Source organism: Alosa alosa, chromosome 7 (genome assembly GCF_017589495.1).
Source record: "Alosa alosa isolate M-15738 ecotype Scorff River chromosome 7, AALO_Geno_1.1, whole genome shotgun sequence".
NCBI lineage: Eukaryota > Metazoa > Chordata > Actinopteri > Clupeiformes > Clupeidae > Alosa > Alosa alosa.
Genome location: NC_063195.1, coordinates 26,464,944 through 26,721,387, shown reverse-complemented (window position 1 = coordinate 26,721,387; position 256,444 = coordinate 26,464,944). Strand labels below are relative to the sequence as shown.

General features: G+C 41.3%; 24 protein-coding genes, 11 long non-coding RNA genes and 1 pseudogene across 38 annotated transcripts; 20 read left to right on the top strand and 16 right to left on the bottom strand.

Annotated features, from left to right (window-relative positions):
* The first annotated feature begins 40,105 nt into the window (after nt 1–40,105).
* Nucleotides 40,106–40,417, top strand: LOC125297123 (histone H4). The gene has a single exon (XM_048247289.1). It carries the CDS (start codon nt 40,106–40,108, stop codon nt 40,415–40,417), a length of 312 nt encoding a protein of 103 aa, XP_048103246.1.
* Nucleotides 40,418–41,392: 975 nt separating this feature from the next.
* LOC125297118 (histone H2B-like) lies at nt 41,393–44,258 on the top strand. The gene is made up of 2 exons (XM_048247285.1): nt 41,393–41,561; nt 44,053–44,258. The coding sequence occupies exons 1-2, from the start codon at nt 41,393–41,395 to the stop codon at nt 44,256–44,258; spliced, it is 375 nt and encodes a 124-aa protein (XP_048103242.1).
* Nucleotides 44,259–44,804: 546 nt separating this feature from the next.
* LOC125297107 (histone H3) lies at nt 44,805–45,215 on the bottom strand. The gene has a single exon (XM_048247274.1). It carries the CDS (start codon nt 45,213–45,215, stop codon nt 44,805–44,807), a length of 411 nt encoding a protein of 136 aa, XP_048103231.1.
* Nucleotides 45,216–46,179: 964 nt separating this feature from the next.
* Nucleotides 46,180–46,559, bottom strand: LOC125297111 (histone H2A-like). The gene has a single exon (XM_048247279.1). It carries the CDS (start codon nt 46,557–46,559, stop codon nt 46,182–46,184), a length of 378 nt encoding a protein of 125 aa, XP_048103236.1. The 3' UTR covers nt 46,180–46,181.
* Nucleotides 46,560–46,806: 247 nt separating this feature from the next.
* LOC125297104 (histone H1-like) lies at nt 46,807–47,973 on the bottom strand. Its single transcript, XM_048247270.1, has one exon. It carries the CDS (start codon nt 47,947–47,949, stop codon nt 47,344–47,346), a length of 606 nt encoding a protein of 201 aa, XP_048103227.1. The 5' UTR covers nt 47,950–47,973; the 3' UTR covers nt 46,807–47,343.
* A 6,447-nt stretch (nt 47,974–54,420) lies between these two features.
* Nucleotides 54,421–58,002, top strand: LOC125297124 (histone H2A-like). The gene is made up of 3 exons (XM_048247291.1): nt 54,421–54,440; nt 56,511–56,875; nt 57,654–58,002. The coding sequence occupies exons 2-3, from the start codon at nt 56,512–56,514 to the stop codon at nt 57,983–57,985; spliced, it is 696 nt and encodes a 231-aa protein (XP_048103248.1). The 5' UTR covers nt 54,421–54,440; nt 56,511; the 3' UTR covers nt 57,986–58,002.
* LOC125297129 (histone H2B-like) lies at nt 55,224–55,607 on the top strand. The gene has a single exon (XM_048247296.1). The coding sequence runs from the start codon at nt 55,233–55,235 to the stop codon at nt 55,605–55,607; it is 375 nt and encodes a 124-aa protein (XP_048103253.1). The 5' UTR covers nt 55,224–55,232.
* Nucleotides 58,003–58,650: 648 nt separating the features above from the next.
* Nucleotides 58,651–59,025, bottom strand: LOC125297117 (histone H2B-like). Its single transcript, XM_048247284.1, has one exon. It carries the CDS (start codon nt 59,023–59,025, stop codon nt 58,651–58,653), a length of 375 nt encoding a protein of 124 aa, XP_048103241.1.
* Nucleotides 59,026–59,784: 759 nt separating this feature from the next.
* Nucleotides 59,785–60,269, bottom strand: LOC125297122 (histone H4). Its single transcript, XM_048247288.1, has one exon. The coding sequence runs from the start codon at nt 60,267–60,269 to the stop codon at nt 59,958–59,960; it is 312 nt and encodes a 103-aa protein (XP_048103245.1). The 3' UTR covers nt 59,785–59,957.
* Nucleotides 60,270–64,163: 3,894 nt separating this feature from the next.
* Nucleotides 64,164–64,772, top strand: LOC125297102 (histone H1-like). Its single transcript, XM_048247268.1, has one exon. It carries the CDS (start codon nt 64,164–64,166, stop codon nt 64,770–64,772), a length of 609 nt encoding a protein of 202 aa, XP_048103225.1.
* Nucleotides 64,773–65,856: 1,084 nt separating this feature from the next.
* Nucleotides 65,857–66,516, top strand: LOC125297112 (annotated as a pseudogene).
* Nucleotides 66,517–67,097: 581 nt separating this feature from the next.
* LOC125298328 (histone H3) lies at nt 67,098–67,508 on the top strand. Its single transcript, XM_048249030.1, has one exon. It carries the CDS (start codon nt 67,098–67,100, stop codon nt 67,506–67,508), a length of 411 nt encoding a protein of 136 aa, XP_048104987.1.
* A 513-nt stretch (nt 67,509–68,021) lies between these two features.
* On the bottom strand, nt 68,022–68,396 carry LOC125297115 (histone H2B-like). The gene has a single exon (XM_048247281.1). It carries the CDS (start codon nt 68,394–68,396, stop codon nt 68,022–68,024), a length of 375 nt encoding a protein of 124 aa, XP_048103238.1.
* A 12,044-nt stretch (nt 68,397–80,440) lies between these two features.
* On the top strand, nt 80,441–85,180 carry LOC125297154. Its single transcript, XR_007193963.1, has 3 exons — nt 80,441–80,559; nt 83,523–83,583; nt 84,844–85,180. It is a non-coding gene; the product is annotated as an uncharacterized LOC125297154 (long non-coding RNA).
* Nucleotides 85,181–88,975: 3,795 nt separating this feature from the next.
* Nucleotides 88,976–91,631, top strand: LOC125297159. Its single transcript, XR_007193967.1, has 3 exons — nt 88,976–88,985; nt 89,177–89,410; nt 91,533–91,631. It is a non-coding gene; the product is annotated as an uncharacterized LOC125297159 (long non-coding RNA).
* A 156-nt stretch (nt 91,632–91,787) lies between these two features.
* LOC125297151 lies at nt 91,788–92,675 on the top strand. Its single transcript, XR_007193960.1, has 3 exons — nt 91,788–91,871; nt 91,965–92,219; nt 92,434–92,675. It is a non-coding gene; the product is annotated as an uncharacterized LOC125297151 (long non-coding RNA).
* A 704-nt stretch (nt 92,676–93,379) lies between these two features.
* On the top strand, nt 93,380–95,546 carry LOC125297099 (B-cell receptor CD22-like). Of its 2 annotated transcripts, XR_007193939.1 has the most exons (6): nt 93,380–93,513; nt 93,633–93,887; nt 94,154–94,250; nt 94,351–94,408; nt 94,519–94,876; nt 95,314–95,546. XR_007193939.1 is itself a non-coding variant. In XM_048247264.1 (5 exons), the coding sequence occupies exons 1-5, from the start codon at nt 93,438–93,440 to the stop codon at nt 94,804–94,806; spliced, it is 774 nt and encodes a 257-aa protein (XP_048103221.1). In that variant the 5' UTR covers nt 93,380–93,437; the 3' UTR covers nt 94,807–94,959. The 2 variants fall into 2 exon arrangements, 1 of the variants encoding a protein (XP_048103221.1); XM_048247264.1 differs by lacking the exon at nt 95,314–95,546 and having other exon boundaries at nt 94,519–94,959.
* A 10,863-nt stretch (nt 95,547–106,409) lies between these two features.
* On the top strand, nt 106,410–121,399 carry LOC125297082 (B-cell receptor CD22-like). Of its 2 annotated transcripts, XM_048247238.1 has the most exons (13): nt 106,410–106,480; nt 107,234–107,294; nt 109,994–110,338; nt 114,540–114,776; nt 117,094–117,432; nt 117,557–117,811; nt 118,023–118,289; nt 118,402–118,668; nt 119,066–119,320; nt 119,909–120,005; nt 120,093–120,150; nt 120,251–120,579; nt 120,883–121,399. In XM_048247238.1, exons 1-13 carry the CDS (start codon nt 106,421–106,423, stop codon nt 120,932–120,934), a joined length of 2,622 nt encoding a protein of 873 aa, XP_048103195.1. In that variant the 5' UTR covers nt 106,410–106,420; the 3' UTR covers nt 120,935–121,399. The 2 variants fall into 2 exon arrangements, with proteins under 2 accessions (XP_048103195.1, XP_048103196.1); XM_048247239.1 differs by lacking the exon at nt 114,540–114,776.
* Nucleotides 121,400–123,441: 2,042 nt separating this feature from the next.
* LOC125297144 lies at nt 123,442–127,969 on the bottom strand. Its single transcript, XR_007193953.1, has 3 exons — nt 127,864–127,969; nt 126,375–126,427; nt 123,442–123,576 (listed from the first exon to the last, which is right to left on the bottom strand). It is a non-coding gene; the product is annotated as an uncharacterized LOC125297144 (long non-coding RNA).
* Nucleotides 127,970–140,756: 12,787 nt separating this feature from the next.
* LOC125297084 (sialoadhesin-like) lies at nt 140,757–149,801 on the top strand. The gene is made up of 13 exons (XM_048247242.1): nt 140,757–140,828; nt 141,116–141,184; nt 141,464–141,823; nt 141,906–142,133; nt 142,412–142,756; nt 142,866–143,096; nt 143,495–143,836; nt 144,131–144,388; nt 145,126–145,392; nt 146,258–146,336; nt 146,430–146,487; nt 148,099–148,289; nt 148,380–149,801. The coding sequence occupies exons 2-13, from the start codon at nt 141,127–141,129 to the stop codon at nt 148,435–148,437; spliced, it is 2,475 nt and encodes an 824-aa protein (XP_048103199.1). The 5' UTR covers nt 140,757–140,828; nt 141,116–141,126; the 3' UTR covers nt 148,438–149,801.
* Nucleotides 149,802–156,033: 6,232 nt separating this feature from the next.
* On the top strand, nt 156,034–156,474 carry LOC125297128 (histone H2B-like). Its single transcript, XM_048247295.1, has one exon. The coding sequence runs from the start codon at nt 156,049–156,051 to the stop codon at nt 156,421–156,423; it is 375 nt and encodes a 124-aa protein (XP_048103252.1). The 5' UTR covers nt 156,034–156,048; the 3' UTR covers nt 156,424–156,474.
* A 728-nt stretch (nt 156,475–157,202) lies between these two features.
* Nucleotides 157,203–157,681, bottom strand: LOC125297106 (histone H3). Its single transcript, XM_048247272.1, has one exon. The coding sequence runs from the start codon at nt 157,679–157,681 to the stop codon at nt 157,271–157,273; it is 411 nt and encodes a 136-aa protein (XP_048103229.1). The 3' UTR covers nt 157,203–157,270.
* Nucleotides 157,682–158,406: 725 nt separating this feature from the next.
* On the top strand, nt 158,407–166,461 carry LOC125297127 (histone H3). The gene is made up of 2 exons (XM_048247294.1): nt 158,407–158,413; nt 165,963–166,461. Exon 2 carries the CDS (start codon nt 165,965–165,967, stop codon nt 166,373–166,375), a length of 411 nt encoding a protein of 136 aa, XP_048103251.1. The 5' UTR covers nt 158,407–158,413; nt 165,963–165,964; the 3' UTR covers nt 166,376–166,461.
* LOC125297109 (histone H2A-like) lies at nt 158,740–159,424 on the bottom strand. Its single transcript, XM_048247276.1, has one exon. It carries the CDS (start codon nt 159,115–159,117, stop codon nt 158,740–158,742), a length of 378 nt encoding a protein of 125 aa, XP_048103233.1. The 5' UTR covers nt 159,118–159,424.
* Nucleotides 162,321–162,926, top strand: LOC125297103 (histone H1-like). The gene has a single exon (XM_048247269.1). It carries the CDS (start codon nt 162,321–162,323, stop codon nt 162,924–162,926), a length of 606 nt encoding a protein of 201 aa, XP_048103226.1.
* LOC125297130 (histone H2A-like) lies at nt 164,382–164,765 on the top strand. The gene has a single exon (XM_048247297.1). It carries the CDS (start codon nt 164,388–164,390, stop codon nt 164,763–164,765), a length of 378 nt encoding a protein of 125 aa, XP_048103254.1. The 5' UTR covers nt 164,382–164,387.
* A 616-nt stretch (nt 166,462–167,077) lies between the features above and the next one.
* Nucleotides 167,078–167,722, bottom strand: LOC125297114 (histone H2B 1/2-like). Its single transcript, XM_048247280.1, has one exon. It carries the CDS (start codon nt 167,531–167,533, stop codon nt 167,159–167,161), a length of 375 nt encoding a protein of 124 aa, XP_048103237.1. The 5' UTR covers nt 167,534–167,722; the 3' UTR covers nt 167,078–167,158.
* Nucleotides 167,723–168,597: 875 nt separating this feature from the next.
* Nucleotides 168,598–168,952, bottom strand: LOC125297119 (histone H4). Its single transcript, XM_048247286.1, has one exon. It carries the CDS (start codon nt 168,931–168,933, stop codon nt 168,622–168,624), a length of 312 nt encoding a protein of 103 aa, XP_048103243.1. The 5' UTR covers nt 168,934–168,952; the 3' UTR covers nt 168,598–168,621.
* A 17,279-nt stretch (nt 168,953–186,231) lies between these two features.
* Nucleotides 186,232–191,623, bottom strand: LOC125297136. The gene is made up of 5 exons (XR_007193943.1): nt 191,526–191,623; nt 187,154–187,222; nt 186,887–187,013; nt 186,707–186,772; nt 186,232–186,296 (listed from the first exon to the last, which is right to left on the bottom strand). It is a non-coding gene; the product is annotated as an uncharacterized LOC125297136 (long non-coding RNA).
* An 8,369-nt stretch (nt 191,624–199,992) lies between these two features.
* On the bottom strand, nt 199,993–200,673 carry LOC125297147. The gene is made up of 3 exons (XR_007193955.1): nt 200,632–200,673; nt 200,386–200,522; nt 199,993–200,087 (listed from the first exon to the last, which is right to left on the bottom strand). It is a non-coding gene; the product is annotated as an uncharacterized LOC125297147 (long non-coding RNA).
* Nucleotides 200,674–211,349: 10,676 nt separating this feature from the next.
* Nucleotides 211,350–213,769, bottom strand: LOC125297140. Of its 2 annotated transcripts, none has more exons than XR_007193948.1 (5): nt 213,311–213,769; nt 212,562–212,680; nt 212,313–212,419; nt 212,018–212,069; nt 211,350–211,909 (listed from the first exon to the last, which is right to left on the bottom strand). It is a non-coding gene; the product is annotated as an uncharacterized LOC125297140 (long non-coding RNA). The 2 variants fall into 2 exon arrangements; XR_007193947.1 differs by having other exon boundaries at nt 211,351–211,909; nt 212,313–212,451.
* Nucleotides 213,770–219,564: 5,795 nt separating this feature from the next.
* On the bottom strand, nt 219,565–222,125 carry LOC125297141. The gene is made up of 3 exons (XR_007193949.1): nt 221,986–222,125; nt 221,186–221,245; nt 219,565–219,882 (listed from the first exon to the last, which is right to left on the bottom strand). It is a non-coding gene; the product is annotated as an uncharacterized LOC125297141 (long non-coding RNA).
* A 3,106-nt stretch (nt 222,126–225,231) lies between these two features.
* Nucleotides 225,232–226,475, top strand: LOC125297139. Its single transcript, XR_007193946.1, has 4 exons — nt 225,232–225,347; nt 225,700–225,838; nt 226,148–226,198; nt 226,354–226,475. It is a non-coding gene; the product is annotated as an uncharacterized LOC125297139 (long non-coding RNA).
* An 8,389-nt stretch (nt 226,476–234,864) lies between these two features.
* On the bottom strand, nt 234,865–235,389 carry LOC125297146. Its single transcript, XR_007193954.1, has 2 exons — nt 235,290–235,389; nt 234,865–235,083 (listed from the first exon to the last, which is right to left on the bottom strand). It is a non-coding gene; the product is annotated as an uncharacterized LOC125297146 (long non-coding RNA).
* A 619-nt stretch (nt 235,390–236,008) lies between these two features.
* Nucleotides 236,009–237,589, top strand: LOC125297155. The gene is made up of 3 exons (XR_007193964.1): nt 236,009–236,068; nt 237,163–237,262; nt 237,500–237,589. It is a non-coding gene; the product is annotated as an uncharacterized LOC125297155 (long non-coding RNA).
* A 2,131-nt stretch (nt 237,590–239,720) lies between these two features.
* LOC125298327 (cytosolic phospholipase A2 gamma-like) lies at nt 239,721–247,835 on the top strand. The gene is made up of 7 exons (XM_048249029.1): nt 239,721–239,751; nt 239,893–239,988; nt 240,980–241,150; nt 244,177–244,260; nt 244,352–244,506; nt 246,713–246,878; nt 247,780–247,835. Exons 1-7 carry the CDS (start codon nt 239,730–239,732, stop codon nt 247,833–247,835), a joined length of 750 nt encoding a protein of 249 aa, XP_048104986.1. The 5' UTR covers nt 239,721–239,729.
* Nucleotides 247,836–256,444: the final 8,609 nt, after the last annotated feature.

Here is a 256,444-nt window from a genome sequence, read left to right as displayed (position 1 = left end):
CTGGTGAAATAGAGATCCACTCCAATGGGTGTAGCCAGCATACAACCTGCACAACAGCTGATGAAATGCGATTTCCCTGCGATAATGGACGCGTATTGAACTGGGTGGCCAATCTGACCATGAAACCAGCAGATGACAACAAAACCCACACACTCCTTAGCTCACGAATCGCTAACTGAGTCGCAACGATCAATCGCTCGACTCCCAACTCCTGCAGCACCACTCCCAACAATGGGTCCCATCTGCAGAAGACCACGGATATCCACGAGCTGCTAACCACAGGAGCACAGAATGAGAAGGAGCAAACGAGGGCACAAAACTAGAGACAAACAATCCCAACCTAGTCCTGCCGCTTCCCAGGCCATGTCTGACACCACACTTATAGAAAAAGCATCAGCCTCTTTGATAATTACTACACATCCGGCATCCGGTGTGGCACCGATGTGGTGGGTTGGCTTAAAGGCACAGGCACTCCATTTCAACCTATTACACATGCAATAGGCCAGCGCTATGACCATATCCGTATCCGGTCGGCAAAACGGCAAATACATCCTTCTTCGAAAGGAATGACTTAAGTGCATTGTGTTTGCTCAAAAAAAAAAAAAAAGTCCAACTCCTCCAAAGTTGGCCTTAACGCCGATTCAAACAACCACTCTTCGTTCGCCATAGCCACCTTCCTTGTTGTTCACCGTCGCAAGACTGTCGTTATCCTGTTAAGCCCGCCTTAAGACTCTCTAACAAAATAGAGCACTGTGATTGGATGACGTCCACGGCGTCAGCCAATAGAAATCCCTATGGTTTGATACTAGACGCTAGGGTGCGTCTAGATTTCTAGGCTAATGAACACATACAATGGCTCATTTGAAAGGTGAGACTTTAAGCTCCCAGTGGGTGCAAACCGTGTATTTCTACACGCCTCTGTTCCTGAGAAATCCCAAGCTAAACAGTGGCTAGTTTTCATCAAAATCGCTGTTTTTTTCTAGAAATGGAGATGTATGAAATATGAAGTGTTGCCTGTAAAGATTCCGGGAAGTGACTTAGCGAGACCTGGCGAGACTGCCACCTAGTGATAGACCCACGAAAATGGCCTGGTTTTGAGCTGACTTGCATGCGTCACTGATTCGACCCAAAGCGGCAACCGAGTTATGATAAAATGTCCAGATAAAATGTCCAGATTGTGCGTTTTCATGAGTTTTCGATCGTCATATATTTCATTTCCATTCATCACAGAGTTCCCAAAATCACATATAAGGTGTGTTAGAGTGTCTAGTTTCGTAATTAAAAAAAAAAGCTAAAAACGTAATATTACATTTTTGGCACTCAACGCATTTTGGCACTCAATGAGTTAACACAGCAGTAGCAGAGTGATCCTTCCTAAACCAGGGGCTGTGACGGGGCTAAGCTCCGTACAGAGAGAACCAACCAAAGGGGGTGTTTTAGCCAGGGGCTCTATCCAAGTATATGGGCGCCACTAGGGGTTGCCTAATGCACCCAACAAGGACGGCAAAAGAGGTAAGCTACGATACAGTACTCACTCACAAAATGGTAATAAGACACACAGCAACCTTTTGTGAAAAAACACAGCAAACATATACATGTACGTGGTGACTTAAAGGAAGTGATAACACAAGCTGCTAAGCTACGAAGAAACACTAGAAGAGTAGCCAACATGCAGGGTACATACAACTCGCTACTGACACACGCTAAGGGTTGGCTCCCTCTACTGGCGACTAGTGGCAATTGCAAGTAAACACCTAGGGGTAAGCAGGTCGTGGGTGGGGCCACTGATACTAATTCCCCCAACTGAGCCTACACTACAAGTGGCAATACTAAGCACTACACCCCAATTCTACACACCAAGCACAGCACACAAATTATGTAGATACCACACACGTGATATCAAGTAACATTAGTCAGTGGGTAACACAGTCAAACTAATATTGTACCAGCGGCAGCCCCTCACTACTTGACCACACCCTGCAATGAGTCACACACAATGCACTAATAAGGGGGAGTTGAACTAGGTGAAGGGAAAGCAATATATTATTGTCCAGTACCACTCGTGGCCCAACCCCAAGGATTGAAGCGCTGCCTTTGGAAACAGTCTGGAGTGATGCGTCCACCAATGCGCTGTCCCTTTAAATGCGTGGCCAGACACATCCGTCGGGGATTCCTCTAGTGGTGTCTCCGCCCCCTTGACTGCGAGACAGAAGTGTCAATTAAACTTCCACCTACACTCCCAAAACACAGCCCAGATCACTCATACAATGCTCAAGGTGATGGAGGTTTTACTTTCCTTAATGATGCAAAATCGGGTGCGTTGAGAAGTTTCAGGTTGGCCGTTCATCACGGGAGGAAGGTCGAACTCATTCCGGACTGGAAATGAATGGGGAAACGCGCTTAGCCGCCAGTAGACAGTCACACAAACACACACGCATACACAGGCAAAGGCAGGGCTACTTTCCTGTAACATGTGGAGTTGAGAACGTTGATATGAGGTCTTTCCAATTCCTTCTACTGACGGATGTTCAGGGGGTCGCGATCTCGCCGGCAGGCGTTCAATGACAGGTGATCGGTGCGTCCTTCTGGTAGTGAAGATCCACGGTGCTTTTTTATGCAGTGGCTGCACCAATCCTCGTCGTTCGTTGATCACTTAATTATTTTGGCCAGCTGTAAAGAATGGCTCACAACCAACCATGGTAATCACCCCAATTCAGTCCTGTCCCACCCCCCGCATAGTTCAATGTTACTCGCTCGCTCGATGCTGTCCATCGTGTCCGATGATGACGCTTGTTCCAGGGGGTTGGGGGGGGTGATTGGTCAATGTTGTTGCCATTGATGCCACCTCACGTGGGGCTATGGAGGCCGATTTTGGAGCCGCACACTCTTCCACAGATGGAGCAGGTATGTCCTGATGATTGGGAGGTGAGGTCTGCCTGCCGGTGTTGTTGGGCACGTCTTGCAGTTCTCCTTTGGATGAAGATGTCGTTGATTTGCTCAGCTGCTTTGTTGCACGTGGCTCTCCAGGCTGGTCTGTTGGATGCTATTGCCTCGATCTGGCCAGGGTTGACGTTGCAGCGCTTCAAGAGTTCTTTGGTAAAGTCCTTGTATCGTCTCTTCTGGCCACCAGCAGCCCGCTTGGAGCTGAACAACTGTCCATAAAGGACTTGGCGTGGGACGCGATAGCCAGGCATGCGAATGGTGTGGCCAACCTAGCGTAAATGCCTCTTGGCCAGAGCTGCTTCCATGCTGGTAGTGCCAGTCGCAGTCAGAATGTCAGTATGGGGGATGCGGTCCTCCCAGGACAGGTTGAGTATTTTTTGGAGGCATCTGATGTGAAACATCTCCAGGCTGTTTATGTGGCGTCTGTACGGCGTCCATGTTTCTGCCCCATAGAGTAGGGTGGTGACACAGACTGCATTGTAGACAGCTACTTTGGTACTGATTTTTAGGTTGTTGTTGCCGAATACTCTCTTCTAAAAGCCCAAAGGCTGATGAGGCTTTGTTGATCCGATGGTGGATTTCACTGTCAAGGGTGGAATCCGCAGAGAGTGTGGAGCCCAGGTATGTAAAATGGTCAACAAGACTGAGTGGACTTCCATTGATGTGGAAGCCAACATAGTTGGTACAGAGTTGCACCTTGACCTCTGTCTTCTTGGTGTTTACTAGACCAAAGGACTGATCCAACGCTGAAATGGTGTCCAGGGCATGCTGCATGGATTCTGGGCTGTGTGCCAAGACAGCACAGTCATCTGCATACTGGAGCTCATGGATGTGGCAGGTTGACGTTTTTGTCTGGGCTTGGAGCTGCCGGATGTTGAAGAGGTTGCCATCAAGGCGGTATTCCAGGTCTATACCATCTTTGTGCTGCAGGGTGCGGTGGAACAGTCTGTGATTGCTGTGAGGAGGAGTTTGAACAGAACTGGGGCCAGGACACAGCCTTGCTTCACCCCAACATTGACCTTAAAGGGATCAGACTGAAGCCCAATAACTCTGGCTTGCATGCCATCGTGCAATTGTTGCAGGATAGAGAGGAACTTGGGTGGTACACCAAGTTTGCCAAGTTGTGCCCAGAGCATGTCACGGTTAATGGTGTCAAAGGCTTTGCTGAGGTCGATGAAGGCGATGTAGAGGTCTCTGCGCTGCTCTCTGCTTTTCTCAAATAGCGTAGAGCAAAGATCATGTCAGTTGTGGACCTACACTTACGGAAGCCACACTGTGTTTCAGGGAGAGTAAGTTCTGAGATGTACTCGACCAGTCGGGAGAGCATAATCTTTGCAAGGACTTTGCCTGCTGTGGAGAGGAGCGAAATTCCTCGGCTGTTGCCACAGTCTGCTCTGTCCCCTTTCTGCTTATAGAGAACGATGATGTTGGCATCCTTCCAATCCTGGGATACGTTCTCAGACTGCCAGATTTTGGTGATCAAGAGGTGTAAGCGGCGTGTGAGGAGGTAGCCCCCATGTTTGAACACCTCCGCTGGGATACCATCGGGTCCTGGGATTTTGTTATTTTTCAGGCTCCTGATCGCCTTGGATGTTTCTCCGAAGCCAGGAGGGCTGTCCAAGTGTCGCATCTGTGGCATAACAGGCGCCTTGTCAAGGATGTTGGGGTCTGCAGGGTTGCTGAGGAGACCTTTAAAATGTTCGGCCAACGCTCAAGGATCTCTTGGCGGTCCTTCAGGAGGCTGTCTCCAGCAGCAGATCTAACAAGAGTGAGGGTTTGCTTCCTTGGTCCATAGAGAGCTTTGATGGCATCATAGAAGCCATGCGTGTCACTGCAGTCAGCAAGATGTTAAATTTCTTTTGCTTTCTCCAGCCACCAGGTGTCTTCCATGGCCCTTAGTGACAGCTGTGCTTTGGCTCTAGCCTTGGTGTAGTTGGCTTTTAGCATGGAAGATTGTGGGTTGGAGAGCAGGGCTTTGTGGGTCTGCTGTTTTTCTTGCAGAGTCAAATGGATATGAGAAGAGTTGTTGTCAAACCAGTCCTGATGTTTTCTGACCTTGGTGCCAAGGGCTGTTGAGGCGGCAGAGTGGATGGCGGCAGATAGAACTGGCCAGTCTTTGGCATCAGCTTTCTCTGGGACATGAGAGAGGTTGCATGTAAGGTGGCGACGGAAGTCATCAATGGTGTCTGGGTTGGAGAGAGCGGCGATGTTAGTCTTCTAGTCTTTGGGGCCGTCTTGGCAAGGTGGGATGACCAGGCGTAGTTTGGATCTGACCATGCGGTGGTCAGTCCAGCACTCTGCTCCCCGCATGGCTCTAGTGATCATCACATCCTGTCTGTTCTTTTGGCGAACAATGATGTTTTTTCATCTGGAAGGTGGTATTAGTGATAAGCAACTCATGCTCTGCACAGAGGGATAGTAGGCGGTGCCCATTGTTGTTCATTTTTCCTACTCTATGCTGACCAATGACCTTCTTCCAGATGAGATGCTCATTTCCCACTCGTGCATTAAAGTCACCCATAAGAAGTTTGTCGGCGGCTGGGACTTTCTGGATGACTTCATCAAGACAATGGTAGAAATCTTCTTTTGTGTTGTTATCTGCATCCAGGGTTGGTGCATAAGCACTGATGAGTGTGGCAAAGCGCTTCTTGGTAAGAGGAATGCGCCATGTCATCAGGTGCTCACTGATGCCCACAGGGGATTCCGGGATTTGCTGCAGCAGCTTGGTTTTCACAGCAAAACCCACACCGTGGATACGACGCATGCCTTCGGGAACCCCTTTCCAGAAGAAGGTGTAGCCTGCACCCACTTCCGTCATGGAATCCTCGCCGTGTAACCTGGTCTCACTGAGAGCTGCAATGCCCTCAGCCTCCTCGACGAGTAGATTGCTGGTCCACTGAGCAATCTAGCTGAATTAAGGCTAGATTATCCCCGGTGTTTCTGCCTGTTAGGCCTAATTTGTGGCACAACTGAATGGTGTTATGGAACCGCAGACTGAAAGAAAAAGAAACTAAATGTTTCTCTGATCAATACACTTCTTAATTCATAAAATATAGAGGCATAACATTAGGTGGTAGTGGTAGGTGCCTGAAAACTGACAGGTGTGTACGATGTTATTTTTTATGTGAAATGTCCGTTTATGAAAATAGCTGGCCACGTGTAAACGTAGACTTATAGCTTCTAGTCAGTACAACAGTTTTCAGCATAATTGCACAAGGGTTTTATAATCATCAATTAGCTTTTTAACAAGGGTTGCCAACTGTTCCGTAAAATACAGAATCATCCATATTTCAAAGGAAAAAGAATGTGTTCCATATTGAACTGATACGGAACGCATTTTATTCCGTAGCCTATTATTATTAACTCTATCAAGTTTGACTATGAACGAAGAACGTGTGATTCGTATGAGATAAAGAGAAACCTTGCCGCTGTCATATATCCCTCTCGGTTTGTCTGTCATTACTATATCCCAAAAGAGCCAGACCCACATCAAATTGTTGGGTCTGGGAACACACCATTGGCAGGCCTCAATCGGGATGGGATAAACGGTTGTCTTTCAAATTCCCTCTGCACGCAATAGAATAGCGCTTCAACCCATGAGTCCCATGCATTTTCCCACCAGCGGAGCTAGTTGGTAGATCAAACTTTTGCTGTAGAGGGTCGACTTCAATGGCGTTCTTTGTTCTTTTCTCAAAGAAAAGCTTAACTCCAAGTCTTTAAGAGTCGCGGTCAAAGCCGATTCGAAAGACCGCTGTTTGCCAGCAGCAGCAGCCATTTTCTTTGTTTTCAAGTAACAGGGAATTCACGTGGAACTGTAGCAACTCTGTCATTATGTTAAGCCCGCCCACCTACTCTATACACGATGTGATTGGCCTGACCAGAGTTTATTTTTTTCCTCTTGCAAGCCAATGGAGAGTTGCTAGACGACCCTGGCTGAGTATATTTTCCTCAACCATACTAAGCAGTTCTAATAACATATTTATGCGTTTCCTGTATGTGCTTTCCGAGTTGATCTCATGAACACACTTTTTTTTTCGGAGGTCGGGATTTTTAAAGTTGGGTCCTCCGAGTTTACGGCCGGTATGAAGGCAGTATCAGGTTAAAACCGTGATTTTCACCTGAGAGCATCTTTAAGACTCACTGCACAGTGACAGGCAATGTTTGGTAGAATACATGAAGTTTGTAAGTGGAAGAATACATTTGAATGATATGATTTGAATAGGTGCTGTTCTGTCTTTGACCTGAAATTGCCTTTTTGCTGTGTTATGTCCACTATCTACTCTATGTGAATACCTGTTTGTTGGTTTCAGGTGCATGTCCTCATTGTATAAAGACCCACAGTGGACACAGAATGCAGAGGAGGCTGCAAATAAAGCACTGTTGAGCATGTCTGAGGGGGAGGGTGTCACATTCCATGATGGCGTCTACTGGATGAAGCAGAGACACGAGGAAGGAGATTTTTCCCTCTCTGATGTGTGGGGAGTGCTTACTTGCAGAATAAAAGGTGTATCTGTGAGTATAAACATACTGCAACATTTTAAAATGAGCCTACATTCAGTCAAGACACTGAGAGCATCTGAGCATCAAGGCTTTTTTTTTGTTTTGTTATATTTTAATAAATAGGAATATGAAATTACAGAAATTAAAATTACTGAAAAGGTAAGCAGGTGTGCTTTACTTTTTCTGTAATATTAATTTCAATGCGATGAGTGTTTTGGGGAACAGTTGGGTCATTCCATGTCAAATCAACTGGTACCTTGCTATTTGATGTCAAAGTGACCCCTAAATGAACGGGGGACAATGGAATGCCAACTCCAAGTGATCCACGATTAGCCTAAGAGCCTCCCATAGGGGGTACGCTTTCCAAACGTTCGCCGACCCCTTTAAGGATAACTCGGGTTATTTTCCTCTGTTAGCTGGAGACCAGGTTTTTGATGGATGACAAAGTTGAAAATGGGGCCATTCCATACCCACTCTACAGTGCCATTGAAAAAGATTGCTTTCACAAGGAACAGCCACCAGGTATACTGTAAATATATACTATAAATACTATACAGCACAAATATGAAAATGACCGTAAGTCATTTCATCTGTAAGAACAATGAGATGATGGGTGCATTTTGTCAGCGCTCAAAATCATACAATCTGTAAATTGCAAATCAACATTATAAAACAAATCACACCTGGTTATTCACCTTCTAGGTTGCTGCTCCTGCCTTGACAGATTAATAAACTTCAAAACTCCTCGAACAGATTTTGTGTTTGAGTTCAGTCCTCATGAGGTTGGCTTCCTAGAGCCTGAAGCTTATGTGAAGACATCACTGCTGAAGCAGGACTTTGTGGGAGGGAAAGTGAAATCTGACCAGCGGAGGAAACCAATGGATATGGTTCAACTGCAAGGTTATCTTTTACTATAACACCCCAATGCAGGATAATAAACAATAAAAGTTTCTGATGTTCTAATCCAGCACTACAGGTTGTACCACACACTCCAGAAAGAGGAAGAACTCTTTCTGCCGAACTTTACTCTTATCATCGGCGGCATGCCTTAAGAGCACCAAGCATGGTGATCCGCTAACTATAAATATCTAAAGGCATTCCTGAACTAACCTTGATCTTTGCAGGAATTTTGTGGATGTGCTATGGGAGATTTTGACATAATCATAAAATATATGAAGAACGCTCTCTGGGACTGGATTCACTCAATTATACTTGGTACGTTACCAGACTTGGCTTTGTTCACCACATTGCCACACTGTTTGTATCTGCTTCCTCCCATCTCAGGGTAATATCTTCTTAGTAGGACCTTTTACGAATGAGGTCTTAGTAAGTCTTAGTATCTGCATGAATTTAATGAATTATCTTATGAATCTGCTCATTGGATCCCTTCTGTGAATATTTTCATACTCAAGACTTCCACCATTTGGGGAAATATACTCATTTTCCACCTCCCCTCCAGCCGTTTTCTGAGTCTGACAGTAACACTTTTAGCTCCAGCTCATTGAATCAGATTAGACTGTTAGCATCTCTGCTATAAGCTAACGGTCTAATCTGATTCAATGAGCTGGAGCTAAAAGTGTTACTGCCAGACTCAGAGAACGGCTGGATGAACTGAGGAAAGATTGTTTAACTCAAGGGGAGGTGGAAAATGAGTGTATTTCCCCAAATGGTGGAATATCCCTTTAATCTTTAGCACATTATATGAATTCCAGCATTCTTTGTGCAATGATACTGTATATGATTTACTTGGGAGGAAATGTACAGTGTTTGCCTTTTGATCCTTTCTTTTCTTGACAAGGAAATTCAATTTAAGATGTTAATCATGAACCCTTTCTTTTGTTTGACAAGAAACTTACATAGAACCTGTGTACGTTTCTTGTCAAACAAAATAAACACACTTTCTTTCTAAAATAATATCCACAAATTATGCAAGTATACTGAGTTTAGACTTTAGAATGAGATGTTGAGGTTTATACTAAAACATACAATCCATTCAAGAGCAAACCTGACAGGACATTTGATGAGAGATAATAAAACAAGGAAAATTGTGTGTGTGTGTGTGTGTGTGTTACCAAATAGTCATGGAATTATATTAATTATCTATTGCATTTTTACTTTACAGACCTAGAAAGTGGTGCATATTCAGGTAAAAATGTCTTGTATGTGTTGTAGACTATAGGATTTTACTTATTTCATGTCTGCTGAACAATACATGAGAATACATACCAGTATAATCCGTTGGTTAGCAGAAATCTGAATAATGCATCTATGTTTCTGAGGGTTTTTTTCTTACTTAAAGGAAATACTGACATTGTATTCATATTGGCTGACTTGATGAAGAAGTATGCTGACACAGAGCACAGCCTCTCTGAGTTGGAAAGACTTAAATGTCTCCTTGGAGGTAGAGTATTTTGTGTTACACACATCTACGCACCAACTATTTACACAACTTAAACAGTTGAAGAGTAGACATAAGTTTGAGTCTTGTTCACACACAATAGAGAATGGTAGTTCTTAAAACAAATGATTCCTTCTTGTTTACTAAATGCAAGTGAAGCACACTAAAAATCTGTAAACTAAAATGACAAAATTATCAGGTTTTGTATTCTTATTTATTCAGGTTTTGTAGTTATATAATGAGATGTGTTATTTTTATTAATTTTATTTTTTCTGCTATCTAGTGAGTTATGGAGAATTCAGCCTGTCACTTAAGGGTCTAGAGCAAGAGACCTGGAGAAACATGATTGACCAAGAGAGGAAGGAACTTGTGGAAACCATCTCTGATGAACTGATAGCTTCAATAGACAAATGGGGCCACGACCACTCTCAATTTGAAGGCACAGCTGGTGATGGTAAGAGCTTTCATTTAAATATTCTGTTAGCAGCTAATGCAACACAGTATGCCTACAGATTTCAGCATTAAAGAAATTCTATGAAGCAATCTGCTGCTTTTTGTGGTAGCCTAGCTTACTGGGCCATATGTCGGGGCGGAGCCAGGATTATTTTATAGGGGTGGCCATCTGGGTCCAGACTTTTTATTGGGGTGCCATTTATGAACCAAAACTACTATATGAAAACTACTTACATGTTTCAAAAATTAGGATAGCTGATTTTAATAACGCCAATAGATTGTGTAAAGCCAACACTAATGCACAAGTCCATTCACAGACAATCTGAACTCGCCCAATTTTTTAACCTGAGCTAACCATGAGTATTAGTAGTATTGAAGAGAAAATTATGCCTGCCCCACTTTCTTTGCATATTCATTTGTATATTAGCCTGTGTTTAAAGAAGAATAAGACGGCCCGTTTTTGACAGCTTAGTCTATTTGAAGCATTATAGGGCATCCTTTAGTTAAACTAGATGTACCGCAGAGCGGTACAAAATATGACCACCGCCCAGTCCAGCACATTTTTTCCACAAAAATAAATCACGCTGAAAGGCCTATATGATTCTAACTGTCTCACTAAATTGCATTATCCACACTCAATTCTCACTGGTATCTGCTAGACAACAAGTACCAAAACATGATTAGTTCATAGATTTTCATAGATTGTAAAATTCATTTTATACAACCCCACCTCCATCTTGCCTGTTCATAATTCTGAGAAATTCTTGATCGTTTGTGTTATGTTTATGTTATGTTATGTGTGTGTGTGTGTGTGTGTGTGTGTAAGTGCTTCTGTGTGTGCCTGCGTATGTGCCTGTGCATGCAAGCGTACATATGTCTACTGTGTGAGTATGTGTCATACGTATGATTACTGTGAATGTATGTGTGTGTGTGTGTGTATGTTTGTGCACATGTGTGCAGATGAAATGGGTTAACATGACCCCTGGAGGCAATCATACGGAAAAAAATGGTCATCCTAGGCCCTACAGTTCTCAAGATATTCACAGAGAACTGTGTCTGCCCTACCCTCCTTTCGAGGGGTCCAGTCCAGCGGGGGGGCTACAGATCAAAACGAAAAATGACGGTTCCATGCTATCCATGTGGGGGTACATGCCCACCCAGTTTTGTGTACCCCGGTCTTTCAGTGTCCCGGGAATCCTTGTTGATGCACGTCACTAAATGTACACATAAATTATTTTATTGTAAGGCCCCCCATGAACGAAAGCACACAAAACTTGGCATGCATTCGGAGGGTGTCATAATGATCCTACACTTTTAATTTCTTGCAGTCAGCCAGAGATATTGTGATGAAAACACCACATTTTTTGCTTTTTAATTTTTAACTAGGTGGCGCTATACATGAAATAAGTGGTAATGGGATGGGTTGACATGCCCCCTTAAGACCAACACACATAAAAAAGGTGGACCTCCTAGGCCCTACGGTTCTTGAGATATTTACAGAAAACTGTCTCCAGCCACCTACAGGCCAGTTGGTGTATAGTAACATAAATGAATTTATTGTGTGGCCGGGAAAAATGATGCCCCTATCTTCAGTTAAGATGTTCAGAACTGCACCAAATTTTATGTGTATGATTGACCTGGCATTCTCTGGGGGTATGCCAAGTTTCGTAGAATTTCATCCATGGGGGGGTCTAAAAAAATTAGGTTATGTGTACATTTAGTGACTGTACACTCATTGGCCTGTAGATGGCGGTGCACACATATACACATGCACACACACACACAGGCACCCACATACTATCGGTATTAGAATGGCCGATACATAATTACAAAATTCAGTAGGATTAAAAGAAAGCCAAAATAAATATTCATCATCATCATCATGGCTGCATTTTCAGTATTGGCGATAAGTAGTCGTTTGTCCACTAGATGGCGCATCATTGAAGTGAGACGTAATTTTGTTGGAAGTTAAAAGTGGGTTGGAAAAACAATGGACGCTTCCTACAAGGACTGTAATTTACTGCAGCGAACATCTAATAAGGATAGGACGATGTTCACATGAAGTGTAATTCCCATTTCTTCTTGAAGCCGAAATAAATCTGAGGATGTTTATCGGACATGCTTGGTTTTACTGCAATGCGTTAATCTTATAATATCAATAAGGACCTAGGTAATGTTACTGTTAGCGTTGGTTGAGTGATGGAGGCCAATTTGATTGATTGCATTTGTAGAAAACTATAAATGCGGTTATACCAAGCAAATTGATAGCAGCACTGTTTGTATCTTTCGACTGTCATTTATTGCACGTGCTACAAAATCATTCTGTGCAATGGAAGATTTACCAACGTTACATCGGTCTGATACAGTTTTGCCTATACATGCGTGAGACTGAGATGCCTGTTTATTTTGTTTTAAGTGCGTGCAGGGTGTGAGAGGGGAATCGATGTGCTTTGATTCCAGCTTGGTAGTTGTAGTCTGTGAAATTAAAAAGCATGTGTGTGTGAAGTATCCAAACATTCACAAAAAATCCATCAATCCAAAAATGACCTTTGTTTTTGATAGCTGTTGAAAACGGCATGGAGCTGACAGAGATGTTTTTGTTTATAAATACATAAAAAAATAAAAAATAAATAAATAACATTATGCTGATACCTTTTGCTTTTCCCAAATACAATGTAGCCTACAGGTGTAAGTGACCTTTCATCAATCCAGTTGCAATGGATGAACTGTGATGAACTGCCCTACTTGTGATTGTTTAGAGATTTTAAAAGGTTTTATAACAATGCTACATCTTCTTTGGCTATTCTACAATCTATTCACCTTTTCAGCACCAGTAGGCTACTTTCTGTGCAGCCGCACACACACACACTCAGGCATGCCAAACAAGCATACACAAAAGCTTCAAGAGTGGGGGATGGAGTAAAATTTGGAGACAAATTGAAGTGTGATTTATTTTCGCGGAACGGATGTACAGGACTGAGCGGCGGTCATATTTTGTACTGCTATGCGGTACATCTAGTTTTCATTGTGTCCGCTAGGTTATCTCTGTGGCCTGAAATACCTTGTATGTGAAAGAAAACTTGTTCCCGAAGCACTTTTGAATTTATTTCCTCAGCATATTAGGTCATCATATATTATTATGGCCATTATTAAAATAATAATAAAAGAGTTTTTGAACTTTAATGTCACTAATGCTGATTATTCAATGATTCATTTTGAATTTAAATATTTAAAATACTTTTACAGCAAAAATTATATATGTGATTAATTTAGATTAATTAAATCACAGAGTATGTAATTAATTAGATTATTTTTTTTAATCGATTGACAGCCCTACTTTTAACAGATGGCCACTTTGAATTGTCCCTACACGCACTGCTCTCCTCGAGATTGGATCAGAGCAGTAGTCTACTACACTACCAGACTGGGCCAATGGTTGTAGATCAGTGAGTGTAGTGCAGTGAGGTTCAGTCCGCTTTGCAAAGTGTTGGAAGGTGAAGGGCACACTGCTGCCTCCTAATTCTTAAAATTACACAAGCGCCAAAACAGTCAGTTTCCTATCGAAAATGGCAAGCAGAGTGGCCGGGCTTTGACCAGTGGTAGCAGTGGCCACCCATGGCAACATGGCCACCACGTAGCTCCGCCCCTGCCAAATGCACGTACATTTGTGAATGTAACGTTATCAGCGCCATGGGATTCTACAGTTTACGTGGTATTTATCGAATCTGCAATGCATCGGGTAATCAGCGCCTTTCTCCGCCCCCCTACAGCAATTTGCGAATGTTCACAACTGTAAGGCATACTTCAATCACAAGCGCAGTTGAATGAACAACATTAAAAGGAATCAAATGTTTAGCGATCATGAAATACTACAATACATCATAAGATGTCAACAAGCAGGGAGATAATGAAGACCAGTAGTTCTACTCAAACTACTTGTGTGCGTAGACTATGGAAGATTGTCAAATCTGGCCAGTAGGAAAGTTTAAATGGATGATGTGAAAGTGAAAGTAAGACATTCGAAAGTTGCTTTTAATATAGTACTATTGGAACATGAAAAAGGGAGCTTGTCATCTATGATTTTCAGAAGTTTCATGAAAATTGTGTTTTTGTATAGGCCTGAGAACTTCATCGTCTGACCCACTCGTATTTGTGTGTAGCGTGATATTAAATAAGCAATATCATTCGTTTTTGTGGGACACTATTAACTTATTGCATGGCGCTTTGCATGTCATGCAAATAAGAGCACAAACATCTTCACATGTAGATGGTGTCAGACTGTAATCCTTTAGAAGTCTTTGAAAAAAGTGTATGAAGGCTTTAGTGTCAAGTGGAATGGTTTGTTTTTAGTGTATGGTGTACAAAGAATGCATGTTTGCCCATGGCACCTTGCCAACAGGGTGCGAGTGTGACAGCGTATGGGTGCGAGTGTGACAGCGTATTTTGCCGGTCATGTGGCCAGAGCAAAGTCAGACACACATAGTGGGCTGAGTCAGGCCGAAGTTAATTAATAAAAGATAGATAGACCAGAATTTACACTGGTTGCATGTGATTGGTTTATTCAATTTCACTTCACTGGAGAGGTCTCGCCCATTTCAGAGCTTCCTGTAGCTGTCAAACTCGGGCCCTATATCGGAACGTCACATATTACCAACCGTCCTGTATGTCCAACCTCTTACAAATGTGTCACTTAATATTCATTTCTATACAAACCAAGACGACGGATTCCTAAAGAAACGCAAGCACCCACACCATACAGTAAATGTATCTAAATTAGCTATGTACCAAAAATTACATTTTACCGTGACTCGAAGAGTTGTAAACAGTGTTGTAAGGCTGCGTGTACAAATCCGCTTGGAGCTCCAGTGGAATTTTGAATTGCGACCATTGCCGTGAGAAAGGTTGGGAATAAGCACCCACCAGCCCAGGCAGTAAAAGCCCTGGTAAGATCCAAACTAGATTTTGTTCAAATCTACACACCTATGGCTACTGAAAAATGTAAGGTTCATTTATCAAATGTTATTTTGAAGTATTAAAAAACATCGTTGTTTTAGAAAATTCAAACGAAAAGGTTGGTAATTTGCATGTTTACGATATGTAACTTTATGATGATGAAATTGAAATTGAAGGGTACTGTTTTCAGATACTGACACAAATATATTTTTTTCAGTGTGGTGGGTCATGAGACATGTAATGCCATTGTTCATTGGCTGGAGGTTTGGAACTGTGGCTAATTTCCTCTACAAATTTCGAGGTGATATTGCTTTACTTAGAAGCATGACAAGTGCAGAAAAAATACCTTTGTCTTCATGATATGAATGTTCCATCTTCTGTGGTGAATGTTGCTACAGATGATGCCATACCTAAGGACATGATTCAAGAGAAACAGATGCATCTGATAGATGCTGGACTCTACCTAAACTCACCATATCCATCAGCCCTGAGAGCAGCCAGATGCATAGATCTCATCATATCCTTTGATTTCAGTGATGGAGACCCCTTTGAGGTGTAAGCACCCACCCAGTCATATCATTTCATTGAAACAATTTGAGCAAATTATTAAGCGCTGTTACAACTTACTATTGTACTATTACAACAAACTACTAATTTGTGTTGTTTTGTCCCATACTTAGACACTGAAGGTGGCCAGTCAGTATGCAGTCATTAACCACCTTCCTTTCCCCAAAGTGGATCCACATTTGGACTCTAAATGCCCAAAGTCCTGTTATGTTTTTGAAGAAGGAGGCAAACCAACAGTTATTCACATTCCCTCTTTAACATGGACAACTGTGAAAGTGAGTTATTGTGTTCTGTACAAAAGCCTACTTCACAGCTAAATTCGCAGCTAGCATTAAAATCAAGAGAATAATCCATATCCAAATGCACTGATACAAAGCCACCATGAGGTTGTTTCTGACAACAAAAGAATTACTACTTTAATTATTATATTACAGCACCACAATAAAATGATGCCTGCCACTCAGTTAGCTTAGTGAAATGTTGCAGTCTGGAGTTATATGTAATATATTTATAGTAAATAAATGTACATATAATATGCCATCAAAGGTTGAGGACACATGTCAATGTCGGTCTCCAGTAGACCATCTAGTGTTCTGTTTTTTTCAGGCCATTTACTGGATTATTAATCTCCTCCACCGTGATAGGCCTGTCACATAATTCTATTCCATTCCCATCAACAATTTTAACTGGTAGAGTACAGAAATGTGTCTGCTGAAGCCAGGGGGAACCTAGATTTATCTTAGTCTTAGTAAAAGTTACAGCTGAGTATTTCTCTGTCTTCTGTAAGAACCCCATCTATATTTAGTCTATAAATTATATTGTTGAAATGGTGTTTTACTAAGTTAAAGAAATGGTTAGAATTGTGAGTATAACTAATCTAAGTTGACCTGCAAGTGAGCTAGTTCCAAATTTTTCTCCACTAATAATGTGGAGATTTTTGTCATCACGTTTGCCTCTATATCTGTTTAACACTGCCATATTTCCTCAAAAAGTTACCCATTTCCTAATTGATCCCAAATAGTTTTTCTTCATTGGCTTTACCAATACCCCTTCCTTAAAGGAGAATTCCGGTGTGATATTGACCTAAAGTGTATTGAAACATGATACCGAGTGTGAACGTATGTCTCATAGCCCATCTCGGCCTGTCCCCTGCACTCCAAAACCTGGCGCTAGTTAGCCGATGCTACCAACAGCTTTTTCAATAGTGGTGCTTCGGCATCGGGCTAGCCATGCAAATAAATCACTGTTTTACACCCATTTACGAGGCTCAATGTATCTCCACACTTCATTGGTAGACTTCCGAGGGCCCTGACATTTAAAACGAGACATTGAAAAATAATTCAGTGGAAATGCATGGATTCCAGTTTCTTCCAGTAGCAGCAACTGGAATCCATGCATTTTCACTGAATTACTTTTGGAATCTGATCCCTTATCATACCTGTTCATTCTTACTCGTTGCTCGACTTATCGTGACTAAATTCAAGATGGCTGCAAACGCTAAACTTCGTGAAGATACTGTCTGTATAAATCGTCTTGTAAGTAAACTACCAGTGCCTTTTCAAAGTTCTCAATGTCTCGTTTTTAAATGTCAGGGCCCTCGGAAGTCTACCAATGAAGTGTGGAGATACATTGAGCCTCGTAAATGGGTGTAAAACAGTGATTTTATTTGCATGGCTAGCCCGATGTCAAAACACCACTATTGAAAAAAGCTGTTGGTAGCATCGGCTAACTAAGCCAGATTTTGGAGTGCAGGGGACAAGCCGAGATGGGCTATGAGACATACGTTCACACTCGGTATCATGTTTCAATACACTTTAGGTCAATATCACACCGGAATTCTCCTTTAAAGCTGCTAAGTTTAAAGCTTCCCTAAAGTCTGCTAAGTGTATGTGTGTGCGTGTGCATGTGTGTGGGTGTGTGTGTGTGTTTGGTGCGATTGTGTGTGTGTGTGTTTGTGCGATAGTGTGTGTGTGTGTGTATGTGTGTGTGTGTGCGCCATGAGAAACCCCTAAAACTTGACTCACCATGGCTTCACACTCTCTCTATCTCAATCTACAGATGAAGAAACACTTGAAATGGAAAAAAAGGAATACACAACCTTCCAGTGGCCCTACCGAGACAAAACAAAGATCGATCACCTGGCAGATCTGGCAGCGAAAAATGTGAGGATGAACTGAGGAATCATCCTGAGTGAGATAGAAAAGACAGTGCAGTGACACAGACCACAGAAATAACTCTATGGCCTTTGTTGAAGCAGTCAGCATAAACATGCATTTACATGAAAATGCATTTAGGATAGCAGAACATGAAATGTCTAATTAGGAGACAATAAACTATAATTTTCTTATAACTAGGCTTATGCATCTATTTTCATTCTAGTAAATGAGTTAAATATTGCTATACCAGCCCCACCTGACCTAAGAGGCCAACTATCTCGGCAGATGGGAATGGTCTCTTAACTTTAGGCCAGTGTCCTACCCTCAGATTCTACGAAGATTTAGTGAGATCTGTGATTTTCCAGTTGGTAAATTTGACATTTGGATAAATATATGGATAGTCTTACCCCGGCCAGATTCAGTTCTCTGATGCAGATTTGTGACAGTCACACCATGTTTGGATGAAAATTGTGAAGAAGTGAGTGATGAACTGTATGCTCTTCATGTCCTTATAAAAGTTAATATTCTGAACAAAACAATATTGTGTATGAGTTTTATTGTGTTAATAAAAAAAATATGTGTTACTCGTGTGGCGGAGGACAACAAGAAAAACATGTTACGTAACCCTTGAATAGAAGATAATAAAAATGTGGAAGCTCATTTTTACCGTTATCTCCCACTAGAGGGCCAGAGACCACTTAGGTAGCCTATATTTGTTTGTGTGTTATTAAACACGTAACTTTAAAGCCACTGTCCCAATGTAGGCCTACTGCAAATATTTGGAGGCAACTGCCAGAGGGTAACCATATTCGGTCCTACATGATCACGTTAAGATAATTAAATGCCGAATCAGATTCTGAAATTTGCTTTTACTTTAGTTAAAGGTTGTATCAGCGATTTCAGGCACAAACATAAATGATCACATTAATCTAATCTTTCCTAACGATCCGCTAGCTGCCTGCCCCCTTGTGTTTCCTCCCGTATCGGGCCTTCCACCTCCCTCCTCGGTCTTGCCTCCTCTGTGGGATATACTACAAATCTCGATTAGTGGGTTAGCGAGGTATGTTGCGCTCAAAGCCAGGGTATGCTGTGACACAAAAGTGGATCTGTTTTAGCGTCGCTATATCACCATGGTATCTTATGCTTGCAACTAAACCTGGAGGTTATGTGCTAAGTTATAGCTCAAATCGTGTAATCTACCGCCCACTGACCAATCAATTGTCTTGAAAAACGAAGTTCTCACGTGTAGGATTCTGTTATATATCTTACAGGTGGATCTCCGGCCTCTTCAAACATTTTGGATCTCGAATGCGCTTAATGTTGTGCGTGCAAATATGCCACTATGGACGTGCATACCATACAACATCTGATGACAATCGATTTATTTGATGTTATAGGCTAGACACTAAAAATGACCGCAGCGTAGATTACACTATCGCTCATAAATGCGGAAGTAATTGTTTTTTAATATAGGAGGTCTTGTGCGTCTCCACGTTTCACGATTGGCCAACGTCATCCCAACACAGAGAACGCGCACAGATCTAAGCAGAAAGCCTAGTTTGACAAATATATCACATAACTGCTATAGTATCACTTAACGTATACCCCTGAGTCAAGGCTTTGTGAAGCCTCAATATGTCTACATAGCCTCGATATGTCTAACGTGCTTCGTAGTATATCCCACTGGTTGCAATTAGATGAATGAGATTATCTCGTTGACGTCGGGCTTTGAACGATTTCCGGGGAACGAGCTGGAGGACCGAGGAGAGAGGCCGTATGCAAATAAATGTTTGAGAAAACCCCTTTCCCTCCATCATCCTATCGTTCCTTCCTCATTTCCTTCACAACATTAATTAGGAGGAGGGGCTAGGACCGAAGGAAGGAAAGAAGGGAGGGAAGGAGGATAGACAAAAAGTCAAATGAGAAGAGGCCGCTAGATTGTGTAATTTCATGGGTTAATTCTTTAAATTTTACCAAAGTCCTTTTAGGCAAGTCCCTCCACTCGGCGGCCATATTGCAACGCTTTTTTTTGTTTATCTGTATACTCAGGTCTTGTGACCAGTAATAGGGAATCTCTACATAGGCTTACTGAAAAAAAGTGTGTTTTGTGCTGATATTTGTAACATTTTTGTAAGTTTTATTTGTGTTTCTTGGCTGAAGTTTGAAGTATACCAGTGTGATAACCAGATTTTCTTCTTTTAATGTCGTCTATTTATTTGAGTATTTTCCTTTATTTCTCCAATGTATACATTAAAAAAATATATATATATTTCAAAGTTAAATGTATGTTGGTATACTGTGCTGTGTTGTACATAATTTGCATCAGATATATGTATGCTATTGAGGGGTCTTGGGCCTTTTTGTTTAAGGGCCTGAGTGCTGAGCAGGCAGAACCTGTATTGTGAGTGAATGTCCTTCTTGCTCCTTCCCCACAGAGCCGTATATAGAGAGAAGCTGTTTCCCAAAGTTAAGGAAGCATACAAAATACCCATAATCCTCTGTGATGACATGCATCAGAGCAACGCCTACTGAAACAGAAACAGAAGTGTGCAGTTAAAAGCGGGAGCGCTCAGGCGAAACTGCGGTGACTTGCATGTCCGCATGAGTCTGTTCCAAAGTAGAGTCCGAGAACGCTAGGGAGGCCTCTAGCCTCAACTTCGTACAATCCAACTCGCAAGGAAGCATTTTATCAAGGAAGCATGCTCGCCTTTAGGAAACAGCCAGAGTTTTATGGCACCATTTAGCCGACTTATGAAAACGAGTGCAGATACAGAAATCGAGAATGTAATACAGAAACTGAGTGAAACCTAATCTCGTGGTAAATAAAACTGTTATCACATGTGTAACAATTATGCTTGAGAGCACAAAAATGACGTTCACATTGGACAGCTCTTCGGCTCTGTTTAGACACATTTGTGGCATTCAGAATGTGTTAGTGTCATGCACAAGGGACTACAACTCCCCAGGACACAGGCCTCAGATCCACCCAAGACAAACAACAAAATCTAGTTTAGATTGTTGCATTTTATTTATACAAAAGGCACACAGGACTGGAGGTCAGCAGACTGATATAAAAGGGGCACCACTAGGGGCAGTCACACACCCTACTTACAGTCACTAGGCTAGGCAGGTTTAACACCCACCCCACACACACACACACACAGTGCATTCACCCACAGGAGACACTTCAGAGGATTCACAGCAATCTTCACACAATCAGTTCGAATCCAGCAATATTGTTTCAATACACAATAGTGAAACAATCCACACAAAGAGGGTGGAATGGGGAAGCATCCGCTGGTGTTGAAACACCCCCAGTAACCCACAAGTCCTCTACCAAAAAGTCCCTTTGAGTAGAGTTTGTCTGTAGGCCTACTGGTCGGCTGTCCCCACCGACCAGTATAAAAGAGAACAGTTCAAGTCCGGGGTAGCCCAATACAAAGACAAGACGAACCCACAATTAAGGCCACCAGCACTAGTTCACAGTCCAGCCTCCAGTGAGGAGAAAGGGCCGCGATATGCCGTTCAGGCCACGGAAAATGACCCCCTGTCGTTGTGTGCAGGCCTAGTGGTGCAGGCTCTGTCCCCACGGCTGAGGCAGAATAAACAAACAGTGGCTTAGTCAACGCCTCCACCGAGCAGTAGGCAAAGGTTACACTGGTGCTAAATATTGAGTTATTAAGAGGAACTTCCCTTTCTCTTGGAAGAAAGTGTGGTGAAAAGTTGTTTGGATCATTCGCTGTTGACCGCAGGATGTTGATTGGATCACCCGTCGCTGTCCACGCACCTCTCCCAGTGTGTAGGCTACCCCTCATCAGCTGTTGGCCTCCTCCGGCAATACTTCTCCTTCACTGCAACACAGCCCTAGTCAGAACACAAGCCGCTGTGCAAAGCGGTTCTTCAGAGAGGTACAAATGCACAATATTGAATCAATAACGTCCCTTTTGATAATATTCGCGTTGAGTGTCACTACGGCATCGATCCTTCGGCCGTCTGCCAGTGCACAGCCAGTGGAGTTGCCGACAGTCGGCAAACCGTCTCCCCCTCCATCATTTCAGACTGCCCATAGAGAGGGGGACCTATCCCTTTCTAGAGCTCATTTCAGACCCATCAAGAAATCACAGTATCATTGGCAATTAGACAGGTGTCCCACACGATAGCAGTTTAGTTCATCAAAACAAAATGGGACAACAGTCCCATCGCAAGTCACTCTACAGTCCATCATACACAGAACGGCAACAATCAGGCAGTAAACATTGTACAGGATACACAATATAACATCAGTACCCAGTATTAAAGCACAGCCCACAATTGTCCATAGCCACCCACGACATTAGCAGATGAGTCAATGTGATGTGGTTGTCTGTTTTCTACCCTGTCTTTTACTTGTCTGTCTCTGTCCTCCCTCAATTAGCTATTGGCGCCAGGATTTGCAAGGAGGAGATCTGCGGTGGGAGTGGTCAATGGTGGTTATGGGTTATAACAGTTGTGTCCACATGGATGAATGTGCACGAGTGAGTGAATGCATGTATGGGTATTCCAGTGTGATTGGGTTTAGTTTAATATTTGCTTTGCATTTATTATGTGGGGAAACAAAAAGGGTAAGGCTATTTGCACCCCTGGTGCAATTAGCGGTGTATGCTATTTGTACCCTGGTGCAAATAGAAGTGAATTGTATTCGTACCCCCCGTCATGGTACAAATATCAATGTATGCTATTCATACCCCGGTGCACACAACAAGGTGTTCTATTAATACCAGCAAATATCAGTGTACGCTATTTGCACCCCTGTGCATTTACTCTGGCAATGTAGTACGGAATCACAACAACTTCTTCTGCTAACAACACAAACGAGTTCTAGCAGGTATCCTGTAAACATGGCGGGTGCCTTGATATCGGGGGTGGGGTGATGAGTCCCGCTAACGTGGGAGGGAAGTGATGTCACGCCCGGCTATGCCATGCTGATGAGAGGGCCTTCCAGTCCGCGCTCTCCCTCTTTCTGCTGCTCCGGCCTGACGCTGACCGCTGGCTGCGGTCCTTGCTCCTTGCCCGTTCATCTTTTTGCTTCACACTTACACATGCTGATATGCACATTCACATGCTGATATGCACATTCACATGCTGATATGCACATTCACATGCTGATATGCATGACACTTTTGGTTGGTTCCCACTTACTGACTGCAAATCCTTCGTTAATAAACCAGCATCTTCTTTAAACATTCAGTGTGGTCTCCCCTATGTCAGCTCTACTTTGAGCCAAGTGGTCCTGACACACGTGCTCATGAACACACACAAACACACAGATACACACAGGCACACACACACACACACACACACACACACACACACACATACAGATACATGCACACACACACACACACACACACACACACACACACACACACACACACACACACACACACAGACACACACAGACACACACATACAGATACATGCAGGCACACACAGACACATAAACACATAAACACATAAACACACACACACACACACACACACACACACACACACAGACACATACACACACACATACACACACACACAAACACGCACACAGAGACACACACAGTAGGCATACGTACGCACGCACAGACTCACGGGCATACACACACAGGCACGTACACACAGATAAACACAAACACGTACACGCACGCATGCACAAACACACCCACGTGCACACATGCATGCACACCCCATTACCCCCCCACACACACTGACAAGCAAAAACACACACACAGAGAAGCACACATATACACAAAAACAAACGCACAGTCGCACACATGCACACACTTATTTACATACAGAAAAGTTGCAAGAGAAGGGGATGGAGTAGATGGAGACAAATTGACAAGTGTGATTTATTTTTGCAGAGAGCATGTGCAGGACTGAGCAGTGGTCATGTTTTGTACCGCTCTGCGGTACCTCTAGTTATAATAAATTATTAATTAAAAGAGTATTACAGTGTATAATGAATGTACACAAAGGGCAAAGTTTTATTCTCTGCAGAGACGGTTCGTCTGAACACAAGAAGTGTTTCATTTGCATTTGTTTCCTGAAAAAAAAAAACTGTTTTTCTGTTAGTTTTGCTGACTATTAATAACTGTTGTTTGCCGTCTGAAAAATATGGCAGTATAGGCAGTTACTGTTGACCACAACTTCATGGGTACATTTGGTTTACAAGAAGACTAAGCAAACCAAGAGGTCATTAGGCCAAGAGGGCATTAGGAAATGTTCCATAAACCCCAAGAACACTGCTACCACCCCAAAAATTGATATTTGATAAATTGATGGCAATTGATAATTGATAAATTGATGCTTAAAATATATCATATTCACTGATCATAGCATTAAAATACAGCCTATAAAAACCTACACTGGTATTCAACAATTTTAATCAAGTCTATTGGGAGTTTGATCTCTTCACATCTATAGACAACATCAATAGAGTAGCTCCTGAGCAACGATAGCCTAGTTGCTTTGAAAAATGTAAAGGTGACACCTGTTAAACTCACCTCAGCTTAACATTCACTAAGGGTAAATACATTAAAGCCGAAAAACCCATGACAGGAGGGGACATGAAACTAGCTGTCAGAGCTACATGACTACACAGACTATGTGACAGTATGCACAAAATGAAAGCAGTCATAGAACCACAGCCTTCCTGTGTGTGTGTGTGTGTGTGTGCGTGTGTGCGTGTGTGTGTGTGTGAAAGACACTGTATATCTCGTCACTATTCCTCTAACTCCTCTAACAGCTATGTGACTACATGCAGAGACTATGTGACCGCATGCACACATTTAAATTACAGTAGACATAGAACCACAGCCTTCCTATTTGTGTGGATATAGGCTGGACTAGTACACTGAAATCTTTTCACACAGCTTTACAGAGTTCAGTATATAATCCTCACCACATTAACATTAACATGAATAGTAGTTGACTTGCAAGGGCCATTCTCATCAGAGCAACTCAGTACACGCAAATCGACAAAACACAAGAAACTTGAGAAAATATCTTCCTCAATTTCACAACAAAAAAGTTCATAACGTGCCCTACTGTATAAGCCTGCAGGCAGACTCAAACCATTTTGCAATTTAGCAAGGGGTGAGTGTGACCTAAGACATCATAGCATTAAAATACAGCCTATAAAAACCTACACTGGTATTCAACAATTTTAATCAAGTCTATTGGGAGTTTGATCTCTTCACATCTATAGACAACATCAATAGAGTAGCTCCTGAGCAACGATAGCCTAGTTGCTTTGAATAATGTAAAGGTGACACCTGTTAAACTCACCTCAGCTTAACATTCACTAAGGGTAAATACATTAAAGCCGAAAAACCCATGACAGGAGGGGACATGAAACTAGCTGTCAGAGCTACATGACTACACAGACTATGTGACAGTATGCACAAAATGAAAGCAGTCATAGAACCACAGCCTTCCTGTGTGTGTGTGTGTGTGTGCGTGTGTGTGTGTGTGAAAGACACTGTATATCTCGTCACTATTCCTCTAACTCCTCTAACAGCTATGTGACTACATGCAGAGACTATGTGACCGCATGCACACATTTAAATTACAGTAGACATAGAACTACAGCCTTCCTATTTGTGTGGATATAGGCTGGACTAGTACACTGAAATCTTTTCACACAGCTTTACAGAGTTCAGTATATAATCCTCACCACATTAACATTAACATGAATAGTACTTGACTTGCAAGGGCCATTCTCATCAGAGCAACTCAGTACACGCAAATCGACAAAACACAAGAAACTTGAGAAAATATCTTCCTCAATTTCACAACAAAAAAGTTCATAACGTACCTACTGTATAAGCCTGCAGGCAGACTAAACCATTTTGCAATTTAGCAAGGGGTGAGTGTGACCTAAGACATCATAGCATTAAAATACAGCCTATAAAAACCTACACTGGTATTCAACAATTTTAATCAAGTCTATTGGGAGTTTGATCTCTTCACATCTATAGACAACATCAATAGAGTAGCTCCTGAGCAACGATAGCCTAGTTGCTTTGAAAAATGTAAAGGTGACACCTGTTAAACTCACCTCAGCTTAACATTCACTAAGGGTAAATACATTAAAGCCGAAAAACCCATGACAGGAGGGGACATGAAACTAGCTGTCAGAGCTACATGACTACACAGACTATGTGACAGTATGCACAAAATGAAAGCAGTCATAGAACCACAGCCTTCTTGTGTGTGTGTGTGTGTGTGCGTGTGTGCGTGTGTGTGTGTGTGAAAGACACTGTATATCTCGTCACTATTCCTCTAACTCCTCTAACAGCTATGTGACTACATGCAGAGACTATGTGACCGCATGCACACATTTAAATTACAGTAGACATAGAACCACAGCCTTCCTATTTGTGTGGATATAGGCTGGACTAGTACACTGAAATCTTTTCACACAGCTTTACAGAGTTCAGTATATAATCCTCACCACATTAACATTAACATGAATAGTAGTTGACTTGCAAGGGCCATTCTCATCAGAGCAACTCAGTACACGCAAATCGACAAAACACAAGAAACTTGAGAAAATATCTTCCTCAATTTCACAACAAAAAAGTTCATAACGTACCTACTGTATAAGCCTGCAGGCAGACTAAACCATTTTGCAATTTAGCAAGGGGTGAGTGTGACCTAAGACATCATAGCATTAAAATACAGCCTATAAAAACCTACACTGGTATTCAACAATTTTAATCAAGTCTATTGGGAGTTTGATCTCTTCACATCTATAGACAACATCAATAGAGTAGCTCCTGAGCAACGATAGCCTAGTTGCTTTGAATAATGTAAAGGTGACACCTGTTAAACTCACCTCAGCAACATTCACTAAGGGTAAATACATTAAAGCCAGAAAAACCCATGACAGGAGGGACATGAAACTAGCTGTCAGAGCTACATGACTACACAGACTATGTGACAGTATGCACAAAATGAAAGCAGTCATAGAACCACAGCCTTCCTGTGTGTGTGTGTGTGTGTGTGTGTGTGTGTGTGTGAAAGACACTGTATATCTCGTCACTATTCCTCTAACTCCTCTAACAGCTATGTGTGACTACATGCAGAGACTATGTGACCAAGATGCACACATTTAAATTACAGTAGACATAGAACCACAGCCTTCCTATTTGTGTGGATATAGGCTGGACTAGTACACTGAAATCTTTTCACACAGCTTTACAGAGTTCAGTATATAATCCTCACCACATTAACATTAACATGAATAGTACTTGACTTGCAAGGGCCATTCTCATCAGAGCAACTCAGTACACGCAAATCGACAAAACACAAGAAACTTGAGAAAATATCTTCCTCAATTTCACAACAAAAAAGTTCATAACCTACCTACTGTATAAGCCTGCAGGCAGACTAAACCATTTTGCAATTTAGCAAGGGGTGAGTGTGACCTAAGACAGTCTTCACTATTTTGTTATATACAAATTTCAGTCAATCAACCAAATTATTCAGAAAATACACTTTACAAATTAACTTTACACTTTGTCTTACATTCATTATGACATTTAATTTGGAAATGAAACAATTCAGGATAAAATAAAATATATTCCAGACTTTGCAAAGGCCCTCTTCCCCCTTGAGGCCCTAGTAATCAATTCCATGTTATGGTGTTGTGTTTAAAGCTCTACAATCACTGGCTACTCTTGTCTCAGCTACTCGTGTCTCCTTGGATCAAGATTCCAGAGTGCTAATTGGTCTTGTACTGAACAGTGTGAGTTTTTTTTTCCACCACAACCATTACAAAGTTTCAGCTATGTCTAATTTGCTGTATGTCTCTGCTAGAATAATTCACTGTTCTAAAATCACTGGAACCTACAGCCTCTTGGGGTGTATTGGTTAAGAATAGCCACTCTGCTCCTGAGCCCAGTAATGACAGATTTCAACACCTGTATTATACTCATATTGTCATATTCAGTTTTATTTGTGTTTCTTGCCTATTTGAAGTGTAACTGTGATAATGAGGTCTTTTTTATAGCATCTTGCTATTTGTGTACTTGACTGTTGGTTTATCTGTATTTGTCATTTTATTTCTTCAATATTGTTTTCTGTATTCTGTATGTTTCTCTGACCCCTTGCATGAGAGTTCTCAGTGGCCCTCTCCCATTGTAATCAAACCATCGCTCAGTTCGCTTCTTGATAGGTATCTGACCAATGTCAGTGTGTGGAAATTAATTTTGATTACAATTTGGAAAATGACAGGGGCCATATGTTTTGGTGGTTACTTTATCTTGTTTCTAATGTTCTCGGAAAGGATATTGTAATACTTTACGTGACACTGCAATGTCTCTTGTATACTTGCTTTGATTATGCGATCGGCAGCAGGTTCAGCATATTAGTAAAGGCCTAAAAGGATCAGATAGTGTGCTCTTTCTGTGGACTGGACACGTCCTAGTCTCTACTGCACTCTCCAATGTACCTTTATCTGGGTTTCTTTTCTCATCTCAAAATGTGATGTGTTTACTTAAACGCATTAACAATAATTTATCAAGTTTTCTATTTGCAATGAATTCCACATGTCATATTCACCAGAGTGTCTTATTGTTGCAGGGAAGGTGATAATGTACATGTTGGTGGTATTATTTCTCCTAAGTCTGCCAGGTAAAGTAAAAAACAACCCCACTCACTATGCAAGGGATGATGTATTGTCTGCCGGTCATTTTTGGAAAACAAGTCCCGACTGGGTGAAGAGTTTTTTCCCCCCGGTAACGTGTGCTCGTCATTATTACTGGAAAACAGGTCCCGACGGGGCGAAGATTTACTTTGTATTTTTTCGATAATGACTGGCGGACAGCACATTATGCTACTTATTACAAGGCTTATTACAAACTGTAAGGATTCTGAAGAGCTGTATAAGAAGACATTTTAAATCTTACACAGTCGTATAACAGAAACACAGCACATAGGAACTCAACATTGACAAAGAGCAACTTCATATCATGAAAGCAACATTTTCCTAATTTTAGAAAAATTTTCATTCAGTTTCATGCCATCCTTATCGCAGAGTAGTGTGTGGACCGATTGATGCTTTTTGTTGGTTTTGTTTCAGCTGTGCAGAGTGGGGGGAGTGTGACGTACTCCACCACTAGAGTCTGTGGTCTTAAAGGAGCGCCAGTGGTCCTGCCCTGCACATACGACTATTCCTGGATTGGTGGATATATTGGAGGAGAGTGGTATAAAGAGACGAGAGGGAGAGTCAGAGATCATAACCCTCCTGATTATGACTGCAGTCTGAAAATAGACAAACTGTCAGATGATCACTCTGGTGTTTATCGGTTTCAGTTTTACACAACCCTTCACTACAGCTGGATAACAGGCAGACCTGGTGTTGCACTTTCAATCACAGGTAATGTACTTCTGAGTAAATATGGCAGTTTGACTCATTAGTTTATTTTGTAATGGAATAAATCTTAATGACCTCCAACCTGTCCTCTCAGACCTGCAGGTGAAGGAGGAGGCTGTTGTAGGGAATCAGAATCAGACTAAAGTGACCTGCAGTACTTTCTGCAGTTTGGACTCTCAGTATGTCTGGTACAAGAATGGACAGACTCTACGAGACAAAACTACAGCCTTCATACTACTGGACTCAACCAAACATTCTGAAGCAGCCCATTACTCCTGTGCTGTGAGAGGTCATGAGGGTCACCCCTCCCCCACAGTGTGTGAGTGCAGATGAAATTCAAATTCTTGACATTAGCTAAGAATTAATGTCTTTATATCTAATTTTGCTCTGCATCACAGTAGTGTGTGAGTGTTAAATACGTCAAGCATATCATGTTCTGAAAAAGTCATATACAGATCAAAGACCACTTTTTGCTACTTCACTAGAGTTCACTTGATTAACAAATACTTTTGTCCAAAACAACGTACATTACATTGAATACATTGATGCTCAAATTCCAAACCTGGCTGCAGGTGCTCCAGCTGAACAGTGTTGGGGTGTGAACTACTCATCTAGCAGCATCTGTGTATTGAAGGGCTCCACTGTGGATGTTTCCTGCACTTACAAATATCCCAGAGATCAAAACATCAATGCAACATTCTGGTTTAACAATAAAACAACAAGCAATCACCCTATAGACCTAAATTTGGATAAAGACTATCAAAACCACATGGAGTATCGAGGGACTGAAAAGAATAGTTGCACTCTGAGACTGAAAGACATCAGCGAGAGTCACTCTGGAGAATACGCATTCAGGTTCTTAACAAAACAGGGAGAGGGTTACTCTCGGTCACCTGGAGTCAACATCACTGTTACAGGTAACTGCTTTTACTATTTGGGTACTGAAATGTGTCTACACTCAGAACTGTCTGTATAATACTGTACATCCTCCAGCTCTGCAGGTGTTCATACCTCCTGAAGCAGTGACAGAGGGAGAGAGAGTGACCCTCACCTGTGATACCACCTGTAGACTGAGCGAAGACCCCACCTTCATCTGGTACAAGAATGGGCAGCCTGTGACCTATAAACACACAACCAGAGACAACAAGCTGCATCTAAACCCAGTCAGCAGTGAGGATGCAGGCAGTTACTCCTGTGCTGTTAGAGGACACGAGAGTCTCTTTTCAAATGATGTCTTTCTCAATGTGAGATGTAAGTGAACATGTCTGCACTTCTATTTAACTTCTTTATAATGTTATTGTTCTAAAGAAAATTATCTAGCATAAACGACTGACTAAAGCACAAACTGATCTAACAGACCTTCTAAACATTATTGTTTCCCATGCCTTCTTTTGTTAAAACTGTAAACAATTCAAATATATTCATCAAAAGGGAACTATAACCTGGCTCCACTTATGTTTTAACAGACAGGCCAACACATGTCTCAGTTTCCATCAGTCCCTCTGATGGAATAAAGGAGGGCAGTTCAGTGACTCTGACCTGCAGCAGTGATGCCAACCCACCAGTGCACACCTACACCTGGTACATGAAGAGTGGAGCTGAATCTCTTGTTAGGGGCACAGGGGAGAGCATCAGCTTCAATCTGACCTCTGATACCAGTGGACTTTACTACTGTGAGGCACAGAATGAACTTGGCTCTCAGAACTCTACTGGAGTTGCTGTTCCTTCTAAAGGTTAGACACATTGAAGAGCCATTGTTGCTTGATTGACTTAAGTATCAGTCTTTTCTTAAATATGATGAATCATCTCAGGTTACATCTACACTGTTTTGTGTTTCGTTTTATAAATATGTTCCCCGTCCACTCAGCGTGTTTTCAATCCTAGAATCTTGTCTGCACGTGACACCAGGAGTGTGTGTGTGTGTGTGTGTGTGTGTGTGTGTGTGTGTGTGGGGGGGGGGGCTCCTGAAGCACAGATAACGTGACCATTTGCACAAATCACATGACCATTTGTGCAATTATCAGCAATATGCTATGTGTAATATAACTGCAGGTACTACCAAAGACAACAAGGCTACTAAGCTTGTATTTTCCTCTGCATAGTGCAGTCACAGCTGTCAGGTTAGTAGTGGAAGTCAAAGTGAGTCTTGGAGACTCAAGAAACATTAGAATGTCAAGGTCCAATCAGTAAGGGCACATTGGGTTTACATCGTCATTTTCAACTGTTTGCAGATTCACTGTCCCCATGAAAACGCAAAAGCCTGTGTTTTCAAATGAATTCGGGGCAGAAAGCATTTTCAAATGGTTCTGTTTCAGGAGCTCAGAAATACCAGAGTAGTGTGGATGATAGGTGAAAATGAAACAAAACCCTGTCAGACTCAAAACAAAACGGCTGTGTGAATGTAGTCTCACATATTGAAGAACCATTGTTGCTTGATTGACTTCAGTACCATGTCAGACTTTTGTTAAGTATTATGAATGTTATCATGATTATGATAATTAAAAATAGCATGTTTCTGTGCCAGGGGGACTTGTCATTTCCATGGCTGTCACATCAGGAATCGTCATAGCCGTGATTCTTGCGCTCATGCTGGTGTTTGTCAGGTAAAAGGCTGAAATTTGTCTACATCTCGGGCAACAGTTATTTATGTGTAGAATATGTGCTTCTTTATACTGTATAAACCTTTTCAATTAAATATCAAAGGTACTTAAGTATGGTTAGTAGTAAATTCTGTGGAGATTCGTTATAGGCCTACTTGTGAAATTAAAATTATAGTTCCTTATTTTAAATTCAGGAGGTATACGATGGCAAGGAAAAGGAAAAACACCACAATAAAACAGGTATTCAGAATCTATTGCATTCTTACTGTAAAGGAAACGTTTATATGTGGAATCTTTGAGGTAGTAGACGAAGGAAGAATTGATGTATTAACACATACAATCAATTCTGATGCCCTTGATAACACATATACTGATAATGACACTCTGCAGGTAAGGGAGCATATGGATATGGTCATCAGCCTATTTGACTGTTCAGTCATAGCACTGCCATAGATACAAAATTATATTCTCTCTCTCTCTCTCTTTCTGTGTGTGTGTGTGTGTGTGTGTCTGTGTGTGTGTGTCTGTGTGTGTGGTGTGTGTGTGCGCGTGTGTGTTTTGTGTGTGTGTGTGTGTGTGTGTGTGTGTGTGTGTGTGTTATCAGAGTGTGAGGAGTGTGAGTGACATGTACGTGCCTCTCCAGAGTAGAGCTCAGGCCTCAGTGTATGAGAGACTGCAGAGAAGAGACACACCTCCTACAGAGATGGAGCTAAAGGATCTCAGGATGAAATGACAACACCAACCATGAGTCTTCATGACTCTCTGACTTGTTGGTCTGACGTGTCCCTTCTTCCCAACCTTTAACTTTCTCTCAGAGTGAATGTTTCTTAAGTAGCCACGGTTATTTATTTAATAATTTAGTAATTTACACAATAGTTGTTTTCTTATTCTTTTGCATGGTAGACTTATTCTAACATATCTAACACCGGGCTATCGATTATTTAATAAATAAATGTGAATTACGAATAATAATAAAAAGCTTCTACCTAATGTGACTATTTTTTCCATTAACTGTAAAAGAAAACACGTTTTTCCCGCTGTATTCTCCATAAAGAGTAAAGTAAATGATGTACTTATTTCCGGAATTGACGTCACTTCCTGGACTCGTCTGAGGCTGGTCTAATGGGTCTGAGGTCTCTCAATGACTTAACCCCTACTGGAGAACGGGCAGAATGTAAGTTACTCATGTAACTGGATCTGTGAGACCGAGGGATGACCGTCACTACGGTCTAAAAAAGGAATGATCACCTTCGTTCTGCCTATCACCGAGACCATATGTCAACAAAGTCATGCCCATGACCTCCGGAAGCAGAACGACTCGAGCTTGTAAATAGCGGAGATTGCTCCCGGTTCAGTCTCCTACCTTGAGCGCCTCTCCTACCTTGAGCGATGGTCCGAGCGACAAGGATAGTGACGGTCATCCCTCGGTCTCACAGATCCATAGTTACATGCGTAACTTACGATCTGTTTCAACCTCACTCTGACCGTCACTACGGTCTAAAAAAGGGATGACACATACCAAAAAAGTCGCGAGGAGCTCTAAGCTAACCATTAAAACCTCGCTCGGTCACGGACATGAGGGCAGCGTCGCCATCCGGAGCTGGGAGAGTGACGTCCACCCTATAAAACCTGGTAAAAGTGCAAGGCGTAAGCCCATGAAGCCGCTGCACAGATATCGCTTGCTGGTACCCCTTAAGGGCAGCCCAAGGCGTAGCCATACTCCTGGTGGAGTGAGCCCTTGTACCGAAGGGACCGGCATTCCCAGAGCCTGGTAGGCATGGGAAATAACCTCAACCAGCCAATGCGACAGCCGCTGTTTGGAAAGCGGTAGTCCCCTCTTCGCCCGCCCCATAACAGACAAAAGTTGAGTGTGTTCCCTCCTCAGCGACTGCGTCAGGCGGGCCAGATAAGCTCTCAAAGCCCTGACTGGCCACAGAGTGAGCAACTTGCCGGCTCTGCCTGTGAGGCAGCAGGCGGCTGGAATTGGGTCAGCTCCAGAACCTGGTTGATAGACTGCTGACTTAGAACCTTAGGCAGGAAGGCTGGATTAGGCCAAAGTGACACGCCAGTGCCCCTGCCTGCCACCTCAGCCAGTCTTAAGCTGGACGGAGAGGGCGACAGCTCCCGGCCCAGCGCCTCGAACAACAAAGAGCCAGGAGAAAGCTAGTTTTCAGAGACAAAGATCACAGATCTGCATCTAAAATGGGCTCATACGGGCCTTTAGTAAGAGACATTAAAGCGGTGGGCAAATCCCAGTTTGGTGCCCGTAAAAGTCTTAACTGGGCGCAACCGGCGGGGCCTTTTAAAACTGACCAATCAGTGGATGCCTACCCAAGGGCCTGTTATCCACACCCTGGTGAAAGGCTGAAATGGCCGAGGCATAAACCTTCACAGTACTGACCGCCTTGCCTTGATCCAAATAGGACTGCAAACCGCTGGCTCAAGACCCAAGCTGGCACACCAATCCGAAAATATCCTCCACCTGAGTGCATAGCAAGCTCTAGTAGAAGGAGCCCTGGCGTTGTCCTGCACAGACTCAGCTAGCTGTTCAATGACTGACTCTGCAGGGGCCAAACCCACAGGCGCAGGGCACCTGGGTTCGGATGCCAGATCTGCCCGTCTGCTTGTGACAGAAGATCCGCCCGGCAGGGTAACTGCCATGGCTGACCCCACAGGAGCCGGAGAAGGTCTGGGAACCAAGGCCTCGTCGGCCACCGTGGAGCAACCAGCAGAACTGTGTGTTGGCCCTCCCTGATCCTCCGCAGGACCTGAGGTACAAGAGGGGATGGAGGAAAAGCGTACAACAAGCCTGTCGGCCAGTCTTGTGACAGAGCATCCAGGCCCAAACTGCCTCCCTGTCCCACGAGAGAGTACCACTCTGGGCAGTGAGTCGTTTCTGCCGACGCAAACAGGTCCACTTGTGCAGTCCCATACTGAGCCCAGACCTGGCTGACCACCTCTGGGTTCAATCTCCATTCCCCCGGGAGTGGCCCGGTCCTGGAGAGAATGTCGGCCGCCCTGTTCTCCACGCTTGGAACGTGTACTGCCCTCACTGAAGCCAGACGCGACCATGCCCATGACAGCAACTCCTCCGCCAACTGGAGGCACCGCCAGGACCTCGTGCCGCCTTGGTGATTGACATGATACACCGCCGACCTGAAACTGGAACACCCTGCCTTGGAAGGCGAAGCGGAGGAAGGACCTGTGTGCTGGGCAGATAGGGACGTGGAAGTACGCGTCTTTTAGATCCAGAGACGTAAACCACTCCCCTTCCTGGATGGAACGAATCACTATTCCAACGTGGACCATTTTGAATGGCAGCACCTTGAGGTACTGGTTCAAGGGCCTGAGGTCGAGGACCGGCCGGTAACCTCCGTCTTTTTTGGGCACAATAAAATATTTGGAATAAAACCCAGTGTGCCGTGCGTGCAGCGGTACTTCTGAGATGGCCCCTTTCAGAAGCAACTCCTGGACCTCCTTGACAAGCCGCGGAATTTAAAGGGGGTCTTTCACAGACGTCATCTTGACCCCTGAAAACGTAGGGGGCCGCCGTCGAAACGGTAGGCGGTAACCGTGAGTCACCGTAGCCACAATCCAAGAGTCTGGCACAATCCCTTCCCAGGAGGTCCTGGACAGCTGGTGAAGGGCAATCGACGGGCAGCCCCGGATCCCTAGGCAGGACCGCCACCGCGGCCTGCACCTCTGCCTGCGCCCCGTCGAGGTCTTTGCTGTCCTCTGGGTCAGGGAGTTGGGGCTGAGCTCTGGTCTGGTGCCGCAGCGCCCGGTCCCGTGGGGCAGCATAGTTGATACTTACTTGTGGTGTTGAGGCCGGGCTGCCACCGCCCATACTTACCTGATGCTGCCCTGTGGGGAACCGGAGCCCGCCTGTGGGCACCACGCTGACCAGTTTCTCTAGAAGCGCCAGCCTGTTCCACTCTGTCCAGCACCCCCTGGGAGTCTGGATGGAACACATGCCCAGGCACCACGGGGAGACCTAACAGGTCTGTCCTGATGGCATCAGGGAGAGAGGTTTGGGCAAGCCACACCTGTCTACAGCACAGCACCGCAGAGGCCATAGCACTCCCCACATCACGCGTCAGCTGGGAGTGGGCTGACAGTGCGGCATCCACCAGGGCCCTTGCATCATGGTCCTCCGGGTTCATCGTTTTTCGCAGAGCCGCCAGAGTGATAGCCAGGGCGTTGCCCATACGGGCTGCCCGTGCTGATGCGTCAAAGCAGTGACTGATGAGACGGTCCGTCTTGGCACACTCCTTACGCGGGCAGCGTGGATTGGGAGATGCATTGGCAGGCCCCAGGGAAGTCCAGGCTGGAGCCGTTCCTCCCTAGGAAGGTCACAGGCTGCGCTACAGGGGCTGTCGACATCCTCCAGGAGGTGGGCGGCCCCAAGGCAAGCGGGACACTCTCTATGCCCGTCATTGGGGGCCATCGTGGCCCTACAGACTCTGCAGTAGTGTGCCGCCATAGCCTACCACAGAAAAACACAATGCAATACAACACAATACAATACAATAAGGCACTTACCTTGGCCGTACAACGCACTGGGTCTGCAAGCAGCAGCCCGTAAAGAGATACAGCAGTGGTGTAATAGCAGCGTGCAGACACGCTTAGCAGGCTCACACTGGCCCAGCTAGCTGTGGACAGCAGCGACGGGGTACACAACAGATACACAAAGAAGGCGGCCACCAGTCTTGTGAACGCCGAGCGCCGACGTACACCAGTGGACAACTGGAGAAAAGACACACAGCAGCCCGCACCTCGTGCAAGACTGCACCTAGCAGACACAAACAGCTAAACTTACCTTTTGCAAGTAGCCTAGCACACAACAACAAAGCTAACAAGAAGCACACAGTAACATTAGCGCCTAAGCGGCCGAGCACATACGCGCTGATCAGGCCCACACAGGTTCCGGCTGCCAGAGCAGTAAACAGAAATATAACGGTGGCCCACGCCGGTGCGCGAACGCACCCAGCAGGCTCACACCAAGCCCAACTAGCCGCGAACAGCCAGATAAGGTACACAGTAGTTAACAAACAACAACCCGGAAACCTGGCACACACAAAAGGAAAATAACACTGAAGCGGGCGGCCCGCGGCAGTCGCATGAACGCAGGCAGCAGGCTCACACTAGCCCTCCGCCCGTGCGGTATGGGGTGAACTCAGGAAAGGCGTCAACAAGTTAAACAAAGTTAAACAAAGTTAAACGAAGTTTCCTGAAAAAAACACAGGTTACTGCCACATGCAGACTAACAAACACAGTCAAAGCAAGAAAGCAGTGAAAGTACGTACTCACGTATCACAGGTCTCAGATGAGGCGATCAAGGTGAGAGACTGAACCGGGAGCAATCTCCGCTATTTACAAGCTCGAGTCGTTCTGCTTCCGGAGGTCATGGGCATGACTTTGTTGACATATGGTCTCGGTGATAGGCAGAACGAAGGTGATCATTCCTTTTTTAGACCGTAGTGACGGTCAGAGTGAGGTCAAAACAGATCCTCTATTGTGAGTGGATGTCCTTCTTGCCTCTCCCCCACAGAGCCGTATATAAAGAGAAACCGTTTTCCAAAGTCATGGAAGCATAGGCCTACTCAACGACCGCCTTTTCAAGGTTGCCACGTCATCAAACTCCACCGAGCACTGTTCCATGTCAACAATACTCCGAAATTCACTCCCTTCATTCTGAGAATTTTCAAAGATGCATCTGTGGATCCTCAGGTGAACAAAAATACCCAAACTGAACCCAAAAAATACCCAAATGTGTACAGTATATGTCAGAATCAGTACAGTATATGTGTACAGTATATGTCAGTATATGTCAGAATGTGTAGTATTAATAACCACACACAGTATTAATATGGCTTTTGGTGCTGCTGTTGGATGTATGATTAGGTGTTCCCAAATAAAAAGTGCTGGGGTGTGACCTACTCCTTTGAGAATAGCTGTGTATTATCAGGCTCATCAGAGGACATTCCTTGCACTTATTTTTATCCAAAAAAGCACAGCATCCACACAACATTTTGGTTTAATAAACAAACATCCAGAAGATCTGAATTTGGATAAAGAGTACAGATATCATGTGGAATATCTTAGAAAAAAAAGAGCAGTTGTACTCTTAGACTGAAAGACATCAGAGTCAGTCACTCTGGGGAATATGTCTTCAGGTTTACAACCAAAGAAGGAGAATGTTACTCTGGATTACCAGGAGTCCATATCTCTGTAACAGGTAAACCTTTTACATCATCCTTGTCTCAGTGTGTTTTCTTGTCTCTTTACATATTTTAACATAGTTTATCGGTTATCTCTGTAACAGGTAAACCTTTAACCCACTTTTCTTGTCTACATATATTAGTGTTTTCTTGTCTGCAAAGTCCTTTCCTGTGTGGAAAAGAAAACCTTATCTGTGTTCACACGAGTTGTAGAAGTTCAGGCAGAAGCTGAAGGAGCCCTATGACAGCTGGCCAGGTCACCATAGGCTGGAGGGTCTTCATGTGGAGTCGTGTGGCTCGCCATCTTGTGTGTGTCCTGGTCATATAAAAGTCACAAACAAGTGTTATTTCAATATTGTGGAGGGGGAGCATATGCATGTTTTGTTGTCAGCTCCTAAGAGTGTCAGTAAACTAAATTAATGTAAATATTAAAATTATGCAAATCTTTTGAAGCCTCACTGCTGAAATATGAGCCAAATTGATTATCAAAGTGCCAACTGAGGGGTCTCTGGGGCCAAAGGGTAAATTTCAAGGCCCCTGCTGTTTTTAGGGAAGATTATCCACTCTACTCCTACTACTAATACTACGGTTTTTTTACAACTGTTTACAAACATTTTCAAATCTCTGTGTCTATTTTTCAAAACTCCACACACAAAACCCACAATTGCTCACACAAAATGCAAAATGCCTCAAATCTCCAGCAAAATGACCCACAACATTCAAAATGCCATAAACACATCTTTAAAGCAAACATTTGCCTCACATTACAAACATATTTGTCATAATATGACATTTTGTATACATCAACACTGTTGCTCAAAACGTAAAGCTCTTCTGTCTTTTATAGGCTTTATGTATTTCCATACAAGAGTGAAAGTTACGGTATCTGTATAGAGAGAAGTTGAAATACAGAGTAAAAATGCAAGCAATATTGAAACCCAAAATAGTGATTTTTACCAAATCATTTGCTGTTGCGAATACAGTAAAATACAATGTACATGGAGTTCTGAAAAAGCTGATTTTCGATAAACTACTATCAAATGACTTTGCTTTTTTTTTTTTTTTTTTGGGGGTATGTATTCATAGGTCTATAAAAAAAATGTAGGCTATTGAGCTAATGGTAACTTGGGAAGACACAGACATGTAGTAATATCTATTCATAGGCCTAAGGCAATGATTGGATGGTGTTCATTAAAGTAATGAGTGTTTACACATGAAGAGAGTGAAGTACTGGTGATGTAGTGTGACATTTTGATGGGTTGTGTTTGAAAAACGAAATCAAGTTACTTCATGTTAGATGTTTGTGTGTTACTGAAAGTAGAAAACTGTGTGTGGTGTTTTGCAAAATGTGTTTTAGTAAATTGAAAACTGAGTCAAACACTGAGATTACTGTATGGTTTTGCAGATTTGCTGTGGGGTTATAATGTTTGGAAAACATGTTTAGAAAATTGTGTGACAAGCAAAGATTCAGTGTGTAAAAAAAAAAACTGTAATAACAGGGACAAAAACAATATTCCGGTAGCTTATCTGCGTGGGCCCCTCAAAACATACTGTTTGCAGTTGCAGTTAATAAATGTGACTGTCCTTTGAAACATAAGTGTGAAGTGTGATAAAAATTTAAATAAATATAAAAAACAGTCGCGTAAAGTATCAATGCCGGTCTTTCTTTGTTTCGTTGTGAAGTTGGGTGGGTGGAGTTCAATGTGGGCGTTTTTGGTGACGTTTATTCACTTAAACGCCTAATAGTATCTCCGTTCAGAAAAAGGAGGGAGAGTTGGAGGAGGGACCGTAAAGGGGCAGTGCGTCATAGTTCTCACCAACGTCCTCTCTGTTTAAACTAGTACAAGTTATGAGAGACGCGGTTTTCACATTCGTCTTTGAGTCAGACACAAGAAGTTAAGAATATGTCAGGCAGAGGCAAAGGAGGCAAAGGTCTTGGAAAAGGAGGCGCAAAGCGTCACCGCAAAGTTCTTCGTGATAATATCCAGGGTATCACCAAACCTGCAATCAGGCGTCTGGCTCGCCGTGGAGGTGTGAAGCGTATCTCTGGTCTCATCTACGAGGAAACCCGAGGTGTCTTGAAGGTTTTCCTGGAGAACGTAATTCGTGACGCCGTCACTTATACTGAGCATGCCAAGAGAAAGACCGTGACCGCTATGGACGTGGTTTATGCTCTTAAACGCCAGGGTCGTACTCTGTATGGTTTTGGTGGGTAAAGATCAGATGTCTCCTTCGACTAAATATAAAGGCTCTTTTAAGAGCCACCCAATTCCTTGTGAAAGATAATATTCCTGTTTTTATAGGTTAATGTGAATTATAAACGCACTCTTGGAATTCAGTCTCGATGGCAATTTTTATGCGAGACTAGGCCATTGCAATCTAATGGAAGGCTTAAAATGCGTGGCATACGTGTGAACTACGTATTCACATGCTATTTTGTAGGCCTATGTGACAATTTCTTAATGACTTCTCCAACAGCGTCCGACGCCATGAGCGTAAAATTAGGGTTAATACTCTACCAAATATTAAACAAACAAACAAAACACATGTATGCTGGTCCGAATAGTCCTACCCCATAAATCAATTAGACCTTTCATTGTTTAAGTTATTACATGCACATGTGTTGCCATAACATTTTTTTATGATCATTCAAGCAAATATACATTTGGCCTCACAGACAGGGACATCAGAATGTAGCAATGTAAATCGAAGGAGTGTTTCCTATATTTTACTCATCTATATTCTTTTGCACAGTGCTGTAAAAGCGTGTTTTCATACTGTGAAAACGTCTGTCAACATATTGCAATGCAAACAGTTCATTAAAGAACCATTTTACAGTTATATCGCACACACGTTAATGGTGATTCGAGAAGTGCAGCAAAGTGATTGAGATGACTTACATGAATCATGAATTGCATCGCTAAATGTAAAAACTATTTGCCATAAATTTATTCAGAAGAAAAGTGCGGGAAAAGAACAACAGGTCGTAAACCTTCTCTCACTGACTCCCCCCTTCGATACAAAATGACCAACCGTGTCTACGTATTTGGTTTCGAAGGGAAATTACAAGCCATTCTGGTCGTGGGTGTTTAAGGTGTCGTAGTCCTCTAGTTGCATAGAGCCTGGCATATATACCAGGTAACTTCAATCTAAGTGCAGACATTTGGTTTTCTTATAGTCGAGGAATCAACATGCCAGACCCAGCTAAACCTGCCCCAAAGAAAGGCTCAAAGAAAGCCGTGACAAAAGCAGCCGGCAAGGGAGGCAAGAAACGCAGAAAGTCCAGGAAAGAGAGCTACGCTATCTACGTATACAAAGTCTTGAAGCAGGTCCACCCTGACACCGGGATCTCTTCCAAGGCCATGGTACGGTGTTCATTTTAGGACATCCTCAGACTCAGGTGTCAGACTCAGAAAAACATCGGTCATCTTCAGACAAAACTGCCTCAGCGTCAGAAAAACCAGACTCAGGTGTCAGACTCAGAAAAACATCTGTCATTTTCAGACAAAACTCCCTCAGCTTCAGAAAAACCTCTGTCATCCTCAGATAAAACTGCTTCAAACCAAACTGCCTCAGAAAAAGTGGAGTCAGGTCTCAGAAAAAACAGAGTCAGACGAAAAAGTCTCAAATGAAAAGTTATTGTGGGGACAGAAGAAGACGACGGATACAGAACGGTGAGTTTAATATTATGCTTAATACGTTATTCTGTCACTGGCAGGGTAGGAATTTCACGGCGGCCACGACGGCCGTGGTAGCCCCTTGCGTTGGCCGTGAAGCCCCTTTGAAAATCATAGGTTTACAGGCCACGGTGGCCTTGGTGCCACCTTCTTTCAATATTCTGCTTTGTGTCCTACTAATAGCTATTTTTATTTAGCCTGCGGCCTGTCAAAATAATCTTAGCATTCACAGCGCAAATTAATTTAGTCTTTTACGCAGTGGAGAAAGTGACATCGCAAGAAAGTGCGTCCAAATTCACCCATTCTTCTCAGTTGAACTACTCGCGAAGTAGCCTATTCATCACACAGACATCACAAGTGATGTCACACGAAAGAGCTTTTTCTCAGCTTTTAAACGATGTTAGCCGATAATTGCTGTGTTGAACGGTTCGCGAGAAAAGTAAATAATATAATTCAATTTAATCATACATTCTACTGAAGGTTTTGCGTCCATGATCTCCCTACCCATTCATCTCGGTGGAATACTTTACGAACCCTTCTTTTAACACATGACAAACCACATATCAGAATAAACAGCAGACCTTACCGAACATAAAGGTGTAAAGCAGTCCCCTGTACAGTTAGCCGTTCCAGAGTAATCCAGTTTTGAATTTGCAGTAAATTTCGACATGCATTGATGTCTCCAAAATTGGGCTTTAAGTTTTACAATGTGTTTAAATTGTTCCACACGATTTCATAACGGGCCAAATACAAAATAAATGTTACAAATATCGCCTAGATATTGGTAAATCAGAGGACGGCTGACTAAGAGTTTATGAAAGTAGCCTGATCACAAAATGCTAAGCATGCATCTAGGCTATTTGAGTTTCTTAAAGACGAGCTGTGCTTAAATTTAAATTGTTCAATACATGATTTCATAGCAGGCCAAATATAAAATAAATGTTATATATAGCCTAGATATCTGTTTTTATTAGATGATCAGATGATTTACAGTTATATGTAATATGTCATGTTTCATGTTTTTGTTATGTTTCATAGAATGATGCAGGTCTACTGCAGTGAATAGGCTAAATACAACTTTGATCATTTTTATAGCCTACTACTGTATAGTTAACTTTGGCCTTGGTGCCCATGTGGCCTTTGTGCCCCCCACCAAATATGCCCAACTGAAGGCCAAGTGGCCTTGCCCCCAGAATGGTGAAATTCCAAGCCTGGTCACTGGCATGTTTTATATTTGGTGCTTGGTTAGATGTAGAAATTATAAGTAAAGGTAGAAAGTGATCCAATGGTATACACATTGTAGGAAATCCATGGATGTAACTTAGCTAACCTCACTTCGCTAGTAACATTAGCAGCTGCTTTAAGGCACATTCCGGAGTAAGCTACGTACTACATACAGCAAAATAATTTGTTTTTCGTAGGATTACGGTACATTCAATGAGCTAGGGAAAAGTGGTTTAAACATTTTTCCACCACGAAAGTCCAGAACGACACCTGGACCATTATTTCTTACTTTTGCTAACCGTTTCCCAGTTGTACACTACCTACCAGTAAGAAACCTGCATCATTATCATCACATCATTATTCCCAAACCCCCATAAAGACAAATGTGCTATGTCATGATGTAATACCATATAATACCATTATGATAATACATGAAATACCAACAACAAGGCACATTTCTCTAAATAAGTTAAGATAACATCTCATATCAAATGAATTCAACAACGCTGCAGTTATTGTCCCCTGGGGATTACATTTCAAGTACCTGTCTATCTTTATGTCTGTCTATTATTGTTGTGCAATGACAATGACAACTGCTAACGTTTTATAATGGTATTATATGGTATTACATCATGGCATAGCACATGTGTCTTTATTTAATACTAAATACTTTTCTGAGACCTGACTCCACTTTTTCTGACAGCGTTTTTTCTGAGACCTGACTCCTTAGAGATGTTTTTCTGAGGCAGTTTGGTTTGAAGCAGTTTTATCTGAGGATGACGGAGGTTTTTCTTATGCTGAGGCAGTTTTGTCTGAAGATGACAGATGTTTTTCTGAGTCTGACACCTGAGTCTGGTTTTTCTGACGCTGAGGCAGTTTTGTCTGAAGATGACCGATGTTTTTCTGAGTCTGACACCTGAGTCTGAGGATGTCCTAAAATGAACACCGTACCATGGGCATTATGAACTCCTTCGTAAACGACATCTTCGAACGCATCGCTGGAGAAGCCTCCCGCTTGGCTCACTACAACAAGCGTTCCACTATCTCTTCCAGGGAGATCCAGACTGCAGTGCGTCTGCTTCTGCCCGGTGAGCTGGCCAAGCACGCTGTGTCCGAGGGAACCAAGGCCGTCACCAAGTACACCAGCTCCAAGTAAAATCGAATTTGAAACACGCTCTCCAATCTCAAAGGCACTTTTAAGAGCCACCCACATGTTCTTTGAAAAGTAATCCCAATATAATTATATTTATCTGCAGATAAACAGCTGTAGGCAAATACCAATTAATGTATTATTATTTTGAGGATCTAGTCTCTACTGATTAGGATATGGGACTTTGGGATATAAAGTCTATTTAATAATTGCAAACCAAGACACGGTATTCATGGTTGCGTTACAACCCAAAAAGCCTGGCAAGGGACGTAAGAACTGGATGAGAAACCCTGACGTCGAAATATGCCTGCAAAAAAACGAAACTTTTACAGGCGTCAATGAAACAGGGCTGTGTTGGTGTTGTGGTATCTGATCTAATCAGAACTCTGTCCTAAGACCGAAACATGACACCAGTGTTACGACACCACGCGACTACACTTGCATCTGTGATTGTGTAATGTTTCTGCAGGCAGTTTGGAAAATAGCTTTTCTGAACGTTTAGGTGGCTCTTAAAAGAGCCTTTTGAGTTATCGGGTCCTGATTTGGGTTAATTTAAGCACGCTCCCCACGGATACGACGAGCCAGCTGGATGTCTTTGGGCATGATGGTGACCCTCTTAGCGTGGATGGCGCACAGGTTAGTATCCTCGAACAGACCGACCAGATAAGCCTCGCTAGCCTCCTGAAGAGCCATGACTGCAGAGCTCTGGAAGCGCAGATCAGTCTTGAAGTCCTGAGCAATTTCTCTCACCAGACGCTGGAAAGGCAGCTTGCGGATAAGCAACTCAGTGGACTTCTGGTAACGACGGATCTCTCTCAGAGCTACGGTACCAGGCCTGTATCGGTGAGGCTTCTTCACTCCACCGGTTGCTGGTGCGCTTTTACGCGCAGCCTTGGTGGCGAGCTGCTTCCTCGGAGCCTTACCTCCGGTAGATTTGCGGGCTGTCTGCTTGGTTCTTGCCATTGCAAGGTATTCTTCGGGTTTGAAGAGTATGAACACTTTTGCCGAACGTGGATATATAAGGCCTACGACCGCAGCCCGCCCCCTGTTTACGTCAGGTTTTTAGTCTCTGCTGATTGGTCTTCCAAGTTCCCTCCGAGTGGCGCCTGAAATTCGAAATACAAAGCCCACTCCCTAAAGGCCTCTCATTGCTTTGATTCACTATTCACAGAACATGTTCAATATAAATTCGAATAAAAATAAATTCACTTAAAAAAATCTATCAGTCAGTGCATACTCTGTTGTAGAAACAAACACAACAAACAATAACTTGTTAGCTAACATGTACAAACATACATTACCTAAGCTTGCCTGTATTTGCTAAATGTAGGCCTTCAAATACGTGTATTTGATTTGTAGGAAAAGAAACTACCATGAATATGTAATAGAAAGACTGCATCATGGTGGTTAACTACGAGGTCCCAAGATCATTCCGCAGCCTTGCATTAACTAAGAACTTACATTTATCATCTCACTACTTCCTTTCATGCTTGTGTATGTGCGTACACCTATGGAAGGTTGGTGAAAATGTATGTGTGGCTTGGTTATATTATTGCTTTTACATTTATTTAAAGTTATTTATTGAATGCACCCTTACGACTGCTAACCAATTTCGTTTTACCCTCCGCAATGACAACGGAATTCTGATTCTGGTCTTGAATGAATTGCAGTCGATTAATTAGAAGGGGAAAAAAAAAAAAAAAAAAAAAAAAACTGGACTAGGACAATTACTTAATAGATGGCATTAAGGAGAGCGAAGGCCAAATATTGATCGAATAAAAGGGATTAGATTTCCTAATTAGTTTTCACATGTGTACATGAAGAAATTACAGTAGAGAAATTGTCAAAGACAACTTGGAAATTACTTTTCTAGGTATTTGGGTGGCTCTTAAAAGAGCCTTTGTTTCAGGGGCTTTAGGGCTAGCAAATTTATTTGGACTTCTCTGTTTTCTTGGGCAACAGCACAGCCTGGATGTTGGGCAGCACACCGCCCTGAGCGATGGTCACACCGCCGAGCAGTTTGTTCAACTCCTCGTCGTTACGCACAGCCAGCTGCAGATGGCGAGGAATGATACGGGTCTTCTTATTGTCACGGGCAGCGTTGCCGGCCAACTCCAGGATCTCAGCAGTCAGGTACTCGAGCACGGCAGCCAAGTAAACCGGTGCACCAGCGCCGACACGCTGAGCATAATTACCTTTACGCAGCAGCCTGTGCACACGGCCCACGGGGAACTGCAGTCCAGCCCTGGATGAACGTGTCTTTGCTTTAGCTCTGGCCTTGCCACCGGTTTTGCCTCTACCGCTCATATTTAGTAGGTGTTGAGATCTCGTCTGATAACTCAAGTGCTCAACTACGGCCAGTCATGTCTTAATATGACATACCAGCTCGGGCTACGCAGTGCCCCAGTGGCTGAGAAAAGAATGCTGAGAGCCAATCAACGTGTAGCTCGCTGCAGGACATCAACTTGAGTTCTATTTGGCGCGTATTCCCATCAGCTCAAAAAACCTAATGCGTAACACAGTAGAGAAGTAATATCCCAGTTTAAGTCACAGCAAAGATTTCAGAGGTTCACTTTAATGGTCATAGTAAATCAACAAAGCTTCGCGTGGTAACTGTTATAATATAGCAAACAGCTTTTGGATACTTTGTGATATACTGTACATTGTTACAATGTAACAAATTGAAGTGGTTGTGTGTTGCAACATTTTGGATTCTTTGTATTGTTTGGGAGCAACTGCTTTATGAGCAAGAGGGCATTGTGAGTTATAAGTTAACTGATTAGAAGCAACTGATGCATGAGCAAAGGGGCATGTTTTATGATAACGTTAATTAAATGTAATCTATTTTAAATTTGAATTCATGATCCATTAGTTCATTACCCATACTGTTAATTTCAACTCACTGTTTAAATTTCCCCCTGGGCCAGTGAATTTTGTGGAAGTTATAGAAAGCTAATCGGTCGTTGTGAAAGTACACACTCAAAGCGAGTATGTTTATATACGAGCAGGCACTGCTGGAATAAACGCATTCAAAGAACTTTTGGGTGGCTCTTAAAAGAGCCTTTTTGTAAACGTGTTAAAAACGCAACATTTACTTCTTCTTGGGTGCAGCCTTTTTGGGTTTAGCAACTTTAGGCTTGGCCGCCTTGGGTTTTGCTGCCTTAGCTTTCTTGGGGCTCTTTGCTGCCTTCTTGGGTGCAGCGGGCTTCTTGGCCTTCTTCGGACTCTTCGTTGCCTTTTTCGGCGTGGCGGGCTTCTTGGCTGCTTTCTTCGGAGACTTTTTGGCGGCCGCCGGCTTCTTGGCTGCTACCTTCTTGGTCTTCTTGGCCGCGGCAGGCTTCTTCGTTGCTGGCTTCTTGGCTTTAGGAGCTGCCTTCTTTGCGGGCTTCTTTTCCACCGTCTTATTCAGCTTGAAGGAGCCGGAGGCACCAGTCCCCTTGGTCTGGACAAGAGTACCCTTTGTAACCAAACTCTTGATGGCCAGCTTGACACGAGCGTTGTTCTTTTCCACATCGTACCCACCAGCCGCCAAAGCTTTCTTCAGCGCAGCAAGAGAGACTCCTTTCTTCTCTTTGGAGGCAGAGATAGCCTTGACGACGAGCTCGCCAACACTTGGTCCAGTTTTCTTGGGTCGGGGCGCCTTCTTCTTGGGGGCCTTTGCTGGAGCAGCAGCGGGGGCTGGGGCAGTTTCTGCCATTTTTCGTTATCCGCTCAAACAACTTCTGAGACCTGAGAGAATGTATGACGACAGGAGCCGGTGGGCTGGATTTAAAATAAGCATGAGAACCATTTAGACTCAACAGACTGAGAGCTCTCACGGGTTGTCTGTGACGAAGAGATCACTTGTGTTTTCTACAAGCACTTTTTGTAACACATATGAGTAGCGTTATGACATTTATCAACAAGACGATGTCTGTTGTGAAGAGCATAGCCTACACTTTAAAGTGAATATATGGGGTCATATGTGGGTCTGTATCCTTTTTGCAACGAACTGGGAACTTTTGACGTCTAGATAGAGAGGTTGAAGTCAGTCTTGTTTTTGTGAGGAAAACATGCACATAATGATAGTAAAACCGCGTAATGCATCAACAAAGAAGTGCCACAGACCAAGAGATGAGCCTCAGTAACACAGAAAAGCAGTGACAATGTCGTTTTTGCGAATGTGCACTTTACAAACGGGAGCTTTTTGGACACAGCGAAACACAGTTGACACAGTGACAGAGGCGACTCTTTGAACCATCTGCTGTTAGTGATAGCAGGGGCATTGCACAATTGCATTTTCCTTTTGGATTATGAGTAGGCTTAGGTAATCTATTTAGATTTTAGGTAACATCTCTCACTAAATTGTTGAAATATCATTGTTCCTCTCTATGTGAAAGCAGCTTTGGGTTGGATGACATATCTGAATGTTTTTTTGTCCATATTTATTAAAGGTTGTTCATAGTTGCCATTAAAATAACAGCCTTTAGATCAATCCTTTGATTTTTATCTAATTGCACAACTTGTTACAGTTTTTTACAACTGTTTACACACTTTTTCAAAACTCATAAACACATCTTTAAATCAAACATTCACCTCACATTACAAACACTTTTGTCATAATATGACATTTTGGATACATCATGTACACACTGTTGCTCAAAAACTAACGCTCTGGTCTTTCATAGACTTTATGTATTTCCATACAAGAGTGAAAGTTACGGTATCTACAGAGAGAAGTTGAAATGCACAGTAAAAAGGCTAGCAATATTGAAACAAAAAATAGTGATTTTTCCCAAATAATTTGCTGTTGCGAATACAGTATTTTACAGCCAACAAGAACAAAGCAAAGCAAAATACCACCAGATGTACATGGAGTTCTGAAAAAACAGATTTTGCCTAAGATGGAAATGACTGACTACTATCAAATGACTTTGCTTTTTCTTCTGTGTGTGTGTGTGTGTGTTTATGTGTGTGTGTGTGTGTGTCTGTATGCGTGTGTGTGGGGGGTGGTTATGTATGTATTCATAGACACAAAAATATAGTAAAAAAGACAAGTTTTACTGTACATAAAGTCGACGTTTTGTAGAACATTCCTTTCAAAGTTCTGAACATTTCAACCGGAAATCCTTTAGAGCCAGATTGAAAGGGTCCATACCTACATATAGAGTATATCTACTGTATTCATAGGCCTATACTAAGGCAATGATTGGATGGTGTTCAGTAAAGTAATGAGTGTTTACACATGTGAAGAGAGAGAGTGAAGCACTGGTGATTTTGTGTAGCATTTTGATGGGTTGTGTTTGAAAAACGAAATCAAGTTACTTGCTGTTAGATGTCTGTGTGTTAAGTAGAAAATTGTGTGTGGAGTTTTGCAAAATGTGTTTTAGTTCATTGAAAACTGAGTCAAACATTGAGAATTAGTGTATGGTTTTGCAGATTTGGTGTGGTGTTATGATGTTTGGAAGACATGTTTAGAAAATTGTGTGACAAGCAAAGATTTAGTGTGTAAGCAGTTGAAAAAAACTGTAATAAAGGGGAAATCTGGCTATACATTTCCGTTTCTCGAGGTCACCGAATACTGTCGGTACGGGAAAAAAACCCTAAAACAATCGGTTTTACCTAGCTGGACCTGCTGCAGCCAGCAGATAAAGTAGCCAGGCAGCTAAAGCGCTACACTCTAAAGGCATGGACATGGCATGGGGGCTCAGGAACATGCCCCCAGAGTGTAGCCCTCGACAGTAAGAAGGCAGGTGGAAGTGCTATATCAGCTAACCAAACCAAACCAAATCAGCATTCTATTATGTGTCCAAAACATCAAGGAACATAATCATCTGTCAGTGCAGTGGATTTGAAATAGTGTGTTTACCACAGTTTACAATGAAGAGTTAGTGGAAGGTTGTATATCCAATCCAGGAAATGAAACATATGTTTTGCACTGTACATAAATGTTGCTCCATGTTCTGACTATGAATGAGCATCAAACCCCAATATAGAATTGCTCTCAAGACTCCCCCATAGTTGCCATAGCGTAATACACTTTTATTTTACTGTCTTGAATAAAAATTGTGCTTTGGGCCTTTTCGTAATGCAATGTCAATATACACACCATTATCACTATTAAAAGTCAGTGTGACCTCAAATCTATTTTGAATGTTATTTTAAGGTATAAAAACTACATAATGTTCCTTTGATGCTGTCATTATGTCCTCACTGTAAATATATAGGCATAGTTTGAATTACAGGGGGTACTGGGGGGTACTGTACCCCCCAATGAAGACCCAGTACCCCCCAAAAAGACAGAAATATCAGTTTTGGGGGGGTCAGATCATTTTTCTGATATTGTGAAAAATATCATTACAGTTACAATACAAGTCAACTCCTATTTTCACCGTAGGAACATTTTAATGTAAAGCGATTTCAGACACCCCTATTTTGGACAGTACCATTTTTAACCACTGAGCAACTGAGATAGAGAACGACTTCAACTTCACAAGCAAGTGTCAACGTTGAATGACAAAACGCTAGGTAAATTCCTTCAGTAGGCTAAATTCAGTTTGCTGCTGACGTGCATGGGTAAATGTAAGTTGCTAGCTGACGTCTAGGTTGTTGAAGATGTGTTATTTTACAACCTTCATTTATAAACGTGTTTTGTTCTTTCATCATGTCACATCTTCATACATTGAATTACTGGCTACTTACCTGCTCCTTACCCACTGAGGCTAGTAAAGTGGGCCTTGGTTAGTTAAGGTTAGTTAGCAAGATAGGCTAATTCTCTATTTAAATCAAGCTTTACATTGTGGTGAGGTAAAATCGATTGTCATTTCCAAGGAGATGAACTCCATAGCCTATGATTATTCTCATTTTATCTTGAATAAATTATTGTGCCCTTTTGAAATTAGTTTGGCACAGATCCTGTGTTTTTATATTACCGGCGGTAGCCTATGCACAAGAGGGTCTGATGTACAGCAGCTAAGCCTAGGCTACATAGCATCAGTGAAACCTGTGGAAACATAAAAAGACCCAAGTAGCCTAGGCTAAATAGTATGTGCTAGTATTTGAATTTGTTTTTAATTGGTTGGTATTGTTTTTACATTCTATTATTTCATATTTTTAGCTTGATAAATGTAGTTTCATCTGAGAACCCTGATACTATCTTAATGAAACCAGGATTTTATTTTATTCAAAGAGACACTATGAGGAGAAGGAAAGGGCACACACAGACATCAGGCTCTTTTTTTGGTGCTAAAAGAGTAAGCAGGAAATATTAACACTAAGATCTACAAACAATTACATTAAAAGTGTAGGTGCAGTTAGGTTTTATACACTGTTCATATGTGTTAAGGAAAGGGGTGCTCAGCAGACAGGCACAGGATGAAAGCTGTGAGCAGGCCGCAGGGAGACGACAGGATATATAAGAACGATGAGATATTCTGTAGCCTAATGATTATCAGTTTGTCGCATGTTTAGACCTTGTGTGTGTTGCACAACACATGTTGCACTTGGCGATCACGATGGGGATTGATATGACCATGATGGTCATAGAAGAAGTGAAGGAGCAGTACCCCCCAATTATGATGGGGTAATTCGCATTCTGTATATGGGTGTTGATGTACCTGTTGTGTCTGAAACAGGACCCATGCCCATAACACACTGGCATTCCTGGCTTCCCATCCTGACCTTATCAAGATGGTGGACAGGTTTGCCCCTCACAGAGACCAAGCAAAGTCCTTTTAGGAAAGTCCCTCCACTCAGCGGCCATATAGCAACGATTTTTGGGCACTCATCGGGCACCCTATTCAGCAGAAGTGCTCATGCGCAAGGCTTCACGACACCAATCTTGCTCCTGCGGCGAGTTCACTACACATAATTGGGAAGATGTCTTCACAACACCACAAATGATTGGCTCAATGTATTCACTTCACACCACATGATTGGCTCAATGTATTCACATGTCGAGGTTTTGCCGAGGAAGGGGTGGGATATGTGTAGACAACGGCCATATTGGCGTTACAAACTAACCCCATGCATTTCTATGGAGGATTTTTTAAGTGTTGTGTCTCCTCATTAGAAAGTCTCTGGACCAAGTCACTGTAAACAGAGACTTTCTAATGAGGAGACACGGCACTCAAAAAATCCTCCATAGAAATGCATGGGGTTAATCCGTTGTCTACACATATCCCACCCCTTCCTCGGCAAAACGTCGACATGTGAATACATTGAGCCAATCATGTGGTGTGATGTGAATACATTGAGCCAATCAGATGTTGTGTTGTGAAGACATCTTCCAAATCATGTGTTGTGAACTCCACACTGCCACTGGAGCAAGATTGGTGTCGTGAAACCTTGCGCATGTGCATTTCTGTTGAATAGGATGCCCGATAAGTTCCCAAAAAGCGTTGCTATAAGGCCGCTGAGTGGAGGGACTTGCCTAAAAGGACTTTGTTGTAAAGGACGTTATCAACAAATGCCACAAACTGAACACACATGAACACTAAACATTTCTATTTTACATGTATCTATCAAAGGGAAAATGTATCAGTTATTATTATTAAATCTGAGAGAATACAGAGGGGAAATGTCTTGATAAAGTGTTTGTTTTTTCCATTAAAATTTGCATTAAAGTAAACATCCAAGTCAGAAGAATGTGATAATCAGTTTTGAACTACAAAGAAATCTGTTCAATTTTCATATGAGCTGCAGTCAAAGAGTTGTGAGACTAGGCCTATGAAAAGCAACAAGCGTACAGATTTATATCTGACTGCCATCTCAATCTAGCCGCTGATCCAATTAAGATGAAATTCTGGCAAACGATCACCCACCGGCATTCCAGCAAACTGCCAGCAAGACCAAGCTCCTTCTGCTCCAATTCCAACTACTTCACTCTCAAGAAGCCCCCCACCCCACACCCCCAAGCAACAGTACAGTATTCCAACATCTTTTTCCTCTTCCTTAAACAAATAAAAAAATAAACTCAAGTGCATGAGTTTGCCTCTATTGTCTCAACATTGCAGGTAATACACTTTATAACCATAAGCTTTACAGTATAAGTCGTATTCGTCCAAAACAGTTCAGGGCATTTGCACTTTCCAGAGTATCCAGAGTATTCCAGAGTTATTCATACCATCACTGTGTTGTTGGCACATTGTGTGCTTACTATTGTGATGGCTTGTGTTTACTGTTAGATACGAAAACACCATTTTTACGAAGGTGTGAAGAGTTAAGCAAGGTGTGTTAGCTTTTGCAAAAGAACTACAATGTTTTGCTGATTGGGTGAGAGGTTTTGCCATTTGTGTGTAGAGTTTTACAAAAAAAAAAAAAAAAAAAAATGTGCTTAACCAATCAGAACTGTAAGAATATCCTATGTGCTTGTGCCTGTGTGTGTGTGCATCCACTATCAAGTTAGAAGTCATGTGGTCTGCAGTGTGGCAAACTAAAAGGAAAAGAAGAGAAGTGCAGAAAAAATCCTCTTGATTGAGAAACCCACAGTCTGGTTGAAACTAGATATGTGCAAATATCTGAATATGCAATCAGTAAAAAGCATATGAATGACTGTAGTCTATCTACCATACTGCAATGTTACTTTTCAGTCTGTTTTCTGTTGCTGTGGTCGTGTCTCCTACACCACTAAAAATGGTGTTTTCATATCAAACAGTAAACACAAGCCATCACAATAATAAGCACACAATGTGCCAACTACACACTGATGGTATGAATAAAAAACACATCTGGCTTTTGCTTTCTCTGTGCACAAGACTATGTCAGTTTGAGGTCATACTTTTGCATACAGGGATCCAAACTTCAAGTATTGATGTTTATTTACACATATCAAAACAAACACAAGTGTGTTTTTCCAAGTCAAAACACAAAATAGCGATTTCACTGAAAAAAAAAAAAATTCAGTCTACATCGTGTCGTCTCTCTCAAAATTTTGTCTACGTCACATGCAATGTCCTAGTCCAAGGCACCAGGAAAAATATAATCTGGAATGCCGTATCCAGGCCTGACATGACAATAACCCCACATGTAGACTGATTTTTTTGACTGTAAAAGGGCTATTTCTTTCTCTTCTTACCCTTCCTCTTCCCCCTCCTCGTCCTCCCCTTGCTCCTCCTTGTCCTCTCCCTCTCACTTCTTCACCTCTACATCCTCTTCCTCCTCTTCTTCCTCCTACTTCTTCACCTCCACGTCCTATTCTTCGGCCTCCTCTAATTTTGACTGTTCTCACTCTTCTTGCTCCCTCCATTGTACCCATTGTACATTACCTGTGGCTTATTTATAGTGCTTAGGCTGATTGTAAAGTAAACTAATTATCTAAAACAGTTTTCACATGAGAATGTGTGCCAGGGAGTTGGCAAAATAGTGTAAATAATAGCCATACATGTGTATGATTTGCCAGGAGTGTGTTGATCATTTGGAAATTGAGTGTAAAGCAGTGAGTTGTGTTTACAGTTCCGCAAAAAGAGTGCTGTGCAGTGAATTGTGCCTAAAGTTGTGCAAACTGAGTGCAAAGCAGTGTTTGTGCTTTTAGTTTTGCGAACTCAGTGAGTGGTTTTGCTATAAATATTAAAAGTTTTAGAAGTTGTGCTATTAGAATCACAGTTGTGTTTAAGCATTCAGAAAAAACTGTAATATGACAAAGTCAGATAACTCGGTGGAAGCCTTAACATACACAGCATAAAACTACACAATACATAGATCTGATTACAGTGATAATCAATTCATTTCTGCATTTCGTTGGTATTTGCTGGTCCATCTACCTTGAAATACTGTTATGAAGAATTCGAGTTGCACGAGTTTTTTTAAGCAAACCTCTGAAACATTCTCCACCGCTCCCCAAAGCATCTGGGGATACGCGTTCGTTTCTGGAAAGGGGCGTGGTGTGTGTGGGAGGAATGACTGATCAGAGACTTTCGTTCATCATTTGCATAGTATGTTGTATTTAAGCGGGGCACCAAAAACGTAATTTACATTGAACAGACATCGCTTCTCTATTTGAACATGCCTGAACCCGCAAAGTCAGCGCCGAAGAAAGGCTCCAAGAAAGCAGTGACCAAGACTGCTGGTAAAGGAGGCAAGAAACGCAGAAAGTCCAGGAAGGAGAGTTATGCCATCTACGTGTACAAGGTCCTGAAGCAGGTACACCCCGACACCGGGATCTCTTCCAAGGCCATGGGCATCATGAACTCTTTCGTGAATGACATCTTTGAGCGCATTGGTGGAGAGGCCTCCCGCTTGGCTCATTACAACAAACGTTCCACCATTACTTCCAGGGAGATCCAGACCGCTGTGCGTCTGCTTCTGCCCGGTGAGCTTGCAAAGCACGCCGTCTCCGAAGGAACAAAAGCCGTCACCAAGTACACAAGCTCCAAGTAAAGCATTTTCTTAACGTCTTATAAAACCAACGGCTCTTTTAAGAGCCACCCACATATTCTGAAAAGTAATTCCAGAACAATTGATGCATTTTTTTCTTTCTTAATAACGCCATTAATGTAAATCAGCAATCGGATCCGACCCCGAATGCGTAAAACAAATTGAGTCATGAATTCCTTTGTCTGCATTCAACCGTACATCAAGAAGTACGCTGCATCCATGAATACAGCAAAGAAAGCAAAAGCAGCGACACTAACCCCAAAAAGCGGCATCCAAGAAGTATAAGTTTTGGTCGATTTCACCATATTTACAAAAGGACTCATAGTCACCCAACGTTCTTTTAATACATTCATTCCAATATTTTGCTCTCCATAAACTCATACTGCATGAAAAGCCAATGGATCATGAATTACATTTTAAAATGTATTATATTGGGTAGATTAACTACGTTGTCATAAATATGCCCTCTTATCCATAGCAGCAGTTATTCTGATCAACGTTTCGTTTCCAAACATTATACAAATCTTGCAACACAACCATTTCAGTTTGCTACATTATAACAGTGTTCTAATAACTATGTGTTAGTCACCACAGGAAACTTGGTTTATTATGACTATAAAAAAGAACCCCTTATCCGGAAAATTTGCAGTAACTTAAATTGGGATATTAATGTAGTATTTCTCTACTATGCCATGCGTGTCTATTGATTGGAGACAATGCACAGATAGGGAGAAGTGTTACGCGCCAAATTGAATTCAAATTCACGTCCCGCAACGAACTACACCTTGATTGGCTCTCACCATTGTATGGTCAGCCAATTGTGGCACTGAGTAACCCACGCTGGTGTGGAATAATACGTCATGCCTAACCTTAAGTGAGCATTTGATATCCAACTCTTACTGTAAACATGAGCGGCAGAGGTAAAACCGGCGGCAAGGCCAGAGCAAAGGCCAAGACTCGCTCTTCCAGGGCTGGACTTCAGTTCCCCGTTGGCCGTGTGCACAGGCTACTACGTAAAGGCAACTATGCTCAGCGCGTTGGCGCTGGTGCACCGGTCTACTTGGCTGCTGTACTCGAGTATTTGACAGCTGAGATCCTGGAGTTGGCCGGTAACGCTGCCCGTGACAACAAGAAGACTCGTATCATACCCCGCCACCTGCAGCTGGCTGTGCGTAACGACGAGGAGTTGAACAAATTACTCGGCGGAGTGACCATCGCTCAGGGTGGTGTGCTGCCTAATATCCAGGCTGTGCTGCTGCCCAAGAAGACTGAGAAGTCCAAATAAACCTGTCCCTATAAGTCTCCGAAACAAAGGCTCTTTTAAGAGCCAAACAAATACCGATAAAAAAGAAATTCCAAGTTGTTTAGGTAATCGACACATTTTCTGTAATCAGTGCTCGCTCTAAGCAAGTTGCTTTGTCGTGCTCAATGTATTCACATGTCGACGTTTGCCGAGGAAGGGGTGGGATATGTGTTGCCGTTACAAACTAACCAATGCATTTCTATGGAGGATTTTTTGAGTGCTGTGTCTCATTAGAAAGACTGCTTTGATAAAAAAAAAAAACAAGGCATGCCATGTGTAAGCTTGTGCTTTTCTGTTTATAATCACGCAGTTATTTGTAGGACTTAATTTAGCAAACGCTACCTTAGGACATTATTTGTTCGTACATGCCAGCTAATAAGGTATTGTTTGTTGTGACTGTTTTTATACCAGGCTATAATCACTGGCCGATGTAATGTTTAAGTGCATTATTTTATTTTACATTTTATATTGATTCGGTTTTTCTGAATACTATGATACAGAACATGGGGCGTGCTTTTGTATTTTAAATTTCAGGCGCCACTCGGAATGAACGATGAAGACCAATCAGCGGTGACCACCAAGCTGACGTACACATGCTGAGTAGGCCATATATATCACAAGTTCCGCAGAAGTGTTCATTCTCTTCAATTCCGAAGAATACCTTGCAATGGCAAGAACTAAGCAGACAGCTCGCAAATCTACCGGAGGTAAGGCTCCGAGGAAACAGCTTGCCACCAAGGCTGCGCGTAAAAGCGCACCCGCAACCGGTGGAGTGAAGAAGCCTCACCGTTACAGGCCTGGTACCGTGGCTCTGAGAGAGATCCGTCGTTACCAGAAGTCTACTGAGCTGTTGATCCGCAAGCTGCCCTTCCAGCGTCTGGTCAGAGAAATCGCTCAGGACTTCAAGACTGATCTGCGCTTCCAGAGCTCTGCTGTCATGGCTCTTCAGGAGGCTAGCGAGGCTTACCTCGTCGGCCTGTTTGAGGACACTAACTTGTGCGCCATCCACGCCAAGAGGGTCACCATCATGCCCAAGGACATCCAGCTGGCTCGTCGTATCCGTGGGGAGCGTGCTTAAACTGATTTGAAGTCAAGATCTGATAATTTAAAGGCTCTTTTAAGAGCCACTCAAATATGAAAAAAAGCTATGTTCCAAAAAATACTGTTTTGATATTGTCAGTTATTGTCGGATAACTCTGGTATGTAATGCAAGCAGCCTCAATAATTAGGTAATATTAACAGATTAGACAGACACTGCTCACCCACAAATGATTGGTTGGAAATTTCGGCTCCGAATAAGACTAGGCACAAGCAAAAATGACACTAGCACAACCTCGCTGAAATCTTCTTTGACGAAGTGTCATGCTTTTTGTTACCTTATTCGATCAAAATCCCTCAGCCGCTTTAGTGCAGTTTTCGTCTGGAACAGTAACATGGCTAATGTGTCTCCCGTTATGATGCTGTGCTATCGTTTAGACAACGTGTTCATGTTTTTGTTTCATGTGATTTTAGCATAACGCAGCCGTAACAAGTATGGACAAATGGCAAATTAAAGGTCCTAAGTGTACAGTAATAAAAGTAGCAGTAGCTTAGAATAAAAAAAAATCCCTTATTCTGTAAAAGTAAGTGTAGGTAAATTAAAGTAGAGCAGTAATTCGTATTTATATTGGACGTTTCTTTTCAAAGAGAATGTGAGTGGCTCTTAAAAGAGCCTTTAAATTTGAGCAGGTTTCAATTTCGGCTTTACTTGGAGCTGGTATACTTGGTGACGGCCTTGGTTCCCTCAGACACGGCGTGCTTAGCCAGCTCACCGGGCAAAAGCAGACGCACGGCGGTCTGGATCTCCCTGGAAGAGATGGTGGACCGCTTGTTGTAGTGAGCCAAGCGAGAGGCTTCTCCAGCGATGCGCTCGAAAATATCGTTTACGAAGGAGTTCATAATGCCCATTGCCTTGGAAGAGATACCGGTATCAGGATGGACCTGTTTCAGAACCTTGTACACGTAGATGGCGTAACTTTCCTTCCTGGACTTTCTGCGTTTCTTGCCTCCTTTAGCGGCCGTCTTGGTCACAGCTTTCTTAAACCCCTTCTTTGGGGCAGGCTTAGCTGGATCAGGCATGTTGATTTTCCGAATACGTAATATCAAAAGTATGACTTTGTTTTTAGTTACCTGGTGTATATATACCAAGTTTTATATGTAAATAGAGGACTGTGTCATTTACACACTCACGAGCAGAATGCCCTGTCATTTTCCTCCCAAACTAAATACCCAGACACGATTGGTCATTTTGTATGGAAGGGGGCGGTCATTATGAAAAGGTTAGCACCATCCACAGATCATCGGTTTACACCACCTTCTTGTGTTTCCTTTCCCGCTCTTTTCTACCGTAGGAAGGTAATCCTTAGAAATCTATGCCAAATAGTTTTACTTTTAACATTATAATTTATTATTAGTTTTCCTGGGGCTTTACTCGAATCATGATAAAATGTGCACATCAAAACTCTACTGTAATTATTGCCCTGTATTGTATACTGTTGGTACTGTCATTCTTACAGTATAAAGGAAACAAAGGCTTTTACAGCATTCTGCAAAGGGAAAATGACAAATTCGCAGTAAAACATAGAAAACACCACTGTAAGCCAAATTTACTGTAAAAGTAAATATTTCTAGCCTATATTGTTTTTTTGTTTATATTTGCCAGACGATTTTGTTGTGAAGCCTAATAACAATGGGGTCATTCTGTAGCGCATTCATGGCGTCGCACCTGCACATAGGTTATGATAACAAGCGTTCTGGCATTTCTTTGTTTTTTACTTTAATATGAACACATGGCTCTTGGCTACAAACCATTGGATGTAGACAATGCGAAGAGCCTCATATGGCAGTGCCCTACAGCCCAAATCATGTAGCAGTGTGTCATTGTATGGAAGTGGGGCATTAATAGTAAGTTTATAATACAAATTACCCTACATGAAATATATCATTTTATAAGGAATTGGGCGGCTCTTAAAAGAGCCTTTGGAGTATAAATCGATGAAGAGATCTGATCTTTAACCACCAAAACCGTACAGAGTACGACCTTGGCGTTTCAGAGCATAAACGACGTCCATAGCGGTTACGGTCTTTCTCTTGGCGTGTTCGGTGTAGGTAACGGCATCACGAATCACGTTCTCCAGGAAAACCTTCAACACACCACGAGTCTCCTCGTAGATGAGACCAGAGATACGCTTCACACCACCACGGCGGGCCAGACGCCTGATTGCAGGCTTAGTGATCCCCTGGATGTTATCACGAAGAACTTTGCGGTGACGCTTTGCGCCTCCTTTTCCAAGACCTTTGCCTCCTTTGCCTCTGCCAGACATCGTTCTGTATTCAAGTTACAGAATAATGGAGATATATTGGATCGCAACTCGCATTTAGTACCAAAGAGAGGACGTTGGTGAAAACCACGAAGCACTGGCCCCTTCACTGCCCCTCCCTTCTCCGCGCACACCAAGTATTAGGCTAATAAACGTAAAAAAAACGCCCACATCCGACCTTTAGCCTCATCTCACAACAAAACAAAGTAGAACCAATATCAATACATTGCAGAAATTGCTACTTTTTTAGATAGATAGATAGATAGATAGATAGATTCAAGGTCTTAGTAGCATACAGACATCACACACAACATACCATAAAAGATATGACAACAAATACTAAATCAAAGATCCACGTGAATGTATTTATGGATGTATAAGCATGAGGTGCTTGCAGTGACAGGGCAGGGACTGTGATCAGAGACTTTCTAACAAAGTCCTTTTAGGCAAGTCCCTCCTCTCGGCGGCCATATACCAACGTTTTATGGGCACTCATCGGGCACAGTCTTTGGGTCGAACTGCGCGTGCGCAAGGCTTCACGACACCAATCTTGCTCCAGCGGCGAGATCACAACACATGATTGGCACGATCACAACACACCATATGATTGGCTCAATGTATTCACAACACACCATATGATTGGCTCAATGTATTCACATCACACCACATGATTGGCTCAATGTATTCACATGTCGACGTTTTGCCGAGGAAGGGGTGGGATATGTGTAGACAACGGCCATATTGGCGTGACAAACTAGCCCCATGCATTTCTATGGCGTATTTTTGAGTGCTGTGTCTCCACATTAGAAAGTCTCTGTTTCTAATGAGGAGACACACCACTGTAAGCCAAATGTACTGTAAAAGTAAATATTTCTAGCCTATACCAAAGTCCTTTTAGGCAAGTCCATCCACTCGGCGGCCATATAGCAACGCTTTTTGGGCACTCATCGGGCATCCTATTCAGCAGAAATGCGCGTGTGCAAGGCTTCACGACACCAATCTTGCTCCAGCAGTGAGTTCACAACACATGATTGGGAAGATGTCTTCACAACACAACATATGATTGGCTCAAGGTATTCACATCACACCACATGATTGGCTCAATGTATTCACGTCAACTTTTTGCCAAGGAAGGGGTTGGATATCTGTAGACAACGGCCATATTGACGTTACAAACTAGCCCCATGCATTTCTATTGAGTATTTTTTTGAGTTCTGTGTCTCCTCATTAGAAAGTCTCTGATAAGGCTGTGACTCCTACCACAAGTGCCCTATGGCATTGTTTTGTTAGGAGAATGAAGCCATATCTTCTATTAGGAGGTTTACCACTCTGATGGTGCATTCATGGCACCTGGGAATGACAAGGACCGCGTGATTACTTTGTTTTTCCCACAGCAAGTGTTCATGTACTTTGCCGTTGGAATGTATGTTACAAACACGGATGCCACAACAAAGGTTAAAACATACGCTCACTAATCCTAAATAAATAACTTTAATTGCTTAAAATATAGTGTAGGACACTTGTGAAAGAAAGATATGCAGCTTTCAAGTGACAAAAACGGCAAATTCCCAACTTCACATTAAAACTGTTGGACATGGAAGGCCACATGGAGTACAAACGAACTACAACGTGACGATAAAAGTGATGACGAGCCCCTAACTGGGCAACTCTGTTAGCAAAATCTAGCCCCAGTTTCCGACCTCTGACCCACACATGAGGTGAGGTGTATAATGCGGAATGATGAAGTTTTCACTGGGAAAAAGTTTTTTCCGATGCCCATAAACACTAGGTAAGTTAACTTACTCAGGAACCACGTAATTGGAATACCCTCCATGTCAGGTCCTGAGAAATGTGTACTAGCTTCTGCACATCCTCCAAGAAGGCAGTCTTATCGTTGTTGGAGATGAGGTCTGGGACTGCACATCCTCCAAGAAGGCAGTCTTATTGTTGTTGGAGATGAGGTCTGGGACTGCTGTACCATCGGCAAACCTAACTTGGAAGTGAAGCTGTGAGAATACACACTGTCATAGGAATCATAAGAGCTGGGTTTACACTGTACCCGAGTCATCTGATCCACCAGTGTGAAGTTTAAATAACATAATGTGTTAATGAGCAAAGGTTTTTAATTCTTCTCAGAATTGATTTGACATTATAACAGAGTAGATTTTTAACACTAAGAAAAAAATATATGCAGAGTTACTTAATTTGCAGCGCTGATTTCAAAGACTATACAAGGTACACGAGTATTAATTATTTACTCTATTTAGAGTTTGTTTTACTGTTATATTTCAACACTTCACTTTTACACAAATTTGGAGTAGGACCAAATCATGGACGGATTATGAACTTTTGGGCCCCTGGGCCCAGATGTATTAAGGGCCCCCCATTAATTGTCGTATATGTGGGGGTCCTCCTCCAGAATTCTTTTAATTTGTTTGATGTGATTTCCTGTATACTGGTGCATTTTGGGGATGGCCAGTACTAAATTCAATCAGATTCATAGCCTACATCCTGATTTGTGTATATTGAGGCAATGATTCCATGTAAAGGCTTGGGCTTCAGGGCCCCTGGGCCCGGTAGCCCGTGCAGGAATCCATCCCTGGACCAAATACACTCTGCGATAGTATTACAGTTTTTCTCAGTCACTTTGGTGCTTTTCTCAGATCAGGATGACAATTATCATAACTATTAGTTCAACCTCCACAACATTTAGTCATTTGTGGACATCATAGTAGCAATTTCTCCTTCCTCTGAACAAATTGCAAATGCTTTTGAAGATGTATTAGTTGCTTTGTCATGTCAGTCAAAATGAACTATACTTATGGATGCTGAATAGTCGTTCCCAATAAAACTAATAGTCTTGATTTCATTGCTTGAGTCATTACATACAAAATTCTGTCACAATGCTGTAGAATTCTAAAGAGCATATACAGTAAAACTGTGAAACGTACATATTCAGTGTCTTGTACTCACTTACTCCCCTAACTACAGCTATTGTAACTTTACTGTAGTTTTCAAATGGCTGTACAAGTACTGTATAGTGTTGTCTTGAGCATTTTCAGGTAGTGTCACTGAGTTCTGACCTTTTTTTGCATGGGAAAACACTGAGAGCACTTCTCATTTTGATGACACTGGCAGTTTCATTGACATAAATACTTGATTTTGAGGAATGGACTATCCATTTTGAGCAAGTGACGTGCTTTTGCAAGTTATCCACTAGGTTTTGCAGTTTGGACTAATTGTTTTGAGAAATGCACTAACTGCTGTGCAAATGTTAATAGTGATGTGAGAAAAGCACCAAAGCTACTGAGAAAAACTGTAAATTAAGGTGTTACTTTACTGTGGCCAACTGTATGGTATAGCCGTGTGGTGCACGTTTATTAACTGTGTTTCGTGGTGTCCAAAAAGCTCCCGTGTGTAAAGTACACCTTTGCAAAAACGGCATTGTCACTGCTTTTACACGTTACCGAGACTCGTCTCTTGGTTTGTGCCACTTTTTTGTTGATGCATTGCACGGTTTTATTATCATTATGTGCATGTTTTTCGCACAAGACCAAGACTGAGTGCAAAATTTCCACCTAGACATCAAAAGTTTCCAGTTCGTTGCAAAAGGGATAAAGGGCAACCATAACACCCCATATATTCATTTTAAAGTGTAGGCTGTGCTCTTCACAACAGACATCGTCTTATTGGTAAATGTTGTATAGTTACTGATATTTGTTTAAAAAAGTGCTAGGAGAAAACACAAGTGATTTATTCACCACATGCCGGGAGAGCTCTCAGTCTGCTGAGTCTAAATGGTTCTCATGTTTATTTTAAGTCCAGCCCACCGACTCCGTCCGACATTCATTTGATCAGCTCTCTCGAGAAGTTTGTGCGGAAAATCTAAACGATACAATGGCAGAAGATGCTCCAGCCCCCGCAGCGGCCCCAGCAAAGTCCCCCAAGAAGAAGGCGCCCCGACCCAAGAAGACTGGTCCTAGCGTGGGCGAGCTCGTCGTCAAGGCTATCTCTGCCTCCAAAGAGAAGAAGGGAGTTTCTCTGGCTGCGCTGAAGAAAGCTTTGGCGGCTGGTGGGTACGATGTGGAAAAGAACAACGCTCGTGTCAAGGTGGCCATCAAGAGTTTGGTCACCAAGGGAACTCTGGTCCAGACCAAGGGAACTGGTGCCTCCGGTTCCTTCAAGCTGAACAAGGCGGTGGAAAAGAAGCCTGCAAAGAAGGCAGCTCCTAAAGCCAAGAAGCCAGCAGCGAAGAAACCTGCCGCTGCTAAGAAGCCTAAGAAGGCAGCAGCCAAAAGAGCCCGGCTGACAGCTAAAAAAAGTCTCGAAGAAAGCAGCCAAAAGCCATACGCCCGAAAAAAGGCAGCGAAGAGCCGAAGAAGGCTAAAGAAGTCTGCTGCACCCAAGAAGGCAGCAAAAGAGCCCCAAGAAAGCAAAGGCAGCGAAACAAAGGCGGCCAAGCCTAAAGCTGCCAAGCCCAAAAAGGCTGCACCCAAGAAGAAGTAAATGTTGTGTTTTCAACAAGTTTACAAAACGGCTCTTTTAAGAGCCACCCAAAAGTTATGTGAAGGGGTTTATTCCAATAGTGTCTGCTGGTATATAAACATTCTCGCTTTGAGTGTGTACATTTACACACCGACTGGTTTGCTCTCTATAACTTTCACAAATGTCCTACTGCGTGATTGACCAAATAAATTATCATAAAACTCACTGGTCCAGAGGGAAGTTTAAACGGTGGTAATAAACACTATGTGGGTAATTAACTAATGGATCATGAATTCAAACCAAAGACTTTCTAATGAGGAGACACAGCACTTAAAATCCTCCATAGGAATGCATGGGGTTAGTTTGTCACGCCAATATGGCCGTTGTCTACACATATCCCACCCCTTCCTCGGCAAAACGTTGACATGTGAATACATTGAGCCAATCATGTGGTGTGAAGTGAATGCATTGAGCCAATAATATGTGGTGTTGTGAAGACACACAACAGATTTCTGCTGAATAGGGTGCCCGATGAGTGCCCAAAAATCGTTGCTATATGGCCGCTGAGTGGAGGGACTTGCCTAAAAGGACTTTGGTTTAATCAATTAATAACTCATAATGCCCTCTTGCTCATAAAGCAGTTGTTCTCAAACAATACAATACCAAGTATCCAAAATGTTGCAACACACAACCACTTCAGTTTGTTACATTGTACCAATGTTCACTGTATCACAAAGTATCTGAAAGCTGAAACACACAGTTTACTATTGTAATAGTTACCACGCGAAGCTTTGTTGATTTACTATGACCATTAAAGTAAAACTAACTGTAACTTAAACTGGGAGATTACTGGATCTACTGTGACATGCGTTACTTTTTTGTGATTGTGCTGCTGATGCACTGAAATGGAGGTGGGACTTCAATACGCGCCAAATAGAACCCAAGATGATGTCCCGCAGCGAGCTACACATTGATTGGCTCTCAGCATTGTGTTCTCAGCCACTGGGGCACTAAGTACCCCTGCGCTGATGAGGGATAATAGGACATGCCTGGCCGTGACTAAGCATTTGGGTATTCAGACGAACTCTAAACACCTACTACAAAAATGAGCGGCAGAGGCAAAACCCGGCAAGGCCAGAGCAAAGGCCAAGACACGTTCATCCAGGGCTGGACTGCAGTTCCCCGTCGGCCGTGTGCACAGGCTGCTGCGAAAAGGCAACTATGCTCAGCGTGTCGGCGCTGGTGCACCGGTCTACTTGGCTGCTGTGCTCGAGTATCTGACGGCTGAGATCCTGGAGTTGGCCGGTAACGCTGCCCGTGACAACAAGAAGACCCGTATCATTCCCCGCCATCTGCAGCTGGCTGTGCGGAACGACGAGGAGTTGAACAAACTGCTTGGCGGAGTGACCATCGCTCAGGGTGGTGTGCTGCCTAACATTCAGGCTGTTCTGCTGCCCAAGAAGACGGAGAAGTCCAAGTAAATCATCTCAAGACTCCAAAACAAAGGCTCTTTTAAGAGCCACCTACATGCCTTGAAAAGAAAATTCTAAGTTGTCTTGGTCATTTTTGTTATGTCAAAAAATGTTTCTTCACGTAGCTTACATGTGTAAAAAGCAATTGAACAAAATATCTTCTACTAGAGATCAATATTTGGCCACTCCTGTTCTTCCACTTTTTAAAATGTCAGTCGTTAATTAGCTCCTGATCCAGCAGACTTCTTATGATTGGTAAAATATATTTGTCAGAGTTTTTTATTTCTTTTCAATTTAATGGCTTCAGATCAAAATGAATCGGCACCCAACTCACAAATGCACACATGAACTACTGCATTATATACGTTCTTAGTTTATCCTAGTCTGTGGATAAACATTTGGATGCATTATTTCAATAAAATACAAAACATGAATGGTAGTTTGCTTTGTTCCTATTTAAACACGCATATATTTAAAGGCCTAAATTTAGCAAATAAAGGCTGCAAATAAAGTGCATTTCTTTAAATTCGAATTGATATTGAAATAATTTTATTCATCATTGTGAACATAATTTGTGCTTGTTCATGTTAGCTAACAAGTTATTGTTTGTTTTTTTCTACATCAGGCTATATGCACTGGCGGATATAATGTATAAGTACATTTCTTTAAATTCGAATTGATATGGAAAATATATTGTGAATAGAATCAATGTAATGATAGAGGCCTTTTAGGGGATGACCTTTGCATTTTTCAGGAAGACCAATCAGCGGAGACCAATAATCTGACGTCCAGGGGGCAGGATGCGACTTTAGGCCTTATATACCCACGTTCTGCAGTTGTGTTACTAATCTTCAATCTCGAAGAATACGTCGTAATGGCAAGAACCAAGCAGACAGCTCGCAAATCTACCGGCGGTAAGGCTCCCAGGAAGCAGCTCGCCACCAAGGCTGCACGTAAGAGCGCACCCGCTACCGGTGGCGTAAAGAAGCCTCACCGTTATAGGCCTGGTACCGTGGCTCTGAGAGAGATCCGTCGTTACCAGAAGTCTACTGAGCTGTTGATCCGCAAGCTGCCCTTCCAGCGTCTTGTCCGAGAAATTGCTCAGGACTTCAAGACTGATCTGCGCTTCCAGAGCTCTGCAGTCATGGCTCTTCAGGAGGCTAGCGAGGCTTATCTGGTCGGTCTGTTTGAGGACACTAACTTGTGCGCCATCCACGCCAAGAGGGTCACTATCATGCCCAAGGACATCCAGCTGGCTCGTCGTATCCGTGGGGAGCGTGCTTAAACTGATTTGAAGTTGAGATCTGATAATTTAAAGGCTCTTTTAAGAGCCACTCAAATATGAAAAAAAGCTATGTTCCAAAAAATACTTACTGATTTGGTATTGTCTGATAACTAATACCTAGGTGATAAAATGTAGAGTTTCGGCTGTAAGACTGGGTAAAGGACACTAGCACAATCTCAGACGTTTTATTGTTCCAGACGAAAACTGCACTGTGTCTCCCAGTATGATGAAACGTTGTCTAAACGATTCCTAGCACAGCAAGTCTTGTTTCATGTTGTCGGTCATTTTAGCATAACGCAGCCGTAACAAGGACCTTTTAATTTGCCATTTGTCCAAAGTGTATAGTAATAAGTAACAGTAGCGTAGAATTAAAAAAAAAAATATTCTGTAAAGTAAGTGTAGGTAAATTAAAGTAGAGCAGTGATTCGTATTTACATTGGAAGTTTCTTTTCAAAGAGAATGTGAGTGGCTCTTAAAAGAGCCTTTGAATTGGAGCAGGTTTCAATTTCGGCTTTACTTGGAGCTGGTATACTTAGTGACGGCCTTGGTTCCCTCGGACACGGCGTGCTTAGCCAGCTCACCGGGCAAAAGCAGACGCACAGCGGTCTGGATCTCTCTGGAAGAAATTGTGGAGCGCTTGTTGTAGTGAGCCAAACGGGAGGCTTCCCCAGCAATGCGCTCGAAAATATCGTTTACGAAGGAGTTCATAATGCCCATGGCCTTGGAAGAAATACCGGTATCAGGATGGACCTGTTTCAGAACCTTGTACACGTAGATGGCGTAACTTTCCTTTCTGGACTTTCTGCGTTTCTTGCCTCCTTTAGCGGCCGTCTTGGTCACGGCTTTCTTTGACCCCTTCTTTGGGGCAGGCTTTGCTGGATCAGGCATGACGAGTTCCCAAATACGAAATATCAGAAGTATGACTTTGTTTGCTATAGTTACCTGGTATATATACCAAGTTATATGTAAATAGAGGACTGCGCCATTTACACACAGAATGCCCTGTCATTTCCCTCCCAAACTAAATACTCAGACACGATTGGTCATTTTGTATGGAAGGGGGCGGTCATTATGAAAAGGTTAGCACCACCCACAGATCATCGGTTTACACCACCTTCTTGTGTTTCCTTTCCCGCACTTTTCTACAGTAGGAAGGAAATCCTTCGAATTCTATGCCAAATAGTTTTATTTTTAACATTATAATTCATTTTCCTGGGGCTTTATTCGAATCATGATAAAATGTGCACATCAAAACTCTACTATAATGATTGCCCTGTATTATATACTGTTGGTACTGTCATTCTTACAGTATAAAGGAAACAAAGGCTTTTACAGCATTCTGCAAAGGGAAAATGACAAATTTGCAGTAGCCTAAAACACAGGAAACACCACTGTAAGCCAAATGTACTGTAAAAGTAAATATTTCTAGCCTATACCAAAGTCCTTTTAGGCAAGTCCATCCACTCAGCGGCCATATAGCTAACGCTTTTTGGGCACTCATCGGGCATCCTATTCAGCAGAAATGCGCGTGCGCAAGGCTTCACGACACCAATCTTGCTCCAGCAGCGAGTTCACACCACATGATTGGGAACATAGACATAATGTACATAGACGCCGCATTGGCTGCTGGACACAAGAAATGCGGCCGCCATCTTGGACCGGTCATACTCCTCGTTGCTTTGCAGCAGAAAACACAAGATGACAGCACTGTGCAGCATGTTCCTGCTCAAATCGGCGGACCATACTCGGGGGATTTACTTTTCACAAGTAAGATTTAACATTACCGTACTATTGGTTGTATTTTGTATTTTCGAACAATGTGGCTGTATCATAGCTACATGTATGACCTTTGCAGCAAACAAAACCGCGTGAAAATCAGTGAGGTATGATTAATTTAATGCGCTGACAGCTCATTGCACCAGCCAAAGAGATTACACTGAGTGGAGTGGATGACCGATCCAAGATGGCGGCCCCACGTCTCGTCAGCGCTAGTAAGGAGTAGCGGTCGATGCGGCGTCTATGTATATTATGTCTATGATTGGGAAGATGTCTTCACAACACAACATATGATTGGCTCAGTGTATTCACATGTCGACGTTTTGTCGAGGAAGGGGTGTGATATGTGTAGACAACGGCCGTTACAAACTAACCCCATGCATTTCTATGGAGGATTTTTTGAGTGCTGTGTCTGCTCATTAGAAAGTCTCTGCCGATATCAATACATTGCAGAAATTGCTACTTTTTGATAGATTCAAGATCTCAGTAGCATACAGACATCAGGCATCACACAAAACATACCATAAAAAGTATGACAAAAAATACTAAATCAAAGATCCACATGAATGTATTTATGGATGTATAAACATGAGGTGCTCGCAGTGACAGGGCAGGGACTGACCCTGTGATTCAATAAGCAGGTGCTCTATGGGAGTATGAGAGAGCAGGTGCTCTATAAGGTGTTCTATGAGAGTGTGTGTCATGGTGGTGGTGCAAATAAGTCCAACAGTGCAAGGATAAAGTCTAGAGACTATCATTAAAAAATATGGACAATATAAGAGAATATTTAATCACAATTCCACATGTTTCAATGGACAGGCACACTTCATAACTGCAATTGAAAACAATTTGCCAGTCAAGTTCCCTACACCTGCCTTGGAAAGATCATCAAATTCTGTTTGTTGCAAACTAAATAGCGGACTTTGTATCCCTGATGATGCACTCATTCGAAACACAGACAAGTAGGACATGTTTTGTCCATTATTTGAAGAATCAGTGAGAAACAATAGTGTCCAACCATCTGTCTTTATGTTGCTACAACGTTTGTTTTTGTAAAATACTGGCTTAGTTTGTAACGCCAGTTGTCTACGTAAATATAAGCATTTACACAAACACACATAGTGGACGGTAAGCACATAATAATCGTTTGTTGATCAAATTTTACTTTATTTTACTTTACAAAGGAGATTTATTTGCAAACGCATAATGGTGGATATACCCCCAACCTCATCTACAACGCAGCACAAGATTGGCTCAATGTATTCACATGTCGACGTTTTGCCGTGAAAGGGGTGTGATTTATGCGTACCCAAAACGCGTTGCAATATGGCCGCCGAGTGGAGGGACTTGCTTAAAAGGACTTTGATAATACTTCGTCCTGGTTCAGAAGCTAAGTAGTGTCTACTGCGGTCGTTAAGTGGATGGGAGACCGATTGGATCATTGACTGGGATAACACATGATTTCACGCCTACACCGAAACACCAATCTTCACGTGATAACGAGTGACAGGATTATGTTGCCTAATCGTATTTTATTGTATTGAATTGAGACAAACAGAAATGCAAATTTCTTGCAACACTTTTAATGTAATGAATGAGAACATTTCGAAGCTTTGGCATTGTGTTGAACGTTGTAGGCATTCTTTTCACTAGTCCGTGGCTGCTATAATTTACGCAAACCACCAGATGTGGCTGTGTTTTCCTTGTCTTCCATGTTTAGAAGCTTCGGCACATTAGGGAAACTAGTGCAGTGCCCGTTCAAACATGCCATTCCTGAAGAAAACCCGTAGCTCAATTACATGCCCACAGGTATGCCTGCTTTAAAAATAGGATGATAGGGAAACATCATTCCAGCTAAGCATTCAATAATGAATACTGAATATTATAATATATTAGCCTATAATTAATGTGGCCTCTAATGCATGTGTAATAAATTTAGGCATGTGACATTTCTACAGATCAGAATGACATAAGCTTAACAACTGTTTTGAGTTAAGGCTAAATGTGTATAGCTTACTGAATAACTTCCTTTTTTTTTTGATTTCTAAAAAAAAAAAAATTCCTAAAATCTTTATTTCTTACTTTTCAATAACATTTATTGGAAATTTCCTTTCAGGTCGACCAATCCATACAGCTTCTGTTTTAGCATCATTTAATTTAGCTCCTGATACCTCTTCATACTTTTTAAAATGTTCGTTTATTATGTCCATTTCATTTTGAGATGTAACTAGGACAGTCAGATCATCAGCATATGCCAATATCTTAATTTTGTTTTGCGGATTTAAATTCACCCCATTTAACCGGGTATCCTGCTTAATGTTTGTTATTAGAGGGCTGATTGCAATTATATACAAAGCTGCACTAAGTGGGCATCCTTGTTTCACTCCTCTATTAACTAGAAAGGGGTCTGTTAATTCATCGTTTATTTTTTTATTTTGGCTTGTACTACTGATGTATGGTACAGAAGTTTAATGAGACTAATAAAACTCTCAGGAAGACCAAACCACTCTAACACTTTCCACACGTATTCTCTTGATATAAAGTCAAATGCCTTTTTTTGGTCTAAACCCACAATATAAAAACCTATGATTGATCTCCCATTGTAAAGTTCTCTCAGGGTGCTTAGATTATCCCATATATTACGGCTCTTAATTGCACAGGTTTGTTCTTTTTCAATTTCTTGTAATAAGGGTTCAAGCCTTTTCATTAATATTTTCACAAAAATCTTGTAGTCAACATTCATAATTGTTAAATGCCTATAATTGTTATTATCCGACTTGTCCCCTTTCTTATACAGGAGGGACATAGTGCCATGGTAGAAAGATTGGTGAAAATGTCCTGATTCGATACCTTCGTTGAAGACTTTCCTGAGGATTTCTGCCAGTGTGGAAATAGACATTTGGTAAAATTCTACCGGAAACCCATCAGGTCCAGGAGTCTTACCTTTATTCAGGCAGTTGATTGCATTTTCTACCTCGCCAGAAGATATCGGATTTGCAAGTTGCTCCTGCAGATGGTTTTTCATGATGGTTCTACTTCCTAAAAAGTTATTCATTTCATCTCTGTTGATGGTAATTGAGCTGTACATGTTTTCTAGCTGGGCCTTTGTTTTAGATTTGATTTCTTCAATTAGATGGACATAACCATTTGCAGGTTTCCTCTTTTCTCTTTTTAAAACTATCCAATAAAGAATGAATGTTTGGTGTAGATTCATAGACGTGACCACTGTAAAGTTTCAAGTTCGTTTTTGATTCTTCATTGAATACATCCAATTTCTCCCTTGGTTGTTCCAGTTCATGTTCATTGTCCTTGGTTAGTTTTAGTTCAATATATTTTCTTGTTAGGCCTCAATATTGACTTTCTTTTTCTTGGTTTAAAGCTTTACACTTGGAACGAAAACAATTCGTAGACAAGTTTTGACTGATTCCCAAAAACTACATTCTGATTTCCAGAGAGGACGTAAGTTTTCCAGGTTTTGAAATTCCTCTGAAGAGCATCGATAACTGAATATTCCTTTAAGTATCGAGTATTCAACCTCCATAATCTCTGAGAGTTCCTTTCTCAATTTCACATTGGGTGATTACAGCTAAATGATCCGAATCTACGATATATTTTGTCTCATAAGATTTAATAAAAACTTGGCTTGACACATAGATTCTGTCGATCCGAGTTTTACTATTCGAATCTATTCTTGTGTAACCTACCTGAGTAGGATGAAGTAGTCTGAAACAGTCTCTCAGTCTCTCTCTCGTTCAGGCTTTTACATATATCTCGGAGGATTTTCCCTTTTGTTAACTTAAAAGGTTTGTTAGCTATTCTGTCCTTTTCTTCAGTCACTGCTTTAAAGTCACACACACGGAAACATTATAGCCCACCATACAAAGTGTTTGCAGTTTTCTAAAGATCAAAAAAATGTTATGCCTATCAGGTGGAGTGTATATATTAATCACTGAATTTTTTTTTACCTTTGAAAAACAAATCGACTAAGAAGTCTCCCTGGAATTATTTGTCTCACTTTTAAAATAGCAATATTCTTTGATTTTAAAAGAATTCCTACACCGTCCGCTTTGTTGTCGCCATAGGAAATGATGCAATGTCCATGTGACCATTGTGTTTGCATATCTCGAATGTCTTTGTCATTAGTTATTCTTAATTCTTGTAAACACGAAATGTCAATGTTTTGTTGCTTGAGTAATTGCATCTTCTTTTTCATGTTTTCTACCGATTTAACTCCACGTACATTGTAGGATAATAAAAACATTGAAGAAAAAAAAGCAATAAAGTTTAAGTTAGACTTTTTTTTTTACTTTGTGGTGGTGTGAGGGATAATTGTATCTTCTTTGCTTTATCGGAGGTCCTTGAGTCATTTGGTGGGCTTATTTGTAAAGGAGGGAACTCTGTATCATAAACTTGTTCTTGTGGTCTTTTTGTAGGTGTGCTCTCTTCTTTCTCCTGTCCCTGTTGAACTACGTTCACCTGATTGTCCTTCGCCAAAGAAGTCTCCAGGTCAATAAGATCACTACTCTCCGATTTTTCCTCAGGTTCATCCTCCTCAGATTCCTCTGTAGATTCACCTTCACTCTCGGATTCATTGGATTCCTCCTCGACATTATCAGCCCCAAAACTCGACTCACTAGCACTTTCAAAGTTTTCTTCCTGTAACGCTTGTTCTCCCTGGTTCTCATTAGTTTCGTTTTCTGGTTGATTTTCATTAGGCCCATCTGTCTCAGTTGTTTGTGGTGGACTAGGCACCGGGTTTGGTTGTGGTGGACAAGGCGCCGGGTTTGGCTTAGGCTTTTTGATACGATTAATGATTAATGATTTAGGGCACTTGAAGTATGTGTGGTTTTTCTCGCCGCACAAAGTGCAAGTGCTTTCACGGACGCAACTGGTAGCTTTATGCCCGCACTGACCGCATCTCCAGCATTTAACTGTTGGACATTCCTTATACTTATGTTCAGTGGAGTTACAGGTGAAACACCTTTCGACTTCACCATTATAAAAGATCCGCGGCCCCAGCTGTGGCGCAACTGGCTGGGGCACCTGCACCGTACGCCGGCGACCCGGGTTCGATTCCCGCCCCGTGGTCCTTTCCGGATCCCACCCCAACTCTCTCTCCCACTCGCTTCCTGTCACTCTCTACTATCCTGTCACATTAAAGGCACAAAAAAAAAAGATCCGCCCATAATGTGGACCTAAGACGATCGATGTAGGTAGCTCGGATTGCACTCCGAATTGCGTCTTTTTTAGTTGTACTTTGTACCTTCGTACTCCATACCAGATTCCATATTTATCAACAGGTTTTTCGAATAAAGTAACCGAAGAACAGTATCGATGTAAGAAAACTTCTGCATCAGCGTTGAAGATTCTCCCAGTCCAGAATTTTACTGATTTTTTAAACTAGTTAGGTCTAAACACGGACTAACCCGCCGGTTTTACCTCTGCCGCTCATGTTTGTAGTAAGTGTTTAGAGTTTGTCTGAATACCCCTTCTTAGATGCAGGCTTAGCTGGATCAGTCATGATTTCTTGATTGTGTCAAACCGAAAGTGTTTATCTAGGAGCAGTTACTTCGTATTTATACAAAGTTCTATGTAAATAGAGGACTGCGTCACCTCACACACCCACTACCTAAATGCCCTGTAATTTCCCTCCGAAACCAAATTCCCAGACACGGTTGGTCATTTTGTATTTAAGGGGGCAGTCTTTGAGAAAAGGTTATAGCCTACCACCGACAGATCATCAGTTTGCATCACCTTCTTTCTTTTGTTTCCTTTCCCGCACTTTTCTCCTGAAGGGAGGGAATCCCTGGAAACTACGGTGCTAGTCCCATAGGTGACAGCAATGCAACTCTTTGGATGCCGGCTGTCATAAAACCCCAAAGAGGAAGAAGAAGAACCCCATGCATCTCTATGGAGGATTTTTTGAGTGCTGTGTAAGTCTCTGACACAGCACTCAAAAAATCCTCCATAGAAATGCATGGGGTTACAGTGTTTCCCCTAGAATTTTTTCCAGCAGCGGTGCTGTTGATCGTAGGAAGCCCCCCCCCAAAAAAAATAAAATGGACAGATTGAGTTACAAATTGATTTGTAGTGTAAATGGACAGATTGAGTTACAAATTGATGACAACCATCAACACAAGCATGATTATTGCAGTACTTGAACAGGATTATTCATGTTTTTCTTTCACCTTTTTCATTTACATTATTAGTATTAGCCACTGTACAACTGTACACTGTAGGCCACTGTACAAACTATTACTATTTAGAATATACAGTGCTGTGCATAAGTTAAGACATTTATATATAATGTATTTATTTACGATACATGATGCATTAAAAAATAATAGATTTTTTAATTAAGGCATTAAGACAAAAGGCAAAATATGTTTTTTATTCCTCCCTTTCAGCATGGGTGTCTTAACTTTTGCACAGCACTGTATAAACTATATAGACTTCTCTTTCATGCCATTACACTGTATTGGTGCTGTGCAAGTCGAATTGAGTGCCTGTCACTTTAATGCCGTGACGGCCCATGACGCTGGCTTGATTCTCTCACGGTTTTAAGCTAACTTAGTAGCTTGTTGTGCATGGTGCATAAGAATATGTGGATGAAATGAATTATGTTTCCCATGTCATTTGGTAAAATAAATGGTCAAAAATTCGAAGAAAATCTATCTTGGGTTATAGCAGATAAGTGTCTTGTATCATATCTATAATTTTGGTGAGCTCTACAGGAATTACAAACTCACATTGTATTGAATTGAATTACATATCTCAGATGTAATGCTTGCGTATCCTATTACTCAAATTCAATTAAACCCACCAATAGGCTAGCTAGACCTTAGTTTCACAGCCTAGGTATGTTAGCAACACAGGGCTTGGAAAGCATTGCCTGTATCACAAACAAAAAACTAAACAATGCGTGGATTTATCTGGGAATAGGGTACTGAAGGTAGGGGCTTAGCTATCTCGCCATATTTATTTAATTTGGTTCCTTGGTTAACATATTTAGGCTACGTTTTTTTGCACAAAATTGCGTCTGCTAAGAAACTTAAACATAAACACAAACAAGCGTGATCTCCTGTGGAATCCCTGACTGCGCCTTCAACGTTAGCCTACTATTATTTGTTGACATGAAACCTGAACGAACGCAGCTGTTCCTGAAGTTCACTTGCGTCTATTTTTTTTTTTTTAATTAGGCAACTTTTTTTGCAGTGGCGCAAAAAAATGCACACGCATTTCTGCCAAATAGGATGCCCGATGAGTGCCCAAAAAGCGTTGCAATATGGCCGCCGAGTGGAGGAACTTGCCTAACTCGGCTGCCATATAGAGCGTCACAGTCCAGCCCACAGCCGAAATGCGGTTAGGTGCCGGAAGTAAGATTCCCATTCATTTGTCCCATTGACGTTTTGGAAAAATCCGTATCTAAAGAGTTTTACAGCATGTCTTAGGCTAACTAGCTACGGCATAACTCATAAGCGTACAACATATCATTTCGAGTGAAAAAACGAAGAGAAAATCCAATAAAAGTCATAAGGTACAAGACTGTGTACATATTTTCATTTCCGAGCGAAGGAACTACTCATCCCATGAACCACCGTGCCTCACTGAAAAATATATAAGCCAGGACGAAACGGCGCGAATTGCCTATTTGAACGACTTCCAACCGGCGACAGCACGAGAACCCTTTCCTCCAAACAGTGATTTTTATATAGTGAATGTGCAGTTAATAGCAGTCATCATATAAATAATAGTGTTTTGATGTTGAATTTTATATTTATCATCGTGTATTTGATATCGTGTGTGTGAAAGCGGTTAACGTTAACGTTAGCAACATGGTGCAGTGCTTCGTACCTGACTGTCATCGCTGCTCAGTCGGGCTGATGCATGGACTGGTGCATGGTCTGCTCTTGGACCACCATATTCAGTTTATTAACTTGCCGTGAATTATTACACAAAATGTTCATTAACTCGTTGAGTGCCAAAAACGTAATATTACGTTTTTAGCTTATTTTTAAAATTACGAAACTAGACACTCTAACACACCTTGTATGTGATTGGAACTCTGTGATGAATGGAAATGAAATATATGACGATCGTGAAACTCATGAAAACGCACAATCTGGACATTTTATCATAACTCGGTTGCCGCTTTAGGTCGAATCAGTGATGCATGCACGTCAGGTCAAAACCAGACCATTTTCGTGGGTCTATCACTAGGTCGCAGTCTCGCCAGGTCTCGCTGATCACTTCCCGGAAAGTTTACACAAGTAAGGAACAGGCAACACTTCATATTTCATGAAAGACGTTATATCTCCATTTCTAGAAAAAAAACAGTGATTTTGATGAAAACTAGCCACTGTTTAGCTTGGGATGTCTCAGGAACAGAGGCGTGTAGAAATACACGGTTTGCACCCACCGAGAGCTTGAAGTCTCACCTTTTAATCGAGCTATTGTATGTGTTCATAGCTATAACACAGAATATGCTGTGGCTGTACAAAAATCATCAACAATGGTCTAGATGGCTGGCACTCTAGGACAAAGCTCCCGAAAACAGCTTGGCATTCAATGAGTTAAATGCACAAAGAAGTATTCCCTAGTTAACGATTGATATGAATCATACAGTATGAAGGCTACAGTAGCCTAGCTAATGTTAACTAGCAGCATTAACGTTACCAAACTCCCTGCGAAACTCACCACAACTTTGTAGGTCTTGTCCCTCATGCTGGCCCTTACAAAACCCACAAGCTGACTCTCGGACACGCAACAGTCAATAATGTGACCCGATTTAAAGTGGCTTTCACCCCTATGGACACTCACTAAAACATAATATATTTCATATCTGTGTTGCAGCATGTAGGCTAATGTTAGCTGCAATGTAATGACATGCAATGTCGGAAATGCTAAAGGCTGCAATGTAATGACATGCAATGTCGGAAATGCTAAAGGTTAGCCTGTCGGCTACCTGAAAAGTTTGAGTGTTTAAACTAACATTTACATGGTCTATTTCAGTAGCGTGCGGTGACCATACATTTTGGTAGGGCAGAAAGCCTTGTCTGACTTTTTTTAATAGCCTATCATTTTGGGCTACATTAAAATGACATATTTTACAGGACTTTGCCGTATGCTTAAATCATGTCACAGTCAGAATTGTAGATCAGTAACCCATCAGTTAAGTTTGCACCGTTCTCATCACATTAAACCAGCGGAGCATATATGGGTAAACAAAACTATTTTTTGTGTTCTGTCTGGCCTGCTAACTTTCTAATATTTTTAAGTAGTTGAAGTAGTTTTATAACTGCAACTCATGACAGTTGGGTGTTATGGATAATTGTCTGACCACTCGCTGTAGAACTAGGCTATATTATAGGATATATAGCTCATTCTGAATGCAGCAGCCTATGCCATACCTATACATACAGTCGGCAACTAGTCATAATCGTGGTTACCACCCCCAGTTGCCGTGGTTACCGTCGTGGCTGAAAAGCCCCCGAGTGGGAAAACATTCGTTTCGATTGCATGTAATCTAATGGAGGTGCACCGGCTTGAGTGCAGAAAGCACCTATACAAATATTAAATCTTTTAGCAAACATCACTAAACGGCACAAACACGTTTCAACTGAGAGTTATCTGTGTGTCAAGGAGGTTAAGGGTAACATTAAGTTCCCTCATTTTGCTAATTCCAGTTAAACGGCCAGAACTGTCTCGAGTGTACTCATTGTAGAACTACTTTCAATGGCCGGACTGTGTAGCTCGGTACATGTAATGTGTACCAGTTGGTTATGTTACACTGACGATATAAAGTTAGCCAGTTAGCAACCTGATGCTACCATTGAATATAGCTTCCAGAGAAATTTGTTGTCAACATTGGGCAATCGAGGGTGAATTAAGTTGTTAGCATACACTGGGCAGTTAAGTAAACACAATTCCTTCAAATTATTGTGTTCAGAAACAAGCAGAACTCCACCTGAATGTAAAACGAATGTATAAAGTCTAACTGTTAGCTAGTTCGCCCATTGACTTCCATTGTGTGAGGTAAGCATACTTTCCCCCTCGTGGGGGGCGGTAACCTTTCCGAACGTCTTAACTGACTGTATATATTGGAATCAAGTTTTAATCACATTAAGATTTTCGCATATAGGCAGTAAAAGGCCATCTTTGTCAATAATTTTCGCTAAGAAAGTTTCAAATTATGACCATAACGGCCTTTCCACCAATCAGAGGCATCACTGTGGGATTGTGGGATTGTTCAGGATTGTGGGTAATGAAGTACTTATCCAAGACATCACAAATAAAAGACATTTATCTCAAAACAAGGTTAGTGCCCCATGAACTTTTGGCGTCTATATGAGCATATACAATCGCTTATTACAGCCGTATCTGGTTTAAGTCTACCATGTGCAGTTACGTTTTTATGGCTTATACCCCAATTGTCAATGGAGAAATTGTATTTAATTTTTACTTCCGGCATCGGCTGTGGGCGGGACTGTGATGCTCTATTGCAACGCTTTTGGGCACTCATCGGGCGTTGCAATATGGCCGCCGAGTGGAGGGAAGCAAAGTCCTTTTAGGCAAGTCTCTCCACTCGGCGGCCATATTGCAACACTTTTTATGGTGCATAAAATTGATTTAGAATGTTGGGGGGAGGTGGGGAGGGGGGTAGGTGTGCCGTGGAAGGCACACTGTTCCATAAGCTGTCACATGACAAAATGAGTAAGACATGTTTGCCTTAGTATGTATATATTTTTTTACTTATTCTAAAATGTGTATATTTTCTACATTCATTTATTCTGTCGCTTTACTCCCTTGCATTACAACTTGCAAATTCAAAATGACAATAAATGATGTATGATACTATTCATATTTTGTATTTGATACCTGTCATCATTATTCCTTTTGACTTGGATTATATACGTGTTTGTTTTTATGAAATTATCTTCCTGTATATTGTCATTAGTGATGTTCCTACTGAGGGATTGCACAGGATCAGTGAGAGCTAAGCCTAACACAGTGCAGACGAGACATGCAGAGCCTGAGTCAGTTCATGTGACCTACATAGCTAAGCTCCAGATCCACACCTGTATGGTCACTCATACAAGGTCTATAAACTGGCAGACTGGCTCCGCGTCTCATGTCTGACTGTCTGAATGTGATGTGAAATGTGAAAGTGAATGTCTTTGTGTCCTTACATCATCATCTTCTATCTACTCAATTCTGTGTCAAGGTTGCACATGTACAATCTTCACTGTTGGAAGTTAAAGGAAACTTTTCCCAGGTACGTCTGACACAACCAGTTGGTTTTAAATAGTCTGTTGGCTTTTAATATATTTGATTCATTATTTGCCATTATAGCATTTTCTTTGTCTTTTACTGTTTAGTGTATATTACGCAAAGGTAGAGTACAGGGGCGTTGTGCAAACCATATTTTTGGGTAGGCACTGGGCTGAGCTGTATTTATTTATTTTATTTTTTTTAAAACCTTTTCAGATCAAAACCACACCCCGAACATAAATAATATAGGCTTATAAGATTTTTACAATTTTTTTCATGGGCGCAACACATACTCAGCTGCTCATCCCGCAAGTGCATGTTCTTTACAAATGGCGCACCATTTGAAAGGGAACTAAACAGGCTTTCCAACGGTATAAGATTTATTGCCTAAAAGCATTGTTACCACAGAGGAATAATCTACCACACACATTTCCTTACTTTTTGTGCTAAGTTTAGAAAACACCATGCAGCCACCACACAACCGACATGCAACAGACACGCAACGTTCATGCCACACCAGCCCTTAGGGCTACTGAAGACCCTACCACACCACAGTCAGATTCCCATTGTTATTCCTGACAAAGCCTATGATCTGAAAGCACACAATTGTGATTAGGCAACCCTGGACTAATTTAAGGTAACAAACTAATTAATGTTTGTCAAATATGTATCCATAATCTCGATTTAGGGAGTCAATCTCTCCATCAAACCAATTCACCCTTGTAAGGTGTTGGGGTCTGTGGGACCCATTTTCAATGTTTGCTAAAAGATAAATATGCTATTTATTATTTCTTCTAACTCAGACTCATTAGCCTCAGGCTCGTTTTCTGTGAAGAACACAAAAAATAACTTATTTTCAATGGCTGCACACGGTACAGCCCCCTACACATAACTATAACATAGGAGGTCTTTGGGTCTACTGTAATATTTGAGTGTAATAATTGTAGGTGCTATGCACCTTAACTGTGTCCTCCTCCTAACTGGGCCTGCTGTGTGTGTGTGTGTGTGTGTGTGTGTGTGTGTGTCTAGGAGGTGTTCGGATCTACTGTAATAATTGAGTGTAATAACTGTAGGTGCTATGTACCTTAACTGTGTTCTCCTCCTAACTGGGCCTGCTGTGTGTGTGTGTGTGTGTGTGTGTGTGTGTGTGTCTGTGTGAGTGTGTCTGTGTGTCTGTGCACCTGTACGTGTGCGTGTCTGAGTATAGGCAATTTTGTCTGCTATTCCCACACATTGTAACAAAATTGTTACATTTCAAGCACTTTCACCTGTTCTGATCTAAGAAATAAGCACCAATAATGATAGAACATTGTGTTTCTATTTTTGTACCTTTTTTATAATGGAATTTCCTAATTTTTTTCACAAAAATAAATTACATAAATAAATAAATTACATAAATAATTTATATTTCATTGGTAATTGAGCTTAAGTAAACATACGATACAATATGATGTGTTTTTATTCATATCTTGCAATCATACTTGTATAAATATTATATGTAATCAGGATATGAACTAGGAAAAGAACCATAAACCATAAACCATAAAAAACCTTAGCCAAGTACCATCAACCTAGGCACAGTCCATCACAAACACAAAACAAATGAGCCAGTTAGCTTACCTTAGCTTGCGCCCCAGGAAGGGTAACTTCTCCTTACCCACAACCATTCATTTGCCCGTTCTGCTGCCAAATACATGTTACTAACCACCTGCCTTAGACTTCAACCACAAATGCCCAATTCAGACAGCAAGCCAATAGCAGATCTGGCCACAAACCCACGTGCACCGATTTCAATAGGCCTTAATCGTGCACTCCAACCTCGCTTGGCTGCCTCCTCTGCTATTTCAGTGTATTTAGCTCTCTTCAGCTCATTGGCCACTTCCACTCTGTCTTCCCAAGGAAAAGTGAGTTCAATGAAGTAAACTATCTTCTCTGAATCCGACCATAGAATTACACCGGGTCGTAGTTTAGTACTCACTATATGTGGAGGTACCGCCATCTGCTGGCCAAGATCAACCTTCATTTCCCAGCCCGCCCCACACCAAATGATATTACAGTAAAGTAAATGCGGTTTGAATAAAGATCTGTACAGGGTGAGTAGTGCTGAGAAGGTAATCTCTTAACTTAAAAAATAGACCGAAGTACATAGGTAATTTCTTGGTGAGTTGCTCAATATGATATTTAAAGTTTAAGTATTCATCAATGTAGACCCCCTGGAATTTTGTGTTTTTTTTTTTAGTTTTGATTTTTACAAATTTTTACATATATTTATTTAAAAGCCTAATAATGTGGTGGGTCCACCAGACCCGGGAACATTGGCTGTGTGACAAAAATATGAACACCTAAGGGATAAGGGGGCAAGAGCACTCTTAGGGGGTAAGGGGGGTATATGAACACCTTACAAGGTTTAAGGGGGCAAGAGCACTCTGTTGTTACCTGCCCACTTCTCTTCATCGTGCTGTCTGCCTGCTTAGCTAAAGTCACCGTCTCGCTAAATCTCGCCTATTGAACAGAGACCAGCTGAGCCAACAGCAGTTCAGAACCAGCAGCAGCTCTCAAACAGCTGATTGCAGCTAGGGAGACCCGAGACAGAAATGAGTGGATGACACGTTAACTGATAGCCTAAGCTAATAACAATGCGTTGGAAATAAACAATACATTCCTTATTGCCTGTAGTACAGCCCCTCTGTATCTACTGAGTTGGATAACCTGCGTGACCACCCAGATAGTGCTGCAGTATGCTGATCTTCATTAACATCATAGTGTTGTTATTGCTGTTTTAGTCTGAGTATTGGTATAGAGTGATGATTTTTAAAGTCATGTTCTCCTGTTCCATGTGCATCCTGTTCCATACCACATCTATCAGCAATTGATAAAGTAATGTGATATCAGCAGCATTGTCTCCACTGATCCACAGTATATTGTCTTCACCATGATCATTATTTTGATGATGTGCATAATTTACAGGTTGATGCAGACATGTACGTCTGTGGACCCCTTTTCGTTGCATTCCTTCTGTCTGCACCAGGTCTGGCAATCTATCTGTATTCTATATTCTATATTCTATTATATACTGATGTCATAGATAAAAGCATGGGCTTCATGCAAAATTTGAGCCCCCACCATAGACTTTAAGGTAGAGCTGCGTTGTAGGCGCTAGGGTTAGTGTTAGAGTTAGGGTAACGGTTAGGGTTGGGCAAGACAGCGCTGCCTTGAAGTTGCCGGTAGCAGCATTGCCTTGAAGTCCACAGTGGGGGCCTAAACCAGCTCCACTCATATTTCTGTCTGTGGAATATGTGACTTGGCTCAGACCCATGTTCATATGCTGATTGTTGTTCACACCAATTGGGTTTCTATGTTACAGCAATTTTAAAACTGTCCAGCCAAGCACCTATACTGCCCTGCTAGGCAGCCAATCCAGCATGAGTTTATTTAAGCAATAAGCCTCTACAAGCTAGGCTCCAGGGATTTTAGGACAGCATTGATAGGTGCCTAAACCTAAAGTGCCTAATCACAGGAAACTACAGATTCTAGTCTTTTTTTACAATTGATTGCATGACAACAAGCAAAAGTGTACATGCGCAAGTCTCTAAGCCACTGCAAAGCAACATAAAACATGCAATTTCAGAAATTCTGCAACGGTCATGGGGAAACAGCATAGGTAAGGGCTAATGTCCACTGATCATTATCAGAGAATAAATCCCGACAGGGAAACTGGTGCAGCAGACAGAGAGACTAATGCTGTTTCTAAAACATAGATACAGCTTCTTAGCCTGGGTGCCAGCCGACCTTAGTCCCGTCCAGTTTCTGTGTGTCCGGGTGTAAATAGCATGGCTGGCTACCTACACCCAGGTACATGTCTCTTCTATGCTATGCTATGCTATGCTATGCTATGTACATCCAGATGTAAAAAGCCACCTAGACTATTCCCTCCATGTACAAATAGCATTGATTAAGAATTAATGTAGGAACAATGTTTCACATATGAGGAACAAAGCATTTAGTAATAGTTTACAAATGCTTAATAGTGTGCAGTTATTATAAAGTGTTGCCACATTGAATGCTATTAACACCTGGGTGCAAATAGCATTTGCTTTAACATATTCTTTGCAAATCCATATTATGCTGTGCTGTGTGTTCTGTCCATGAACACCATGTATGAAGTGATTTTAAAATGTTTCAATTCTTTGATCCCTTGTTTTGATTCTTCTTATCAGTAGTTTTGGGAGTAGTGAAAATTAATCAAAAATAAAATGTGAATTTACAAACGTTCATGTATTTTGTTTAGGTGTTTCAGGAAATAAGTATGGTGTGGAATACAGCTTAACAGAGATCTGTGCACCAGCTGGGTCTGCAGTGGATATTCCCTGCACATACACCTATCCAACAAAGGACAGAGTTATGAAAGCATTCTGGTTTACGAAATGGGAGAAAGACAAGGAACCTGAAGACTTGTTTCAGAGTGAAGACTATCGAGATCGAGCTGAATATCGGGGGAGTAAAGAGCATGACTGTACTCTCAGGATAAAAAATCTGAGAGACACAGACCATGGGCTGAAATATAGATTTAGGTTCATAACAGATGATCCGGATGGAAAATATGCTGGCAATGAAGTGACTCTTTATGTGACAGGTAATTATCTAATGTTAATAACTGTAATCATATTAATCTGATTATAATTTCATATAATGCATATGCAATGTCATGGTTAAACTCCATTATTAACTAATTTGACCTCTCATGACTTTCACCATGGGAAATTGATTTTTTACCAGGATAAGAAGGTGACACTGGTTTATGTTATCCTTGACTACCTTATTACAAGATTCAATAATCTGTTTGATACCGTATTTTCCAGACTATAAATCGCTCCGGAGTATAAGTCGCATCAGTCAAAAAAATGTGTCATGAAGAGGAAAACACATATATAAATTACACTGGACTATAAGTCACATTTATTTAGAAATGTATTTCACAAAATCCAATCCATGTGGAGGCACAATCCAGCAGCAGAGCAAATGCTCAGGAGGCTACCTCTCAGAGCGAGAGAAAAAAAAAGTGCGTTTTAATAGAACGTGCAAACTTCCGATGATGCTATACTACAGAAGCTACCTTATTTTAGAGACTGTTCACCTGCCTTTCTTAACCAGTATGGACATTTAATCTGGAAAGGCGAGTTATTCAACTACACAATAGCACACAACAGGCTGAATAGGTGTCCGGTATTTTAATGTAACACATAAGGGATATTCCACCATTTGGGGAATACGCTCATTTTCCACCTCCCCTCGAGTTAAACAATTGATTTTTACCTTTCTCCAATTTATCCAGCCGTTCTGTGAGTTTGGCGATACCACTTTTAGCTCCAGCCTAGTATAGATCATTGAATCGGATTGAAGTGGATTAGCATCTCGCCTGCTAGTGTAACGGAGGCGAACTGAGCTAGCTTAAGACCGCTTCTAACCGCTGAGTTGGATCGGGAGTGAGGTTTAGGGGGGGTGAGTGTAATGGATGCCAGCTAGCTTAGCTGTGTGTGTGGAACGTTAGTAAACCTCACTCCCTGACGCCTTAAGAGTGCTGCTGGCATGCGAGCTAGTAGCCTGGGCTTTTAGCTCAACTGTCGGCACACTCTCCTCACGATCCGAGGTGCTGCTGTTCGCTGGTTCGAGTCCGGGCGTGTGCAGGGCTGAATCGCACAGGTTCAACACAATGCAGGTTACACTAGCATCATGCATCAAGATTTCCGGTAATAAGCGAGCGAGTCCACAAGCAAGTTCCCAATCTCATTCCACAAGACTTGCACCCTCTCGCGGCTGTAAACGATAATGTTTACTCCTTGGTTCATGTCAGTCAGTATGAATTAACATTTAAAAGCATGTTACATAAGTATATATATTTTGATATATTAGTCATGCCTGACAATAAGTAACATAAAAAAAAATTGTGACTTATAGCAAAGTCCTTTTAGGCAAGTCCCTCCACTCGGCGGCCATATTGCAACGCTTTTTGGGTACTCATCGGGCATCCTATTCGGCAGAAATACGCGTGCGCAAGGCTTTACGACACCAACCTTGCTCCAGCGGCGAGTTCACAACACATGATTGGCACGATGTCTGCACAAACACCATATAATTGGCTCAATGTATTCACATCACACCACATGATTGGCTCAATGTATTCACATGTCGACGTTTTGACAAGGAAGGGGTGGGATATGTGTAGTAACAGCGTTACAAACTAACCCCATGCATTTCTATGAAGGATTTTTTGAGTGCTCTTTCTCCTCATTAGAAAGTCTCTGCTTATAGTCCAGAAAATATGGTAGTACATCAGCTAATTAGTTGTCACTCTTAGATAACCTGCTCTCTGAAAACCTCTCCATAGGATATACCACAAGTCAGCTGACCTCTCTATAAATATCTAAAATAGCAACATTTATTCAACCATCCAAATAAGAACTAGATATGACATATTTAATAGTATATATGTGCACTGGATAACAGTAAGCTCTCTGATCCTCATAGGTCTACTAAATGTGAATAAAAATAGAGAGAATCGGAGAGTGACACTGACCTGCACCTCCACCTGCCCTCCGAACTCCAGACCCACCTACATCTGGTACAGGAACAGACAACCTGTTGGTGCCAAATACACGACCAGCGGCAACACTCTGGTGATTAACCTGGTCAGTAACGATGACAGTGGACATTACTCCTGTGCTCTCAGAGGACATGAAGATCATCCCTCTCCACCAGTGTGTGAGTGCAATTACACTGATTTAGATCCAGAGGACCACATGCTTGGAGTGTTTTTCATCTAGCTCCCATGCGGTAGATATTATTTATACCTAATTCAAAATGGTAACATTTACCATTGGTAACACCTGATGCATGAAATGGTGGTAGTACTGTCAGCATTATACAATAGTTATCTTCATCACAGTGTTATTTTTCATTAGCAGTGGATGAAATGGTAATGTGAGGTTATGTGAATTTGTAAGGCCGATAGCTAATGTTTTACAGTGCATGGATTGATATATAAGCCTCTGTGATGTGAAACACTGTTGTGTCAATGAAATGCAATGAATCTGAGTTTCAAAAGCTTTTGCCTGCATGTTATAATGATTTATTGTGTTCTGATGGTAATTTTGATACCACAGATAAATAGAGACCCAGTCAGACCAATAGTATGAAAAATCAGGAACAGAGTTTATTTACAATGATGCGCATCAAGGGAGAGACAGCATGACTTCACCTAAAGATCCATCAGCTGCTCTAACTAGACAAGGAAATAGTTAGGGTTTACGTATTGGTCATCACAATACAAGGCGTTGGTCATCCCATCTCAAGTGGACTACACTGATTAGTGGCAACCTGGCAATCCGGAGCAGATAGCTACTGATGCAGCCATGCAGAACAGTGAAACACTGCAAAGTCATAATATTCCCACTTATCTCTAAATACAGTCACACACAGATATACACAGGGACAGTACAGATATCATACAGTCATTACATAGAATTATACTTGTAGTATCAAAGTGACCCATTAATGAGAAATGCAGAACATTAAACCACAAATTGGAATATTGGACATAATGCAGAACATTAAACCACATATTGGAATATTGGACATAATGTTATTCCACTTTCTCTCAATTCTAACAAAAAGTATCAGAATACTAAATGGCAAGTAAGGCTATAAAGGACTTTAATTGCTAATATGAATCATTAGCCAAAGCTTTTTACATAGACAATAGCTAAACTTATCTTGTATGCAACACTACTGTTAATTAACTAAGTGTGCTAGTTCACTACTAAATGGTGTCACCCATGTTAAACTAATTCCATGTTTAAGTAATTCAACATAATAACACACACACATGCCATGTCATATTACAGAAGAATAATCTGTTTTTTGCAAAACATTTAAGAAATATTACTACACAAAACATCCTACTTCCAGCACACCCGGTTAACAAGAAGTAACAATAACATAGTTATCTTACAATATTAATATACAGAAACTCAGATTTACCATTTTAAATACTTAATTCCGTTACATATTCTGTATCTTCCCAACACTGTCCAGGTGTATCACATTGCTGGAGTGTGACATATACCCACCAGGAGATCTGTGCTGTGGAAGGTTCCTCTGTGGACATAACATGCTACTATTCTTACCCCAGTGGCTATGCTGTCACAACACCACTCTGGTTTTCCAGTTTGGGTTCTGGTGAGAGGATGGATTTTAGTGTGAAAAATACATATGGCAACCATGTGGAATATCTTGGAAATAAAAATAATGACTGCAGCCTAAGGATAAAGGAACTTAGTGTGAATCACAAAGGAAAATATTACTTCAGATTTGAAACAAGTGACACAACTGGGAGGTGGAACAGAAAAACTGATGTCTCTCTCAGTGTGGCAGGTAATTTAGTGTTTATATCTAGTATTTAGTGTCTATGTCTTAAATTTCCCCTTGGGGATCAATAAAGTATCTATCAATCTATCTATCTATCTATCTATCTATCTATCTAGTATATTTAAAACATGGATTTACAGAAACAATGCAACAAATTGTTTTACTGAAACATCCATTTCATTTTCTGATCCTCATAGGTCCACTAAAGGTGAATAAAAACAGAGAGAATCTGAGAGTGACACTGACCTGCACCTCCACCTGCCCTCCGAACTCCAGACCCACCTACATCTGGTACAGGAACAGACAACCTGTTGGTGCCAAATACACGACCAGCGGCAACACTCTGGTGATTAACCCAGTCAGTAAAGATGACAGTGGACATTACTCCTGTGCTCTAAGTGGACATGAGGACCATCCCTCTCCACCAGTGTGTGAGTGCAATTACACTGATTTAGATCCAGAGGACCACATGCTTGGAGTGTTTTTCATCTAGCTCCCATGTGGTAGATATTATTTATACCTAATTCAAAATGCTAATTCATTCATGTGGTGCAGTCCACCTTACCGTGATCACAGAATTCATAGTTTACCCACCTTATTTTACCACTACACCCCTGTTGGTGGTAGTACCAAAGTCCTTTTAGGCAGGTCCTTCCACTCGGCGGTCATATTGCAACGCTTTTTTAGGCACTCATCGGGCATTCTATTCGGCAGAAAGGCATGTGCGCAAGGCTTCACGACTCAAATCTTGCTCCATCAGCGAGTTCACAACACATGATTGGCATGATGTCTTCACAACACACCATATGATTGGCTCAATGTATTCACATGTCGACGTTTTGCCGAGGAAGGGGTTGGAAATGTGTAGACAAACTAACCCCATACATTTCTATGGAGGATTTTTTGAGTGCTGTGTCTCCTCATTAGAAAGTCTCTGGTAGAATCTACTGTCTAGCCTGACGAGCCAGACCCACATTAAAATGTGGGGTCTGGGCACTCACCGTTCGCAGTGCTCAGTCCGAGGGGCGGGATAATCGGTTGTCTTTCAAATTCCCTCTGCACACAATAGGACAGCGCTATGAGTCCCATGCGTTTCCCACCAACGGAGCTAGTTGGCTAGTTCAAACTTTTGCCAACTTAATAAAAGCTTAACTCTTCTCACACTGTTCGCCAACAGCAACGTTATCTTATTTGTTTTCAAGTAGCAATTCAAGCCAAACCGTTGCAACTCTGCCATCAATCATTATGTTAAGCCCACCTAACGACTCTATACACAATTTGATTGGCCTGATAGAAGTTTAATTTTTCGAGCTCACAAGTAGGGTTGCAAAATTCCGGGAATTTTCAAAGTTGGAAACTTTCCATGGGAATTAACGGGAATAAACGGGAATTAATGGGAATAACCTGGGAATTTTTAATATGGCAAGTTAGTCTATAACAGGAAACTTAAATGTAATGGACAAAACCCCATCTTGCAGCATAATATTAGTTAAAACAACCTGATTTAATGCAATTTCAGTCAAATTTCTACCCTGCACATGCGTCAATCCCATGCACACAGCAATCAGCATAGGCTACTAGACATAAAGGAAACCTATGATGCATTCATGTGCATGGGGAAAATAAATTCCCAGTGAAAATGTCATCTCATGTGGGAATAACTGGGGGAAGTTTGCAAACAGAGTTACCCAGTTATGGGCTTGTCTTCACTTTTGTCCTCATTCAAATGGGTGTACGTCATTTTGCATAAACTGTAATGGGACGATTAATCTGTCTGATTAAGCTTGACAATTTATATATAATTTACATAATCTATAAGGTTGGGTTGGGGTGGTATGTTATGTCATTATTTGTTTTACCATTTTCTGGGATTCTAACTGAACAAACTGATTGTCAGTCAATGTTCCAACCAATTGGATTTTGTTGTTGAGTGGCGTGGTGTATCTTGGGCAGTTCAGTGGTTTCAGTGTCGCTAGCTTAGCATGCTAGTAAACCATAGGCAGAGAATGGGATTCCCGCTAGCATGTTAGCTATCTTTGTATGCTAAGCTAAACGAAAATACGAACAAACAAATCATACTTATTACGAAACAAAATGTTAATGTCTGTATATGAAACAGTAATTACAAAAAACTCCCAGTTAATTCCCGTAAATTCCCATTAATTCCCATAATTTCCTTTAATTCCATGAAAGTTTCCAATTTGGAATATTTCCAAAATTCCCCAGCTTAACTTCCCATGGAAAGTTTCCGGTAAGTTTCCGGAACTTTTCCGCCCCTTTGCAACCCTACTCACAAGCCAACGGACAGTTGCTAGACTAGCCCTGGCAGCAAATGTAATTTGCTGCTGCTAGGGTGCGTCTAGATTTCTAGGCTACCTACTGTCAGCATTATGCAAGTCATCTTCATCACAGTATTGTAGATGATGTGTCATTAAAAACTATGGTGGTTGTTCAGATAACTACAGATTGACAGATTTAAAAGTGTGTGTGTGTGTGTGTGTGTGTGTGTGTGTGTGTGTGTGTGTGTGTGTGTGTGTGTGTGTGTGTGTGCAGGTGTATTTTCTTGCAGTAGTGTGACATATACCCACCAGGAGATCTGCGCTGTGGAAGGTTCCTCTGTGGACATAACATGCTACTATTCTTACCCCAGTGGCTATGCTGTCACAACACCACTCTGGGTTTCCAGTTTGGGTTCTGGAGAGGAGACGATGGATTTTAGTGTGAAAAATACATATGACAACCATATGGAATATATTGGAAATAAAAATAATGACTGTAGCCTAAGGATAAAGGAACTTAGTGTGAAGCATACAGGACAATATTACTTCAGATTTGAAACAAATAAGGATGACGAGGAGTTTTCTCGAAAACCTGTCTCTCTCTCTGTGACAGGTAATTTACCATATTCAGAACACATTTGTTTCTCTACAGTGTTGGCTTAATAACCATAGACATTATTCTGATTGCTCTGATTGTTTTTTGCAGGTTTGCTGGTAAATATGGATCCTGATACAGTGAAAGAAGGGGAGAATGTCACACTGACCTGCATCACCACCTGCACTTTGAGTGACCCCCCCTCTTACATCTGGTACAAGAACTCCCAACCTATTGCATACAGCCAGACATTAATGGAATACCTGTACCTAAACCCAGTACGCATTGATGATTCAGGCAGTTACTCCTGTGCTGTGGGAGGACATGAGGACCATCCCTCACCTGTACGGACTCTTAGTGTCAGGTGTAAGTGCACTACATTATATTGTTATATTCTATTAGGGGCTATTTTTGAATATGTTACAAGTGATTGTGACATTGGTAAAGAATATGCCCACGGCTGTAGTTTGGCCATAATGCACAATATTGTTTAACTAGATGCAGAATAGTGTACATATAAAGTTTAAACTAATATAAGCGTGTTAAATAATTTCTGTAATATTATACTTATTTCATGCAGATGCACCAAGAAATGTCTCAGTATCACTGAGTTTTACTGGTTATATACTGGAAGGAAGCTCAGTGACTCCGACCTGCAGCAGTGATGCCAACCCACAAGCAACCTACACCTGGTTTAAGGTGAAAAGGGGTCAAACCTTTTCTATGGGATCAGGACAGCAGTTGAACATCAGTAATATCAGCTCGGAATTTAGCGGGCAGTTCTACTGCAGAGCTGAGAACAATATTGGATACAGTGATTCTGAACCATTTCTGGTGGATGTTCATTGTGGGTATCATTTACTTTAACAATATAATTTTAGATATGAGTTACATACATTTGTAAGTGAAATTTGGTGAAATAACACTGACTATGTTTCCATGCACACCATATTCTGGTTTTATTCGGAATAATGACAGTATTCCGATTGCACATGAGTCATGTACTCTAGCTGCCTTATTCCAGCTGCCATAACCTGATTAAGTCTTTTAACTTAAATATTGTGGAATGTAAACACATTAGATGGAAAATGCCCCTCTCAAAATATTAAATTCTGTCTGTGCATGTTCATGCAAGGAATTTTGGTAGCTTGGTTTGATGCCCTGAAGCTTGGCAAACAGGGAAAAGTGTAGTAAAAAGTTTACACTTCTAGAGTGAAGATGAGGTCAATTCATGTATTAAAACCTGAAAGGTTTTAGAAATGTCAAGATGGAATTTATCCATTGGTGAAAGCATCATATTCTGAATATTTACATTACCAGAATATGTTCCTTAATCGGAATATGATGGGCATGGAAACATAGTCATTGACTTTATTTTCAACTCTCCAATTAGACGGCCCAAAGAACACATCTGCATCAATCACTCCTTCTGGCGACATAGTGGAGGGTGATTCAGTGACTTTGACCTGCAGCAGTAATGCCAACCCACCAGTGCACAACTACACGTGGTACAAGATCAACAGAGTTAACACTTCATTAGGATCAGAGCAGAATCTCAGTTTTACTAACATCAGCTCTGGGGACATGGGGCAATACTATTGTGAAGTGGCAAACACAGTTGCATCCAGTTACTCTGCAGTGCTACATATGAATGTTTACTGTGAGTACTGCTGAATTACTTGTCCTTACATTGAATATATTCACACCAAAATACATTTTAAACGAAACATGTGTCAGCACAATTTGTCACCCTGTATGTTTTTTGTTGTTCTTAACTAGATTCCCCCAGGAACACAGAAGTGATCATTAGTTCCTCTGGAGAGGGAAGTTTAGTGACTCTCACCTGCAACACTGACTCCAATCCCCCAGTGCACACATACTCCTGGTACAGGAAGAATAGTAGTGGCTCTGTTCTTACGGCCACAGGGAATAGCAGCAGCTTTACTGGTGTCTCGGATGGTGACATTTACTATTGTGTAGCACACAATGAATATGGCTCTCATAACTCCTTTGAAATTGAAGTGACTTCCACAGGTAATATTTTCACATTGTTGTAATACTACATTTACCATTTCTACAACATCTAGGTCATGTTTTTTTCTTAATATGTTTTTAGTAACGGCTATTTCTTTGTAATTTGGACTGTTTTTAATCTCATTGTAACTTCTGAAAGAAATGCACAGAAATATACAGTATGTGTTTATCTGTATGTATGCATGTGTGTGTGTGTGTGTGTGTGTGTGTGTGTGTGTGTGTGTGTGTGTGTGCAGACTAATGGACTGATGTTTCTTGCTTTGCAGCCCTAAATCAGCAAACAGGTATGCCAGCAGGGCTGTTTGCTGCTTTAGGGATCATACCAGCTGTAGCTATAATAGTGGTCCTTGTGTTTGTGTGCAGGTAGGTGTCTACGTGTTGGATTTGTTGTTTTAAATATACTCAATTTGTGAATTGAATTGAATTGTAAATTTAAATGAGTGTATTTTTTGTTTTTCTAAAGAAGAGGGAAAGGTATATCCACCACTGAGAACACAAGTACAATGGTAGATGATAAACAGGTGTGTATGTTGGTTAATGTCACTCCACCAGCGTATGCTGTTATGCATTCATACTGTAGTCCACTGATAACATTACATCAGTTTTTACTGCTGTGTCTGTAAACCCCTAGCCGGAAGACCCCAGTCCTGTGTATGAACAAGTTTCTGCAGTGCTGTTGACATCTGACCAAGAAGACAGAGTGGACTCACAAGGAGATCAAGAGGTCTCAGGAGGAGACAGAGTGGACTCACAAGGAGATCAAGAGGTCTCAGGAGGAGATCAAGTCGTCTCAGGAGGAGCTCCAGTGGTCTCAGGAGAAGATCAAAATGACTCAGGAGGAGTCCAGTACGGCAATATCCAGTTCAAGGCCAAAAACAAGGACACGGCTCAAGATTCTCCAGCTGTGCAATCTCAATAGAAGGAGGAAGAGGAAGAGGATGTTGCATACGCCTCGGTGAAGTTCCGTTCTCCCCCCGTGATGTCATCCAGTGAGTAAATGAACATGGAGGCTAATGTTTAGTTTTTCAGTTTAGACTTAGATCATCCAATTCTAATCTTTTAGTTGTACCCAAAGTGCTCCACAAGCAAAGTGGAGAAGCTGCTTTTATCCATTATGCTCCAAAACTATGGAAAAGTGAAAGTGATTGATAGTGACCGACTGACTATTATTGTGTTACATGCTCTAAATGTAAAGCACTTTGAGCTGCATTCTGTGTATGAAAGGTTCTATACAAATAAAGCGTATTATTATTATTATTATTATTATTATTATTACTTAGTAAGCCACTAAGCTACTTTCTTTATGCCACAACCCTCATCATTGTTGAAGGACTCATAATTTGCCAGTGAAAAAGCAAAGCTAAAGATACTGTTAGCCAGCTAGATAACTGATGAAAATTATCTATCATAAAACATATGATTTCAGAGATGAGGATGATACTGCAATCTACAGCAATGTCAACAAACCCAGAAGCTGAACACAAAGGACTAAAGTGTGTCTGACCCCAACAGGCTTGTAGCATCCTAAGATTTCAAGATAAATAACATTTTCTTGCTGTATCCAAAATCCCCTTTTGCATTATTATTATTATGACCGCCGCGGTCATATAGGTTTAGTCAGATTATTTATTTTTTGTTTTTTTTCGCATGGCCAAATTTCCGTCAATGATTCCCGGGACACTGAAAGACCGGGGTACACAAAACTTGGTGGGCATGTAACCCCACATGGATAGCATGGAACCATCGTTTTTCGGTTTGATCTGTAGCCCCCCCGCTGGACTGGACCTCCCGAAAGGAGGGTAGGGCAGACACAGTTTTCTGTGAATATCTCGAAAACCGTAGGGTTTAGGAGGCCCATTTTTTTTTTTGTATGTTGATCTCAAGCGGGCATGTCAACCCATTCCATAACCACTCATTTCATGTATAGCGCCACCTAGTTAAACACAAAAAAGTATCATACAAAATCAGGTGTTGTAATTGTTGTAAGGTGTTGTAATTGAAGGTATCTGTGACCTAACAGTCAAAACTGCACGAAATTGGAAGTGTAGGATCATTATGACACCCTCTGTATGCACGCCAAGTTTTGTGGAATTCCGTTCATGGGGGGCCACACAAATTAATTTATGTTACTATACACCAACTGGCCTGTAGGTGGCCGGAGACAGTTTTCTGTGAATATCTCGAGAACCGTAGGGCCTAGGAGTTTTTATGTATGTTGGTCTTAAGGGGGCATGTCAACCCATCCTATTACCACTTATTTCATGTATAGCACCACCTAGTTAAAAATTAAAAAGCAAAAAATTAGGTGTTTTCATCACAATATCTCTGGCTGACAAGGTCAAAACTGCACGATATTAAAAGTGTAGGATCATTATGACACCCTCCGAATGCATGCCAAGTTTTGTGTACTTTCGTTCATGGGGGGCCTTACAATAAAATAATTTATGTGTACATTTAGTGACATACACCAACAAGGATTCCCAGGACACTGAAAGACCGGGGTACACAAAACTTGGTGGGCATGTACCCCCACATGGATAGCATGGAACCGTCATTTTTCGTTTTGATCTGTAGCCCCCCCGCTGGACTGGACCCCCCGAAAGGAGGGTAGGGCAGACACAGTTCTCTGTGAATATGTTGAGAACTGTAGGGCCTAGGATGACCATTTTTTTCTGTATGTTTGCCTCCAGGGGTCATGTTAACCCATTTCATGTGCACACATGTGCACAAACAGATGCAGGCACACACACAAGCATGCACACACACACACACACACACACACACACACACATAACATAAACATAACACAAACAATCAAGAATTTCTCAGAATTATGAACAGGCAAGATGGAGGTGGGGTTGTATAAAATGAATTTTACATGTGAAATCTATGAACTAATCATGTTTTGGTACTTGTTGTCTAGCAGATACCAGTGAGAATTGAGTGTGGATAATGCAATTTAGTGAGACAGAATCATATAGGCCTTTCAGCGTGATTTCTTTTTGTGGAAAAAATGTGCTGGACTGGGCGGCGGTCATATTTTGTACCGCTCTGCGGTACATCTAGTTATTATTATTATTATTATTATTATTATTATTATTATTTACCCGTATGAAGCCATTAGTCTTGAGTTTGAGGCTTAAGAGCTTAATTTCATTCATTTTACCTTGTGCCTGAGTTGTATTTTACAAACGTCCTGTGCTTCATGTTGGATATATATTGTTCAACTGTCATACACAAAATACATTAATTCCTGATGAATACGAAGTCAGTATTACATAAGTTGCTATTTCATGGAGATGACTTGAAGTGATACAAACAAAACAATGCAACGTTTTTGTAGATTCACTTATATTTTGTATGATGATGACATGTTGCGTGTGTGTGTGTGTGTGTGTGTGTGTGTGTGTGTGTGTGTGTGTGTGTGTGTGTTTTGTTTGTTTGTTTTTTTCCATTATTGTGTGTATTGTGTCCCACAAATTAATATGGCATTATACAGGTGTAGAAGAGATTTACTAAAATGTACACAATAAACACAATATTTACATATATTATCTGATTGTTGTTTGTATATTTATTTGCCCACAAAATGTATTTGCAATACATGCATAAAATATATATTTTGCAACTTATCCTTGAAAGAGGTTATTTGCTGCCTACCCCTAAAAAAAGTCTCTGGACTTTCTTCCAAAAAGGCCCACTACCACTCGCGCACACACACATAAATAAAAAAGCAGTAGTAGATTTCACTTAGCAGCTTACACAAGACCATATTAATTTGTATGATCTCTGAACAACTTGGTGGAAAACCATCTCACCGGGTTATGTCTAAGCAGTATGCTGATGCTCATTAGCATCAATCTATCACGACGGTCTTCCATGTTTGCCATTGATTTTTGTGGTAACCATTTACATTCAAAACTGTAAGCATAACAAAAACTACATTCTTACAACTGAACCGTACACTGTTTCATAGCACAACCTGTCAAATGTTACATTGCACAGTGTAATAAACCCAGGGTCGGACTGGGAACAAAATTCGGCCCTGGCAATTTTCTCCTGGACCGGCCCACCACTGGACCGACGACATTAAACATTTATATTTGAGATCTAATCACAATAACACGGGGGTCCGGGGGTGTCTCTCCGGGATTTTTTTTTTAAATTCTGGTTGCTAATCACACCATTTTAAAGTGATTTGAGAGGGACAGGATTCAGGGATAGGCAAGACAGATTCTGTCTGTCTCACGTCATGTTACCCCATGCATTAAACCACATGTCATTGCTTGACTAAATGAAAAATGTAGGCTACTGAACATGGACATTGTCATAGTTGACAGAAATTATGTTTTGTGCCAACATGTTGTAGAAACACAACCACAGCCTTAATTTGGCGCAAATCTCCTTTACTTTGGTTATAGTCCGCGATTCACATTAACTGTAGGCCATCACCACAAGTGTATAGCCTACTAAACGTTTTTGCCCAAGTTTGTGTGCCGTCATCACATTTTGCAATATTAGGCTACCTTCGTTACTAACCTACCAGTTGATGGCCTACTTTTTACCTGCCTTTTTACCTGCATCGACTCGCGAATCGCGATTGATTGTGCATCAAATGTAACACTCGGTGGAGAGACTTCCACTTTCCAAGTTTCACTTTCACTGTCGTTGTGAGCTAAAAGGCTAGGCCTACTACAGTATGGGAAATGCTTTGAAGTTCCTTTTGAGTAGGATCAGCTCCAAAAATGAATGGATTTCTTTAACCTGTGCTATACTTTTTCACCAAGTTGTGCGGAAATTGTAGACTACCCGTAGTTTTTTTTTATGTTGACAGAACCGCACTACAGTAGCCTACATGGTGCAGTAAATGGAAGCTCTTGGTAGCGCGTGCAACTAACGTCTATAAAAACAATATATTTATGGAATAAAACTAGACCTCTGGTTGCTGTTTACGGTTAAACTGTGATGATGTGAACACCAGACAGCGTGCACCTACTAGGCTACCATGCACTCGTAGGCTATTCCCCACAAACCTAGCGGCTGCTTGGACAAATCCACTTGAGGGGTGGGGCAGGGGGGTGCGATCGTAACACACACTGAACCTGTCATGAAGAGGGCAAAATGATTGACCTGTCACCCCCCAAGCCAAATGGATGCAACTGCTAGGCCTATACCTACATGACGGGCCGCAAATAGGCTAAATAATGTAAAAAAGAAAAAAAAAAAACATCCTGGAGGTCACCGGCCCACCGGGCATTTGCCCGGTTGTACAGATTACCAGTCTGAGCCTGAATAAACCCATGATTAAAAAACATCCACAAATAAAATCTGCAGTAACATCTCCCCCTGTTGACCAGACTGAAGGCTATGATATGGTCCCACGCACTGGTGAGCGTGTGACGAGAATTGCATCATTTTTACGGCATGCGTCACGTTTTTGAGTCGACCGAGAGTTAAGACCGCGCATGAAACGGAAACGGAACTGCTGTAATAATAATAATAATAATAATAATAATAATAAAGCTTTATTTGTATAGCACCTTTCATACACAGAATGCAGCTCAAAGTGCTTTACATTTGAAGCATGTAACACAATAATAGTCAGTCAGTCATTATCAATCACTTTTCTTTGCTGTTTATGTTATACTCAGCAACATATCAAAAATATAGAAAATGACGTCATAAGACTGGCAGCCTTAACCCTCTTACCCCCCACAAGCACGCCATATGGCAACTGTGGCAAGGAAAAACTCCCATATTCCAGGAAGAAACCTTGAGCAGAACCTGACTTAATAGGGGGAGCCCATCTGCTTCTGGCTGGCTGCGCCCTCCAATAGTAGCAGATGTAGAATAATCTGAAAATGTAGTCTACAGGATAAGATGAGTTAACTAAAAGCTTTCCTGTACAGGTATGTTTTCAGATCTTTTTAAAAATATTTACTGAACTTCGCCTGCTTGATGTACAGAGGCAGGGTGTTCCATAGTTTGGGGCATAATGGATAGCGCAGCTTCTCCACTTTGTTTGTGGAGCACTTTGGGTACGATTAAAAGATTAGAATTGGATGATCTAAGTTTCCTTTGTGGTTGATAAGATATTAAAAGCTCAGAGATATATGAAGGTGCTATGCCATTCAGAGCTTTGTAAGTAATTAACATAACCTTAAAATCAATTCTATAGGAAATAGGGAGCCAGTGCAGTTCAGCCAACACAGGGGTGATGTGTTCTCTCTTCTTAGTCTTAGTTAAAAGTCTAGCCGCAGAGTTCTGTATGAGTGCCAATTTCTTTAGATGTTTTTGGGAAGACCAGTGAAAAGTGCATTGCAGTAGTCTAACCTGCTAGTGATAAAGGCGTGAATTAGTTTTTCTGCATCTTGTTGAGTTAAAAGGGCCGCACTTTGGCAATGTTTCTCAAGTGGAAATAGGCTGTCTGAGTAACTTTACTGATATGGGGCTTAAAACTTAACTCTGCATCTAAGATGACACCGAGGCTTGTTACTTTTGGTTTGACCTGGTGTGCCAAGTTCCCCAGATTACTAAGAATAATATCTCGCTTTAGTTTTGGTCCAACCAGAAGTACCTCTGTTTTGTCATCATTTAGTTTCAAAAGTTTTTGCTCATCCACTGATTAATGGAGGTTAGGCATGCAGTGAGGGAGCAAAGGCCATCTGGGTTAGTTGGCTCCACAGAAAGATACAATTGGGTATCATCTGCGTAGCTGTGGAAGTTTACATTATGCTGACTTATGACGTTTCCCAATGGAAGCATATATAGAGAAAATAGCAGGGGACCAAGGCAGCTCCCTGGGCCACACCAAAAGGCAAGTCATGTTTTTCAGATACATGATCTCCTAGACTGATATAAAAATCTCTGCCAGTAATGTAGGTTTGAAACCAGTTTAGAGCATTATCAGAGAGACCCACCCCTTAGCAAAGGCGGTGAATTAGGATGCTATGATCAATGGTGTCAAATGCCGCACTCAAATCCAGAAGAATAAGGATTGAGACTTTGTTTGAGTCGGTAGCTAGTCTGAGATCATTGACTATCTTTAGTAGAGCCGTTTCTGTGCTGTGATTTGATCTAAAACCTGATTGGAATTTTTCAAGGATACTGTTTTCGTTGAGGAAGGTATTTAACTGATTGCAAACAACTTTTTCAAGTACTTTGCTCAAAAACGATAGATTTGATATAGGCCTGTAGTTGCTCAGATTGGTATGGTCAAGTTTTGACTTTTTAAGTAAAGGTTTCACAACAGCGGTTTTAAAAGCAGTTGGAAATATACCTGTTTCTAATGAGGTATTTATTACCTTGAGAAAAAAGGGAGCTAAGCCATCATATACTTTTTTGAGGAATGTAGTAGGGATTGGATCTAAAACACATGTTGAGGAGCCGGTTTGAGTTATAAAGCTGTAAACACTCCCCTCCAGTAGGTGGAGCACATAGAAGAACAACACTTAAAACCTAGAAACAAACCTAGACAGAAGAAGACTTGTTTGGTTACCATAACGATGATGGAGCAGAGTGCCTGTCCTCTAGAGGATAAACATTCTGTTCCCCTCGTCCACTGCAACACAGTTTGAAGTGTTAAAGGTGCGATTTGTAGGATTGTTACCGAACGTTCTGTTGGCCAAAATCAAAACACTGGTGAACGTTCTCAAGACTACCAGATGCGAGCCTCTTCTGGGTTGCCAGATGTAATGAAGACTTAGCTAACGTTAGTTGACCTGCAGCTGCTTTAACGTTTCTCCAACCATGACCCAGCTACACATTACGGAAACAGTGAAAACAAAAAATACCTCTCTAACCAACGTAACATATATAGCTGAAGTTAGCGATGCAGATGAAGTTTAGCATAGGCTACCTGTTGTGGAGAAATATGGCCAGCTCTGCGTCAGACTTCATATTCTTCGTTTGACGAAGACGTCACCATCTCAGGAAGCTCCTCCGATGTCCACTTAATTTGTTTCTTGTTTTAATTTTGGAAATTTGCCTGCCTCTTGAAGGCGTTCATGATTACAACTGACAGCTGTTGACAGTTGGCCTTTGCTAATTTGGCAACCCAAATAGGAGGACGCGCTAGCCCATTATTAATACGCTATTCTAGAATTAATCGTTCAAAACATAAACGTAAATTCCAAGAGATTCCGCCCCGTAACTGATTTTTTTTTCATGGGTTTTACGGGGTTTCACGGGTTAGAGTAATGTTGTCAAATAAGCCATAACTTCAATTCATAGTGTTTCCTCACTCTCTGACAACATATGGTGATCATTTTTGGAATGGTTACAGTTTATTTTCCATTATTTCCTACATACTGGACCTTTAAACCAAAGATCCTTGATTACTAACTCCGCTTTAACCCTCTCTGGTTAAACTGCCCTGCTCACTGTGGTTAGAGCTGTGAGCCATGTTCTCTTCACCATGAGCTAAAATAGAGGAAATGCACTGACAGCACCAGCTCAGCTCCAATTAATAAGTACACCATGTCCTCACAGGCTTTACAACAAAACATTTAGACATAAAGGACACAAACACATTTAGACATTAAGGGCACAAATAACTAATTTGGGAAACATTATCTGTAAAAAAAATGTAAAACTGTATCTGTAAAAAAAAAACAACAACTATATATTTAGCGTGAGTGTCAACCCTCAACATTTGCATTTGTGGAGTTTTGGGAAAAGGAAGAACATTTGATGCAGTATAGCCAAAACTGCTAATTAGTGCAAAATTGCTGCTGTTCCACTAGCACTCAGCAATGCTAAACACATTTGATAGTGTCGTATGAAATGATAGAGACATTGATGAGGATCACGATAGGGAAACCTCAAAAGCTAGGGTTTCAGTAATAAAGGAAATAGATGTGATGATGACTATTGCATTTTTATTTGTATGTAAACTTTCGCAATAGACAACTTCATATTGGGCCACCGTCCAAGTAGTGGGCTGGTGGTTGACTAAGGACGACCTGTGAGAAGGCTTGATGAGAGGGGAGGAGTGCTTGAGCAAAAGAGTCTTGAGTTCCTCAGTCAGCAGCATCTCTAGCTCCTCCTACCACACAGCTTTAGCTGGGCGACTCTCATGAGTGTCATTTGGGGGTGAAACAGTGCAGTGAATTACATAAGTTTGTTCCTCAGTGTGTATGATGTGCTGATGTTCTATGTGATTTATTCTGCAAAATTTGGTATAATGAATAATAAATACAGTAAGTGACAGTGAATTGGACATTTACAGTAAGTTCACTGACTTGCAATGAGAAAGAGTGCAGTATTGCCAAGTCAACAGTTGAGATGAGAATTCAGTGGAATGGAATGTTCTCTGTTCTTGGAAATAAAGACTGTTGTGTTCTAAGAAAGACTAATTGCTCTGGGTTGCTGATGTGACTTTTTTTCTGGCACTGCTCTCTCTAACTGAAAACACGGTCCCAGCATAGCACTTCAAGACCCAGAGACCCAGAGCCAGAGACTTGCTAAACACTCTTTCCACTTACCTCTTGTTAAGGCAAATGTGTACATTAAACTCATGAAATGGGGAAACACACACACACACACAGCACAGGCTCTGTCTCCAACAAATAAGAAGAGAAGAGTCTCAAGCACAGGTCCCTATTTACAAGTACTGTGCATGAAAATGTGTAAAGGCAATTTCATCCAATAGCATCCAAATCCTGATTATTATTACTCAACTTTGACCTGAAGAAAGGGACAATATGAATAATACATCTGCAAGAGGGCAGAGAAAAACATCATCACCGCATGTCGGCATGGGCGGATTATGAACTTTTGGGCCCCCAGAAATTTTTTAATTTGTTTGATGTGATTTCCTGTATTCTGGTGCATTTTGGGGATTGCCAATACTAAATTCGATCAGATTCATATAGCCTACATCCTGATTTGTTGATATTGAGGCAATGATTCCATGCAAAGGCTTGGGCTTCAGGGCCCCCTGACCCCTTGGGCCCCTGGGCCTGAGCCCGGTAGGCCCGTGCAGTAATCCATTCCTGCATGTCGGTACAAAACTGTTATTTCACCACACAAGCTGAAAGGCCTGTGAGAAGAGCGTTACAGTAATCAAGGCGAGCGATAACCAATGTCAGTACCAAGAGCTGGGTGGCGTGTCTGGTTTGGTACCACCTGATTTATATTGAATAGTGCGAAGCGGTATGACCAGGCGACAGAGGCAACATGGTCAGAGAATGTTAGCTGGTTGTCACTCATGACTCTCAAGTTTTTTGTGATCTTGTTAGGAGCAAGAGATTATGATGCTGTGATGTATGGTTTGTTTGGCTGGGAGTTCCAGCAGTAAGATCATAGAGAGGTGTTTCAGAACTCATTTGAAATACAAAATGAATGCGGTCACATTATCAGCAACGTTGAACACATTTGATGGTGGAGTGCAAAATTACACAATTGTCTGCTGAGCATAATCTTTTTGACAGTTTCTGGCCCTGTTGTTGGAGGTCACCGAATAGTGTCGTTAGGAAAATAAATAAATAAATAAATAAATAAATAAAAACAGTATGAATCCAGTGTTTGTACAGGCAGTCATTTACCTCTGTCTCCCAAGGTCGAGGTTTCTGAGGTTCCTGTATAGTCCAAGCACTGGATTTTGTACCGTTTCGTCACAATTACTGAGATGAACACACATAGCAGTGTCTCATAAGTGTAACCTGCGTTGTGTTGAACCTGCGCGATTCAGCCCTGCACACCCCCGGACTCGAACCCGCGAACAGCAGCACCTCGGATCGGGAGGCGAGCGCGCTAACAATTGAGCCAATAGCCCAGGCTACTGCCTCGCATGCCAGCAGCACTCTTGAGGCGTCGGGGAGTGAGGTTTACCAACGTTCCACAAGCACAGCTAAGCTAGCTGGCATCCGTTACATTAGAATCCTGCTCATGTAGCACAGCACTTGTAATGGCAGTCTGGGTCTGTTACTGTAATAGGCACAGTCTACACTCTGCACCCATAGTGTAGCTTTGTAGCTGCGCTAACCACTTTCAGGATAATTCAAGTTAGCACCAACCCCAACCCCCCCCCATTTCCCTCCCTACGACAGTAGTCTATGACCTCGATTAACAAGGCTCTATGATGTAATCGGCCGGAGTTCCCCTTTAACACTACCCAACTCCTGTGGCTATGTGGCTGTGCCCGTGTGTGTGTACAACACTTATTTTTAGCTGAGTTTCAGTCATCCACAACCATCAACGTCCTCATATCTAACCGAAACTCAGTGTTACGGCCTGGCTCAAAGGCCATAACCAGAACAAAGGAGGAAAAGGGTCAACTTTTAGTTACTTTATTTTACAAAACTTAATCAAAAACAAACGAAGATGTCCGTGTCAGTATATATGAAGAAGTCAGTGTGTGGGCGAAGAGCATGAGTGTGATATGGACTGAGAAGTGAAATGTGTGGATGCAAAAACAAACAAAGGAAAAGCTAGGCCGTCAAACAAAGCCCACGAAGGCCCAAAAAACAGCAGCCCCGCAGCTCCTTTTCCATGCAGGGGAACACCCGTGCCCTTTATGCACAGGCCAGTTAGCACCGACAGGTGCGCTGGCCACACCCACGGCACCAATACCTGTAATGACATGAGACAACCAGCAGCAAGCAGACGGACCGAGCAGGGACGTCACACTCAGACATAGAACAAAATATCCATTTTCAGTCTCCAGAATAGGGTCAATCTTGAACTAGGAATAAACAATGTTTTACTATTAGCAACTTCCAACACATTTGATAGTGGTGTATGAAATGACAACTTTATGACAAGACATGACAGTTGCAAACGTCCAGGTGAACATTCAGGGGCAATATCTAAAATAAAGGAAAGAGACATGATGACAAGAGCATTTCATCTGTACAGTATGTAACAGGTGTAACATTGTTAACATGCGACAGGTGTCTTGTTCACCTCCAGGCTCATATGAATGGTTCTAGAACATGTTAGTGATCATGTGCTTGGCCTGGTGGTGTGAGGAAGGGAGGATTGAGAAATGTGAGAAAGTTTGTTAAAAGAGGGGAAGTCATGCTGGAGCAAAACTGTCACATTCAGAGTGTATTTTCATAGTTGAAGGCCACAGAGTGACCAATGAGAAAGGGAAGTGTTTGAACATAACCAAAGTCCTTTCAGGCAAGTCCCTCCACTCGGCGGCCATTTGACAACGCTTTTTGGGCACTCGTGGGGCATCCATTTCGGCAGAAATGCGCGTGCGCAAGGCTTCAAGACACCAATCTTGCTCCAGCTGCGAGATCACAACACATGATTGGCACGATGTCTTCACAACACACCATATGACTGGCTCAATGTATTCACATCACACCACATGATTGGCTCAATGTATTCACATGTTGACGTTTTGCCGAGGAAGGGGTGGGATATGTGTAGACAACGGCCATATTGGCGTGACAAACTAGCCCCATGCATTTCTATGGAGTATTTTTTGAGTGCTGTGTCTCCACATTAGAAAGTCTCTGACATAACTCAACAGCAGCATAACTAGCTCCTCCTCCCACCCCAGACTTATCTGGGCAATTATCATGCTGACTGTCATTTGGGGTGAAACAGCAGTAATCTGCAGACGTTTTGTTCCTCTAAATGTAAGTACAGAATATTCTAATGTCCTACGCTTCCTGTTCTGCAAAAGATTGCTGTTTAGTCTGATTTAGTTATTAAATGACTAATAGGTTGGAAATATTTACAATTAATATGTGCCATTGAATTGAACCATTACATGATGTATGTTCTATGACTTTGAGCTGTGAAAAGTTGAAGCCTGCTGTTATATTAGAGAAAGAGAACTATATTGGCAACACTGTTGGATTTGTTTCCTTATTTCTGGTAATACTCATTAGCAGAAACAGATATTGGGATTAGACATAGTCATCAAATAAGATGTGATGTGGAAAGGAACCATTTCAGTATGCTAAGTCAAGAACTTGCAATTCCTTTGAGGTGTGACGACGAGTCTCCCTCTTTTCTTGCAGGAGACCGCTTTATCGCTAACTCCTGATAAGTGTTTGTGCTCTCTACTGTAATGTAATGGAGACTAACATTAAGCTGCCAGCAGCAAAGTCTTACTGTTGTTATTGTTGTTTTAGTCTGAGTATTGATAAGGAGTAAAGATTTTTTAATTCATGTTCTCCTGTTCCATGCCACATCTGCCAGCAAAGGAGAAACTAATGTGATATCCAATATCACACTATAGTCAGATGACTTAATTCATATGCTCATGTTCCATATCTACCAGCAAGTGATAAACTAATGTGATATCCACAGCATATTGTCTCCACTGATCCACAGTATATTGTCTCCACCATGATCATTATTTTGATGATGTGCATAATTTACAGGTCGATGCAGACATGTACGTCTGTGGACCCCTTTTCGTTGCATTCCTTCTATCTGCACCAGGTCTGGCAATCTATCTGTATTCTTTATACTGATGTCATAGATACAAACATGAGCTTCATGCAAAATCTCTTTTCAATATATGATCTTTTGAGCCCCCGATAGTCAACTTCAAGGTAGAGCTGCATGGAAGGCGCTATAGGGTTAGAGTTAGTGTTAGAGTTAGTGTTAGAGTTAGTGTTAGGGTTATATGGTTAGGGTAAGCATACAAAAATCACAGGAACCTACAGACTCTAGTGTTAAAGGAACACGCCACCCAATGTCAGTAGTAATATATGCTCTTACCTTAACTTTCACGAGTTGAGTCATACCTCTCCCGTGTCGGTACAACGCTCTGGTGCGCGGTGCGAATGTGTTAGCAAGTTGCTATGCTAGCGGGCTCAGACGTAGCCAGACGTAGAAGTAATCAAAAACATCCACGTTTTCCCGACTTAGATACAGTTACACGAGTAGTTGATTAAAATGTCTACGGTCAATACATACAGCTGGTGATTTTCCAAGCGAATAAACAGGAGAACTACAATGTGTGGCGCAATAGCACTTGGGAGTACTTCGACCTAGCGTAGTAATATTAATTAACGCATAATTGTAGATCCTATCCACCACAGAGTTTAGAATCCATGCTTGATCGGCCTCCCCCTCCCCTCTGAGCGAGAGAGAGGCACACACACACTAGAGATGCGCTGATGGGCTATTATTTCAACCATAACTGCATAGCAAAACTTATCATCCATCCGCACCAAAGTTTTTTGACCAATTTTCAAAACCGCACCCGCCCACCATCCACTGGTTGTTTTAATGTATATGGGTGATGCAGCGCTGCTGACGTGAGGCTAAAAAGCTCTTGCCTCTTCTAGAAAGACTGATCCAATGCAGCAAATAGGCTATATTAAAAGGCTAAAGTCCTACATTGGCTATGTTGTAGTCTATCCCCAGAATATCAGCAGCAAACTCAGTCTCTGTCTCGCAAAACAGTCTCCAAATAAAACACACATCGGCATGTTGCCTATTCTGCCAGCTTGTGCAAATATATCGTCCAAAATACTTGATTGCATTGCATTCTCCACATTTTTAGCTAAATTTTCATGTACCACATCAGCATTTTTGTTCAGTGAATCTTTTAAGTCGGGAAAACGTGGATGTTTTTGATTACTTCTACATCTGGCTACGTCTGAGCCCGCTTGCATAGCAACATGCTAACACATTCGCGCCGCGCACCAGAGCGTTTGAGTGCACGTACAGACACGGGAGAGGTATGACTTAACTCGTGAAAGTTAAGGTAAGAACATATATTACTACTGACATTGGGTGGTGTGTTCCTTTAAGGGTTGTTTTAGGACATGTTTGAGTAATAGTTGCTAGATATACATGACAAGAAATGTTATGATTTATTATAATCATTGTTCTAGCTAGATATTTATTTTATCAGCATTGCCAAGAAACGTTGAGGCGCAGCAACTTAATTTGTATCAGTTCATTGTAGTGCAGTGACATAGAATGACATGTGGTCAGTGTGAAGGGTTGTGCTGGGTTTTACAATAACGTCATTGAATGCAATTCATTCAGCCAATCATAATCAAGCATGTAAGGTTTGGGGACTCACCATTCGCAGTGCTCAGTCCGAGGGGCGGGATAATCGGATGTCTTTCAAATTCCCTCTGCACGCAATAGGATAGCGCTACAACTCATGAGTCCCATGCGTTTTCCCACCAGCAGAGCTAGTTGGCTAGTTCAAACTTTTGCTAACTTAAAAAAAGCTTAACTCGTGTTATGCTGTTCACCAACAGCAACATCCATCTTCTTTGTTTTCTAGTAGCAGGGAATTCACGCCAAACCGTTGCAACTCTGCTATCAATCATTATGTTAAGCCCGCCTACCAACTCTATACACAATGTGATTAGCCTTATCGAAGTTTAATTTTTCCAGCTCGCAAGCCAACGGAGAGTTACTAGACTACCCTGGCAGCAAATTACTTTGCTGCTGTTAGAATGCGTCTAGATTTCTAGGCTACTGATTAATGATATTCTATAATGTTTCCAGTTTAACATCCTAGAGTGTCTATTTGCACCCAGCTACTATTAATAGCACTTGCCACACAGAGAGTCCATCTGCACTCATTATAATAATACAAAATGACAACAATCACAACTCTCCCAACCACTGCAAATCAACATAAAACATGCAATTTCAGAAATTCTGCAATGGTCATAGGGAAACCGCATAGGTAAGGGCTAATGTCCACTGATCATTATCAGAGAATAAATCCCAACAGGGCAAACTGTTGCAGCAGACAGATAGACTAATGCTGTTTCTAAAACATAGATACAGTGTGTCCAGGTGTAAATAGCATTGCTGGCTACAGACACCCATACATGTCTCTTCTATGCTATGCTATGTTATGCTATGCTATGTACACCCAGATGTAAATAGCCATGTAGGCTATTCCCTCCAGGTACAAATACCATTTATTGCTATTAACACCTGGGTGCAAATAGCATTTGCTTTAACACCCTCTTTGCAAATCCATATTATGCTGTACTGTTCTACACATAGTTTCACCATGAACACCATGTATAAAGTGATTTCAAAATGTTTCAATTATTTGATCCTTGTTTTGATTCTTCTTATCAGTAGTTTTGGAAGTAGTGAAAATTAATCAAAAATAAAATTAGAATTTACAAACGTTCATGTGTTTTGTTTAGGTGTTTTAGGAAATATGTATGGTGTGGAATACAGCTTAACAGAGATCTGTGCACCAGCTGGGTCTGCAGTGGATATTCCCTGCACATACACCTATCCAACAAAGGACAGAGTTAAGAAAGCATTCTGGTTTACAAAATGGGAGGAAGGCAAGGATCCTGAAGACTTGTTTCAGAGTGAAGACTATCGAGATCGAGCTGAATATCGGGGGAATAAAGAGCATGATTGTACTCTCAGGATTAAAAATCTGAGAGACACAGACCATGGGCTGAAATATAGATTTAGGTTTATAACAGATGATCCGGTTGGAAAATATGCTGGCAAAGAGGTGACTCTTCATATGACAGGTAATTATTTAAATCCAACAGTCAGCATATTGATCTGATTATACATTGAATGTCATGGTATGCAATGTCATGGTTAAATTCCATTATAAACACTCATTTGACCACTTATGACGGTTCACCAAGGGATATTGATTTTTTACCAGGATAAGAAGGTGACACTTGTTTATGTTATCCTTGACTACCTTACATTTTTTTTGGGCCGATAGAATAGGCTATATATATAATTTAATCATTTTGGCCAACAATCGGCCCAAAGGAAGGACAATCAGCGGCCCATTGGTTACATTTACATATTGACACTCGACTGATCCAATAACAGCTCACGTCAGGCCCCACCCCTCCCATTTTGGCTCAGAGCCAGGATTCTGTGAGCGCATCAAAAGTTAATCGAAGTTGCCTACACAAAATTGCGGCGGGTGCCGGTAGTGACAATTATGCAAAAGTAACACCAATGTAGAAACTTCAAAACTACAATATTGCAAGTAGGCTAGCATATGTCAGCAACATGTTGAAGTTCGTTGAGTTTGAACGAGGATGTAAGCAAGCATACCAGAGGGACAGTGAGCAGGTGGTGGAGAGTGTAGAGCCTAGTTGAGGCTACATGATAATAACTCAGTGGTGGAGCAGGTAGGCTATGTGTGATATGCCATGCTGACGATGATGATTATGATGACTTATTAATTGCGATAATGTAATGAAATGGTTATGATAACATAGTAAGGCCGTGCTGTCATTATAATAACAAATAGCGCAACTTAAATGTTCTAAATGAATGATTTGCAAACCCGGACAGCTAAAGAGTGTCAAATCGATGTTAATTGTTGGTCAGATTGATCAGTTTCCGTCAGACGCCCAAACTTGGAAAATTCAACATCGATGGCATGAGTGGTGGTTGGTCTCTCAAAGTAGAGCGTCGAAAGGGTTCTATCATGGTAAATGTAACAAGGTGATACATAGGAAGGGCCAAGGGGCCAATCACAGTAGCCTGACTACGCCACCCTAAAGCCTAATGCGTCAGGGAATCTTTAAGAGCTTGTACCGCTTTCAGGTTCGTAACTACACGGTGGATACATGAATTCCAGAAAAACAATATTTATTAAGACAAAGGGTTGGGCAGTGGGGATCTGAGGGTGGCAACTATGGACGTCCACACAAATATTTTACATGCAAGCATAAAGAAAAGCTCACCTGTTACACAGCAAAGGCACACCGCAAAGCGATAAGCAATACACAAAACCACACGTATGCTTAGAGTAGCCCCCCTCAGAGCCACCTCCCTACTAAATAAAAGTTGACGAGACGAGACAGCAGCAGCACGACCCATGTTCCCCATCAGCATGACCGTGCTGCCTGACGGTAGCAGACAGGGGCTACACCAGTGGAGTCTACATTGCTACTGGCTGCTGCCCCTCTTAAGTAGCACTCCACTGGTGCCAGATTGATTAAATGCCTATGCCCCGCCCCCTTCATTAGTACTTGCAGGTGCTATGGGGAAATAGCAGGCAGAGAAGGTCTACCTGCTACATAAAGATGGGCTAAAAGACTGTAGACTGACAGAAATGTAGGCTACAAAACGTCAAGCCATATTCATGCACAAGCCACCTAAGCTACAGTATATATAAACTATACGATAGGCTACTGGAAGACATTAAAGATAATTAGTTCATGTAGCTATACTGTTTCAAAATGTACCAGCAATGTAGGTAGGTAGAAGGCTATAGCCTACAGGAATAAAATATTTCCAGCAACAGCCCTGTTTATTTTGTGTTGTTTCAGTTGTCCACAGTGATAACTGGTATAAATTACATTAATGTATACGGCAATCTAGGTAATTATCTATTTTTATTCCACTGCTTGGTTGAATTAACCATTGTCCTACGTAATTTAGAACGACCATTAACCGTATGTTATCTGCACACCTATGAAGTAGATCCATTTTTTTGGCCGTATCACACTTGTATATTAATTTGCCGAACTCGTTGTGAAGTTTAAATGAACTGTCACATTGCATCCGAGTTGTAAATGCAGATGTTCAGAACATTGCAACATTGTAGCATACGACGGAGGTGGCTTTTACCTAGATGGATGTTTCAAAGCTAAAGTTCATCAGAATCTTGGGATACGCCCGCTTGACAACGATAGACAGATAGAACTAACGACTGGCCTTTGGCTGTAGCAACCATCCATTTAGAACTAGTAACGGCAGTTTGTCCTGTGAGTTGAGTAATTAGTTGATATGTGTCGGAAGAAATTAGTTCTACAAACAAGACAGTTTTAGCGATTAAAATGTTTAAATTGTAATAGGAAATGAACCTCCGCTTCGCGTCGGGGCCGTTTTACAACCTCGACCGTGCATTAACTTCTGTGAACAGACCACCATGTCATCCATTATCCCTTACACATATAGGCTTAAGTAATTGTTTGGTGCTGCTGTCAATTGAACATTGTATAGTTTAAATGTAGCCTATTGAATAATTTGAAATGATACTTTGAATTCAAGCAAAAACTCTTCTTTAAATATAGCTGCAAGCAGCAATGAGGGGGCCAAGCAGATAGGCCGGAGTAACCATGGCAACGAAATGCTGTTAGCTCAATGCTGCAATCAGACGTATGGCCATAAGCTGTCAAAGCAAGTTTCACGTCTAGCACGTCAAAAGTTACAAGGCAAAATGCATTTTTGCTAATTGCAGTGACCCTAGAGGTCAAAGGTCACAAAATTTCTTCGGCATTCACCTGATGGAGTCATGAGTCCATGTACCAAGTTTGGTTTTGATACATGCAACGATTGCTGAGATATGAGCTGACTTCCTGTTTGGCGGCTTCGCCACAAATTTCGATTGGATGTGGGCTGAGCGCTTCTATCAATTGTTACAGAAATAAATGAAGTGACAAGGCATGTTCTGAAGATGGTCTGTGCCAATTTTGGTGAAGATCAGATGAAATTTGTGAACTGTGCGAAATTGTTGGTGTTTTTGATCAAATCAAATATGGCGGCCGAATAAATTATATTGATGTGACAAGTTGCCCTCAGTTGACCTAAGGACCTTTCACAGTATTACCAGACACCACTGGTACAATTTAATTCTAAGCACAGCAGCAGCTACAGGCCAAAAGGCATGTTTGTGAATTACAGCACCCCCTAGAGGTCAAAGGTCACCAAATTCCTTGAGGGTCCTCCTGATGGGGTCATGAGTCAATGTACCAAGTTTGGTTTTGATACATGCAAGGGTTGCTGAGATATGAGCTCACTTCCTGTTTTAGGCTTCACAATTAAATTTTGATTGGCTTTTACGGGCGAACGGTAATACTTCCAAAGACAAAAAGTGACAACTTTTGTGAGGCTTGGTCTGAAGATGATCTGTGTCAAATTTGGTGGGAATCAGAGAAAGTATGTGACCCCTGATACATTTTAAGTGTTTTTGATGAAATCCAAAATGGCGGAAAATCCATCATGGCGGAAAATGGCGACGCCTTTCGGCTTGGTCCAAGGATTCCAACAATACCTGACTTTGAAAATCGGCATGAAGCATCGCCCAACTTTGGCCTGTTGGTGGCGCTAGAGGGTTCGAGTTGCCGACATGAAACTTGGTGACATGAATCATGGGACCGTCCCCAATCAGTGTGCCAAATTTCCCAACTTTTTACCATACGGTTCTATGGGCTGCCATAGACTCCCATTGCATATAATAATAATAATAGGAAAACGTAGAAACACAATGAGGTCCTCGCAGCTTCGCTGCTTGGCCCCCAATAATTGCTTGTATAGCCTACTTGAATATGGAGATCATGTGCTCTATGGCTATCTCTCATCGGTCAGTGTGATAGCCAATGAGGCCTACATCACTTTCAGTGCTCCATGACAGTTGAAAATATATGCATATTTAAGGGAAATGCAAGGATTTTGTATTTAATTAGGTGTGCCCGACCGATTTGAGGGCTGCTTGGGCCAAATATTCCAGGGCCGATTTTTGGTCCCAGTCCGCCCCTGGATAGTTGCATTACATCAGCTAATTAGTGGTCACTCTTAGATAACCTTCTCTCTGAAAACCTCTCCAGAGGGTATACCACAAGCAGTCAGTCTGCTGACCTCTCTCTAACTATTGAAAATATCAGCATTCATTTAACCATCCATATTAGAACTAAGATATGAGATATTTAGTAGTATATGGAGTGTATACAGTAAGCTCTCTGATTCTCATAGGTCCACTAAAGGTGGATAAAAGGGAACTGAATCAGAGAGTGACACTGACCTGCACCTCCACCTGCCCTCCGAACTTCAGACCCACCTACATCTGGTACAGGAACAGACAACCTGTTGGTGCCAAATACACGACCAGCGGCAACACTCTGGTGATAAACATGGTCAAAAAATATGCTGACAGTGGACATTACTCCTGTGCTCTCAGAGGACATGAGGACCATCTCTCTCCACCAGTGTGTGAGTGCAATTACACTGATTTAGATTCAGATGACCAAAGTGCTTGGAATATTTTACACATCTTTCCCATGTGGCATAATTCATGTATTGTTCAAATCACTACATTGTTCAGATTGTGTGTAGATCAGTACATGGACAGATTTAAAAGTGTGTGTATGTGTGTGTGTGTGTGTGTGATGTGTGTGTCCAAGTGCAGTGATGGGGAGGTTACTTTTAAAATGTATTCTACTACAGATAGCAGAATACATTTTATTTTGTTACGTGTTCCAATAGATTACTCAAAGTGAATAATGCATTCTGGATACTTTGGATTACATCAATATATTTTTCATTAGCAGTGAATGAAACAATTATGTGAGGTTATGTGAAGTTGTAAGACCCATAGTTAATGTCAACAACAACCCACAACCTGCTTTACAGTGAGGAGGATGGATTGATAAATAAGCCTATGTGCTATGAAACACTGTTAATGTCACTGTGTCAAAGAACCTACGTAAGAGATGTGTTGTCTGCGTATAGGCTAAAAGACAACCAAATCCTAAACAAGGTAGGAAATAGATTAAGATTAATTTTAACAGCACAAGGGGAGTTATATGCCTTTTTACAGAACACTGTCAAGAAACAAGAACCTTAAAACATGCTGGCTGGGTATAGGAGTTATTGGCCTATACAACAAAACTCATTTTACATTTAAAGGGGAACTTGGCAACTATTTCAACTTAATAAACCCGTTTAGAAATCATTTGGATGGTTAAATGACCTGTTCCGGTGAAAATGGTGACTTTCCCCGCTGCGCCTAGCGTCCCCAGGCGGAAAACCAAGTCAAAGTCAAAGTCAAAGTCAAAGTCAGCTTTATTGTCAATTTCTTCACATGTTCCAGACATACAAAGAGATCGAAATTACGTTTCTCACTATCCCACGGTGAAGACAAGACATATTTTACCAATTTTAAGTCCACAGACAAACATAACATTCAAGTAAACAAAAAAGTAAGTAAATAAGTAAATAAGAGGGCACATATAATAATGAAAAAATAAGAGCAGCAAAATTTTGTTGAAATTGTGCATAGACAGTCAATAAAAAACTAGTGCAAAGTCAGGCCAATAAGAGGCTTGGGTAGTTCTGTTTGACCTGAGTAATAAAGAAAGTGGCATAGTGGTGCAAGTTATGTAAGAGCAGCAGAAGTGTTGTGTTTTCAGGACAACAACACCAAGTTGTAAAGTGTACAAGTGTGCAAGTGTTCAAGTGTGCAAGTGGAGAGAGTGCAGGCGGCCATTGTGGGTCCAATGTCCAGGATGTTATGTAGCTGAGGGTGGAGGGGAGAGGAGGGAGAGAGTTCAGCATCCTTACAGCTTGGTGTATGAAGCTGTTGGTGAGTCTGGTAGTGGGAGCGCAGGCTTCTGTACCTCTTCCCAGAGGGCAGTAGATCAAACAGATTGTGAGCGGGTGACTTGCATCACTCACAATTTTGGTCAGCCTTTGGGTGAGGTGGGTGGTGTAAATGTCCTTCAGGGAGGGGAGTGAAGCACCAATGATCCTTCCAGCTGTGTTCACTATGCGCTGCAGGGCTTTCCTGTTGTATTCAGTGCAGCTTCCGCCCCACACAGCGATACAGCTGGAGAGGATGCTCTCAATGGTGCCTCGGTAGAATGTGGACCAACCTTGCAACATTGCAACATTGACATTGTGGACAACCTTGCAACATTGAGACTACCGTCCCGGAAAGAGAAGTGAGAAACAAGAAACTCGTTTTAAATCGTGTTTCTTACCTTGTAACATCCACATAGTTCTGCCAAACTTATGCTAACAGTTCGCTAGCTTGTAAACAAATCCATGTGCTTTATCATTACCTTTTCACACAGTTTGAAATAGCATAATGTGCAATTTCTCCAGCAGAGGGGGAAATCCTGCCAAGTTTCCCTTTAACATTCCCTGCAAGGTTTTTCACTTAGACTGTCAATATAAACAGAGAGAGAAAGAGAATGGAGCCACCTGAGAGATATAGGCCTATACATGAAATCCCTTGGCCTATACATGTTCTAACAATTTCAAATGCAATCCCTTAAATAGTGTGACTGTATTCTGAATGCCAATTCTAAGTACTTCAACATAATAAGTACACACGCATGCCATATTACAGAAGAATATTCTTTTTAAATATTTTTAATATACTGCAGAAAACATTCTACGCTCAGAATGCCCGGTAAACAGGAAATGACAATAACAGAGTTCTGTTACAATGTTTAAATAACGTTACTTTAGTATTTTAAATATGTAATTTCTGTTACATATTCCGTTACTTCCCAACACTGTCCAGGTGTATCACATTGCTGGAGCGTGACATATACCCACCAGGAGATCTGTGCTGTGGAAGGTTCCTCTGTGGACATAACATGCTACTATTCTTACCCCAGTGGCTATGCTGTCACAACACCACTCTGGGTTTCCAGTTTGGGTTCTGGTGAGAGGATGGATTTTAGTGTGAAAAATACATATGGCAACCATGTGGAATATCTTGGAAATAAAAATAATGACTGCAGCCTAAGGATAAAGGAACTTAGTGTGAATCACAAAGGAAAATATTACTTCAGATTTGAAACAAGTGACACAACTGGGACCTGGAACGGAAAACCTGATGTCTCTCTCAGTGTGGCAGGTATTTTAGTGTTTATATCTATATTTAAAAATGTATTTACAGAAACAATGAAACAAATGTTTCTCTACAATGTTGGCTTAATAACCATAGACATGATTCTGACTGCTCTAAATGTTTTTTGAAGGTTTTCTGGTAAATATGGATCATGATAAAGTGAAAGAAGGGGAGAGTGTCACACTGACCTGCAGCACCACCTGCACTTTGAGTGACCCCCCCTCTTACATCTGGTACAAGAACTCCCACCCTATTGCAGACAGTCAGACATCAATGGAATACCTGTACCTAACCCCAGTACGCATTGATGATTCAGGCAGTTACTCCTGTGCTGTGAGAGGACATGAGGACCATCCCTCACCTGTACGAACTCTCAGTGTCAGGTGTAAGTGAACCACATTCTTATATTTTATTAGGTGCTGTTTAAGCAATATGTTAAGTGTGATCTTGGCATTGGTAAAGGATATGCCCATGACTATGGTTTGGTCATAATATACAATATTGTTTTAGGTGCATAATTGTGTACATATGTTTAAATAAAATAAAAAAATAAGTCTGCTAAATAATTTTTAGAAATGTCTACTTATTTCATGCAGATGCTCCTAGAAATATGTCAGCATCACCAAGTTTCTCTGGTCATATACTGGAGGGAAGCTCAGTGACTCTGACCTGCAGCAGTGATGCCAACCCACCAGCAACCTACACCTGGTTTAAGGTGAAAAGGGGTCAAACCTTTCCTATGGGATCAGGACAGCAGTTGAACATCAGCAATATCAGCTCGGAGTTTAGCGGGCAGTTCTACTGCAGAGCTGAGAACAGTGCAGGAACCAATGATTCTGAACCATTTCTGGTGGATGTTCATTGTGGGTATTATTTACTTTGAAAATAAATATTTTTATAGTAGTTACCCAATATATTTTTGAGTAAGCTGATATAATAACATCAATCTTATTTCTAACTCTCCAATCCAACTAGACGGCCCAAAGAACACGTCTGCATCAATCACTCCTTCTGGTAACATAGTGGAGGGGGATTCAGTGACTCTGACCTGCAGCAGTGATGCCAACCCACCAGTGCACAACTACACCTGGTACAAGATCAACAGAGTTAACACTTCATTAGGATCAGAGCAGAATCTCAGCTTCACTAACATCAGCTCTGGGGACATGGGGCAGTACTATTGTGAAGTGGCAAACACAGTTGCATCCAGTTACTCTGCAGTGCTACATGTGAATGTTTACTGTGAGTAATGCTAAATTATTTATCCTTACATTGAATATATTCACACCAAAATACATTTGGTTACACTTTACTTGACAGTATTGACATAAGAGTGACATGACACTGTCATGAATGTGTCATAAAAAAGTCATAAACGTTTATGACATAACGCTTCTGTCATTAAGTGTCATTTGCTTTTTGTCATAACAAGTTAGGGTTAGGGCTAGGATTAGGATTAGGGTTAGAGATTAGGATTAGGATTAGGTTTCATGTGTCATGACAGTGTCACTTATTCATGACAGTGTCATGTCACTCTTATGTTGTAAAGTGAAGTAAAGTGTTACCATACAAAAATAAATTTAAACATGTGTCCTAATCCACCAAAATGTGTCACCCTGTATGCTTTTTTCTTAACTAGATTCCCCCAGGAACACAGAAGTGATCATTAGTTCCTCTGGAGAGGGAAGTTTAGTGACTCTCACCTGCAACACTGACTCCAATCCCCCAGTCCACACATACTCCTGGTACAGGAAGAATAGTAGTGGCTCTGTTCTTACAGCCACAGGGAATAGCAGCAGCTTTACTGTTGTCTCAGATGGTGACATTTACTATTGTGTAGCACACAATGAATATGGCTCTCATAACTCCTTTGAAATTGAAGTGACTTCCACAGGTAATATTTTCACATTGTTCCCTGCTGGCATTTCAACATTGATTCAACGGTTAATAACCGTTATAAACATTTTTAAAAAAACGTCAACATTTTACAATTAGCATTAAAACAGTGTTTCAACATTGACACAACAACTGACATTATTTCACCTATAATTCAACATTGATTTTCTTGACCTTTTTACAACCAACGTTGTTTCAATGTTTGTCTACATACCCTTTTACAACCATTTAGCATTAAACATTGTTTCAACATGGTTTCAACATTGACGCAACAACTGACGTTATTTCCCCTATATTTCAACGTTGAAGGTCGGTCGTGTGCCGGCTGGTTTGTAATACTACATTTACCATTTCTACAACATCTAGGTCAAGTCAGGTCAAACTTTTTTAGTAGCTGCTATTTCTTAGTAATTTTAACATATACATATAGGCCTGTGTAAATTAATCTAGGTTGATTTGTTTTTATTCTCATTGTAACTTATGAAATGAAAGAAATCACTGAAATATACAGTATGTGCTTATTTGTATGTATGCATGTGTGTGTGTGTGTGTGTGGACTAATGGACCGATGTTTCTTGCTTTGCAGCCATAATTCATCAGACAGGTATGCCAGCAGGGCTGTTTGCTGCTTTGGGAATCATACCAGCTGTAGCTATAATTGTGGTCCTTGTGTTTGTGTGCAGGTGGGTGTCTACGTGTTGGATTTGTTGTTTTAAATATACCCAATTTGTGAACTAAACCCTTATTTGTGTGTTTTTGTTTTTCTACAGAAGAGGGAAGCGTATATCCACCACCGAGAACAGAAGTACAATGGTGGACAATAGACAGGTGTGTATATTGGTTAATGTCACTCCACCAGCGTATGCATCCATACTGTAGTCCACTGATAACATTACCTGTCTTTATTGCTGTGTCTGTAAACCCCTAGCCGGAAGACCCCAGTCCTGTGTATGAACAAGTTTCTGCAGTGCTGTTGACATCTGACCAAGAAGACAGAGTGGACTCACAAGGAGATCAAGAGGTCTCAGGAGGAGACAGAGTGGTCTCAGGAGAAGATCAAGAGGTCTCAGGAGGAGACAGAGTGGACTCAGGAGGTGATGAAAATGACGTCCAGTATGCCAGTGTCCAGTTCAAGGTCAAAAATAAGGACGCGGCTCAAGACTCTCCAGCTGTGCAGCCTCAAGAGAAGAAGGAAGAGGAAGAGGATGTTACGTATGCCTTGGTGAAGTTCCGTTCTCCCTCCCGTGAAGTCATCCAGTGAGTAAATGAGCATGGAGGTTAATATTCAGTTTTTCATCATGACCTCACCAGGCTGTTCACTGTGTAGTTATGTGCTCCAGCCACTGCCTGGTGTTACCAAATGTGTGTCACCAAAATACAGCAGGTAGTTCGCTATAGCTTTCATTGGTGAATGATGGCTGTGCTGGTGTTGGTGATTTTAAGGCTAGCCTGCAAGCTACTTGTTCTCTTTATGTTACAACCGCCATTGTTGATGGACTCTAAGCTAAAGATACTGTTAGCCAGCTAGATAACTAATGAAAATAACAATTATGCTTTCAGAGACGAGGATGATACTGCAATCTACAGCAATGTCAACAAACCCAGAAGCTGAACACAAAAGACTAAAGCGTGCCTGACCCCAAAAGGCTTGTAGCATCCTAAGATTTCAAGAAAAATGAAATTTTCTTGCTGTATTGAAAATCTGTTTTTGCATTATTATTATTATTATTAGTAGTAGTAGTAGTTGTAGTAGTAGTAGTAGTATTTAGCTGTATGAAACCATTAGTCTTGAGTTTGTGGTTTACACATTTTTCAACATTTTAATTTCATTCATTTTACCTTGTGCCTGAGTTGTATTTTACAAACTTGCTATGCTTCTTGTTGGCTATATATTGTTCAACTGACATACACAAAATACATGTGGTATTATATTTTTATAATGATGACATGTCGCCTGTGTGTGTGTGTGTGTGTGTGTGTGTCTGTGTGGTGTGTGTTTTGTTTGTTTATGTCATTATTTTGGTGTCCGACAAATTAATATATTGCATCATGGTCATGTGTGTAGAAGAGTTTTACTAAAAAGTACACAATAAACACAATATTTATATATATATTGTTTGATTGTTGTTTGTCTATTTATTTGCCCACAAAACTTATTTGCAATAAATGTATAAAAATACATTTTGCAACTTATTCTTATCTTTGAACGAGGTTATTTGCTGCCAACCCCAGAGTTAGATAAGAGCAGTGACGGACTGAGACTAAAAAAAGGCCCTGAACTTTCTTCTAAAAAGGCCCACTACCATTCACACACACACACACACATTAGGTGTCTATCATGATACACTCTCACAATATAAATGCCAGTAAAAGTATCATATTCAAAATAGTAGATTTTACAAAAATGATCATTATTCCCAGCCAACATTTGTATATGGGGCCCATGTGGGTACCATATGTGTTGCCAATATGGGTCCAAGATGGGATTGTCCGCGGGTTCCATAGTGGCCCCATGTCATTTGCCCACATGGGCTCCATGCAGGATTGCACTGGGTTTTATTTGGGTCCCAACTGGGCAACATACACTGGACCCTTCTGGAACCCAGCCTTAAATTCTACCTGGGTCCTACATGGGTACCTCGTGGGTTGAAATATGGGTTTTTTTGTGGGATTGTCCGCGGTTTCCAAAGTGGCCCCATGTAATTTGCCCACATGGGCTCCATGCAGGATTATACTGGGTTTTATTTGGGTCCCAACTGGGCAACATACACTGGACCCTTCTGGAACACAGCCTTAAATTCTACCTGGGTCCTACATGGGTACCTCATGGGTTGAAAATGGGTTTTTTTGTGGGATTGTCCGCGGTTTCCAAAGTGGCCCCATGTCATTTGCCCACATGGGCTCCATGCAGGATTATACTGGGTTTTATTTGGGTCCCAACTGGGCAACATACACTGGACCCTTCTGGAACATAGCCTTAAATTCTACCTGGGTCCTACATGGGTACCTCATGGGTTGAAATATGGGTTTTTTCGTGGGATTGTCCGCGGTTTCCAAAGTGGCCCCATGTCATTTGCCCACATGGGCTCCATGCAGGATTACACTGGGTTTTATTTGGGTCCCAACTGGGCAACATACGCTGGACCCTTCTGGAACTCAGCCTTGAATTCTACCTGGGTCCTACATGGGTACCTCATGGGTTGAAATATGGTTTTTTTTGTGGGATTGTCCACGGGTTCCTTAGTGGCCCCATGTAATTTGCCCACATGGGCTCTATGCAGGATTACACTGAGTTTTATTTGGGTCCCAACTGGGCAACATACACTGGACCCTTCTGGAGCCCAGCTTTAAATTCTACCTGGGTTCTACATGGGTACCATATGGGTTGAAATATGGGTTATTTTGTGGGATTGTCCATGGGTTTCAAAGTGGCCCCATGTAATTTACCCACATGGGTTCCATGCAGGATTACACTGGGTTTTATGTGGGTACCAAATGGGCAACAAACAATGGACCCATCTGGGGCCCCAGCCTTAAATTCTACCTGGGTTCGACATGGGTACTACATGATTTAAATAATGGGGTATAGGAGGGATGAATCGCAGGTTCTATAGTGGCCCCATGCCATTTGTCCACATGGGCTTCAGGCAGGATTACAATGGGTTTTATGTGGCTCCAAACTGGGCAATAAATGCCAGACCCATCCGTGCCCCACCTTAATATTCTGTCTAGGTTCTACACATTGGCCAAATGGGTTGCATGCAAGATTATAGTCATTAAGTAGGGCAAAGCTGGGCAATGTATACATGATCTTGGTCCTATCTTCAATGTCATATGGCTCCAACATTTACAATAAAATATAATTAAAATCCCAATGTTTACAACATAAACACCAATCCAAAATAACACATAAATACCAATCCAAAACCAGACCCATTTGTATTAGTCACTTCCAGGGGGCTATGGCTCTAAGGTCCCACCAAACAGCAGAAAAAGCAGCCTAATTTTATTTTTCTGCATTTAATAATAATCATTTAATAAATTACAACACAGAGAACATCAACATCAACACAGAGAACAACAACAAGAACTGGTTACAAACAGCAATACCTAAATTTAATTGAATTAAATCACTTCGCCACTCTGGCTGCCCTCAGCCCTCCCCTGTCCCTTGCCCCAGTAAACCATTTCCCTAACGACCGTTCAGCCTCCTCTGATTTGTAGTGCTGGTAAGGGGGTTGTTCTTGAGGGCCTCTGTAAAATAAAATTATATTTAAGATTAAATGCTTGGATATGAGTATTTGTCATTATCAGACAGGAAATCAACATACTCAAATATACATTTCACATAATTCCATGTTTAATTTTTTTGAGGATGCATTTCAAAAAGCAACAAGCCCATCAAATTGAATTAGATCAATTCAATTCAGATGCTTTCTACTGACTACTAATTGCAAAATGATTTAGTTCATGAGCCAGTTGGGCCAATGTAGTGTTGCCAGCTTCAAAGTCAATATTTTTACTGTTTGTAATCAGTACTTTTTGGTTGGACCACCTGGTATTTTGGGGGTTATATTAATGTACTGAAAATATGTTTAAATTACACAGGTTTTGTAGATTAAATTGAGGCATTACACATGTGGATTGAAATAGCTAGAAGAAATTCTAATACTTGGACAAGACAATATACATGTCACATCATTGACCCAATTACAATATAATAATTATAATTTAATGTTAATCTGTTTTTTGTATTTTGTGCATCTCTTTGGATAATAGGTCTGCCAAGTATCATAAACATGTTTCAAGAACAATATGTTTAACTTCATACATTGTAACATTTACTGTAGGCTGAACCTGACAGTCAGTTTTGTAATGCTTCACATTGCACTTACTAGTATCAGTTCAATACAGAGCTTCTAATGATTTGAAATTTCACGAAAACAGTAGGCAACTCTATGCTGTATTGTTGTGCTAATGTTAGCATTAGCTTGTCTAGAGCTTGCTACCTTTGCCTAGCACAGTGATTGGCCTTATCATCAATAAATGGGGCGATTGCTCTGTACTAATAAGATCAAGCCAGGCAGAGAGTATAAATATGTGTATCATCTTAAAGTGTAATTCTGGAGAAAATTGAATCCAGGGTCATTTTTCCTGCATGAAAAAGGTAAAATAAGTCGTCCAAAGACATTTTTTTATTTAGAGTTTTGGGGTGGGGGCATACATTTTACAAACCAAAATCATATTTTCCTTATTACAGGCATAAATGAGAGAACAACACTTAAAGGGATATTCCACCATTTGGGGAATTACACTCAGTAATAATCAAGGAACAACATGGGCGCAGCAGCACAATGATATCATGCAGCACCTGAAAATAGTTCCCGTAGGCTAACTTCTAGCAACAAGGTTGAGCTGCAGCAGACAAATTGGTTAGTGACTGGATTATTACGCCTGAATGAGAGTATAGTTCCATGTCAAATCAGCCTAGAAAATTGCCACGTTTCATTTTCAATTAGTCTTATTACAGGTTCTAACTTGAGAAGAGACCCGTTTTAAATAGGAAAATTACCGGAAATCTTAGTCACTTTTAAAGGTGATGCTAGCAGGCGAGATGCTAATGGTCTAATCCGATTCAATGATCTATGCCAGGCTGGAGCTGTGGTATCCACATACTCAGAGAACGGCTGGATGAACTGGAGAAAGGTAAAAATCAATTGTTTAACTCAAGGGGAGGTGGAAAATCAATTGTTTAACTCAAGGGGAGGTGGAAAATGAGTGTAATTCTCCAAATGGTGGAATATCCCTTTAACATAGTCTTTACTTACATGATTTTGGTTTTAATTTTCTAATAGGAATAAGTGTTTGTGACAACATGTCATGATAAATTTGATAATGTTTGATCGCTATTTTGGTATGAAGCATCTTTCACTTACTGAATGCACACTCTAGAAAGTGAAAACTCTAGAAATGAAAGTAGGCCTACTATATGCTCCGTGTCTGTGGCTGTCTGTACATGTTCGCAATCGATTAGCCTACGTTCCTCAAATGGAAAACACATCCATGTTCCCTCGCGTCTCCTGGCCACTCTATGTAATCCTTCTGTGTTTGCAAAATTCTTGACAGTTCTTAAATGTATACAAAATAAAAAACTGAAATATTCCATTTACATCAGTATTCACACCTTTTGTTATGACACTTGCCATTGAGCTCTGGTGCATCCTACTTCTATCAATGGTCCTTGAGATGCTTCTACAACTTGATTCAAGTCCACCTGTGCCTAAATTAATTCACTGGACATTAGGCACACATCTCTTTATATAAGGTCTCACAGTTGATGTATGTCAGAGTAAAAACCAAGCCACGAGGTCGAGAGAATTGTCCATAGACCTGCGAGACAGGGTTGTGTGAAGACACAGATCTGGGGAAGGGTACAAGAAAATGTCTGCGTCTTTAAACAACCCTGTCTTGCAGGTCTACGGACAATTCTCTCGACCTCGTGGCTTGGTTTTCACTCTGACATACACCATCAACTGTGAGACCTTACAGTATATAAAGAGATGTGTGCCTCTCCTAATAATGTCCAGTGAATTCATTTAGGCATAGGTGGACTCGAATCAAGTTGTAGAAGCATCTCAAGGACCATTGATAGAAGTAGGATGCAAGGATAGTAGGATGGAAAGTGTCATGTCATATGTAAATGGTATATTTCAGTCTTTCATTTTTTTAGACATTTGCAAAACACTCCAAACACTAGTTTTTTGGTGGGGCGTTGGAGTATTGTGTGTAGATTGATAAATAATTTAATCAATTTTAAGATGAGTCTGAAACATAACAAAATGTGGAAAAAGTGTAGCGCTGTGAATACTTTCCGTATGCACTGTATGTAGATCAGATACTGTATTGACAGTGACTTATCACATTGAAATCTCAATCTGGCAACCAACGAGAGGCTTGTCTAGCGATTAAAAGGAACACTTCCCAATGTTTTGAATGTGAACATTCTCTGACAATCCTACATAGCTACTTAAAAGAAATTGACACTTACTTACTTGGGAGGGACAGAAAAATGCTTTCCAGTATGATCTGGAGATTAAACAGTAGCCTATAGGAAAGGGGAGAAGAAACAAAAGATGGAAGTTCAGCAGCACATTCATTTTCTTTCAACAAATACTTCATGCTATATCATCAACTAGAAAATCATTATTTATTTTTCAATTAAGAAGTACACTTTCAGGAATAATTGTGTACTGGGCAATAGTAGGGAAAGTATTTAAGATTTTTGGTTTGAATAAAAATAGCAGTTTTAACTACAATACAAGTTCAAATACAACTACAATACAAGTTATTTTTTTATGTCTGGGCCAAATTCAGACAAGAGGTGTTTACATGATTACATTTAGGTTAGGGTTTTCATTTTTCTTTTTATCAAAGATCAGATTTAATTTAGTAGTTTGACCAATGATAAAACAGTTTAAAATGATCGAAAGAGACAAGTGCAGTAAAATTAAAGTATGAGATAAAGTTTGATATGGTCAATATCTGGAATTTAGCAATAGGCTATAGTCGTGGATCATAATATATAGGCCTATAAAATGATGGGATAACTAACCTAGCAAATATGTTTAATATTCATTATGAGTAGAAGCTACAGCTACAGCTTTATTCAAGAACACCATTGCAGCCTACAGAGCAAGTTTTTTTTTAATGTGCATTTGATAAGGTCTGCTGTTTAGTCCAACATAATTTGTTGGTGTGCAGATGGATGCAGAACTGCAATGTAGGCTGATATAGTGAATGATTGAATTGCATGTAAATTCAAAGTAAATTTTATCGCGAAACGTTCATCAGAGTGACGAGCAAGAGGCACCATTGGAAAGCTTAAATCGTGTAGTTTCGTTTGATTTTCGTTTAGTCTTGAATGTGCTGTGAGGGAATGTGCATAAGTGTGTACAAATATTTCCATGTACATGACTAATGCATCTTGTCTGTCTGCCTGCCTTGCCTAAAGGTTACTGCTAGACCTGCCAACTCTCTATCAAAACGTAAGGGGGCCAGATAAGACTACAACATTCGTTAACTCCATTTCTCTGGCTAGCCTTCCACTAGCCTACTTTCAGGCATGCACGGGCATGCATAGTTCAATTAAATCTGGCTCATGAAACGAAATGCAATTTAGAAGGCTCTTGAGTGTATTCTGCCACACATACAATTGTTATTTAGAAGAAGAATGTTGCAGCAAGTAGCCTAGAAGCTCATCTATCTAATCTGATGAAAAGTGCTGCCTTCCCTAACGCAGCTGTAAAACCTCACGTTAGAAATTATCATGCAAGATCCGAAATACTTATGCTACCATTTAAACTCAAACTAGCTGTGATGTCCATTGACTTACCTTAATAGCTCATGAAGTAGACCTAGTAAGGCTAGCAAGAGTTCATAATAGCAAATTGTGTAATTTAAATGATCAGAACACAGTCGAAAATGTTGTACATAAGCTAATACTTTTTACACAACTTATCAATGAATCACAATTGTACTTACCTATGGAAGCTTTCGACGATGAACGTTAGGAGTGAGCCCAGGTAGAACAAGTCAATCTCCCGCGCATATCACTATGATAACGTTGATAACGTCAACTGATACGTTGGGTGACGTCGACATTCAAAGCAGAGCCCACCCCGAAACATGATTGAATAAAATAACTATGATAGTCCACAGGTGAACAGCCTGTACATTTGTCAATGAAAAATAAATAAAAAATAAAGCTAATTACACTATAAACCTAGATTTTCTAAAATCTAGGTTTATACATGTAGGCATATGTACTAGAACTCTGTGCATTCTGCATGTAGTATGGAATCAGTGGTCAACTTTACATTTTTAGATATGCTAGTTGTAGTAGTTTTAGGCTAATAATAATAATAATAATAGGCTATGTGTTTAAGTGGTCTTTGGGGACACAGCGGGTATGGAGAGGCAGTTGTGACATAGGTTGTTTTGAAAGGCCCTGTCTCCAGAGAAATAGGAAACTGTTAAACTCTACAGGATGAGGATGGTGTTTGTCATCAGCAATGAGGGGATTGATGGTGATATTGATGACAGCAGGTGGGCTCTGAAACCTTATTGGACGGGTTCAAAGAGCTCATGGTTGGACATGTAGTGCTGGAGTTGGGCAGCCACTGCTCTTTCCAGGTTTAGACTCAAGAAAGGGGAGGTTGGAGATTAGGTGGTAGTTGGGTCCGCTGAGAGTATGATAGCTGGGTAGTTGATGATGTTGAATAGAGGGTAGGAAGACAGGCCTTTAACAGGGTGGGCTTGGTCCAGGTAAGAGGTCTTGATGTTGGCCGCGTGTTCCATGAGCTGTGATGTGACCTCTTTGATTAGCATTTTTTAGACCAGTGTTTCTCAACCTCTGGGTCGGGACTCAAATTTGTGTTGCGTGAAGTTCTGAAAGGGTTGCAAGAGTCAATAACCTGAACCTTAGGCATGATTAGCTTTCAGCCTTTGTCTTAGGGTCACAAGTGGTAGGCTATGTTTAAATTTGGGTCACAGAGCAAAAAAGGTTGAGAACCACTGTTTTAGACCAGGGCAGTGCTATAATGAGCAGTTCAAATTACTCCAGCGTTAGGTGCTGTTACTACAGTTGAATGTTCGATTCAATGATATAACCATTTTAAGTCTAACTCGTCGGTATTTATGGTCACACTGTATTGGTGTTCTGTAGACCAAGGTTGAAGAGGGAAATGGAGAGGTGCACAAGGCCTACCTGGTGTCAAATATTGTGTGGCCTGCTGTGAGACCCTTTGAAGCACCCCCAATCTCTGAACTGCACAATGTTTTAAGTCTAGCCCACGTGGGTTTATCCAGGTTTGCCCATATCCAACCCAAGTGGCTAACCCTAATGGGCATCATATGTGTTGCCCAGCCTGAACCCAATTGTTGATTTCCCATTAATGACCGACATGGCACCGACGTGGGAAGCCCACAAGGGTTTGTCCAGGTTTGCCCATGTCGGAACCAAGCATTCAACACAAATGCGCCCCCTTTGTGTTCCCCATTCTGAGCCCATATATTGGTTTCATATTAATTACCCATTTAGGACCTATATGGATTAACCGTGTGGGTTTGTCCAGGTTTGCCCATATCTAACCCGAGTGGTTAACCCAAATGGGATCCATATGTGTTGCCCATTCTGAGCCCATATATTGGTTTCACATTAATTACCCATGTAGGGCCCAAATTAATTGCCCACGTGATATTGTTCAGGTTTGCCCATATCCAACCCGAGTGGCTAAACCTAATGGGGCCCATATTTGTTTCCCAGCCTGAACCCAATTGTTGATTTGCCATTAATGACCCACATGGCACCAACATTGGGAGACCACATGGGTTCATCCCGGTTTGGCCATATCTAACCTAAACATTAAATACCAAAGGGGGCCATATGTGTTGCCCATTCTGAGCCCATATATGTGATTCCCATTACAGACCATAGTAGGACGCATATTGGGAGCCCACATGGATTTATCCCAGTTTGCCCATGTCTAACCCAAACATTAAATACAACTGGGCCCCATTTGTGTTGCCCATTCTGAGACCATATATTGGGTTCACAATAATTACCCATCTAGGACCCATATTTATTGCCCACATGGGTTTGTCCAGGTTTGCCCATATCCAACCCGAGTGGTTTACCCAAATGGGATCCATATGTGTTGCCCATTCCGAACCCATATATTGGTTTCACATTAATTACCCATTTGGGACCCATATAAATTGCCGATGTGGGTTTGTCCAGGTTTGCCCATATATATTGGTTTTATATTAATTATCCATTTAGGACCTATATGGATTAACCATGTGGGTTTGTCCAGGTTTGCGATAATTCAACCCTCATGGGCTCCATATGTGTTACCCATTCTGAGCCCATATATTGGTTTCACATTAATGACCCATGTCGGACCCAAATGAACTGCCGACGTGATATTGTCCGGTTTTGCCCATATCGAACCAGGCAGTTAACCCTAATGGGCCCCATAAGTGTTGCCCAGCCTGAACCCAATTGTTGATTTCCCATTAATAACCCACACAGCACCGACGTGGGAAGCCCACAAGGGTTTATCCAGGTTTGCCCATGTCTAACCCAAACATTAAATACGACTGGGCTCCATATGTGTTTCCCGTTCTAAGCCCATATATTGGTTTCACATTATTTACCCATGTAGGGCCCAAATGAACTGCCCATGTGATATTGTCCAGGTTTGCCAATATCCAACCCGAGTGGCTAACCCTAATGGGCCCCATAAGTGTTGCCCAGCCTGAACCCAATTGTTGATTTCCCATTAATAACCCACACAGCACCGACATGGGAAGCCCACAAGGGTTTATCCAGGTTTGCCCATGTCTAACTCAAACATCAAATACGACTGGGCCCCATTTGTGTTACCCATTCTGAGACCATATATTGAGTTCACATGAATTACCCATCTAGGACCCATATTTATTGCTCACGTGGGTTTGTCCAGATTGGCCTATATCCAACCCGAGTGGTTTACCCTAATGGGCTCAATATGTGTTGTCCATTCTTAGCTCATATATTGGGTTCACATGAATAACCCATCTAGGACCCATATGGATTGCCCACGTGGGTTTGTCAAGGTTGGCCCATATACAACCCGAGTGGTTAACCCTAATGGGCTCCATATGTGTTGCCCATTCTAAGCCCATATATTGGTTTCACATTAATTACCCATGTAGGGCCCAAACGAACTGCCCACGTGATATTGTCCAGGTTTGCCCATTTCCAACCCGAGTGGCTAACCCTAATGGGCCCCATGTGTGTTTCCCAGTCTGAACCCAATTGTTGATTTCCCATTAATGACCCACATGACACCAACATAGGGAGCCCACATGGGTTTATCCCAGTTTGCCCATGACTAACCCAAACATTAAGTACAACTGGGTCCCATTTGTGTTGCCCATTCTGAGACCATATATTGGTTTCACATTAATTACCCATCTAGGACCCATATGGATTGCAAACGTGGGTTTGTCCAGGTTTGCCCATATCCAACCCGAGTGGTTTACCCAAATGGGATCCATATGTGTTGCCCATTCTAAATCCATATATTGGTTTCACATTAATTACCCATCTAGGACCCATATGGATTGCCCACGTGGGTTTGTCCAGGTTTGCCCATATCCAACCCGAGTGGTTTACCCAAATGGGATCCATATGTGTTGCCCATTCTAAGTCCAGATATTGGTTTCCCATTAATTACCCACGTAGGGCCCAAATGAACTGCCCACGTGATATTGTCTAGGTTTGCCCATATCCAACCCGAGTGGCTAACCCTAATGGGCCCCATACGTGTTTCCCAGTCTGAACCCAATTGTTGATTTCCCATTAATGACCCACATGACACCAACATAGGGAGCCCACATGGGTTTATCCCAGTTTGCCCATGTCTAACCCAAACATTAAGTACAACTGGGCCCCATTTGTGTTGCCCATTCTCAGACCATATATTGGGTTCACATTAATTACCCATCTAGGACCCATATTTATTGCCCACATGGGTTTGTCCAGGTTTGCCCATATCCAACCCAAGTGGCTAACCCTAATGGGCCCCATATGTGTTGCCCAGCATGAACGCAATTGTTGATTTCCCATTAATAACCCACACAGCACCGACGTGGGAAGCCCACAAGGGTTTATCCAGGTTTGCCCATGTCTAACTCAAACATCAAATACGACTGGGCCCCATTTGTGTTGCCCATTCTGAGACCATTTATTGAGTTCACATGAATTACCCATTTGGGACCCATATGGATTGCCCACATGGGTTTATCCTGGTTTGCCCATATTTAACCCAAACATTAAATACCAATGGGGCCCATATGTGTTGCCCATTCTGAGCCCATATATGGGATTCCCATTACAGACCATAGTTGGACTCATATTGGGAGCCCACATGGGTTAGACCAGGTTTGACAATGTGTAACCCAAGTGGTAATCCCTCCTGGGACCCATTTGTGTTGCCCATGCCGAGGCCATATAAATGCTTTCCTACTATTTACCCAACCAGGACCTACATGGGTAGCCCACATGGGCCCTTCTTGGCTAACCCATATGGGCCCCTTGAAAAATGCCCACCTCTAGCCCATGCCCACCTGGTACCCATGTAGCCCATGTAGAACCCATGTGGGCCCCAGATATACATGTTGGCTGGGTTGATTAAGGCTGGCGCACAGTATCACCAAGATGTGTATGGACCTAGGGTTAGAGCTATTGCAAATATGCGGTAGTTGTGGTAGCAAACGTCTAGACAAGTAGACAATGCAACTCTTTCTGTAATGTTTCCTCATCTATATCTACGAGACATATATGGGCATGGCAATGTTATGAAACACGCAACATACCACAAAGAATGCTGCAACTTTCTGAGGACTGTACTGTAATGTGCCACCTGACTTTAATATCCAAACATCTGAAGTGCATTTTCAGCAACCCAAATGTTCTTTCAACGACGGCGCATGCATTTGCGTGTTTTTGATTGAACGACTATTCCCACACTGTTGTTGGCATGATATAACATGTAATCAGCCATGCCTTTAATGGGTAGCCATTGTCCACTAACAGCCACCCCTCCAGAGGAGGTTCCCATCTGGAAGACTGCAGGAATGACAGAATTGGCCAGTATGATGTATAAAGAGGATATTTCATAGGATAGTCAGGCGCTTGCACTTTACATGCTGCATCACAAATCACCTGTATGTTTATTGAGTGGGTTCCCTTGCGGTTGATGTAGATCAGAGCATTCTGTGATGGGGCACGTAGTTGCACATGAGTCTGTCTAATCTATTGCACCCAGCACACCAGGGAAGCCACTCTTCGCCTAGAACTCCTGTCTAACATGCTCCTGTCTGTCAGGTGTCATGGGAAATTGAATGTATTCACTAGCATGTCGGACTAGACCTGATGTAACTGCATGTATAGCTGAATTTATGGCAGATTGTGATATGCCTCCAGTTAAGTTTAGGGGATGTTGGAATGATCCACTAGCATAGAACTGCAGCATAGCAACAAGGAGAGCATATAGGGACAGGGTGCATTGGTTCCCACAGCAACAGTGATGGCATAGGGACAGGGTGCATTGGTTCCCACAGCAACAGGGATGGCATAGGGACAGGGTGAAATGCATTGGTTCCCACAGCAACAGGGATGGCATAGGGACAGGGTGCATTGGTTCCCACAGCAACAGGGATGGCATAGGGACAGGGTGAAATGCATTGGTTAAAAAATACAAAAAACGTGCACATCCAGATCCAAACTGGACCCAGGTGCTGGACCCAAAAATTTCAGTAATAAAAAATGATGTTAGTCCGCACACTGAAAACTCCTTATAAAAAAGATTTAATCACCACATGTGACGTTTTGGACTGAATGCCCTTCTTCAGACATGAAGACAGCAAGAAGACAAGGCACATATATACACACACCAATCAACAAATCACCTGACAAATCACCTGTTACAGGTTATTATCTTAAAGTGCAAAGCGTCCATTAAAGTGCAAAGTGTCCATTAAAGTGCAAGTGCAAACAATACTGTGTACTGTACATAGTGCCCCAGACAATCTTAAAGTGGTGATAAACTGCAGGCACAGTTAAGCAAAAAATCCACAGCTTATATCACAGTAACATGACCTAGTTTCCGAAGTCACAGTAACATGGCATCTTAAAAGAGTAATGATAAAATACAAGTCCAGAAGAGCAAAAAACAAGCAAACAGGCCACAGCTTATACATCACAGTGATGTGACCTAGCTTAGGAAATCACAGTAACATGGTCTAGCTTGAGAGAGCAATGATCTGATACAGTTAGACACAATCAATGACATACAAACAATAAAGTACAGAGAGCCTCTAATAAATATTAGGCCTGGTTGAGCCTACAAAAAAGGTTGCAGATCAAATTCCTCATTCATTCCTTTGGGGGCTAGAGTGTCAAGCGTATATCTCCAGAAGGCCTCCCTCTTTAGTAGTAACGTATTGATGTCACCCCCCCTAGTGGGTGATTTGACTACTTCGATCCCCCAGTAGCGAAGTGTGGACAGATTGTGGGAGTTGAGGGTGAAATGAACTGCTACAGGGCTTTTGGAGTCATGATTTCTTATGTTGGATCTATGTTCAGATATTCTGATTTTCAATGGCCGAGTGGTCTTGCCAATATAGGCAAGACCACACGGACATTTGAGCATGTAAATGACATTCCGTGTGGTGCAAGTGATGATGTCTTTGATAGCAAAAGACTTCCCTATATGAGGATGGCTGAAACAGTTCATTTTGTGTGTGAAATTGCATTGTGTGCATCGGCCACATCTATAATTCCCGGGGGGCGCTGCTTGTAAGAAGTTGGTTGGAGTTACTGGTGGAAGATGGGCCCTCACCAGAGAATTACGCAAGTTGGGTGGTCTTTTGAAAACTACCCGCGGGGCAGAAGTGAAAACTTTTAATCCTGGATCAGATTCAATGATATGCCAGTACCTGTTGATGATGGATTGAATCTCTTTTCCAATGGGGGAATATTGCACAATACAATTTACTTGAGGTCTTGTTTTTTGTTCTCTACTACGTTGAAGACATTCTGCTTGAGAAACAGAATCAAAACGACTGCGTGCGTCTTTGATCCAGTCTAATTTGTATAGTCTCTGTGCAAACCGCTTCTCCAACTCCGCAGCTTGTGTCATATAGTCCTCATCAGTACTACAGATGCGGCGAATACGATTAAATTGAGAAATCGGAAGGGCCCTCTTAAGAGCAGTCGGGTGGAAAGACTGGCTGTGTAGAATAGAATTTCTGTCTGTACTCTTCCTATACAAATTAAAGCCAAGTGTGGTCCCATCTCTGTATATTAAAATATCCAAGAAATTCATTTTTTGTGTGCTGTGTTCCATGGTAAATCGAAGTTGTTGGGTATTTGTGTTAATGAACTGATGAAATTGTCCTAGTTCAACTTCCGACCCTTTCCACACAAAGAATATGTCATTGATGTACCTCTTCCAATATGAGATGTTATGCAAAAATGGATTACGTTGTTCGTTGAAGACTGTTTGGTGTTCAAAAAATCCACAGTAGAGGGAAGAGAAACTGGGGGCCATTTTGGCACCCATACTTGTGCCCGATACCTGGAGGTAATAATCAGAACCAAAGAGAAAAAAATTAGATGTCAACACAATCTCAAACAGGTCCAATATGCATTTTGTGCTAGGGGTACAGTCTGTTCGTTGATTGAGAAAGTGTTCTGATGCCTGTAGGCCCCCCTCAAACGGTACATTGGTATACAATGATTCTATGTCCATGGTAACCAACTGACATGGCTCATCTGTTAATTCTATTGTTTTTATCAATTTGAGAAATTCCATGGAGTCTTTCACATAGGAAGGTAAGTGCATTACTAATGGCTGAAGGAAGTGGTCCACAAAAGCTGATACATTTTCTGTCAAAGATCCGATCGCTGCGACAATGGGTCGACCAGGCGGTACATCTGTGAACTTCTTATGAATCTTTGGTAAAGTATACAGAACAGGTGTGACTGGGGAGTTGACAGTAATAAAGTCAAATTCAGATTTAGAAATTTCCCCTGACTCCAGGAAGCCCTCTAGTTTATTTCTTATCCGTTGTTTAAATTCCTGTGTGGGATTATGATTCAGCTGTCTGTAAAAGGTAGTATTGCTCAATTGTCTTTGGATTTCGCCATCATAAGCTGAGCGGTCCATTACAACTATAGTGCCCCCTTTGTCCGCGCTTTGAATCACTAGACTCTTATCTTTTTTAAGCGTATCAAGTTCTGTTCTTTGCTCTTTGGTTAGGTTATTAGCCACTTTATATTCCTTCTTTTTGTTAAGCAGGAGAGACACGTCTTTCTCCACCAGCCTACAATAGGTGTCCAAAGAGGCATTTCTCTTACTGGGAGGAATAAAAGTACTTTTACCTCTGAATGGAGTCCGGGTTTTCACGGTAGCGACTGTCCTCGACTCCTCCGGACAGGCCTCTAGCGTCTTGAGTCCCCGTAGTTCGTGTGGCTGTAATAGTACCATCAAAGTTGTTAAAGGTATGACCATTCGCGTTGTTATTAGCACTGAAAAATTCTTTAAGTCGAAGATTTCGAAAGAATTTATGTAAATCCACAATAGTGTCAAAGTCTCGACATTGTGTCGTAGGCACAAAAGAGAGGCCTTTGCTTAAAGCGCTCAGACAGACTTCGGACAGTGGTTTAGTGGAAAGATTAATCACATTGTGTACCTGGTCGGTGTCCGACGGGTCCAATATGGGTCTCTGGGAATGGGAGCTCTTCACTCGGCCATTGAAAATCAGAATATCTGATCATAGATCCAACATAAGAAATCATGACTCCAAAAGCCCTGTAGCAGTTCATTTCACCCTCAACTCCCACAATCTATCCACACTTCGCTACTGGGGGATCGAAGTAGTCAAATCACCCACTAGGGGGGGTGACATCAATACGTTACTACTAAAGAGGGAGGCCTTCTGGAGATATACGCTTGACACTCTAGCCCCCAAAGGAATGAATGAGGAATTTGATCTGCGACCTTTTTTGTAGGCTCAACCAGGCCTAATATTTATTAGAGGCTCGCTGTACTTTATTGTTTGTATGTCATTGATTGTGTCTAACTGTATCAGATCATTGCTCTCTCAAGCTAGACCATGTTACTGTGATTTCCTAAGCTAGGTCACATCACTGTGATGTATAAGCTGTGGCCTGTTTGCTTGTTGTTTGCTCTTCTGGACTTGTATTTTATCATTACCCTGTTAAGATGCCATGTTACTGTGACTTCTGAAACTAGGTCATGTTACTGTGATATAAGCTGTGGCTTTTTTGCTTAACTGTGCCTGCAGTTTATCACCACTTTAAGATTGTCTGGGGCACTATGTACAGTACACAGTATTGTCATGTGACTTTGTTTGCACTTGCACTTTAATGGACACTTTGCACTTTAATGGACGCTTTGCACTTTAAGATAATAACCTGTAACAGGTGATTTGTCAGGTGATTTGTTGATTGGTGTGTGTATATATGTGCCTTGTCTTCTTGCTGTCTTCATGTCTGAAGAAGGGCATTCAGCCCGAAACGTCACAGGTGGTGATGAAATGCATTGGTTCCCAGCTCATCAGCCAGGAGATCTTCACTTAGGGACAGCTAAGTGGGACAGATAAGTGTTTCTCGGCCATTTGGCTGCGCAATTGAGCAAACACAGCAATATTTAACAGAAGAGTTCAATAGTGATGTTTTTATGAACTTACACTGTCTTGTCTGGTGTAGCCTAAAGTCAGTCCGTCAGTGTTGATTCCTGAATTTCTGTATTTCCTGGTTCTTGACAGACACCCCCGACATGGGCAGGTTGATTTTAAGACCTACGCGTCTTGCTTCTATTGGTGAAGTGCCTACTCAATTTGATCCATCGTTACCAATTTGCAAATGATGGCAAATAACTCATTGTGAGATGTATTTCCTAATATCTTTATTATAATTATGTTTCCCATTGTAATTGTGTAATTTGTAATGTTTTGCATGGATGTGCGGTGCACTGGTGCGAGTTCCTGTGGATGAGAGAAGCAGGATATATGCTGTCGGGCACCCGCCCATATCACTGTTGATCATTTCTGAGGTATCTCTTGGTCAGTGGCGTAATGATTTTTAGAGGGTGTATGATAGTGATTTTTGGATCATGTGCCAGACTACACCTTTTGCAACACCCCTGGGTGCTAGGTTTAACAAAAGTGCAGCGCATGGCGCCAAATCCGCCACTGACTGGATGTAAGATAAGAATACGTTTTGTGTTGCCCCACTTTGTGCCGGTGCACGATAGAGCCCTTGTGGTTTCTGACAGAAATTACGTTTTGTGCAACATGTTTGAGCACAACCACACAGTCTTTTTTGGTGACACTGAACAGACACTGCGACCTTTCCATTGTCCCTTGTGCCTGTGTGACACAGAGCTACTTGGCTGATAAAGTAGGCCTAGGCTATTTTGAGCCAGGCCGACGGCCGTTGGATGGACGGCCGTTCTGGCCTTTTCCAGAATGTCCAGATTAAAAGGATACATACTCTTCTTTTGTCACTGCCATAATGCCTAAAGTTACCCTTTGTCATGATGAATTGACATGAAATGGAAGTATCAGCTGCTTAGTAAATAGCTGGCTGCATCTAATATAAAAGGGGATGAACTCAAAAAAATGTTAAAGTGAAAGTCTTACTGTGAGACAGACTGCAACCAGAATTAACTCAAGTCACACTCTGACTCATTTCAAGAGAGGAACAACCCAAGTTTCAGTGCAAATTCACATTTTCAGCTCAGTCTATTCAAGGGTTGATGAACCCATTGAGCATTACAGTAATAGCACACAAGTTTCCGAAGCACCAAAAACAGTTGATATTTCCAGGTCAGCAAGTATCTTATATGCATGTATGTGCAGTATGTAGACATGCATGTATTTATGTATGTGCAGTATGTAGAAATGTATGTATTTATGTATGTATGTATGTGCAGTATGTAGACATGCATGTATTTATGTATGTGCAGTATGTAGAAATGTATGTATTTATGTATGTGTGCAGTATGTAGAAATGTACTGTATTTATGTATGTGCAGTATGTAGAAATGTATGTATTTATGTATGTGCAGCATGTAGAAATTTATGTATTTACGTATGTGTAGTATATATGTTTGATGTATGTACATACTGTATGTGTGCACACTTTCCTCATATCCATTGGTCTCTATGTATGTATGTATGTATGTATGTATGTATGTATGTACTGAATGTGTGCAGGAAAACATCCTTTTTCCATTAGAAAAACAGCTACAGTAAAGTATGATCTGATGGCAGGGGTGCTGTTAAAAATGTTGGGTTTTATGAAAGAAAATAAATTTGGGCCCTCGTAAATGCTAGGGCGGTCTGGGGGCATGTCCCACTCAGCAGAAAAAAAAAGAAAAAGCACCCCTTAAATGATGATTAGCGTAACACCACACACGTTTCTAAAGTGCTAAGAAGTGCTCTGCATGTCTTCTTGCTAAGTAGCTGACATTTCTACTTCAGTAAGTGTCTGTGGGGTCTGCCCTGACACTCTCACTGCCCTGATACTCTCACTATGTGATTATGCCCTGCGCTTAGCAAGGCGTGTGTGAACAGCTTATAAGTGTACTTCATATGTACATTGTATGCATGCATGTACATATGTGCAGTATGTATGTATGCATGTATGTATGTATGTATGTATGTATGTTTGTATATGTATGTACAAAGTATATACTGTATGCTTAATTTATGTAGTGGGGTGAATAGTGCTAGACAGAGACAGAACAGACCCCTACTGAGACTGCAATGCAGGGAGGGCTCTGCCATTTACGCACACTGTATGTGTGCACACTGTTTCATGTGTCTTGGCCTCTATGTATGTATGTATGTACTGTATGTATGTACATTTTGTTGGTTGTCTAGTGGTTAGGATTCTAGCCTTCCAAACGGAACACCAGAACATTACGAGTTCAATCCCAGCGGCTACCACCATTGTGGCTTTGAGGTGCTTAACCCGGAGTTGCTCCTTGTCCCTGTAATTAGTTCACTGTAAGTTGCTCTAAATAAGTACATCATCTAAATCAGGGGTTCTCAATGTTTTTGGTTCCATGGACCCATTTTGGGGGAGACAATTTTCCGAGGACCCCCTCATAACCGTAACAATTAAGCATGCCATTTGTATTCTCTGCAGTTGTGGCCAGGTCCACTATCCCATGTTTTTTGGCAGATGTGCAACTTCGTCTTTTGTCAGTTTTGGTTTTTCTGTCACTTGACAACATGGACTGACTCAAACATTTCTACATATTCATCAGCTAGCTGGCTGATGCCAGCTAAGCCAGCTAAGCCAAGCTAAGCAGTAGTAGGAATGGTTCTTCATGACCTAAGTGAAGTTAATTGTGGGTAGGAGCAAATAGACACAATTTGCTTGTTTTATGGGTGAAAAGGGGCATCATCTGTAGACATCATCTGTTTTAAAATGATAAAACTCAACTTTATAATTTCAAGTAAATTATTTTGCGGACCCCCTGGCTATGTGTTGCGGACCCCAAGTTCTCCCACTGATCTAAATAACAGTTAACGAAATGTAAATAAATAACAGTTAACGAAATGTAAATAATGTATATGTATGTCACCCCTGAATGGCTGGCCTGCAGAACTGAGGAGGCTGTTGTATGTCTGGGCTCTGTGCACAATGTGTAAAGCCCCCACCCTCGTCGCGTTACGAGTCGATGGCAGCGCACCAGGCACAGCTGAGAAAAAGAGGAAACACTTTAGATTCAGCCCTTTTTAAACACCTCCCTTCGCTGGCCTCGACCACAACTTTAAATCTTCACACCCAACAGCATCAACCCCAGCCGTGCACGTGTGTTCCCTCTGGGAAAGCAGAAGTGGCTCCTCTAGTGCTGGTAAGTACACACTTCAACATACATGCATTTGGATAATAGTCAGCTTTTTTGGTGTGTTTTTTTTGGTGCTTTTTTGTTGTTGAGACACAATGAACTACTTTAACATCAGCTATCACATGACGTGACACATGATGGTAAAAGAGGGAAAGAAATAGTGATCTTAGTGTAGTTTTTATCTACACAGATCTACACTTTTTACTCTGAGTGTTCACACAGCTGTTTATTTCCATTCCCTTCTCTCATTGTCTTTCTCTATATTTGATTTTTTTTTCATATACATTTATTAGGTTCTATAATCATGCAGGGATCTGTCATCATGCACGTCGTCTACCTGGTATCCATGATATTCTTTTCAGGTATGAAAGCTGTCATCCTAATTATATGTAATGCATGACCTATCAGAAGTGCACTCCGTTGATTTAAAAATTTCCCTCGAGAAAAAAAATGAAATTGCTGTCCTCTTGCTTTGAATGATTGAGTGAAAAACATATCCAGTGAAGAGAAATTAATAGTTTGACCAGACCTAACTGTTGCATTAAACGCTACTACAAGCAACAATAGAAAGTTACATGTGTCATGAGTTTCCTTCCTTTGATGTTGTTTCTGATATTAAATATTTACTCTGATGACCCCAGGCATTTGGAGTCAGGCCCTTTACAAGGTGACCTACCCCTCCAAGAGTGTCTGTGCTTTAAAGTACTCCTCAGTAGTCCTTCCCTGCTCTTACTACCCCGGACCTTACGGCATCCACACAGGCCACTGGTACAGAGAGAAGGTCCTTAATGGGGACCCAAAGGATCTGAGAGAAGAGCCAGAGAACAGAAACAGGGTGTGGATCCTTTATTCTGAGAATGTCTGTAATCTTTACATATATCCTCTGAAAGAGAGTGACTCCGGGGTTTACTACTATGGATTTAAAGCAAGGACATCATCACATCGCCAGATAACATCATGGATTCATGGCTCGCCTGGAATTAATGTCACTGTCTTGAAAGGTGAGAAAAAAACATCTTTTTGAATGAGACGGCATTTGTCCAAGGAATTAGTTATTCACAGCTGTGCATGCTTTCCCCTCAGATGTTCAGCTGAAGGTGGATCCTACCTCAGTCACGCAAAGGTGGATTAAGTTAACCTGTGCCACCTCCTGTAGGCTGGACACTGCTATCTACCAATGGTACAGGAATGAAAAATATCTATATGCCACTCAGGAGACTTCCATAGACTCAACCAGTGGCTCTAAGAGTGAGGGTAGTTACCGGTGTGTGGTCCGAGCTGGTGGCCATAGCCTGACATCTTCTGATGTGTGTGAGTGTTGCTTTTTCTTGCTGTTTAGTCTTGAACATTTGTTATAGAGCAGTTTTGAAATATGTACAATAGCCTACATACCAAGGGGAAGATTTGTATGATAATACATTTTCATAACAGAATAAGGGATTTGTCTCAAGTCTCTTAGTACTGACATCTATAGTATCACAGATGTGAAAAAGCCATTCCGTCTTGCAAATATGATCAGTCTAAAGTACACTGTCTATGGTAGATTGAACCTTTGCATTAGTCTCTATATTTATCTGATGGTGCTTCAGGTGTTTCTGGTCCAGACTGCTGGGGTGTGACCTACCGCAGTGGGTCAGTCTGTGGCTTAAAGGGCTCATCAGTGGTCATGTCCTGCTCTTACAAATATCCTGGAGGGCATCAGTTCGAACGAGGACACTGGCACCGAAAAGTCAGTCGTTCGGGCGGAGAGCCAGGTGACCTGAGCCTGAATCCCCTCTTCAGAGATCGAGTCGAGATCAGTGCAGATCGAGGTAACTGCAGCCTGGCGATACAGGATCTGAAAGAGAGCGACTCAGGGGAGTACTTGTACACTTTTAGAACCGCCTCCTCAGAATGGATAGCAGCCAAAACTGGAGTCTGGTTATCAGTCACAGGTGATCATACATGTCTCACATAGAGCCGGAGTGTGTACAGGCTTGTTGTCATGAATTTGTGAGAAAAAAACAAATATGTTATTCAATCTGTTTTCTTTTCTCGTTGTAGACCTGCAGGTGACGGTTAATCCAGATACAGTAAGAAGATATTGGATACAAGTGACGTGTAACACCTCATGCAGAGGGAGCTCTCAGCTTTATTACTACTGGTACAGAAATGGCCAACTTTTAGAGGATAACCATAGACAGGACATCTATCTTTCCCAAAATTCTAAACATTGGGAGGGACATTACTCTTGTTCAATACAAGGCTATGCAAATCATCGTTCCCCAGATGTGTGTAAGTTTAAAACAAACAAACAAACAAACAAACAAATAAACAAACAAATAAATAAAAAAAATGAACACTACTGCACAAAACATAGGCCTATGCTTATTTCTTAGTTAAGATTAGGCATAGTAAAATGTGAAATGTTTTGTGTAGGCCTACATACAGAAACTGAAATACTTTATGTATGGATTTGCCTAATGTGTCAGAACAACTTATGAAGTGAATTGCAAGTTCATTAAACTTAGCAAAAAAAGTATATTTTACAAACAATGTGTTATAATGATTGTTATGAGTATTGTCCTTAGTTCTATTATAAGAGTAGAGTCTGCACTCACATGAAGTGGAATTTAGATTTGGAATTTGAGATTTTTACTGTCCAAAGATTTTTCTGTAAATATCTCTTTCAGGCATCCTTGGTCAGGCGTGCTGGGATGTCACTTATGCTTCTGAGGCCATCTGTGCCTTAAAGGGGTCCACAGTGGATATCACCTGCCATTACAAATACCCAGCTGGCCACATCCCTACGAGTCTATTTTGGTTTTATGATCAAGAGCCAAACTCTGAGCCTGCGGACCTGAGTCTGACCCACATGTATGAGCGCCGTGTGGGGTACTGGGGGAACAACAGCGTCCACATGCTGAGACTGGCCAATCTGACCGAGGCAGACGCTAGAGAATACTTCTTCAGATTTGTGACCGAAAAAGGAGAGAAGTTCAGTAGAAGACCTGGTGTCATGCTTTCAGTCACAAGTAATGTATAGCATATATCTCATAACATTTTTAAAATTAACCCTTTAACATTTTGTAAAATTAACTCTCTAAAAGCATATTGACATAGTATGACATTATTATTGACAGTGTTGACATTATAGTGTGTGGAATTAAAAGGCTTTGTTTGTCAAATAATCGGAATCTAATTTAGTGATATAGATTTCAGCGACAGGAAACATCCAGTTTACAGCTTGTTCATTTCTAAAATGGTGACCCATGCCAGACTGGGTGACGGTGAGGTGAGATTACTCAGATCTACTCTCACTTCCTCAGGCCTGCGAGTCAACGTGACTCCAGCTATGGTGACGGAGGGTGACACGGTGACACTGACCTGCAGCACCACCTGCACTCTGACTAACGACTTCACCTTCACCTGGTTCAAGAACTCACGACCGGTGCCCACCAAATACTACACCAACAAAAATCACATGTACCTGAATCCAGTGAACAGTAGTGACTCCGGCCTCTACACCTGTGCAGTTAGAGGAGAAGAGAGTTCTCCTTCCACAGCTGAGACGCTCAATGTCAGATGTAAGTAGACCTGTCTCAACTGATCTATACTCTAGAAATAGAATTGGTTCTTCAGAGTGATGCAATAGAACCTTTTGGAGTGTTTCAAAGAACCCTCAAGGCTGTAGTGACATGGCGACTTTGACACATAATACTTAGACATCAATTTTACTTTATATGATGCATAAATTGATTTTGGTCACTACACTCACCACAACCTGGTGCCTACACACACACTCACACGCGTGTGCACACACACACACACATGCACACAGACACACACACACACACACACACACATGCATACAGACACACACACACACGCGTGTGCACATACGCACGCACGCACGCACACACGCACACACACACGCACACACACACACATGCACAAACACACAGAGACAAGTACGCTACATGTTCCCATGAGCTATGATGAGACACTCTCAGCCACAAGAGGCCTGGCAAAGGTGGACTGAGTTTTTAGATCAAGACCACGCCTATGTTCGTTCACTGACACATCCGTGGGTACAATGTTTGATGGAAGTGGAGCGCATGGCGAAAAATTCATGACTGACTGGGTGTAGGATATGAATAAGACTTGTGTTGCGCTTTGCGCCACGTTGCGCCGGGTGCAGGATAGAGCCCTATGTCTCTGACCAGGCATTTCAGATAGCTGAAATATATCCCTTAATGTTTTTGTTGTTTATTTTCTTTCTTTTTCAACAAATGTTTATTTTGAATACATGTGTTTTTGGAAGACCCTCCAAGACAAACCTCAGTGTCCGTGAATTCCTCTGGTGAGATAGAAGAGGGCCATACAGTGGTTCTGTCCTGCAGCTGCCAAGCCAACCCACCGCCACACACATACACCTGGTACAGGAGAAGTGGACCTGAGACTGTTCTAGAAAAGGTGACCGAGGGAGTGAATGTGAACTTCACCTCAAGTGACGAGGGGTTGTACCACTGTGAGGCACACAATGAAATCGGTTCTCAGAACTCATCTGTCGCTGAGGTCCGTTTTACAGGTATTTATGTTCTTTTTTACATGCTTGTTTGCATGCGGTGTTAGGTACAGTCAACAGTTCTGGCAAAAGCTTGTTGATGATGTAGCTCAACAAAGCCAGTCGAATCACACTGGTTCCCATGCGGCTGAAGAAGTGTGTCAATTAACAGGAAAATAGTATGGCTTGGTCCCGGGCTTGGTGCAAGCAAATTAGTTTATTTCACATGTACAGTGCCAAGACAATTTATGAAGCAGTACACACACAAAGTACACACACACACAGGCGCAAGCACACACAGGTACAGGCACACACACACACACACACACACATGACAGAGGACCACAAGGAGCAATGAACTGGTTTTGGAAATAAGTGTAATTGTATATTAGTGTAGTGTAGTTTATCCTAACTTATCACCCGGAGAGAAGAAATACTCTTTTCTGATTGGCTGGCGGGGTGGCTTTTTTAATTCTGAATAACGGGACACCTATGAAGTAGAGTAAAAAAAGTTTAATCGCTGTTCCATATCAATGCTTATGAATGGTAACTATAACAAAGATAATAGGACGACGGTTGAGCCTGGAGGCAGCTTCTTTTTAAACAGAACCGCGTGTTTCCTATGCTTTACAGTCGCAACCGGGTGATAAGCGGGATAACGGCCTTCGAGGTGTGTCCAGTTATACGGAATTAATGGACTCAGGCGGAGGCAACTTCCCTCCGCTGTGCATCGGAGAGTCCTTTGCCCATCGCCCTCGTCCATTAATTCTGTATAACAGGACACCTCGGCGGCCGTTATCCCTTACCTAACATATACATTCTCCACCTTATGCCAACACTTGGACCTGACTTGTTTCTATTTTCTCCCTCTCTCTCTTCACACACTAAGGAGGCCTACAGGGAAAGAGACTTGTAGGTATTGGAGCCATCATCCTGGCTGTCATCTTGGTTTTTGGAATTTTGCTCAGGTAATATTCCCTGTGAACATTCAAGGCTGTCCTGTGGAATAGACTATTGTGCAAAAGTGTTAAATATTGAAACTCCATTTATACTTTTTACAGTATGTTCTGTAGGAGAAATAGATCCTCTGACGACAAGAGCACCGCAAGTAAATCACATGTAAGTGGGCTTTGGCTTGACACTAGAACTGGCAAGAATTTCAAAACTACTAGAACTATCATTGGAATTTAAACTCAAAACTTCACCAGCTGAACTATTTTTCTTTTTTTAAAGCTATTGTGTAATCTCATGGGTTAATTCTTGGGGGAAATTCTTCCATCTAGCGGTGAGATGTTATATTGCAACAGACTCCTGCTGCCCCCCACTGCAAGCATGATTTACTAGCTACGGAAGCTGCACCATAAATGTGCTAGCTGATGTTACCAGATGTCATATACTACTTTATTGAGTAGTCCTTCTCATAATTGCAGGTATGTCCTTCCTTGGTTAATGTATTCTAAAGATGGAGGCCAAAACATGGCTGCCGCCATACAAGCGACTCGCTCGTATGTATTCTGAATGGCAGATTCTACGCTTAAAGGAATTATCCGGAGTAAAATGCACTTAAGATCAATTTAGGATGATTGGGAGTACATACGTTGAGTTGACATCCCAATCATGTCATTCGGATGTGTTTTGAGAAAGTTCGATGAAATTGACAAAAGCGACAAAATTGTGAATTTCCAGAGCGTGTTACTCCACACTCAGCAATCGACTCCTACGGACTTTCCCCTGAAGATGGCAGCAAAGATGGCAACATTTCCGGAAAGGTACTGGCTTGATGAAATTCATTCTGGACTCTCTATCCGACCACATAAAGACCTCGGGATACTTCGGTTTGGTTTTAGGGACCCTCTACTCACTACCACGTAAGTGTAATGTTGTTTGGAACTGTAGAAGAGGTATAAAAATAGCGTTTTGTAGCGGCGAAATGATATGCCCACGTCACTTCCAGGCTAACGAGTTTTGACTAAAAACGGTAACATCGAACTTTCTCAAAACACATCCGAATGACATGATTTGGATGTCAACTCAACGTATGTCCTCCCAATCATCCGTAAATTGATCTAAAGTGCATTTTACTCCGGATAATTCCTTTTAAGAGAATACTTTCATTTGTTGGTGGAAGTAATTACACATGAATGAGCACATATTTTTGAAAGAAAAATTGGGTTTTTTGCTAAGAATCAAGCCAGAAAATTACACAATGTAGCTTTAAGAAAGTAATTTTTGGAAAAAAAAAATGTAGCAGTCAAAATTACACTAGTGTTAAGGCAATATTAGTGACAGTTGTGTTGTAGTTGTATAACTTTAATGCTACATACCAATATTACAATATTTCCATTAGAATAAAAGTCAGACAGATATTGCAATGGGTTCTGTGCACTAGCTTACTTGAAGTCGGCAAACCAATTTCATGTTTTTTGCCATGGCTGTCAACAAGCACCTGAAGATGAGTGCTTTAGTTGTACCAAAACATAAGAAATACAATGTATGCGAGTCTTAATGTCCGTGGCTGGCTCTAAGGAGCACTGCTGTGCCACTCTGCTCGGCGTTATAAAAACGATTTCAGCTTCCACCTTTTTTCCTAAAAACGGCAGCCTATACTTGTAGTGGCTGCACAAAATGAGGAGGGAAGGATTTTCGGTGAGCACACGTTTTGGTGCAACTGAAGCACTCCTCTTCAGGTGTTTGTCCTATATTATATCAACTTCTTTACCAAACCACTAGACGGATGCAGCTCCTGTTTATGCCAACGTCGGTGCCATGGCTGTGTCAACTGGCCCAGCCAACACATATAACAGAGAGGACCATGGTATTGATGTTGAGTATGCCAGCCTTAAGTTCAGTGCCTCTAAAGAAAAGGAAGAATATGACCACACAGTCCACATCAAAAGCACACGACTGAGCACAACCAGGCGGTGAGGTGTCCATTACACGATAAAGGATACATAAATACGATCTATTCTCTTTATATCAATAATTCTCTCTCTATGTATCTGTTTCCACAGGGCTGAAGACTACTCTGTAGTCTACAGTGCAGTCAGTAGATGCAGACTGTCACGATAAAGGACGAATCGACAGCAGAGTGAAGACCACAGAGAATGGGGAAACAGCTTTTGTCCTCAGTCTTGTTTGATTGACTCTTTCCTTAATGTCCTAGATCAGTGGTTCTCAAACTGTGGTACGGGTACCACTGGTGGTCCCCTGACTCTCTATAGTGGTACTCCGGAAGGCTCCGAGATAATGACTTCAAATTATATCAGAATATATATAATAAAAAATCCTTAACCACACAATCACTGAAGTTAAATTTAAACTAGTTTTTGTCTTGACGCAAAACAGTATGTACAATGTAAAATATGTAGTTGGTCAATTCCGCGCAAAACTGTCACATCCATAGCGGCAACACAATGTCATGGCATTTAGTTGGCGTTATGGATGTGACAGTTTTGCGTGGAATTGCTTTTTCTCTCTCAGTTTTGTGTTGTTTGGCCAAAAATAACCTAGACTTGTGATTAGCTGTCCCTAGTCTATGTTGAATATCAGTAGAGCAAGCATTATAGCTAACACTGCAGTTCATTTCTGATCTTATATTGTTACTTACCATGAAGATACAGACTTATCGTAGAGCTACAGACAAGCTCACAAGTATCTGTCAGAAAATAACATTTAATGGATGCTGATTGAGAAATTTTTTTTTTTTTTATCTTACATTAATTTGACATTTAATGTTGCATCTGTCCAAATATTAGTGTAATGATACTGCATAAGAAGTGTTGTGATGTTGGGCACTTTGCATGATGTGATATGGGTCACAAAGTCCTAATGGCTCACTTTGTAATAATATTCATTGATGTGTAACTTTAAAGGTACAGTCAGCAATTGTACACAATTTCAAGCACATCATTTTTTTTTGGTCACATTCAGCAATCATGTCCTCACGACCTGCTAGTTGCCCATTGCGTGAATACACTGGGAAAAAAAACACCAGTCTCTATAGGCAGCCCAGGCTCCCAAAACTTGAAAGGGGTGAGCTACCTTTCTGGTGTGTTTCGTTTGATCTTTACTATCTATCTTTGATCCAATAAAATATATTGTATGTTCTTTTGGAAAAAAGGTCTGCTTATACATTTATATAAATATAAACAGAAACAAACGTGACCTGCACAATGGCTGACTTTACCTTTAAACTTATATATAACATATATATATAGCCATTCTGGTTAATTTTGGCATGTCTACATTTTATTTTTATTAAGGTGCAACACACAGGTTTTGTCACTATATTCTATCAATGACGGAATACCACATTTTCTGAGAATGGGATGAATAGCCGCTGAATAATTGCTTTGACTTTCACTTTCAATAATTTGAAATTTGTGAGAAAAGTTAATATGTTTAGACCAGAGAATGCAGACGAATGTAATCATTAAAATGATGCAAGACTTTTAAAGTAAGGTCTCATTGTTCTTGAGATAGGAGCCTATAGGCCCGAGTGAGTTTGGCTACGATATAGGTAGTGGGAAGCTAAGTCAAGGCGGGTCACCCTGTGCGAGTTTGACACATAGATAGCCTAGTAAACAAAATGGACAGAGCCACCCCATAGACTTCAACAGAGACATGTAAAGTCAATTTGAACCCCTTTTCCGGGTGAAGCCTTATTGTACTGCGCATCCTCAGTGTCAGTTGAGTGATAACACGTGACGTTAAGCAATGGACTGAAATAAAATCCTTTTAGGTAAGTCCCTCCACTCGGCGGCCATATTACAATGCTTTTTGGACACTTATCAGGCACCTATTTCGGTAGAAATAATGCGCCGGCGCAAAGCTTCATGACACCAACCTTGCGTGCTCCAGCGGTAAGATCACAACACGATTGGGACAATGTCTTCACAACACACCACATGATTGGCTCAATGTATTCAGAACATACCACATGATTGGCTCAATGTATTCACATGTAGATGTTTTGCCACGGAAGGGGTGTGAAAAGACATGTATTCTAAACACCTGCATCAGTATAAAAACGCACTCATACTATGCAAAGATAATCAGGGAAGGACAAGGAAACACCAGGGCTCTCTTTTCCACACCCACCAGGAACTCTCTGATGAACGCTGCTCAGCCTTCCTGATTTTTTTCAATACTAAAATTGAGGCAATCCACCAGCAATTAGAATGTTCAATTACTCAATTGAAACAACCATACTCACTGAGCACTCTGGGCTCACCTTCCATCAATGAACTCGAATGTGAATTCAGTCTCCCTGCTGAAAGTACCATCTGTGGCCTCATCAAAAAGTGCAATTCCTCCACCTGTCAGCTGGACCCTCTTCCAACAAGCCCAGTCAGAGACTTTCTAATGAGGAGACACAGCACTTAAAAAATCCTCCATAGAAATGCATGGGGTTAGTCTGTAACTTGTTGTCTACCACATATCCACCCCTTCCTCGGCAAAAGCGCCGACATGTGAATACATTGAGCCAATCATGTGGTGTGAAGTGAATACATTGAGCCAATCATATGTGGTGTTGTGAAGACATCTTCCCAATTATGTGTTGTGAACCGCCGCGGGGAGCAAGATTGGTGTTGTGAAGCCTTAAGCCGCAAGCATTTCTGCTGAATAGGGTGCCCGATGAGTGCCCAAAAATCGTTGCTATATGGCCGCTGAGTGGAGGGACTTGCCTAAAAGGACTTTGGCCTAGTTAAGAGCTGCCTGCCATCTATTGCTCTGATGATTACATCAATATTTCACACCATTCTTCTCTCTGGCACTGTATCACCATCCTTTAAAACTGCTATTGTCAGACCAACACTGAAAAAACCTGGATTGGATTCTGACAACTTCAACAACTACAGGCCTATTTCCAACTTGCCTTTTCTCTCCAAAGTTCTTGACAAGATAGTGGCAACTCAACTCCAGGATCACCTGAAGGACAATGACCTCTCAAATGCTGAGATGCAAGTCTGAGAGCAGTGCTGTGACCTCTGTTGTTTATTATCTACCTCCTCCCACTTGGCTCTATCCTCAGGCAACATGGTGTTCAATTTCACTGCTAATGCTGATGACACCCAGCTCTACTTATCTACAAAACCCACTGCCACTCTTCCGCCAGCTGCAATTACTGCCTGCCTCCATGACATAAACATGTGGATGACACAAAACTATGCTATGAATAGCAGTAAGACTGAGCTGCTAGTGGTTGGCTCCAAATCAGCTCTTGCTAAGATGGAACTTTGTATAGATGGAACCATCCCTTGCTCCAACCAGGTCAAGAGCCTTGGTGTCATACTGGACAACACACTTCAATTTAGTGCGCACATAAACAGTATGTCTCAAAGTGCCTTTTTCCATCTAAGGAACATTGCACGGCTTCGCCCAAAGCTCACCCAGCAGAGTGCAGAAGTCCTTGTAAATGCGTATGTGACATCCCGTCTTGACTACTGTAATTCTATTTTGTCTGGAATCCCTAATAAGCTACTCCATCGGCTCCAACTAATTCAGAATTCTGCAGCAAGGATTATTATAGGCTCCAAATCCACTAGTCATGTAACACCATTACTGATGCAAATGCACTGGCTTCAGTTGCCTATAGAATACATTTCAAAGTCCTACTCCTGGCATAAAAGGCCCTACACAATTATACAGCCCACCTACCTCACTGACCTCCTGGAAGTCTACAGCCCTGCCCGCTCACAGAGATCCTCTTCAGCAGGCCTACTGCATGTCCCTAGTGTGAACCTCAGCACCCTGGGAGAGAGGGCTTTCAGCTACATCGCCCCCAAGCTGTGGAATTCACTGCCAGACTACATCAGACACTGTGACTCAATTACGGACTTTAAAAACAGACTTAAAACATATCTCTTCAAGATGGCTTATGGACTGACTGACTGACTGACTGACTTTTACTTTTATTTTTATTTATTTATGTATTTATTTATTGAGATGACTATAATTTTAAAGGTTCAGTATGGAGGAAATGATGGAAAATAAACTGTAACCATTCCAAAAATGATCACCATATTTTGTCAGAGAGTAAGGAAACACGATGAATTAAAGTAATGGCTTATTTGACAACATTACTCTAACCCGTAAAACCCCATAAAACCCATGAAAAAAAATGAGTTACGGGGCGGAATCTCTTGGAATTTTCGTTTATGTTTTGAACGATTCATTCTAGAATAGCGTATTAATAATGGGCTAGCGCGTCCTATTTGGGTTGCCAAATTACCAAAGGCCAACTGTCATCAGCTGTCAGTTGTAGTTCCAAAATTAAAACAAGAAACAAATTAAGTGGACATCGGAGGAGCTTCCTGAGATGGTGACGTCTTCGTCAAACGAAGAATATCAAGTCTGACGCAGAGCTGGCCATATTTCTCCACAACAGGTAGCCTAGGCTAAACTTCATCTGCACCGCTAACTTCAGCTAAATATGTTACGTTGGTTAGAGAGGTTTGTTTTCACTGTTTCCGTAATGTGTAGCTGGGTCATGGTTGGAGAAACGTTAAAGCAGCTGCAGGTCAACTAACGTTAGCTAAGTCTTTATTACATCTGGCAACCCAGAAGAGGCTCGCGTCTGGTATTCTTGAGAACGTTCACCAGTGTTTTGATTTTGGCCTACAGAACGTTTGGTAACAATCCTACAAATCGCACCTTTAACAACTTTTTGTTTTTTAATTTTGTTTTGTTTTTTAATCATTAATTTTAACGCTTTTTGTTTTTGTTTATTTGTGAAGTGACCTTGGGCAAAGTCCTTTTAGGCAAGTCCCTCCACTCGGCGGCCATATAGCAACGCTTTTTGGGCACTCATCGGGCATCCTATTCAACAGAAATGCGCGTGCGCAAGGTTTCACGACACCAATCTTGCTCCAGTGGCGAGTTCACAACACATGATTGAGAAGATGTCTTCACAGCACAACATATGATTGGCTCAATGTATTCACATGTCGACGTTTTGCCGAGGAAGGGGTAGGATATGTGTAGACAAACTAACCCCATGCATTTCTATGGAGGATTTTTTGAGTGCCGTGTCTCCTCATTAGAAAGTCTCTGCCTTGGGTGACATGAAAAGCGCTCTAAATAAAATGTATTATTATTATTATTATTATTATTATTATTATTTTTGCGTAGACAACTGCTATATTGGCATTACAAACTAACCCCATGCATTTCTATGGAGGACTTTTGGAGTCAGACCAAAAGTCCTTTTAGGCAAGTCCCTCCACTCGGTGGCCATGTTGCAACCTTCTGGGCACTTATCAGGCATCTATTTCGGGTAGAACTGCACGTGCGCAATGCTTCACAAATCACGACACACCAACCTTGCTCCAGCTGCGAGATCACAACACATGATTGGCACAATGTATTCACATGTGAACTTTTCTTTGAGTGCTGTATCTCCATTAGAAAGTCTCTGGTCAGACGCACAAAGTGGGCAGAGTCAAGCCTAAGATTGTTAAAAGATTTAATAAAAGATAAAAGATAGATAGATAGATAGATACAAATTTAAAAGTGGTTGCATGTGATTGGTTTATTCAATTTCACTTCTCCGGAGAGGTCTTGCCCACTTCAGAGTCCACGCCTTGATGTAGCTTCCCACTACCTATATCATTACATTACATTACATTACATTTAGCAGACACTTCTTGACCATATATCGCTGCCAAACTTGGGCCTAAAATGTAAAATTTATTGTAAAAGTGCCACCTATGGGTGCAGTACCTCGGGTTTAGGCAAAGTCCTTTTAGGCAAGTCCCTCCACTCAGCGGCTCTATTGCAACGCTTTTTGGGGACATATCCGGCATCTATTTAGGCAGAAATGCGCGTGCGCAAGGCTTTAGGACACCGACCTTGCTCCAGCTGCGAGATCACAACACAACTAACCCCATGCATTTCTATAGAGGATTGGTTTAGGCAGAGACTTTCTAATGAGGAGACACAGCACTCAAAACATCCTCCATAGAAATGCATGGGGTTAGTTTGTAACGGCAATATGGCTGTTGTCTACACATATCCCACCCCTTCCGTGGCAAAATGTCGACATGTGAATACATTGAGCCAATCATGTGGTGTGATGTGAATACATTGAGCCAATCATATTGTGTGTTGTGAAGACATCGTGCCAATCATGTGTTGTGATCTCGCAGCTGGAGCAAGGTTAGTGTAATGAAGCCTTGTGCACGCGCATTTCTGCCGAATAGGATGCCCGATGAGTGCCCAAAAGGCGTTGCTATATGGCTGCCGAGTGAAGTACTACTACTACTACTACTAATAATAATAATAACAAGGAAAAACTGTTCCCGCAGCTTCGCTGCCTGTACCCATATAAACGAGGGTCTTTATGGCTGTTTGTTTTCCAAATTTCGTTGGACTGATTGGGTTAGGAAGCTGATCAGAAACATTACCCCACAAGAGATAGATAGATAGATACTTTATTGATCCCTAGGGGAAATTCAAGGTCACAGTAGCATACAGACAACATACACACACACACATTCACTAACAGCAGAAAAAGGAATTAAAAGTATATAATATAAAAAACACAACTAAGCAATAAGGAATGTAACCCGATTAGAAGAAACCCTTTTAGATATTAAGTTTGCAAAAAACATAATTATATGGATAATCTTTCCAAAGGAAAATTTGCAGTTGGCGTTAATAAGCGAGACTGTCCTTTTAAACATTTAAAATTGTGAAATCAAAAAGAGTCGAGTCAAGTCAATGTCGGTCCTACTTAACATTCATACTCTACTTCTCATAGTTACTAAAAAACATGTATTTATGTCAAAGTCTAGCTTATATACAAAACGAACTGCCAGAATGTTGGCCATAATAACGTCGAGTAGTAGTGGAAGTGTGCACAAACCCCACCGGTGAGGTGCAGGGCAAATGCAGAGTGCGGGCATAATAACGTCTCCGATGTATACGTTGGGGCGCTATGAGCGTGCTACTGAATGTCTCCATATTAGACAAAAACAACAAAAAAAATATACTGGTTCCATCCTGAATACTCCTACCCCATAACACAAATAGGTTTTTCATTCGCTTGACTCATTACAATGATGTATTGTTTTCATAATCTGTCAAGCATATATGTGGTCTTACAGTTAGGAACGTCAGGATGTAGGCTAGAACGATAAATCTGTCTTACAGTTGGTGCACAGTTCTGCCCAAGGGGTGTTTCCTAAATGTTTTACTGTACATTTCTAATTGTTAATGATGTCCTTTGCACAATGCTGCACAAGGCTTTTGTTTCCGAAATACTGTAAATATGTCTGTCAACAAACAGCAGCCTACAGTACAGTATTGGACCGGATTTTGTGCAAACGTCAATGATGATTCAAGAAATCCACCAGAGTGAGAAAAACTTTAATCATGAATTGTAACGCTAATTAAAAGTATTTGCCATACATGTCGGAGGATTTCCTTCCATTAGAAGAAAAGTGCAGTAAAGAAGGTGGCGTAAACTGATGATCTGTGGGCGGTGCTAACCTTCTCTTACTGACTGTCCCCTTCGACACAAAAAGACCAACCGTGTCTGGGTATTTGGTTTCGGAGGGAAATTACAGGTCATTCTGGTCGTGGGTGTGTGAAATGACGCAGTCCCCTATTTACATATAAATCGGTATAAATATCAGGTGACTCCAACATAGTGAACTTTCGATTCGCGAAATCAACATGCCTGATCCAGCCAAGCCTGCCCCGAAGAAGGGCTCTAAGAAAGCCGTGACAAAGACCGCCGGTAAGGGTGGCAAGAAGCGCAGAAAGAGCAGGAAGGAGAGCTACGCCATTTACGTGTACAAAGTTCTGAAGCAGGTCCATCCTGATACTGGTATCTCTTCCAAGGCCATGGGCATTATGAACTCCTTCGTAAACGACATCTTCGAGCGCATCGCTGGAGAGGCCTCTCGTTTGGCTCACTACAACAAGCGTTCCACCATCTCTTCCAGGGAGATCCAGACCGCAGTTCGTCTGCTTCTGCCTGGTGAGCTGGCCAAGCACGCTGTGTCCGAGGGAACCAAGGCTGTCACCAAATACACCAGCTCCAAATAAAGCCACATTTTCAACGCGCTTCAATACAACGGCTCTTTTAAGAGCCACCCACATTCCCTGAGACGTAATTCCAATATAGACATGGACTGCAGTACATTAAATTACCCACGACAATTCTGTAAAATAAGAGTTTGGGGATATAAAACTAAACTGCTTTTACTCTAGATTTCTAAGAATGTTCCAATTTCGAAGGCACTTTAGTCACCCAAGTTCACTTTGAAAAGTGATAGTTGTAATATCATTATGAAAATGGATGTAAAACAGCCAATCTTTTGATAAAGGATGTTTTGGGGGATAAACTACCAACTACTGTTACTTTCTGGATTGTGCTTACACATCCCTTCTCAACCTTTATTTGTCCATTTGCAATGACTTGCGTAAACCAAACAGCTTGAAATGAGCACTATCAAATGTAACTTTGTCTTCCGCTAATACACGTGAAGGGAAGACCGCACGATATAGTGGGAGAAACGTTGACAAATCTCCAGGCCAGTGTAATTTATGCTAGCAAAAAGCTATTAAACCTAGAAGAATACTACATCAGGTAGGAATATAACGTATATCTACGGCGGTGCTGGTTTCATTTACCATCGTACCATAACCAAAGGCAGCCTGTCTCTCTCTGGGCAGAATTCCGAAACATACTGACTACACTTATCATTATGTGATTAACATAAGGAATTAATACTAGCATTACGTTTTTCAATGAATAACCTACACCTATTTATCCGAAAGACCAGACCTTATGCTTAACAACACATTTAACAAAGTTTGGAAAACAGCCTTTTTCATGTTTAGGTGGCTCTTAAAAGAGCCTTTGAATTTCCGGATGTTGACTTCAAATCATTTAAGCACGCTCCCCACGGATACGACGAGCCAGCTGGATGTCCTTGGGCATGATGGTGACTCTCTTGGCGTGGATGGCGCACAAGTTAGTGTCCTCGAACAGGCCAACGAGGTAAGCCTCGCTAGCCTCCTGAAGAGCCATGACAGCAGAGCTCTGGAAGCGCAGATCAGTCTTGAAGTCTTGAGCAATTTCTCTGACAAGACGCTGGAAGGGGAGCTTACGGATCAGCAGCTCAGTGGACTTCTGATAACGACGGATCTCTCTCAGAGCTACGGTACCAGGCCTGTAACGATGAGGCTTCTTCACGCCACCGGTCGCAGGTGCACTTTTACGCGCAGCCTTGGTCGCAAGCTGCTTCCTCGGAGCCTTACCTCCGGTGGATTTGCGGGCTGTTTGCTTAGTTCTTGCCATTGCTACGGATTTTTCGGGTTTGAAGAGTGAACACATTTCCAGATTGTGGATATATAAGGCCTACAGTCTCACCCTGCCCACTTTTACGTCAGCTTGTTGATCTCCGCTGATTGGTCTTCATCGTTCTTTCTGATTGGCGCTTGAAATTCAAAATACAAAGCCCACCCCGTAATGGCCTATATCATTGTGTTGATTCAGTACTAGAAATGATAGAAATGCACTTAAAGCATTCCATCAGTCAGCGCTATATGCCTGGTATAGAAACAAACACAACAAATAATAACGTGTTAACTGGCATGCATACACAGAAATAATAGCATAAGGTAGATTTTCTATTTGCTAAACTGAGGCCTACGAATGTGCGTGATTACAAACAGGAAATTCCATGATATATAATTGAAATACTTCGAAAAGACTGCGTCATCACCTCTGACTACAAGGCCCCACTAATACCCCCATAGCATTGCATTGCATGATTAAGAACTAGTCTTGTGCGATCCTTAAAAGAAAAAAAACTTAGATGAAGAACTTATTACTAAATATGCTAGATAGGTGGTCGGGTATTGATTCACAGTGAAGGGGTCGGATTACCAGAGACTTTTTAATGAGAACACAGCACTCAAAACAGTCCTCCATAGAAATGCATGGGGCTAGTTTCTAACTCCAATATGGCCGTTGTCTACACATATCCCACCCCTTTCTCAGCAAAACGTCGACATGTGAATACATTGAGCCAATCATATGGTGTGTTGTGAAAATATCTTGCCAATCATGTCTTGTGAACTCGCCGCTGGAGCAAGATTGGTGTCGTGAAGCCTTGCGCACGCGCATTTCTGTTGAATAGGATGCCCGATAAGTGCACGCGTAGCTATATGGCCGCCGAGTGGAGGGACTTGCCTAAAAGGACTTTGATTTGGGGATTACTAAACTGATGACATATGTACGTGCGAGGAAATATGTAACACCATGGAGAAACTGTCAATAACATGGAATATGTTTTTATAGGTGTTTGGGTGGCTCTTAAAAGAGCCTTTGTTCTGGAGACTTAGGAAGATGGTTTACTTGGACTTCTCAGTCTTCTTGGGCAGCAGAACAGCCTGAATGTTAGGCAACACACCACCCTGAGCGATGGTCACTCCGCCGAGCAGCTTATTCAACTCCTCGTCGTTACGCACAGCTAGCTGCAGATGGCGGGGAATGATACGGGTCTTCTTATTGTCACGGGCAGCGTTGCCGGCCAACTCCAGGATCTCAGCGGTCAGGTACTCGAGCACGGCAGCCAAGTAGACCGGTGCCCCAGCGCCGACACGTTGAGCATAGTTGCCTTTGCGCAGCAGCCTATGCACACGACCGACGGGGAACTGCAGTCCAGCCCTGGATGAACGTGTCTTGGCCTTTGCTCTGGCCTTGCCGCCGGTTTTGCCTCTGCCGCTCATTTTTGTAATAGATGTTTAGAGTTCGTCTGAATATCCAAATGCTCACTTGTGTCCAGGCATGTCCTATTATGCCACACCAGCGCGGGCTACCTAGTGCCCCAGTGGCTGACACCAGAATGCTGAGAGCCAATCAACGTGTAGCTTGCTGCGGGGCATCAACTTGAGTTCTATTTGGCGCGTATTGCATGCTCACCTCCCTTTCAGTGCTTCAGTAGCACAATCACAAAATGTAAATCAACAAAGCTTCGCGTGGTAACTGTTACAATGTAGCAAACTGTGTTTCAACTTTCGGATACTTTGTGATGCACTGTACATTGTTAAAATGTAACAAACTGAAGTGGTTGTTACAACATTTTGGATGCTTTGTATTGTTTGGGAGAAATTGCTTTATGAGCAAGAGGGCATTATGAGTTATAAGTTAATTGATTAGAAGCAACTGTTGCATGAGCAAAGGGGCATGTTTTGTGATAACTTAATAATTCCATTTACAGTTTGTTATGATTGTTTAAGCACTTTTTTGTAACTATGGCTTGCAAAACTCTACACATAAATGGCAAAACCTCTCACCCAATCAGCAAAACATTGTAGTTCTCTTGCAAAAGCTAACACACCTTGCTTAACTCTTCACACAATGTGCCAACAACACACTGATGGTATGAATAAAATACACATCTGGCTTTTGCTTTCTCTGTGCATAAGGTAGACTATGTCAGTTTGAGGTCATACTTTTGTCATAGTTCTGTAAACATACAGGGATCCAAACTTCAAGTATTAGTGTTTATTTACACACATCAAAACAAACACAAGTGTGTTTTTCCAAGTCAAAACACAAAATAGCATTTCACTGAGACAAAACAAATCAGTCTACATCGGGTCGTCTCTCTCAAAATTCCGTCTACATCACATGCAATGTCCTAGGCCAAGGCACCGGGGAAAATATATTCTGGAATGCCATATCCAGGCCTGGCATGACAATATCCACACATGTAGACTGTTTTTTTTGCCTAAAGGGCTATTTCTTTCTCTTCTTACCCTTCCTCTTCCCCCTCCCCATCCTCCTCTTGCTCCTTCTTGTCCTCTTCCTCTAACTTCACATCCTTGTCCTTGTCATTCTCTCCCTCTCACTTCTTCACCTCTTCATCCTCTTCTTCCTCCTACTTCTTCACCTCCACGTCCTATTCTTTGCCTCCTCTAATTCTTTCTCTTCTCACTCTTCCTGCTCCCTCCATTGTACCCACTGTACATAACCTGTGGCTTATTTATAGTATTTGGCTGATTGCAAAGTGAACTAATTATCTAAAACAGTTTTCACATGAGAAAGTGTGCCAGAGAGTTGACAAAATAGTGAAAATAATAGCCATTCATGTGTATAGATTTGCTAGAAGTGTGTTGATCCTTTGGAAATTGAGTGTAAAGCATGAGTTGTGTTTACAGTTCCGCAAAAAGAGTGCTGTGCAGTGAATTGTGCCTACAGTTGTGCAAAGTGTGTGTTACAAAATTGCAAATTGTGTGCAAAGCAGTGTTTATGCTTTTAGTTTTGCGAACTCAGTGAGTGGTTTTGCTATAAGTATTAATAGTTTTAGGAATTGTGCTATAAGAATCACAGTTGTGTTTAAGCATTCAGAAAAAAACTGTAAGCATTCAGAAAAAACTGTATGTATTTTAAGTTTGAATTCATAATCCATTAGTTCATTACCCACATACTGTAAAATTACCACCCCCCCTCATTGGGTTTCGCTGCCTTGGCTTTCTTGGGGCTCTTTGCTGCCGCCTTGGGTGCAGCGGGCTTCTTTGCCTTCTTCGAGCTCTTCGTTCCTTTTTCAGTGTGGCGGGCTTCTTGGCTGCTTTCTTTGGATACTTTTTGGCGGCAGCCGACTTATTATTAAGTAATTATTATTATTATACGGGCTTCTTAGCCGCGGCAGGTTTCTTTGCTGCTGGCTTCTTGGCTTTAGGAGTTGTTGTATCATAATGAAATTAGACCCAAATGTGTTAAAAATGTCATATTTTACAAATGTCCCAATTGTTTTCGTCATGCCTAAACTGTCCTTTCAAAGAAAGTGAAATCATTTGACAAAGGTGACAATAATTCTGTAATTTAGTTTTAATAAACAGTTTATTTTTTTTATTTTATTTATTCATCTATAATGTTTTGCATTTCATTTAAGAGGGTACGCTAAATAGTCAGGCCCTGATACCCCAGAAAAAAAAAAATTTTAAATAGTCTTGGGGGAAGCAGGAGAAAAAGTGTTCCAGTTTTGGGCGATTCTGCCTGAGTATATTCTGTAAAATTAATAAGTTGTGCAATGTCATAAATCAAAGGCTTTGTCCAATGGCTGTTATTCCAACCAATGCATGCTTTCACATAGCAATGTTATCAATCTAAGGCTAAGAATCACCTAAACCCTATACAGAGATAGCCAACTAGACTGTCTATTCATAACGCACAAGCAAAATGCAACTGTGTAATGTCTACTATCAATAATAGCAGGTGGGCTGTCCAAAGAATCCCTAAGCCAGTGTGTTGGGGAAATTGTTTTTTTTCTTCAATGTAATGAATTGTTTATATGCCTGCATACAGTTAAATAAACAGCCTTCACAAATATTGCCACATAACTTATTTTTCCCCATAACTTGGTCCTGTAATATTTAGACCTATATGGTAGGCCTATGTATCCGTATGGTGCGTGTTTTTGAGCTGTGTCCAAAAAGCCACCGTTTGTAAAGTAGACATTCACATCAACTACAGTCACTGCTTTTACGCGTTACTGAGGCTCATCTCCTTCTCTGTGACACTTTTTTTGTTTAGGCATTGCGCGGTTTTACTATCATTATGAGCATGTTTTCCTCGCAATACTTAGACTGACTGCAACCTTTCCACCTAGACGGCCAAAGTTCCCAATTCGTTGCAAAAGGGAAAAGGGGCAACCATAAACCAAAATATATTCACTCTAAAGTGTAATCGGTGCTCTTCACAACAGACATAGTCTTATTGGTAAATGTCGTATCGCTACTCATATTTGTTACAAAAAGTACGGGGAGAAAACACAAGTGATCTCATCGTCACAGACAACTCGGAGAGCTCTCCGTCTGCTGACTCTAAATGGTTCTCATGTTTATTTTAAATCCAGCCCACCAGCTCCTCTCGTCACACATTCTCTCAGGTCTCAGAAGTAGTTTGAGCGGAAAACGTAAAGAATACAATGGCAGAAGCTGCTCCAGCCCCCGCTGCTGCCCCAGCAAAGGCCCCCAAGAAGAAGGCGCCACGACCCAAGAAAACTGGACCAAGTGTAGGCGAGCTCGTCGTCAAGGCTATCTCTGCCTCCAAAGAGAAGAAGGGAGTCTCTCTTGCTGCGCTGAAGAAAGCTTTGACGGCTGGTGGGTACGATGTGGAAAAGAACAACGCTCGTGTCAAGGTGGCCATCAAGAGTTTGGTCACCAAGGGAACTCTGGTCCAGACCAAGGGAACTGGTGCCTCCGGCTCCTTCAAGCTGAACAAGGCGGTGGAAAAGAAGCCTGCAAAGAAGGCAGCTCCTAAAGCCAAGAAGCCAGCAGCGAAGAAGCCTGCCGCGGCCAAGAAGCCCAAGAAGGCAGCAGCCAAGAAGCCGGCGGCCGCCAAAAAGTCTCCGAAGAAAGCAGCCAAGAAGCCCGCCACGCCGAAAAAGGCAACGAAGAGCCCGAAGAAGGCTAAGAAGCCCGCTGCACCCAAGAAGACAGCAAAGAGCCCCAAGAAAGTCAAGGCAGTGAAACCCAAGGCAGCCAAGCCTAAATCTGCCAAACCCAAAAAGGCTGCACCCAAGAAGAAGTAAATGTTGCGTTTTCAACAGGTTTACAAAAAGGCTCTTTTAAGAGCCACCCAAAAGTTCTTTGATTGCGTTTATTCCAACAGTGCCTGCTCGTATATAAACATACTCGCTCTGAGTGTGTACGTTCACAACGACCGATTAGCTTTCTATAACTTTCACAAATTTCCCACTGCATATGATTGACCAAATTAATTAGTCCAAAATTCACTGCCCGAGGGAAATTTAAACAGTGACTGGTAATTAACAGTATGGGTAATGGATCATGAATTCAATGCTTCTAACAAAGTCCTTTTAGGCAAGTCCCTCCACTCAGCGGCCAACGCTTTTTGGGCAATCGTCTGGCATCCATTTCGGTAGAAATGCGCGTGCGCAAGGCTTCACGACACTAATCTTGCTCCAGCGGCGAGATCACAACACATGATTGGCACGATGTCTTCACAACACACCATATGATTGGCTCAATGTATATGTATGTATATGTAAATCCTCCATAGAAATGCATGGGGCTAGTTTGTAACGCCAATATGGCCGTTGTCTACACATATCCAACCCCTTCCTCGGCAAACGTCGACATGTGAATACATTGAGCCAATCTTGTGGTGTGATGTGAATACATTGAGCCAATCATATGTTGTGTTGTGAAGACATCTTCCCAATCATTTGTTGTGAACTCGCCACTGGAGCAAGATTGGTGTCGTGAGGCTTGCGCACGCGCATTTCTGCTGAATAGGATTCCCGATGAGTGCCCAAAATGCGTTGCTATATGGCCGCCGAGTGGAGTGACTTGCCTAAAAGGACTTTGGTATAACACATAATGCCCTCTTGCTCATAAAGCATTTGCTCCCAAACAATACAAAGTATCCAAAATGTTGCAACACACAACCACTTCAGTTTGTTACAGTGTATCACAAAGTATCCAAAAGCTGAAACAGATTGCTACATTATAATGTTATGTTACCACGCGATGCTTTGTTGATTTACTATGACCATTGAAGTGAACCTATGGAAACTTTTCGACACCACGTGCTCCAGCGGCGAGTTCACAACACATTAATTGCACGATGTCTTCACAACAAAGAACATAATTGGCTCAATGTAGTCACAACACAGCACATGATTGGCTCAATTTTCAAATGTCGACGTTTTGCCGTTAGTTTGTAACTGAGTTACAAACTAAGCCCATGTATTTCTATGGAGGATTTTTGAGTGCTGTGTCTCTTCATTAGAAAGTCTCTGAATGTGCTACTGAGACACTGAAAGGGAGGTGGGGACGCAAATGGGAATACGCGCCAAACAGAACTCAAGTTGATGTCCCGCAGCGAGCTACACGTTGATTGGCTCTCAGCATTTTGGTCTCAGCCACTGGGGCACTAGGTAGCCCGCGCTGGTGTGGCATAATAGGACATGCCTGACCACAAATGAGCATTTGGGTATTCAGACGAACTCTAAACACTTTCTTCAAACATGAGCGGCAGAGGCAAAACCGGCGGCAAGGCCAGAGCTAAGGCCAAGACACGTTCATCCAGGGCTGGACTTCAGTTCCCCGTGGGCCGTGTGCACAGGCTGTTACGCAAAGGTAATTATGCTCAGCGTGTCGGCGCTGGTGCACCGGTCTACTTGGCTGCTGTGCTGGAGTACCTGACCGCTGAGATCCTGGAGTTGGCCGGCAACGCTGCCCGTGACAATAAGAAGACCCGTATCATTCCCCGCCATCTGCAGCTAGCTGTGCGTAACGACGAGGAGTTAAACAAGCTGCTCGGCGGAGTCACCATCGCTCAGGGTGGTGTGCTGCCAAACATCCAGGCTGTTTTGCTGCCCAAGAAGACCGAGAAGTCCAAGTAAACCATCTTCCTAAGTCTCAAAAACAAAGGCTCTTTTAAGAGCCACCCAAATACCTATAAAAACGTTTTCCATTGTGATTCTATATATATATATATATATATATATATATGCATGCTCCCACGTACACGTCATCTTCCGCGAGCGCTGTTGTTGCAGGCAGCTCACTGCGCCGGGATTAGTGTGCGCTTAATCTCATTTGTGTTCACTGTGTGCTGAGTGTGTTTCACTAATTCACGGATTGGGATAAATGCAGAGACCAAATTTCCCTCACGGGATCAAAAGAGTATATATATTTCTACATCAGTTTAGTAATCCGACCCGTTCACTGTGAATCAATACCCGACCACCTACTCCAAAATGTCAGCCACTAAGTAGCAGTACAAATTTAGCAGATTTAGTAATAAGTTCTTCATCTAAGTGTTGAATCTTTTAAGGAACACACAAGACTAGTCCTTTTAGGCAAGTCCCTCCATTTGGCAACGCTTTTTGGGCACTCGTGGGGCATCCATTTCAGCAGAAATGCGCATGCTTCACGACACCAATCTTGCTCCAGTGGCGAGTTCACAAGACATGATTGGCAAGATATTTTCACAACACACCATATGATTGGCTCAATGTATTCACATGTCGACGTTTTGCCGAGGAAGGGGTGTGATATATGTGTAGTAACGGCCATATTGGCGTTACAAACTAGCCCCGTGCATTTCTATGGCGGATTTTTTGAGTGCTGTGTCTCATTAGAATGGCATTTAGAAAGGCATAGAAATTAGAAGCATTTCAATTATATATCATGGAATTTCCTGTTTGTAATCACGCACATTCGTAGGCCTTAGTTTAGCAAATAGAAAATCTACCGTATGCTATTATTTCTTTTTATGCATGCCAGTTAACAAGTTATTATTTGTTGTGTTTGTTTCTATACCAATCATATAGCGCTGACTGATGGAATGCTTTAAGTGCATTTCTTTAATTTCTAATTTATATTGAAAAGGTTTTGTGAGTACTGAATCAACACAATGATATAAGCTATTAGGGGGTGGGCTTTGTATTTTGAATTTCAAGCGCCACTCAAAAGAACGATGAAGACCAATCAGCGGAGATCAACAAGTGACGTAAAAGTGGGCAGGGTGAGAATGTAGGCCTTATATATCCACAATCTGGAAATGTGTTCACTCTTCAAACCCGAAAAATCCGTAGCAATGGCAAGAACTAAGCAAACAGCCCGCAAATCTACCGGAGGCAAGGCTCCGAGGAAGCAGCTTGCGACCAAGGCTGCGCGTAAAAGTGCACCTGCGACCGGTGGCGTGAAGAAGCCTCACCGTTACAGGCCTGGTACCGTAGCTCTGAGAGAGATCCGTCGTTACCAGAAGTCCACTGAGCTGCTGATCCGTAAGCTCCCCTTCCAGCGTCTCGTCAGAGAAATCGCTCAGGACTTCAAGACTGATCTGCGCTTCCAGAGCTCTGCTGTCATGGCTCTTCAGGAGGCTAGCGAGGCTTATCTCGTTGGCCTGTTCGAGGACACTAACTTGTGCGCCATCCACGCCAAGAGAGTCACCATCATGCCCAAGGACATCCAGCTGGCTCGTCGTATCCGTGGGGAGCGTGCTTAAATGATTTGAAGTCAACATCCGGAAATTCAAAGGCTCTTTTAAGAGCCACCTAAACATGAAAAAGGCTGTTTTCCAAACTTCTTGGATACATGTGCATATGGTCTGGTCTTATCGGATAAATATGTAGCTTATTAATTGCAAAACATAATGCTAGCATTAATTAATTAAGTTAATCACACAATGATGGTGAGTATGTTTCGGAATTCTGCCCAGTTAGACAGGCTGCCTTTGGTTATGGTACGATGGTAAATGAAACCAGCACAGCCGAAGATTGCATCAGGTCTACATATACGTATACGGTCTCTAGGTTTCATAGCGTTCTGCTTGCATAAATTATCCTGGTCTGTCGATTTGTCAACGTTTCTCCCACTATATCGTGCTGTCTCTTCTCATCATTTGTTTTGGCGGAAGACTTTCAGAGCCGCTTGGATTACAATGACGCAAGACATTACAAATATGGACAAATAAAGGTTGAAAGTGATGTGTAACCACAATCCAGAAAGTAACAGTAGTTGGTAGTTTATCCCCCAAATTATCCTTTATCAGAGAGACTGTTTTACATCCATTTTCATGATATTGCAACTACTTTTCAAAGTGAACGTGGGTGACTTAAAGTGCCTTCGAGATTGGAACATTCTTAGAAATCAAGGGAGTAAAAGCTTACAGAATTTGTGGGTAAAATTAATGTACTGCAATCCATGTCTAAATTGGAATTACTTCTCAAAGAGAATGTGGGTGGCTCTTAAAAGAGCCGTTGGATTGAAGCGCGTTTACAATTTGGCTTTATTTGGAGCTGGTGTATTTGGTGACGGCCTTAGTACCCTCGGACACAGCGTGCTTGGCCAGCTCACCGGGCAGAAGCAGACGTACTGCAGTCTGGATCTCCCTGGAAGAGATGGTGGAACGCTTGTTGTAGTGAGCCAAGCGAGAGGCCTCTCCAGCGATGCGTTCGAAAATGTCGTTCACGAAGGAGTTCATGATACCCATCGCCTTGGAAGAGATACCGGTATCAGGGTGGACTTGCTTCAGGACTTTGTACACGTAGATGGCGTAGCTCTCCTTCCTGGTCTTTCTGCGTTTCTTGCCACCCTTGCCGGCGGTCTTTGTCACGGCTTTCTTGGAGCCCTTCTTTGGGGCAGGCTTAGCTGGATCAGGCATGTTGCCTTCTCGATTATGGTAAATCGAAAGTTTGACTTTTTGTTGAAGTCACCTGAGATTTATACCGATTTCTATGTAAATAGGGGACTGCGTCACTTCATACACCCACGATCAGAATGCCCTGTAAATTCCCTCCGAAACCAAATACCCAGACAGGGTTGGTCAATTTGAATGGAACCAGACAGTTAGTGAGAGAAGGTTAGCACCACCCACAGACCATCGGTTGACAGGACACCATCTCATTGTGTGTCCTTTCTCGCACTTTTTTTCTGAATGAACGGAATCCTTCCAAATGTATGGCAAATACCAAATGCCCAAAACATATAGCATCACAATTCATGAGTAGGCTACAGTTTTCATTTTGGTGTATTTCTCGAATCATGATGACGCTTGCACAGCAAAACTATAGTGGAAACGGTCCTGTACTGTGCTGTTTTTACTTCCATTTGTTGACAGACATTTTGCAGTGGTTTATTTATTTAGCAGACGATTTTCTTTGATAACTTGTGAACCTTAGTTTTGGGCTAATTATGATGCCATTGCGTAGCACACTCAAAATAAATATGACAGGTTAATTATTGCCATTGTTGTGGCACTTCTTTGAATTTATTGGACTTCCATATTACATGGTTTACCCTTTGCTAACATGGGACGCAGACTATACATGTTACGCGTGTCAATGCCCCAGTCCTCCAACTCTTCTAGCGACATCAGATATCGCCACTATGGCAACTGCACGTAAATGGTTCACTTTTAATTATTATATTTATGAATCAAATTGCCCTATACAAACAGTAACACAATACATTCTTTTTTTGTTTTGTGCCAATATACGGGCTTTCAGTAGCACGCTCATTGCGTCCCAACTTATACGTTGGAGATGTTATGGTGGCTAATTGCATTTATTTTATATTAACCTAGACCTTCATTTGTTTTGCAGTAGTGAGAAGTAGACTAGAACTGTTAAGAGTTTTTCCATGATCCCAAATTCCCCGAAACCCAAATTACCCTGGAGTACAGCATTTTGTAAGATAATGGGTGGCTCTTAAAAGAGCCTTTGGGTTTAGATAGATGGAGAAATCTGATCTTTAACCACCAAACCCGTACAGAGTACGACCCTGGCGTTTCAGAGCATAGACAACGTCCATTGCGGTCACGGTCTTTCTCTTTGCATGCTCGGTGTAGGTAACAGCGTCACGGATAACGTTCTCAAGGAACACTTTCAGCACGCCGCGAGTTTCTTCGTAGATGAGACCAGATATGCGCTTTACACCACCACGGCGAGCCAGACGCCTGATTGCAGGCTTGGTGATACCCTGGATGTTATCACGAAGAACTTTACGGTGACGCTTAGCGCCTCCCTTTCCAAGACCCTTGCCTCCTTTGCCTCTGCCAGACATCTTCAATTCTTCCTGCGACTGAAAGTTGCACGTATGTGAACACTGTGCTTTGCAACTCGTAATAGTTTCCAAAGAGAGGACGTTGGTGAAAACTACTAAGCACTGCCCCTTCACTGTCACTCCCTTTGGCGGGCATTTTGGCGAAACGTCACCAAAAACGCCCACAACCTCATAACGAAATAAAGTAGGGCCGACATTGATAGGCTACTTTGCACAACTTTTTAAAATCACAAATTGGACAAAGGATAGGCGCACTTATTACAGTTTTTCAACTGCTTACATACTAAATATTTGCTTGTCACACAATTTTCTAAACATATCTTTCAAACACCATAACCCCACACCAAATCTGCAAAACCATACACTTCCAGTAGGCCTACACAAATTCCATGGCCATGACACATCCATAACGTTGTATAGGAAGTTTATGCTACACATACGGTGTTGATGCAAACATCTCCAAGAGATTATTAGGGTGATCAAAACCACAGGAAAATCAAAATCCAGAAATTATTAGGCTGATCAAAACCACAGGAAGGCCTATGCGTACCCTCCAGTGATCGACAACCTAATTTCGAGTGGCCTATTAACGAAAATCTGAGCGATTATTTTCCTGTAATTGTCATAGGCTACTGTTGTTGTTGAGTAACTGGATTATCGTGTTAGCTGGTAAGGACGGCTGACTTTGCAGCTGGAGTTAATTTACTGTTGCAGATGTGTTCATCCTGCCGTTCGCCTCTGTTTAACACAGTTCAATTTGAAATGTGACGCAACACTCAAAAAATCCTCCATAGGAATGCACGGGTTTAGTTTGTAACGCCAATATGGCAGTTGTCTGATACATATCCCACCCCTTCCGCGGCAAAACGTTGACATGTGAATACATTGAACCAATCATGTGGTGCCAAAATAGATGCCTAATAAGTGCCCAAAAAGAGTTACAATATGGCCGCCGAGTGGAGGGACTTGCCTAAAAGGACTTTGTTCACATTGCCAGTTATTAACTAAGTTACTAAGTAGCTGACTTCCTTAACTAAACTCAAATGGAATGAATCACTCCAGACCAGAATCTGAATACCATTTACCTTTCTTGTCACTGTGGAGGGTAAACTTATCTCAGTTAACCTCAGACTAACCTTAAATAAAAGTTACAATAATAGTAGCCTACTACTACCAGAGACTTTCTAATGAGGAGAAACAGCACTCAAAAAATCGTCCATAGAAATGCATGGGGTTAGTTTGTAGTTGTACCATTGAGCCAATCATTTGGTGTGTTGTGAATACATTGAGCCAATCGTGTGGTGTGTTGTGAAGACATCGTGCCAATCATGTGTTGTGATCTCACCGCTGGAGCAAGATGTCATGAAGCCTTGCAGCGCATTTCTGCCGAAATAGATGCCCGATAAGTGCCCAAAAAGCGTTGCAAAATGGCCGCCGAGTGGAGGGACTTGTCTAAAAGGACTTTGGTACAACATACAACATAGCATTAGTTCACAGCCCCTCAGTATTACTCAGTATTACCCTAAGTGAATAAGAGGTAATAAATAAATAAACACACACACACAAAAAAGAAATTATATATCTATGCAAAAACAGTGGCTGGTCTCTCTCTCTCTCTCTCTCTCTCTCTCTCTCTCTCTCTCTCTCTCTCTCTTTCTCTTTCTCTCTCTCTCTCTCTTCAGTTTTTGGGCGGGTGAGGCGAGAACCATGGCCATTTTTTTCTTTTTATTGAGGCAGGCAAAGTTGCAGACTGAAAATAAAAGTTGTGGTGGAGTGCAATTGCTAGGGGACCTGTTGACCGCAAACCTATCGTGAAAAATATGGGCAGTCAACAATTAGGAAAGGGCATGTAGAAATCTGGTGATTTGTTCCCCTTTTTTACATTATTAAAAAATCGTACTCTCGCCCTGTGACTCCAGACCTGTAAAAAATCCTACTCCGGATAGCAGAAAAGCCAAAAGCGGTCTCTTAGCTGGCGACCACAGACTTGTTGTGTCCGTGGTCGCCTTCAAGTGAATTTCTAGTCTCTGTGTGTGTGTGTGTGTGTGTGTTCTGTTGCAGATGATGATGAGTGTGTGGCGATTCCCCCTGTGTGTGGCACACCTGCACAAACACCCCAGGCAGCTACACCTGCACCTGTCCCGAGGGCTTCAGGAACCCCAATAATAACAGCACCAGAGCCCCTTGCGAAGGTGAGACTGTGGCTCAGGGGAAGAGGACTCAGCTCTGGGTGGCTTAAGGCAAAGTCCTTTTAGGCAAGTCCCTCCACTCGGCGGCCATATTGCAATGCTTTTTGGGCACTCATCGGGCATCCTATTCAGCAGAAATGCGCGTGTGCAAGGCTTCACGACACCAATCTTGCAATCTTGAGTTCACAACACATGATTGGGAAGACTCACAACACACCATAAGATTGGCATCCTCACATTGAGCTCAATGTATTCACATGTCAACGTTTTGCCGAGGAAGGGGTGTGATATGTGTAGACAACGGCCATATTGGCGTTACAAACTAGCCCCATGCATTTCTATGGAGGATTTTTGAGTGCTGTGTCTCCTCATTAGAAAGTCTCTGCTTAAGGTGATATGGGAACTTTTCTCATATCTAGGCAAAAGACATGTAGTCAAGGTCAAATCCAGTGCCTGTTGCCTTCTTTCTTCTTCTTCTTCTTCTTCTTCTTCTTCTTCTTCGGCAGTTAGTCAACTGGACATACTTTTAGTCATGTTTGAAATCATGTGATTTTGAGCAATATGGCAATAACTTACTTTGACTACTAGCCTACCTACTTTCCAATAACTTTGTCCAAGTTTGTGGTATAACTAGATCTTCAAATTCATTCGGATAGTTAGAAGGATATATATATATTACAATATCATTATTTTATTTGAGACGGGTAAGTTCTGTCATCTAGAGGACTATGGGAAATTCAGCCCCACACTCCTTGAACTGGATTATGAGATGTGGACAGACATGAATGACCAGGAGAGAAAACAGCACATGGAGAATATCTTTGAAGAACTCATAGGATCAGTAGATGAGTGGGGCCAGGAGTTGAACAATCTTAATAACAAACTAACTGATGGTAAGAACTCAGTCCAGTATCAACTATTAGCGCTAGTAGGCAACTTCTTTGAGATACAAGGATTTATTTGGCTGTGAATGGTGTGTGTTAATTTTGAAAGAAACAAAAATCTCTTTTGAAAGGTAAAGAGATATAAGGACACTGCCAACACTGACCCTGATTAAATATTTCCTTTTCAGTGTGGTGGGTCATTAAACACATCTTGCCATTATTCTATGAATGGCAATTGGAAACGTAGCCAATTTCCTCTACCAAATCAACGGTAATAGTCCTCTGCACTAAATCATATCAGTGAAAAATTTTTTGAAAGAGGTCATGTAAACATCTTTCTGTATCAACATTGGTGTCCTTACTGCAATGTATTTTGTTTATATGTAGAGCCCAAGGTTCCTGAGGAAATGTGCAAGGAGGACACAATGCACCTGATAGATGCTGGGCTCTTCCTGAACTCTCCGTATCCATCCGTGCTGAGAGAGGCGAGGGATGTGGACATCACAGTGTCTTCAGTGTCTTTGACTTCAGTAGGATTTCACCTTTTAAGGTACAACATTTGCTGCCTAATACATGCAACTCCAAGCAATCATCTAACACAGAGAGACACACCAGATCTGCTTTTGGCTTTCTGTCTGAATTGGGCATTTGTGATCGAAGTCTAAGGTAGGTGGTTAGTAACATGTCCTTGGCAGCAGAACAAGCAAGCAAATGGTTGTGGGTAAGAAGAAGTTACCCTTCCTGGGGCGCAAGCTAAGGTAAGCTAACTAGCTAATTTGTTTTGTGTTTGTGATGGACTGTGCCTAGGTTGATGGTGGTTTTTTATGGTTATGGTTCAGTCCGCATCAACGGGACGGACCAACCCTAGCCAACCTAGACATGCCTAGGTTGGTTAAGGGTATTTGGATGTTTATTGTGGTAATATGGTGGCAACATGGGGCGTAAGCTAACTGGCTAATTTGTTTTGTGTTTGTGATGGGCTGTGCTTAGGTTGATGGTGGTTGGCTAGGTTTTTTTTGGTTATGGTTCAGTCCACATCAACGGGACGGACCAACCTAGCCAACCCAGACCATGCCTAGGTTGGTTAAGGGTATTTGGATGTTTATTGTGGTAATATGGTGGCAACACGGGGCGTAATCTAACTGTCTAATTTGTTTTGTGTTTGTGATAGACTGTGCCTAAGTTGATGGTGGTCAGCTAGGGTTTTTATGGTTATGGTTCAATCCACATCAACGGGACGGACCAACCTAGCCAACCTAGACCATGCCTAGGCTGGTTAAGAGTATTTTGGGTTTTGGATATTTCAATGTGGTAATATGGTGGCAGCATGGTAATTTAACGAAACATCGGTGGAGGGTGTCTCCAGGACTGCTGTTGGATGGGCCATTTTCACTGTTTTGAACAGCCTTCATGAGGTGTGTAAAGAACACACACAACACAATTTATATATATATAACATCTGTATGCTGTTGGGAACTTCTCCACAATATAACATGTCTTAATGAATTTAGAATATAGAATATCTTCCCTTTTTCTTTACAATAGATGTGGAGCTGCATCAAAGTCCTTTTAGGCAAGTCCCTCCACTCGGCAGCCATATTGCAACGCTTTTTGGGCACTCATCGGGCATCCTATTTTAGCAGAAATGTGCGTGCGCAAGGCATCACCACACCAACCTTGTTCCAGCGGCGAGTTCACAACACATGACTGGCACGATGTCTTCACAACACACAATTTGATTGGCCCAATGTATTCACATCACACCACATGATTGGCTCAATGTATTCACATGTCAACGTTTTGCCGAGGAAGGAGTGGGATATGTGTAGACAACGGCCATATTGGCGTTACAAACTAACTCCATGCATTTCTATGGAGGATTTTTTTAGTGCTGTGTCTCTGCTGTAACCCATTGTTAAACTAATTTGGTTAGTTTCCATTCTAGGAAAATGTATCAATACAGTGTTTATTCATATTTTTCGAAAATACCTACACACATCATCAAAATGTATTCCTGGTGTCATGATAATAATGCAAACACTGCAAGTAAATCCCAAGAAATATTAATTCCTATGCTTTTTCACTGAAACTTTTCAGCAGACTGGCTTTCAACATCAAATGCTAGATTGGGATGATTCTGAAATATTTTTGCTGTTCTAGGCTGGTTATCAAAATAAACAAGCCAATGGGTCTAAATCAGGACCCATGCAGCAGCAGCTACGCTGAGCCCCAAGATCCGTGCAACGATGGCTCTGCCGAGCCCAAAGGCCCATGCAGCAACAGCTCCACTGAGTCCCAGGACCCATGCAACGACGGCTCCGCTGAGCCCCAAGACCAATGCAACAACCGCTCCTCTGAGCCCCAGGACCCAGGCAACGACGGCTTCACCGAGTCCCAGGACCCAGGCAACGACGGCTCCACCGAGCCCCTGGACCCAGGCAACGACGGCTCCACCGAGCCCCAAGAACCACACAGTAACAACTACGCTGAGGCTCAAGACCCATGCAACAGCAGCTACGCTGAGCCCCAAGAACCATGCAGCAAAACTACGCCGAGCCCCAAAATCTGTGCAAAACTACGCCGAGCCCCAAGACCCATGCAACGACTGCTTCGCTGAGACCCAAGACCCATGCAGCAACCCAGCTACGCTGAACCCCAAGACCCATGCAACGTCGGCTCCGCCGAGCCCCAAGACCCATGCAACAGCAGATACGCTGAGCCCCAAGACCCACGCAGCAGCAGCTACACTGAGCCCCAAAATCTGTGCAAAACTACGCCGAGCCCCAAGACCCATGCAACGACTGCTTCACTGAGACCCAAGACCCATGCAGCAACAACTATGCCCAGCTCCAGGACCCATGCAACGTTGGCTCCGCTAAGACCCATGCAACAACCCAGCTACGCTGAACCCCAAGACCCATGCAACGTCGGCTCCGCCGAGCCCCAAGACCCATGCAACAGCAGCTACACTGAGCCCCAAAATCTGTGCAACGGCGGCTCTGCCGAGCCCAAAGGCCCATGCAGCAACAGCTCCACTGAGTCCCAGGACCCATGCAACGATGGCTCCGCTGAGCCCCAAGACCCATGCAGCAACAACTACTCCGAGCTCCAGGACCCATGCAGCAACAGCTCCACTGAGTCCCAGGACCCATGCAACAACTGCTCCGCCGAGCCCATAGGACCATTTAGGAAGAGCTCCGCCAAGGTTCAGGACCCATCTAATGACTGCTCCACTGAGCCCCAAGAACATACAGCAACGTCTCGGCTGAACCCCAAGACCCTCGCGGCAGCAGCTCTGCTGAACCCGGACACCCATCGTTCCCACGGTTATGCAATACACGAATGTCTGCCACTGCGCTGAGCGCAACGAAGATCTGTATCATGCTGAATATTATATGTTTTATCAGGTAATGGTATTCTAAAAGTTTTCTAAAAGTTCTAAAAGTTTTCCAGGTTGAATTATTTAAGGCCACAGATAGTACGGAATGAGCTTGGATCCAATGCAACAACAGCTTCAGGGAGACCCATGCACCAACTGCTCCGCTGAGCTCCTGCAACCCTGCTACAACGGCTCCGCTGAGCCCCAAGACCCATGCAGCAAAAGCTACACCGAGCTCCAGGACCCATGCAATGACTGCTTTGCTGAGCCACAAGAACCATGCAGCAACAACTACTCTGAGCCCCAAGACCCATAAATTATAGGTTCTGCGCCTATCTCCCTAACCACTCATCTCGGTGGAATACTTCACAAACCCTTTGTTCAACACATGACAAACCATATATCAAAATAAACAGCAGACCTTACCGAACACAAAAGTGTAAAGCAGTCCCCTGTACAGTTAGCTGTTCCAGAGTAATCCAGTTTTGAATTGGCAGCAAATTTCGACATGCATGTCTCCAAATTTGGGCTTTAAGTTTCACAATGTGTTTAAGTTTTTCTACATGATTTCATAACAGGCCAAATACAAAATAAATGTTACAAATATCACCTAGATATCGGTAAATATTAAAATCAGAGGATATACAGCTGACTAAGAGTTTGTGAAAGTAGCCTTAATGATCATAAAATGCTAAGCATGCATCTAGGCTATTTGAGTTTCTTAAAGCTGAGCTATGCTTAAATTGTTAAATACATGATTTCCCAATAGGCCAAATATAAAATAAATGTTAAATATAGCCTAGATATCTGTAAATATTAGATGATCTGGGGCCGTATTCACAAATAATTTTAAGGCTAAAAGTAGCTCCTAAGTGGCAAATTTAGGAGCAACTCCTAAAAATAATGGGCGTGTCACTCCTAACTTTAGGACTCCTAATTTTTTTCAGTAAAAGTAATTCACAAAGCATTTTAGACCTAAAAGTAGCACCTAAGTCTGGGAGAGCTTAAAAGAAGTCGAGAGGACTCCTAACTCCCTAAGACCTATTCACACAGGATCTTAGGCAACGCGACGCAATGTGTTGGAGACCCTCAACGACACGGAGTTATTACAAAGATACCGGCTTAACCGTGAGGGAATACGGATTGTTGTGGATCTTGTGAGGGATGCAATAACAGCTCCAACTAATCACAACAACCCAATCAGTGCCGAATTGAAATGTTTGATAACACTGCGCTTCCTAGCAACGGGGAAAATGCAATTATGTAACGCCGACGATTTAGCGATATGAAGGACATACAATATCATTGTGTGGCGTGTCACTCCTAACTTTAGGACTCCTATTTTTTTTCACTAAAAGTAATTCACGAAACATTTTAGACCTAAAAGTAGCACCTAAGTCTGGGACAGCTTAAAAGAAGTCGAGAGGACTCCTAACTCACTAAGACCTATTCACAAACGCTTTTTGTGGCATTTCGCGTTTGAAATCCTATGCGGCTACAGGAGCTTCTAATCGCGAGGGAACAATTTTGCATTGTAGGCATAACTAAGGGATGCAATAACACCACCAACAACCAAAACTACTCATTGTCAACATGTAAATTAAATGTAATGTCTCATTGTGAATAAAATTAAAATGTTCTCCTCTTTGCAAACGTAGGCATAGGCATATGGTGACAGAGTAATTTAATAATGTTGCAAAGATACTGCATCAATATGGAAGCACATGAGTAGCTTTATTCAAATGAGAATGCAATCTGCAATATGCAATTCAAAAATACATTACATTATGCAATTGCCAATTCATTATGCAATTTAATTATTATGCAATTTAATATTGCAATTTGCAATAATTTCCAACAAATTGTATTTTAATCTGCAAAGTGACAATGAAATCCTAAAATCAATTTCAATAATTTTGGTTAAAAAATAGAATAAACATGGATTGAATTGCATTCCATTTTGCCATGGTACTTCAGTCTCAAAATTCAAATGGCAATTCATTTTGCATTTAAATTTTCAATATTCAGTTTCATCATTTAAATGTCAATTCGTTTTGCAATTTAATATTTAAAGTGCAATGTAGGATTGCATTTTGAAAACATATTTGGCAAAACTGTCAATGTCAGCCTGAAAACATTTTGGATTATTTTGGGCAAAACGTTTTGCCCTATCGTTTTGAGGCATTTTATTCAAATGGAAAAGAAATAGCGCCCCCCGTGATTGCATTGCACTTTGGTCACGCTCTTTGTGTTGCAACGTAATGTAACCAGCAATGTAACATATATGTGGATATCGTAGGCCTACATGAACATATATGGTGAATATATTCAATTAACTTATTTGCACACAGGCAGTGATGGGTGGGATTTACAAAAAAGCTGCTACCTTCAACTTCAAAATACACTACCAACGTCCTCTAAGGTCGTTGGAATAACGGTTAAAATGTTTGCAGCTTTTTCACTACATAAGCATAACTAACAGCTACTACTAGTCCAAATGTAAAACGTTTGCTCTGGTTAAGTGGATTGGCGGGGAGTATGAGGGCAAAAACAGTATTTTGCCGACTGACTGCATTAGTAGACCTAACGTTAATGAGTAAGACTTTTTCAACGGCTTTGGATGGGACAACATCTTGCTAGAAACAAACGTTATGTGGTGGAGGGGAGGAAGGCTTTGTCCGGTTTTCGAGGCCATGGTGGTCAAAATTGCTGGTAAGTAGATCTTCAAATTGCTGAATTGCTTTCATATAACATGTGCAGAAGTTATTGTCCGAATTAACAATGGTATTATTGGTGGAAGCTGGAGACAGGGACCTGGCTGCAGACCTCTGGGGGAATTCTATCATTGGAGCTCCACTCAATAACGGAAATACGTCACCTCCACTTGAATAAGGAAGTAGTCGCTGAAATAACGTGAGACCTCAGGTTTGTGTTATTTGTGTATTTGATATATATATATAATTAAATTAATTGTATATAAATGAACATTAGGTATTGTGATTACCGTTAACTTAGGTAATTTTAACGCTTTTCGCTTTTCCTCTGAACATCTAATCGATCGTAACTAATGCAGAAAACGAATTAGCTTACGATATTAACATTGTTTAAGATCATGCTCCTCCACTAGGCTTTTGAGGTAGTTTTAATAAAGATACCAAAAGCAATGATTTATTGTACTGTTGTGTGTTGTAGTTCTGTTGTTGTTCGAAGAGCATGTACACAATGTAGATAAAAGTATATGGTGTAAGTAGCCTATAAAGTCACTGGCAACAGCAGGACCAGAACAGATGGCACATTTATAGGAATACAGTAGGCTACAAGCAATACAGTAGCCTAGCGTGTGTGTGTGTGAGAGAGATGTGTAGCATACAGTACAAGCAATACAGTACACTTTGAACAGATCTAAAACAAAAGTTTACATTTTGAAATTGAAATGAAGAATCAATAGGAACCAGAATTGATAAGTAGAACTGGAATCAGAATCAATGTTATTTGAGTTTTTTATTTTTCATTTGGAAACGATCTTTGGACAAATTATGTCATTGCCCGAATGTGAAGGAAGTCCCGCATGACATGAATAGAAAATGTTTCGCGGATCTTGGACGGTGGTAAATTGAAATGTGAACAAATTCATGTTTTCAACGTCCAACTGGACAAACTGTCTGGCCAGCACCTCCTCCTGCTCTTCCGCCTCCATGTCCAACACCCGTGGCAGCCAATATTTATTTTTTTGACCTTTTTGTGGAAGGCTATCTTACCGCTGCGCCACACTGTTAGGCTAAATTAAGCAATTGTGTGGTTATTGTGTAGGCCCACAAGTTCACATTCATTTGTGATTTATAATTGGCACATCTGGGGCCTCATTTATAAAGCGTTCTTACGCACCGATTTTATCTTAGACCGTGCATATGCTCAAATCCATGCCAACGCTCAGATTTATAAAAACCGTCTTTGACGTGGAAAAGTGCTTATCTCCACGTCAGGTTCAAACTTGACGTACGATCATTTTCTTGTGGTAGGCCTAATGCCGGGGTACTGCAAGTAATCTGAGGTCTAAGTGCGATGCATGTTCAAAATTCCAAGACCAACGATCTCATGTCTTTCTTTACCATATGCATGATCAATATCAGAAGGTTTTTAAAGTAGTTTTTGGACGCAGTTTAATGTTTGACGTATAGTTAACATCAGATGGCATAGGCTAGGCCTATACAATGTTTTCAATATATCATTTTACATAGGCTACCGTTTTTAGGCCATTGATTTCATTAAAACATATGCTAATGATATTGATGAGGGGGTGTTTACAAGGCGGAGACCTAAAACCATCCGGCTCGCGCAAAAGTTGACGCTCATTTGTGATTTATAATGGGCAACATCTGGAAGGGTGGCGTACGCGCGTTTTTTTTGTGCGTACGTTCGCTTTTTCTCTGAATCACACGCACGATCATTTCAGAAATGATCTAAGATCAAATGAAGGATGGTTTCTACGCAACATTTTTTATAAATGAGGCCCCTTGAAGAGTGTATGACGACGTTTTTTTTTGTGCGTAGCCTACGCTCATTTTATCTGAATTACACGTACGATAATTTCAGAAATTCCACAAATTTGATATACTGTAATGTCAATTTGCAACGTTCTGTGTAACCTACATGTATGTAGAACTAGGCCTACTGCCGACATCGAGCAATATGCCGTTTCAATTTGTAATGGCACTCGACCTTAATACAGCCATCCGTGCGCGTAGCTGGAAAAATGCTTAATGCTGGTGGGCCAGAGGTGGGTCGCTGAACACTCTTCCTCATCACTGATGATCAACATGGGTGCACTGCAGGGCTGTGTTCGGAGTCCTCTTTTGTTGTTTCATCATGGAGCATGTGGTGTGAGTACAGCATGTGCCAAGATAAGGTCAAAAAACACAGGAAAGTAAGTGTGTACTTACACTTACAGCAGTGCAATATCAAACAGCGATGTACTGTACTGTGTGTGCATGAGCCTGAAACATTGACCATGAGTATGGCAGGTGCCAAGAACCGGTCCAACACAAGAAAGTGAGTGTGTACTTACAGCAATACAACATCAACCAATGATGTAGTAGTATATGCTGGACCTTGTAGGCCTACTATTGACTATGATGCGGTGTGTGTCAGTGTGGCATATGTGCCAAGAACAGTTTTAAAACACAAGAAAGTAAGTCCCCACTTATTGTACAATTGACAACATTTATCAGTGAATCGGTGTGTGAGTATGGCATGTGCCAAGAACAGTTCAACAACACAGGCAAAGTGAGTGTGTACGTACTTAAATACAATATTAACCAGCGATTTGTGTTTGTTGAAACCTCAACCTCAGCAGTGATCATCAACTGCAGGGCTGTGTCCTCATTTGTAGTCGCCACGTAGAACATGTAGTGTGAGTAAGACAGGTGCCAAGAACAGGTATAAATATAATACCAACCATGTTTGTGAGTGTGCCATAAGTGCCAAGAACAACAAAACAGGCAAAGTGAGTGTGTACGCACTAAAAATACAATACCAACCAGTGATGCACTTACTGCAATGTCAACCTGTGATGTAGTGTTTTGCACGACCCTGAAATATTGATGCAGTGCTTGTGGGTGTGGCATACGTGCCAAGAACAGTTTTAAAACACAGGCTAGTAAGTGTGCATACTGCAATATCAACCAGTGTGTGAGTAACACAAACAGCAGAGTAAACTTGATGTGTACGTAAAATGTGTGTGCAAAGAACAGTTCAAAACGACTGACAAAGTGAGTGTGTACGCATTAAAATACAACACCAATCAGTGATGCAATATCAACCAGTGTGAGTAACACAAACAGCAGAGTAAACTTGATGTGTACGTAAAATGTGTGTGCAAAGAACAGTTCAAAACGACTGACAAAGTGAGTGTGTACGCATTAAAATACAACACCAATCAGTGATGCAATGCTTGTGGGTGTGGCATACGTGCCAAGAACAGTTTAAAAACACAGGCTAGGAAGTGTGCACTTACTGCAATGTCAACCTGTGATGTAGTGTTTTGCACAACCCTGAAATATTGATGCAGAGCTTGTGGGTATGACATGTGCAAAGAACAGTTCAAAACAACTGTCAAAGTGAGTGTGTACGCACTAAAATACAACACCAATTAGTGATGCAGTGCTAGTGGGTGTGGCATAATGCCAAGAACAGTTTAAAACACAGGCTACAAAGACAACAAAATGCAGTTTGTGTCTAACCAGAACGGCAAAAAAGTGCAATGTAACACACAAAGTTTAGACAGGTGGTGCATAGGCAGAACAAGAAATATAGCACAGTGTAGACAGTAGTATGCAGTTGGTTTACAGAAGGTGGTTTAGAGTAATATAAATTAGATATAAATATGTGCAGTGTATTAGCAGTTATCTTATAAGAACAGAACAAATATGGCTATGTAATATGAACAATTTATGAACGTGTACAGATATGTGCAATGTAGTAGCAGTAACAATATAATAGTATTAAGAATAATATAAATATATGTAGTGTATTAACAGAATATGTTACAGAAAAATAGAATAAATATGGATATTCAGTATGAACCATATAGACAGATATGTACAGCTATGTGCAGTGTGTCAACAGTACTATTGTAGTGCAGAAACAGTAACATTATAAGAAGTAAGAATAAGTGTATTCTGCAGAATGGATAGTATGAAGAGCAGTAGAATATGTAAGTTTAATTAAAACAAGTGTAAAAATACAACACAAGTGTAAAAATACAACACCAATCAGTGATGCAGTGCTTGTGGTTGTGGCATAATGTAAAAAAAAAAGAAACATGACTAAAGTGAGAGAAAATGATGCACTACTGACACTATAACCAGTAATGTGGTTTGTGAGTTTAGTGATATACCATACAACAACTTATGTGTTGCGTGAGTAAGGCATGTGCCTGTACTGCCCTAAAGAATTAACAATTGTTGCAGTGTGTGGGTAAGCCTGACCATGACAGAGGCATGCGCCAAGGTAAAACAAACAGCAGAGTAAACTTGATGCACTGACTAGTGCCACCATCATGTTTTTAACAATACCAGTGGTATTAAATATATTGTGAATGTGGATCATACAGTGTGTTTTTTTTTATGTTAAAAGTTGCACTTGTTGAATAAACTACTTTGAGAGGTGGATAAACTCTAATAAGAGGATAAACTCTACTTCTGAAATGTCTGAGGTGGATAAACTGCGTTTAGCCTCCACTACATCACTACCTAAAGTTAGCAAATCTACTTGAATACTGTTACCTACATCTTAACCAACGACAGCCGTTTTTTTTCTCTCTCTATTTATCATATCGAGCGCTTGAGCATACTGTAGCGCTCATCTTGCCTCCGAGCGCTACGGTGCACCAACATCAACTATTAGGGTTAGAGTTAGAAAATCTACTTGAATAGCACTACTGTATCCTCTTCCATCAAACCAGACAATACAAACAACATTATTTAGACAGCATTATTAACAATATTTATTATTTATTTATTTACTAAGAAAAACGAAATGAGGTCTTCACGCTCAACAAACTATGCTACACTACGCACTAAGCCTTTGCTTAATCGAAGTAATTCGTTATTTCATCACCATAAAATAATCAACAGATAAGATTCATGTGAACTCAACAACTATCACCACCACATATGTAGTACTATTTCCATTTCGGGCACTTAACCTATCTTGCTGCGTCAATTCACTGACAAGCCCCGAGTGGCAGCCTCCTCTCTTCCTCCATCAATTTACCTCAGACTGACAGCAACGCATAACGTTAACGAAAATCTCTAGGGCCAAAATCAGCGCCACAATTAACGCTTCAACATCGGAAAGTGAGTGCACATTCACTTGCCCTCTCTCATTTTATATGTAATTTGTTAACTTAAACACACATATTAACAGGTGTTAGTAAGGTGTCTCTATTAGGCTATTGAGCGCTTGAGCAGCTTTCGCCCTCACTTCCGAAGCGCATTTAAATTGGCAATTTAATCGGTTTCAGCTAAAAGGCGCACCATCATCAAGTAACGTTAACGTTACTAATTTAAGTTAGAAAAAGACATATACTTAATTACTGTAGCCTACACCAAACCAGACAATAGAGACAAAAGTCTATCAACTGCTTAGACGAACGACACGCAGGACGTCTCCATCTACTATAGCAGCTATGCTGCACCATGAATTAATCGACCCTTTAGAGCCATGTAAACTCAACTACCAAAAGTCAATATCAATTAATTTGACCTCTAGGCCTACATCTGAAGGCTAACAAGGAGGGTAACTCATCTGAAGGCTTTCCCCATGTTTGCTACAATAGAGGGTATACCTTACCTTGAATAGGGTCGCACTGCTGTCTCTAGATAAACGGTCTTCACCTTCATCAATTTACCACAGACTGACAATTAGTTATCATGCATTGGTGACGACATCATTAAAAAAACCAATTACCATCACTTAATCTACAAAATGTGCTTGTTTCTGGGGAGAAAATACACTGTAGCAGTTGGTATCAAGAGACTCTCTTAGAGAGTATCCAATAGTATCAGATTGGCATAGAATGCCACTTTACCCACCAATCACAGACATATACTATCAGAGAATGACGTTTATTCTGGTCTGTATCTGGGGAGAGAAATGAGGGTTAGGAAGAAAATAAACGCATAAAGTAAGCCTATTAGAGCTAAAGTCACCTATTAGAGCTACTAGCTACATTAGCAGCTAGCGAGTAAGACTACTATAACCTGCTGACTTACTGACATGAAAAAACAGACGTCGTGCTATATCTTTAACTCCTTTATTATCAAAACATTACAAACTTACATCTGTATAAGTTGTACAAGTCTCTCAAGAGATATCTTCTTACACGTAGCTCCTCCAAGATGTGCACACATTTTAAAAAGCGCAGCCAGGCAGCCACCACTGTAGGGCGGAGTGGAGGCACTCAACACCACTAGTAATACCATTAATTAAATATATGTGTGCAATAAACTTCATAGACAGTGGAGGTGGCGTCTTTCTCAAATGTTTTCCGTTCTGGAGTGGAGCTCCAACTATTGACCTACCCCATTAGGTCTGCAGCCAGGTGCTCTTGGTTTAACTAGAAAAATCGCAAACTGGCTAGTAGTTACATTAACATGAGTGGCAACTGAGTGGGCGTGCCTGACCGCGACATGATATTTCCTCTTCACTCGCGATGCTTTCAACCTTTGCCGACCGCAGCCGCACTTCAAATTGGCTCCAAATTTTCCAAGATGTATCTTCCTCTCTATACTATCTCTATAGAGTACAGCGCCTCAAGAGGTGGACTTCAGCTGGACAGGCGGCTTCAATTCCATAGAACACTGTAGAATGCAGCCACACTGTCCAGTTCTATATATACAGTCTATGATTTGTCATGCAAGACAGAAAAATGTAACGGTTAACATTACTAGCCTACCCACACAGCAAAGGACTCGTAGCTGCTAACGTTAGCGCGGCGGATTCGCCGTCTATAATCAAAATATAATAAGCTCTCGGAGGTATGACGGCCAAATTCATTCCGAACGGACCCGCGAACGGACCCGTATCGGAGTCCAGATGCTCCTCAGGAACGGATCCGCAGAAAATGTACGAAGGCGGATCGCGGACCCGCCGTGGCTCCGCGGACTGCATCCACTCCGCATCACTCTCGCATCCAAGCGATTAAAACCTTACCTCCGGGCGGGTCCGTTTGGGATCCGCAAATCGATACATACATCCGCCGCGGACCCGCAACGGACTCAAAGGCTCATCTGGCCCGGTCCGTTTTGGATCCGCTTTATCTCATTTTCAAAATTCCTTCTGTTCTTGCTGTAGGATAAAAACTAGGCAACTATAGGATAAAAGTAAAACTATCACTAGGCCTAGCCTAGGCTACTACAGCAATATAGGCCTACGATTAATCTGCATTGCCTCGTATTTTTAACTTAACAATACTGTCAATAAACCTAACAGAAAAGGTTTAAGTCAAGACATCAATTTACTGTACAAACGTGATCACTACTCAATGGAAATATAAAATGGACATTTATGGAAAGTTACAGGTTATAAGCTATTCTGTTTTTGTTAAGTAGCCTACATTGCCTAGGCTACTTTACATTCATTTTGTGGTCAAAACCTAATTTAGTGCTTTATAGGCCTAGGTCAGTGCAGACATGAAATATTTTATCTAATAGGCTACAACTTCAATGAAATACTGCGCTATGCACAGCTAAAATATCAGAAAATGAATAACTGGTGAATGACAAGAAGTTCAATAAAAAAGATTGTTTAATGCTTATTTCTCCTATTACTCCATTTGTGTGGATGGAGGCGAACACATCTCCTCGTTGTTCGATCCACCGGGTTGAAACACCGGATTGGCGGTTTGGTGACCTCAGTGTCCGTGGCAGACCGTGTCACCATGTTTTTCCTCACAGCACCTGTAATCAAACAGACAGATATGTTTATGTTTATGGTATGTAGCATCCAAAGCCAAGTATGCTTACACAATACAATATATGAGATAGGTATTAAGGAGATTACATTTAAAAAGAAACATGACTTACAAAGCTCCTCTGTTCGCTGCACGTTGAGGGCTGGTGTGGGGGTGGAGGGAGTTGAGGAGGGACTGCCGTTCCTGGCCCATAGTGAGGTGGGCGGTGTGCGAGAGGGGGACATTTTTTTTATTAAATGGTAGTATTAAATTGTAAAATTGTAAAAAATTGTATTAAATCTGTTAACCATGACTGATAATACACATGGGGCCTTTCTATTCACTAATATTTCAGAGATCAGTCCCTACCTTGGAGTAACTCCCGATGTTAAATGAAGGTGCAGGTGCAGGGAGTTGAGGTGGTGAAGAGTGTTGCGGTCCTGCCCCATGGTGAGGTGCTAAGGGAGATAAATGGTTGTGATCTGTTAACCATGGTAGGCTGAGAGCTACAGGGCCAAACAATGGCAAACAAAAACAAATCTCTGGTCATGCTGGACATGAATTTGTATGTTTCAATATTTTGGTATGCACTATCTATATCAACTCCATGAATGGATTGACATTGAAATCAATGTGTTTCAATACAATCTGATAATAATGAATGAACTTTTCAGGCAATATTGCATGAATGCAGATGTTTTAACTGACAAAATATTTGGCTGAGATTTTGAAAGTAATGGATAAAGTATGCAGAAAATCTCAGATGGTAATGCAGATGCAATCTGTTGATCTGACATGGAGTGACTACTGCTGTGTTAATATAGATGGGGCCACTGTATTCAATATTATTTCAGAGATCAGTCTTTACCTTAACAGTTTTCTCCAGGTTGAGGGGTAGTGACTCGGCTGCCTGGCACTCGGCGAGATGATGGAGCTGGAGGAATAGATACAAAGAGAGGGGAATGTCTTTAGCACTAAGAATGTTAACCATATCTCTAATATTAATATTATGATTTAGTTATTTCAATGTTAAGAGATTATTACTTACTTTGCCAGTGCAATTGGCTTGGGCTTGAGGCTTCAACTGATATACCAGGCGAGTTGAAAGGTACCTCAGAGATGCAAAGTCACCATTTTCTGTCTCTTCACTGTCATCAGAGTCCCCGAAACGATGGCTGTTACATAACAATATCATTATGGTTATTGCAATCCCACAATTTCCAAATATACATATAGTACAAGCATCTCTGGTCTATTTTGGAATGCTACGGGAATGTGTTCACATTACATTTTAACAACCCAGAAAGTATCTTACTTGATCAAGCAAACCCAACAGAGGCAATCGTAACGTTAGATGCTAGAATCCAGCCGATAAAAGTTGACGCTGCAGAACAAACAAAATAGAAGATGGGGACCAAGTTCCATACAGTTAAGTTACGTTAGCATAATAAATCACAAACCGATGCCAATAGTTGTCTGAACCGACTTAAACAGTGATTAAAATGCCGAGGCTTTCATTACAAATATGGCAGATAGACACTAAAGTTACGTATGAGACCAAACTTGGCAAAATGCAAACGTTAATGCACAGCTAGCTAGAGGCTAGGGCTAAACCATTATCAGTGAGTCAACATGCTAAAGTTGTAGGTAGCTATCATAGCAGAGTGCTTCACTGACTTCATTGACTGAAATACCAGTGCCAATATCAAAGTCAAAGTCAAAGTCAAAGTCAGCTTTATTGTCAATTTCTTCACATGTTCCAGACATACAAAGAGATCGAAATTACGTTTCTCACTATCCCACGGTGAAGACAAGACATATTTTGCCAATTTAGGTCCACAGACAAACATAACATTCAAGTAAAACAAAAAGTAAGTAAATAAGTAAATAAGAGGGCACATATAATAATGAAAAATAAGAGCAGCAAAATTTGGTTGAAATTGTGCATAGACAGTCAATAAAATACTAGTGCAAAGTCAGGCCAATAAAAGGCTTGGGTAGTTCTGTTTGACCTAAGTAAGAAAGAAAGTGGCATAGTGGTGCAAGTTATGTAAGAGCAGCAGAAGTGTTGTGTTTTCAGGACAACAACACCAAGTTGTAAAGTGTACAAGTGTGCAAGTGTGCAAGTGGAGTAGTGCAGGCGGCCATTTTGGGTCCAATGTCCAGGATGTTATGTAGCTGAGGGTGGAGGGGGAGAGGAGGGAGAGAGTTCAGCATCCTTACAGCTTGGTGTATGAAGCTGTTGGTGAGTCTGGAAAAGGGAGCGCAGGCTTCTGTACCTCTTCCCAGAGGGCAGTAGATCAAACAGATTGTGAGCCGGGTGACTTGCATCACTCACAATTTTGGTCGCCTTTGGCGGGTGAGGTGGGTGGTGTAAATGTCCTTCAGGGAGGGGAGTGAAGCACCAATAATCCTTCCAGCTGTGTTCACTATGCGCTGCAGGGCTTTCCTGTTGTATTCAGTGCAGCTTCCACCCCACACAGCGATACAGCTGGAGAGGATGCTCTCAATGGTGCCTCGGTAGAATGTGGTCATGATGGCTGGTGGAGCACTTGCTCGCCTGAGTTTCCGCGAGGAAGTACAGGCGGCGCTGAGCTCTCTTCGCCAGTGATGCAGTGTTGGTGGTCCAGGAGAGGTCTTCACTGATGTGCACCCCCAGGAATTTGGTGCTGCTCGCTCTCTCCACCACAGCACCGCCGATGGTCAGTGGCAGGTGTTGGGTGTGACCTCTCCGAAGTCAACAACAATCTCTTTGGTCTTGCTGACGCTCAGCAGGAGGTTGTTGTCACTGCACCACGTGGTCAGATGGTCGACCTCCAACCTGTATTGAGTCTCGTAAGCCCTTAGTGATGAGACCCACCAGAGTTGTGTCGCCAGCAAATTTCACTATGTGATTGTTGCTGTAGGTTGCAGTGCAGTCATCGCCAGCAGGGTGAAGAGCAGCGGACTGAGCACGCCAGCCTTGGGGCCCCCTGTGCTCAGTGTGATGCTGCTTGAGGTATTGTTGCCAACACGTACTACTTGGGGCCTCTGACAGAGGAAGTCCAGTAGCCAGTTGCAGAGGTAGGTACTGAGTCCCAGTTTGTCAAGTTTGCAGATGAGTTGTTGTGGTATTATGGTGTTGAATGCAGAACTGAAGTCTATAAACAGCAATCTCACATATGAGTCTCTTTTTCCAGGTGGGTGAGGGCTGGGTGGAGGGCAGAGCAGATTGCATCCTCTGTAGACCGCTTGGCTCGGTATGCAAACTGGAAGGGGTCCAGGGTGGGGGAGAATGGCTTTGATATGTGACATGACAAGCCTTTCGAAGCACTTCATGATGATGGGTGTCAGTGCCACAGGGCGGTAGTCATTGAAGCAGGATGGAGCAGTTTTCTTCGGCACAGGTATGATGGTGGCAGCTTTGAAACATGATGGGACGATGGCTTGCTTCAGGGAAGTGTTAAAGATGTCTGTGAAGACATCCTTAAGCTCCCCCGCGCAGTCCTTCAGCGCACGACCTGGGATGTTGTCTGGACCTGTTGCCTTACGGGTGTTGATAGCAGCAAGTGTCCTCTTCACGCTGTCGGCAGAGAGGCACAGGGGCTGCTCATGTAGAGGGGGATGTGTCTTCTGTGGGCAGGTGCTGTTTTGTGCTTCAAAGCGAGCAAAGAAACGGTTCAGGTTGTTGAGCAGAGGGATGTTGCTCTCACAGCTCTGTGGTGCGGGCTTGTAGTCCGTGAGGGCCTGAATGCCCTGCCATAGGCTTTGTGCGTTCCTGCTGTCTTTGAAGTGGGTGGTTATCTTGTGAGTGTATTCCTTTTTTGCTTCCTTGATGCCACGGGACAGGTTGGCTCTCGCTGTTTTCATGCCAGCTTCATCCCCAGCTCTGTAGGCTTTGTCTCTGGCCCTCAGCAGCCTGAGGACATCCCCTGTCAGCCATGGCTTCCAGTTAGCCCGAGTGATGATGTCTTTTGTGTGGGTCACATCATCGATGCATTTGGTGATGTAAGAGGTTACAGTGTCTGTATACTCCTCTATGTCTGTCCGGTTGTTGTAAGTGGCTGCCTGCTTAAACATTTCCCAGTCTGTTGTGTCAAAGCAGTCTTGAAGAGCATCGGAGGCTCCCTCAGGCCACACTTTTTACCTGCTTACGAACCGGTTTGTTCGCTTTTACCCTTTGTCTGTATGCGGGCATTAGCATAACAGTGATATGGTCTGAAAGTCCAATGTGGGGAGGGGGTGGCTTTGTATGCTCCTTTTTGTGTGTAGTGTAGACCAGGTCCAGGATGTTATCTCCTCTTGTTGGAAAATCAACATGCTGGTGTAGCTTTGGAAGTACAGTTTTGAGATCAGCATGGTTAAAATCTCCAGTGAAGATGGTGAAACCGTCTGGGTGTGCCGCCTGTTGTTCACTGACAGCCTGGTACAGTTCACTAAGAGCCGCGTTCTTATCGCTGTTGTTGTTGGTAGGCGGGATGTATACTGCGACTAGCAGAATCGCAGTAATTTCCCTTGGCAGGTAAAAGGGACGGCACTTTATGATCATAAACTCTGCCAGTGGTGAGCAGTGTTTGCATACTACTACAGTGTCCCGCACCATTCGGCCACGGATGTAAACACAGATTCCTCCTCCTCGTGATTTACCTCCCTTTACAATGGCCCTGTCTGCTCGATAGCATGCTAGCTGCTCCAGTTGTACAGCAGAGTCCGGAATGTTGTCATTTAACCAAGTCTCAGTGAAGACGAGCACACAGCAGTTACTTTACTGTCCGGATTTGATCTCAGCAGTCATTATGTGATCCATTTTGTTGTCCAGTGATCGTACATTTGCCAGGAGAATGGATGGTATGGCTGGGCGAAGTTGGGCTGGCCGCTAGCCTGCCCGGACGCCTCAGCGCTTGCCCCTCTTCTGCTTCCCTCGCACACCGCTTCCGGACGCTTTCTTTCGGGAGGAGTAGCAGGCGAAGTCGGTGTTGTTGCAGGCGGAGTAGTCCGAGTTCCTTTTAGCGTCTCTGTTGCAAAGTCCAGAACGCTGCAAAACTTGCTTTTGCAGATGTCAATTAAAACTGCCTGCTGTACTTGTAGTACGACGTAGTAAGGCGAGGCGAACACGTAAAACTTTCGGACAAACACTTTTTAAACGAACAAAACACCGTACGGTTGGGACAGAGAGAGGTCGCTGCGTGTGTACGCGCCGCCATCTTGGATACATCAAATGAAGTCAACATGCTTCGATATCACCTTAATCAAGGTTTGCATCGCAAACGTGATTTCAATATATGTATAGTTCTAGCACTAATAGACATTAGCAATAACTTATGCAATTGCGCCTAGCAGCATGCTAGCTAGCAGCTATATGCCGCTAGCATAGTAGAACTATATGGACAACAGCGACACATTAAAACAGACAAGACCAGACTAATGTTAAATAACAATGTGTGTTTTTTAAATCACACTACCATAACATATTCTGCCGAAATTGCTATCCCATTTTAAATCAGATAGGCTACAGACTCATATGAGCATCACAGCTAACAATAACGTTAACTTGACAAAATGACAAACGTCTCTGGTTGCACTAACGTTAACGTTAGTCCTAATATCAAACAACGTCATTACAATTAATAAACATGATGATTATAAAACCACAAAGGCCAATGTTTAGCTATTGTGAATGTCGCAATATATTAATAAATATCACTTACTCGAGAGGGTTCAGCGCAACCGTGTCCCAGCAAAGAAAATATCCACTAGTATGACTCTTCTTGGCTCTTGGTGTACAGTCATGTTCAACCGTTACAGTAAATGCGGCGTCAGCCCGCGGATCCGACATGGGTCCACTCAGGATCCGCTGTTTGACAGTAGAATTTTACGGGCCGCCTGGAGGCGGAGCTGATCCTCTGTGCGGCACCAAAACGAATGCGACAGTCACGCGGGTTTGGCGCCTTGAAGGCGGATCCGCCTAGGAGTCTACTGCTGTGTGGGTAAGGTGTAGGGCTGCACGATATATCTAAAATCTATCGTTATCGCGATATCAATGCTTGCGATAGACATACCGCCAAGATTACTTAATTTTCGATATATTTTGATACATTTTCTACATTTTTGAATGTCAACATATTTTACCAAACCGATGCTGTCATGCTGCCCGAGAAGCCCGTTGATCCCCTACCAGTTTAGGTGCGAGGTGTTTTACCTGTTGGTGGGAGCTAAGTCGTGATGGCTGAAGATAGTGAGCAAGGTAGGCTACACTTGGGTGAAGAAGAGGGATTGGTGACTAAAAGGAAAAGCATGTCAGTAGTCCTTATCATGAACTATCTGTCCAAAATAAGCCCCGCCCCCTGAAACGCCATGAATCACGTCATAACCACGCCTCCTTGTATGCAAATTAGCCATGTGGTTGTCATCACGTGTTGTTTGTTATTGTTATTGTTTTGTGAGTCATGTGACAGTCATGTGACTGGTGTCAAACCCCTGGGCAGCCATATTGGATGTAAAGTCATGTGACAGTCATGTGTCTGTTGTCAAACAATGCCACGCCCCCCTTGGCATCCATATTGGATGTAGAGTCATGTGACCGACATGTGACTGATGTCAAACCCCTGGGCAGCCATATTGGCCCCCAAACCCACATGTGTGTTTTGTGGATAATGGGGGATCAGATAAACTTTGTAAGAGTTGTATATGTTTAGTGGTAAATGGGTGTAAATATAAAGTGTGCTGCTAGCCCAGAGGAAAGAAAATGTTAAAATGAGAGCTCCTCTCTTTCTCAGTTGTTTCTCCTAGACAATAATGAGATCACAGTGATATAAAAATGAGATTATTGCTTTTGTCTCCCGCTTCTCAGGTTTGTCTCTGGAGCAAAAGAGTTAAGTTATCTCAGTGTAGACTCCCTTTAATATACAAATGAGATCTCATCAATATTTTAAATAATGCTCAGTGTTGTCTAATTTATACATCTCATATTTTACTCAGGCTGATCCACCAGAGAGCTCTCTCTGTAAACTCATGCAATTCTCATTTCAGATCATTTTGGTAAATCTCAGATTAGGCTCCATCAGTTCTGTAAAAGAGATCTCTTCACAAGCTTGAACAGTTCTCATTCTAGTCATCTCAGTTTAGTCCTTTTTTGATTTACAAAAGAGATCTCAGCAAAGGCTTATACAATACTCAGACTTGCTCAATATATATATCTCATATTTTACTCAGGCTTATCCATCAGAGAGCTCTCTAAGTGAACTAATGTAATGCTCATCCAGAACTATTTGTTTTATAAATTAGTCTGATCTGTAAGAGCTTAGCTGTTGTACAACAATTCTCAAATGATTTTCATTGGCTTATTTGTTTTAATTGCACATATTTTCAAGTTCACATTTGCAAACAGTAGGCCTAACCATGTGATGTGACCACCACACATGACCATGCTCTGATAGACCTCTGAAGTTCGCCTACAAAAAAGCTACCATCTATGCCCATACAAGGAGATCACCTGTTAAATTCTCGCGCAGGGAGACGACGAAATCGGAGATGCAGACGTTTTCCTCAACACACTTTTGTCTTCAACCTTCGAGTAGATATTATAATCAATGGTATGTGAAGGAGGCACAATTTGATTTTTGCTACCCCAGAGCTAACCTGCGACTTGTTAGCAAGTTAGAGAAATCAAGTTAGACTCCAGAGGTCTATGATGGTCGGACGTGACAAACTCGTGTGCAGAAGACTCCTACCAGAAAATGCAGTCTAGATTTGGCGCCCAGTGAAACCAAGTGAAACGGGGTGTGGGTAGAAGGATTGTGCAGAACTTGCCACCACGAAAACTCAGAGAAGGTACATTAACATTTTGGCAATTTGCTAACGTTCTTGCATATTTTTAGACTCAATATATCATTGAACAACCTGACGAAGCAGCACAGAAAGTTAGCTAGCTAGTTAATGTTAGCTACTTGTAAGTTACATCACTGGCTGTGCTGTTTGTATATAAAGCTAACGTTAGACAATTTAACGTTGCTAGCTTACTTTGCCTTATACAGCTTTAGTCTGTATGTTTTGAATGGTGTTAAGCCATGCTGTAGCCAAAATGCACGGAATTTTAAAATGTCTTTGGGATGTCAGTCAAGATGACGAATCTAACGTTATTGCCACTGGTTTAAACTGGTTCCAGCTCAATTCCACTGAAAAGAGGCCGGCAGCTCTGGAAGACTACGCTAGACCATCAGATCAAATTGCTGAACAAACAGCGTACCAAAATGGTAAGTGTATTTTTCCCCACAATATGTTCTCACTTTTGTTTAACCTGCTATAAATTACAGCATATTGTAACAGGAGTGAAAGGGCATTGTTGTAACCCAGGTAAACTAGGAAGTAGCGTTGCTGCGGTCGAGGGATCGTGAAATAGGCAAGTCAGCATCTGCAGTCATGAATAACTTACCAGTCAACATTTCTTTTGCAATTAATAGAATCTGTAGCATGCAAATCAAACCAGCTATTAGCCTAATATAAAACCATGATAAATCTAGGTATGGTGAAGGGTATGTGATGTGGGGTTATCTATCTATCTTTTAATTACAAAGGCCAAGGGAACTTTATCAGGATGCATAGTATCCTGAGTCCATTCAATAACTGGCCTTTAAAAATGAAAATCTGCCTGCCTCTATGGGATTTTAACATAGGGGGTTCCTTACTTATGCCCCCTGTATTTTAAGGAATAACATTTATTAATTTAGGATACCTGGTTCATTCACAAAGAATATTGGTGTGTTTAAAGGTTGGATTTTTCCTCATTTTTAATTGAGGCATTAAGATCAATTTCCAACAGATGATTTATTGTATTCCTCTGGTTGTCTTAACTTATGCACAGTTGATGGTTTTATAAAGACACCCCTACACCACTAAATAGTTAATGTAGACTGTCACACAATGGTAAGTGGAACATTGGCCACAGCTTGTAACAACTTCATTTTTACCATTCTTTGCGTGGGGATGTGTACACAAGGATGTGTAACCTTGTGTAACTTTGTGTAACTTGGGAATTACAACAGAAAGGAACACGTTTCAGCTAATCAAAATCAATGACTGAAAGTGTCAGTTTCAGAGCTATTATTACCACACTGATAGATTGATTTTGCTTTTATTTGCAGCCTACGTTATGCACTGTGGAACGCTCTGGATGGACAGCTGTGGAATCCATAAAGGTCAAGAAGGCTTTTGTTACGAGGACTGGAGGTTCCAAAACATCCATGAAGCTGGGGTAATTTTCTCTTATTTTAAATTATTTCCAATTGTGGTGAGCATTATTGGTGGGCTTTTATAAAGGGTAGGCCTCTATTGCACTAAAATTATTCAACCTTTATACAGTTAACATCAAACTGTGTAGCTACGAAAGCTACAAAATCACATTGTCATAGAAATGATAGAGGCGAAATTTCCACTAGGTTTTATGAAGATATTTTACAGATGGGCTGAACATACATCAAAAGTAAAAAAAAATGACATGGCCAAAATGATTAACTTCGCCAACAATATTTGTTGTATGGTGTATACCAGGGATCACCAAATGGTGGACCCATGATCCGAATCCGACTGTGGTGGCGGATCCTATCCGGACCCAGACCATAATAGCCTAATTTAGATTTTCACGTAAGATTTCAAAGCTGCGCTAAATGTTTCGTTGGTTAGGATAACAGCATTTACTTCAGGAGCTTCAGGAACCATCATTTCGCTTGCTGCTACTCAGCCAGTGAAATCTGTGAATTCTGATAAAGTCGAGTCAGTGAGTAAAGTAGCCTACTATGGGGAAGAAACTGATAGCCTGAAACGGCGAGGAGAGGAGAGGAGACGGACGAGAAACAATCAGATGGATATCTAAGTTAACGATAAGTAAGTTATTTTCAAATCATCGATTGCTCAAAGAGGAGGAAGCTAGACAGCGAGAACAGAGCTTTATATAGCGATACGGGGGCAATACCATGCAAAACTGTCCGTCCCGTAACGCCAACTAGGCTAAATATGGATGTGACAGTTTTGCACAGAATTGCCCTGGACCTCTTCTATTCTGAGACAGGCGATTTTAAAAGCGCCAATTTGAAGCACCTCTACTAGACAAAGCATATTGAGCAAGCATAGGGTAGGCTAGGCCCATTCAACAGTGAACTGAGACCACAGAATATTTTTTACGATTTAAGAAGGCAATATGATTGATCCACCACAATCTAGTTAAGCCGACATGCATTCACTGCCCAACAACGTGATGTTCCTGGGTTTCCAGGATTTCGGGTCAACATAAAAAAAAACAAAAAAAATGTAATTAAACTTGCTGATTAATGGGTTCAAGGAACCAGCCTTGTCTCAGCTCAAATTTTATTTTAAGTTCACGTTAAGATCTTTAAAATAGCCAAGGCTACTCAGTTTTTCTCCCCAATCACTCTTATCTTGCCTTATTTCTCCTCATTTTGAATGTTGCCTTTTAGGCTACTTATTTTATTTCACATTAAACATTAGGCCTAGGCCTACAATCTTCTTGAATTTCCCCTTGGGGATCAATAAAGTATCTATCTATCTACAACTAGGCTCCATCCATCCATCCTAATATTATATATACACAGTGGCGATTCTAGACATTTTTAACAAGGGTGGCACTAGTGAGGCACTGATTCAAGGGTGGCATGAGGCAAAACATCCAGATAAACAGAAACAGGCTCAAGATGTGAAATTAGCACAAATACATTAGGGAAACCAGATGCAAACACCATACTCATAAATTGAAGGACAAAAAAACACAAATACCTTACTCTCACATAAAATGTCTTTGTACTTGAATAAAATTTAATACAAACATATTAGAGTTAATTATCTAAGTTGTCTGTCACTGGGCTATGCTGTTCTAAAAGAAAATCCATCATGGGGACATTAAGATATAATCAATTTTATTATATTACTGTAAATGAAGATATACAAAATATACTCATCCAAGACATTTCCCCCACTCTATGGCCATCTATTTTTGTAGCTGTTACAATAATTTGACCTGCTTTTTTGTCTATTTGTTTATTTTCTCAAGAAACTTGAGGTTGGTATGGAGTGTATTGTGTATGTGAGCAATTTCATCTTCCTGAATCTCAATATTATGATCACAAGTCTGGGCAAATTATTAATACAATTTTCACGTGGGGTAACTTGTTGCAGGGCAACCATAACCGGTTCCATGTCTTCCGATTAGATGATTAATCATCAGTTTCTTGAGAACTTTAAAGTTCTCAAGAAACTTGAGGTTGGTATGAAGGAGTGTATTGTGGATGTATGCAAACATTGTGCACGTTGCACTGCAGGGCAACCACATAACCGGTTCCATGTGTTTGAATTGGATGACTTCCATGTGTTTGAATTGGATGACTAAAGTTCTCAAGAAACGTATCTACCTGAATCTCAATATTCTGATCACAACAACTCTGGGCAAATTACAAGTCAGCACCAGTGCTGCATTCATTGTTTTGCACTTTTATAATCACATCACCAAAAGTAGGTTATTGGTTTTACCAAAATAATTTGGCACTATTTTTAAACTACAAACCTATAAAGTATTTTGATACAAAATATGATGCCATATTTTCCAACTAAATAAAATAAAAATGACCACATACTATTTTGTATTTTACATACATGTATCAGACATAATGCCTATCAATTTGACAGCTTTGCTATGTTGCCCACCCAAAATTTCTACCAGCCCACCCAAATATAGTAGCCTAGCCTAGGTTAGAACCAGCCCTGCCCTGCATGGAGACATATTTTAGGATAATAATGGAGAAAATGTTAGCAAAACTTTAGGTTTTTGTTAACGGAATCTCCCGACCCTCATTCATCTATTTGCGCAACAGCCCACATTCTGCCTTCAATCCAGCGAGACAAGTGAAATAAATGTTTGTTTTTTTTAAAGCTGTCATCGTCATAGGCACGATATTTAGGCTACCTCTGTTAAGCCTACACAAAGTTGCGTATTAAGGAGTATTTCCTGATCGGGGAAACCTTTCGTTCCGCAGTTCAATTGTGCCGCAGGCCAATAAAGGCAAGTGTGTTTGCCACTTACATTTCTGACGTCTGACACTTCACACTGCTGCAAGTGCATCAAGAAAGGTCCCGCCTTACACCATGTTAATGGCCAATCGTAGACTACAGACATGCAAACTGGTTAGGGGTGAAAAAGGTGAGAAGAGTGCGCGAGAAGGGAAATGGCCGTTACGTCACGAAACAAACGCGATTGACATTGAGACCGGTGCATAGTTAACTTAAGAGTAAAAAAATACTCAAAACCACACATTTACAAAGACAACAAACTACAAAATGACTCATTTACAGAAAAGGCTTGTATTGTGGCATACCTCAACAACATATCTCAATAAAAATGGGAATTCACACTGAAGGAGAATAGTGGCATTGAATCAGTTAGTGAATTAGTAAAATGTTGTTTATGGATGTAGTGTATGCAAGGCAATACTGTATAAATGTAAAAATGGCAAATAAACACTATCACATCAATCATCTCACAGTAGTCAACAATGGCAATGTAAGAGCAAGTGCAGTTCAGTTGGATTGTTCAAATAATAAGAAAAGTCCTTTTAGGTATTAAAGAAAATGTAGAAAAGTCCCTTATGGTATAAAAGTAAATTCAAAAGTCCCTTATGGTATAAAAATAAATGTAAATCATTTCCAGTGTGCTCCTTTCCTGGGCTCTTGTCCTGGACTCAATTACTTTTTTTTTTTGGCTTGCACCAAAGTGTGCATGGCCTGTTTGCGCTGCTTAGAAGCATGCTTAAGCCTGGCCCTCTTCTCTTCCTCAACTGTCTGTTTTTTTCTGTCCAGAGCAGTGCCAGGTGAGGTAGTAAGCTGCCTCTTTTCAAGCAGGCTCTGCTGCCTCTGTCTTTTATCTGTTGTTCCTGCTAAGAGGATATTTTTGCACAATGTGCGATCTATCTCCCCATACTGTGTATCCTCACGTTTGAACATCTCAATGGCCGTTTTCTCCCTAGCCAGAAGGCTATATTTGACTGTCTGAATGGAGTTAAAAGTAGATGTTTTCATGTTTCCGCTTCTATGGTCAATGATGTCATTCATAATACTGAAAGAGGACTCTACTCTCGGACCATGGAAAATGGAGAGGCCACATTTAACAAGACTGATGAGTGCAGGATATTTGTCTTTCCTCTGAAACACATGCCCCCACCACTCCACCACACAATCTCGGTCACCAAATCTGGGGAGGGAGACATCAACATTGTACCGTACTATCTCAAGGTGGATATTTTCTGTAGGTACCAAGTGACTCAACAATCGACTCAATGTCTTGAGTTGTACCGCTGCCTGCGAGTGGCCTCTCAGAGATGGGTCCAATGCAGACAGGGCTATCAGGGTGGGGCTGGCCAAGGGAAGTTTCTTTTGAAGATAAGAGGCAGTTGTTGTATATGCATTCTTAAGCTTCTGCAAGAATGGCTTCAGTAGCTGAAATAGAGTAAACAGTATTGGAAAATTAATGCACAGGTTTCCCCTTCTAAACAAGTCATAGTAGGTGTGTGTTGGGGGGGGGGGTAGTGTTTAGTATAGGGCAAGGTGCAATATAAATTATTAAATGATTCAGTATAGGGCAAGGTGCAATATAATTTATTAAATTAAGTTATTGAGAATATGGCTGTGTGCAATGACAATTATTGGTGTATTTACTGATTGTGTTGTGCTTAGAATAGGGCAGTGTGCAATATGAAGCATTGGTCTCTTTATTGATTACTATGTGCAATATTGTCTAGAGTGCAAGATAAAATGAGCTTGTTTCTTGCAGCTGGACATAATGATAATGGTAGGCGGACTATATTTACTATCATGTGCAATATTGGCTCTTTTAGATGGTTGGAGTAGTGTGTGTGTGTGTGTGTGTGTGTATGGGTGGGGAGGGATTTGGGCATATGACTGTGGGGAAGCTATGACTATGTCTATCTGTGTTTCTTGTTTTTTGTGTGACTATGGTCAGGGAGGGAAAGGTAATACATTTTGTGTAGCAAAGTACTTACTGCATGAGTTGGGTTTTGAGATCTGAAAGAGTCCGCGTCTTGTCCCACGAACAACTGCCTGAGGGACAAAATCATTGCTTCCTGTATCTCCAACTCTGCAAGAGCCCTTGGAGAGAGCTGCGTGAAGTGCTCTGCCTTGACAAAACAGCCCAGGAAAGTCAGGAACAGCTCAAGCTGTCTGTCGTGCAGCTTGTGGACTAATGTCTGGCTACCCTATGTACAGAAAAAATGTGACAAAAAAGAACACATGCTGTTGAATACAAGTACAATTAACAGTTGCAAGGTATACATAGTAATAATAGAGTCAATACACGGGAAAGGGGACACACGCCATTCCGTTGCTAGGAAGCAAAATGACAACACAGAATAACATTTCAATAACAAATAACAATAACATGTCAATAACAAAACGCATTGAATGTTGTTTCTAGTGAAAATTGCCCGTAAACAGATAGAACATTGCTAAATGAGAAATGTTGCTAGAATGCCAGTCTAATAAGAAAACACCCACCTGAAAAACCATGACATACTCCTTCAAAATGGCCAGTATACCCATATAGGCACTAAGCTGTAGCCGCGTCTCTCTCTCCTGAAGCCAGATCTTCTGCGTGACTCTCCTCTTTCGGTCTCTGCCTTGCTGTGTCATGCCTGTGAAAACATAAGCAGAAAATATAGCAGTATTAACAAAGTTAATACTAATAACTGATGGCTGTAATAACTGAAATATTCATACTGTAGAATGAGTGTTCATCATCACCTTTCTTTCTGAGGTCCCCATGTATAAACTTGATTCTGGCCTTAACTGTCTGACTGACACTGCACTCTGCGAAAAGCCTTTCCAGAGGTTCGTTGTATAATTCCTGATCCTCTTTGCTCAAGAATCCAAAATAAAGTACCTTGTACGCTGGCGGCATTGACTGTGTTTCCATACTAGCATCATATGCAGAGAGCCATCGATGTTTCACAAACCCTCTCTGAGGGTTGGATGCAGGAATGCCAAGTATGGCACATACCTCCTTGAGATACATCACCTGACCAATAGAGAGTATGTAACATTATGTACCCTCTACCATTATCCCTGTTTGCTCATTTTTTACACTGTTAATCTTTTTGTCCCTTTCTAGTCCCTTTTTACTAGTATCTATTTAATAAGTAGTTATTTAGTGAGTTACTACGTCTACCAACAACCAACCAGACTAGTCATACATGGCAGTTCTCTAAAGTTTCATTTCATACCTGATCTGGACTCTGGTCTGTCTGCAGATCACTGAAGAGCTGTTCGAGATAGCCTCCAAATGGCTCTGCAAACTTCTTAGCTGCATTGTGGACATGGTGACAACAGTCTCCGTCTATATCAAGGAGTCCGGGACAGTGTTTTTGGAGTCTCGTCTCCAGGCCAGTCTTACTCCCCCTCATGACGGCACACAAATCAAGTAAACAGCTGACCAGGTTTCTCCAGGGGATGTTGTTTTCTTCAAAAAACTGACAAATCACCCTCTCCAAAGTAGCAGCATTGGTCTTCAGCATCTCCAGGGACCCAAGATGTTCAACCATCACCTTCCCAAAGTCGTCATGGTGATAGCAGACAAGCATGGACAGCACCTTAAATTCAAATATTGGAAAAAATAGTTAAGAAAGCAGCCATAGGTAGATAGATAGATAGATGGATAGATAGATACTTCATTGATCCCTAAGGGAATTCAGGGTCCAAGTAGCTCAAGACATAGACATCACACATAACATACACGTACACTCTATTAAAGATACACTTAAAGAATTGTCATAAAGAGAGATCCACATGATCAATGAAGTGAATAAAGATAAAGACAAGGTCCACAATGTGCTGAGGCAATTGACAATGAGTGACAGGGCATGGACAGACCCTGCGATTCAGTTAGGTTTGAGTATGTTTGTAAGGTGCAATATAATGCAAGATTGTAATGCAATGTGTAGTGAAATTAGACCAACCTTCTTGTTGTTGTTCGAAGTGCTTTCATCCACATTTAGGGAAAAGGGAAATCTCCTTTTGTGTTGTTGTGATGTTGTTGATTTTTTGCTGGTGAATGTCAGTTTTACAGTGGGCAAGAAGAGCATGGCTTCCTTTGTTGCCGTAGTTAATCTCTTTGCAGCAAATAGTACATCTGGCATGACCCTTTTTTAAAAAAATTTTGAAAACATCAGATAGCTGGAATGTCTGGCTTTTTACCTGGTAGTTTATCTTAAGCCAGGCCCAATTCCATGCACACTTCAGGCCTGCATCTACCTGTTTAATCATTAGGGCATCTTCTACAGTGAGATCCCTCATTCTGGAACCAAGCCATAAGAACATAGTTTAGGTTCAAGCAAAAGTGTAATTTAAATGCTGGTCTAATATTATTTAAGCAATAAACCCCGAGAGGCCATTCTATATCGTGAATATAGCACAGCTGAGGGGTGTTGTTAGGCACTAAGCGAGCGAACATATGTGACCCTGCAAGGCGAATCCAGTCGCTTTGGTAACATTTACAAAAATTAAGTTATTGTGCTCACATGAACGGCCATAAACTAAGCTTTCCAACGGTAGCGTGACTTTGAAGCCGATGACTGAGTGCAGTTTTAACCGTGCAGTGAGTGTCTTTTTCTGCCCCCTACCTGGAACGGTCATAAGGTGTCACTATAGAATATACTTAATGTATGTCGGGGGAAGTAAGGGGAGAGGAAGTTCTGTGTACAGAGATTGTGTATACTTTTAAAATGCGCTAGCCTACTTCAATGGGAAAACTTCTTCTAGTCCCTAAAATGACGCCAGGATATTTCTAAAAGTTTGTGCTTTTGACCGTTCGTGCCCTGAAGGCCAAGTCTTTCACATTCATATTCGATTACATCATCTGCCAAGAATGATAGAGAGCTTACACATTGAGTAATGAGTAGCCTAATGAGTAAACTGTAGCTCTACCGTAAAACCTTATAGCGGCGTGGACAAAGGGAATGACTACTAATGTGTTGAATCTTCACCTAAATAAAGTAAGGTTTAACAGTGAAAACGTATGTTTATCCGTGAAATTTGTTCACAATATGAAAGTGTAGAGTAGACTGTATACCGTCGACACTGTATACCGTGGATTTTCTCAAACTAGCACCGTGCGCAAAACGACTGGTTTCGCCTTGCAGGGTCACATAATGTCATATCGTAAATGTGCTAATTACCAACCATTTCGTTAGAAAATTCTTAAAACAATGATGTTTTTCAATACTTCAAAATAACATTTGCTAAAGGAACCTTACATTTCAGTAGCCAAGGTGTGAAGATTTGAACATATATGACATTATTTGTTTCTTTTGTATCAATTTAAATCATGAAATTTAAAAGCTATTTCATCTACAAATGTCCATTCTTCCGCGGAGTCCCCATAGAATAGCTCGTTGATTAGATGAACTCCATCTTATGTATATGCAAGGTGCCCTAGCCGCTAGCATTCAGTAGAACCTAGCTAACTTAAGACACTGGCCTACATAGTAAAGTAGTGCTACGGCTAGTTCACTTTTCTGCAAGACTGTGTTTTCCTGTTTGATACAAGTCAGCAAGCAAGGTCGTTCGTTTTTTATATCTTACCTCAAATTTGCTTTCCCACGTTGATTCTCGCTCTTGAAGTTCTCTTCTATCCAAGGCAGAACAGCTATGTGGCTTCTACAGCTTCTCATTTCGCTGCTGGTCAGCTCATTTATTACGCCACGCGATGTAGCAGTTATTACGCTGAGTATTCTAGAATCAGAGATGCGTTGGCTTCCAGTCATGTAATATTCACGTATGCGTTCATGTTCATGTTGAGTCAAGATGCACTCGTCTGCGTCTGACAGTGAGTGGGTTTGATAGTTGATAGTGCCCCAAAAAAAAAAAAAAATATTTTCTGTGTGGATCTGCACGAATCACGTAAGTCACCCATTTCCTATTCAAAACGGCGAATTTCGCCGAAAGGTGAGGAGTTTGCATGTCTGGACTAGGATTTTGGGTGGCACCTGGGGTGGCCAATCGAATCTCAAGGGTGGCCTGTGCCACCCGGAGCCACCCCTCTGGTTCGCCCCTGTATATATATTATACATACATACATATACATAGCCTAAACATTATGATTGAGGAAATTTTCCATTAACGACCTCGCTGAAGATTAATTGAATACCCTGGTGTATACTGTATTTTCTGTATTTTGTTTTTGTTCTTGACAATTGTCAGTGTCTCTTGAGTGATCAGAGCTAAATGTTTTGGGCTAATTTAGATGTAATATTGAGTCATTGTCTTTGATTTACCGGATTGACCCTAAAGCACTCCTTGTTCACAAATCACTTAAAGGTCAAATCCGGTATGAATTGATCCATAGCTCTTGTTGGAAATCACTGTGTGCTGTTCATAGGAAAAAGAAAATGTGGCACAGCCAATTCTGAGTTATGGACAGGGAAGTATAGCCCAGAGCCGTATAGAAGTACTTTTGGTATTCCTGACATAATGCAGGGTAGCCGCGGGGTCTTAAAAGTCTTTAAACGGTCTTAAATGTCATGTTCCTTAATTAAGGTCTGAAAAAGTCTTAAATTCCGTTGCCAAAGTCTTAATTTTTTAAACGAAGGTTTTCAATTTTAATTATACTAGCCTGCAAGCAAGGTGAAATGGGGGGAAAAACTAGCCTGACGGGCCATCCTATATCATTGAAATGTATAGTCTGGAATCAAGCCATTCACCTCGCTTTAATCCAAGGGCGGGCAGAGAATTGTCTTTCAAACTGCCTAGGCATGCAATAGGCCAGCGCTTACGACCATATCCGTATCCGGTCGGCAAAGCGGCAAATACATCCTTCTTCGAAAAGGAATGACTTAAGTGCATTGTGTTGCTCAACTTTCAAAGAAAAGCACAAGTCCAACTCCTCCAAAGTTGACGCTTTAACGCCGATTCAAACAACCGCTCTTCGTTTGCCATAGCCACCTTCCTTGTTGTTCACTGTCGCAGGACTGTCGCCATCCTGTTAAGCCTCCTTTAAGACTCTCTAACAAAATAGAGCTGTGATTGGATGACGTCCCACGGCGTCAGCCAATAGAAATCCCTATGGTTTGATACTAGACGTACAGGCTGAGCAAATTAATTTGCCGCCGCTAGGGTGCGCGTCTAGATTTCTAAACTAGGAAAAACAACAACAATGTGAAAATTCAACAGGGGTTGATTAACGTCAGAGATCGCCTAATTTAGTGTTGCACGGTGCACCGAAACTACAAAAGTGTTGCAATAGCTATTAGCAGTTGTCACAATACCTAATTGTATTAGTATCAATACTTTTAAGAAAGACACATATGCGCAGCTGTCGTGCCATAAACAGCGAGACATGGCTGCTAGTTTAGCTTAAGTGATTCTGTGGTAACACATAATAATAGGCTAATATCAAGTTGATTTGCTCACTTGCACCTCTCATAACCTACCTAGGCTGTGAGATGTACGTAGGTCTACTATTGGGTTTAATGTCATTTAGAAATAGGCAGCGCAACCTTTGCAAACTTTTACATCTGGAGAGAGCTCCTTGCTAACTAATTCTGCTCATGTATGTCATTCGTAATTAGTGCTAAAATCATTATTGAACATGATCCCTTCTATGAACTTGATAGTTTTTTATTTACATTTATTTTATCTAATGACAGACAACAATGAATTGCATCCACATATCCTTATGTGCAACTATTATTCACTAGCCTAAAACCGTGAGACTGAAGGCTACAGTAATTACTCACGTATTTCTTAAAGTGACAAACACTCAATTACACCTAGGCCTACACACCACATTAAAATTTGCCTAGGTGTAATAGTTTAAAAATAAATATTAAGTATTCAAATGACTAAATATGTTTAGCAATTAAGCAGATTAATAGTAATTATGCAGATTAAAAAATACTATACATTAACTGTACACTTTATATGAATTTGAAGGTATATGAAATAGAAACATATGAAATAAGCCATAATTTTCCGTGTGTGTGGAAAGAGTCAAGCAGAATCTAGGATGCCCACTGGTGTGAATGATAACACTATATTCAATATTACTGATGATGTCAAGGTGGTCTGGGCCCCCAAATCAAATACATTTTTTAAGAATTATCGAAGAAGTATCGAAATCGCAATTCTTGATGTGGTATCGGTATCGAAACAATAATTTTGGTATCGTGGCAACTACACTAGTCTAATTTCTTAGGATATGCGCAAACAATACTTTGGGTTTTCGCACCGGCAGCAATGAATCAACATAATCAGTCGAAAGGAGAGGACAGCACATCATGGGGAAGTGTTGTTTTAATTGTCATTATGGATTTGATCTGGTGTTTTACAACCGCATAATGGGTGTGATGTAGGTCTTCATTTTCATGTAAGTGGTCTTAAAAAAAGTCTTATTTGGGGTGGTCAAACCTGGGGAAACCCTGTAATGGAAAGAAGATACCGAAGGCTTTTTTGCCATATTGAGTCAGCTTTACTTTCTTGTCCATAACTTGTCTAGGTTATGACACATTTTATTGTTCTTTGTCCTTTGGACAGTGCCTGGTGAGCTCGAACAACAAGGCTTTGAATCAGTTTACACCAGATTTGCCCTTCAATGAGACTGTGTGACATGTTCCAGCAATACTCATCACTTAAACCTCACTGATCACAGGAGAAATGTTCCTGTTGAAACCCACTATCAGAACTAAACAAGGCAACGCTGCATTTAGTTGTTATGCGTTCTGACTATAGAGCCAGCTCCCAGATGACAAAAAAAAAATTGCCCAAATTACTTTTTTGACATCAGGACTCTGAACTAAACTATTTTCAGATGCCCATTTTTTTTTTTACACTGAATAGGCTTATTCCAGAGCGGTAGAAAAACAGAGTGGCGACACTCCCATAGACTTCCATAGGAAACAATGGCGGCGCTTTTTCAGGGCTAATACGGCGTTATGCAGAGCTCAAAAGTTCCAAACTTTGACATTCACGGCTTTAGCCCCATTCACTTCCATTGCTTTCTGCCTGATATTGTCAGTGGTAAGTAGGCGGAAGGTACGACGCGTTTTTCAATTGGCATATGCATTTCCTATACCAACTGCACTAGTAGATACTGGTATTGTTCTTTGAGGTTTTTGTGCTGCTTGTTTAACTGATATTTATTGCTTAAATGTTGACCGAACTTTTAAAGCCAAAAGTTGGCCTGCAAACCTTGATGTGGAGAGAGGCTAGCTTAAAGATAATGTTCCTACGTCAATAATGAATTTCAGACAAAACACATTTGGTTAGCCTATTGTAGTAGGGTAACTTTAGATGTCAACAGGTTTTTATTATGTTTATAATGCTATATTTTCAAACCTGATTGCGTTAGCTTACTAGCTTACGTTAGCTAGCAGTCAGCTCATTCACATACAGTGTTAACGTTAGACATGCTATGAGGGTGAACACGAACTTTATCTTGATAAAATACATTTCATACAGCATGGTAACTCTATATTCAGATGTGCTAGTTATCAATGGGTTTGTGATTAACGCTCTTCAGGTGAAAAATGGATGAAATGAATGTGATTATTGTCTTTAAACCTGAAATAGATTAGCTTACTAGATGGCGAGTTTTATGGCGTTATGAACTGAACCGTGGGCTGAACATGACATGAAGTAGGCTAGCGTCCACGACTCGTGAACGAGGGGATTTCCAAACGGGACAGTGGCACAAGCAGTAGGCGAGTGTGGCACGAGCGTGGTCGTGGGACAGTATAGCGTCTGTATAGTACCCCACAGTAGGAGTTTTTGCTCCAACTGATGATCGGTTTCAGTTCATTTAGTTTTCAGTAATTTTACATTTCGTGTTGGTGTTCTTGGTGTAATAATTTTGATTGCTTTATCTGCCAAGTAATTTGTCAAATACACAGCGAAGTTTGCATGGAAGAGACTGAGGTGACAAGAGGGCATTGCCTTTCTTTTTTTCTTTTTTTTTTGGATAACTGAAAAGTGTAGTCAGGTTAATAGGGCATAGATCACTCTGAAAGTAATCCCCAACAAAATAACATTCTTCATGTTATTGTTATATATTTTTTTTATTCTTATTTAGCCTATGTGTTTTTGACATGTTTATGGCTTAGTCTTAAAATGTTAAAGGCTGTGTTGTGGCCACCTTTATGCTATTTCTCTAAAAGAACTGAACAGATTTAATGCATTGATCAAACTTTTAGGCTATTAGGCTACTGAATGCCAATATTTATATATTTGATAGACGTTTATTGCTAGTTTTACAATGATCAAAGTTGTGTGGTAGATTTGGGGGGGGGGGCACCTTCATCTTCATCTCACCAAGCGAACTGAAAAGGACACTGGATCTAATGTCCACACACAAAAAGGATACAAAATGCATAGCCTACGTTTTGACAATGTAAGTAAAGTATAGCGTGATGCAGGCAAATGTAGGAATGTCCAGCAAGGAAACAAACATTCAATGTTAGAACTACCAAAGAACATATTTTAGATCGGTGTTGCAAACTAATTATACTCGCAATATATAATTGACACTATAATGCGATTGTAGCAGGTAGACCTTCTCTGCCTGCTATTTCCCCATAGCACCTGGAAGTGCTAATGAAGGGGGCGGGGCATAGGCATTTGAGCAATCTGGCACCAGTGGAGTGCTACTTAAGAGGGGCAGTAGCCAGTAGCAATGTAGACTCCACTGGTGTAGCCCCTGCCTGCTACCGTCGGGTATGCTGTCTCCCCATAGACATTTGTGGTTTTATGTTATGTATATTGTGGTGTGTTTGTTTAATCTTCTGTGTTCTGTTCTTTTAGGCAGCAGTCATGCTGATGGGGAACATGGGTCGTGCTGCTGTCTTGTCTTGTCTTGGTTTTGCTTTGGTTATTTTATGTTTGGTTTTTGTGTTGCCTGTCTTGTCCTTCTGTTTGTAACTTTCATCTTTATTTAGTAGGGAGGTGGCTCTGAGGGGGGTCTAGTTTAAGCACGTGTGATGTTTTTGGTGTATTCCTTGTAGCTTTACTGTGTACCTTTGCTGTGTAACAGGTGAACCTTTCTTTATGCTTGCATGGTATTGGTCTGAATTTCCATAGTTGCCACCCTCAGATCTCCACTTCCCTACCTTTTGTCTTAATAAATATTGTTTTCCTGTAATTCATGTCCACTGTGTAGTTACGAACCTCAAAGCAGTACAATCTCTTAAAGATTCCCTGATGCACTAGGCCTCAGGGTGGCGTAGTCAGGCTACTGTGATTGGCCCCTTGGCCCTTCCTATGTACCACCCTGTTACACAAGCATGCTAACACGTAATAACACTCGTTTTTGGTTTGTTGTAATGTTTCCCGTTCAATAACGCACTCGCTGCTGTCTATCCCATTGAAATAACAAGACACGCAAAGAGCTGTTTGGAACTGTTGAAGCGTACGTGAACCACGTGACCGCTTGGCGGCGACTTCAAAGAGTGTCGCAACTCTCTTGTTCTATGGCTCTGGCTTAGTCCAACCAAAACAAGGTTTTGCCTAGTGGTAAGCTGGATAGGGGTTAATCCTAGTCTGACAATACAGTTTACTCACTAGATGAGGTGAGGGAATTCAACAAACTTGTTTAAGCTTGACAAATATATCAATACGATCTGTTTTTCAATTGGGCAACATATAGCAAATGTGAGTGGTAGCTATCACATCCCCCATTCTGTGTTTAAGTGATTAATAAGGTGTGTCTGATCTTTGTGCTGTATCAAAATTCTCACAGTTATGAAAGCAGACGGTCATACAAATGTCTTATTTTTGAGTGGCTCACAAACTAACAATGTTCTATTTTCTGCTCTTCTCTCCCTCCTCCCTTTGGTTGGTTCCACCACCAGGATAAAAGACGCAGATTGACCAGCCCACGCTTTCATCCACCATTGTACACAGTATGGCACGCTTTGGCACAAGTTCAGTTTGTTTATGTTATTGTTTATTAGTTCATTCCTCTATGTTGTATGATTTATAGATAGACTTAAATTGTCATTGTGCAGTTGGTCCATTACAATGCAATTTGCTTTTGTGCAGCTTTTAAAAAATAATACTCACATACACACTCACACACACAAAAAAATAAAAATAAGAATACACAATTTTTAAAAGAACATATCAAGGCATTAACATGCTTCTATTGCTTGAAGTCCATTTTAAAGTGCAACTGTGCAAGCTCCCATTGCTTAAAGTACAACTGTTTTGCTTTGTTTTATAAAATAAAAGTTTGAAATGCTATGGAGTGCCCTATTTTTTGACCCTCAAACTGATATCTCAATTGTAACTCCTACTTCTCAACAGTTTCTCATTGCAATGTCTCCTCATTTGCTTTTATGTTTTGTTTGCCTTGAGCCGGGCAGGCACAACATATGGGGGCTTCGTCCTATAATTACAATCTGGACCCTTTTTCCGTGCGTTTTTGATGCGCCTATGGGTAGGTAAGCTGCGGCGTTTACAGTGGGTTAACGATACGTGGGCCTATGACGTTGGAGTAGCCTAATGAAACGCACAGGTGTAAGAGTGGTAGTGGTTGGGGGAAACCGCATGTTGCTGCTTTTGTTTGGGGCTTTTGTGAACGTAATTGGTAAGGAGACCTAGTTACCGGTAATTTACTTTCAGTTGTGTTTATTTGTTTTGTCGTGATGTGTTTGAGCAGTTCATGTGGCTGGATTAAACGAGTTTGGAGCTGTCGTCTTTCCTCGGTTTAGAGCGCCTGTGCGCTGGGGCCTTAGGCTGGTGTGCCACTGTGTCTGGGCCGAGGACATCGCCGTGGAGATCCGGGTTGAATTGACTTCGGTCGGGGCAGCTCGACTCCAGCGGTATTTGGTGAGTAAAGAACTCGGTTCTTGGGCACAGTGTGAAGATAGGTTAGTATATGGTGGGTAAATGTTTAGAAACGAGGAAGCTCCGTAGTTTCCCAGATAGCAAAATTTGACCGGCCCACCTCTGGCCCACTACCTTGCCTCAGGGTTTTGTGAGTGTTGGCCCAGTTCTGGCTGGGCCTCCGGCCCAACAATGGCCCAGTTACTGATAACCGACACAAAGAATTTCCTCTGGTCCAGATGTGGCCCACACACTGCAAAATGACTCTCATTGTTTCTGTTGACCCAGGTCTGGCCCACACACTGTAAAATGACTCTTATTGGAACTGTTGGCCCAGTTGTGGCCCACACACTGTGAAATGACTCTTATTGTTTCTGTTGGCCCAGGTGTGGCCCACACACTGTGAAATGACTGTCATGCATTCTGTTGGCCCAGGTCTGGCCCACACACTATATAACTGAGTGTTGGCTGAGTGTCGGCTGGGCCTCTGGGCCTGTACTGGCCCACACACTATAAAACTGATCTGACTGAGTGTTGGCTGAGTGTCGGCTGGGCCTCTGGGCCTGTACTGGCCCAATGACTATAAAACTGATCTGACTGAGTGTTGGCTGAATGTCGGCTGGGTCCCCGGGCCACATGTGGCCCATTAACTACCAAAAGTACTTGAAAATAAACACAAATCCAGAACTAGTAATTAAAAGCACAAGCTACTTTTATTAACAAGTTTGACAAACACAACCTTGCAAATAAAACAAACATTTAAAAATTATACAAGCTTTTACATATATACACTTTAGAAATTAAACAAGTTAAAATATACAATCTACTTTTATCTACAACAATCGACTTCTTTCATATACAAAAACACAAACAATTAAACATTTTAAAACTGTATAATGATTCAAAAAATAAATTATTCTAAATTAACATTAAACATTTACAGAAATATTCTATCTCTCTCCCTCACTCTAAAAGAGTAATTCCATTGTCAGTAGTTGTGGGTTGTGAGTTAAGTGTTGTGCTAGTGCTTTAAATTCTGTATTTTTGTACCATGTACCATGACCTACCCAGCTACATACATGCACACATACTCACTCTCAAAGTATTTTTCAATAGCAGCAACCTTTGCCACCTGCCTTCTCTTTCTGTTGCCGCTTCATTGTTGCCTCCACCAGTTTCAGCAGCACTACCAGCCGGGGGTGTCTCCAAACTGCATTTAGGTATAAAAGAATATTATAAGATCATTATGAGGTCTAAAGCAAGATTTCAATATGTCATCTGTCAGAGAAGTTCTGTTTGTCCACTCAAATATACTTACAGATAGCCTCAGCTCTCTGTGGGGGTTGATCAAAAAGTTCTTTCCATCCATCCTTCAATTTGAGATGCATGGACAGCATGTCATTTCAAAAGAAAAGAAAAAAATCATTAAACTATTTATCCTTTACTGTCTGACAAAATATTACTAAAGCCCAGTCTTGCCACTCTGCAGCTGTCTTGGTAACACCTCCCTGGTAGTTATTTTGGGCAACATTGACATTGTGTGATTGTCATTGGTAATATATCAGCATTTAACAATCACCAAGAGCAAGACATATTTGTCAACACATACAGACCTGAAGCACAAAGGCTTGTGGACTTCCTTCACAAGAGCCTTGTGGGTGCTCCAGTTGGTTGGCCATGTTTTCAAAAGTGCATGTTTCCTGCCCACTCCTGTTCTTTGCTAACATAATGGATGAGGCAAACCAAAAGCATCTAAAAATGACACATCACAAAACACAGGCCTAGATGAAAGCTGATTCCTATGATTTGGCTCATCTAAACAAAACATATTACTTATTCTATTAAATCAATGTACAACTTACCAAGAGCTCTTCAGGTCTCCTGTTTTTCCAACACAAGAAATGGTTCACACATGTATACACGGGTAGCCTTCTTCATCCAAAGGAGTGCAGGCAGGTCTCTGGTCAGTGTGGCCTGGATTCTGAGGTGTACATTTTAAAAAAGTCACAGTAACGTTAGGTTAATGGAAGTATATGTGTTCAAAATGATTACATGATCATAAACAACCCCTCAGTACAAAATACAGAACGACCTTAAAATACAGATTTTGATGAGCTTTACATGACCAGGACAGGACCCACCCTGCTACCATCTCTCTCGCTCTCACACACACACACACACTCTCTTAAGGCATACAGTCTCAGTCCTGCCTGCCTAGTGCCTGAAGTAGGATAGATAACGATGAAATGCCCAATTACCAATCGCTATATTCTAAGTCATGCAATACTGGTTAACTGTTAAGCTATTTCTAAAATGATTAGATCACACTTTTCTTTGAAAACCACATAATTATGCAAGTATAGCTAACGTTACAGCACTGAACGTTTTTGACCACCAACACTGACGTTAACGGTAGCAGCTAATTAGGCCAACAAAGTAGGCTAAGAAATCATAACGTATTTACCGCTAGCTTCGTCATCGTCAAGGGGTAGATTGAAACACCCATTCTTGTTATGCTACTTGTTAAACTGTGTCTGCAATAATAAGCCTACGTACATTCATAATGATTTACATGCAATAACAGGTAAAGGTAAAGTTGCATGTTACTTACCACAGGCAGTGTCCAAAACGAGACAGTTTCGCGCCGTCCTGCTGGTTTCAAACTGACTCTGCTCGTGGCTCTTCCACATGTAATGGGCCGACAGTCGACAATCTTTACAGATTTGGGCCATGAACGTTTAGCGTCCGGCTGTCGCTAAATGTTTCATTTTTGCCGCCAACAGCCGCGATACTGATCAGTGTTCGTTCCTGAAGTATCGGGCCACACACTGTATGAAATCCGTCTGCCGAGATTGATTCGAAAACTGGCAGTAGCCCATCAAACCCCAATCGGGCCAAATAAGACACTCAGTAATCAGCCCAACTACTGCGTGTCAGTGTCGGCCCATTCAAGGGGACAGTGCCTCAGCCGACCTGAAACTCCGCCGACAGTGGCAGCACTCAGCCAGGATCGGGCCGACTGTGTTTACTGTGCTTCAGCCGACTCGGACCTCAGCCGACACTGCCAGCACTCAGCCAGAATCGGGCCGACTATGCTTGCTATCTGGGTTGTCCGGTTTCATGAACTTTGTGCATCATGATTTAGTTATGAGTGAGTGGGCTAATTGCGCCAGCGATTAGGGCAGAATATAAGCGGGTCCCGGGAGCCTGTTTCAATCTCTCTCGCTCTTTCTCCGCTTCCGCTGATTGCCGGTTCCAGAGTTGCGGGGTGCTGTCGTTGCGGCCGGACGGGCTGCGCCCTGTTCGTTTCTTTTGGTTTTGCACTTCACCTCACTATGCTGACATACACTACAGTCTTGCTTTACTCTTCATTCACTGACTTTTGTACATAGTTCATTTATTTAATAAATATTTTCTTAATTTTGAGCAGCGTGTGGTCTCCCCTTTTATGTTGTGTTTGCCTTGAGCCGGGCAGGCACAACACTATGTGTCTCATCTTTTGCTTGTTTTATTTCTCAAAATTAGGAGAAATAATTGTGACAAAAGTAATACTTAAATGATCCTTAAAAGAGAATCACCATTTAGCCTCCTTAGCAACAGAAGGGATACAAATGAGAAGCAAAAGTTTCCTCTGGGAGCATAGCCGTTAACCTGTTTAGCATGTTGTTAGAGGTTCTGGTTGAAAAAATGTGTTAGCTATAAATTACAAGTGCTAACCAGTAGGCCACGGCTTTGTCCGGGCATGTCTCTGAGTGTGTTGTTTGAGCCCCCTTTCATGTGGGGGGTCTGCCTACTACCTGCGTACACTAGTGCTGATAACATTGTAAAAAGATCTGTTTATGAGTAGTGACGTCTGTATGCAGACACCTGGTTATCTATAAACCCTTTGGTAGTGGGTGTGTTTTGCCCCGGCATGTCTCTAGGATTGAGATTATAAAAGCTGTGGGCAGTGGTGGAATTTAACTAAGTACAAATACTTCGTTACTGTACTTAAGTAAATTTTCCACATATTTGTACTTTACTTAAGTAAAATTTATAGTGCATACTTTTGACTTTTACTTCGTTACATTTTACAGCAATTATCTGTACTTTTACTCCGCTACATTTCTACAACACTATCGTTCCTTTTTACGATACATTTTATGATCATTTTTTTTTTTCTCTCTGACAAACACGTTTGTTTTACCGGGGGTTGCTACCAAAGATTCTGGGCTTACGTGCATTCTTAGAAACATAAGCTTCTAGTCTAGACCAGGCAAAGCGTGAGCTTGTAGCCATCTGCATTCGGTAGGCTATATTCACCAGACCCATGGCTACACTGTACATGCAACTGTGTTCTGTGCCTTTCTCTGTCTGTTATCTGCAGCGTTAGGGCCTCCTCTCCGATAAGATTGCTATCCGCGGATCAGCGAAGTTACAGGCTATGCCCATGCTTCTGTCACACGTCTGATCATTTGTGGCACAAATGAATGGTAGACTATTAATGAACCGGTGGCCGGAAAAGACATAACATTTTCCAGATTAGGAAATATTTCTTAATTGTGTGTGATTAAATAAAGATGCATAGCCTACAGTTGGGGGGTAGTAACGTGAGCGCTCATTCAATGTCTATGCGTCTGCGCAAGTGAAACTGAACTTAATCATAAAGACACCTTTCTCAGCAACTTTTCTGTTCAATCAGCATAATTGGCATTACGATCCACCCGACGTTTCCCTTGTCTACCCCGTTAAACTTCAGGCTCTCGTGTTTTGCTGAATGATATTACTCAGCAGATCACCCTAGTAGATAACCAGAATTACAGTCTCTAGAATTGTAGGTCAGAATGTAAACTGGGCCACAGATGGTAAGCACAATTGCATTAACTTAAAACTATCTAGTCGAGTATAACCTAAAACTAGCTTAATTAAAATGCCACAGCCCATACTGATTTTTCCTTTTAGAATATAGATATTAAGAGAATAAATCATTATGCAAATACTTTACTTTTAATACTTAAAGTACATTTAAAAGCAGGTACTTTTTACTTTTACTTAAGTAGGGTTGTCATTGTGGTACTTTTACTTTTACTAAAGTAAATATTTCTCTGTGTATTTGTACTTTTACTTAAGTACTGAGGTTCAGTACTTCCTCCACCACTGGCTGTGGGTGATGTATAGCTATCATTGTTAGCAGTGATTTTGAACAGAACTTACCATGGCTGACATGATTGAATCGGCAAAATCAAAGAGACGGATTACACTCACGCCTGTTAGCGCTAAGCTATCGAATCCTGAAATGACTTATGCACCGCAAAGGAGGAGACCTGAAACTTTTGTTCATTTTCTGAGTAAACCTAATGATGGCGTGGAATACCAATGGTTGTTGAACGATGGGCGCATAGGAGGCTATGTTTTTGACAAGGAATATCGCAGTGTGAAGCTATACGCTTTGACATCTCCGGATTTGGCGTTTTCAGATGACATTGCGCACATTTAATTTTGTGATGCAGATTGGGTGATGTTTAGGGACTCTTGGAAGGATATTGTACAGCCTGCTATGGACAGTCGCTACACAGCATTATGGAATAGTCCAGCCTATATCAAGTCATATGATAGGGGTCTCAAACAATACACTCAGAGACATATCCTGACCCAACACCTCCTCTACAAAGTGAGGGGTTCATAGACCCCAATACATACATACATAATTAACCACTGTGTTTGTAATCAGTTAAGCAATGCGTCTCTGGCTAGCCTGTTGTTTGATGAGCCACATGTAAGGGGCTTCAAACAATAAACTCAGAGACATGTCTGGGCACAACACCGCCTCTACAAAGTGTGGGGGCTTCTTAGACCCCCAATACATACATACATAATTAACCACTGTGTTTGTAATCAGTTAAACAGTATGACTCCGGCTAGCCAACTATATGATAAGACACATGAAAGGGGCTTCAAACATCACACACAGTGACATGCCCGGGCCCAACACCTCCTCCAGGCATAGACCCATTTGGTCACACACACACACACACACGACCCCATGATTCTAGTTATAAAAATTACAGGATTTGGCTGACACCTTTTTAACCAAAGCGCCTAGCAATATGGTAACCAATTTAAACTTTTTATTTAAAAAAAAATATTTTTTAGTCCATATCTCTCAACATCTCTAGGACTTATCAAAAAAAAAGTAAACTTCATACTACTCTCAGCCATTAATATAGTTGCTAGAGTGGGAGTGAACCCACGAGGATACAAACATCCATTGGTTCTTAAGTCCAACGCTTAACCACTTCGGCCATCCTAGTAGCACACTTTGGATTTAGCCTCATTTACCACTAAACATATACAACTCTTACAAAGTTTATCTGATCCCCATTATCCACAAAACACACAGGGCTTTGGGGCCAACTCAACAAGATGCAGGGTTAATTAGCCTTTATCACTAGCAGGTTAGACTACTGCAATGCACTTTTCACTGTTGGGCACTCCCTAAGACTAAGAAAGAGGGGTATGACATCAGTCACATGACTTTACATCCAATATGGCTGCCCAGGGGTTTGACACCAGTCACATGACTGTCACATGACTCACAAAACAATACCAATAACAAACAACACGTGGTGACAACCACATGGCTAATTTGCATAAATAGGAGGCGTGGTTATGACATGATTTATGACATTTCAGGGGGCGGGGCTTATTTTTGACAGATAGTTCATGATAAGGACTACTCACGTCTGTTATATGGAAATATTTTGGTTTTATGAAGGATGACGTCTTACAAACACAGCGCCAAATGCGTCCTTCTCCACCGTGTTAAAATAGACAATTTCTTTCGTTATCGTTATAGGATCAGAAGATATGTCTTTCACTGTAAGGCTTGTGTTTCATGATTTGCATTTAGCAAAAGCCCCAGACAGCAGCAGAGAGGTAATCAGGATTCGTTATTTGTAAAAGTTGTTTAGCCTACTTCGTTGGACTGTGCGATCGCAGCCCCTTACTTTCACTTTCCGCTGCCCTCGTAGTCTAGCGTGGGATGCGCAGCTTATGAGGTTACAGACTGGGCTACTTAAGATTTTAGATGAGTGACCGCCGCGATATAGCTTAAGTAGCTTTTTTGCTAGGCCCAGCGAAGACTGGCAATGTGGAATATTCCGCTGGTTGGTGCACAAGTGTTCAGATTGGCTGTCTATCCGTCTTTTAGGAGGATTTTCCACACAACTTCGATAGCCTAGTCAGTAGGTCTCTTAGCTGTCCACTTTCATCAGGCCATATATAGCCTAGGCTACATAATATTTTATATTTTTTATGTAGAAAATTATACATTTATTTCTGTAATTATACACGGGTTTCTCGTTTACCAAAAACTAGATGCACGTGCAGCCATGGGGCAGAAGACGCTTGGTGGCCGTCCACAACGTTATAAACTTAACCTAAATAGTCGGCTGCTGTAAGCTACAATCGGAATTTTTTGTATACCCCTGTTGTCTCAATGATATACCATTTCATTTCAGGCTATATTTCAGAGTTTGCCGTTCATTTTCTTTATTAATATAACATTGTATTTTGCCATTTTTGGTGACGACATGCATTCCGTTAGGGATATTGAACATATTGAACATTCTCTAACCATCGTGATTTCGAATTGGTGCAGTTTTCAGCATAACAACTCATTTTATTCTTTTCAAGGAGAGCACTGCTTTATGCTGTTCTATGGTGCTTTCTGCCTCTTAGTTGCGCACACATGTTTTCATGACGTTGCATAGAAATCCATGTATACACCCAGGTAAAAAAAAAACTATTAAAAGTATACTTTTTGAAAGTGTACTAAGTACAGTTTGTACTTTTTTCGTCAAATCCAAGTGTAATTAAGTGTATTGAATTATGTATTAAGTTCAACTTAATACCAACTTGACTATACTTTGAGTGTAATTAGTGTGCTAAAATGGAACAACTTTTTTCAAAGTGTTCTTAAGTACATTATACAAAAATAGATTTTATGAGCATTCGAAACACAGTCGCAGTACAATTTTGTAACATCCCAAGTGTATTGGAAATGTACTTAAAAGGCATTACAGTATAACTAATAATAGTGTAGTAGTGTATTTTGAATACACTCTTATCATCCTCATTTCTATTCATTTGGCATGCTTCTGTAATATTTTAAATTAACTTCAAATGTACTTCCTGACTACAATAAGTGCCTTGAAAGTTTGCAGTTATGTTAATAAAAGTATAGTCTTAAGATACTTTAAGCATTATAAAGGCATGCAATTTAAGTATAATATTAGTGTGATTTAAAATTGTACTATTAGTACTCTCCTACCTATTCTGTTACATGACAAATTACACTTTGATTATGAGAAAAACATTTTATTGACATGAATGAAAACAAAATATAATATTCATCCATAACAAAAGTAAAACATTTTTCTGAAAGTTATGGATCTCTTTGAGCATATCTTTTCAAGTTGGATGTGGTATCACGATAAAACATGCATTGGGGCGCATTATATTATTTCACATGCATAGATTTTTCGAGTGGCTGTTTGGAGCGCTGGTCAGATTCCTCCTCGCTTGCAGCATTTTCTTCCATGCTTGGGGAGCAGTTTCCTCTGAGTGCGCACGCGCAGAGAGAATTTGCGCGCACACATTTAATATCTATGTGTGTGAAATAATATATAATATACACCTGAATGCATGTTTCATCATGCAAGTGCTTTTTGCCACTATTGTGTCGCGATACTCTACAGCCTCATTGGTAGACCATCAATTCAAAATGCAGATTTCATGAAAAACAAAAGTTGTTTACCCTCCTAGGTGAGAGAATTTGCCCTCTAAGCTTGAAATTGTTTACTGGACACCCAGCCTCCAAGCCAACAACTTAACAGTCTAACATGGCTAAATTTGTAATGCATGATCATTTATTGCTTATTTGTTTGCAAAGTCTTCTGGCCCAGAAAGAAAACCATGGTGGTTACGGATCATGGCTGAGGAGGAAAGGTACAGCTGGTAGAGTTGTGCAGTGAGTGAACTTCCTTCCCAACACTGAGATGTGGTGGCAAAAGCTGTGGTAGCTAGCTTCCTTACTAGCACACCATCTTCCAGTCCAAGATGCATAAAGTTTTCGGTAGCAACCCGGGGCTGGACAGCAGTCAAATGCATTGACCTTGGTATTAGAGAATTTGTCTCTGTTGTCTGTGAACAGAAAGAAGATGGACAACATTTTACAAGATAAACAATATTTTACACAGAAATCCATTGGCAATGATGAGATTAATACAGATTATCTGTACCTATTTGACATTTACTTTTTATGGGTCAAATTGGTATTGACACCATCTGTTTGCCATCCTGGTATGGGTAGACCTGGCCAGGTAGTCTTTCCTTAAAGTGTTGTGCACCTTGGCACCGATATGAGTGCAACCACCCCGTTTTCTGCATTTGATTACCTTAGATTCCTTTGTTTCCAATACACCCCAGATATCAGATCGGGTCAAATGGCATTTTAAATGGGAGTCGTAGGGGCACTAGCCTACTATTTTGATGCATGAATCAAAATTATCATGTATCAAAATAGTTCTGCCCCTACGACTCCCATTCAAAATGGCATTTGACCCAGAAACGACAATACAGTCAAGCTTAATGGTGGCGCTTCTGACTAAATTATGCTTTCAAACGAAAGTTTGACTCAGGTTAAGGTGACCAGACGTCCCGGTTTAACCGGGACAGTCCCGATTCTGAGATGCGTGTCCCGAGTCCCGACAAAAGCCTGTCGGGACGCTAAAATGTCCCGGTTTACACCAACTACTATTAAAGTGTCCCGGTTGTCAGAGATTACATAGCCGACATGATCTTATTATAGCCCGATCATTAACTAAACCCATGTAGAAAGACTATTCTAAAGCGTCAGGCGTATGATTTCGATAATGTGTGTGTGCGTGCGTGTGTCAGTCGTAGCAGTCTGCATAATCTTTGCAAACCAACGTTACAATGTATCCGTAAACATTGTTGCAATACCTCTTCATATCTGCCTCGTTTTAATGGTTAGGCTAGGCTACGCTACGACAATGTTGAAGAGAAAGTCATCATTCTCAAAATGAGTTAAATGTTTTCATGCATGTCTGGATAACGGGTGAGCATTGTTTAGGAGATAAACAAATGACTTTGCACTCGTGTTTAGGCATAGTACAGGACCTTTTTCTCTGACTGAAAGTTGCGCAAAACTTGTGCGTTTACATAACGATATTTAATTATCTCGGGGACGACACCCCACCGCACCCCCTAGAACGTTTGGGCTTAAAGAAAAAATGTCTGTTTCTGCCTGAGCTGCCGCATGTTCACGTTAAACACGGTCACGCACAAAGTGTCCCGGTTTTAGTTCCGACAAATCTGGTCACCCTAACTCAGGTACATTCACAGAAAGACCCTAGGTTGCATTTTGGCTTGAGTTATGCTTTAAGAGTAATGGGACAAGGTCCTGGATAAAGAAAATATTTACCTTTACTGCTGATTATTTGAGGCGTTCAGACATCTCGGTTTCAAAACTGTCCAGGAACACCTGTAAAAACATAGTTAGGCTACAGAACTAGGTAAATTACAAACACTACCATGAAATGAACTTGAATGCTCTGTTAAACACAAATAATTTAAAAAATCTAAATCTATCGCATAAACCAAGGCATAATATCAATCATGTAGCCTAAGCTTCATAGCACTAACTTAGTAGAACACCAGGTTTAATTCCCCCTCTAATATCAATGGTGGAAAAAAACGTTCTACTTAATAAAATGCATGTAATTTGTCCTGTAGACTCATTTTAAAAGATGTCTCCACGATTAAAGAAAAAAACAGCTACAATGTCATTAGCATGCCTAATGAATGTGAAGTGTGACTAGCCTAGCACCATCCTCCTTTCTGTGAGTTAACTTAGCCTACAGTACACCACACATAATATTAAAGAACATTGGTGAACTTTAGGCAAACGTTGCTTAATAAAGAACACACTTTCTTCCATCATAGTTTGTCTAACGTTAGTGCTAGCCAACGCTTGTCAATAATCCCACAAACACAAAGCAGGCTAATGTAGTTTTCTTCTTGATAGGGATCTGGTCGACGTTCATGACGTTAACGTTAGCTAAATTAGCTAACGTGATCTGGCATTGCTAGCTTGTACTAGCAAGGATAAAAACAAACTCTTGAAAGATTGCTAAGCCATCAAATTAACTTCTCCAAAGACTACCGAAGGTCATAAAGAGTAAGCTACATCAGAATCATTTAACAATATGCTATGGGACTCACCTGATAACGAATAACTTGGCACTTTAGATCCAACTGGCTTCAGCCCTTGTTATCTCATTTGACGAGTCCTTCTGGCTCTGTAGGACCAACGTCTCTGGCATGACTAGAATTTATGGTATCTTTAATTTGGACAAACCTGTAACCTTATACGTATGCATTTTCTGGTCTCTACAGTCCATCTGTCTTGCAAACAAAGTTACAAGCATAGACTGTATAAAATAACGTTAATGTTTGCTCACACCACGTTATGCTCGAAAGCTGCACAGATCCGCCCACTCCATTTCAAATTCAAACAGCCATGTTATTGGTCAACTGGACTGCCTATACATTTAACTGTGTTGCCTATAAATTTAACAAAATGCCACATTCATCCTCTCACAACCTCTACTACATCACAAACAAAATAGGCTACTACCTTACTAAGACACAAAATCAACAAAAGAAAAAATATTATTTGATGACCAAAACTGATAGATCAGTGTGTCTAGGCTAGGTTATTGCACATTGCCATCCATGCGGCTGACATATCAGGCCTAAAAGCTACACACATTAGTATTTTATTAAAGGTGAGATGACTATGAAACTATACAAACAATGTATTAGGCCTACCAAAAAAATATACTTTCCATAAGTACACTTTATTACAACTCTAAGTATTAGCAATTTAATACACTTAAACTAAATACACTTCTTCACCATTTAAAATACACTAACAACAAAGTACACTTTTAAAAAGTACATTACAAAAACACTTTGAATATTGCACAATAAGTATATTTAATTTTAGTACACTGAAGTTGAACTTAATACTATGACTATGAAACTATACAAACAATGTATTAGGCCTACCAAAAAATATACTTTCATAAGTTCACTATATTACAACTCTAAGTATTAGCAGTTTAATACACTTAAACTAAATACACTTCTTCACCATTTAAAATACACTAACAACAAAGTACACTTTTAAAAAGTACATTACAAAAACACTTTGAATATTGCACAATAAGTATATTTAATTTTAGTACACTAAAGTTGAACTTAATAACATCTACTTTGAAGTATACTTTCTAAAAGTACACATTAAACATACTTCACATAAAGTACAAAAAGTGTAAGCATACTTTTTTACCTGGGCATTTATTTCCCCAACCCTACAGTCTATGCTAGCAGCAAGTAGAATGGAGATTTTTTTTATTTTATTTTTTTTTATTACAAATCGCAAGTTATATCGTTATCGCAGGACTCAATAATGTTATCACATGTTTTCCTAATATCGTGCAGCCCTACTAAGGTGTAGACATTCTATGTACTGTGGTTTAGCTAGCTAGCTGCTATTGTTGCATCATGGACAACACTTAGAGCTAACATTAGCTTTTAAAAATATCTTTTTTAGATAGGATGTAATGTGGTATGTGCTGGAGAGTATAGAGCTGCACAGTCCCGCCCACAGCCGATGCCGGATGTAAAAATTCAATGCAATTTCTCCATTGACAATTGCGGTATAAGCCATAAAAACTTATGAACTTTTTCATAAAAACTTATAAAAACTGCACGTGGTAGACTTAAAACCAGCTACGGCTGTACTAAGCGATTGTATATGCTCCTATAGACACCAAGAGTTCATGGGGCACTAACCTTGTTTTGAGATAAATGCCTTTTATTCGCGATCTCTTGGATAAGTACTTCATTACCCACAATCCTGAACAATCCCACAATCCCACAGTGATGCCTCTGATTGGTGGAAAGGCCGTTATGGTCATAGTTTGAAACTTTTCAGCTAAAAAATATTGACAAAGATGGCGGAGTCTTTTACTGCCTATGGCAAAAATCTTAATGTGATTAAAAACTTTCTTGACGAATATTGGTACTTGTATCAACAAGGATTGGGGTTTATACATCACACAAACTTAGTCAGGGCCAATACACTATCAAATAGACCACTGTAAATGTTAGTTTAAACACTCAAACTTTTCAGGTAGCCGGCTAACCTTTAGCATTTCCGACATTGTATGTCATTACATAATGCAGCTAACATTAGCCTACATGCTGCAACACAGGTATGAAATATATTATGTTTTAGTGAGTGTCCAAAGCCACTTTAAATCGGGTCACATTATTGACTGTTGTGTGTCCGAGAGTCAGTTTGTGGGTTTTGTAAGGGCCAGCGTGAGGGACAAGACCTACAAAGTTGTGGTGAGTTAAGCAGGGAGGTTGGTAACGTTAATGCTGCTAGCAGTGCTAGTTAACATTAGCTAGGCTACTGTAGCCTTCATACTGTATGATTCATATCAATCATTAACCTAGGAATACTTCGTGCATTTAATGAACATTTTGTGTAATAATTCACGACAAATTAATAAACTGAATATGGTGGTCCAAGAGCAGACCATGCACCAGTCCATGCATCAGTCCGACTGAGCAGTGATGACAGCATAGGATGAGTCAGGTAACGTTACAAAGCACTGCCGTTAACGTTAACCGCTTTCACACACACACACAATATAAAATACACGATGATAAATATAAAAATTCAATATCAAAACACTATTATTTACACGATTACTCCTGAAATAACTGCTATTAAGTGCACAATCACTAAATGAAAATCACGGTTTGGAGGAAAGGGTTTGCGTGCTGTCGCCAGTTGGAAATGGCAAAATAAATCGTGCCGATTTTGCCTATATTATTCAGTGAGGCGCGGTGGTTTATGGGATGAGTAGTTCCTTCGCTCGGAAATGAAAATATGTACACAGTCTTGTACCTTTGACTTTTTGGGATTTTCTCGCGTTTTTCACTCGAAATGATATGTTGTAAGCTTATGAGTTATGCCGTAGCTGGTTAGCCTAAGACATGCTGTAAAACTCTTTAGATACGGATTTTTCCAAACGTCAATGGGACAAATGAATGGGAATCTTACATCCGGCACCTAACCGCATTTTGGCTGTGGGCGGGACTGTGCAGCTCTATTAGAGTGGACGTGTAGAAATTGAAGACACAAGTACTGTGCTTAATTTCATGGAAATGGTATTGCAAGTAATGTGTTTTGTTTTTGTGCACTATCAAACTACTTTGTCATGCTTTGTGCACTGACATTCTTCCAAAACCATTCATACCCATGCTAAATTATGGAAATATAAAAGTTGAATTGTATTGAAAAGGACCATGTATGGTCATGTAGTATATTTGAGCACTGAAACCTCTTTTTTACATTTTAGAGAGGGAGGCAACACTCGAAAGCTACATCAAGGACACCGGAGGAAGGACCAGAAGACCTGAGACCTAGACGACCCAAGCCCAACCCGTAGTATGCTTCACTGACAAATGTTGATGTTGATGCTTCATCATCACATAGACCAAAGGTAATCAAAAAATTAATGTTTACTTATGAATATAACTTTTTTGTTAAAGGTCTATTTTCAAATGCAGAACATAACCTTTTGTTTCTGAGAATTTATACATTTGTTTGAGTAGTTTTGATCTTTTGAATGACAAGAAATTAGCTTCAAGCTACTGGGGACACAAAGTGAACTGAAATACCTTTCCAACCATATCGTTCTATGATGGTTGGTACAGCTTCCCTACAGTCTCAGATAGCAGTCTCAGATCGGAGACACTTCATGAGTGGGAATATCCCAGGACATTACATATTACGCGAGTATACCCTTTACCAACGCCACTCTCATTCATGCTGTATATTCTGTTCACTTGCAGGTTTCAGAGAAGGCTGGTAGAGCTCTCTATGAGTGTGAGCTGTGGGAGATAACCCAGAACTGACAACCACCTAAAGAAGAGGTGGCGATAATGGCTCTCCAAGAGGAGGTTGTGAGTCTGAAGGCTTTTATTCAACAAGGTTTGTAGAGTGTTTTCATACAGATGTGAACTTTTACACTAAAATGTACATGTTTAACTTTAATGAAATAGCAGCTTCTTGGTTGTACAAGTTTAGTAAAAATTTGAGGATGAAACTAACTTTTCCTTTCAGTGTGTATCTGTGTGCTTCTCTCTTCTGTGTATATGATATATTAGTTGTGTTGTCTCATTTAAAAGTGTTAGGCTGTCTGTGTGGATTGCTTCACATTTTCGCCTTACCATCACATATCTTTTCTGTGTTAGTAAACTGTAACTATTTGAGGTCCTAATTGATTGTGCTATTTTTTAGGAGGCACTTAGAGGGAATGCCTGGACCCTGAGAGGACTAAGACGATAATTGGTGAGTTTATTTTATTTGTATGTCTTTCTCTCCAACTCACTTTGTATTTATCTCCATTATCATTGGTAACACAACAGTGTTTCTGCACTTTAGCATCTGTATTTGTGTCACTAATATTTTGCATGTTCTATTTGTATATGTTCTGTCTTATTCAGAGGCCATCCTGAAGCAGTTTCCAGGCCAGACACTCACTCCAGATTGCTGGGCCAGGCAATAAATGCCAAAGTGACAGAACTGAGGTTCCATAACAAAAACAAAGATTTTCAATAAAATAGAATAAAAGATAACAGAAGTGTTGTGTGTTTCTTCCTCTTTATACTGATACTATGGTTGATTGTAAGTAAACACAATAGTGAAATATTTATTGATCAATGCGGAAAATGTCAAACCATAGTAGAATATGAACTATATTAGAGAAATATGTCTGAAATATATAGATCATGTGATCAGAATCGTCATCAAGGGTCATGTGATCATGCTTCTTAGTGTCATATATTTAAATATATTTAATTATATGCATAAAATATAAGAAAGTGGCCAATATTGAATATTTACTTATATTTTGAAATATATTGATACATACATGGAAATATATGTATTTAACATAGATGTAAATATATTTATTTAACATAGATGTGCTTATACTGGAATATGTTCAAGCTGCATATATGTGAATATATTATTTTTAAGAGAAAACGATACATTTTTCTTTATCTGCAATGTTCCAGGAAGATAGGCTTACATTTATAGGCTGTCCCTGTTTGATCACAGGTCCAAGAAAACGAGTGGATATAACGTCAATGCATTCTAGTTATGTTTCATGTACTTTATTTCATGTTGAGTTTTGCTTCCCAGCATGCATTGCGATTCATTTAGTATTTTTGGCTATTATTAGTTTTTAATATTTTGAAACGATATGGTTTGAACAATTTATCTTGGGCTAGCCTAGGCCTACTCTGATGATGTTTTGAACTATATCCTACGGGATATGCCCATTAAAACGTCGTATTAGTTTATTAAGAAAATGACACCGTAGATGTGAAAGCAGCACATCCTAGCCCTGTATAAATATCCATGTCTACTCATCATTAGTGTAATGCCTTCGGAGGACGTGATTTCATACATGTGTGAACATATGAGGTCAGTGAAGTTGATTGTGTAGTTGTAGAACAAGTCATTATTGCGTGTTCATGTTCCTTCTCTCCTAGCTGAGACTTACAGGATGTAATAGCCTACCATACTAAATTGCGCTTCATGTTTTTTTTTTTTTTTTACCATCGCGGAAATATAAATGTCACGCGCATAACGTCGCGGTGACCATTACAGGACGTCCTCTCAAAGTCTCGTGGACGTCTTTTAGACCTCCCGAACAGAGGTCCCCGGGACGTAAAGGGAACCCTACACAATGTCGAGGAGGTGACGTTCGCCAGGGGACCTTTATGGGACGTCGCCAGGACTTTATTTTGTTTACTGGGAACAGTAGAATGCAATAGGCGCAGTGATGGCTCATGATGCAATACAAGGAACAATCATAGCCAGAATTTTGTTAAAAGCAGACCAAAGGTCGAAGTCTGGTCAATTGTAATAGAAATGCTGTAACTTTAGGCTTAGGCCTACTCATTAAAATCAACAGAGAGCCCACTACCTGTATATTGTAACCCAAAACTTAGGGGCCGTTTATACAAGATACAAGAAACAAAATATTTTATCATAAGGAAGACGACAAAATATTTTATCGAAAAAGTGAAGCCTTTTAGAGTTTTGAACATCCGTTGCGCCCGCCTAAACGGCTAAAACCAAAGATCCTTGATTACCTCTCTGGCTAAACTGTCAAATTGAAAGCGTGACGGGTTCTATCACACCAAAATCTGGAAGCATACTCCTAATATCCAGTGATTTCCCCTGAGAATGCCTGCCCGCCAATAAAAAAAGAAAACGCCACGGAATTCATCGCCAGTTTTGAAGACTTCTGGCGTCTTCTCTTTTCATCCGATAAACGTAGCCTTTAAAGACATGTCAAGATAGGCTACACAGTGCCTGCTGGCCATTTTAAACCAAAGTTTGTGAAATACAGTATTAACCTAAGTATGTCATCATATGGCCAACTATAAAGATGTAATCTGCCTGGTTTCAGGGATGGGTAGTATTTCTGAAACATGTAATATGTATTTCAAATACAAAATAGTATTTTGTCATTTGTATTTTATTGGGTTGAAGGAAATGGCTCTGTATTTTGTATCAAAATACTTTATTGGTGTGTATTTTTGTATTTTAAAAATACTGCAAAATACTATATGTGAAAAACACTAAAAAAGTAGATACTACACACAGGTGTAATGAATAATTGGTAATTAGGCAACAATGGTTTATGTTTATCGCAATCAGCTAATGTGAGAACAGCTGTGTTCAACGACACTCACAGCTTTTCAGTGACGGCTATTGCTGAAGCATCAGCTCTGGTCTGAAGTATAAGTAAGTATAAGTATAAGTATACTGTATATACTCTTTTGATCCCGTGAGGGAAATTTGGTCTCTGCATTTATCCCAATCCGTGAAACACACTCAGCACACAGTGAACACACAGTGAGCAAATAGCACATATTAATCCCGGCGCAGTGAGCTGCCTGCAACAACAGTGGCGCTCGGGGAGCAGTGAGGGGTTAGGTGCCTTGCTCAAGGGCACTTCAGCCATGCCTACTGGTCGGAGTTCAAACCGGCAACCCTCCGGTTACAAGTCCGAAGAGCTAACCAGTAGGCCACGGCTGCCCTGAAGCACTGGTGTGAAGTCATACGCAAGTAAAGATGAGCAAGTTTACATGTGTAACTTCACATAACAAAGGCAACAATGTCCTATTGTCGCATGCCAATCTTTAACAGAAAAAATGTCAGATATCTCAATGAACCACAATGACATCAAGAGATAGTAAGGTGTTGAGTGTGTTTGAATTCCCTTCCTTGTAGCATCCTTATCTGCATTCCACAGTGGGGAGAAGTTCACCTTGTTTAATTAAATAACAATTATATTTCCTTATTAGCTGCATACTTGAGGTTGGAGATATTAAGGCACGTCAAGTTTCTCACATACTGGAACTTCAAGATACATAGCCTTATGATTTTCTTATTCAGTTCTGCACTGGACTTGAATTACGAAATTCGGCACAGATACACAATTATGATTTTGGCCTATTGATTACGTTGCACATTATGGCAAGGGGCCATGCCGCTCGTTATACGTTTTCCAAAGTATTCTGTATGTAGCAATAAAATAAAAATACATGAATACATTTAGATAAAAAAAATAATAATTTCATGAAATACAGTTTGTTCAGGAGTCTGAAGCTTCGAAGTCCGACGAGTCAATCTTTTGAGGAGTCGCAAGTCAAGTCTGAAGTCATTGTTTTTGCCACCTCATTGTTTTAGGCTAGTGAAAAATAGTTTTCGCAAGTGCAAGGATATGTGGATTCAATTCATCATGTTTGCTATGTCATTAGATCAAATAAATGTTCAAAAAACTCAAAAAGTCAAAGAAAAGCTTTATGGGATGAGATCATAGAAGAAATATCTGGTGTCTCGCAATGTTAATTTCTATGGAAATGCACCTAGTTTATCTTTTATTTCTTTGCATTGTGCAGGCTACATTCACAAATACACTGCAAGATTGGCAACCCAGTGTCTTCTATTCTGTGCTATAGCCTATGCGACTGTCCGTGCGGCACATAGCCTATTCAACATGACTCCTAACTTTGGTTGAAAGATTACAGAAGCTAGGTTTAGCTGTGACAATATCCTGGGTAATCCTAACAGCTAATGTTATTTTACACAGTAAAATCCGAATTTGAAAGCCTGGTCACCAGTTGCCAGTTTGTATGGCTAGTTTGCCTACTTAGACTCTGCATAATGAAAAAGCTTTGTATGTCCCCTTTCTTCTTCTTGGGTGGCATAGCTGATCTACAAACCACAAAAAGGGGCAAACATGTACATGCTGAAGGGCAAAGGGAATATCAAAATGTTTTACTTTGACCTTTTATGGGGTATGTATTGGCAGACAGCCCTGGTAACTTACCGTTGTCGTTGACACACCTGCTCGCTTGACTGCCAGTGCAAAGTAGCCTGTGCATTGGCACTCTCCATGCGTGTAGCGTGTGTGTCAGATAACCCTTCCCCCTCCCCCTCGGTTTTTCAGCCAATCAAATGACGTTTCTAGTACTGTCGTGCTGGCTGTCGGAATGATCAGCAGCACAAATAAGTTCGCTAAAATATTGGTGGGGACAATTTTGTCATCTTAAAATTTTGATTAGGACTAGTCCTTAGCGTCCCACCCTAAATCTACGCCCATGAGTCCAATGTGATCTCTGGGCCTTGATTAATGAGGGTATAGTGTTATCTTAGGGCCTCAAAGGGATTGGTCACTGGCAAATGCATAGGAATGAGTTTTAGTGTATAAAACCAAACACATGAGAGTGTTCAGGAGCTTGGCTTCTCTTCTCTGCCCTGCTCATCTACTCTCACACTCTTTATCTCTGTCTTCCCTTCCCCTTTTCTCTCACTCATTCAACAAGGTTTGGTTTTGTGTTTACTTGACATCTGTAACATTTAAGCTACTGTGTATTGCATTGTTAAACTGTTCCCTGATCTACCATAAATATAACTCTTGGTGTGCCATGCCCTTGTGTTTAACATTTGGTTTATAACCTGTTTAGTGATATTGTAGGTTGGAGTCTGATTATGTGTGTTGTCTGCAATATTCACAAGTTTAATGCATCTTATACTGTCCCATTAAGTTCTGACACGGCTGAACTTTCCCGTCAGCTGTTTTCCATCGTTGGTAACATTTTGACATTTTTTCATCATCAAAACATTGAGTTTCAATTGAGAATCTAAAATAAAAAAATGAAAAGGAAGAAACAGACTTGTTATTTCATTATGTTTATGGATGTAATACAAACAAACAATTAAAAAAATATATTTTTAAAAAAGGAATAAAATACATATATGATTGATCCACACTGACAAAGCATTAGCTGTGACAACAGTTTTCTCGGTGTTGGTGAATTTAATTAAACTTGAGTGGCAGGTGTGTTTAAATTACTTTCCTTGTAGAATCCCTTTTTACATTCCACAGTGGGGAGAAGTTGACCTTGTCTAAATAACAATTCTACTTCCTCATTAGCAGCATACTTGAGGTAAAAGATATTTAGGCACACCTTTAAGACATGAGAGTGTAGTTGTAAGATGAGATGAGAATGGAGGTCACTACTCTATCCCACCCATATTCTGTTTAGTTATTTACAAATGTACAAACTGTAACTATACTTGTACATAGTCATATCCTACTGCTCTTCATACTGTTATTACTGCTCTGTTTTTCCTAATCTTTATATGTTAAGTGAGTGCTGTATTTTGAGAGCAAGGATTAACCGGAGTCAAATTCCTTGTTTGTTTATGCAAACCTGGCCAATAAAGCTGAACACGTTACATTTATATAGCGCTTTTCTCAGTGGCGTGCACAGACATTTTGGGGGGCAGGTGCTCAGGGGGGGCACTTTTAGCGCACGTGGAACACTTAATTATAAAAAAAAAATTACACGCACATGTTGAATGAAATTTGACTTGTGCTGCAATTAGTAAATCAATATACAATTAAGACAATAAAGAGACCAAAATGTGTTAATTTATGTTGCCTAACAAAACCTATACAACAGAAAACGTTCGTCTTAACACATAGATTTGCAATTGCAAACTCTACCGAAATTATTTGTAGCCTATGTGGTCGTCATTGACTTGGGCTACAGCGTAAAACTTTATCAGGTGACCAGTCGGCTAAAAATGCTTAGTTGTTTGATGCTGTATGAGACATTTTACTGCACAACAAAATGATTACACGTTGGGCTTAGAGGGCAAACTGTACGATTTTACTTGATCTGTAAGACAATAAAGAGACCAAACAGTACGAGAGGGAGTTATAGTGGGCTACTGACTGTTGTCATTACATGAATGCAGATGGGCATTTTTCACAGGTAATGGGGGACTTCCCGTTTCTTCTGTCACAAATGAATGTGTTAATACATGTTGCCTAACAAAACATATACAACAGAAAACGTTCTTCTTAACACATAAATTTGCAAAATCTACCGAAATTATTTGTATTTAGTCGTCACGTTATCTGTCATTGATTTGGGCTACAGCGTAAAACTTTATCTAGCTTCATCTAACTAGTTTATCAGGTGACCAGTCGGCAAAAATGCTTGTTTGGGGCTGAATGAGACATTTTACTGCACAACAAAATTATTGCATGTGGGCTTAGAGGGCAAACTGTAAGATTTTGCTTGATCTGTATGTTACCTGGCTGATGGGGCACGGGAGAAGCAGCCTGTCAGCGACCATGCCTGCTATCTGAAGACGCTTACTGAACTGCTGCGCTGCGCATCTGGCGTGCCCTGCGCGTGACCGCGCGAGTTCACGTGACAAAGGAAGAGAGCTAGGCTGGTCGGGTGTGCGCAAGGAGGTGGCTCATTTCGGGGTATTGTTTCAGTCGTTTTTAATGGCTCAGGTTTTCAAAAGATCATTTCAAAACCGACCTCAGTAAAATCTTAATAATATTAATAATAATAATTTTAAAAAAAAGTTTCAAAAGGGCATTTTCGTTGATAAAGGGCAAACTTTCTAATGCTTTAGCACCACCTAGTGTCTATGTATGCACGCCTATGGCTTTTCTCAACACTCAAAGCACTTCACATGGAAAGGGGGACCTCACTAGCCACCACCAATGTGATACCAACGTGGCTTTTTTAGAATCAAGACCAATCAGTTGCATCAGACATATCTCCTCCCATTTCATGGTAATCTCACCTCAGCATTTGTGATGAACCAGTTGCCAATTTCTAGTGTTGCACATCAGACCCCTTCTATCACAGACTTAGGATTTTGAACAAGGTACGTTTCAGTGACTGACACTCAAATGCCTGATCTATATATGTGTCAACTGTTGTCAACATACTCTAGGTTAGTTTTATAGTGTTGAAATAATTAATGACATTCATACATACAGTAAATGCGTTTGATATATGCTTTGATGCAATAATTTATAACCGTAACTGACCAATGATACTAATCCCTAATAATGTTCTCCTTAGCTGGTCTGCAGACATGTCGGTGATAATCAGGTATGTATATATTGGCCCTACTGTGCATTGTGCTCAGTGCAAAGTCTTAGATAGATAGAAAACAGAAAAAAAAGACCTTTGTAAATTATTTTTTGTTACTGTTATTAGGGGTCCAAGCAGTGGAACTTTTCAGAAAAGTAAAATATTATTGACATTTTGACAGTACACAAATACACATTCACACAAAAAAGACACACAAACTCACACTCCTGTACAGACACAAAAATATATAATGACACAAACACACACAAAACAATGGGTTTACAGAAAGCTGAGGGCGGCATGAGAGCTTGCAAAAAACAAAACAAAAAAATGTCAGGGCCCTCGGAAGTCTACCAATGAAGTGTGGAGCTACTTTGAGCCTTGTGAATGGTGTAAAACAGGGATTTATTTGAATGGCTAGCCCGATGCCCGAGGCACCCCCATTAAAAACCTGTTGGTAGCACCGGCTAACTAGCTCCAGATTTCAGAGTGCAGGGGACAAGCCGAGATGGGCTATGAGACAAAAGTTCACACTCTGTATCATGTTTCAACACACTTTAGGTCAATATCACACCAAACTTATCCTTTAATCATCTAGCATTTAGGACAACAGAAATTGGAGTATGCCTCGTGTACACGTCAAAAATGACGCACATCTTCAACACGCACAACTGTGACGGAGGAGTATACCATTTGCTTTAGTCGGTGTTTCAGGACATTGGCGCAGTCTCCGCATCGTCTTGTATTAGTCAAGGAAAAAAAGGTTGTCTCGTCCCGCCTGACGAAATTAACACGAGCTTCTAATAGAAAATGAATTGAATATTAGCGGGTGTTGCTTCTCATGTGAAAACCCCTTAATTTGGAAACTTTCAATACAAAGGAAGAAAAATGAATTAATGTAAAAATAAGTAGCCTAACATAATATTACAGTTTTGTATTTTGAAAAGCTTTCTGTGTCAGCGTCATGAAATATGCACCTCTATGTAGACCTATTTTGTCAACACAGTCCTGCTATTATTATCAAGGCCATAATCATATGCTTTGAGGGGATCATGTTCCTCATGAATATTGGACATATAGGGTCGCAATGATAATCTTTGGACACATGTCAAGTTTTGTCAAAGTTTTGTCATGGTTCTTAGTGCCAGACAGTGCTGTCCCTGTCCATTGGCAGCTAAAATGTTCTGTCCTATGTCATAGTAGCATGGATGGGTACACTTTATCTAATAAACCATTAATAAAATTCAAACTTCCACAACTTTTCTTTCAGACATGACCTCAGTCCCTCTGAGATAAATGTCATTAAGGAAAGCCAAACAAAAATACAGGATGCACTGAAAATACATGACATTCACTGTCCTGAGGTGAGCTAACCTGCACGTTTGCATTCATCACTATTCATAGATTAATCAGGAGGGTCTTTAAGTCTTGATAATATTGTGGGCGATTCAAAGTTGATAAAAGTGAAACAGCATTTCTACGGTCATAAATATATATTTCAGACCAATCATGATAATATGATTACAAAGGAATCATTCAAATATATTTTTCAATTGAAATCTGCTCCGACACTATGTGTTCCTTCCCAGAACAATGTTCCTCGTGTGGCACTGTTGGGTTCTGGGGGTGGCCAAAGGGCCCACATCGGCTTCCTTGGTGTTATACGGCAGTTGGGAAAAGAAGATCTCCTAGACTGCATGCTCTATGTGGCCGGAGTCTCTGGATCCACGTGGTCAGTATCTGTTTATGGTATTTGACAAATGCTTTTGTTGAAAAACATTACATGGAAAATAAGTGAAGCACTATGTATAATAGCAAAATAAGTGAAGCACTATGTATAATAGCAAAATAATCATGACAACATCAAACTATCAGATTAAAGAGCTGAATATCTTTGTCCCTCAAAAGTACACATTCAGAAGCTTATTTTCATAATAACTTCACACCTTTTCTCTCATGTCGGGAATTGGGATCTAGCTGGCCCCTGTTCCCTCTCCAAACACTATTCACCTGCTGCTGGCTGCTGATGTGAATGACACATTAAGAAGCTTGTCTGCATTTTTATGAAGAATTATTCCAACCCCAAGAACACAGGATTGTTTCAGTACCCTTATGAAGTCATAAAGGACAGCAGTTTGAGGCAGAATACTGAAGCTGCCAATGGTCGACCATAGACCCAAAGCAGTAATTCTCCGGCAATGCCATGAGGCTCATTTGATTTCATTCAGCACTGTGCAGATCTGGCTGAACATGATGTATACTGGACTTTTGCAAGTCCTGCATGCATCAGCCAGGTCTTCGCAGTGATGCACCAAGTTGAATAGACCTACTGTATTGATTCCTTTTGGTTCAATTAGCACCTTGTGTCAAATGAAGATTAATCAGCAGATCAAAGACAACATGCATCACCACAATCTTCAATAACATTGCAACACAGAGCTGACTTTGACCTGAAATTGCAAATTTGCCTTTTTGCTCATGTCCACTGTCTGCTCTATGTGAATACGTATCTATTGGTTACAGGTGCATGTCCTCATTGTATCAAGACCCACAGTGGACAAAGCATGCAGAGGAGGCTGCAAATAAAGCACTTTTGAGCATGTCTGAGGGGAAGGGGGTCACATTCCATGATGGCGTCAAGTGGATGAGGCAGAGATATGCGGAAGGAGATTTTTCCCTCTCTGATGTGTGGGGGGTGGTGACTTGCTGGATAAAGGGTGTATCTGTGAGTAGACGTACTATGACCACATACATTCAGTAAAAAATACACTTAGAGCATCTGAGCATAAAGGAATAGTTGCTGCAATTTGGTAATTAATCACAATTACGTTTCACTGCTGTATTTTGTGTTGCTCTGTTTTTATAAATATGTTTACACGTATGAATACATTTATACATTTACGTAACTAATTCAAGCAGATGTTTCTTTTTCTGTAATATTAATTTCAATGCAATGAGTGTTTTGGGGACAGTTGTTACAACCGACCCTAGGCAACCATTCGTCATATTAGACCTAATCAAATAATCATAGTTAAAAACCAACAGAGAAGAAGCAACTGAAAATTATACCACCATTTGTACTTAACTTAATCAAAATCTTCTGAAAAGCTACAAGTTCTAGTGTGATATCATTACACATTTTGTCTGTGAGTTTCAGCACAGTAGCCTATATTTAACCCTGGGACAAAATGTACAATTGTCTCCCACCTCCTGTATACCATAAACACTAATGTAAGGCTTAGCAACAGTTGACTCAAAACGGAAAACAAAGAATACATTTAAATGTATCCAATGCAGTTTCATTTTTTTTTGCTGCTAATTGGCTCCCCCTAGCTGCAGAGTATTCGTATTTTAAGTCTCATAAATAAATCTTCTCGGGACAAACCAGTACAGATAATCTCTGAAGAGCCATGTTGACTGACAAGGTAATATTACGATTTAATACAAAAATCAAATCAGTTGCACAATTGCCATAGAGCAATTGTTGATTCTCCGGGTCAGAGGAGAGTGTTGCAAGGCTGGTTACCAGTAAATGGGCCGGATATGACTGGGATTAGGCCATTGTCCCTATTACAACTTTGTTTTCCATCAAAATGACTTTGAAGCTGGTACAGTATAAGGTATACAATTTGCATAAGATGCCAATAATTTAATATTTATGTTTATACTTTGATGCAAAAGACATATATTTACACATATATTTAGGTACATTATGATGCCATTGATAATGGAACGCTGATATTTGTGCGATATTGTTACATTCGATATGTCACAAATATAAAATATGAAGAGATAATGGTATTTATTTTCCCCTGTTAGCTGGAGTGTCAACCTCTACACAAAGATGGAGATGTAGCCAGTCCATACCCACTCTACAGTGCCATTGAAAAGCAAATGTTTCAAAAGAACCAGCAAAAAGGTGCAATAGTGTAAAGTACACACATAATATATCTGACAGAAAATGGCAGAATTGTGTTTGAATCCCCATGTAAGCGCAATTGTGTCACTGCTAAATATAATACAATCAGTAAATTGCTAGTCATCAGTATGAAACAAATCACACAAAGTTAATTAACTTTTAGACTGCTAATAGCTGTCAATGATTAATTAATGCCTTGACAGTTTCCTAAACTTCAAAGCTCTTCTCCTCGAACAGAAATGTGGTTTGAGTTCAGCCCCCATGAGGTTGGCTTCCTAGAGCCTGGAGCTTACGTGAATACATCACTGCTGAAGAAGGACTTTGTGGGAGGGACAATGATTCCTCAGCCTGTGCAAAGGAAGCCAATGGACATGGTTCAACTGCAAGGTTATCTTTTGCTGTAACACCCCAATGCAGGATAATAGATGCAATGAACGCTACTGTTGTTCTAAATTACAGCACCGCCCACAGATATCACACTCAAGGCAGAGATGATTAAAATATGCTATTAATTCACCAGTTGGTGAAAGACCTTAGAAATAATTCCTTCATTAAGAAATATTTATTTTTCAGAAAATGAAACGTGGCACAAATATTGGCACACCTAGAAAAACAGTTATTGCAACTGGAAGCATGTTTTATTATTTATATTTCACTTGATTAAGATGAGAATGTCTATGAACTGTCATGCTGTAATCCATAACTTAATGTTCCATTGAGGTATGATAATCGAGAGCCTAAATCGAACACCTTCCAGGGCCTCTCAATCATAGCCTATAGCATGGGTTATGTTATTTGCCACTGATATCTGAATGTGGCCACTCAGTCAAATAACACAGATTATGTTATTACAATTATCCTAATTGTGGAGGGTATCGTTAATAGTGGGTTGTTGTTCTAGGTATTTTCAAATGTTAACAAATCAATGGTAAAATGTGTTCATTTATGTTGCCTAACAAAACCTATACAACAGAAAACGTTCGTCTTAACACATATGTTTGCAATTGCAAACTCTACCGAAATTATTTGTAGCCTATGTGGTCGTCCTCACGTTATCTGTCATTGACTTGGGCTACAGCGTAAAACTTTATCAGGTGACCAGTCGGCTAAAAATGCTTAGTTGTTTGATGCTGTATGAGACATTTTACTGCACAACAAAATGATTACACGTTGGGCTTAGAGGGCAAACTGTACGATTTTACTTGATCTGTAAGACAATAAAGACACCAAACAATACGAGAGGGAGTTATAGTGGGCTACTGACTACATGAATGCAGATGGGCATTTTTCACAGGTAATGGGGGACTTCCCGTTTCTTCTGTCACAAATGAATGTGTTAATACATGTTGCCTAACAAAACATATACAACAGAAAACGTTCTTCTTAACACATAAATTTGCAAAATCTACCGAAATTATTAGTATGTGGTCGTCACGTCGTCATTGATTTGGGCTACAGCGTAAAACTTTATCTAGCTTCATCTAACTAGTTTATCAGGTGACCAGTCGGCAAAAATGCTTGTTTGGGGCTGAATGAGACATTTTACTGCACAACAAAATTATTGCATGTGGGCTTAGAGGGCAAACTGTAAGATTTTGCTTGATCTGTATGTTACCTGGCTGATGGGGCACGGGAGAAGCAGCCTGTCAGCGACCATGCCTGCTATCTGAAGACGCTTACTGAACTGCTGCGCTGCGCATCTGGCGTGCCCTGCGCGTGACCGCGCGAGTTCACGTGACAAAGGAAGAGAGCTAGGCTGGTCGGGTGTGCGCAAGGAGGTGGCTCATTTCGGGGCATTGTTTCAGTCGTTTTTAATGGCTCAGGTTTTCAAAAGATCATTTCAAAACCGACCTCAGTAAAATCTTAATAATATTAATAATTAAAAAAAAAAAAAAAAAAAGTTTCAAAAGAGCATTTTCGTTGATAAAGGGCAAACTTCCTAGTGCTTTAGCACCACCTAGTGTCTATGTATGCACGTCTATGTGTGTGTGTGTGTGTGTGTGTGTGTGTGTGTGTTCTGATAGTAATGTATGATGAACAGACATTCTTTAATAATAAGTCTTATTCTCCAGGATAAGCATGCCTTAAATGCACCAATATCTAATGACAACCCTGATCTTGGCAGGAATCTGTGGATCTGCTTTGGCAGATGTTGGCCAAATCAAAAAATATTTGAAAGACGCTTTCTGGGACTGGATCAGATCAATTAGTCCTGGTACGTCACATCACCGGTTTTGTTCAACACACCACACTCTACCAAACTTCACCTTTTTAAGTTGAACTTTTTCATCTGATGTTTTCTGCCATCTAAGGTTAATGAATTCTTAGTAGGGCCTGCATGAATATAATGAATAATCCCAAGTGTGTGTGTGTGTATGTGTGGGTGGGTGGGTGTTCCTACCAATTTTTCATAGAATTATTATATTAATTAATAATTTTAATTTTGTATATAGTTTATTTTACAGAGATGAAACATGAAGCAAATCCAGGTAAATGTCTTTGATGTGTAAGGGTTTCGCTACTTTTACGTCTGCCGGACAATATTACGTAGCCTAACATCTTTCCATACATTTTTTTTAATACAATTGTTGGTCAGAAGAAATGTAAATAATAAATGTTTTTTTTTAAAGGACAAATTCTCTATATACTGGCTGATTTGAAGAAGAACTATGCAAACCCAGAGTGCAGCCTCTCTGAGTTGGAAAGGCTGAAATGTCTCCTTGGAAGTAGAGTGTTTTATGTCTCCTTGGAAGTAGAGTGTTTTATGCAAGTTAAAAAAAATACCGAAATCATATTAATACCATATGAATTGCACCCATGTATAGCTGAAGAAATTTTGCAAAATCAGTGTATAAACATTGCCTAATAGTTGGGAAATTACGGTAGTTCTCAAAACAAATGATACCTTCTTGTTTACTAAATGAGCTGAAGCACACCTAATCTGTGATTAAAATGACAGGGTGATCAGAGGGGTATTTCACAAAGGCAGAATTAAAACATCCAAGATTGTGATAAGAAGTGATAAAGCGAGGTTTGATTTCTGTAAAACAGCAGGAGTAGGTGTGGTAGACCAACTGAATTCAAATTTACGTATGAACCCACGTGTGAGTGCTTCCTTGTCTCGGCACGCACCATCATTAAGAAAGCGCTTGCCACTGCCTTAATATTATAGTTGAAAATACCTTCGAAAACTTGCCCCTCCACTTCCAATCAACTACAGAAGGCTATTCATCAAACGTCTATCAACCAAAGAAGCAAACGAGTACCTAGGCCTATGTTAATAATTATAAGGCTACCACAATTTAAATAATAACCATATGGTAGTGGGCAGACAATCTGTTTTGTTTTGTGAGCAAAAAATATTTAGCAAATATAGTATATAAATGGAATAAAGCTCCTTAAAAATTAGCAGGGAGGTCTGATTTGAATGACAGCTAGCTGAGCCAATATAACAACATAATTAACATTAGAATTAACTTAGCTTGGCTGTTAGCCTGGTCTGGACCAGGCTAGGTGTAGATCCCTATGGTAACTTATGTGCCATCTCTTTTGTGAAACCAAGTCAAGGCTAAATTCATCCAGGATAACCAAACAATCCCAGCTTAACCACTTATTTACGTTTTGTGAAATACCCCTCAGGTTTGATATTCTTATTTTTATTTTGGTTTTGTAGTCATGTGTGATGGACTTATGGACATTTGTTTCACTGCCATCTAGAGAGCTGGGCAGATTTCAGCCCCACACTCAAGTGTGTAGAGCATCAGAGCTGGAGAAGCATGACTGACCAAATGAAAGAGGAACATGTGGAAAGAATCCGTGATGAATTGGTAGCCTCAGTAGACAAATGGGGCCATGGTCAAATACTTAGAGGCATACCTGGTGGTGATGGTAAGAGCTTTCATTTAAGTATTCTGTAACTAAGTAGGCAAGTGAATCCAAAATGGAGTTGTACATTGGCCAATATCATCATCCGTTTGATTGATGCAAAGATTCTCGGTTTTTATTGTCCACACATAGCTGGGTATTTTTCAAAACGGAAGGTTTTCGTACTTCATATTGCAAAATAATTCCATCCACACGGACACTCAGAAACAGCCGTTGAAAGCTGTCAAGAACACGTCAATCAGAGAGGGTTAAAGCGGAGGCCAAGTCAAACTCAACATCAACATGAACAAAGGTTAAAAAAACAGCGACCATTGAATGATTACTAGATAGATAGATAGATAGATAGATAGATAGATACTTTATTGATCCCCAAGGGGAAATTCATATATTCGACTATTAGGCTGAGGTTGTACATTTCTTTCATCATCTACGATAATAGCTTGACATAAGCCAATAGAGGTGGCACGGTTCATGAAAAAAAACTCTGAACCGTTCAGTTCGCTTGTCACGGTTCAGAGCATGTGTGCATCATACGGTTTTGACGGTTCATGGCATGCATATAGCCTCATGCCCATATGTGACCCCAGACAGATTTGTCCCCTTTCGCGTGAAAGCGGAGGCGTGGGCAGCTGCGGCTATCACGTCTAGAAAGGCTAAGTGGGAGCAGCCCGGAGTTGAAGGATGCACCAGCGTCACATAAGTCTGGTGTGTGCGAACATTTTGGATTTAGAAAACGGTAGATAGAACTGCAACTGTGTGCAAGCATTGACCAACATGTATCACGTTCAGCTAAGTCGAATGAGCCTAATGTATGTAGTAGTTAATTTTTTTATGTAGGCTATGTGAAAAGCACCACTGCACCCTAGCAGACTCTTACCTCATACTTTGTGGAGTGACACTGAACCTGAACACTAAACTGTCCTTAACAACATCAATATTTAGAGAAGCATGACAGAGGATGACGTTTGTCATCTATGATTTTCAGAAGATTCATGAAAATTCACTCTTAACCTTTAAACACTGTGCGTTGCTACCCCCCTTAATTTACTGTTCGTGGTCAAATTTGACCGAACAGTTTTAACTGCTCTTAAATACCAATACCATGACAAAAGTATTATTTAATAGAACATTATTGTAAACAGACCCTTATTAGAACATTAACATCTACATCAATGTGTTTGTGTGTGTGGGTGTGTGTGTTTCTGTATGTGCGTGAATGTGTGCGAACACTGGTGGTTCACATGCACAGTGGCAACATGACAACATGAACTGACAACATGAACTGTGTGTGTGTGTGTGTGAGAGAGAGAGAGAGAGAGAGAGAGTGTGAGTGTGTGTGTGTGTGTGTGTGTTTGTGTGTGTGTGTGTGTGTGAGTGTTTCCATGTGTGAAAAATGCATGTGCAGGTTTTTTGCATGTGTGTTTCCATGTGCAGGTTTTCCTGCACATGTGGCAACATGACAACATGAAATGTGTGTGTGTGTGTGTATACATGTGTGTGTACAGTATGTGTCTGTTTGTGTGTGTGTGTGTGTGGGGGGGTGTTTCTGTGTGTGCATGCATGCCTGTGTGTGCGAACATTGGTGGTTCACATGCACAAGTGGCAACATGACAACATGAACTGTGTGTGTGTGTGTGTGTGTGTGTGTGTGTCTGTTTGTGTGTGTGGGTGTGAGTGTTTCCATGTGTGAAAAATGCATGTGTGTGCAAACATTGGTGGTTTTCCTGCACATGTGGCAACATGACAACATGAAATGTGTGTGTGTGTGTGTGTATACATGTGTGTGTACAGTATGTGTCTGTTTGTGTGTGTGTGTGTGTGTGTGTGGGGGGGGGTGTTTCTGTGTGTGCATGCATGCCTGTGTGTGCGAACATTGGTGGTTCACATGCACAAGTGGCAACATGACAACATGAACTGTGTGTGTGTGTGTGTGTGTGTGTGTGTGTGTGTGTGTGTGTGTGTGTGTTATGTGTGTGTGTGAGTGGGTGTACATGTGTGTGTGTGTCTGTTTATGGGTGTGTGGGTGGGTGTGTTTCTGTTCACCCCTATTCCGATAATGCGCTGGAATGCCTGTGCGACATTGGTGGTTCACACGTACAAGTGGCAACATGACAACATGAACTGACAACATGTACTGAGTGTGTGTGTGTGTGTGTGTGTGTCTGTGAGTGGGTGTACATGTGTGTGTACTGTATGTGTGTCTGTGTGTGTGGGTGGGTGTGTGTGCTTCTGTGTGTGCATGCATGCATGTGTGTGGGAACATTGGTGGTAAGTTGTAGGAGTGTGTGTAAGGAGATATATTTTATCTCCTGGATGAAATGTATACTCTTTCCCATTAATTTCCTATGGTGGTCATTTTTGACCGTAAACAAAAAAAGTGTTTCTACGTTGAATAAATCACTCAAAATTCAAAGAAAGTAGTCAAAATAAATGCTATGTGTTCAAAAGCCTTTTGTGAAGGATATCATAAGATCTTGAGGCAATCTGATGAAAAATGCCATATTTATGGTACAGGGAATGAGTAAATCGGTCATTTTTGACCGGAACAGTGTTAGAAGGTTAAAACAAACTTGCATTGTTTTTAACACATCTCTGTGTCCAGATAGGGGCAACACATTTGTTTTAAGTTTTGAGTTACATTTGTTGAGTGTGGTAGGCTATAGCAGAATTCATGCAGGCCTACTGAGAACTTCCTTGCCTGTGTGCTGACCCACACAAATTTGTGTGTGGCAACAGTTTGCACAAACAGTATTTGTGGGGCAGTATTAACGCATAGTATGACTCCATTGCATGCAGTCTTCACATGTGAGATAGTGTCAGACTCTAATCCTTTAAACATCTTTTCAAAGTCCTTCAGTGTATGGGGGCATTAGTGTCATGGCTTGTTGGAACAATGGTTTGTTTTAGAGTACAGTGTACAAAGAATGCATGTTTGCCTACAGCACCTAGACAACATCATTTTGAAATAATTATGAAGTCTGAAATTGAAGGCTACTGTTTATATTGACACAAATGTCATTTCTTTTCAGAGTTGTGGGTCATAAGACATGTACTGCCATTGTTCTTTCACTGGGAATTTGGGACTGTGGCTAATTTCCTCTACAAATGTCAAGGTGATACTGCTTTTCTTGAAAAAAGGCAAAAGAAAATACTGTTGTCTTCATGAAATGAATGTTTTAACTTCTGTGGTGAATGTTGCTACAGATGCTGCCATACCTAAGGACATGATTCAAGAGGAACAGATGCATCTGATAGATGCAGGACTCTATCTAAACTCACCATATCCATCAGCTCTGAGAGAAGGCAGATGCATAGATCTCATCATATCCTTTGACTTCAGTGCTGGAGACCCCTTTCTGGTGAAAGCACCCAGCCATGCCATTTTAATTTAAGTAAATAGACGTTAAAGAAAAAGTTTGATCTAACAACAACTTTGGGTCTAATAATGAGTGTAAACCGTCATTGGGGATGTTGACAATGTTAATCGGAGTAGTTTTGAATAAGACCAGAATATGCAACAGAATAGCACATAACCATACCCTTGGAGGCAAATTCGCTACATCAAACTAAATCACTACTTCAAGCTATTGACAAAGCTCAGAATATCTTCACACCTCTGTGATACTGAGGAGAGAGTCCCTGCAGATAAAACAGTATTTTTAACTTTGAAAGTGTGCAGAAAGGATATACGGTTTTGCACCTATACGTCATAATGTCACATCACCGTTTGTTTACAACTGGAGTGGTAAGCAGAATGGTAGGTAAGGCAGAGTGGCAGGCTATACAACAGTCGGGTTGTATAGGCTACACATAGTTCCAATAGTTAAAAATAGCTTCAAAATTGAAATTTATCAAATATTGACCGAGAAATGCCGACCATTTGGTTTTTACAATAGGAAGCAAAAAGGTGACGGAAGATCGTTTTCCATTAGAACCTCATGGCTGTGGAGGATGGTGATGGGTTGCAGTGAAGTGTTTTATTCTCAAGAAAGCGTGGTGTAGCCTGTTTACGGAAACATAGGCTAAATACATATCATGCAACTATATCAAGGAAAAAAGTGCAACATTTAAGTATGACAAGAATATATTTTACTGGAACAGTTTGTTCTAATTTGTCTCTTGAATTCGTGCTCATCAATCACATCATTCCTATCTTCTGTCCCTCTGTTTCAAGTTAACATGAGTGTCATTTGATTTTATAATCACAACAAATGATAAGAAACAGAATAGCCTAAACGTCCTGTGCAGGTCAGTAGATCACAATTCAGTCCTGCAGATGGTGGTAATGCATTTGCAAACTGCCAAAAGACCTTTTCTTTTTCTGTAAGCTTTTTATTTTTGGCAGTTTGCAAACAAAGTGCATTACCACCATCTGCTGAACTGAAGTGTGATGGCAAGTGTACCCTGTGGCCTCGTCCTGGCCGCCGAGTGACTAAGTCCGATAGGTTCAACACGTCCCTTGCCTATCAGGTGGCGGGAAACAAAATGTTAAAGGAGAATTCCGGTGTGATATTGACCTAAAGTGTATTGAAACATGATACCGAGTGTGAATGTATGTCTCATAGCCCATCTCGGCTTGTCCCCTGCACTCCAAAAATCTGCTTAGCTAGTTAGCCGATGCTACCAACAGCTTTTTCAATAGTGGTGCTTTCGCATCGTGCTAGCCATGCAAATAAATCACTGTTTTACACCCATTTACGAGGCTCAATGTATCTCCACACTTCATTGGTAGACTTCGAGGGCCCTGACATTTAAAACGAGACATTGAGAACTTTGAAAAAGCACTGGTAGTTTACTTACAAGACGATTTATACAGACAGTATCTTCACGAAGTTTAGCGTTTGCAGCCATCTTGAATTTAGTCACGATAACAAACAGGTATGATAAGGGATCAGATTCCAAAAATAATTCAGTGGAAATTCATGGATTCCAGTTTCTTCCAGTAGCAGCAACTGGAATCCATGCATTTCCACTGAATTATTATCAACTTGTACAACTTGAGTTTCTTCTCACAAGATGGCAGCGACAGGAATAATAGTAATGTAATGCAGTGACAACAGTCCTTTACCCTTTCTTTACACTTACAAAGTAAAACAAAAAATACTCTGTTTTACCTTCTACAGGGACCCTCTCCACAGTATCACAGAAGTATAACGATATTCTGAGCCTGCTCAGTGTCTTAAAGTTAAAAAAAAGACAAAACAAAACTATTGTACTACTACTCTATTAATGCTGACTGTTTACAGTCATTATCATCTAAAAATAGATCCTAAGTTGTTGGTAGACTAAACGTTTCCTTTGATCACAATTGTTTGATCATGAGGGGAAATGTGAACTAGATTGATTAGATGAGAATCATCGATTAGATGACACTTTCCTGCATGTTGGGAATCTGTGAGGAATAATAGCACTTGGAAAAAAAAAAACTCAAAAATACTACATAAGTATATTAGATTTGCCTTGTAATTGCCTTGTACATTAATACCATATACAAGGCAATTACAACCAAGACTTATTGTAATTATTTTTTTAAGTATATCAATCATTGTGTTGTCCCATACTCAGACACTGAGGGTAGCCAGTGAGTATGCAGTCAAGAACGGACATCCCTTCCCTAAAGTGGACTTTACAAAGTTGGACTCTGAATGCCCAAAGTCCTGCTATGTGTTTGAGGAAATGGACAAACCAACTGTAATTCACATTCCCCTCTTTAACATAGACAACTGCAAGGGTGAGTTACTGTGTTCTTTACTAAAGCATACACTTCAGAGCATACACTTCACACTAATCCCAATCACACACCAAAAGGCATGTGGGAGACTTCAAGGTCAAATGGAAGAAGGTTCTATCGTCTGATGAGACCAAATTGAGCTTTTAGGCGATCAGACTAGAGGCTATGTTTGGCAGACACCAAATACTGCACATCACCACAAACACGCCATTCCTAAATATGATGGTGGCAGCATCATGCTGTGGAGATGTTTTTCTGCAGCAGGCTTTTGAAGGCTTGGAAAGGTAAAGGATAAAAAATTAGAGACTTGTATGGAAAAGGCAAATTATATGGAAATTCTGGAGGACAATCAGATTCTGAGTTTGGGCAGACTTGCATGTAGGCACACTTCAAACCACAAGTGTTATTCATCTTAAAAATGCCTAATTGAGACCAATCCACACAGCTGTGATTGTGGCCAAAGGTGCAGTTACTGTACTGACTTGGAAGGGAGTAAAGAGCTTATGTTTTGTAAATTATTGTCAAGAAAAGTTGAGTGCTTTTGCACACCTCCTTGGGACGGGTGTGTCGGAGAAGGCCCACAGGGTCACCAATATCAAAGGAAGTAGAAATCCCCTGCACACTGTTGCAAATGAAGACAGTGTACCCCACTAGGCTAACTAGTGTAACCCACTTCCAGTGAGCTAAGCTAAGCTAGGCTAATGGAGGCAGACTGGGTTATTGCTCACACAGAGAAGATAATGGTATACAGTATGTCCTTTCGTCTCTCTGGTGGTAGATGGCAGATAACCTAATTTCCCAAAAAGTTCCTTTCAGGCTGATTTGTGGCTCGCTGTGGCCAAGAACCACCCCTTATTAAAGCTTACTCACCATGGCTTCACACTCTCTCTTCAATCTACAGATGAAGCAGCAATCGAAAAGGAAAGGAAGGAATACGCAACCTTCCACCCAACCTAGAGACAAAACAAAGATCAATCACTTGGCAGATTTGGCAGCGGAAAATGTGACGATGAACCAAGGAAACATCCTGAGTGAGATAAAAAAGGCTGTGAACCGAAGGAAGCAACAGGAATTGTCAAATCCGGTTTTGCCCCGTAAAGAATTCAACATATCGACCATGGTCACAGATTTTTGTTCCTCGTTTTTGGCAATTTTTGCATGGCTATTTAACAGCGTTAAGGGGAATAGACACGCCAAAACAACATAATTTGTATCCTAACTAGTGCAGGAGAAGAGGTTTGTGTACTTTTGCCTTATTTCCTTGCTAAGTAGCCAGTCAAATTTTTGACCAAAAGTTGAACGGGTTTATAACCCATATTTTCCTAGGGTTATGTGATCAGGGTTTGCTAGTAGCTTACCTCTGCAGAGTTTTTTTTTCTTGCAATTCCTCAAAATTGGGAAATTTTTTCGCAATTCTATTTTTTTCCCCTTGCAATTGCGATTTTTTTTCTCTCGCAATTCTGACTTGTTTTCTCTAGTAATGTGAAGGTGCAGGAAGTTCAGCTCTAGGGTAAGGGGGCGTTTCCTAAACATACCCAGCTTACATTTGCCATTGACCTCCGAAGTTCGCCTACAAAAAAGAATCAAAACGGCCATCTTTGCCCATATAAGGAGATCCGGTTGTTAATTGAAGCTAACTAACTATGGCAAGTTGCATTGCAAGTTAGCTCAGGGGTAGCAATAATCTAAGTGTGCCGCCTTCACGTACCGTTGATCACAGTATCCACTCGAAGGCAGAAGACAAAAGTGTATTCAGTAAAATGTCTGCATTTCAGACCTTTTCATCCCCGCGAGATTTTAGCAGGTGCGATAATTCAAAATCCCCATGTTATTTTCCCATAAGAAAAATTGCCAGATACCGGATGTCAAAGATGGCTGCTTTTTTGTAGGCGAACTTCAGAGGTCTATTACACCTGGACTTAGGTGTAATGACAAGTGTACTTTCTAGCCTCGTTCTGGCCGCCAGGTGAATAAGGCAAATTTGCTCTGTGCATAGGTATCGACGAACTTCCACTTTTTTCAGTGGGCAAACCCTTTTCCTTTTTGTTGTCATTGCTGTCAAAAAGCACCTGAAGCTTTAGTTGTAAAATGTGTGGTCAGGCACCGAAATGCCTGCTCTCCTTACTTTGTGCAGCCAATGTGCACGTAGGCTGGCGTTTAGGAAAAAGGTAGAAGCTAAAATTGCTTTTATAACGACTTGAACGGCTGAGCAGAGTGGCACACAACAGTGCTCCTTAGAGCCCCACACGGTTTCAAGAAGCTCTCGTGTAGGCTTACATTGTATTTCTTACGTTTTGGTACAACTAAAGCACTCATCTTCAGGTGATTGTTGTTGACAGCTATGTCAACGAACAGGAAACGGGTTTGCCCACTGTAGACAAAAACAGTTAACTAGATACCTAGCGCAAAGAGCCAATAGAACAACTGAAGTGTTGTATGCTACATATTATTATCAATTAACATTTAGGACACAATACTGTACCGTGAGTTGTACGACAGATATGTTTTACTTCTATTAAAGACATCCTATGCACACTTTTTACCTTAAAGTGTAAAGTGCAGGTTAACCACCACAACCAAATAATGTGTAGCCTAAATAAAGTGCTCAATATGTATACATATTTAAAAAATGTCTGTCTTAAAATGCGTTAAAATAACATTTATTGGGGTTTCTGCAAAGGTAGCATGTTTGTTAAGGTAACTGGGTGATGACGTCATGTCAGGGAGTAGGCCTAGCAACCCATATTTTGCTAGATTCCTACTGTCTACGGCTAGACTATGGAGAATGACGGAGAGACTGAGAATATTTATGAGCCACTGTATACCAACTCAAATTTCTGTGTAATAAACGAGCCTATGTTATCATGTTTCCATTTGTGTTCCTTGAGCATAATGTGTTTGTGTGCAGATTTAGCAAATTCAGAGAAGCAAATTAAGCAAACACAGGTCTACAAATCTGTGTATGTCCTAACTCTTTAGTTTTAAAAAAGACACCCTGTCATTGTCCTTATGCACACGTGTGATGATATGTTATTCTGAGACATAATCTATAGCAATTATTACATGTAACTAAACACACAAAAAGTTGTGAAAACTATTTATTGTATTGGTTATATACAGCCAGAGCAAATAAACTGTCCTACAGTGTTGGGCCAAAACACATAAAGTGGTAGGCCTGCCAGCCCTGGCAGCTGTCACATTGTATCTTCAAGACAAAAATATTGGCTTGACAAGACATCAGTATTAACTCAAAGTTGTATGCTAAAAATCAATATTATCATACCAAAGTACCTTGTGTGCAAGGTTAAGGTTATAAAAGGTTAATGTTATAAAAGGTTAAGGTTATAAAAAATAAAGTTTGGGTATCAGCCTTCAAAGAGCAGAATTGAGGTGCCCTGTCTATTGTATAGCAGTGTATTCTTTTCAGTGCCCAACTAACAATTGTAATTGTAAGAGGGAGTCGGGCTAAGTTAGCCTAATATTTATAGGGAATAGAACTAACAGCAGTTTTGGCTCTTGTAAGGTTGAAAATGTAAATTCATTCAGTGGCGCAAAAAGTGGGTATGCGTTATATGCGGCGCATAGGGGCACAGCACCATGGGGGCGCCAAAGCGATGGTAATAATAATAATAATAATAATACTATATTTGGTATATTCTATATGTAGCTACTGTTTCTAAATCATTTCTGCATTTCCTCAATGTTAAATAACATTTTAGAACACTAACAGGCTAGAGTAGGCGCCCTATCTCTTAAGATTCTATCATAGAATTTTGACATAAAAGAGGGAGTGGGTGCGCCGTGAGCGCTGAGCGAGCAGGTACGAGTAGTGAGTTTTCGTCTATGTAAAAAGATGGATAAAGCAAAAAAGCTGTTGGGGGCTAAAAATAGAAAAAGAAAGGGAAAATGAGATGGCATGTCAAGGGATGCGACAGTAGTTAAATAAGTGGATGGTGAAAAGCAACAGGTAGGATTTAAAGTGTGACGTCTGTGCTTGGAGGCACACGTTTCATGTTCATGTTATTCATGTTACCAGACTAACTAGCGTTTGCTAAGCATATGCCGATTGAAACATAGCCTATTCCATTCAGATAGCTAGGTGGCTACCATGCTCATACTGCACTTTTAATGGCAAACTGCAAACAGAAATGTCTCACTAGCAACAATTCATTACATGTTTCCATTTCCTAACAATGAAGACTCCTTGTAATAACTTAATATTGTGCTGTCAATGTGGCGCAAACAAAGGCTAGAGTTGGATCAGCCTTATCCTTTGTGAGCAACAGCTGGCAAAAGGACGTTATGAGAACCATTTAGACTCTCTTACAGTGACAATGCGACATTCGGCAGAATTTCTTAAAAAATAATAATATGTAATACATTATTGGCCTTTTGTTTTACTTTAGTTGTTTGTGTTTTATTTTTATTTTATTATTTTTTTTGGTGGGGGTGGGGGCACCAATTTGTTGTTGCATACCCCTCAAAAAATGGGTAGCTGCGCCCCTGAATTCATTAGGCATATGCATATACAGTACAACAGCATTACGATATGAGACCGTCTGGAATCAAACACACAAGAACAGAAAAGGATTTGGAGAAATAATGCCAGAGACTTTCTAATGTGGAGACATAGCACTCAAAAAATACTCCATAGAAATGCATGGGGCTAGTTTGTCACGTCAATATGGCCGTTGTCTACACATATCCCACCCCTTCCTCGGCAAAACGTCGACATGTGAATACATTGAGCCAATCATGTGGTGTGATGTGAATACATTGAGCCAATCATATGGTGTGTTGTGAAGACATCGTGCCAATCATGTGTTGTGATCTCGCCGCTGGAGCAAGATTGGTGTCGTGAAGCCTTCCGCACGCGCAGTTCAACCCAAAGACTGTGCCCGATGAGTGCCCATAAAACTTTGGTATATGGCCGCCGAGTGGAGGGACTTTCCTAAAAGGACTTTGATAATGCCCAGCGAGAAATGATAGCTTCAGCGAAAGTTCTACTAGGAAGACTCGTAGTGTAGCCTTTACTCCTCCCATGCTTACACGGAGCCAATCTTAGCTGCCTACTTTCGGGAAAGCCCCGCAATCCGATCATTCACTCATTCAATCAGCGCTAGCCTATAGGAATTCAGTGGGCTCTTTAAATATGTACCACCTAACACTGCTTCTGCCTTTCTGACTTTGACGTCCCATTGCAGTCGTCTTTGTTACTCTGACCAACTTGCGAAAGTTTCAACCTTATCTTGCCAATCTAGGGGCTGAACTCACGGACCATGTCTGTCCGTTCTCCTCTGCTCCACATCGAGTCGTCCGACTCGGACGTCGTTCCTCCAACCCAGCCCAGGAGGAGTGTCAGGTCGATCCAGGCCAAGTCCGACTGGGCCCGTTTCTCCGCTGTCGATATCGCGGCGGCGTTGATGGAGGCGGGGATTCCCTTCTACGCCGGCCTGCAGAAGGGTGACCTCGTGCTTCTCGCACACAACGCCATCGGCAGTCCCGCTGTCCCAGTCGTGACTGGTCCGTCGGGTCCCGCTCCTGCTTCCGCCGCTGATCCCGTGGCCGACCCGGAGGAGCCTGAGCGGCCTCCGAGTCTGCCCTGGCCGAACCTTCTGTTGTGTCCGAACTTCTGTCCAAGGAACTTAATAAAGGCTATGTTCTCGGCCCTTTCTCTGTCCCTCCTTTCTGCCCCTTCCGCGTTAATTTATGGGAGGCCAAACAATTCAAAAGCTTAAGCAAAAAAGGACACCACCCATCCAGCTGGACGGAGCTAGCGACCCAATTGGACAGCGCGGCGCTATCCGTTCAAACTAAGTTTATGCAAAACAGGACACCACCCATCTAGCTGAACATAGCGAGAGATCTAACTGGGCGGCGCAGCGCTATCCATATTAGAACATTTGACCATTGCGAGAGATCCAACTGGGTGGCGCGCCGCTATCCACATTGGAACGTTTGGGCGGCGCGGCGCTATCCACATTGGAATGTTTCAACATAGCGAGAGATCCAACTGGGCTGCGTGGGGCTATCCATATTGGAACGTTTGAAATGAATGAATAAAAAAAGATGACAAAATCTTTTCTAAAATGGTTACTATACACATATAGTAAAATGTCATAACAAATAAAGTTACAATAACGACAAATTGAATGGTTTATTCATAGATAATCATTCATTGTTTCACCAAGAAATATTTCCTCTATCAGAGTGGTTGCCAAGCAACGCCTAGACTCATTCATAACTTCAAAGACTGGAACTAATCAGTTTTAGGCTAAATTAATTTGGTAAACAGGACTGAGAAGTGGAAGGGTAATATGAAATTCATATGTATGTTATTACTTAAAAACTGTGTGAATTCATTATGAGTTGTTTTCATTGATAATAATACCGTATCATTTCAGTAATCTCCCAATAATCCCATGTTCAAATAAGTATCTGAGTCGTGATCAGTTTGATGGGAATAGCATGTGACTTTCTACACACATTGAAAACATTGCAATCCTGTTATTGATATTTTAGGCAGCGCGAGATAGTTATAGTGCAACTTGACTGGCGGTGTCTGTGTTAATAACTTCGATAAGCGCAGTTGTTGGACAGCGCGCGATGGTCTCTGGTTAGCGCAACTTGACTAGGCGGTGTCTGTGTTGGCCAACTCAATAGCGCAGTTGTTGGACAGCATGCGATGGTCTCTGGTTATGTTAGCGCAGATTGAATAGGTGGTGTCGGCCAACTCGATAGCGCAGTTGTAACATTGGACAGCGCACGATGGTCTTAGGTTAGCGCAGCTTGACTCAATAGCGCGAAGTGCAACTGAATGGGTGGTGTCTGTGTTGGCCAGGCTTTTGATTTGTTTGGCTCGCCATATTAATTCCCTCGGTCTGGACGTCCTTCGCGCTGTGTTCTTGGAGCTCGGTGTCCCTCTGTCGGCGGAGAAGAAACTGGGCCCTGTTTACTCTCTCAAATTTCTGGGCATTGTCCTCGACTCGGTTGCGATGCGGGCCTCTCTCCCGGGGGAAAAATTAGCTAGGATTTGTGAAGTGTCCGCCTCATTTCTCTCCGTGGGCACGGTGACCAAGCGAGACCTTCTCTCTCTCTTGGGTCATCTGAATTTTGCCAAGCGCATCATTCCGCAGGGTCGCTCCTTTATTTCTCGCCTGTAAATTCTGTCCCACTCCGTTGTTAATTTATCTGATCCCGTCGCGCTCGACCTGGGTTGTCAGTCGGATCTTGGTTTCTGGTCTAAATTATTTACCGAATGGAACGGCATCACATTTTTCTATAATGATCACTCTGATTCGTCTGTCTCTCTCGAGCTGTTCACGGATGCCGCTCCGTCTCTCGGTTTTGGGGGGTTGTGTAAAGACGTGTGGTTTGAAGAGAGATGGTCTGACGAATTTAAGGCATTTGCCTCCGATGCCATTGGTCAAGAAAGCGCATCACTTTCTTCTGTGACAACGAGGCAGTAGTGGCCATCGTAAACAAAGGTCGCTCTCGCTGCCCTAAAATAATGTCCCTTTTAAGGAGGCTCACCTGGCAGTCTGTTATTCACAATTTCATCGCAAATGCCATTCATGTCCCTGGACCGTGCCCTCGTTTTGCCGAGCTGATCCTGGATTAAATCCTCTTTGCCTCAGTTCACTATTAGAGAAAGCCAAAACGTATATGTTAAAAGGCGTTGCTAAGTCCACAATCAAAGCCTATAATTCAGCCTGGTCCTGGTTCTCTATTTTTTGTCAGCACCACACGCCCATCCTCCCAGTTCTCATTTCTACCGTCTGCGCTTTCTTGGTTTACTGCGTTGATCACCGCGGCCTCAAACTTCCGTCAATTCTCAAAACAGTCGCCGGTTTACAATTTCACGCTAGGCTCCACGACCCCGGTTTCCCTAGTCTGTTCTAGTCTGCCGTTTAGTTCATCTTGCATGTTTACTAATGTCTCTGCTCCTCTCAGAACCAGGTTACTGAGTCACCGCCCTGGTGGTCATCACTCATCCTTTTGGGGGTAGGCTCCCCGCCCCTGCCTTCATCCATCGGCGGGAGGCGAGATCCGCTCATCGCTGGGCCGGATCGAGGCGGGCCTACGATCAAAGACCGTTACCTATTCAGGACTCTTTATCATGCTTGTATCCAAGCCGTTCCTTTACTAATTAAATTGTTAACTGATTCTATTCTGTCTACTGAGTCTTTCTGGTAGAAATTATTTTATCGCTTGAAGGCAGACCTCTCCACGCACACCACACCACACCGCATTTCAATGACTTCCTGCGGCTCTCTGCCACACATGGCATTTCTCCTCCGAGAAATTATTAACTTTCTAAGGGCTATATTTTACAAACGTGTCACACACGCTTGTAAAATATACAATTGCGCTCATTCAGCTCAGAGAGCTGCTGTTCAGTTACTAACCTATCGGCCAATCAGAAAATAGCATTTCTCAACCAATCAGGAAATAGTTTTGTTTTGATGTGGGTCCGCAACGTGGAGACTGCTCGTCTGCGGAGTCGTGGAGTGAAATTAGGCCCGGTGCTTCGTCTGATAATTTGCTGCGCAGTTGATCAAGATACTGCGGACCGACAAAAAAAGAAAACAAAACGTTTCTGCTATCGATGTCATTAAACATGGAGCCATACAATAAAGTGGTGGTATGAGCGTTCATTCAATGCAGGCGTCTGCGCGAGAGAAACTGAAACTAATCGATAAAGTTGGTATCAAAGCTCCGCTTCAACCTGTTGAATGCTATTTAATTGTTTAACGAAACAACGTTGATTTTTGGAACTTCCATAGAAACAGAGCAGAGACTGTATAATACACTGTATAGCACGGAGTGTTGTATAGTCAAATTTGAATATAACGTGGCCAAAAGCTATTGTAGCCTTCTTTCAAGCTGGGGAACATTCGTCCGTATAAGAAGGGGAAGAAGGGGAGACAAGGGGAAGAAATTGCAGCAAGTCGCAGGTTCGAATCCAGACCAGAGCAAGAGCAAATGAACAGATTACATTTTTAAATTGGCTTGTTTTACAATCAGTTCCTTATCTTTTCATAAAGTTTTGTCATTTTTTAAGTAAATTATTAAAAACTCACTTTTACTTATGCAATTGTGGCCTGTATGTTAATTTGGGGGATATTATTCATATTATATTGTAATTGTTATATCTCATTCAAACTGCAAGCAGCTTCTTGATATTAAAAGTGCTTCTAGAATGAACGTATTGTAAAGGAATATAACACAAAATATTCAATTCCACAAGAAAATATATATTTATTAACACAACATGCTCAACAGTACACATATTCTAGGCAAAAGGGCAATTAGGTCAGGTCAGTCAGTTATTTCAGTCAGGTCAGTGATTACTTTCTGACTGAAAAGGAACTAGAATAATAAAACATATATTTTAGATTTATAAAGATATAAAGATGTATACAAATATTATAAAGATATTGATGTACAAGACCAACAATAACCACATATAAATAGGCCTATACTGTACAAACAGTCGAGAGGATCTCAGCCCATGTAACCAATCAAGAAAAACTGTGATTTATTGATAGAACAATTATTAACAC

Coding starts and splice junctions, on each gene's coding strand:
- LOC125297130 (XM_048247297.1), top strand. CDS start 164,388: ATGAGCGGCAGAGGCAAAACCGGCGGCAAGGCCAGAGCTAAGGCCAAG.
- LOC125298327 (XM_048249029.1), top strand. CDS start 239,730: ATGAAACATGAAGCAAATCCAG. Junction 244,507..246,712: donor GTGCTGGAGACCCCTTTCTG/GTGAAAGCACCC, acceptor TCCCATACTCAG/ACACTGAGGGTAGCCAGTGA. Junction 246,879..247,779: donor TAACATAGACAACTGCAAGG/GTGAGTTACTGT, acceptor TTCAATCTACAG/ATGAAGCAGCAATCGAAAAG.
- LOC125297123 (XM_048247289.1), top strand. CDS start 40,106: ATGTCAGGCAGAGGCAAAGGAGGCAAAGGTCTTGGAAAAGGAGGCGCA.
- LOC125298328 (XM_048249030.1), top strand. CDS start 67,098: ATGGCAAGAACCAAGCAGACAGCTCGCAAATCTACCGGCGGTAAGGCT.
- LOC125297129 (XM_048247296.1), top strand. CDS start 55,233: ATGCCTGAACCCGCAAAGTCAGCGCCGAAGAAAGGCTCCAAGAAAGCA.
- LOC125297118 (XM_048247285.1), top strand. CDS start 41,393: ATGCCAGACCCAGCTAAACCTGCCCCAAAGAAAGGCTCAAAGAAAGCC. Junction 41,562..44,052: donor CACCGGGATCTCTTCCAAGG/CCATGGTACGGT, acceptor ATGAACACCGTA/CCATGGGCATTATGAACTCC.
- LOC125297111 (XM_048247279.1), bottom strand. CDS start 46,559: ATGAGCGGTAGAGGCAAAACCGGTGGCAAGGCCAGAGCTAAAGCAAAG.
- LOC125297104 (XM_048247270.1), bottom strand. CDS start 47,949: ATGGCAGAAACTGCCCCAGCCCCCGCTGCTGCTCCAGCAAAGGCCCCC.
- LOC125297114 (XM_048247280.1), bottom strand. CDS start 167,533: ATGCCTGATCCAGCTAAGCCTGCCCCAAAGAAGGGCTCCAAGAAAGCC.
- LOC125297115 (XM_048247281.1), bottom strand. CDS start 68,396: ATGCCTGATCCAGCAAAGCCTGCCCCAAAGAAGGGGTCAAAGAAAGCC.
- LOC125297082 (XM_048247238.1), top strand. CDS start 106,421: ATGCTGACTGTCATTTGGGGTGAAACAGCAGTAATCTGCAGACGTTTT. Junction 110,339..114,539: donor GGTGACTCTTCATATGACAG/GTAATTATTTAA, acceptor TGATTCTCATAG/GTCCACTAAAGGTGGATAAA. Junction 118,669..119,065: donor GCTACATGTGAATGTTTACT/GTGAGTAATGCT, acceptor TTTCTTAACTAG/ATTCCCCCAGGAACACAGAA.
- LOC125297122 (XM_048247288.1), bottom strand. CDS start 60,269: ATGTCTGGCAGAGGCAAAGGAGGCAAAGGTCTTGGAAAAGGAGGCGCA.
- LOC125297107 (XM_048247274.1), bottom strand. CDS start 45,215: ATGGCAAGAACCAAGCAGACAGCCCGCAAATCTACCGGAGGTAAGGCT.
- LOC125297109 (XM_048247276.1), bottom strand. CDS start 159,117: ATGAGCGGCAGAGGCAAAACCGGCGGCAAGGCCAGAGCAAAGGCCAAG.
- LOC125297119 (XM_048247286.1), bottom strand. CDS start 168,933: ATGTCTGGCAGAGGCAAAGGAGGCAAGGGTCTTGGAAAGGGAGGCGCT.
- LOC125297102 (XM_048247268.1), top strand. CDS start 64,164: ATGGCAGAAGATGCTCCAGCCCCCGCAGCGGCCCCAGCAAAGTCCCCC.
- LOC125297103 (XM_048247269.1), top strand. CDS start 162,321: ATGGCAGAAGCTGCTCCAGCCCCCGCTGCTGCCCCAGCAAAGGCCCCC.
- LOC125297127 (XM_048247294.1), top strand. CDS start 165,965: ATGGCAAGAACTAAGCAAACAGCCCGCAAATCTACCGGAGGCAAGGCT.
- LOC125297124 (XM_048247291.1), top strand. CDS start 56,512: ATGAGCGGCAGAGGTAAAACCGGCGGCAAGGCCAGAGCAAAGGCCAAG. Junction 56,876..57,653: donor GCTGCTGCCCAAGAAGACTG/AGAAGTCCAAAT, acceptor CCAAGGCTGCGC/GTAAAAGCGCACCCGCAACC.
- LOC125297117 (XM_048247284.1), bottom strand. CDS start 59,025: ATGCCTGATCCAGCTAAGCCTGCCCCAAAGAAGGGGTTTAAGAAAGCT.
- LOC125297128 (XM_048247295.1), top strand. CDS start 156,049: ATGCCTGATCCAGCCAAGCCTGCCCCGAAGAAGGGCTCTAAGAAAGCC.
- LOC125297099 (XM_048247264.1), top strand. CDS start 93,438: ATGGGGCAATACTATTGTGAAGTGGCAAACACAGTTGCATCCAGTTAC. Junction 94,251..94,350: donor GTCCTTGTGTTTGTGTGCAG/GTAGGTGTCTAC, acceptor GTTTTTCTAAAG/AAGAGGGAAAGGTATATCCA. Junction 94,409..94,518: donor CAATGGTAGATGATAAACAG/GTGTGTATGTTG, acceptor GTAAACCCCTAG/CCGGAAGACCCCAGTCCTGT.
- LOC125297106 (XM_048247272.1), bottom strand. CDS start 157,681: ATGGCAAGAACTAAGCAAACAGCCCGCAAATCCACCGGAGGTAAGGCT.
- LOC125297084 (XM_048247242.1), top strand. CDS start 141,127: ATGCAGGGATCTGTCATCATGCACGTCGTCTACCTGGTATCCATGATA. Junction 141,185..141,463: donor ATCCATGATATTCTTTTCAG/GTATGAAAGCTG, acceptor TGATGACCCCAG/GCATTTGGAGTCAGGCCCTT. Junction 148,290..148,379: donor CGACTGAGCACAACCAGGCG/GTGAGGTGTCCA, acceptor CTGTTTCCACAG/GGCTGAAGACTACTCTGTAG.